At 47.9% G+C, this 246,231-nt stretch overlaps 7 protein-coding genes across 22 annotated transcripts; 2 read left to right on the top strand and 5 right to left on the bottom strand.

The window, feature by feature from the left end:
* The first annotated feature begins 16,677 nt into the window (after positions 1–16,677).
* CMTM4 (CKLF like MARVEL transmembrane domain containing 4) lies at positions 16,678–87,968 on the top strand. The gene is made up of 4 exons (XM_032613098.1): positions 16,678–17,042; positions 68,626–68,802; positions 78,053–78,151; positions 79,229–87,968. Exons 1-4 carry the CDS (start codon positions 16,857–16,859, stop codon positions 79,391–79,393), a joined length of 627 nt encoding a protein of 208 aa, XP_032468989.1. The 5' UTR covers positions 16,678–16,856; the 3' UTR covers positions 79,394–87,968.
* Positions 87,780–96,231, bottom strand: CMTM3 (CKLF like MARVEL transmembrane domain containing 3). The gene is made up of 5 exons (XM_032613100.1): positions 96,003–96,231; positions 92,784–92,939; positions 91,648–91,743; positions 91,131–91,251; positions 87,780–89,136 (listed from the first exon to the last, which is right to left on the bottom strand). The coding sequence occupies exons 1-5, from the start codon at positions 96,147–96,149 to the stop codon at positions 89,108–89,110; spliced, it is 549 nt and encodes a 182-aa protein (XP_032468991.1). The 5' UTR covers positions 96,150–96,231; the 3' UTR covers positions 87,780–89,107.
* A 15,151-nt stretch (positions 96,232–111,382) lies between these two features.
* Positions 111,383–123,211, bottom strand: CMTM2 (CKLF like MARVEL transmembrane domain containing 2). The gene is made up of 4 exons (XM_032614815.1): positions 122,987–123,211; positions 122,690–122,848; positions 112,106–112,207; positions 111,383–111,616 (listed from the first exon to the last, which is right to left on the bottom strand). Exons 1-4 carry the CDS (start codon positions 123,209–123,211, stop codon positions 111,383–111,385), a joined length of 720 nt encoding a protein of 239 aa, XP_032470706.1.
* Positions 123,212–123,297: 86 nt separating this feature from the next.
* Positions 123,298–149,057, bottom strand: LOC116743931 (chemokine-like factor). Its single transcript, XM_032613099.1, has 4 exons — positions 148,980–149,057; positions 143,468–143,626; positions 125,665–125,763; positions 123,298–124,077 (listed from the first exon to the last, which is right to left on the bottom strand). Exons 1-4 carry the CDS (start codon positions 149,055–149,057, stop codon positions 123,790–123,792), a joined length of 624 nt encoding a protein of 207 aa, XP_032468990.1. The 3' UTR covers positions 123,298–123,789.
* Positions 149,058–150,931: 1,874 nt separating this feature from the next.
* On the top strand, positions 150,932–178,880 carry TK2 (thymidine kinase 2). Of its 10 annotated transcripts, XR_004346845.1 has the most exons (12): positions 150,959–151,112; positions 152,350–152,387; positions 157,588–157,662; positions 159,973–160,026; positions 162,572–162,661; positions 164,897–164,970; positions 172,136–172,224; positions 172,805–172,884; positions 172,971–173,047; positions 175,379–175,459; positions 175,844–175,912; positions 176,589–176,726. XR_004346845.1 is itself a non-coding variant. In XM_032612435.1 (11 exons), exons 6-11 carry the CDS (start codon positions 162,578–162,580, stop codon positions 176,685–176,687), a joined length of 507 nt encoding a protein of 168 aa, XP_032468326.1. In that variant the 5' UTR covers positions 151,289–151,695; positions 152,350–152,387; positions 157,588–157,662; positions 157,927–158,092; positions 159,973–160,026; positions 162,572–162,577; the 3' UTR covers positions 176,688–178,880. The 10 variants fall into 10 exon arrangements, 7 of the variants coding, with proteins under 7 accessions (XP_032468322.1, XP_032468320.1, XP_032468321.1 ...); XR_004346844.1 differs by lacking the exon at positions 172,971–173,047; XR_004346846.1 differs by lacking the exon at positions 175,844–175,912 and having other exon boundaries at positions 176,589–176,646.
* Positions 178,881–180,977: 2,097 nt separating this feature from the next.
* On the bottom strand, positions 180,978–186,826 carry LOC116743669 (spermatogenesis-associated protein 2-like protein). Of its 7 annotated transcripts, XR_004346841.1 has the most exons (4): positions 186,430–186,826; positions 183,425–185,749; positions 183,063–183,094; positions 180,978–182,962 (listed from the first exon to the last, which is right to left on the bottom strand). XR_004346841.1 is itself a non-coding variant. In XM_032612427.1 (2 exons), exons 1-2 carry the CDS (start codon positions 186,700–186,702, stop codon positions 184,628–184,630), a joined length of 1,395 nt encoding a protein of 464 aa, XP_032468318.1. In that variant the 5' UTR covers positions 186,703–186,826; the 3' UTR covers positions 180,978–184,627. The 7 variants fall into 7 exon arrangements, 1 of the variants encoding a protein (XP_032468318.1); XR_004346840.1 differs by having other exon boundaries at positions 180,978–181,839; positions 182,773–185,749; XR_004346838.1 differs by having other exon boundaries at positions 183,063–185,749.
* Positions 186,827–192,285: 5,459 nt separating this feature from the next.
* Positions 192,286–233,182, bottom strand: BEAN1 (brain expressed associated with NEDD4 1). The gene is made up of 5 exons (XM_032612437.1): positions 233,008–233,182; positions 224,149–224,255; positions 200,482–200,745; positions 195,515–195,665; positions 192,286–194,505 (listed from the first exon to the last, which is right to left on the bottom strand). Exons 2-5 carry the CDS (start codon positions 224,171–224,173, stop codon positions 194,163–194,165), a joined length of 783 nt encoding a protein of 260 aa, XP_032468328.1. The 5' UTR covers positions 224,174–224,255; positions 233,008–233,182; the 3' UTR covers positions 192,286–194,162.
* Between the last annotated feature and the right edge of the window lie 13,049 nt (positions 233,183–246,231).

Here is a 246,231-nt window from a genome sequence, read left to right as displayed (position 1 = left end):
TTCAGTTTATTATTCTTGTTTATGGCTGCATAGTACTTGATTATGTGGATGTACCATAGTTTATTCAACCAGTCTCTTATAGATAGACATTTAAGACATTTCCAGTCTTTTGTTTTTACATAATGCTGCGATGAATAACCTTGTGCGTGTGTTGCTTTTATTTCCGGAGATGCACCTTCAGGGTAAATTCCTAGCCATGGGTCTTCCTTGTCAAAAGATAAATGTAGTTTGTTTTGTTTTGTTTTTTAACTTCGTGTGACTTGCTTTATTGCAATACTCCCTTTGTTGTTGTTGTTGTTGTTTTTGGCTGCATTGGGTCTTCATTGCTGCACACGGGCTTCTCTAGTTGTGGTGAGCAGGGGCTACTCTTTGTTGTGGTGCGTGTTGTCTTATTGTGGTGGCTTCTCTTGTTGCAGAGCATGGGCTCTAGGTACACAAGCTTCAGTAGTTGCAACACGTGGGCTCAGTAGTTGTGGCATGAGGGCCCTAGAGTGCGTGGGCTTCAGTAGTTGTAGCACACGGGCTCAGTAGTTGTGGCTCGCAGGCTCTAGAGCACAGGCTCAGTAGTTGTGGCGCATGGGCTTAGTTGCTCCACGGCATGTGAGATCTTCCCAAACCAGGGATTGAACCCGTGTCCCCTGCGTTGGCAGGCGGATTCTTAACTACTGCACCACCAGGGAAGTCCTCCCTTTTTTTTGTTGTTTTAATTGGAGTATAGTTGATTTACAATGTTGTGTTACTTTCTGCTGTACAACAAAGTGAATCAGTTATACATATACATATATCCACTCTTTTTTAGATTATTTTCTCATATAGGCCATTACAAAATATTGAGTAGAGTCCCTGTGCTATACAGTAGATCCTTATCTGTTTTTTTTCCTTATCTGTTTTATGTATAGTAATGTGTATATGTCAATCCCAATCTCCCAATTTATCCCTCCCCACCCCTCTTACACCCTGGTAACCATAAGTTTGTTTTCTGTGTCTTTGAGTCTGTTTGTAAATAAGTTCATTTGTATCATTTTTTAAGATCCCACATGTAAGCAATATCATGTATTTGTCTCTGTCTGGCTTACTTCACTTGGTATGATAATCTCGAGGTCCATCCATGTTGCTGCAGATGGCATTAATCTTTTTTATGACTGACTAGTATTCTATTGTATATATATACCACATCTTCTTTATCCGTTTATCTGCCAATGGACATTTAGGTTGCTTCCACGTCTTGGCTATTGTAAATAGTGCTGCATGAATCTTTTCAAATTATGGTTCTCTCCGGGTACATGCCCAGGAGTGGGATTGCTGGGTCATATGGTAGTCCTATTTTTAGGAAACATCTGTTTGTTAGATGTTTTCAAAATCCCTTCCATAAAGATCACATCATTCTGTACACCTATCAGCAGTTGTGGAAATTATTAACTTGTTATATTTTGCCTTAAAATTGAGTTTAGGAAATTTTGTGAATACTTACTTTAGGGATTACTTAATTTGATGATACTAGCAGTAACATTGTCATGGCAAATATTTATATTAGAGATTGCTATCTCATCTATTAGCAAGGAGGAGTCAGTGACTCCTTTAGATGTTGTATGTAAATTGATTTAATCTTTATAAAGACCCTGTGAGGCAAACTAAAGATGGATAGGCGAGGCAGCTACCAGGGTCAGAGCCAGAATTTGAATTCAGTTAGCGGTGCTGTGCTCGTATTCATTGTACTCAATTTTAAAGCAAATGGGGGGAAATAAAAGCAATTGGAAGTGTTTTCATCTGTGGTCTTAAGCACACATGGTGCTCCTGTTCAACCTTTTCCCCTTTCTGTTGGGGATGAAGGAGACATTCTTGTTAGGCGGAAGAAAAATGGCAGAGAATGTACCCAAAGGGAAGATGTACCTTCCTAGGCAAAGGGGGATGGGATTGCAGTCACTTTGTTGAGAAAGGCAGGTTGGGATGCCTGCCACTCTGCTTCTTGGAAGGATCTCTGCGTCTTAAGGCATGAATGGCTTTGGGGGTCATCTGTGGTAAGGGCTCTTGGCCTGAGATGCAGACCTTCATCAGTACAAATACTCCTGAATATACAAGTAAGGGGGAGGGCATGGGCTCCAGTGGGTTCCAATCCTGGTGCTTTCTTTGACCTACGGAAGTCTCATTACTTTTGAATCAGGAAAGTACAGTTTAGACAGATGAGAAATTGATCAAGAAGTAGAACAAGAAAACAGTCAAAATTGGGGAACTTCACTTCTCTTAGGCCTCCTTTCTTTGTAAAGTGGGGATAAAATTTCTTTCCTGTCATTGTGAACATTAGAGGAGGTGCACGTGTGCCCGGCATATAGTAGGTCTTCAGTGTGATGGTTGACCCTGTAGGAAACTCTTCAGTTAATGTTGTTCCAGCAAGTCCTTTTTGTTTGTTTTAAATAAATTTATTTATTTATTATTTATTTTTGGCTGTGTTGGGTCTTTGTTGCACCCAGGCTTTTTCTAGTTGCAGCGAGCGGGGGCTACTCTTCGTTGCGGTGCGCGGGCTTTTCACAGCAGTGGCCTCTCTTGCTGTGGAGCACGGCCTCCAGGCTTGCAGGCCTCAGTAGTTGTGGCTCACGGGTTCGAGAGCACTGGCTCAGCAGTTGTGGCACACGGGCTCAATTGCTCCGTGGCATGTGGGATCTTCCCAGACCAGGGTTCAAACCCATGTTCCCTGCATTGGCAGGTGGATTCTTAACCACTGGGCCACCAGGGAAGTCCCGGCAACCCCATTTGTACGCCTGTAGAATCTACCCTTTCCATTTATGGCATTTCACAGTTAGTGGTCTAAATATCATCTCATCTCTAAAGAAAATAGAGGTTAGAGGGATGGATATCCTCCTGTAACCGTTCACCTGGTGAAGTTCCCATGGGATCCCACGCCTGAGCCCTGGATTCCGGAGGCAAGGACAGTGCTTGTTACTTAGTACTGTATTCCTTACCCTGTAAAGGCCTGCAGATAGCCACGAGGATGCAGAGTGCTGTCTGGATGCTTCTTCGGACTTGGTTGATGAGGCGCAGATGGTGAGTTCTGACTAGGGAGAGATGGACATGACAGGCCTGTGGCAGTGTTGTTGGGAGCAGGAGGAAGAAGCCAGAGCTCCCACTTTGGGTGGACATTGCCCCCCACGGGTGCAGAGAGCCAGGCCACAGTTGAGACAGCTCAGAAGCCTCTCCCTGGGCTCTGAGGGACTCAACAGCTTGAAGGGAGAGGAGACACTGCTGAGATGGCAGGGGTTTGAGAGGCTAGGAATGGGGCATGGGGTGGTCACCAGATCACTGGGTGCCAGGGTTCTGTGTGGGAGGGTTGAGAGGTCATGATATCTTTTCCCCAGCCTTGGGCAGCATTTCAGACAAGAGGAGCCTAGCCTGCCAAGTGTTTCTGATCTTGTTAAGAAATTCCTATGTGGGTAAAGGTAAAAATTTTTTCCAGTAATATGAACGTTTAACTTTGTGTTCCATCTTGATTGTTTTCATCAATCAACTCAAGATAGATCTCAAGAGTGATATGAGGTATTCAATTGTATGATGTTTTCCTAGAACATATAATTGAACTTTTTTGTGTAGAACTGAGTTAACATTCCTAAGTGATCATCAGCCTCCACTGTCTTCCTCATCCTGCCTCCCCGCAAACCCACCTCACCCAATCAGCTTCTTCATGGAACTATTTTAAAGTTCTAGACAAACAAGATATGAACTTCAGATTATAAGATCTTAAGTTTCATTTGGGGAAAAATTTAAAGATTTTAACTATGTCCCATTTTAAGGCAGTTATTTATTTTAAAGAGTGGGGTGCTTTTTTCATCTGTCAGCAGCCCATGGCGTGGTACATCTGTCCTTGATATTTAAAATATTTGGCACCATTTTACTGTGAATCCATTTTGACCTACTCAGTCATCTAACAAATGCTAGCCTGGAATTAGACTTTGGAGTACATGGGAAACTAAACACTGTAATTGTTTAAACTATGTATACAGATGATGTGTGCATGTTGAGGTATTTCAGAGGTTCCAATTAATGTTAGATGGCTTCGCACCCTGAAGACCCATCTGAGAGGATCTGTTCTCTCTTACAGCAGAGCTACAGGAGGTGAGCAAACTGCAAGGCTTTGCTTTGTAGTAAAGCAGCTGCGCCAGCACACCCCCTGGTTCTGGGCAGGCTCTGCCCCTCTCCAGCAGCCTTGCCCTTGACATTCCTCTTCGCATTTGTCGAAGCCTAAATCCAGGTTTCCCAAAGTGTGTTCTGGGCATATCATATAGGTGGTTAAGAAGGATTAGAAGACTCAAGTTGTAACTAAATGAAACAGGTTTTTGTTTTGATTTGTTTTATGAGTGACTGCGTAGGTGTGAGTCTTCAGAAAGGCTCAAATGTGGGCTTTCCCAGCCGACTGTGACTGTGGACATCCTCTAGGTTCCACAGAATGCCCTTTGAGAACATCCACACACAGGGTTTCTAAGGCTTGGTCAAGGTCCATGTTTTCATGACTCTTGGAATGTGGACTCTGGTGATCTTTGCATATAGCCTCTCAGTATCCTCTCTCCTGTCCCCACCTTCTCTTCCCTCTCACTACCCCAGGGGAAATCAGCTTCAAATTGGTGGGTTTGCCATAACTAGGACAACCCCTAGGAGGTTTTGCCCCTGGGAGCAGGTTTCTTCAGTGACTCCCATGGGTGGCTTGGTCCTAGACACAAAGGAGGCCAGCAAACACCACCCTGCTGCTGGCTCTGGGTCCTTAAGGGAGGCATCACCAAACACAGCTTCAAACCAGCCAGTCTGCCCACACTTGGAACCAGAAGAGTTTCTGGCGTTGAGCTGAACTAGAACTGCTCTAACATAAAAGGGAAAACCATTGCCCACAGTTCCAGCCCGGATGCCTGGGCTGACTCAGCTGAGAACCTCAAGTCTAGTGGACTTGGGTGACAAATAAGTAACTTAACCTCTGAATCCTAGCATCTTCATCTGGAAAGGGGTGAGGACAATCTCACCTACCTCACAGGGAGGCTGGATGCATTGAGGTGGGTGCATGGCACAGTGCCTGGTGTGCAGACGGTCCTGAAACCGAACCAACCCGGAACTAATTGTGTGAGAGACAGACCTTAGTGTTTGAAAGGATCTTAGAAATCGCCACTTTCAAGATGGGGAAATAAGGCCGGGAGGGAAATTACTTATGAAGGTTACACAGAAAGGAGCAGTTGGGACTGAGAATCCAAGTGTCATTGCTGCTCCTTCCCTGCCTTCTGCTACCTAATCTGCATACCCTTCCCCAGCCCGGGGAGTGCTAAACACCAGGTCTTAAATCTGAAGAAAGAAATTGCTAGTTTAGACTGTGAGCAAGAGCTATTTTAGGGCAGACAGGCTTGCAGCACACCATAAACTCCATCACCTGGGCAACTGCCTGATTTCTTGGACGAGGCAGCTCTCCACTATCTGCATGCGTGGGCATCCGAATACGTGGTTGAGGTATGGGGCTTCCTGGGGCCTCCTCCCTGCCTCTCCTCAGCAACCACTGTCCTCTTCCAAGGAACTGTGGGCAGGAGTGGGTGACATTCAAGATGCTGGTGATAGGTGAACCAGGTGGGTCCTCCCCTGCAGGGCTTGTAGTCTTCCGGGAGCAAGAGACAAGCCAACTGCTGTCCCTAACACCACAATCAGCTTCTCTGCACAAATTAAAAAAAGAGGTCTTTGTGCTAGCTCTTCCTCTTCCCCACCGATTTGGCCCTAAACCCTTTAGGTGGGCAGAACATGATAGGTTGGGGTGGGGTGGGGAGCTGTGGTGACCCAGAGCTGGTTTTTGGAAACTGAGCTGGGTGAAGAGAATCCCAGCTATGGGTAGGGATGAGGGAATGGCCTGGCATGGAGTGTTAACCCAAGCAGGGTAAAGAGGGCAGCTTCCTGTGCAGGGCAGGAGTTAGGAGGGGGGCGGGGACACAGGGTGTCAGAGCCCAAGTCGGGTGAAGAGAGCAAACCCACAGAGGGCTGACCTGACTCAGGCTATCAGCCTGGGTGGGCTGAAGAAGGCATCCAGAGGGGGTGTCAGAACCTGAGTTGGGTGAAGAGAGCCTCCACAAGAGAGGGGTGGCCCAGTTTGGGGTCATGTGGTAGGAGGGCATCTGTGCAGGGATGGGGTGATGGTGGAGATGGAAAAGGGATTAATACAGAGGCATTGATCAAGCAAATTACTGTATGAAAGACAGTAGCCAGGTTTCTCACTGCCCTAGAAGGGAGTTACAAAGAATGGAAAGAGAGAAAACTGGAACGTTGAATTGGAGTTGGAGGTACCAGTGTGAACTCATGATTTTCAGTACACACACACAGAGAAAAAATATGTAGATGTAAATATGTGTATGTGTAAGTGTGTGTTTATATACATATATTCCCTAGCTGTTTGCACTGAGAGCTCAGGCCTAGGAGCAGCAACAGCCCATTGAACACACCTCATGTCTAGACTCAGTTTCTAGGTACCATTCTCCAATAAAATAAATCGGGGCTCCTTGGAGAAATGGCTGATTCCAGGGCTGGGCCAGGGACAGTATAAGTAAGCTTGGAATGTCTGTTAGAAAGTAAGAAAGGGCTCAGAGAACAATGGAAACAAGTCAAAAAAAAACACAGCAGCCCAGTGGCCAGATTTGAGGAACAATTTGAGCATTAAAAAAAAAAAAAAAGATTGTAATGGATTACAGCCCATTAAAAGAAAAGAAAGTCGTGAGTCTATATTGATATAATGAAATAAATTGAAAGTTTAATGAGAAACAGCATTCCCCGCCTCATCAAAATTTCAGTTAATATGATTTCTTTGATGGGTTATAATCCATTACAGTCAATACTTATTTGATTGCTCACTTTGTCCCAGGTTTGTTCATCACAAGGGGGAAAAAAGAGTAATGGAGAAGCCTGGGAGACACAAGCCTAATCCCCAAAAGTGAATGCCATTTAGCAATAGGACAAACAGAAATCTTGTGCCTCCTGATAGGCTGTACTGAGAAGAATACATCATCACATGTAGGGTATTTCTGCACAAAGTGTATAATCAGAATCTAATGGTGAGGAAACATCAGACAAGTCAAACTGAGGGACGTTCTGCAAGATAATTGGCTGTAATCTTCCAAAGTGTGAAGGTTGTGAAAGTCAAGGTGAGTGTGAGGACCTCTTGCAATCTGAAGGAGACTAAAGAAGCATGACGACTAAAGGTAACATGTGATTCTCAATGGGATCATTTTCTTACAAAGACAGGGACATTTGGCAAAACTGGAATGGGATCCAATGGTTAGATGGTAGTAATGCAACATGAATAACTTCTGGGTTTTGATGGTCGTATTCTGGTAAAGGAGGAGAACATCCTCCTTTAGGAGGATAGGACAGAAGCATAAATACTAAAGTATTTGGGGTGATGCAGTATTAGGTTGGCAACTTACTCTCACATAGTTTAGAGGAAAAAAGTTCTTCGTTCTGCACTTACAACTATTTTTTTGAGACTGTTTCCAAATAAATACATTTAATTAAAACAAACCATCTTCAAGTCTACCCATGCATATGAACTGAAGAGCCAGGTGGTGTGACATTCAGGCCACTCACAGTAACTCCTAAAACCTTTCCACTGTCATGACTTCCTTGTGTTTTTCTCAACTCGTATTTCATTCTTGCTCCCCTAGTCTCCTGGCTTCCCAGACTTGACCCTTGGTGTGTCCTACCATCATGCTTTCCTGCCCACTCTGATCACTTACCTAAGTCCTGTCTGTTTTTTGACGCTTAGCTCAGGTGCCCATTGATCCAGGGGGCCTCCATGCCTGCTCCGAGAACCAGGTTGCTGAACTCCTGGGGCTTTTCTGGCTGTCCCAGGCTTTCCCTGAATAGGTCTGGGGACCCCCTAGGCATCTAGAGATATACTCTTGGGGGCTCTGAGACTTTTCTTCTTTATTTTTTTAAATTTTATTTATTTTTGACTGTGTTGGGTCTTTGTTTCTGTGTGAGGGTTTTCTCTAGTTGCGGCGAGCGGGGGCCACTCTTCATCGCGGTGCATGGGCCTCTAACTGTCGCGGCCTCTCTTGCGGAGCACAAGCTCCAGACGCGCAGGCTCAGTAGTTGTGGCTCACAGGCCTAGGTGCCGCGGCATGTGGGATCTTCCCAGACCGGGCTCGAACCCGTGTCCCCTGCATTGGCAGGCAGATTCTCAACCACTGCACCACCAGGGAAGCCCGACTTTTCTTCTTTTAAAGGGCTCTGTAGGACTTCCCTGGTGGCGCAGTGGTTAAGAATCCATCTGCCAATGCAGGGGAAATGGGTTTGAGCCCTGATCTGGGAAGATCCCACATGCCACAGAGCAGCTAAGCCCACGCACCACAACTACTGAGCCTGCGATCTAGAGCCCGCGAGCCACAACTACTGAAGCCTGCATGCTGCAACTACTGAAGCCCGCACACCTAGAGCCCATGCTGTGCAACAAGAGAAGCCACCGCAGTGAGAAGGCCGCACACCACAACAAAGAGGAGCCCCCGCTCGCCGCAACTAGGGAAAGCCTGCACACAACAACGAAGACCCAACACAGCCAAAAATAAATAAATAAATTTTAAAATAAAAATAAAGGGCTCTGTACATCTTTCAAGACAACAATCTCTACTACCCATTTGATAACGGTGGAGATAAGACTGAATTATTCATCTGCACTTTACTTTCACCCAAATCCAATCATGTCAGCACCTTGCTTCTTAAAGACCGTAGCGCAGCCCGATGGCTCCCCTGGCTGCAGGGGCCTTCAGAATCTGTCCCTGTCCCTGCCTTCACATGCCTTCTAACCCCTTTCTGCCTGAGCAAGAACACAGACTGCTCACCTCTTTCTGAACCTCTCAAGCCTTTCCATCAAGGCCTTTGCTGAGGCTGGGTCCTTTTTCCAGAATGCTTTGCCCTGCCTTGCTTGTTGAGAATAATGGCAACAATAATGAGTAAACATTTGCTGAGTGTCTACTTTGTCTCAGACACAATTCTAAACCCTTTACAATTTACAGATGGGGAAACTGAGGCTCACAGATGTTCACAACTTGTCTGAGGTCATACAGCCGGTGAATACAATCCTGTGTTGCACAAATGCTTTCTTGCATGTCTACCCCGTATCTGGCCCTGAGCCAGGCCCAGAGGGTACAACAGAGATAAATGAGGCCTTTGCCCTCTCAGAGCTCATGGTCTGAGACTGATGGGTAAACAGTGAGTCATAACAGAGTGTAATAAACACTTTGATACAAGGGGCCATGGAAGCCAGGGCAGGAATACCTGACCCAGCCTGGGAACTCAGGAAGGTGTTCCTGATATGCAGGAGTTAGCCATCCACACTGGGCTGTTTTGAGGATTAAATGAGTTAATATGTGAAAACCAAGTAGATCAGGTTCTGGCATGTAGGAAGCATGATAAAAGTACCGCTGCTTCCTTTGCCTCCTCTTCCCTCCTCCTCCTCCTCTTGGCCTTATAAAGGAATGGATGTTTTTATTGTGGGAGGGGGAATAGCAGGTAAGAGTATGGGTTATGTTCTGGCCTAATGGAATTCAGGACGCCCAAGGGTGACATCTAGGGGGAGAAAGGTCATGGGAAAGGGGATGAAGGTAGCACCCTGAGGAACACTGAACTCTAGGGGCTAAGCCCATAAAAATGACTGAAAAGAGCAACCAGAGAGGTGGGAGGAAAATCTGGAGTGTCTGGGGCCATCTATGCCATGCAAGGAGACCGTCACAAGAAGGCAGAAGCAGTTGGCAGGATCACATGCTGTTGGGTGAACTCCTACTTAGCCTTCAAGACCCAGTTTAGCTCCTCAAAGCTTTCCCTGGCCTCTCCCACCCTGGGCAATTATACTGGCCTTGTAGTCCTGTAAATATTGTAGCAGCAGATTTCTGTTCCCCACCTGAGGCCTAAGCGTCAGACTGTTGGGGGAGGTCCTGAAAATCTACCCCTTGGGTGAGTCCTATGCACATTAAAGTTTGCAGATGCCAGTATTCTAGAGAGAAAAAACCCAGGGTAGGATTCTCATTGGCTCAGCTTGGGTCCCATGCCCACCCTGAGCCAATCTAGGGTGGAAAAGAACCATGACTGGTCATTCTTGGGTCAGGTGCCGACTCTTCTTAGGTGGGCATCACTTGGGAGGAGGAAGGCAGGTGTTGGTGTAGAAGAGGAGCAGCCCCAGAACAAGGAGGGCTGCTGTTATTAAAAGCAGCAGATGGTGCTAGGCAGAGAGAAGCAAGCATGTCTGCTACAGTTCCACAGTTCTTTTCAGAGAGCCTTGAGGCCCCACAATGTGGCTCGGTGCCTGGCACAGACAGGGGGGTGGGCCATCAGCAAATGTTTGGTGTATGTACGTTGCCTCCTGGCTACCTGGGCAGCTCCCGGAGGCTCACAGGCTAGTTTAGCCAGCCCAGGCCGGCAGGGACACGGGTATCGGAGGTAAGTGTAGGCAGTGTCCACATTCCCTTGTAGCCACAGTTTCTGCCTTCTTCCCCAGAAAACCATTCCCCATCCCCTGCCCTGGGAAGAGAAAGCAGAGCCGGGCAGCCAGGGAGAAGCCAGGCAGCTGCTGAGCAGGCGAATCTTCCCCTGAATCAAGTGCCGGCAGGGTTTGGAGGCAGCGGGAACAACAAACTGGGGTCCCACGGAGGGTGGGATTCCACCGGAGGCCCCGGTAAGGGGCGCAGATGGTTTGGCCCGGGGTTGTCCTTGGTCATAGAGAACCGAAGGAATGTCAAACTGGAAAATCCCGGCGAGCACTATTTTTAGAGACGACTTGGAGAGCATTTTTCCAACTGAAGGGACGAGTTCTTTCAGAAGCAGCAGTTAACTCTAACCCCTGAACCGCTCCCGCCTGGAATCTGCCCAGGCCCGGCCCCTCCCTCCAGGCTCGTGGGAACACTGCGGGAGGAGGAGAGGGACATTTGGTCCTTTCAAACACAAAAAGAAGTTGTTTGTTTTTCACATCTTTGACTACAATCCTCAGACATTAGGAGTTTATACCAGTACCTTTCTTTAAAAGGCCCTTTAAAGGTAGAGAATCATTTCAGACCGAGCTGTTAGTCTTGAAACATTAAACATGATTTTCTTGGATGTTTGGTTCATGCTTAATATTGATAGTTGTTCGTGATAAACTCAGTCTTCCCACTGCATGCTTTATGCTTGCGATGTTCTCCACTACCGCTGTCTGTATTTTTCTGTTTGAAGTAGGAGTCTCTAGGGACCTCCTAATTACTGACCTTATTAAAAGTAGTAGGTGAGCACTATTGCTTAATTGAAGTTACAGGAAAAGCAGCCCTACCCCCAACACTAAGGGTTGCCCTGGGGAGGGGCCTCAGTAAGAAACAAAGTGAAACTGGAACCTCTTCCCTCCTCAACCTTATCAGGCACTGCCTCCAGGGACAGAACACGCAGGGACCCCAGTTTGGGAAGGTGTTTTGCTCCCAGCCCTTCATGGAATTCAGATTCTAAAGTCCTTGTAGGACCAATGTTTTATGGAATCAGTGTGCTTGGGGAGGAGGGCTAGAGTGGGGAATCCCCCAGGCTTGGAGGTGGTTGCCCTTCGGCTAAATGAGAGGCTGAGAGACTTGGGAAGAGGCCAGGCCCGATGTAGGTGAAGCAGCATATACTGGGGCTTAGCGTGTATCTAAGGATGCTATACTCTGAGCAGTTTTTTTTCAGGATGAGTTCAGGGACTGAGATAAGAATCAGCATTACGGTTGCTGGCAGAGCCTATCCACTGGCAACAATTAACAAAGTAGCATCTGGTTTCTTCATCAGTCTCTTCTGAGTCTGGTTTCCTTGAGTCAGCCCTGGATATGTGGACCAGACCCTGGAGCCAGGGACCTGAGGGCGACCCACTTCTCTGTCATTTATCGCCCTCATTTTGTCGTCAGCACTTGTAGACACCTGGAGGCACAGCTATAGCCACAGACTCATGCTGTATTACGACTGAACACTTGAGGAAGGCACAATACCAAGTTTTATCTACTCTTAATATGTGGGATTCCCAGTAACACCCGTTGGAAGTCTGTGAAGTTCTGTTAAAAACTAGAAGGAAAAATTTCGAGTCTTTCCCCGGAACTAAAAATAAACATAGGCTAGTGTCCAGGAACAGGGAACAGTTAACAAGTACTGGAGAGGAGTCTCCTATCTTGCTTCCGCTCAATCTACTTCCTTCGATGAAGCCAAAGAGAGCATTCTAAAAGGAGGCCTCACTGGGCCACTCTCCTGCTTAACACGCTTCAGTCCAGAATCTACCCTCTCACATGGTCCCTGAGGCCCTGCAGGGACACCCAAGGCCACCTTTCACCCTTGAATTCTGCACTTGAGCCTCTTCACTGTACTTTGCTTTCTTATCTCTTGGCCTTTGCACATGTTGTTCCCTCTTCCGGGAATGCTCTTCTACCAACCCTTACCATCTCTTTGCCTTGCTAACTGCTCTTCGTATTTCAGACCTCAGCTGAAATTCTGACCCACAGACTCAATGAAATCCTCCCTGGAAATTCCCATACCACCATGAACAATACTCAGCACATGCTCTATTGTATATTTACTGGTTTCAATGCTTGGTCTCCATGTCTGTGCTGGCAGGGACTATATCTGACTCTCAAGTTCCTTTTTTAAAAAAATCATTTTAAATTTAGCTTTTATTAAAATTATATGAGCACATAGTTGAGAGAATCAAATCGTTCTACAAGGCCTATAACCCCCATTACATATCCTGCTCCCCAGAATTGACATTTTTTAACTTTTAACCAATTATTTTTATATTTACATATACATATATATATATATGTATATATATATATTTTTTGGCCTCACCACGTGGCATGTGGGATCTTAGTTCCTCGACCAGGGATCAAACTCGTGCCCCCTGAAGTGGAAACGCAGAGTCTTAACCACTGAACCGCCAGGGAAGTCCCTTTACCTTTATATATTTAATTAACATGCATATACTGCTTCCTGTTGAGTTCTCAGTTTTAAGCATCTACTGATCTCCCATGATGGATGATGAGTATTTAGGTCTCTTGCCCACCGTCCCCTTCTCCCTATCACACATGCACACATCCTGTCCCTCTATCCTCTCCTCCTAATAGGGTCAGATCCGCACTCATTGTTTACATTGTTATAATTATGCAAATGTTATTTACATGTAATTTAGCATACTTCTTTTCTATATATCATTTTATTTCCTGCAGTTCATCTATGAATATTTGCTTAATTTTCTATGCATTTATCACTAATTTATCTCAAAACTTTCCAGAAACTATAAATCTTTCTTTTCTATTTAAACACATTTTTTTTTTTTTTTTTTTTTTGCGGCACGTGGGCCTCTCACTGCTGTGGCCTACTCCCGTTGCCTCTCCCGTTGCGGAGCACAGACTCCGGACGCGCAGGCCCAGCGGCCATGGCTCATGGGACCAGCCACTCCGTGGAATGTGGGACCTTCCTGGACCGGGGCACGAACCCGTGTCCCCTGCATCGGCAGGCGGACTCTCAACCACTGCGCCACCAGGGAAGCCCTAAACACGTTCTTAATTTCATCTTGAAGACATCTCTCAAAGCTCTGGCTGCTCCAATCTGGGCTGCTTAACCCCCAGCCCTGCTGCACAGGGGCCTCTCTCCCCTTCACCATAGGACCCTTATCATCTCTCTCTCTCACCCTTTCCTGGCTCCCATGTCCTCTGCTTCCTTGGTTTAAATCCTTGTTCTGGTGGTGTCCTCCTCCAGCAGCCTCCTAAGAAGAGACAGAGGGAGCCTTTGCATGTCCAAAAGAGTCCTTCATCAATCCTCATACCCGATTGATACTCCAGTTGGAACCAGACTTCTAAGTGGGGATCATTTTTCCTCAGGATGTGGAATGGTTTACTCCATTCCCAAAGCTGCTGTGGAAAAGTCTGTTGCCTTTCTGATTCCTGATCCTTTATAACGAAACATGCTCTGTTCTTCTCTGGAACCTTGAGGATCTTCTCTATGCCCCCAGTCGTCTGGTGTACCTGGTGCTGATTCATGTTCATTCATTGTGCTGGGCACTGGTGAGTCTTTTAAAGCCAAAACTCATGTCCTTTGGTTCTGGAAAGTGTTACTGAATTTTTTTAAAATTATTTTTTGTTTTCTTCCCTCTATATTCTCTGTTCTAACTTTATTAGAGTCTTATTATTCTATTATTCTCTTGGACTATACCTCTAATATTCTTATCTTTTCTCTCATTTTCCATCTCTTTGTCTTTTGGTTCTATTTCCTGTGAGATTCTCTTTAACTCTTATATTGAATTAAAAACCTTTTCGCAGGGCTTCCCTGGTGGTGCAGTGGCAGAGAGTTCGCCTGCCGCTGCAGGGGACACGGGTTTGTGCCCCAGTCTGGGAAGATCCCGCATCCCGCATGCCGCAGAGCATCTGGGCCTGTGAGCCATGGCCGCTGGGCCTGCGCGTCCGGAGCCTGTGCTCTGCAACAGGAGAGGCCACAACAGTGAGAGGCCCACGTACCGCAAAAAAAAAAAAAAAATTTTTGTTTTCATTTTATTTAGTATCCAAGGACACACACACATAAATATATATAATCTTTAGTATGGTACTCCTGCCCTCAACTGTGCCTAGTGATCCCTAGCTAAGGGACCCTCTGTTTTACCTTCTCCAGAGAAAAAAGATTCCAGTCTTGGGGGATGGTCATGGGTGGGGATCCAGGGATGCATTTGCTTCTTTTTTTTTTTTAATTTAATTAATTAATTTTTGGCTGCCTTGGGTCTTCGTTGCTGCGCGTGGGCTTTCTCTAGTTGCAGTGAGCGGGGGCTACTCTTGTTGCAGTGTGCAGGCTTCTCATTGCGGTGGCTTCTCTTGTGTGGCTCGTGGGCTCTAGAGTGCAGGCTCAATATTTGTGGCTCACAGGCTTAGTTGCTCCGTGGCATGTGGGATCTTTCCAGACCAGGGTTCGAACTTGTTGCGTGCATTGGCAGGCAGATTCTTAACCACTGCACCACCAGGGAAGCCCTCCCCATCTGCTTCTTAAAAAGACTTTCATTTGGTCTTTTTTTTTTTTTAATTCCTGCTTTCACCCCCCTACTTCTAGATGTGCTTGGTGCTGCCCATTCCTGAGCCTTTTTTCCTGTGATATGACCTAGGTTGCATTTCAGCCTTTCCCTGTGCCAACTTAGGGTTTAGCTTTCTTGGATCTGCTAAGTTAGTTACCACTTGCCCATTTGCTTTTCTGCTTCCAACATTTTGTTGCCATTGTCTCCTTTCCCATTCTTTGTCCCTGTGGTTTTATGCCCTTAAAAAATGCCCCGTAACTGTCATTTCACTGGGATTTGGGGAGAAAGCAGAGGCCAGAGTCTGCATCCAACCATTCAACTTGTTATCTTTCATTGGCAACCTCCAGGTCCTAGCATATTCTTTAGCATATAAGTGCCCAATAAATATTTGTGGGCTGAATGGAGTGTTAGAGTCACTGTTGTTTCCATCTTTGGTAACCAAAAGGTGAGAGCCCTTTAAATTGAGATCTCCTGAGTTATGACATTTACTGCTTCTCACTTCCTAAGTTCACAAGCCCATCTGAATTATATACTAGGCAACACTGTGTAGTGAAAAAATTTGGAAGTGAGTGGGCTCTGCTCACCAATTGTGTGGCCTGGGACTACCAGTCTGAAACCTTAGTCTGGTCTTCTGTAAAATGGGAATAACACTTTCAAGTGCCTTCCTCAGTGTCTAAAGCATGGTAAGCTCTAGATATTTGTGTTGTGGGAGGGTTCAATACCAAAGGGACAATTCTTAGAAAGTCGGTGTTTTACTTAAGCTTAAAATTATCCTTCACACTTGAATTGCAAATTGGTCCCTAATTAATGCCCTTCAGTGCAAAAATCTGTGTTTAACCTGCCTTGGTGATTAGGCAGAGATTGCAAAACCTTTTCAGCTAAGAGAGGAAACTAATGTTAGTCACCGAGGGTCTGCTGTGGGCTAGCTCTCATTCTCGGTCAGACCGGTGAATCCAGAGCGTACATTGGGAGTTATTCACAAATATTGCCGCGTGTCTGTCTTACAGACCCAGTACTAAGCGACCTCACTCACCCCGACTTCTCACCCCTGTCCCGTTCAGTCCCTGACTTAGGTACTGGTTTGTTGCCCAGTGTGGGAGCCGAGACACTTAGCCCCCTCTTGTCAAACAGTCCAAGTCAGGCCCACCCTGGGCCCCGTACTGTTCACAGCACGGGGGTCGCACAGCACACCTTGGTCTTCACCGATAAGTCCCCTGGCCTACCTGAAGAAGACCCCACTTCCTCCAGGGAAGAAACGGAGGCAGCGCTCTGGGAAAGCAGCTCCGTGCCCCCTAGGTCCACCTCGACCCTCCGTCAACCCCCATTTTCCCTGCTCCCCACTACCCCTCTTTCCCCGACCTTCGCCCTCCCACGCTGTGATCGCCTGGCGCGCAGCTGCGGCCCCAACCCCCGCTTGTACTCAGGTGAGGGCGGAGCCAGAGGCCCTGGCGCCCCGCCCCGCCCCGCCCCGCCCTCCCGAGGCCCCGCAGCGCGGGCAGCCACCTCCACCCGCGGGAGACGCGGAGCGCCGCCGAGCGGCCGGCGGGCGGGCACTCGCTCCGCCCCCTCCCGGCTGGCCGCGCCGGCTCCCGCCTCCTTCCCTCTCCGCCAGCTCCCGCCTCCCTCCCTTTCCGCTGCCGAGGCGGCGGGAGCCGAGCCCGAGCAGACCGAGCCGCGGCCGCAGCCGGGCGGCGGGCGCAGAGGCGGCGGCGGCGGCGGCGGTGCGGGCAGTTAGTCGGCGGTGGCGGCGGCGATGCGGCGGCCCCGCTGAGCCCGCTAGCTCCGGGCGCCTGAGGCCAGCCGCGCAAGGCGGCCCGGGCCGGGCGGCAGCATGCGGAGCGGCGAGGAGCTGGACGGCTTCGAGGGCGAGGCCTCGAGCACCTCCATGATCTCGGGCGCCAGCAGTCCGTACCAGCCCACCACCGAGCCGGTGAGCCAGCGCCGCGGGCTGGCTGGCCTGCGCTGCGACCCGGACTACCTGCGCGGCGCGTTTGGCTGCCTCAAGGTCGCCCAAGTGGTAGGTGCCGGGCGGGGCCCCAGGTGCCGGCGGGCGGCCTAGCCGCGCGCCTTCCCTCCCTGCTCACGCTTCAGGGGGCGCAGGCCCGGCCGGCCTCCACCGCGCACTCGCTTCCCATGGCCCCAGTCCTTGCGCTCCCTCTCCTTCGCTGGGTCCCCGTGCCGCCCTCCCGCCTCCCCTGGGGACCCTGCCGCCTCAGGTGTGCGCCTTCTACCTGAACACCTGCCCCCGGGCCTTCCTGTCCACTCCAGCCTTCGCTGTCGCGAGCCTCTTTCACTGTTGGGTTTGGTGGTGCGCGAAACCCGGCCGGGGTCATGCTGTCCCCTGGGTACTGCTGGTCATAGCAACTTGTGTTAGGTGTTCGGGGCCCGCACATCCTCCATTCCTCCGGATGGTCCTCGTTTGTCTCGGCTTCCACCACTGGGGACTGTGGCTCGGTTTCTTCCCCGGCGCCCAGCACAGTGCTGGGCATATGGTAGACGCTCAAATAAATGTTGAATGGAGGCATGTAGTCTAGATGCATTGGGGGAGCCCAGATCTGCCCAGAGTCTCCAGTTTATGCTGCAGAGGTTTTGTTTGTTTGTTTTTTGTTATTTATTTATTTATGGCTGCATTGGGTCTTCGTTGCTGCACGGGGGCTTTCTCTAGTTGCAGCGAGTGGGAGCTACTCTTTGTTGCCTTTCACGGGCTTCTCATTGCGGTGGCTTCTCTTGTTGTGGAGCACGGGCTCCAGGCACTCGGGCTTCAGTAGTTGTGGCACGCGGGCTCGATAGTTGTGGCTCCCGGGCTCTAGAGTGCAGGCTCAGTAGTTGTGGTGCACGGGCTTAGTTGCTCTACGGCATGTGGGATCTTACTGGACCAGGGCTCGAACCAGTGTCCCCTGCATTGGCAGGCGGATTCTTAACCACTGGCCACCAGGGAAGTCCCAGCTGCAGAGGTTTTGATTCTTTCTAATTAGCCCAAAAGGTAGAACTGGCATCCCTGAATCCTCTGCCCCAGCACGGTGGCTGGCATTGCCCAGTTGGTACCCAGAGTTAAATCACTATGGGAGGGCACCCAGTTTTGGAGGTAACAGAAACAGAGAACTTTCTTTTGGGCTTGTCTATGGTAGAGCTCATTTCTCAGAATTCTTATTTTTAGCTTTCAGGGTGTTCAGGGCAGGGTCCTGTCCCCTCTGCCCCTCTTTTGTGGTTTTCTAACAGGCCTCTTTGGTTTGTTACTTAGTTCTGCTGTGGATAGAGCATACTCCAGTTCGGAAAAAACTGTCCCTATATCCCCTGACACAGGTAGGCCTTTCTCTGAGGCCTGGCAGCGACCTCTCATCTAGAGAAGCCATTTGCACCGAGGTGCAATGTATGTGCATTTTGTTTCTTCCAAGCATTGGTCTTCTTGTGCTTGAGTACATAGATAAAGGTTCCTTGGGAATCATTTAATGTGTGGATATCCTTTAAATAAAGGTCTCAGTGTTTGTAAATTGCAGAATCATAGACTGTTCTCGCTCTCTCGCTCTCTCGCTCTCTCGCTCTCTCGCTCTGGTGAAAGGCTTGTTCTGCTGATTGCAGGAGGGTGTTTTTGAAGGGCTCTCAGGAAAGACAAAGCGGAGCAGGTTATTCCTCTCTAGAATTTTAAACTGACCTTATCTGGTAAATTGGAATGTTCCAAGAGATATATTTGTTCTGTAGTTAGGCATTGTTGTTAGCAAAGTGAATGGAGGAGTGGGGGAGGTGTATAACTGCCTTTAAAAAGAGGCAGCTAGCTGATGTTTGAGTACAGCACTGATAATCAGAAGTGAATTAAAGAGCAGGATGGGAGGGAACCTGGGCCCAGGTGGAATTTAGGGCCTTGTTAAGTACCTTGTTTTGTTTACTCTGGACTTTTGAAAGTACATAGAGCTTGCCATTCAAAAGATCTGATAAAAGAATGAAATCCAGTAGTTTATATAAAATGTTAGATATCACCTCATTGCTGGAATTTTGTCACCTAAAGCCAGAAATGGAAGCCAGTGGTATTTATCACTGCCTTTTCGTAAGGTGATTTTTTTTTTTTTTTTTTTGTAGAGCTTTACTTTTCACCTGGAAGAACTTTGGGGCCCAGCCCCTAAAATCTCGCCCAACTCTTGTCTTTTGTCTAATCTCTAGAATTTAAACAGCGAGAGGTTATGTTATGTGTGGGTGAGTGAAGGATGGGGACCTGCTTAAAGGGTATGGCAACGTGAAACAGTTCCATGCATTTAGCTTTTCAGCCTTGTTAAAAAAAAAAATCAGGGTTTTTAGGGGGAAAAACCGCCACAAAACTTCAAGGCAGTGGACTCTCAACTTAAACTGGAAAAGAAGGCAAGAGTCGTTATGAAGATATTTCTTTTTGTTTTTGGCCATGCCGTGGGGCATCTTACTTCTCCTACCAGGGATCAAACCCGTGCCCCTTGCCTTGGAAGCATGGAGTCCTGTCCACTGCACCACCAGGGAAGTCCCTGAAGATATTTCTAAGATGTTACAAAGCTCAGAATCCCATCAAGAAATATGTCTAATGTAAGTTCTAATTCTAATATAAGTTTTTGAGAAAAAAATTTGACTTTTTCGTTTTAGGTTTTAGAGACATTTTTTGTGGTTTGTGGCCTATTGCCACCTGCAGGTCCTTGCTCCAAGTGTGGTCAGCTGCATTGCCAGCACCTGAGAACTTATTAGAAATGCAGAATCAGAGGCCTAACCCCAGACTTTCTGAATCATAATCTGCAGTTCAGCAAGATTCTCTGGGAGATTCTCGTGCACATTAAAGTTTGAGACTTACCTTTCTGTATCATTTTAGTGTTAAAACCTTACACAGTACTAGTAATCAGTTCTCTATCAGAACCGTAAATAGTCAGCCTCAAGGCTGAGGTTTTTCTGTAAAATGAGCCTATATCTCTCGGAAAGGATTAAGAGAATGAGGTAGTATGTAGAAATTAGCACCTAGTTTATTAGGCGCTTAGTTAGTGTGTAATAAAACGTTAGCTGTCACTGTTGCTAAGTAATACTTCCTGTCTTTAAAGAAACTTGGTGAAAATGCCACCCCAAAATTATAATTATATATTTTATAATTATAATTTTATAATTATATATATTTGAATTAAAGATAGTTTACTTCCTAGTGATTTAAAAGTTAAATCGATATTTTAAATGGAATGCTATTTGATAGTAAAACTAATCTGAAATATTATGGAAATTAATCAATGTATTGTCATAGATTATATCTTTTTTTTTTTTTTTTTTTAGATTATATCTTTTTAAAAATTAATTTATTTTTGGCTGCGTTGGGTCTTCGTTGCTGCGTGTGGCCTTTCTCTAGTTGTGGCGAGCAGGGGCTCCTCTTTGTTGCCGTGCACGAGCTTCTCACTGTGGTGGCTTCTCTTGTTGCCGAGCACGGGCTCTAGGCGCATGGGCTTCAGTAGTTGTGGCTCGCAGCCTCTAGGGCGCAGGCTCAGTAGTTGTGGCGCACAGTCTTAGTTGCCCCGAGGCATGTGGGCTCGAACCCGTGTCCCCTGCATTGGCAGGCGGATTCTTAACCACTGCGCCACCAGGGAAGTCCTAGATTATATGTTTTAAAAATGAAACTCGGGGCTTCCCTGGTGGCGCAGTGGGTGGGAGTCCGCCTGCCGATTCAGGGAACACGGGTTCGTGCCCCGGTCCGGGAGGGTCCCGCGTGCCGCAGAGCGGCTGGGCCCGTGAGCCATGGCCGCTGAGCCTGCGCGTCCGGAGCCTGTGCTCCGCAGCGGGAGAGGCCACAACAGTGAGAGGCCCGCGTACCGCAAAAAAAAGAAAAGAAACTCATACCTATTTCTTAGTTGGGGAGAGTATCTCCTGTGGTTATTTCAAACAATATAAATGTACTTTTTGTAGGAAAAGAGTTGGTTTAAACTATTGATTTAAATACCTTCTTTCTTTTAAATGTGGATTCTGTGAGCGCTTATTGGTTTTTAGCTCTCAGACATCATTTAATGAAATAGTTAATGTGGGCCTTTTTTTTTTTTTTTTTTGCGGTACGCGGGCCTCTCACCGTTGTGGCCTCTCCCGTTGCAGAGCACAGGCTCCGGACGCGCAGGCTCAGCGGCCATGGCCCACGGGCCCAGCCGCTCCGCGGCATGTGGGATCCTTCCGGACTGGGGCACGAACCCGCATCCCCTGCATCGGCAGGCGGACTCCCAACCACTGCGCCACCAGGGAAGCCCAGGGGCCTTTTGTTTATTGTTTTGTTTTGATTTTTTTTCCAAAGCACTTGGTTGAAAGCAGAATTTTGCTCTTGGGATGGGGGTGGGGCGTACTATCGCTTATACCATGATGTTAGGACAGTGTCAGAAGAGGACAGGACCTAGATGGGACAACTTTCTGAATCACAACAGCAGGCATCATTAATGAGTGCTTACTCTACTGTTATCACCTTTATTTTATGGTTGAGAAAGTTAGAGGCACCGAGGTTGTGACTCGTTTAAGGTCACGTGGCTAGTGGTTGGTGGAGCTGGGATTTGAACCCAGGTGGTGTGCTCTTTCCTGCCTCCTGAACACATCATTTTGAGTTGTTCCACAGAGCAGAGGAGACCTTGAGTCCAAGGACATTTCTGAGGTCTTTGGTCAGCCTGGTGACTTTTTGGGTGACTTTTACGTGCTGAAGTGATACACTTAACAAGGGTTTTGATTTCTCAGTGGCCATTGCGCTGTTCCTAGGTGTGCAGTTCCTGTTCCTCACCCAGCAGACCTGCCACTTTCCGCCTTGAGGGGATAGGCCTTCTCAAAAGAGCCAAGAGCAGAATCAGCTTTTAAGATCCAAAAACACCTCTCAAGGAGCTCTTTTGCTTCGGATCCCTTTCTCTTTTCTTTTTCTTTTTTGTTTACATTTATTTTATTTTATTTTTTGGCTGCGCCCCGTGGCATGTGGGATCTTAGTTCCCCGACCAGGGATCGAACCTGAGTCCCCTGCAGTGGGAGTTCAGAGTCTTAACCACTGGACCACCAGGGAAGTCCCTGGATCCCTTTCTTGAGCCCCTCCCACGACTGATTGACCTTCTGACATTGCATTGCATTTGTTTAGGACTATTTTTTTTTTTTTTTTTTTTGTGGCCTCTCCCATTGCGGAGCGCAGGCTCAGCGGCCATGGCCATGGCTCACGGGCCCAGCCGCTCCACGGCATGTGGGATCTTCCCAGACCGGGGCACGAACCCGCGTCCTCTGCATTGTCAGGCAATCTTTCAACCACTGTGCCATCAGGGAAGCCCTAGGACTATTTTTTAAACAAAGTTGGGTAATAGGTGATGTTTAAATTCAAATTTTAGCTCTGCTAATCTCCTTGAAATCTCTTAACCCCATTGTTTCTTGACTTCCTCCGTAGTAGAATGTGAGTGGTAATGACTGAGCATCTTAGGAATTGTAAGAACTAAACGGTTAATGTTTGACAGGTGCTTTCTTAGGCAACTCAAAGACAGATGTGAGCGTTTGCATTTCAGGGTTGGGTGATAAGTATCTTTTATTTGATGGAAACTGTCAGTTTTCCATCCCATGCTGGTGAGCACTTCCCTCACTTTTCTGGCTTTCTTGGACTATACAGAAGCAGGGCAGGGGCGTGCAGAGAATGGCCGGTGAAGTAGTTTCATTGCATTGGATTCTCACTTCTACCTTCAGGTGGCTCCTTATAAAACAGTCCCATTTTCCCTTGGGCAGATTGTTATCTTTGGGAGTTGTCTTCCTGGTCAAAAACTTGAAGTCAAATAAATTCTAGCAGAATTTAAGCAAAGATTAAAACCACTCTTAAGTTTTTATGATGATTAAAAATAGTAAAATTATCATCCGAGACCTCAGGAAAGTGTCTAGTACACATCTGTTTTATAAAACCAGACAAAGATGGTTCAAGAAAAGAAAGCTTCAGACCTCATCCTCATGAACACCATCCTCATGAACACAGGCACAAAAATCCTCAACGAACTACTAGGAAGTCTAGGAAATCGAATCCAGCAATGTTATGTGAAAGGAATAGTACAGGACAATCACTGTGACTTATCCCAGGAAGAAGAGGCTGGTTCAGTTTTCCAAAATCAGGAGATATAATCCGCCATACTAACAGTTTAAAGCACAAAAAGCACTTGATTATGTCAGGGCATGCAGAAAATAACTTTTGACAAAATTCAACATTCATTCACGATAAATGTGGCCAAGAAGACTAGTAAGATAAGGGAACTGCCTCAACCTGGAAAAGGGCATCTGCCAGAAATCTACAGCTAACATACTTAGTGGTGAAAATACTTTCCCCTCAAGATGGGGAGCAAGGCAGTGATGTCTGTTCTCACCACATGTCTCTTCTGTCTTCCACATCCTACTGGAAGTGCTAGCCAGTGCAAGAAAAATAAAGAGAAGGCATTCAGACTGGAAAGAAAGAAAAACTGTCCCTATTTGCAGATGGCATGATTGTCTATGTAGACCATCCCATGGAAATCTATAAAAAAGCTCCTAGGACTAATGTGTGAGTCAGCAAGGTGGTAGCATACAAGGTCAACACACAAAAATCAATCATATTTTTATATCCTAGCAATCAATCATTGGAAACTGAAATTGAAAAAAAAACAACCCATATCAGTTATGATAGCTCTAAAAAGAATGAAATACTTAGGGCTAAATCTAACAAAACATGTACAGGATCTACATGCTGAAAACTACAAAACACCGAAGAAGGAAATCAAAGACCACTGAAATAAGTGGGCAGACATACTGTGCTCATGGATTGGAAGATTCAATATAGTTATTAAAATATCACTTCTTGGGCTTCCCTGGTGGCGCAGTGGTTGAGAATCCACCTACCAATGCAGGGGACATGTGTTTGACCCTGGTCGGGAAAAATCCCACATGCCGCGGAGCAACTAAGCCCATGCGCCACAACTACTGAGCCTGTGCTCTAGAGCCTGTGAGCCACAACTACTGAGCCTGCGTGCTGCAACTACTGAGCCCACGCGCCTAGAGCCTGTGCCCCGCAACAAGAGAAGCCACCACAGTGAGAAGCCCGCACACCGCAACGAAGAGTAGCCCCCATTCACCGCAACTAGAGAAAGCCCGCATGCAGCAACGAAGACCCAATGCAGCCAAAAATAAATTAAAAAAATATATAAAAGCTTTAAAAAAATAAATTAAAAAAATATGTATCGCTTCTCCACAGATTGATCTGTAGGTTTAACATTATCCCAAAATCCCAGCAAGATTTTTTTAGATAGAGAAGCTGATTCTAAAATTGATATGGAAAGTCAGGTTAGCCAGGCAGAGGGATGATGAAGGGTTGGTTTTGAGGGCAGAGGGAACAACACAACATGAAGATAGAACATGGAGTTTAGGTGTGTGTGTGTGTTGGGCGCTGGGATGGGGAGGGGCTCTGAGAGTATGGACTTTATGTCTCTTATCACCATGAGACTTTTGGCCAGTTGCTTGTTCACTTCAGGACACAAGCAGGTCTCCTTATTTGTAAATCAGGGCTGATGAGAATGTTACTGGCACCTGTGAGCCTTCCATACAAAGTCCTTAGCAAAGTGTCTTTCACATAGAAGTCACACCAACCTGTTACCACTATCGAATATCTCTGGAATGGTACAAATTGGGAAACTGGGTGACCAAGGGTCACGGTGGAAAGGAGATTTATTTTTCACTGTATTTGAATTGTATACCACACGCAGATATCTTCTTTTCAAAAATTCCCAAAGCATCAGCTGTTACTAGCTCTACCTTAGTATAGGTTAGCCTTAAAGCTATTATACCAATCATAATCTTTAGTTAACCTTTTATTACTTTCTTACTTTGTAATTTGGAGGCTCTTTTAGGGAGAATGATTTAGATAATACAGTACAGACATCTTGAAGAAACTTGAAGCTTAAAAGTTTTTTCAATCTATTTTCCTGTTTTTTTTTTTAAAAAAGAAACCTTCTGCACAATTGTGGGTGCTTAATAAATTTGTTGATGCTAATGAAAAAATTTCTCCCATTTGAAAGGAATCTACCCTATAGGGCTGGCTACTATAGTTAATAGTACTGTATTGCATTTGTAATTGAAAGTTGCTAAGAGAATAGATCTGATAAGCTCTCATCACAAGAAAAAAATTTCTTTAAACTATATATGGTGACGCATGTTAAATAAGACTTATTGTGGTGATAATGTGTATATCATTGATACAAATACTGATATATAGAAATACTGAATCATGTTGTACACCTGAAACTAATGTAATGTTATATTCCAGTTATATCTCAATTAAAAAACCATTGTAACATTAAAGGAAATTAAGGAAAAAATCTTAGTCGAATGAAAAGCACTTTGGAATTTTTCCCTTCCAAAGGCTGCATAAGATCCCCTGATCATGGTTTCCAATATTTTGCTATTAGGAAGGATCCTTCAGTAAATGTCCTTCATTCTTCTTTTGAACTGTGACTATTTTTTGTTAAATTTCAGGGAGTGCTATTACTAGATCAAAGGGCAATATCATTACATTTCTGAACATTAAAAAAAATATATGGACTTGGTCCTACAACATACGTAAAGGTCTCACTTTATCCCAAGTTAACAGTGTGCTTACCCACAAGAACTTACCACTGGGAAATGCTGAGTTCAGTAAGACCTTCAGGACTCCTCCTGGGTCATAGGGCCAAATTAATTTTTTCTTGGGACTTCCCTGGTGGTCCAGTGGCTAAGACTCCATGCCCCCAATGCAGGGGACCTGGGTTCAATCCTTGGTCAGGGAACTAGATCCCACATGCCGCAACTAAGAGTTCACATGCAGCAGCTAAAAGATCCTGCATACCGTAAGACCTGGTGCAGCCAAAATTTAAAAAAAAAAAATTTCTTTCTTGATAGCCCTGGAAACCTTTGTTCTTTCTTTATTTTTTAAAAAAAATTATTTTTTCTCTTCCAGTTTTATTGAGATATATGTGACATAGACGCTGTATAAGTTTAAGGTGTGCAGCATAATGATTTGATTTACATACATCATGAAATGATTACCACTGTAAGTTTAGTGAACATCCACCATCTCAGATAGATACAAAATTAAAGAAATAGAAAAAAACTTTTTTTCCTTGTGATGAGAAGAACTCTTAGGATTTACTCGCTTAACTTTCATATACAACGGCAGCAGTGTTCATTATACTCAGCATGTTGTGCATCACATCCCTAGTACTTATTTATCTTGTACCTGGAAGTTTGTATCTTGTGACCACCCTCATCCATCCCCCTCTCCCCTACGTGCCACCTCTGGTAACCACAATTCTGATCTCTTTTTCTATGAGTTTGATGTTGAAGTATAATTGACCTACAACACTACGTTAGTTCTTGTTATACAGCATAGCGATTTGATATTTCTGTACACCTCAAAATGATCATTGTGATGACCTTTTATCTTTTCTTTCTTTTTTTTTGTGGTACGCGGGCCTCTCACTGTTGTGGCCTCTCCGTTGCGGAGCACGGGCTCTGGACGCGCAGGCTCAGCGGCCATGGCTCACAGGCCCAGCCGCTCTGTGGCATGCGGGATCTTCCCGGACGGGGGTACGAACCTGTGTCCCCTGCATCGGCAGGCGGACTCTCAACCACTGCGCCACCAGGGAAGCCCTATCTTTTCTTTCTTTTTAAAAAATATTTATTTATTTGGCTGCGTCGGATCTTAGTTGCGGCCTGCAGGATCTTTTGTTGCGGCGCACGGGCTTCTCTCTAGCTGCGGCGCACGGGGCTTCGTTGCCCTGTGGCATGTGGGATCTTAGTTCCCCAGCCAGGGATCGAACCTGTGTCCCCTGCATTGGAAGGCAGATTCTTAACCACTCGACCACAAGGGAAGTCCCTGATGACCTTTTTTCTTAATTACAAAGTACTAAGAGCCTTTCCCAGGTCATGGCACTTAATAGGATGCTTAGAGGGGGCAAGGGCAGTGTACATGCCCTGCCAAATCCATGATGCTTCTCCCTCCTGGTAGAATGAATGCATGCTTACCTGCATGCTGGAGAGAGGCTTATTTCCATCCTAGAGGTAGTGCTGGATTTACCTGAGATGCAGCACATATGTGATCCACCCCATTAAGGGCTGAGGTCTGTATGGCTGCCAAAGCTGATTATTTTCCATGATGGTCCATTTAGCTCCCTGAGCTGTTGAAATGACCTGGAAAGAGCAGCATTCTGGCCTTCAACCCACAGCTATCACTCACTGCCTCTTTATCCTCATTCCTGGAAGTAGCTCCGAATCCTTTTGTAGGGTGATGTCGTACTTCTTTGGAAAATAAAGTTGTTAGAGCATAGCGCAATAGTCAGAGGCCTGTAACTGTGATCATAGAGCCTAAATTTACCCAGTCTCAATTTTCTGTGCTGTCTCAGACCATATATAAGTACATCCTAAGTTTTAAAAAATTACTGTACTTTTAAATTATGAAATAGTCCAAGCATTGAAATTAGACCAGCAAGTACCATATATTGACAGTGAGTCCTGAGGTTTTTGTTTGGAAAATAAGATGATTCCTGTGTGTGCAAGAGAGGTAAAAGGCAGGGCGAGATGAACTGGGATTTGGATTCATTAGCAGGGTGAGACTTCAGAGGGTCTAGAAGGAGGAGGAAAGGCAGAGAGTAAGAGAGCAGGGCAACTCCGGACGAGGGGATGGCCTCAGCATCTTGTCTGGTGGCGAAGAGCCAGTTTAAACTTTCAAAGGCTCAGTTCAAAGTGGTCCAGAGCTGGGAACAGGCCTGCAGCTGGCTGAAGAGGGGACAGATGAGTAGAAGGGTACAGAGGTCAGAAAGTGACACCTCCTTCGGGAGAAAATCTTGCCTTTTTAGCATTTGGAAACTATCTTATTTTGAAGCGGTTTAACTTCTTGATGGGGGGGATTTTTGTGTGAAAAATTCTCACTTAAAGGCAGGGGTGGCGCCCAGCCCTCCTCTCAGCACCTCCCGTGTGTGGCCTTGTGTCCTCACATAGAATGGTGGGGTCTGCCACTGGTTTTCAGAGTGGGGGGGTCCCCTGGGAGAGTTTATTAATATGGAAGTGGGGGTTGAGAATCAGAATGAGGGGCTGGGTACCAAGTGTGTTTCAGAAAGTCTAATATAAACTGCATTAAACAGAGTAAGGCCAGTTTCTGTTTTGACTGGGGTTTTAAGGTACTGATTATTTCACTTGACCAGAAGCTTTGATTAACTTTTTGAGTAACATACTCCTGCCTTAGAGTCTTTGCGTCTGAGGTTTATTCTTCCATCCCCTCCACCCCTTCCCAGAAATGCCCACTTGGCTCTGTTCTTCAGAACTGCTGTTCTTCTCTTCTGCTCAAGAGACCTTCCCCGACCACCTGCCAAAAGTAGGACACTCCCCCATCCCTGCTCTTTATCCCCCTCACCCTGCTTTACTTTTCTTCTCAGCATTTACCGCCCAACTAGAATACCAACTCCACGAGAGCAGAGGCTTTGTGTTTTGAGTTCCCTGAGGTATCCTCAGTGTCTAAAACAGTGCCTGGCCCATAGTGAGGCACCGAATGAACAGGTGAATACACATATCTGTTTCACAGGAGAAAGAAAAAAAATAACAGTTTATGTATTATTTAACATAGTTTGTAAGGTCAGATTATTTGAAAACATGGGATCTACAAGGAAACAATAACATTTATATATTTATAAGCAAATAAGCTTCTGGACTCTGTTGTAAGTGGAAAATATTGGGGAGAAAGTATGGAAATAAAATGCCATTGTAATTATTTTTTTCTTTTTTTAACCGTGAGTTTTAAGTGTATCTAGTGCTACTAGGAAACAGAAGCTTTTGCTTAGGAGACAGATTTTTGTAAAAGGAGGGGAAACCATAAGAGGCTTTGCCAAGCTTTTTGCTTAGGAACGTATAAAATGAAAACCAGGGGTTCTGTAATTATTACTAAAGTTGTCTGCTTTCTGATTAACATGTTGGGGGAGAGGGTCACTGAGGATCTGCCACGTCAGTATTTTGAGAATCCTTAGAGCAGACACTTAACATGTGTAAAGAAGTCACAACTGGATTGAAGCTGAGGGTCCTTGTGCTTGTTTTTATGGACCTCTCTGATGAAAATAAAAGAACAGCCGTTCTGTGAGGCCTGAGAAGGGAGGCCTTCATCTCCAGTGAAGATTGGAGAGGCCCGTAGGAAATACTGGAATCCAGAATTTTGTCTCTGAACATTTCAAATGATTGGTTAAATTTGGGAATTAAATGGGTTAATAAACACTTAAAATGTTCAGAGTTTCATCAAACGTGGATAGTTTTGAATGGTTTCTTTCTTGCCACTACAATTTGATGACTGGTGCAAGGGAAGCCTTCATTTTTGTGGTTTCCCGTTTATTCCAGCACAGCTATGAAAAACAGTTTAAGGCTAAAAGTTTTTTGTGCCAGTGGAAAAAAAACAAACCCCAAGGAGCAATGGCTCTTCCAGCAGTAGTTGCTTCTTTAGCTTGTCTACTTTCTCTCAACCATTTTTGGTCCAAACCCTACACATGTGTATAATTTCAGGTTAAGAGTTGGCTAAATAACTTTAGAGTTAGATCAAGGTCAGTAGCTAGATGTTGGTAAAAATTCTAACATATTTTCCCCCTTTAAAAAAAAAAATCTCTACTTCATATGTGTGTGAACGTCGAGGCTGGGCCAGATACTGTTGGACATACATAAATAGGACAAAAATCCCTGCCTCCAAGGGGTTCACAGTCCATTTGGAGGAGGGTTTGGTATGAGGCAAAGAAAGTACACAACCTTCCTGATCACCGGAGCCAAGTGCTGTAATAGGGGTGGGGACTGTGGGCTTGGCTAGGAGGTGTGGTGTGTCCTGTGGAGAAGGAGTATACCAGGTCCTGGGAGTTGAGGGCAAGCCCAGGAAACGGGTGGGAAGGAAGTACCAGGTATGGTTCACCAGGCAGAGGTATGGAAGGGGAGGGATGAGGGGGACCCGGTTTGGGCCTGACTTGTTAGGCTAATGAATTTGGATCTTCTGAAGGAGATGAGGAACAGTCAGAGCTGTGGCTGCTGAGCAGTGTGGCTAGTATGAATTTTCAGGTGTGCATAGCTGTAAAAAACATGCTGGAGGTCAAAGAGGTAATAGGAAAAAAGCAGAATGTAAAATTACATGTTGAAATGGTGGTATTTTGGCTATATCAGGATAAATAAAATTTACTATTAAAGTGAACTCTACCTATTTCTTTTTACTTTTTAAAATATGGCTCTTAGAAAATTTTAAATTACTTACATGGCTCACGTGTTTTTGTTGGCTGTCGCTGGGTTAGAGGGTGTGAGGACTGGCTTTGAGAAGGATGAGATGATCCAAAGCCTGCTAAGAGACTCTGAGTAGTCCAGGTGAGGATTGGGGACAGGAAGGACCGTGGCAAGTGGGAGTAAAGAGGTGGCAGTTACGTTTATTATATTCCTTGTTTTTATTTTTCATTGTTTATTTCTCCATCAAAAAAATACTGAAGCTAACATTTATGGCACTTTTACACGTGAGGAATCTGACCCTAGAGAAGTTGTGACTTACCTATGGCTGTCCAGTTTGTTGGTCGTCTTGGAACCTGGGCCTCAGGCTGGCGTTCTTTCCCCTGTGACTGGCTCCTGCTCTAGGGTGACAGTTTGATTCCTTTCTGTGAAGCCAGATGTGGGATAGCTCTGTGAATTCTGATAATCTTTCTTACCCTTTATATGATTATGGAGAAGACAGATGAATAGTTAACATCCTCAGACATTTTCTAGGATAGTAGTTTTAGGAAAGTCTGTATATGATAAATCAAGTCTTTGCCTGTGATACTCTATTTATTTATTTATTTTGGCCGCGCTACACGGCTTGGGGGATCTTGGTTCCCCGACCAGGGATTGAACCCCAGGCCCTCAGCAGTAAAAGCGGGGAGTCCTAACCACGGGGATCGCCAGGGGATTCCCCTGTGATACTCTGTTTAAAGTGCAGGTGTTGGGACCTCCCTGGTGGTCCAGTGGGTAAGACTCCGTGCTTCCAAAGCAGGGGGCCCAGGTTCAATCCCTGGTGGGGGAACTAGATCCCGCAGGTATGCTGCAACTAAGAAGCCCGCGTGCCGAAACTAAGACCTGGTGCAGCCTAAATAAATAAATAAATAAACATTAAAAAAATAAAAAAGTTCAGGTGTTTACCCAGCCCAGCCAAATGGCCCAAGTGAATGTACTGGGGCAGGCAGCGGACTTGGGAGCCCTCAAAGTTTGGATTGTAACAAAAGCCTGATATTGGTAGATAGAATTTGCCTTTTAAGTTCCTTAATTTCTCTGATAATAAATTGACATCAGGATAATTTGCCAGCAAATCGATCTGTATTCCTTTCAAGTATGGTTTTGGAGCTGAAGCTAGGGAGACAGACCCCCCACTTGTCACAGGTGAACTCATTCACATGGCTGTTTGCATGGTCCCGAGATGCGCCATGGTGGCCGAGGTGGTGATGAGGATGTTACTGGCGTTGTGCTCAGAGGTGGTTTTGGTGAGGCAGTTGGGGAGATACTGCACCTGCCTCACTAGATGCTTCGGGAAAGCTTCATCTGTTGGTCTGGGACTTGGAGGCCTTGGGGTTGCGAAGCTAGTTAGATGAGTGAAGTCCACAGAGAATGATGAATTGCCAGGTTGAGGGAAGCCTGGGGGAGCCCAGTAGTTTGTAAAGGGTCTCCTCTGTGTTTAGCTCCATGGAGTTCTGTAGGAGACCTGCAGTTTTGTTTTTGTTTTTTTTTCTTTTTGACTGTGCCGTGCAGCGTGTGGGATCTTAGTTCCCCGACCAGGGATTGAACCCGGACCCCCTGCATTGGGAGCTCGGAGTCTTAACCACTGGACCACCAGGGAAGTCCCTTTGTTTCTTTTTAATGGACTGTGAAATCTATCATTGAGTCTCAGACCAGATCAATATAAATGAAAACAAAGTAAAACAATATTTTAAAATCCTACCTGTTTGTAAACTTCTTAATATTTGACAATCAGATCACCAAGACCGGCCAAGTACAGGATTTATAGCAAGATTAGTTTAGCAGTTTTATTATTATTATTATTGTCACAGAGGAGCAAAGAAAGTTCCTGAGATCCTGCTCTACATCTCTACTGTCCAAGGCTACTGTGCACAGTTGGGCAGACAGTGCACTGCACCGCGGGGTCTAACCGAGAGGGTGAGGGAGGCTGAGATCCAGCCTGCATGCTCTGCTTGCCAAGGCACGTGCCCTGGTACTAGGCAGCGTCCCAGTTCATCAGTCCAGAGCAGGTGCTGTTTTTAATTTGCTATCCTCTTGCCAAGCCTAGTTGCCACCCGGACTGGAATGTTTCTAACTGGCACACGGGTGCCATGTGAAGCAGCTTATGTCTTGATTATTTAATTGGGAAACTTATTTTAGAGGCGTGGCTTAGCCATGATATTAAGCTAGATAGGGGAGTGCATTTTTAAAATAAGACCAAATAAAACAAAAATGTGAATTTAAATTTTGTTTGCCAGATACGGTATTTAAAACAGATTTTTTTTAGATTGGTAAGCATGTGCAGGGCCTTCTGGCCTTTTGTGTGGTCCTCTGTGAGGTGTGTGCATGAAGATGAAGTCAGTACTGAATGACTGAATGGATGAACACAGATAAAAAGTTAACTTTCTGACTCATTTAAACAAGAGCTCCCACGTTGTTGAAATTAAACTTTCGGTCCCGCTCCGAAAGAACATCCGTCAAACAACTGATGATGTGTGCTTGGGTAGTCGAGGCCGGGGCAAATATCCTGACACACTTTCCTCCCCAGGAGCTCCTGTCTGGGTGTGAGCACTGAGGTGCCTCTGACTGGGTGGGCTGCTCCCAAGGCTGAGCCCATCCCTGCAGTGTCGGTCAGCTCTGAGTTGCCAGGAACAGAGAGACACGTGGGTTCCTTTGGGTTGACTGCAGGACCCAGGTACACCAGGCCTTGGAGAGAACCCTGGGAGGGCCAAGCAGCTGGGCCTCATGAATCTTGGACTCGAGTCAGTGCTCACTCAGCAGGACTCAGTTTTTCTTTCTAGCTGCTGGGTTAAGGGCAGCCCGTGGCTCCTGGGCCACAGAGCGCCCATGTCCTCTCTTCATAGCCCAGCCTGTGACCTCATCACATCTGAAAGAGGACTGGGCTCTGCTCGGCTCTGTGCTGGCCCCGTTCTAGCCCGAGGCCAGCCAAGTGCCTCATCCGCTGCCAGCTGGGCCTGCTTAGGGACGGGAATCTGTCCGTTGGGCTTATCTGGCAGGGGCTTGTGAGCACTGACTGCCTTGATCTGAGAACTTGGGGATGAGAACTGGCTGGAGGGGCACAGGGATCATGCCCCGCTGTGGAGGGCAGCACGTGGCAGGGTGCCTGTCTCAGGTAGCCAAGGCCTGGGTGCTGTTAACCTGAAAGAATCCCATCAGCAAGTCTGGACAAGGACCTGAGTGGAGGTTGAAAACTACGCAGAGGAAGGCAGTTTTCTTAATAAAATGTGAACCTTCTGCTTGGTTACTTCCAAGAAGAAAAAACTGGCTGAGGAAAAGACTGCAAAGGGGAGTATGTTAAAAACATTGCTGCCTAACTTGTTAGCAGTGGGAAACACAATCTCCTGTTGTAAGGAATTGCCATAGTAAGAGGCCCTATGGAACAAACCACATTTCACTGTTAAGTAGCAGCACAAAAGTGCAGGACAGCATTTTCAGGCTCTGCAGTGTGTGCACTTAGGCATTTTATGTAAATGACAGTATAAACCAAAAAGCAACTCCTAAAAGGTCAGAGGAGTCGTAAAAGAACGCTTAGACGAAGTTGCAGGCGTTGCGTTTTCTGATGTACATCTTATAAGTATATTCTGATAGATTATTTAAAATGTTCATCCCAGGCCTGTCTGCTCTCTCTGACGCTAACTTGCTGACTGTGGTTGAATTCCAGAGAGTGTCTGATTGGCCTGATTACCACTGTCTCTATTTGGGTGGAGCTTTCCTAGCCAGGCCAAATTAGAGGTGCCTCGCCATCCTGTGGGTTGGCTGCCCTTGGGTAAGGGACCCGCCCCCCTCAGGCACTTGGGGTCCTGAGCATGGCACCCCTGTGCAAGGAACAGCCTTGGGGTCATTTCTCTTAGGGGTGGGAAGGGGAGAGGGATGGAATAGTTAGCTCTCTGATTTTTAGTGAGCACACTGGTCTTTTGCTTCACACCTCTTCCAGATTTCCTGGTCTCCCTCTCGGTCTACTTCCCTGCCTTCCTTCCGTGTCAGGATCTATTCTGCCTCTTTGCCATCACTGACAGGCCTCCCTCCATCCAGACCTACCTTTGCCACTTGCCTGATTTCTTCCCCTCTTTTTATTCAGAGATGCCAGAGAAGTTACCACTTCTCGTGAGAAGCCTTGCATATTTTATTCTTCCTTCTCCAGACACACATCTGGTAAAATGTCTTTTGGGAATCTGGTACTGTATGAGGCTTACAAAGCTCCTTTATGTCAAGGAGCCCACAGCCTAAGTCATATATAAATTGATCTGTAGTATAAATATCACATTTTTAACTTGAATGCTATTTTCCAAAATGAGAAAAATATTTTTCTGATTATAAAAGTATTTGTCTCTGTGGTTAAAAAAAAAAAGACTATCATAGAAAAATGAAGAAAGAAGTAAAAATCACCAGTATTCTCATCAGCTAAGGAGGACTTCTGTTAACAGGTATCTGCTGTTTTAGACTTTGTTGCTGTGTGTGCATATTTGTAAACATGGGATATTGTACATGCTGTTCTATAACTTGCTTTGGGGCATGGCACAGAGTGGTGGGTTTTTTTTTTTTTTGCAGTTATAACTGTAGATTTATGTTATTGCTTTTAAGGACTTTTTATGGAAGTATAGTATATATTCAGAAAACTGCACGTCTTTTTTTTTTTTAATTTATTTCATTTATTTATTTGTTTTTGGCTGAGTTGGGTCTTCGTTGCTGCACACTGGCTTTCTCTAGTTGCGGTGAGCGGGGGCTACTCTTCGTTGCGGTGCGCCAGCTTCTCATGGCTGTGGCTTCTCTTGTTGCGGAGTGCACAAGTCTTAAATGCACAGCTAATGTCTGAACATTATGATTCATTATGTTTTAGACTCTAGCTGGTCGGCCCCATCCAGTAGACTCAGTCTTGCTGTTGTTTTGGTTCCCGTTTTGGAAATTGATCTGTTTCTTTCTTTAGATTATTTTTGTTTTGTTTCATGACTGAGTGGCAAAATTGAAGGGCTTTTATTCTATATTTTGAATTCTGGAAAAACAGCATTTAAAAGCTAATTTGAAATTCGTCACATTGTGGTTTTGAGTTAAACCAACAAGAAAAAAAATTTAATAAGGGAGTTCACACCATTTTCTTTCCGAGAGCATAAGAAAACTGGCAGAAATTTGAGCTCTAGAGGTTGGGGACATGCTAAGGATGTTGGTGGTCTCCACATGTTCTATTTTTTAAATTGAAATACAATAAAATTGACTTTTTTTGGCATTCAGGTCTATGAGTTTTAACACAGATATACATTCACATAACCACTACCTCAATCAGGATACAGAACAGTTTCATCAACCCACAAAACTTCTCATTCTTCTCCTTTGTGGTCACACCCACCCCTTGACAACCACTCATCTGTTCCCCATCACTACAGTTGTGTCTTTTGCAGAGCATCATAGAGTATGCAACCTTTTGGTTTTGTCTTTCACTTAAGGTGATGCATTTGAGATTCATTCATGTTGTGTTTTATCGGTAGTTCATTCCTTTTTATTGCTGAGTACTGTAGGTATGTACTACAGTTTCTTTATAATCATTTACTGTTGAAGGACATTTGGGGTTGTTTCCAATTTTTAGTGATTATGAATGGAGCTGCTATAAACGTTCATATACAGTTTTTGTGTGAACATAGGTTTTTATTTCACTGGGGTTAAACCTAGGACTGAAATTGCTGGATCATATGTTAAGTGTCTGTTTGTTTATTTTTTTGAATATTTATTTGGCTGCACCGGGTCTTAGTTGCGGCATGTGGGATCTTCGTTGCTGCGTGCGGGATGTTCATTGCAACACGTGGGATCTTTTCGTTGAGCCATGCGGTATCTAGTTCCCTGACTAGGGATAGAACCTGGCCCCCTGCATTGGGAGCGCAGAGTCTTAACCACTGGACCACCAGGGAGGTCCCTGGTAAGTGTATGTTTAAATGTATAAGAAGCTGCTGAATGGTTTTCCAGAGTGTCTGCACTATTTTGCATTTTACCATCAGTATATAAGAGTTCCAGTTGCTCTGCATCCTGGCTATAGCACTTGGTGTTATCTTTTTTTAAAATAAATTTTATTTATTTAATTTTGGCTCCATTGGGTCTTCGTTGCTCCACGTGGGCTTTCTGTAGTTGCCATGAGCGGGGGCTATTCTTTGTTGCGGTGTGTGGACTTCTTATTGCGGTGGCTTCTCTTGTTACGGAGCAGGGGCTCTAGGTGCGTGGGCTTCAGTAGTTGTGGCGCACGGGCTTAGTTGCTCTGTGGCATGTGGGATCTTCCCGGACCAGGGCTCAAATTCGTGTCCCCTGCATTGGCAGGCGGATTCTTAACCACTGCCACCACCAGGGAAGCCCTTCTCCTAGTGGTTTTAATTTGCATTTCCCTAAATGGCTAATGATGTAAACATTTTGCGCTTATTTGCTCTCTGTATATTCTCTTTGAAGCATTTGAGTCTTTTGCCTGTTTTTTTGTTAGACAATTTGTTTTTTACCGTTGAGTTTTAAGAATTCTTTATATACTTTGGATATAAGAGCTTTGCCAGATACATGACTTGAAAATATTTTAAACTCATTTTGTGGTTTGTCTTTGCATTCTCTTAACCATGTCTTGCAGAACAAGTTTTTAGTTTTGACGAAAATCAGTTTATCTTTTTTTTTTTTTTTTCTCGTGGATTCTGCTCTTTGAGTCATATCTAAGAACTAATCTCAGGTCATGAAAAATTTTCCATGTTTTATTCTAAGAATTATAGTTTCATGTTTTATATTAATTTAGATCTAGATTTAGTTTGTTTTTATACAAGTTGGAAAATCTAGCTTGAGGTTTATATACTTGCTGACATCTAGTTGTTCCAACACTGTTGAAAAGGCTATCCTTTCTCTATTGAATTGCCTTTCCACCTTTGTCAAAAATCAGTTGGCCATATTTGTGTATGTCTGTTTCTGGACTCTATTCTGTTCCGTTGATCTATGTGTCCATCCTTTTATTGCTGTTATACTGTCTTGATTACTGTAGCTTTTTTAAAAGAAATATTTATTTATTTATTTGGTTGTGCTGGGTCTTAGTTGTGGCAGGCGGGCCCCTTAGTCACAGCATGTGGGCTCCTTAGTTGTGGCATGCATGTGAGATCTAGTTCTCTGACCAGGGATTGAACCTGGGGCCCCCTGCACTGGGAGCACAGAGTCAACCACTGTGCCACCAGGGAAGTCCCCTACTGTAGCTTTATAGTACTTCTCAAATCAGGTAGAAAGAATCCTTCAACTTAGTTCTTCTTCAAAATTTTGATGATTCCTTTGACTTTCCATATAAATTTTACAATTAACTTGTTTCTGTCTATAGAAAAATCTTGCTGGGATTTTGGGATCGTGTTAAACCTACAGATCGATTTGTAGAGAATTGATACTGCAACTGTATTGAGTCTTCCAGTCCATGAACACAGTATGTCTGTCTACCTATTTAGGTTGTTTTTTATTTCTTTCTTCAATGTTTTGTACTTTTCATTGTGCAGGTCCTGTACCTGTTTTGTTAGATTTATATGTAAGTGTTTTATTCTTTTCAAATCTATTGTAACTGATATATATTTTTAAAATTTCAGTTTTTGATGATTTATTGCTAGGATACAGAAATACAATAGATTTTTGTGTGTTAACCTGGGATCCTGCCACCTGGCTAACTCACACATTAGTCCTTGGAGCTTTTTTATAGATTCCCGTGGAACTACATAGACAGTCATGCCGCCTGTGAATAGGGACAGCTGTTCTTTCTTTCCAATCTGTATGCCTTCTATCTGTTTTTCTTGCACTGGCTAGCACTTCCAGTGGGATGTGGAATATCAGTGATGAGAACAGAGGTCATTGCTTTGTTCCCCATCCTAGGGGGAAAGCATTCATTTTCTTCAGAAAGTATGATATTAGCTGTAGATTTTTGGTAGATGCCCTTTTCTTGGGTTGAGGAAGTTCCCTTCTCTTCCTAGTTTGCTGGCAACATTTATCATGAATGAATGTTGAATTTTGTCAGATGTTTTTTTCTGCATCCATTGACATAATGAAGTGTTTTATGGTGGATTACATTTACTGATTTTGGAAAACTGATGCAGCCTTTTGTTCCTGGGATAAATCACAATGATTGTGGTGTACTATTCTTTTTACATAATATCGCTGGATTAGATTTCCTAGTATTTTGTTGAGGATTTTTGTGTCTTTGTTCATGAGGAATATAGATTTAGTTACCTTTTACTTCTTGGGTGAGTTTTGGTAGTTTGTGGCTTTCAAGAAATTGGTCCCTATCATTGTCAAATTTATGTGTGTAGAGTTGTTTGTAGTATTTCTCTATTATCCTTTTAATGTTTGTGAGGGTCTGTTGGTATATCTTCTTATTCCTGATTAATTGGTAAATTTTTTTCTTTTTTTTCCTGTGGCCATCTGGCTACAGAAGTAAACCAGTTTTTTTTTTTTTAAACCAGTTTTTTGTTTCGTTGACATTTCTCTATTTTTTCCCATTTTATTGATTTTAGCTCTTTATTATTTCCTTTCTTCTACTTATTTTAGGATTACTATTTTTTCTAGTTTCTTAAAGTAGAAATTTAGATTGTTGATTTGAGATCTTTGCTCTTTTTTTTTTAAGATGTTGGGGGTAGGAGTTAATTAATTAATTAATTTTTGCTGTGTTGGGTCTTCGTTTCTGTGCAAGGGCTTTCTCTAGTTGTGGCAAGCGGGGGGCCACTCTTCATCACAGTGCACGGACCTCTCACTGTCGTGGCCTCTCTTGTTGCGGAGCACAGGGTCCAGACGCGCAGGCTCAGTAGTTGTGGCTCACGGGCCTAGTTGCTCCGCGGCATGTGGGATCCTCCCAGACCAGGGCTCGAACCCGTGTCCCCTGCATTAGCAGGCAGATTCTCAATGACTGCGCCACCAGGGAAGCCCCTACTCTTTTCTAATGTAAGCATTCAGTGTTATAACTTTCCCAGTGAGTACTGGTTCAGCTATATCTCACAAGTTTTTCGTAAGTTGTATTCTCATTTTCATTCAGTTCAAAATATTTTCTAATTTCTCTTGAAACTTGCTCTTTAACACATCAATTATTTAAGAACATGTTGTTTAATTGCCAAGAGATTGGAGATTTTTCCAATTTTCTTTCCATTATTAATTCTAGTTTAGTTCCATTATGATCAGAGCACATACTTTATGTGATTTTCTTTTAAATGTATTAAAGTATGTTTTCAGGACTTCCCTGGCTGTACAGTGGTTAAGACTCTGGTTCCATTGCAGGGGGCATGGGTTCCATCCCTGGTTGAGATCCCGCATGCTACACAGTGTGGCCAAAGAAAAGTATGTTTTCTCATCAAAGATATTATCTATCTTGGTGATGTTCCTTCCATGTGTACTTGTGAAGGATGTGTTCTCTCCTTTTGACAGGTGAAGTGTTTTATAAATATCAGATCCAGGTGGTTGATGATATTGTTCAGTACGTCTTTATTCTTTTTTAAATTGTGATAAAATATACATAATGTAAAAATTACTGTTTTAAGCATTTTATTTATTTATTTATTTATTTTTGCGGTACCTGGGCCTCTCATTGTTGTGGCCTCTCCCGTTGCGGAGCCCAGGCTCCGGACGCGCAGGCTCAGCGGCCATGGCTCATGGGCACAGCCACTCCACGACATGTGGGATCTTCCTGGACCGGGGCACGAACCCGTGTCCCCTGCATCGGCAGGTGGACTCTCAACCACTGCCCCACCAGGGAAGCCCTGTTTGTTTTTTTTGTTGTTGAGTTGTAGAAGTACTTCATATATTCTGGATATTAACTCTTACTAGATATATATATGATTTGCAGATACCTTCTCCTATTCTCTAGTTGTCTTTTTACTCTGTTGATTGTGTCCCCCGGTGTACAGAGTTTAAATTTTGGTGTAGTTCAATTTATCTGTTTTTACTTTTTTACCCTGTGCTTTGGTATCATATCCAAAAAATTATTACCAAATCCAATGTCATGAAACTTTCCTCTATGTTTTCTTATAAGAGTTTTTATTATTTTAGGTCTTATGTTTCAGTGTTTGATCCATCAGTACTTCTGTATTCTTGCTGATTTTCTATCTCCTAGTTCTTTGGAGAGAGGAATGTTGAAGTCTTCGACTATATTTGCCCATTTCTTTCAGTTTGATCAGTTTTGCTTCATGTATTTTGAGGCTCTGTTATCGCTTGTATTATACCTTCTTAGTGAATTGAAACTTATTTTTATGTAGACTCTTTTTTTATCCCTGGTAATTTTGTATGCTCTGAAGAATCTTTTTTTTTTATGCAGCAGGTTCTTATTATCTATTTTATGCATATTAATATATATATGACAATCCCAATCTCCCAATTCATCCCACCACCACCACCACCCCCGCCACTTTCCCCCCTTGGTGTCCATACGTTTGTTCTCTGCATCTGTGTCTCTATTTCTGCCCTGCAAACCAGTTCGTCTGTACCAGTTTTCTAGGTTCCACATATATGTGTTAATATACGATATTTGTTTTTCTTTCTGACTTATGAAGTATCTTTTATCATATATTAATACAGCCACTCCAGCTTTCTCTTATTGATGTTTGTTTGTTTCCATCATTTTCTTCTAACCTACTTAAATCATTCTATTTGAAGTTTCTTATAGATAGCTTTATAGTTGGGTCCTGTTTTTTAAATCCATTCTGACAATCTCCACTTTTAGTTGGTGTGTGTTTAGACCATTTACATTTAATGTTTTTATTATTACATTTGTATTTAGGCCTACAGTTTTATTTCCTATTTGTTCCCTCTGTGCTTTGTTCCTCTGTTTTCCCTTACTCTCTTCTTTTAGATTATTTGAATATTTGCCAGTATTCCATTAGAATTAATCTACTGAGTTTTGACTATATCCCTTTACATAGGGTTTTTCAGTATTTGTTCTAGAAATTACATAATTAATAGAACACTAATATTAACATTTTACAGTCTAATTATAAATACTATTTTACTACTTAAGGTAAAATATAGAAACATTACCAGTACGTAGGTTCCTTTACCTCTTTACCCTCCTCCCTTGTTTTCGTTGTCATATACATTGAAAATCCCATCAGACTATGTTATAAATTTTGCTCTCAACCATCATGCATATTTTAAAGAACTCAAAAGGAGAAAAATTGTCTATTTGCTCAGCTTTTTGCCATTTCTGTTGCTTCTCTTCCTGATGTTCCAAGTTTCTTTCTGGTATAATTTTTATTCTATCTGAAGATTTGAAATTTTATCATTTCAGTTAGAGTTCCTCTACTGGCTATGAATTGTCTTAATTTTCTTTTGTCTGAGAGTGTCTTTATTTCACCTTTCTTCTTTTTTTTAAAATAAATTTATTTATGTATTTTATTTTGGGTCTTTGGTGCTGCAGGCAGGCTTTCTCTAGTTGTGGGCAGTGGGGGCTACTCTTTGTTGCAGTTCTCGGGCTTCTCATTGCAGTGGCTTTCTTTGTTGCAGAGCATGGGCTCTAGGCGCTCTTGCTTCAGTAGTTGTGGCACGTAGGCTCAGTAGTTGTGGCTTGTGGGCTCTAGAGCACACGCTCAGTAGTTTTGGCGCACGGGCTTAGTGGCTCCGTGGCATGTGGGATCTTCCTGTACCAGGGCTCGAACTCGTGTCCCCTGCATTGGCAGGTGGATTCTTAACCACTGTACCACCAGGGAAGTCCTCACCTTTATTCTTTTTTTTTTTTGCGGTACGCAGGCCTCTCACTGTTGTGGCCTCTCCTGTTGCAGAGCACAGGCTCCGGACGTGCAGGCTCAGTGGCCATGGCTCACGGGTCCAGCCGCTCCACGGCATGTGGGATCTTCCCAGACTGGGGCACGAACCTGTGTCCCCTGCATCGGCAGGCAGACTCTCAACCACTATGCCACCAGGGAAGCCCCCTCACCTTTAATCTTAAAGGATAGTTTTGCTGGATGTAGAATTCTGGGTTGTCAGTTTGTTTCTCAGCACTTTAAAAACGTTATTCCACTTCTTTGTGGCCTCTGTGGTTTCTGATGATAAATCTGCATCGTTTGAATCATTGTTTTGTTACGTATAATGCATCATTTTTCTCTGGCTACTTTTAGGACTTTTTCCTTCTCAGTTTTCAGCAGTTTATGATGCATCTGGGCATAAATTTCTTTGAGTTTTTTCTGTTTGGGGTTTGATGAGTTTCTTGAATCTTTGTTTTTTTGCCAAATATGGGAAGTTGTCTGCGATTGTTTCTTCAGATACTTTTTTTCCATTCCACATTCTTTCTCCTCTACTTTTGGGACTCCAGTGACACAAACAGTAGACCTTTTGGTATTATTGCATAGTTCCCTGAGGCTCTGTTCATTTTTTTCTCTTCGTTGTTTAGATTTGGTAATTTCTATTGATTTATCTTCAGGTTCACTGATTATTTTCCTCTGTCAGCTCCGTTCTGCTATTATGCTCATACATTGAGTTTTTTATTTTGGATATTGCATTTTATAGTTCTAAAATTTCCATTTGGTTCTTCTTTATATCTCAATTTCTTTGCTGAGACTTTCTGTCTTTCCATTTTTTCAAGAGTGTCCATCTTTTTTTCTTGGATTATTCTTGTTATAGCTACTTTACAGTCTGATAATTCCAACAACTCTGTCATCTCAGCATTGGCATCTGTTGATTGTCTTTTTCCATGTGAGCTGGGATTTTCCTAGTTTCTGTATTTCAAGTGATTTTGGATTATATCACAGACATTTGATTATTATATTTTGAAACTCTGGTTTTGTTTAAATCCTGTGAAGAATGCTGATTTTTGTTTTGTTTTGTTTTACAAGGCAGTCAGCCTGATTGGGTTCAGGTGGCAAGTTGTGGCCTGTCTTCTGTGGGTTGAGAATTCAGTGTCAATTGTTTCAAAGCTGTTGCAGTGCTAATTGGATCTTTCCTTTGTGTGTGCCACCCAATGGAGGATCTGGGACCTGTGTGGTGACCTGTCCCATAGTTCAGTTCTTAAAGTCTTTATTATGCTGTTTAGAATCAGATCTGTGCATGTACAGCTTGGAGTGGGCCCCGCGTTTATAAGCAGCTTTATGGATTCGCTTTCTCTTTCTGCTGTCTGCTTGGTACTTTCCAGTTCTCTGTAACTCCCCTTTCAGGTCTGTGTCCAGAAAGCTGCCACTTTAGTTACTATTGTAATTACTCTCACTACTGTTTGTCTGGGGCCAAACAGTGGGAAGACAGGGATAGAAAACAGCAATGGGGGTTCCCCCATTCTCCTGGAATTCTCCTTCCTCTTGATCGTGCAGGAAGAGTCCCCTCCGTCAGTTTCAGGCATCTTCAGGCTTCTGTTGCTGCAGCTGCTTATGCCACTTCAGGCTTGCCTGGGGTCTGAAATAGGAGAGAATGAAGGGGAAAAAATAAAACAAAAACCAGAATTTCCTCCAGTGTTTATAGTGTTAAGAATCCCCTTGCCCACATCTCCAGCCAGAATAGGAGGGATTGTCCTGGGGCTCTCTCTGTCCACACCTGGTTCCCGTTTCTGGATTTGAGGCTGCTTTGAGTCTAAGCTGGGCAATCTTGGAGGAAAAATAGGAAACTGACTGCTGGCTCAGTGGAACTTTGAATTCTGGTCTTCTTCCCCCATTTACCTACTACTATTTATTTTTCAGAGTCCTGAAATAGCTGCTCCATGCATTGTTTCCAGATATTATAGCAGCATTCAGGGTAGAGTGTACTTACTCCATTAACTGCAACTGGAATTCCAAAGTTGTGATATTTGGAAGCTTTCGGATATGTTTTTATTTTTATTTATTTATTTATTTTTTGCAGTATGCAGGCCTCTCACTGTTGTGGCCTCTCCCATTGCGGAGCACAGGCTCCGGACGCGCAGGCTCAGCGGCCATGGCTCACGGACCCAGCCTCTCCGCGGCATGTGGGATCTTCCCGGACCGGGGCACGAACCCGCGTCCCCCGCATCAGCAGGCGGACTCCCAACCGCTGCGCCACCAGGGAAGCCCTGATATGTTTTTATTTAGCAAGTAGGTTACTGGCTTGCAGGCTGCTAGGACCTTGGTCTGCTTAGGCTAGAGGGAAGTTAGAATGCTGTGATATTTTGGTTTGTTTATGTTGTTTATTTTTGAAGTAAGGACGTTTAAAATATCACTCTGGATATTCCTGGCATGTGAAGGGAATCATAAAAATATCCATTTTAATAAGTTTTGGACTTGATATCTTTTCAGACTAATGAATAGACTTCAGCCTGTAGTTGTGAAAATGGAGGGTCCTAGATGAGAAAAGATTTGTGATCACTCAGCTCAACCCCTGCCACCAAAATTTGTCGTTTACTTCTTCTTCGCTTCAGCAAGACTAAATGTCACGTCAAGTTACCAGGTCTGTTTTCACTTGACCTCTTTTATCAAGTCTGCTTTCTGCTCTTCTGTATTCCTGCAGCTGACTCTTTGAACCTTAAATATGCACCAGTTAGAGTCCACCTTATCACATGTTGGGATGATTCTGAAAGTTCTTATTTTAAGTATTAACAGTTCCAAGCCTCTTATCCACAAAGTAAGTGATAAGCTAGGCTTGTATGTTTTCTCCCAAATAATTTCTAGAAACTTAAGTGGGCAGGCGTCATCCCAAAGGCCCTTCACCTGAGTCCATATTCTAAGCTGACTTGAAACATTAATTATCACCCTTTGGATTGTGTCCAGTTACCTGTAGGTATGGTTTACTGGTCATTAGATGCCTGTTCATTCCCAGTTGCTTGGTCAGTCACTGACCAACTCTTTACTGAGTGCCTGTTGGGGGTGGCTGTTGGGATAGAGCAAGGAACCAGATGGACATGATTCCTGAGACAGGCGCCCCCCTGGAGTAAACTGGAGTGAACACAGGAGCAAGGTGGGTGATGAGGCACTTTAGCTCATCAGCAGGGGAGGCTGAGGCTACAGAGAGAATTGAGGCTGCAGGGCAGCCTGTGGTAGGCGCTTGGAGGAGATGGAGGGGAGGCCTGCAAGGCAAAAGGTTAGTTGTGGAGGAATCAGGAAAAGCGTCTCAGAGGAGCTTGCATTTTTCTTTTTATCTGCTTTTTTTAAAAGTACTTTTTAAAGAAATCATAGGGGCTTCCCTGGTGATGCAGTGGTTAAGAATCTGCCTGCCAATGCAGGGGGCGCAGGTTCGATCCCTGGTCTGGGAATATCCCACATGCCGCGGAGCAACTAAGCCCTTGCACCACAACTACTGAGCCTGAGCTCTAGAGCCCACGAGCCACAACTACTGAGCGCACGTGCCTAGAACCTGTGCTCCACAACAAGAGAAGCCACCACAATGAAATGCCTGCGCACCGCAACAAAGAGTAGCCCCTGCTCGCCGCAACTAGAGACAGCCCTTGCGAAGCAATGAAGACCCAGCACAGCCAAAAATAAAAACAAATAAATAGATAAATTTATTTTTAAAAAAAGAAAGAAAGAAATAATAAAAGCAATACTAATTTATTTTAGAAAAAAAATCAGAAAACATCAGTAAGTTAAGAAAACAAGTTTCCTGGAACCAGACTAATCAGAGGTGAGCATTATTCACATTGCACATATAATACTTTTGTCTGTGTGTGTATTTATTAACATGCGTAAATATGGGTGTGTACATACGCATGCACAAATACATGCACACAAACTACAAATTGATTTATAACACAGCAATTTTCTACATGCCTCTCTTTACCAATAGGCTTCATAGCATTTTCTTTTTTCTGTTTTTCTTTATTTTTAATTTACATACAATAAATTCACTTTTTATAGTGTACAGTTCTGATTTTGACAAACATGTATCCATGTGTCCATCACTGCATAGCTCAGAATGCTTTCATCACCCCTCAAAATTGTCTCATGCTGCAGTTTTGTTGTCAGTCCCTCTCTCTACTTCGATCCAACCCTTGGCAACCAGTGAACGTTTTTTGATCCCTGTAGTTTTGCCTTTTCCAGAATGTCACGTAAATAGAATCATACAGTGTGTATAGCCTTTTGAGCCTGGCTTTTTTCACTTAGCATCATGTATTTGAGATATTCTTCTGTGTTGCTACACGTATCAATGGTTTGATCCTTTTCATTGCTGAGTAGTGTTCCATTTTAGGGACATACCACTGTTTGCTTATCCATTTGCCCATTGAAGGACATTTGGATTGTTTCCAGTTTGGGGGCGATTATAAATAGAGCTGCTATAAACATTTACATTTAGGTATAGGATCATAATTTCCATTTCTCTAGGGCAGTTACCTAGGAGGGGGATTATTGGGCCATATGGCAAGTGTATGTTTGACTTTATAAGAAACTGCCAAGCCATTTTTGGAGTGGCTGTACTATTTCACATTCTTACCAGTGGGTGTATGAGAGTTCAAGTCACTTTTGCACCTTACCATCACTGGATATTGACTTATAATTTTTAAAAATTATAGCCATTGTAGTGAGTGTGAAGTGGCATGTCATTGTGATTTTAGTTTGTATTTCCCTAGTGGCTAATTATGTTAAGGATCTTTTCTTGTGCTTATTTGCCATCTTGGTATCTTCTTTCATGAAGTGTCTGTTCATATCTTCTACCCACTTTTTTTTTTTTTTAATATTATTTACTTTGGCTGCACCGGGTCTTAGTTGCAGCATGCAGACTTCTTAGTTGCGGCATACGAACTCTTAGTTGTGGCATACATGCAGTATCTAGTTCCCTGACCAGGGATTGAACCCAGGCCCCCTGCATTGGGAGCACAAAGTCTTACCCCCACTGGACCACCAGGGAAGTCCCTTCTACCCACCTTTTAATTGGGTTGTTTCCTTTCTCTCTCGCTTCCTTTCTTTTCTTCCTTTCTGCCTCCCTCCCTCCCTACCCCCCTCCCTCCCTCCCTTTCCTTTCCTTTCCTTTCCTTCCTTTCTTTCATCTCTTCCTTTCTCTGTCTCTTTCTCTCTCTCTCCGTTTCTCCCTCCCTCCCTTTCTTTCTTTCTGTTTTATTTATTTATTTATTTTTTGGCCACGCTGCTTGGCTTGTGGGATCTCAGTTTCCTGACCAGGGACTGAACCCAGCCCGCAACACTGAAAGTGCCAAATCCTAACCACTAGACCACCAGGGAACTCCCATGGATTGTTTTCTTATTGTAAAGATTTGAGAGTCCTCTATATATTCTGAATATAGGTCCTTCAATATTCTTTTTATTTAAAAATTTTTTAATTTTATTAATTTTATATATATATATATTTATTTATTTTTGGCTGTGTTGGGTCTTCGTTTCTGTGCGAGGACTTTCTCTAGTTGCGGCGAGCGGGGGCCACTCTTCATCGCGGTGCGCGGGCCTCTCACTGTCGCGGCCTCTCTTGTTGCGGAGCGCAAGCTCCAGACGCGCAGGCTCAGTAATTGTGGCTCACGGGCCTAGTTGCTCCACGGCATGTGGGATCTTCCCAGACCAGGGCTCAAACCCATGTCCCCTGCATTGGCAGGCAGATTCTCAACCACTGCGCCACCAGGGAAGTCCCTCAATATTCTTTTTAAATTTAACTTTTTATTATGGAAACTTTCAAACATTTACTAGTATTAATCGGGGTTCTCCAGAGAAACAGAACCAATAGCATATAAAAGATTTATTATGAGGAGTTGGTTCATGTGGTTATGGAGGCCGAGAAGTTCCTTGATCTGTCATCTGCAAGCTAAAGACCCACGAAAGCCAGTGGTGTAATTTACTCCGAGTCTGAAGGCCTGAGAACCAGTGGGGCTGATGATGAATCCTAAGGGCAGGAAAAGATGTGATGAGATGTCCCAGCTCAACAGTGAGGCAGGAAAAGGAGACAAATCCCCCTTCCTCTTTTATTCTATACAGGCCCTCAACAGACTGGATTGATGCTCAACCACTCTGGGGAAGGCAGTCTGCTTTACTCAATTGATTCGAATGCTAATCTCACCTAGAAACACCCTCACAGACACACCCAGAAACAGTGTTTAATTTGGGCGCCCTGTGACTCACTCAAGTTGACACATGAAATTAATCATCAGGTAGTATACCTTTCACCCAGCTTCAACAGCTATCAACATTTTGCATTTTCATTTCTTCAAGTCCTCTCCTTTTTTTGGCTGTAGTATTTTAAAGCAAGTCTCAGACACCACAGCATTTCAACTGTAAATGCTTAGTATGCGTCCCTCACAGTTAAAGATGCTTTTCCCCAAATGATACCTTCACATTTATCACATCTAAATAATTAATAATCTTAATAATTCCTTAGTATCATTTAATATCCAGTATGTGTTCATTCTTCTCCAGTGGTCTCAAAAATGCCTTTTTGGTTTGAATGAATTAGGATCTAAACAAGATCCACACATTGCTTCTGTTGCCTTGTATTTTTAATCTCTCTTAGTCTGCAACAGCTTCCCTCTCCTTTTATGCTGTTTATTTGTTGATGAAATGAGCTAATTTGTTATGTAGAATTTCCCACATTTTGGATTTGGCTGATGGCCCCTCTAGTGCAGTTTTAACACGTTTCTCTAACTCTTCTATTTCCTGTAAGCTGGTTGACTCTAGAGGCTTGATTTGGGGGGAGGGGGCCTGCAAGAAAGCTTTATAGGTACTACTGTGTATGTCCTACTGCCTCCACATCAGAAGGCAGTAGGGTCTCACTGCCTCACGTTTTAGAGACAAGAGGCTGATTGGTGGGTGTGTTACGGAACCAACACCAAGCAAAGCCAATCTGTTGACACCTGGTTGTGGTGAAGGAAAGTACAACATTTATAGCAGGGTGCCAAGCAAGGAGAATGGGCAGCTCATCCTCAAAAGACCCAAACTCCCCAGTGGTTTTCAGGAAGGGTTTTAAAAAGCAACATTAGTGTTACCCGAAAAACTGGGTTTGCCTCTTGGTGGGTGTCAAACCAAAAGACACAGCCAAGCCAAGACTGGGAGAAAGAAGGATTCATTATTATTTGCAGCAAATAGGGAGAACATCAGGGATCTTTCCCAAAGCAGTATTTCCCCCTCCAACAACATAACTGAGGAAGTTTTAAGCTAAGGGTTCATGCATATTCATGAATGGGCTTGGGTGGTAGACAGGGTCCAAGTTTTAGTTGATTGAAATCTCAAGGGTCAGAAAAGGTCAACCTCATCATCCCTTAGGTTCCAGCCCATCTGGTGCTTGAGCACTTCAGGCTAATCTTTATCATTGAAACAAAACTGGGAGTCTTTACAACTGGTAAATTATCTTTGCTACTGTTACTTCTCTTGCCAGCTAACAGTTGTGTGTTTCTGCATTCTTTTGTTCCCTTAAGATCATTAATAATGAGACCTGTTCAAGGGCAAGCATTGTGCCCAGGCTTAGATCACAGAATGGCTTAGGTCAAAAACGGCTTCTCTTATGGCAAGAAAACCATGCCTTGTTTTCTTTCTCCAGAGACCCCCATCCCCCACCCTCTCTGCTTACATTAGGGGTGAGGGTTTCAGGGTGCATGATCAGCTCATGGACTTCCTTCTGATTAGTTGGTGGTAACAGGGTGATGTTTTGGAAATCTTAATCGTCAGCCAGTCTGGGGGCTCCGTGCTTGTGAACTACATGTAGTCACCAAACTCCACCTGGGTGTGGGTCTTAGTTTTCTGCAGACTAACTCAAAGGTATGCATCAGATTGTTATCTATATCCCTTGAGGAAGACTCTGTTTTACTGCTGAACTATTGTTTAAGTCATGATTGGGAATTCCCTGGTGGTTAGGACTCCACGCTTTCACTGCTGAGGGCGTGGGTTCCGTCCCTGGGCAGGGAACTAAGATCCCACAAGCCACGTGGTACAGCCAAAAAAAAAAAAAAAAAAAAAAAAGCCATCATTACTTTTCTTGCTTAACTGCTTTTCCTTTGTTTCTAAATTCCCTCTTTTCTCTAATTAGTAACTGTTGAGTCTGCTCTTTAGAAGACGTAGGAGACTAAAGCCTTCTTCTACAAACAAAAACCAGGGGCACAGAGGGGCTTTTGTACCCAGGAAAGTCCTGCAGAGTCCTGCTTGGTTTCAGTCCCCCCTTTTCTCTGACACTCCTCAGTCCCAAGGGGAACAGGGACGAGACAAGAAAGGGCATAAAGTTTTGGATAGAGAGGTTAATCATAAACTCTGCAGGGGAACTCAGTTTTAGGGGGACTTGGTTTCAGATGCAAGTGTTATGAGTCTGATGTCTGATCTATCTATTTAAAATTCCTCATCATCCTTTTACCTAGTAGCCTAACAGCCATTAATGAGCATGGCCTAGGTCACTGGTCCCCATTGGAGGTGGGAGGAGGTTTTGCCCCCATCCCCCAGGGGACATTTGACAATATCTGGAGACAGTTTTTGGTTGTCACCACTGGGGTTGGAGTGAGTACTGGCATCTAGAGGGTAGAGGCCAGGGATGCTGCTTATACATCTGCAGTGCACAGGACCATCCCTACAACAAATGATCTGGCCCACAGTGTCAGTAGTGCTGAGTTAGCAAAAACCTTGTACTGGAGTACAGGGTGGGTACAGTGTGGGTATCAGAATTTTGAAACGATCCCCCAGTGCACCAAGGATGTGAACCACTGGTATAGACCAAGAGCTACAGGAAATCAGAGAGAGAGAGAAGACTGGTTTGGGCGGAAGAAAGAGCCAGAGAAAGCTTTCGTGGAGGATGACTCAAATGGAGGATAGAAGAATGATTTTGATAAGTGAACAGACAGAAAAAAAAGCTTTTTGGTTGAGTCCAGCAAAGTTAACATCTTCTAGTTTTCAAATGGATTGAGAAACTCTGGCCTTTGTCCATTACAAAATGGTGATTTTCTAAATCTATCCATCCTTCTGCATTTATTAGCTGGAATTCTGTAAGGAACTTTCCCTCATTATCCATCTGACTACCCCGAAATACAGTTTGTACAGGAAAGGCAAGGTACATGCTTGATTCTTTTCCTTTATTTATCAGTTTTCGTAATAACAAGCTGATGCTTTAGCAACTTCCAAAGGTGAATGAACAATGGGCTTTTCCCCCTGGTAATGTCCATACAAACTTGTGAATTTTTATGTATTTAATATATCTCAGTATTTTGTGGTCATCTAAAAATACTTTATTTTGAAATAATTTCAGTACTACATAAAGGTTGCAAGAGTACAGAATGATATATACTCTTACCTGGATTCTCCAAATGTTAACTTTTTACCACATTTGCTTCATCCTTTCTATTTTCCTGTTTATGTGTGTGTATGTACACATGTGTATATTTTGTTTTTTGTTTGTTTGTTTGTTTTGCGGTACGCGGGCCTCTCACTGTTGTGGCCTCTCCCGTTGCGGAGCACAGGCTCTGGACGTGCAGGCTCAGCGGCCATGGCTTACAGGCTCAGCCACTCAGCGGCGTGTGGGATCTTCCCGGACCGGGGCACGAACCCGTGTCCCCTGCATCGGCAGGCGGACTCTCAACCACTGCGCCACCAGGGAAAGCCCCATATGTATATTTTTATAATATTTTAAGTCTTTTGAGAATATGTTGCAGACTTGATGGCTCTTTATGCCTAAATACTTCAGAATCCTTAAAGACAAGACTACTTTTTAAGTAACCGTAGTACAATGAAGAAGTCAGGAATTAACGTTGATACAATACTATTGCTAAACTATACACCTTAGTCTTGTTCCCTGGTTGTCTCAAAACTGTTCTTTATAGTACAAGAAAGTCCTGGATTGGTGTTGCATTCACTTGTCATGTCTCTTTAATCTCCTTTGGTCTGGAGCCTTTGTGTTTCATGACATTGACATTTTGGAAGAATACAGGCCAGTTATTTTGTAGAATGTCCCTTAATTTGGGTTTGTCTGACGTATTCTCCTGTTTAGATTCTGTTTGTTTTGTAGTATTGCCAGGAATACCACAGAGGTATTGTTTTCAGTCCATGGTATTAGAAGCAAATGATACAGATTCGTTTCTTCACTGGTGATCTTAACTCAGTTAAAATGATGTCTTCCAGACTTCCCTACTGTGAGGTTACTGTTTTTTCCTATGTAATTAGTAAGTATTTTTGTGGAGAGATACTTTTAGACCATGTAAATATCCTGTAATTTCTCCAGCATTTCACTCAGTGGTTTTAATATCCATTGATGATTCTTGCTTGAATCAAGTATTGTTATGATGGTTGCCAAATGGCAATTTTATAAATCCATTGTTCTTTCTGTATTTATTAACAGGATTTTCAGTCTTACAGAAGAGTTTTCCCTTCTTCCCTGTTTGTTTATATCAGTGTGGACTCATGAGTTCATATTTTAGTTGTGGGTTTTAATACTTAATTATCATTATTTATTTTGATGATCGAATTGTCCTGGATTTGGCCAATGAGAGCCCCTTTGAATTGGCTCCAATGTCCTTTACACATGTTCCCTTCATTCTCTAACACAAGGTTTCCAAGCTCATCTCAGACTCTTCTTCCTCAGCCCTGCAATTCTCCAAGGAGCCCTGGTTCCTTTCAGTGAAAAAGAATGGTATTTAGAAACCAAGATTTGGATGTTATTTTAATTAAATAAATAAATGAATAAATAAATAAATACTTTGATGCTTATATTGTCCTCTTGTTGGCCATTGGCATCCCCTTTGAGTTCACTTGTGTCCTTCTGACTCAGTCTCAGTAGTCTTTAATAGCATCCTCACTTTCTTTTTTTTTTTTTTTTTTTTGTGGTACGTGGGCCTCTCACTGTTGTGGCCTCTCCCGTTGTGGAGCACAGGCTCCGGACGCGCAGGCTCAGCGGCCATGGCTCACGGGCCCAGCCGCTCCACGGCATGTGGGATCTTCCCAGACCAGGTCACGATCCCGTGTCCCCTGCATCGGCAGGCGGACTCTCAACCACTGCGCCACCAGGGAGGCCCTAGCATCCTCACTTTCTGATATGCTTGTCTTGTGTACATCCTGTCCCAGACCTGGAATCAGTCATTTCTCCAAGAAGTTTCCGTTCATTAGTGGGAAATAATATTTAGGACCTTTTGGACTTCCCTTCCATTTAGGTTACCACAGTGCATTAGGTAGGGTTCCCTGTGCTATACAATATGTTCCCATCAGTTGTCTATTTTATGCATAGTATCAATAATGTATATGTGTCAATTCCAGTCTCCCAGTTCCTCCCACCCCACCCCTTTCCCCCTTGGTATCCATACGTTTGTTCTCCACGTCTGTGTCTCTATTTCTGCTTTGCAAATAAGATCATCTATACCATTTTTCTAGATTCCATACATATGCATTATATGATATTTGCTTTTCTCTTTCTGACTTACTTCACTCTGTATGACATTCTCTAGGTTCATCCATGTCTCTACAAATGACCCAATTTCATTCCTTTTTATGGCTGAGTAATATTCCATTGTATATGTGTACGACATCTTCTTTATCCAGTCCTCTGTTGATGGACATTTAGGTTGCTTCCATGTCCTGGCTATTGTAAATAATGCTACTATGAACATTGGGGTGCATGTGTTTTTTTGAATTATGGTTTTCTTTGGGTATATGCCCAGTAGTGGGATTGTTGGGTCATATGGTAGTTCTGTTTTTAGTTTTTTAAGGAACCTCCATACTGTTTTCGATAGTGGCTGTAGCAATTTACATTCCCACCAACAGTGTATGAGGGCTCCCTTTTCTCCACACCTTCTCCAGCATTTATTGTTTGTAGATTTTTTGATGATGGCCATTTTGACTGATGTGAGGTGATACCTCATTGTAGTTTTGATTTGCATTTCTCTAATAATTAGTGATGTTGAGCTTAAATTTTTATTTATTATTTATTTATTATTTATTTTTGGCTGTGTTGGGTCTTCGTTTCTGTGCGAGGACTTTCTCTAGTTGCGGTGAGCGGGGGCCACTCTTCATTGCGGTGCACGGGCCTCTCACTGTCGCGGCCTGTCTTGTTGCGGACAAGCTCCAGACGCGCAGGCTCAGTAGTTGTGGCTCCCGGGCCTAGTTGCTCTGCGGCATGTGGGATCTTCCCAGAGCAGGGCTCGAACCTGTGTCCCCTGTATTGGCAGGCAGATTCTCAACCACTGCGCCACCAGGGAAGCCCTGAGCTTAAATTTTTTTTTTTTTTTTTTTTTTTGCGGTACGCGGGCCTCTCACTGTTGTGGCCTCTCCCGTTGTGGAGCACAGGCTCTGGATGCACAGGCTCAGTGGTCATGGCTCACGGGCCCAGCCACTCCACAGCATGTGGGATCTTCCCGGACCGGGGCACGAACCCGTGTCCCCTGCATCGGCAGGCAGACTCTCAACCACTGCGCCACCAGGGAAGCCCTGAGCTTAAATTTTTGACTCCTAAAAATTAGATGTAGAATTACTGTGTGACCCAGCAGTTCTACTTCTGGGTATGTACTCAAAAGAACTGAAAGCAGGGACTCAAACGGATATTTCTACAGCCATGTTCATAGCAGCATGATTCACAGTAGCCAAGAGGTAAAAGCAACCCAAGTGTCCATCAACAGATGAATGAATAAACAGAGTGTGGTATATACATATAATGGAATATCATTCAGACTTCACAAGGAAATTCTGACATATGTTACAACATGGACACATTTCCCCACAAGAGTCAGCTTGGTGAAGACAGAGGCTGTGTCTGAGTTCTGCTGGACCTTTCACATAGTAATGACAACAGCTACCATTTACTTAACACTCACTCTGTGCTGGGCGTGGCGCTAAATGTCTTACGTTTGATCCTCGAAGCAGCCATAGAGGCCCAGAGAAGAGAAGCAATGTGCCCAGGGCACAGAGCTAATAAGTGGCAGAGCTGAAATCAGAACTCAGGATTGTGAGACTCCAGAGTCCCAACTCTTTAACTACTATGCTGAGTGCTATTGCTAATGGCTGGTGGTGCCATTGACTGCATCAGGGAAGGAGATTTCTGCTCTCACATTTGTGGGTGCCTGGGAACATTTAGGTGGAGATGCCCAGTGGGACAGTATTGTAGCCTGGATCCGGGGCTCAGACTAGAGAAGTAGATTTGGGAGTGGGAGTCAGGATCAGGGAAATCTGTTGGGTACACTTATCTGGTGAGAAAGCAGCAGAGGGAAAGCCCTGGGGAGCACCCACCGTTTGCGGGCTGGTAGGACGGGAAGGGAGTGGTGGAAGCCACGGGTGGATGGAGGGGTGATCAGTGCTGTGGCAGCCAGTGCTGTGAGGGGTTCAGAGACTGGGTTTCACCTCAGCTCTTCTGGAGACTTTGTGATCCTGGATGGGTTGCTTAACATGGTTCCCTCATTTTCCTCATCAATAGCATGGGGTTTAAAAATGATGCTCCTGAGCCTTCCCTGGTGGCACAGTGGTTAAGAATCCACCTGCCAATGCAGGGGACACAGGTTCGAGCCCTGGTCTGGGAAGATCCCACATGCCGCGGAGCAACTAAGCCTGTGCGCCACAGCTACTGAAGCCTGTGCTCTAGAGCCCGTGAGCCACAGCTGGTGAGCCCATGTGCCACAACTACTGAAGCCCATGCGCCTAGAGCCCATGCTCTGCAACAAGAGAAGCCACCGCAATGAGAAGCCCGTGCACCGCAACGAAGTAGCCCCCGCTCACCACAACTAGAGAAAGCCCGCGCGCAGCAACGAAGACCCAACGCAGCCAAAAATAAATAAAATAAATAAAAAACAAACAAAAAAGGATTTTTCTCTTGAGGTGATGAAAATGTCCTGCAATTATATAATGGTGATGGTTGCATAACTTTGAATATGCTAAAAAAACACTGAATTGTATGTACACTTTAAATGGATGATTTTTATGGTATGGGTGAATTACATCTCAATTAAAAACAAGCAAACCGGGGCTTCCCTGGTGGCGCAGTGGTTGAGAGTCCACCTGCCGATGCAGGGGACACGGGTTTGTGCCCCGGTCTGGGAAGGTCCCACATGCCGCAGAGCAGCTGGGCCCGTGAGCCATGGCTGCTGAGCCTGCGCTCCGCAACGGGAGAGGCCACAACAGTGAGAGGCCCGAGTACCGCAAAAAAACAAACAAACAAACAAAAAACCAAGCAAACCAACCATGTTCCTCCCAGGATTGGATGGAGGTTAAATAAAAGGGGGGAATCTTGTGACAGTGCCCAGCACAGCATTTGACCCACAGTAGAAGGACTCAGCAAATGTTTTTTTTAGGAAGGCCACCGGATCACACATTCTAGGGGCACTGTCCTTATTGTCTGTGGCGCTAGGGACACCAGTTTACAAAGACTCTGCTGAACCGTAGTGCCTTGATTTGTGTGCTAAGGTGTGGAGGAAGGTACCTGAGTCTCTTAAGTCTCTGAATCTGTGCGCAGGGCCCTGGGCTGCGGCCACTTAAGTTGGCTCCTCTCCTGCGGGACCCTTCCTCAGCTGGATGATGCTGAGGTGCTGGGGGCCTTTACGGCTGTAGGTCTTAAGGCTGAGTTGGGTTTTCTAGGCGCACCTCCTCCTGGCCTCTTAAAGTATGCAGGTCGCTATTTTGGCCTAAATTAATCTTTAGCAAAAAGCTGCTCATGGCCTGCTGGTTTCTCATTCACTGAGAAAAGCTGTCCCCTTTTTCCCATCTGTCAAGGTGGTTTGTCAGAGATGTTGGGGCTGGGAGACGCCTGGGAATTAAGGCAGAGAGAGCAAGGAGCGGGTGTGTGTGTGTGGGGGTGGGGGTGTGTGTGGGGGTGGGGGTTGCGTTCTGCTTTTGAATCACTTTGGGGATGTGACACTGCTTCCCGGGATTTCAGCTTCATGCATGAAGCTAGGATATGAGAAAGGAAGGGGGAAAAGAAAATCCAAATGCCAGCAGTGTAGTTAAACATCTTCAGATGTGTATGGTTTAAAGGCGCTTGTTTCCTGTGTCCTCTACATGTGCATTTTTTTTGCTCCATTACTAATTTAAATGGTCTGAAAATGTAACTTTTTGGCCAGGATGGCATTTGCAGTAGAATGTTGCGGGCATTCTTTTGGCAGAAAAAATGCTGACCGTCCTGTGGTTTTCTGAAATCATGTGCAGTTATATCATCAACCACATAATAAAGTTTTCTAGACTTTTTTTTAAAAAAAACAAGGAAATGTTTTGCACTTCATTGGATAATACTGTTTGTGTGCTTTAAGTTGTTGGATGTCCCCAAATAAGCCTATTTTAATTTGTCTGAGACTATCATAGGCTATGGCCAGCCGTTGCCAACAAGTAACGTGTGGGTTTAATACGTGTGCATTAGAGCTCGCTTATGCTGTTAAGGATAATAATTTCTGTGAAAGGTGAGAGTCTTGCCAGAAAAAGAAATCGAAATGCAGTCTGCTGGGTTCAGCTCCTAACTTACATATGGCTTTAGGATTCCAAAATAGTAAAATTATTGACACAGGAGAACCCAGCTTGAAAAACACGTCAGAGCACTGGCTGAAGTGGGCCTTGTGACATTGGGCCACGCTCAGACCAACCAACAGCTCCCTGGAGCAGCAACAGCCTGAGTCCTTCTGTCCTCAGTCAAAAACAAAGCCCTCAGAGGTTTGAAGTGACCACAGCCTGGAGTGTGGCTGGCAGAACTGGCCTCTCTGGTCCCCTCTTTTCTTCTGACTGCCCGGAGCCCTTGGCAGCCTCCCTCTCTTTTGTCCTCATCTCTTCCTTCTCAACAATCAGGAACGTTATTTGCCTCTGCCCCTTGGCTCCTTTGCTTAACTACTGCCTAATTAGTGTTCCCTGCCGGCCTGGGTGGCTGTAGCTCCTGGGGGCATCCCTGCATTTCCAGAGCAGGTAGTTTTCTTTTAATTCTCTGCATCTCTCAAATCTATACCTTGGACACTGTTTACTTAGCTGAAGAAAAACAATGGAACCAAGATCACGGCAAAAAGTATTGATTGAAGGTTAAATAACTTATACCTGTAATTAGCTCCTTTGTTTCAGAACTAAAAAATATTTGCTTATTGCTCTATTGTCTCAGGGGAGAGCAGGGTAATACCTTAAATCTCCCTTCCTCATGGGATGGCATCCCTTGAGTGGAGCAACTCATGGATTATTTTGCTTAAAAAAAAGTGAGATGTTATTGTTGTTAGATCCCTTTGAGTAATCAGGTTGTGTGCTTTGTCAGAGACCTGCGTGACACTGGCTCCCCGGGTCTTGTGCTGTGTTCATTGAAGAGAAATTATACACTGATGCTTTTTCCCATGGCCAAGGGTGTGGGGAGGTTCTAGACCCTGGATAAATCAACCATTAGGCATCTGGTGTAGAAGAACGAGGTATATGGAGAAACTACCTTTGGGGCCTGGGACAGAGCTTCTGGGCCACTCCATGGAGGTGCGGTCATGAGCATCAGAGATGACAAATGGACCTTGCCCAGCACAGGGCCTGAGAGCATCCTTATTACATTAGTGATGCTCCCTAAATGCAAGCCATTGTCAATCTGAGGTGCCTGGCACTGCACAGCTAGCTGTTTGAGACCCTTTGCAGATCAGGCCGCATGGCTTCTGGCCTGGGAGCTTACGCTTTAAGGTGATCTGTTGTTTGGCCCTATATAGAGCAACTTCAATTCCTTGGCCTCCAGACTCAGAAAGATGGAAGGGAAAGGGCTCCTGTGCCTCTTCTGCAGTTCTGGCCCCAGGACCCAATCTAAGCATGCACTGTGAGTGATAAGAATGGAGCTGCTTCCTGAAGTGCCCTCTGCTGCCCTCTCTGGGTTCTCTCTTCTGCACATCGTGGGGTCTTCCAGAAGAAGTGGCATTTTAACAACTTGCCTGTTGGATCTTTGTGGCTAAATACAAGCCATGTCTCATCTCTCAAATAATTTTTCAGTACCGGTGGAAGAGAGACATTTTAATTTTGAATGTGCTAGAGATGATTAGAGTTTGGTCTGATTCTGAAGGTACTTTGGACCTTGCTCTGTGTGTGTGTGTATCACTCAGTTAACAGGGTCCTTACTGGTTGCTACCCTGCTGAGTAAATGAGCTTCTGTATTTTAGTCTGTGCGTTTAAATTGTGTATGACCTGACAAAGTTGAATACTGACCAGCACAAGCTTTTTGTGTTTCCCAAACTCATTCCTCTCCAAACACCACTATGTAGTAGTTTTTTTTTTCCACTATGTAGTATTAATAGGTGTGCCGAGGAATAAAAACATTCTGTGTTCAGGTAACATAATCCTCACATCAAATAAAGTAAACAGGTTTTTTTTTTTTTTTTTTTTTACCGTGAGCCTTTTCAGAACTGTTAATATACCGATGTGCTGTAAGGACCCCAAGACCAGGAAGGATGTTGTTATGATGGAAACAGCATGGGGCTTAGCGTGAGAAAACCGAAAGGTGGGTGGCCATGGGGACCACACCGAAGCACACTGTGCGAATTCAGGACTGCTTCTCTGCAACTGGAAGGGTCAGACTGCCACAGTTTTAAAACTTAAAAAAAAGTTTCTTTTTAAAAAGCACAACAACAACAAAAAAAAAGCACAACAGAAATATTTTCCCAGTGTATAAACCAGACTGCTGATTTGCAAGCTATGCTTCCTGTAGTGTTGGTTCAGGAGTCTATTAACAGGTGTCCTGTTCTTTGGTCAGAAGAGTTTAAGAACCTCTAAAACAAAGGTACTTGGGTGAGGGGCTGGGTTCTGTCCCTACCTTTCACCTCACCCCCAACCAAGGAACTCAGTTGGAAAGCTAGGCACTACCATGCACAAATGTTCCTCTCTTGCTTTTTCTCTAACATCACCGAGTCCAGTGCTCTCCAGGAAGCCTTCTAGAGCCTTCTGCTGTTCCCCAAACCCTCAGTGACCCTCTGCCTTCCAAACCTCAACCCCTCCCTGAGCTCCTGGTACCTGGTTAGTTACCTGTCTGTGCATGTATCATGGGGTGTGTTGGCTGGGTTGGAACAGACTTTGAGCACAGCAAGCCCCCAGGTGCCACCGAGCTGTCAAGGTCACTGAAGAAGTTGTCTGGCTACATAGGAGCCACCACAGATTCACGTTGTGACAGACATCTTCAAATGGAGAGTCATTTTTGCACCTGGTGGTTTTTAAGAGTCCTGAAAATTGTTTTTATTTTAATTTTATTTATTTCCCCCCAATTTATTTATTTATTTTTGTCTGCGTTAGGTCTTCGTTGCTGTGTGCGGGCTTTCTCTAGTTGTGGTCAGCGGGGCCTACTCTTCGTTGTGGTGCACGGGCTTCTCATTGCGGTGGCTTCTCTTGTTGTGGAGCACGGGCTCTAGGCACGCGGGCTTCAGTAGTTGTGGCACGCAGGCTCAGTAGTTGTGGCTCATGGGCTCTAGAGCGCAGGCTCAGTAGTTGTGGCACATGGGCTTAGTTGCTCCGTGGCATGTGGGGTCTTCCCGGAGCAGGGCTTGAGCCCATGTCCCCTGCGTTGGCAGGCGGATTCTTAACCACTGCCTCACCAGGGAAGTCCCCTGAAAATTGTTTTTGAATACTGTGATTTTTGCTTGCAGGTGTATTTTAAAATGAGCTTCATTAAATCCTTTGATAAACTGGTGATCAAGGAAGGTTAGGATTTTGTCTAACCTTCCAAGATGCCTTCATAGATACCCAGGACAGTACTGTTCACTTGGGAGGCATGGGGGGAGGATCCTTGCCATCCCATTGGTGAGAGTAAGGCTGCCCTTTTTCTTTTCCTTTCTTTTTTGTTAAAAGAAATTTATATTTAATTGTTTTTTTCTTTTTTACTGAAATACAGTTTGTTTTATTTATAAGTGAGAACAACAACAACAAAAAACCAATGGACAGTATTTCAGAAGTTGGAAAAAGTGACACTTTTTTGTTTTTTTTTTTTACTGAAATAAATAGTGTGAATTATTTATTTTAAATTAAGCAAACAATATTGTGTGAGTTTCAGGTGTACAGCAAAGTGGTTCAGATATGTATATATATTCTTTTTCAGATTCTTTTCCATTATAGGTTATTATAAGATATTGACTATATTCCCTGTGTTAAACAGTACATCCTTGCTGTTTATCTATTTTATATATATATATAGAAGGCTGCCCTGTTTCTTACGTGCCCACTCCCTGCACTAAAAGTGCAATGGTGGCCAGGAAACAGGATGGTCTGAGGTCAGGGAGGCCTTGGAGATGATGAACTCTTCTGATAAAGAAATGGGACTGACATAGATTTGGAGAGCGACTTTCATTTTCCATTAAAGTATATAATGTCATTTAAAAATATTCATGAATGGTTTCAAAAGAAATAAGGAATGATTCTTAGAGGTCACTAACACGTAACTCATAATAAATCTGGATGTTTCCCCAAAGTGTTTATATACATAAAATCATTTCATTTTTAAAATAAAAAGATGTACTTGTAGAAATTTTGGAAAATAATAGAAGCCTAAGTTAAAAAAAAAAAATCTATCCACAGTCCTACCACATAGATAAATCCCAGAAATTCCAAATATTTTATGCTTTTCTTTGTTAGTTTAAATAACACAGGCTTGGACTTCCCTGGTGGTGCAGTGGTTAAGAATCCGCCTGCCAATGCAGAAGACACAGGTTCGATCCCTGGTCCGGGAAGATTCCACATGCCACGGAGCAACTAAGCCCGTGCACCACAACTACTGAGCCCGAGTGCCACAACTACTGAGCCTGTGAGCCACAACTACTGAAGCCCATGCGCCTAGAGTCCGTGCACCGCAACAAAGAGTGGCCCCTGCTCACCACAACTAGAGAAAGCCTGCATGCAGCAATGAAGACCCAATGCAGCCAAAAATAAATAAATAAATTTATATATATAACATAGGCAGTATCTTTACCTTGACAGTCTGTTAAGAATTGGTCTGTAAAACCATTTGGATCGGGTGTCTTTAAGAGTGAGTGGTGTGATAACATTCATCCTGTAAAAATTTGCAGTTTTGTACTAAATACCCAGGACCTGTTGTGCAAATTTAACATTATGCCAAGATGCCCTTCCTAGTCGGCATGAGCTGGATTATGCCGAAGTAACAAACAAACCTAAAATCTCCATGACTTAACCCAAGGGAGGTTTCCTTCTCCCCTATGTTACACATTCATCTCAGGTCAGTTTGGAGCTGGTTGCCCATCAGCCTTACTCAGAGGCCACCCCCACCAGGAGCACTGCTGGCTGGCGGGGGCGGGGGCGGGAGCGTGGTGAAATTGCTCACAGATCCTGAAGGCTGCTGCCAGAAGTAACGTATCTTATCCACTCACCTTTGATTGCCCACAGTCAGAAGCAGAGCCAGCTTTTGAGAGGCTGGAGACTCATATGACTTTGGAGACCCACTCTAAGGAAAAAGATAGGAAATTAAAAATATAAAACTGGGTGCAATAATGACTATTTAAGAATGAGAAGCATACAAAATTACAAATTCTAAAAGTGTTTTCTTTCTGTTTTTACTTTTGGCCTCCACTAAGATCGATGGTATTTGAATTTTAGTATGATCAGTTAATTCTGAAAAAGTAGACAAAAATCGATCTGAAATTTAGGGGTACACAAGAACAATTCAGGTTTTAGTTTGCCACTCCATTGTATTGAGCACCATCATTACACAATCAATATACTCTTACACTGCATACATCAACTTATTGATGAATGTGTGTAGGAAGTTGTCATTGGAACATTTGTTTCTTCAGGCTGTTTCCATTCGTTGGAGGCAACTTTGTGTGCCATTTTATTGGGGACTGTCAGACTTTATCAGTTCAAGATTTGTCAGGTACTTTATGATGTGATCTGATACATGGGGCTGCATAAATTGTAATAATCTCCCACATATATGTAGTTGCTCTTTATAATACCACTGCTGGAATTTCTTTTTTTTTTTTTTTTTTTTTTTTTTTTTTTTGCGGTATGCGGGCCTCTCATTGCTGTGGCCTCTCCCGTTGCGGAGCACATGCTCCGGACGTGCAGGCTCAGCGGCCATGGCTCACGGGTCCAGCCGCTCCACGGCATGTGGGATCTTCCCATACCGGGGCACGAACCCGTGTCCCCCGCATCGGCAGGCGGACTCTCAACCACTGCGCCACCAGGGAAGCCCTGGAATTTCTTTTTTTAATGTGTTTTTTTTTTTCTTTTGGCCGCATCGCATGGCTTGTGGGATCTAAATTCCCCAACCAGGGATTGAACTCAGGCCCTCGGCAGTGAGATTGCGGAATCCTAACCACCGGACCACCAGGGAATTCCCTGAACCCCAGAATAATGATAGATTCTATTTCGTGTGATTCCCACCAAAAAGGGAGGAAAGGTATATAGTGTGTTTATAATTGCATACTCTGCATTATTGGATATATTCCTGATAGGGCACAACTTCCATTTAGGCACCAATGAAAACAGAATTGTCCACTTACTGTTCTGGGCGTTTTGATGATCTGAAGAATTCTCCTTCCAAAGAATGCTAACTTCTGGCTCCATATGTTTCAAACCCCGTTCCCCCTTCACCACCCACACTTTTAGTTTGGCACTGTCAGACACATTGATCTTGTGAATTTTAGCACCTTTTTCTTCCTCATGATGTCAGGTCAGAGGGAAGGCTACAATAGCTGTACATGAAAGCGACCACCAAACCCAAATTCACCGTCTCTCTCACTCAGCTTCCAGTTAGCCGGGACTTTCCTGGTGGTCCAGTGGTAAAGAATCCGCCTTACAGTGCAGGGGATGTGGATTCGATCCCTGGTCGGGGACTAAGACCGCACATGTCTCGGGGCAACTAAACCCGCATGCTGCAACTACTGAGCTCTGGTGCCTCAACTAGAGCCCGCGTTCTGCAAATACAGAGGCCATGCACTGTGGAACCTGCGCGCCGCAACTACAGAGCCCACATGCCCTGGAGCCTGTGTGCCATGACTAGAGAAGAGAAAATTCGCACGCCACAACTGGAGAGAAGCCCGTGTGCTGCAATGAAAGATCCTGCCTGCCTCAACAAGGAGCCCGCATGCCACAACTAAGAACCGACACAGCCAAAAAATAAATAATAATTTTTAAAAAAACCCCAAAACTTCCAGTTTGCTGAATCCCCAAAATGCCCACTGTTACTCCATCACCACCTGGGAAAAGGAGTTGTGATGGATGGGATGTTGGAGCATAAGCTTCATCATCTTGAGAGTAAATCTGCCCCAGGAAACTCAGCACAAATCTCCAACCCTACAATGTGCCCTGAGGGAGGAGAACGGGATGTACTGTGAACCATGCTGTTGTTAACACAGCCCTTCAGAAGGGTCCTGATGGTTTTCACTCCCACCACTGGTAACAGGGGGGTTATGAATTTTTTTAAAGTTTTATGTTACCTTAATCAGCCAGCTATGTCCCCCCCACCCCCCGCTTTTTGATGTTGCCAATCATAATTAGCCATAGTTGTGGAAATCTGACAATGTTTTAATATCAGTTTACTTATCAACTGTGCAAATATTTGCTCCTGGTCAGTTGGTAGATGCTACACGGAAAGGGCTCTCTTCAAGGGCACACCCGTGATCTCCCGCTTAGCAACTGCAATAGCTATTCCTTATTTACATCTTTTTGAACATCTCTGTGCAATTTTCCTTGTGTATTTGTCTACTGCAGAATTGTTATAAGTTGAATTACTTTTGATTCTTTAGGTGCTTTGAAGTTGTTGGCTTCCAGTATAACTTTGAGTCCCTATTTCTCCCTCTCTCCCTCTCTCCCTCTCTCCCTCCCTCCCTCCCTCCCTCCCTCCCTCCCTCCCTCCCTCCCTCTCTCCCTCTCTCCCTCTCTCCCTCTCTCCCTCCTTCCCTCCTTCCTTCCCCATACCACATGGCTTGGGGGATCTTAGTTCCCCAACCAGGGATTGAATCCAGGCCCTCAGCAGTGAGAGCATGGAGTCCTAACCACTGGACCACCAGGGAATTCCCCCAGTCCCTATTTTCTTATTGGCCAATTGATAGGTTTTGCTTCAGCAGTGATTGTTAGATTTCAGTGTGCTGGAAGAAATTTGATTTGCTGTGCCAAAGTGCAGGCAAATAAAAAGTATACTGCTTACTAGAACTTATGGTCAATTCATCTATGACAAAGGGGGCAAGGATATACAATGGAGAAAAGACAGTCTCTTCAATAAGTGGTGCTGGGAAAACTGGACAGCTACATGTAAAAGAATGAAATTAGAACACTCCCTAACACCATACACAAAAATAAACTCAAAATGGATTAGAGACCTAAAGGTAAGACTGGACACTATAAAACTCTTAGAGGAAAACATAGGCAGAACACTCTGACACTTATATGTGGAATCTAAAATATGGCACAAGTAAACTTATCTATGAAACAGAAACAGACTCACAGACATAGAGAACAGACTTGTGGTTGCCAAGGGGGAGGGGGAGATAGGGGAGGGATGGATTGGGAGTTTGGGATTAGTAGATGCAAACTATTATATATAGGATGGATAAACAACAAGGTTCTACTGTTTAGCACAGGGAAATATATGTATAACCGAATCACTTTGCCAGTAGAAATCAGTACATTGTCAACTATACTTCAATATAATAAATTTTATAAAAAGTGTACAGCCTATTAGAGTATTCACACCACCTAATGACCTATCAGTGGGGGATTGATTAAATTATTATATGTATATAGTGCATATGTATGTATCTGTATCTTTACACATGGCAATACTTGTGATATTGTGGTTTATAATAATGAAATATATATTTGGTCTTCATTCTATTTCTGACACAGAGCTCTTAAAACCCTTGGAATTTCCTAAATGATAAGAGGTGTTTGATATTGATATTCTTTTTTTTTTAATTTTTGGCTGCATTGGGTCTTTGTTGCTGCATGTGGGCTTTCTCTAGTTGTGGCGAGCAGGGGCTTCTCTTGTCGCGGAGCTTGGGCTCTAGGCATGCGGGCTCAGTAGTTGTGTCTCCTGGGCTCTAGAGCACAGGCTCAGTAGTTGTGGCACACGGGCTTAGTTGCTCCGCAGCATGTGGATCTTCCTGGACCTGGGATTGAACCTGTGCCCCCTGCATTGGCAGGCAGATTCTTAACCACTGTGCGACCAGGGAAGCCCCCTATTTTTGATATTCTTAACAGATCCCTTCCAGCCACACCTGAGTTTGTGTTAATGAGATGACTTTTGGAAAGCTCCTAAGGATGGGGGCTGGTTGCCAGGGGAACCAACCAGGTGATGAGAGGGTTGGAACTTTCAACCTTAGCCACTGACCTCTGAAAAGGGGAGGGGCTCCAGATTAAGCTTTGTAAAAAGTCTTGAACTCGAGGATTGATCTTCCAGGTTGGTGAACCAAAAACGCATCCAGGTGATGGGGGGCGGGGGGTGCACTCCAAACTCCAGGGGGACGGAAGTTCCTGTGTTTGAGACCCTTCTGGACCTTGCCCTGTGTATCTCTTCATCTGGCTCTTCAGTCGTATACTTTAATATCCTTTGTAATAAATCTAGAACCTTCTTAGACCTTCCGTGGTCACTCTGCCTAAAATTTTGAACACCCTTGCCTGGTTACATTTCATTCTCCTTACCTGCTTTGATTTTTCTTCTTTGTATTTATCACTGTCTAACATGCTACATTATTAATCTACTTTTAAAAACTCCTTCATTAGCATATGAGCTAGAGAGCAGGGAATTTTGTCTGTATTTATTGAATTGCCTATTGGATTTGCATATTCTTGAAACCATTTTTATTTTAATATTTAAGAATGTAGATGTTACCTTCCCACACAAATACGGTTGAAGTTAGCATACCAGAGACATTTGTAACTCTATACTGATGTGTGTTATTTCTTGCCCAAGATTACTAGGTCCAATTACAGGGGTAAAAAAAATAAGAAAGAAAAATTTTTTTAGGAGTTTCCCTTATATGAACTCTTTCTTTGTGAATTGATTGCAAGTCAGGCATGTAATTCAGATTGAGAATGAAAGTGTCTGGTTCTGTAGAGAATTATAAGGAGAGCCATTAGGAGAAGCACAAAGTATGCTGTAAGGCCCATAATTGTTACGTGTTGACTTCGAATAGAAATATGGAAAGACCACATATTGTTAGAAAGGCATGGAAAAAGCAGAGCCTCCCTTCCTTTCATGTGGAGACTGACAAGTCCGTCAGGAATTGTTGGGGTGGGTTTGAAGAGGCTCCCCGGGCCCCTATTCGCTGGCTTTGTGCAGGTTAGTGAGCTTGGTGCCTTGGGAGTGGAGGGAGATGGACTGGCCCCTACCCTCAAAGAGCTCAGGAGGCAGAGAGATCCATGGTGGCAAGTGTGATAGATGGAACGCAACCACAGACGTGCAAGCTTTCCTGGGAGAGGGTAGGATCAGTCACGTCTGGTGGGGAGAGGTGCAGTCAGGAAGGGCGTGGGGAAGATGTGAGCTGAGCATGGCACTGAAAGGCATGAGTGGGACTCCTGGAGGTGGAGAAGGGCCCCAGAGCAGCCTGTGCCTCCTATGCTTCCCACACTTCTGTCATCTAGGGATGTTGTCCAAAAAGCAGACTGTGACTCTGGAGGTCAAGGAGGGGAGGCAGAGATTCTGCATTTCTAACAAGCTCCCTGGTGATGCTGACGTTGCTGGTTCTAAGGACAAATCTGGAACCACAGAGCTGCCTGCCTGTGCTTCCTTGGCTTTTGGGGGGGGTCCGGCCTGGAAGCTCTGGCACAGGCTTGACAGGTAGTGGGCGGCGAGGCACTCGGTTGCGGAAGTGGGGTACAGACCAGGAGCCCAAGACTGGTCTGGTTTTAGGTGTAAGACCACCTGACTTCTCCTTGATCACAGGGCCACTAACTCAGCCCCTCTGCCACCTCCTGTTCCTGAAATCTCCCTTTGAAACTGGTGATTTCCATTGATACCTGTTTGCTTTCATGATCTCTCATCGCTTGGGACATACTGCTAGAGTGTTACTTTGGTCCTTCCGAAAGAAATTGATTCTATTGTTTGTAGATTTAAAATGTTTTTATAAACTGCCAGGCTGTCTCTTTATCATCAAGTCCAATGATAAACTTTTTAAAAGCATGGCTCATGAGTTAATTAGGTGGGCCTTATTTTTGGGTGGGACTTCTAAATGGGGGAAGGGGGTTAGACAAATCCTTCTCCTAAAGCCATCAAGGGTCTCAGTCAGCCTGTGTGAACTCAGCTGAACCAGCAGGGTAGTTGCAGATGCCACCAGGACCCTGCTCTCTTGATCTTTGGCATCCTTGTGGTGGAGACTATACATGAGAAGCGTGTGTAGGCAGTGTCCACTTACTCGTGGCAGAGGCAGACTAAAACCACTGAGGGCATGTTCCTGTTTGCTTCCTCACGAGGAGCTGCACGGCACCAGCCTGGTGTCAGTGTCCTGTGGTGGGGCTTGGTTGTTCACATGAGGAATCTGATCCTTTCAGTAAGCCCCCTATACCTGTTCTTGGGTAAGAATTGGATCAGGTCACATTCCTGACCATGATACTGCTGTCCCCAGGGGAGAAACTCCGGGGCTGTATGTGGCGGCAGCGGTTGAGTTTTATTTAAATGCTGCGGACACGTGTGTCCACAGATGTGTGCTGAATGTACACGTACATGTGTGTTTGTAACTTTCTTCCCAGATGTTGGCCCTGATCGCATTCATCTGCATAGAGACCATCATGGAGTGCTCCCCGTGTGAAGGCCTCTACTTTTTTGAGTTTGTGAGCTGCAGTGCGTTTGTGGTGACTGGAGTCTTGCTGATTATGTTCAGTCTCAACCTTCACATGAGGATCCCCCAGATCAACTGGAACCTGACAGTGAGTAGAAGTCACGTTCTCAGATTAGGAAAGCATCGGGTGCTGCACGGAATCAGTCCATGGCATGTTTGGTTCCAGCTCATTTTGATACTTAAATATTCCATTGTAATGCAACTGTGAAATTTTAAATTTCCTTACTGGGTTGAATAAAATGACTACAAAATTAATGGAATCTTCACTAATGGTAGAAACAGAACAATTATTCTGACCCCTTTATTTATTTTATTTTTATTTTTTTGCGGTACGCGGGCCTCTCACTGTTGTGGCCTCTCCCGTTGTGGAGCACAGGCTCCGGACGCGCAGGCTCAGCGGCCATGGCTCACGGGCCCAGCCGCTCCGCGGCATGTGGGATCTTCCCGGACCGGGGCACGAACCCGTGTCCCCTGCATCGGCAGGTGGACTCTCAACCACTGCGCCACCAGGGAAGCCCCTATTCTGACCCCTTTAAAGATGTCATTTCGATTTTGGGGTCCTCTGAGAAGATTGGTTATGTTGATATTTATAGAATATGGGAAAGAGAACATGGAATTAATACGTTTGCATATTTCTCACACTGGACCCAAAAGCTGTTTGCAAAAATATTGATTCAGGAAGAATTGAAAATATGAATGAAATTGCCATTAACTTGTGAAACCTAGGAATATTATTAAATTCAAAGCAGCTGGGAGGTCCCAGACGGTTTGCTGGTTTGATCAGAGAGTCTTGAGGAAATGTGTCCTCTTCCCTCTTAACTCTGTTTGACAGCCTTACCTTCTGACCGGCATAGGCATCTCAGGGCCGGTCACTTCCAGGCCCCTTTTCCTGGGCTTGTGTAACTTGTCCTTACTGTGCCAAACGGAAAAGGGAACTTCACAGCCGTCGGTTTTCTTGATATTTCTTTGCAGATCAGCACGTGCAGGAGCTCACAGGGAACCAGTTAGGGAGACACAGGCAAGCACTGTCAGCTGCCTCTCCTTCTGTGCCTGGGGGTGGGTGGGGGGCTCTGAGGCCACCTGCCCTCATGCAGGCTCCTCTCTTGGCGGCCGGTGCTGGGTGTATGCAGCACCGTGGAAAGTGTGGCCCGAATGCAGGAGCGCAGGAGGAGGAGGCCTGGGCTGGTCACCTTGCCTGGCGGGGCCACTCCCATGGTGTTCATGTGGGGGACCAAGAGGAGATGGTTTTCGTCACAGAGTGCTCTCTGTGTTGTTCAGACTCTTTTAGGAGGAGAAATAAAAAGAGGATTGGACTAGAAAAGTTGTCAGTTGCAAACTCAGATGGTTTTTGTCCCAGCATTGAAAACTAAGAAAAAAGCTCTAAAACCTCAAGATACTGGAGGCATTTTGTCAGGTTTTGGTGACAGATTTTAATGTCTCAGCTCTTTTTAAGATGAAGTCTGTGTTATCCATAAGAAAATGCTTAAAGAGTTGTGCTCTAAACTGATAGTGTAATGAACAGGTAGCGCAAGAGACCCTCACAAACCCCGCCCCCGCGCCCCCCCCCCAACTAACACGCAGGCTCCATGGGGGCAAGGTCATTGTTGTGGGGCAAGGTACGTTGGAAACCCAGGTCCCCGGGAGTTTCTAAGGCCGCAATAAATACTTTCTGAGGGAGGGGCTGGACCAGGCTGTGAATGAAACCATGATGGAGATCCTGTTTGACAAAGAAGCAGCTGCTAGGATGGTTAAGACCCAGGGGCGGGACTTCCCTGGCGGTCCAGTGGTTAAGAATCCGCCTTCCAATGCAGGGGACGCGGGTTTGATCCCTGGTTGGGGAACTAAGATCCCATATGCTGCGAGGCAAGAGCCTGCATACCGCAACTAAGACCCGATGCAGCCAAAAAAAAAAAAAAAAAAAACCCCAAAAACCCCACTGGCTTTAAGTTAGGCTGACCTGTCTGCATTCAAGTCCAAGGTGGATCTTAAGAGCTGTGTATGACCCTGGGCAAGTCACTTAGAGCCCCAAGTTGAGATGATAATATTTTTCTTACAGGGCTGTTTTAAGAATGAAATGAGACAGTGTGTATAAAGGCTTCAAAGCAGTGGGCGCTGTTGCCAGTATGAGAAATATTAACCTTACTGTGAGTCAGAGGCCCTTGGTGTCTGTCAGCCACGTCATTCTCCTGTAAACTTCCACCAGCTTTGACTTCACTCCCTTAATTCTGTCTTACCTACTTATTTGACAGCCATAAATCTGTTAGATGACTTTATACTTCACTATATTATATAACATAGGCAATTATAGCCATTAGCTTGTAATAATTTATAATGGAGTGTAATCTGCAAAAATACTGAATTACTGTACTGCACGCCTGAAACTAATATAATATTGTAAATCAACTACATTTCAACTAAAAAAAAAGGATCACTGGGAATTCCCTGGCAGTCCAGTGGTTAGGACTCTGCCCTGTCACTGCCACGAGCCCAGGTTCAATTCCTAGTTGGGGAACTAAGATTCCACAAGCTGTGTGGCGCAGCCAAAAAAATAATCGGTTAGTTAGGTAATTAATTAATTAAAAAAGGATCACAGATCACCATAACAACAGCAAAAAAGACTTCATACTTCAGATTTCTAACTAATTCATACTGGCCTTTATCTTATCTCGAGAAATACCTATTTGTTGAGCTTTCTTAAATCCTGATTTTTCTATTTTAACCGTGAAAGACTTTCACTGGTTGACAACCACATTTTTGGAGTTATATTGAAGCGCATCCTTTTCACTGGAAAGTTAACATCCCTACTTTCCTTTCGGATGGTGTTGGCTAGGGCCGATGACCGGGTGGTGATGTGGTCACTTGAGAACACTTTCTGTCCTTTGGGATCCTTTGCAGGATTTCCACCCTTTTAGAGCAGGTGAAGGTGTCTGCTTATCCAACGAAAGAGTATGTAAGTTTCATGGACTCGAGGAGATGGTACTTACTGATGGGAGCCCAGGTCATCTGTTCTCAGGGATGGGAGCAAAAGTGATTTCTTAGAGCTGATCCGGCTGGAATCATCACAGTGGGTTGGCCTTGGGTGTGTGTGTTTCTCTAACAAGGTGGTAGGAGTATTCTTGACCCCAAGAGAGCCAGCTGATGAGTGACGTAGGGTGTGATTGGTATAGATTTAGAAAACTGGGTCATTTCGGGAGATAAGTTGACTCACATATGCATGAAAAATGGTACATAAGGAGGACAATGCAAAGTATATATTTTATACAAGCATTATTTGATGCAATCAGAAAGAGTGTGTTAATATCAGCTTGTTTTTTTTGTTTGTTTTTTTAGCGACTCTATGGGACTTATTCTGTGATGTGTGTTTTTCTCTGTATGTTGGGAGCTCACACGCCCATGTGTTCTACCTGTGTTCACCTTGATTGGTGCCCCTGGCCTCCTCTGCCACCCCATCCCTCTCTCCTTCCATCTTCTTCCTACCATTGACCCCGGGCGCTCCCACTCTCCTTAGCCGGCACTCAGAGCCCTCAAGCCCTGTAAGCGCAGCCAAACTTTTTAAAGCAGACGGAGGTCCGCACACACCTTCTCTACTTCGCTGCTTCCTGATCTCTTGTCTCAGCGTTGATCATCAAATACAGCATATTCAGAAAAATTTGTAAAAGTAAATGTACAGTTTAGTGAAGAATGATAAAAGACTGTGTAGCCATCACCTGGGTCAACAGATAGGATAGTGTCAACACCCCAAAAAGCTTTGCCTGTGTCCTTCCCGAACACGAGGACTGCCTCTTCCCTCCCCCATCCACTCCCCTGACTTTGTCCTTGAAAGTCCTCTGGTCAGCATCACTGGGGGCCTCTGTTCTCCTGGATCCTATGGTTGCTTCCCAGCCCTCTTCGCCGCCCCCAACCGTTTCAGCACCGGAATACGCTCAGCTCAGTCCCTCCTGCCCTACTCTCTCCTCTTGCCTCTGATGACACCACAATCTCAGTCTCTTTTCTTTCTCTTTGGTGTTCCTTCTTAGTGGCCTCTGTGGCCCCTGCTCCTCCCACAGATGTCTCCCGACCTGAGAACCCAGGCTGGGTGCTGTGGTGAGTTGAGAACAGTCCCCCAGAAGGGCCACTTGCAGAGTTCTGAGGCTTTCGCCACGACTCATTGTGTAGTGTTTTCTGACACCACTTTTGACACCAAGTATGTGTTTTTTTCTGACACCAAATCTGTGTAGTTTTTCCACACTGAGAACTTCTCTAATTCTCCAAGACCAACTGGGTGTCCAGCAATTCAATTCAGTTCTGACACTAACTCCCAGAGTTACTGCAGACCCCACAGGTTAAAGGGCTCAGTCCCGTGAGACTGCCCCCGACACAGATGGGGTCCCAGGTGACTTGCACTTCTGCTTGGCCAGCTGCAGATTCAGGAGTTCCCACAAGCCCCTCCTCAGGTTCGATAATTTTCTAGAACAACTTAAAGAACTTGGAAAAGTGCTTTATTTATGATTTCTGGCTTGTTCTAAAGGATACAACTCAGGAGTAGCCAAAAGGAAGAGGTGCATAGGGCAGGGTCCAGAGGAGTCTCTGTCCCCATGGAGTTGGGGGGCAACACCCTCCTGGCACGTGGAACCCCGTCATGTCATTCAGGCTTTTATGGAGATTTCATTATGTAGGCGTGGTTGATTAAAATCTTTGGCCATTTGAAGGTTGAACTCAATCTCCAGCCCCTCTCCTGCCCACAGGGGCTGTGGAGCTGAAAGTTCCAACCCTCTAATCACCTGGCTGGTTTTTCTGATAACCAGCCCCCATCCAGAAATTATCTAGGGGCTTGAGAGTCACTTCATTAGCATAAACTCAGGGACAGTTGAAAGGGCCTCATTAAGAATGACAAAAGATGGGGCTTCCCTGGTGGCTCGGTGGTTGAGAGTCTGCCTGGGGGTCACGGGTTTGAGCCCTCGTCTGGGAGGATCCCACATGCCACGGAGCACCTGGGCCCGTGAGCCACAACTACTGAGCCTGAGCGTCTGGAGCCTGTGCTCCACAACAAGAGAGGCCGCCATAGTGAGAGGCCCGCACACCGCGATGAAGAGTGGCCCCCGCTTGCCGCAACTAGAGAAAGCCCTCGCACAGAAACGAAGACCCAACGCAGCCAAAAATAAATTAAAAAAAAAAAAAAAAGAATGACAAAAGACACTCAGGAAATTCCAAGGAATCTGGGACAAAGACCAAATATATATTTTTCATTATGTCAAACTCATCCTTTCTAGGGCTCAATTTCCTCATTATTATAGGTATTTTGGATGGTAATTAGGTTAGGGCTCAGTGAGACACTGGGAGTTATATGCTTGGCACAGTGGGCTCTCTGTAGATGGTAGCTGCCCCTGTCATCAGTACTACGATCATCCCTTTGATACTGGGGCCATTTGAGCACAAGTCAGTGCACTGTATGGTCCGAGTGGTTGTAAACTTCTTCTCTTGTCCATGTGTAGGGCTGACTCGAGCTAGCCACAGAGCCCAGTGGTATTGAACACCTGCTTTGGGCCAGGTTTTGGGAACTGAAAGCGCAGGGTAGGTAGATGCCAGCTGCTCTACTGTGGTTTGTGTGCTCTGGGTGATCCCGTTTGGTGTGAGGCCTGGGAGAACACAATGGATTCCTCGGGGCAGGGGGCCTGGAGCAGGTCAGTCAGGGAAATTCGGAGAAAACGCTAGATTCCAGTTGAGCCTTGAGGGATGAACAGGTACTCGCTGGGCACAGAGTATGGAAGGGTGGGGGGCACGTTGTAGGATGGCCCACTCTCTAGGACTGGATCAGGGTCATAGACTCAGGGCCCCCCGGGGCTGCGCATGTGGCGGAAATGGGCAAGTGAGAAGGTGGGCCAGGGGTCTGGGAGACGGAGAGGTTGTTCTACTCAGTCACAGCCAATTGTGTTACTTCATGGGCCTTCAGGACAGTTTTTCAAGAGCAGCTGAAAGATGGATTTTGTTTGTTTTTTTTAGAAGTTTATTATGTGCAGTCTTCTGATGTTTAAATGTTGGCTTGTTCAAATCTGTTTTGAACAGTGTACAAGTCAAACCTCTCTGTGGGCCGGATCCCGATGATCAGTTATTGGAGTTACTTCGGCTCCCACCTGTGCTTATTGGTGTGTTAATGAAGGAGAGACCAGAAAGCATGTGTGTGTGAGGGTGCCCTTCCTCCTCATCTCCTGGCCTAAGAAGGGGCTGCAACCTTGGGTGTTCTGGGCACCCCCCCCCCGACCCCAGGAAGCAGTTTGGCTGGGTGTGAGACTGCAGGGAGGGGAGCTACCGCAGCGGCAGACATGAAGCACGTGGCTGATGAGTACATGCCCCATTAAAAGCATTAAAACAAACAAAAACAAAAAGCACCAGTGTTGACTAAACCCAGCCCATCCCCAAATCTACATCTGAAGGTATGCCTGTGTCTGCTCCCTAATACGAAGGGTGAATCTACAAGCCTTAATTTTGTTTCATGGCCAAGGAACTCAAGATATTGATGCTAACTAACTTTTGCAGTATTCCAGTTTTTTTTTTTTTTTTTTTTTTTTTGCCGTACGCGGGCCTCTCACTGTTGTGGCCTCTCCCGTTGCGGAGCACAGGCTCCAGACGCGCAGGCTCAGCGGCCATGGCTCACGGGCCCAGCTGCTCCGTGGCATGTGGGATCTTCCCGGACTGGGGCACAAACCCGTGTCCCCGGCATCGGCAGGCGGACTCTCAACCACTGCGCCACCAGGGAAGCCCCCAGTATTCCAGTTTTAAGCCTTTTAAACTGTGCAAGTAGTAAGTGTTTGTTACAGAAAAAGTGGAAGATACAGATAACAAAGGAAAAATAAAATCATGTGATGACCCAAGAGAAATGAAAACATATGTCTACATAAAAGCTTGTAAGTGGGCTTCCCTGGTGGCGCAGTGGTTGAGAGTCCGCCTGCCGATGCAGGGGACACGGGTTCGTGCCCCGGTCCGGGAAGATCCCACATGCCACGGAGCAGCTGGGCCCGTGAGCCATGGCCGCTGAGCCTCCGTGTCCGGAGCCTGTGCTCTGCAACGGGAGAGGCCACAACAGTGAGAGGCCCGCATACACCCCTCCAAAAAAAAAAAAAAAAAAGAATTAACTGCTAATGAATATGAGGTTTGTTTTGGAGGTGCTAAAAATGTTCTAAAACTAGATTGTGGTGAATTATATCTCAAGAAAGCTGTTATAAAATCATATGTGATAGCACCCATCCAGGGTAACCATTTATAATATGTGGGTGTAATCTTCTAGAATATTTTCCCTAGATTGTCTTTCACGTGTACATGTACGTTGTGATATGTGAGTGCAGAAAAATGGAACCATTAAAGTCATGCTTTTCCATTTAAACTATCTTGAGTATCTTCCATTTTAAATATAAAACTATATCATTATTTTTAATGACTGCATAGTGCTGTTATGGAAATACCATTTTATTCAACAAATCCCTGATTCTTAAGCATTTTGTTTGCCTTCAGTCTTTTGCTGTTTAAAATAGTATGATGAAATCCTTGTACTTAGACCTTTTTGTGCTAGTATGATATTTAAGATGAATTTCCAAATGTGGAATTCATAGACAACATGAACCTCTTCAAAGTCTTTAGTACCTATTTGCCCTTTACCACATTTATATTTTTATATTGTCACCATTAATGTACATACTGTTTGATGTTCAGCCTCAGCGTTTTATCATAAAACATTTTCCATTTCTGAATAGTGTTTGGTTTGGAAAGTACATTTTATATTTTTCTTCATCCGTATAATATCCCTATATTTTTCTTTACCAAGAGTTGGGTGTAAGTAAACACTCGCTGATTTGAATCTGTGAAAAATTTGCTGTGGCTTCACACTGGTCACCACTGAAAACTGCCCTGCTGGCAGACATTTCTGAATAGAGTTTGTAGTCAGTACTTTGCTGCTCTCTGTGAGCCGGTGCAGAAGCGCTGGCCAGGAGCATGTGTGTGTGTGGAGGGTCCCGCTGCACAGGCTCAGGACTGTTATGATGTGAATGCTGCCTTTTGCCATCTTTAAAGAGGATATGGCTAGTCCTCCAGCCAGGAGGACTCACCTGGTATTGATGGCACAGTCAACCTGACACTTAAGCAGTTGGGGATTTTGCCTGGATTCTCTTTCCCTGTAGAAGTCATAGGGGCGCTCTGGTATGGCCCAGTTTGTGGGGGGCCTAATGCCCAGGTAGTAATATCAGAAGTAACAATAGATGTGCAGGGAACCCTACCCATGGGCCGGGCACGATGCTCGGCTCTTCACGTGTGCTCTTCCACCCAATCCTTAAAACACCTCCGGGGGGTGGAGTGGGAGGCTGTGCCCATATAAGACACAGAGAGACAAAGTGGCTTGTCCACAGTCATGGTCAGTTAGGACCCTCATCTGTCTGTGACCCTTAATCACTGTGCTATGTTCCTCTCGACAAGTAAGACAGGAGTTAAATCTTCGAAGCGTTGGATTTGTAACCTGATTTGCTTTGCAAGAAGCTTAGGGGAAAATCCTCTAGACTTTAGCAGCATGGAGACTTGAAAGACCATGCATGAGAAAGAGAAGCATGAGGCCTGGCTAAGTGTGTTCTCCAGGTCTGAAAACAGTGTGCTTGACATGTCACAAATGAGGGGATTTCACCAGTTTCAGGCCATTCTTATCCATGCCAGGAGGATTTGAATGTGTTTTGGGTAATTAGTGTGCGTGTCCTTGTGGGTTAGCAGTTTGGTTTCTGTAATAGGTCATCAAGAAATGGTAACATGGGCTTCCCTGGTGGCGCAGTGGTTGAGAATCTGCCTGCTAATGCAGGGGACACGGGTTCATGCCCTGGTCTGGGAGGATCCCACATGCCGCGGAGCAACTAGGCCCGTGAGCCACAACTACTGGGCCTGTGCGTCTGGAGCCTGTGCTCCGCAACAAGAGAGGCCGCCATAGTGAGAGGCCTGCGCACCACGATGAAGAGTGGCCCCCGCTTGCCACAACTAGAGAAAGCCCTCGCACAGAAACAAAGACGCAACACAGCAAAAATAAATTAATTAATAAACTCCTACCCCCAACATCTTCTAAAAAAATATAAAAAATAAAAAAAGAAATGGTGACATGACGTGGTTGGTTAAAATGTGGATTTTGCTGTGGTGATTTATCAAATAGCATCATTAACTGTTATCCTCTTTGCCTTCCTCTGTGTGACCAATACCCGTGGGCCATCAAGACTAAAATATGGAGGCAGCAGAGAGGCGGGGTGTTGTGCTTTTTACTTTGAAAGTTCTTCAGTTGCTTTTAGGGCAAGGCATGAAGTGCTTCTTTTCAAGTGATTTTATTTTGTCTTATTCTTTAGGATTTGGTCAACACTGGACTCAGCACTTTCTTTTTCTTTATCGCTTCCATTGTACTGGCTGCTTTAAACCACAAAACCGGAGCAGAAATTGCTGCCGTGGTAAGTGAACTCAACGGGCTGAAACAGGACTGATTTGTGCACTTTCTGTGACTTGCTCCTCTGGTCCCCTGGCCTGTGTCCTACTCCTTCTCCTTTAGCTTTTTCTTTGCTAATGATACTGTTACTGGGCCAGCGGAGGTCCCAGTTCCTTCAGTGCTGCGGTTCTTAAAGTGTGGTCCCTGGAACAGCAGCCTTGGCATCACCCGAGAACGTGTTAGAAATGCCCTTCTCAGCCTCCCCCAGAGCTGCCGAGTCAGAAATGTGTTTTAACAAGCTCTCAGATGCACACTCAGGTTTGAGAACTCCTGCTTTAGTCTCTTCCCAATGGGGCCCTGGATGTCTGTTAGTGGTGTTGCTTTTAAGGGCCTTCCCTGCCGAGATGGGGTGTTAATGAAGCAGATGCATGCCCTCCGGGTGGGGTTGGGGAGGATGGGGCCAGACAATGTAAGGCTTTCTCCCTCTGTGTTCTGCATTTCCTTATTCTGTATTTGCAAAGAATATGTAGCACTTTTGTAATTGGGGGGGATGGTTAAAAGGTTTATTAAAAATGCTAAACTGTTAGCTCTCCAAGGTTTTAGTCAGTAGATTTATCAGTCGTTATCTTATCATTACAACTCCACTGCTTCTCACCCTGGAGCTGCCCACCCAGAGCTGCCCAGGTGAGTGGCAGCTGGATAGCAGGTGGGGGCTGGGCACTGTGATTTGGAACGTCAGGTCTTGCGGTTTGATTTGGGGCTCACACAGCAAGACCCTGATTTTTCATCTCATGATGTTTCATCTACATTGTATTTGCCTCCGAGTACCAGTGTCATGAAGGTCTGTAAAAGAGGCACTTCTGTGATCTGTTTCCTTGTAGAACCACTTCTGTTGGAGACTAATTGCTTCAAAAGAGACCTTAGGCTGCCTTTCTGTGGGTCACACGACTGTGAACTTGGCCATGACAAGCTGAACATTCAGCGGGGCTGCGTGTTGGGGTTAGAGCTGGGAGAGCTGCTGCAGCTCGGCTCATTGTAAGCTGCCCAGAGACCCCTCAGACGGCTGACGAGCCCGTGGACTAACTGGGTTTGTGTCTCGTAGATATTTGGCTTCTTGGCAACCGCGGCGCACGCGGTGAGCGCATTCCTGGCCGCGCAGAAGTGGAGAGTCAGCCTCCGCCAGCAGAGCGCCAGTGACTACATCCGCGCCCGCACGGAGTCCAGAGACGTGGACAGCCGGCCCGAGATCCAGCGTCTGGACACGTGAGGACGCGCCAGAGTCCTCTTCCCTCTGCTCCTCGTGCCCGTCCTTTCAATCAAGTTTTTCTGTCCCTCATCACGTCAGATTTTCATGTGACTAAGTTGAATTTTGTCCTCCTCGGTAAAAGTTCATTTTGGGAAAGGGTTTTCACAGTGGCCCTCGTGGCGGGTGCCTGAGGCAGGGAGTCCCGTGCCCAGCTGTTCAGAAAGAGGTGGGCGGGACAGGTCCCCAGATCCTCTGGTTTGGTGGCCCTGGGAGCCGCTGGCCTCACAGGCTGCCATGTCCACTTCACTGTCCCTGAGCACAGGCTTCACGTCTGACTCTGAGCCACCTGTCATATGTATTTGTGACAAGTCAGGACTTTGGATTAAATGGGGGCTGCTAGGAGTGGGGGGCGGAAATCAAGGAATGAAGGTACATGGTTGGAACAGTCGGTGAGCAGTGATTCCGGGGCAGCTCCCATAGCTGCCCCAGGTCAGCTTTAGTCTCGCTGCCAGGATCCCCCTCTCCCCATTGTTTTCCATGCCTGGGGCATCGAGACACCAGCACAAGCCTGGAAAGCCACGTGAGACACTGAGGGTCTTGGCGGTGGGTGTGCTGGCGGAGCTTTTCGCTGGGTCTGGGGTTTGAGGTGGGTGGGAAAAGCTGGCATCCTCTTGGCACAGCGCCGTGGCACTGCTGACCTGTGGGAGGGTCACCATTTGTTTCCTACCCTGCTGAGAAATCCCTTGATGCTTCCTCAAATGAATCACCTCCCTGAATCTCAGATTCTCCTCCAGGAATGCGGGGACCATCTTTTTTCCAGTTTCCTCCCTTTCCTGAATACTTTGAGGCTGGACTGCAGATTCTCTGTCATTTTACCTTCCCAGGTAAAAGCCACGAAAGAAATACAGTCCATTCCCCCAGCCCGAACCCTTGCCCATTTGCTGGCATCATGGACCACAGGTGGGGACACACCTCTATTTTAGGGGTGTGCACTGATTTTCAAATGCCTGAGAAGAGTTCTAGAGTGATTCTGAGTAGATCTGTCTAGGATTTGAAAATACTTGAATCTGCACCATGACACACCCTTTCACTGATGTTTCAGAGGAACGGTCGTCCCTGTGCCTCAGGGTCGTAACCATGAATGTCGATCTTGGAATCTGTAGGGGAAAGTTCCAGTTATGTAAGGTTTTGAACTGATTCTCGATAAAGTGACGATTATTGTGGTGACTGAGTTAAATGAGCCCCTACGATGCTGTAGTTTTTTATTTTTTTTCTGTTGGAGACTAATTGTATCTTTTATGGAAAAATTGTTTTAACGTGTCAGGTTTTCACTCTGAACTGTTTTTAATGTTTACAAACCTCACTCTAGCTCTAATATTTTGTGTTTCTCCCTGACCGAGGAAAAAAACGCTTACTGCTGGTGGGAAGATTTTGCATTAACGTGGAGAGTCCCCAGGATCTTGTCCTAGTGAGTGTTTACAGCTTCAGCAGCGTGCGGTGTAACAAGAGAGAGGGTCTGGGTCTGGGGGTGGGGCGAGCAGAGCCTGTGTGAGAAATGTCCAGCTGTGCACACATGGCATTACGTTCTGCATAGCAGAGCAGCGTCTGATTTCCCCGCGCGGGTGGATTCATCAGGTAGCGCTGCTTGGCTGGGGATTCCGCAGGAAATGGTACTGTGCTGTCTCTGAAGGGTCGGGGTTAGGGCTCCCTGAACTGAACATTCCCATACAATCCCAGTTGTGCCGCAGTTCCTTTCCAGGGCCGTGACCCAGGTCACCTGTTCAAACCCCTGGTCTGCTCAGGGGCCTTGGGCTGCAGGTGCAGACCCAGCTCATCAGGCGGTAATTCCCCTCCCTCTGTTCCCGCAGAGGGCAGCCAGGCCTGGTCACAGCGGGTCTGACGGAGCCCTCTTCCCATGGATGTTGTGAGGCAGTACAAACCATGCTTCACAAACTCCGTACCTAGTATGTGTAGTGATTTTTGAGGAGATTATGACATCTGGATTTTATCTGTTCATTTTATATATTTATTTTGCATTTGTTGAGTGTATATGCTTAGTCAAAATGGGGCTTATCTCCCTTTGAGAGTTCCATTTAAAAACAGGGTCACAAGGACTCAGCCTTGCATTAAGTGGGGCCCACTTAGAAGGACCACCCTGAACTGTATCAGAAACCTCCTGCTGGGACTCATGTTACTTGGCCTCAATAAAAAAGCCGCCTTTGAAGTGAGATTGAAAAATAGAAGACTGTTCAGGCAGGGTTGTTGCCCAAATTTTCCTAAGTCACTCCAGTAAAACCAGTTTATCATCTGGTTGAAAGGAGCCTATTGGCCTCCTGAGGATGTGTTGTCAGCTGCAAGGAATGGTTCTGAAGCCCATCGCAGTTGTAAACGCTGATAGATGATAAGAAGTGGTGACACCTTGTGCCATAGGCCACTTAGGAATTATTGAATAATTTGCATCTTGGTGTTAGAATCTTGGAATTATTTATTCCCCTGTAACTATTTAATGTCCTTTGTGCCATGAGACTCTCCCATGGTTTTTGTAAATATATTTCTTTTTTTTTTTTTTTCGGTACGCGGGCCTCTCACTGTTGTGGCCTCTCCCGTTGTGGAGCACAGGCTCCGGACGCGCAGGCTCAGCGGCCGTGGCTCACGGGCCCAGCCGCTCCGCGGCATGTGGGATCTTCCCGGACCGGGGCACGAACCCGGGTCCCCTGCATCGGCAGGCGGACTCTCAACCACTGTGCCACCAGGGAAGCCCAATATATTTCTTTATATTTAAGAAGCTCCCACTACAACCGGAAGTGGCCAGGTATGCAAATTGGTGTGATGCAGAGTCATAAGTCCTGTCACGTGTGGCAGTGTGGTGAGAAGGAAGGAATATGGTTGTCCAGTGTGAATGGAAAGGCGCCTGCATTTTCCGTATGTTGTCTGTGTGTACAAACAAGACAATCTAGATTTGGGGGGCTTAAAAGGACTGTTTTTTGCAGACTGAAGGAAGCTTATTTTTGCATTTAATAGTTCCAATATGGACCCATGTCAGTTTGGTTTGGGGCATTTTTGAGGCTGAGGCAATCTTAGTGTTTCTCAGTTTTCTGGTGGGATGATATTGGCTTTCATAGTTGGTGCCAGACTTGTGTATGTTTGAATTTGTTCCTGGAGGCTGGATGGTTGAAACCCTCAAGCATTTGGTGGAAACTCTGGTGGTTTTAGATGGATGCAAACACTGAAGTCTTCAGAGAAAGTTTATCCTGGCATCAGTTTGGTCGATGCGGTATTTTTTCTTTCCTCTGATTCTCCTTTAGCCTCCCTTCACACTGCTGAAGGCATGGGGTGGGGCGGGGGGAAGTACCTTTCCCCTTTCATACAGGGAGATTCTAATCATGAGAGCCTAAAGATACTTGTTGGCTCCATATAAAGCCAGGGAAAGACAAAGCCAGTTACAGATTAAAATTGCACAACAGAAGTTCGATTTAAAGCAAAGAAAATAGATTTTCACTCTACAGCAACAGTCATCCAAGAGATTCCCTTTGTCCACAGAAAGGCAAGAATGTAGTAGCCTGCCCAGTCCCAATGGCCATGTCTTCCACGGCAACTTGAACCGAAGTGCCAGTGTGGATGAAGCCTGGCCTGGCCCCAGGGAAGCCAAGGACACAGCCTGGTTCTGAGGGCTCGGCTCTGGAAGGTGGATGCCACCCCCTGTCCTTTGGGCACCATCACTGCCCTTTGGCTAAAGGCTCATGCCCATGGGCAGGCATGGAGTGTGTCCGACCCCACCCTGTGTCGGATGCTTCTGGAGAGAGCTTTGTGACTCAATTGAAAACTTTTCTACTCTTTTAAAGTTTGCAGTTTCATCTGCCTTTCTTCGAAGCTTTCTTAGTGATTCAATCTTGGGTTAAGCCACATGCGGCCTCTGAGGAGATGAAGCACTAACCCTTTTGTCTGCACGTGTACGTGAATTCTTGCTTGCAGCGAATGACCCTTGAATATCCCCTCCCAGTTTCATGTGTGTGGCCCAAGCTCACCTTTTCTTGTTGACTCGCATGTGCTGTTTGGGAAGAAACCCACGTGTTTAAGAGGCAGACCAAGTTCCTAATCTCGGGCTGTACAAGATGTTCTGTGGGTCGTTCTTAGAATCTGTCCTAACGGATGAATAAAGTGTGGAGACAGCGTGTGGCCCCTGTAGTGATTCTGGGAGGCCGTGACGACTGAAGTGGGTCCCGTTGTGCCATCCATGTTCAAAACAAAGCAACCATGAAGTCTTCATGCCACTGCCAGATTTTCATTTTCTCCACCTCTGGTTTACAGGAAAATATGACATTACACAGGTAGCAAAAGGTGAAAACACCCTCTAGCCTGCTGCCGATTGACTGTCTCAAGTGAAATAAAAAGTTGCTTCCTGCTCCAGCGACTGCCATTAGCGTGTGAGGTCTCCAGACAGTTTTCTGCCTCCTAGTGAAGTTCGCAGAACTCAGAGGCTCTCTCTTATTTCATCAGCAACCATTCCCAGGACCAGCTAGGCGACAGCCGATGAAGTGGGAGCAGGGGCGGGTCTGGGAGGGGAGAGGGAGGAGGGGGAGGCTCAGAATGTCTGCCGTGGGCCTGTCAAGAGCACTGGACATGGTTACCCACCCAGGGTACTTCCTGCCCTCTTTGGAAAAGCGAGGTCTTGTGTTCTGGAGCCCACCTGAGAGCAGGAGCCAGCGTGGGGAACAGCGTGCCTTGGCGCCGGGCTCTTAGTGTGAGTTTGGGGACTCACAGGTCTGGACAGGTGACTCGGATTCTGATTTGGGTGCCCCTCAGAGAGGACGCAGGCCTAACACTGCCTGCCGTGAGCTTTGTAAACGCTCCTGGCTCTTTATAAAATCTGTTTCTCCTCTTCTCAGCAGATATCTCTGAAATCATAACTGTCTGGTTGAGAAGGTAATTTGAAATATCTGGCTCTTTACATTTCTTTTATTTAGAAACTGTCTCTGAAAGAAAATACCCTCGATATCTGTTAGAGCTAGAAGAATTTTCTTCTCAAAGTTGAATGTTTGTTTAACTTTTCTTCACACCAGTAAATGGCATTTATATACTTTTAGGCTTGACACAGAGGGGTGGGTTCTGCTATAGTTTCCCTTCGTTTGGTCTAGATTCTTTTTCCATTTGGATATAATTTCTCAACCTTGGGGATTTATTTTTTCCTTTCTAGTTTTTATTATTCTATAAACATAAAAGTAAAGAAAAAAAATTACCCGTAAGTCCGCTGGGTAAATCAGTGGCAACTTGCCTAGAATAAAGTTTAGTTTATGGATCCTTGAATCGTCTATCTTTTTCACAGGGTTAGTTTGTTGTCTAGTTTTTATGCCAAGACTTTAATTTGGGTGACTTGCTATCTAGACACCCTGGAGTGTTGTGTTTTCTTTGGGATGCATTCTACACAAGGCCGAGAGCCTTCATTAAGGGGTTAATAGCCTGGACTCTAGTGAGCTACATCAGAACTTTCATGGTTCTAATTTAGAGTAGGATCTTGTCTCAAATGACCTTAATCAGCTTTGTTGGTGGGATTAGGGAGAGGCCCAAAGTTTCTTTTCATAACTGCACCTCAGAGGAGAGAACGCGTGACGCGATCTGACAGTGGTTTGTACGGGTTTCAGTAATAGCCTGGAACTATCCAATCTGATAGTGTCGTCTTTGGAGGACACTGCTGAAACCCGGTAGGAAGCACCCCTTTTATCAGGAAAGCCACCTGAAGGGACGGTCAGGAAACGAGGACAGCATGGGGGCCTGGTGTCCACGTAGGCAGGGCCGGCTCTGTCTGCTTCCCTTCGTGGGCCGTTTTGCTTTCCTGTGTGTTCCACAGTTGATTTTGCAAGTTTCAACTCTGTTCTCCTTTCTGCAGATGTGAGGAAGGCAGATACTCAGTGCTTGGAGGGAGAACTGGCTGGTCCAAGGGTTCCTGGGGGAGCGGGAGGGCAGGATGCCTGTGCCGCCTCCCGGGACTGGCCCAGGCCGCCAAGGCCTCTCGCCTGCTTCCAACTGTCACTCCGTAACCCGTTTAAAACCGAGTTTTCAAATCCTGCCTCATGATGAAACTGACGTATGTGGATAAAACCAGTGCTTTTCATAACTTGATTCTGATGTAGTTTCCTCTAAAAGAATGCTAGGGGTCGAAACTATTTGTATATGTTGAAATTTGTAGGGGTTCAGGAACCCGTGGCAAAAACACTTAACTATTTATTACAGGTATGACTGTATTTTTTCTTTTCCCAAAGTAGGTAATTATGTCTTTGTATATTTTAAGACAAATAATAATCACTTCACCTTTGGTGCCTTCCGTGTGTCAGTCACATGAACACTCTGTCAATCATGGAATTGAAAAAAAAAAAGATGTACATTTAGTTAAACAAGATAACACTATTTTTGTAGCATGATTTTAGATTGTGTCCTTTTAATATTGCTTCCAGCAATGTTGGTTTTGAGGTTTGGTCGTTTTCCCTTTAAACTTCATTATATATCTTAAAAAAGAAGAAAAAAAAAAAAAACCCCAACCCCCCGGCTTTTCCTGTCTTGTTTTCTGCTGCTTTCTCCCCAACATCTCGTTTCTGCTTATTTAAACAGTCTGAGAGTAAGAATATATTTCTGTGAAATAGTTATTAATCAGTATAACTGCATTTGGCATTTTTTAACCCCTTTTTCAGTTTGAACAGCCACTGCTCATCTCAAACAGTAAGAGGAAAGTGGTTCCATAAAAAAAGAACAGAACATTCTCGGTGCTCTGACTTTCCCTTCTTTGGGTCTAAAACGGTGAAAAAAGCCCTTTCTCTGGCTGGTGTCTGTCTTCCAGATCAGCTCAGGCCGCCGTCCTCCGCCTTGGCCAGCCTCCCTCTGCCCACGTGAGACGTGCTGGGGGGCGGGGTGGGGGGAAATCTCTGCTGGTCTCCGGCTCACCTTCCGCTCGGATCTCAGATTGGTTTGTGGATGCCCTGGGTAGGTTCCGTGGCCCTTCCTGGTTTCCCGCCCAAACATAATAGATTCCCTGCTGTGACAAGCTTGATGAAATTAAGACACAGAGGACGTGCCGGCTGCTCTTTTTGCTTTCCCACCCCTGCAGGACTGAGTTATGTCTGGTCAAGAAAAGTCTTGAGTAAACTCGCTGAGCCCATTTAAAATGAAGGAATGGATTTATTAAAACATAAAACTGTAGCTTTTGTGTGTGTGTGTGTGTGCGTCGCTTTGAAGGGTCGGAATGTGTCATTTTCTAACAAAGGAAGTCGAGTCAGATGGCTGATAATTCCCATGTGATTACTCGGTACTTGGCCCAGTGATACTTGGGAGAGGGGCCATGTTAATTTAACAACTACTACACTTTGCTTCTTAAAAGTCTGTTTCCTTTAACAGTGTAGACACAGCTGCGGGGCGACCTGAGGTGACGCCTGTTTGGCAAACTTTGGTTTATGCTGTTAGTAGGTCAGAGCTCCCATCCTGGCTTTTGAAGCTGGTGTGGATGCCCTGGGGTGGGCACCACCCGGCTCCCACAGGCTCCCACGTTTGACTCTATTCATTTGGAGTGGTTTGGGGGCCCCAAAGCCTTTGCTCCTGTTGGTTTGTCCCTGACAGCAGACAAAGCCTCGTGCTGCCCTCAGTTTTCCCTCTTTATTTCTTTTGAAGGACCAATTTTTCACGGTACTTGTCCTGATTGTTTTCATAGTGTTCAAATCTGTATTTTTGTATGTAGAGGGAAATAATTTTCTCAACACTAATCGCTAATAAATACTGTATTAAATTGTCATGAAGGAGTTCTTGTTTAATAAATGGACATGTAAAAACAGTGTCATCTCTTTCTTCGCTCTGCCTTGCCTCCCGCCCCTTCAAAGGCTGTGGCCTGGATCTTGAAACAGGCCCGTAGGGCGGGGGTTGAATACAGCCACGGTTGGGGGTGAGGACTCCGCAGTGTCGCTGTCCACAGGCGGCTTGGCTGGTCCTGGCTGGGCCTGGCAAGGTGGGGCCACACCCACAGGCCCGTTGGCTTCTGCACAGTCGACTTTCATACGTGTTTTCAGAACACACTGTGTGTGAAAGTTGGGGCAGAATGCCTCGATCCTTTTCCATCGCCGGGGCCAAAGCGCTGACTTACCACGGGACGTGAGCCTGATGCGTGGGTGAGACCCTGGGCCTCTTGTGAGGACCTGGGCAAGTCACCGAACCTTCCATCAGTTTCCTGAACTGTGAAAGAGGATTGTGTGAGGTGTAGAGGAAACGTGCCGACGCCTAGCGGGGGCCTGGCGGGGAACAAGTGCGCGTGCATCACTGCTGTAACCTGGAGCTGCCAGGATCCACACGGCGCATGGGACCACCCTGTGCTGACGCGTGACGCCCGGCAGCGCTGCTCCGGGTGTGTAAGGTTTTTTTCAAACACACACACTCCAAGCAGGAAGTCAGTCTGATTTAATCCATTATGGCTTTTTTCAGGGTAGGAGATTCACATGCAAGAGAAGAACAGAGATTACAAATGTCCAAAACATGGGTCCAGAGCTCTGGCTCACTCACAAGGCCTCTTGGGTCACAGGAAATGCCATTTAAGAAGCTGCTTTTGTGTAAAAAAAAAAAAAAAGTTATAAAGTTACAAAATCCCATTGAAGATACATGCACAGCATAATAAGGTCCTTAGGTGAACACAGAAGGCATGTCTCGCCCCTCGTGAGGGTCAGGTGTTCAGAAGCACATTGTCCTGAGGGCCCGAGAGCCTCTGGCCTGCTGACGGCCCAAGGAAAGACAGGGTTTGGCTGGGCCTGCCCAGCTGCCCTGGGAGCTGTCACTGCCACTTCGTCGTTTGGAGCCCTCGATCTCTTGGACCTGGTAAGCTAGTCTTCGAGCTCTTCTTGAAACAGTCTTAGACCCAGAATAGGCATGTCGTCTGAAGAAGATATGGTCTCCAAGGGTGTAAAGTATCACTCATGGGCACTGGGACCCACTCTCTCCTAGATCATACAGCAAAGGCCACTTTTCTCCCTGCTTCAAGAATGAAGAGGGGGACTTCCCTGGTGGCGCAGTGGTTAAGAGTCCGCCTGCCGATGCAGGGGATGCAGGTTCGTGCCCCAGTCCGGGAAGATCCCACATGCTGCGGAGCGGGCTGGGCCCGTGAGCCATGGCCGCTGAGCCTGTGTGTCCGGAGCCTGTGCTCCGCAACGGGAGAGGCCACAACAGTGAGAGGCCCGCGTAACGCAAAAAAAAAAAAAAAAAAAAAAAAAGAATGCAGAGGGAACTGTTCCTCCTTGAACAAAAGAATCTTGGAAGCGTCGTTCTCGACAAAATGCCTGCCGTGAGCAGGGGCCCAGGGATGGCCCCCCGCCGGTTTCTGTCTTGTCTTTCCCCCGCACTCACCACAGCACGAAGTGCTTCCTGCAATGGTATAACAAGGCTCTATCTGCTTTGTCCCCTTGTGCTTATTTTTGGCAGAGGTTCAAGGGCTTAAGGTCTGTGGGACAGAAATGAGAAGTGGTGGAACGATGCCCTTAAGAAAAGAGAGGCTGGAGAGTGCTAAGCAAGGGGTGTCATCATGTATGCCAGGCTCAGGAACGTCACCCTGGGGCTGTGAGGAGGCCTGCTCCGTCAGCAACTCCCGCTGCTGTGCGAGAAGTCACAGCCTCCCTCCCAACATGCACGGTCCCCTGGCCACACTCCGGCCAGCATGGTCAGGAGGTGCAGGAGCGGAGGCCTGCGTGGCTCAGGCTGCCAGGGCAGGTCGGGTCTTCAGTCGGAGTCAGAGTCGGAATTCTCTTCTGAAAGGAAAGCAAAGAGGATGCTTGGCAGGAGTTTCGGGGCCAGCGGTGCCTGGGAGCCATCTCCGGGGAGGCACTGTCAGCTGGGACCCGGGGCTCAGGCCGCTCCTGCAGCTGATGGTGCCGTGGGTGGCGTCTGCTTGGCGCGAGGACCATCGAGTGCTTGGGAGTCTCCGGGTGCAGTCGAATGGAGGTGGGGAGCCCAGATGCCCCTTGCTCTGGGGCTCCAGGCCCTCCCAAATCTGCCTGGGCCGTTCTTACCTGGAGGTGCCAGGGTTGTATATCTGCCCCCCAACCCGCAGTTGAAAATGGGGCTAGCTATTGCCTAAGAAACTAAAACATACTGGAAAATCAGGACGCTTCTTTTTAGCCATTTCATAGTTTCAGTCTCCCCTACCCCAGGAGTTTCGATGTCACTTGCCTGGGGACAGCAGGCACTCAGTGGAGAGATGCCAACTCCAAGGCGGGGCCTACAGGCCCCTCAAAAGCCCCCCCTTGTCTTTCTGTCCAGCCACATGTCACTGCTGATCCTCACTGGACACGACCACCTGTTCCAGAGAAACACCTCACCTGCCCTTTATACTCTGTTGTCTTCCCTCCACCTGTCCCATTTTTTCTGCCTGCACTCCTAGACATCCATCAAAACCCAGCAATGGGGTCACCTCCACAGCCTCCTAGCTGGCACATAGGGTGGGTGCTCCCTCAGCTGCTTCATCCCTACGTCTGTTAGCTCTCGTTGTGCTGTTGCGGTTGACATCTACTCTGGGCTCCTCGTGCCCTGTTTGTGCCGTGTGTGTACATCACCACTTTGTCTCTGGATCTAATTCCTGTCTGGGCTGAATTCCCTGAGGGCAGGTAGTTGGCCTTGCCCGTCTGCACATCCCTAGGGCCCAGCACATGGCAGCCTCTGTAGGTGTTTGGGTCAACAGAGGCTGACAGAAGGGCCGCGAGGGATCATGGGACACCAGGCTGGGGGAGTGTGGTGCTGAGCCAAACATCCGATTTACTCAGTTGCAGGGAGCTGACATCTGCCTCTCCATTTAAAGCCTGCCTGGGGGTGTGGAGAGGAAGGGGCAAGTAAATGGCCTGGGCCCTCCGTCCCAGGTCAGCTCCTGGGCTTCCCAGCATTTCTGTGCTGGAGCCTCCACCACCCCTGTAACTCCTGCCCCCTGGGCAGGGACCTCCACCTCGTCTGGTGGCCTCCCCGGGCAGGAGAGCCCTGGGCTGTGACTGAGGAAGGCCTGAGGGAGATCACAAGCTCCAAACCAGCTTGAGCTTGGACGCACCCCTGTAGGGCCTCCAGCTGGGCACATGCACCCCGAGGATGTGTCATGTTGGTATGGCTGCTGTCACGGATGGAAAAACCAGCCATCTAACTTGCAGGGGGGTTTTTTGTTTTTGTTTTTTAAATCAGGTAATGGCACAACAGCCATTCTGAGCTGAAGGATGGCTTGAGGGACCAAAAAGTCTGTGGCACTTTCTTTGGATCTAAGAAGTGAAACAAGCCCGAGCTTGACTGTGTTTGCCTGGGTGCTGCGGATAAGCATGAGAGCTTGGTTCGCTGGCCCTTAAGCTGGGGGCAGGCGACACTGGGGAGCAGGGGCGCTGCTGTGGGACGGGCGGCCACGCTGCAGCCCAGTGGATGGCGTCCAGGGAGTTGAAGGCGAGTGACTGGCCGCCCTGGGGGCTCGTCAGGGAAGGTTTCATGAGGAGGAGGTGCCGAGCGTGCCCTCAGCTTGCCCTTCCTGGAAAGGCTGAGGCCCTGGGGAATCCTGTGCTCCCCAGAGGGGACCGACCGGCTTTATGATCAGTGCCGCATGAAGGGATAGGAGAACCAGGCTGTGAAAACACTTCCTGCCCATGGGGAGAGAGGAAATGCTCTTACTCCAGCCTCAAACTAGCCGAGTGTCCCCAGGGGAGAGCAGGGCCCCTGCATCAACCGTTCCAGGTGATGCGCTGGGTTCCCTGGTGGGACCCACAGGGTGGCTACCTACCTTCTGCCTTGTCAGCTGCGGTCTCATCTGCGGAGTCCCCTTGTTTGAGGAATTTGGCCACATCGTTAAAGATCAGGTAGAAGTCAATTGCAAACACGATGGTGGCAAAGAAGCCAAACACCTGTGGGATACAGGGGACAGGGAGGATGGGACGCGTCATCAGGAGCTGGGAGCCTGGGAATGCGGGGGGAGCAGCCGCTGCCCCATCCTCATAGCTTTGTTTTTATCTGCTTGGATAAGTAGCTCAGATTGGCGGACACAGACCCCTCCCGTTAATGACAGATAGGAAAACGAGCTGTTAACTTGGTTTGGCAAACAGCCTTTTCGAACTCTGGGCAGAGTAAATCTCCAATAAGAGGACAGTGGAGTCGCTGAGATCCACGTCAAAGTCCAAGGTACCTAGGCAGAGGCAGAATATGCCCAAGGAGCTAAGAGGGGCACCCACTTAGGAGTGGGGTGAACTTGAGTGGGGCATCACTGGGCATCGCCCCCTCCCAGGGCTAGAGTGGCTACTCACTCCGGCTGCTTTGGAAGCTCCGTCCGGGTATTTGGCCACAGCTGTGATGGAGATGGCGAAGTAGATGAGGGCCGCTGTGACACAGCGTAGGAAGTCCTGGGGAGAGAGGGGCATGGTCACAGCGCCGTGAGCTCCCTGAAGTGGGGCACAGCATGGGAAGGGGGCCGCTGGGAGCTGAGGCAGGAGAGGGGGGCTCAGAAGGGCACTGTGTGCCAAGAACAGGGCCGGAATCCCACCGTCAGAGGAGGATGGGCCTGGCAGCCTGGACACACGCGGCCCCCAGGTCCAGCGTCCACGGCACTCCCGCTCTCCCTGGTCCTCCCCCGACCTCCACCCCGCCCCTGCCCAGCGGCCCCCTGTAGGCTGCCGTCCTCTGCCAGGTGGACAACGGGGTACGGACCAGGCTGCAGCTCTCCCTGTGGCTTGGCCCAGATGCAGACTTCCCCGTTTGGCGGGCAGGGAGAAGTTGGAAATCTTGTCACTGCTCCCTCTGGCTCTCCAGTAGGGAGATCTGGCCCCGGACCTTGCTTTGCCACATACTTGTGGCAGATCATTTATGTATCATGGTTTCTGTCTACCGGTCCATAAAATGGGGACAGCGGGTGCAGCCCATCAGGAAGAATGCCGGGTATGAAGTCAGGAGACCAGAGTTCAAGTGCAGCCTTTGCTGTACCTTCTCTCTTACCCATTTCATAGAGCAAAGTCCGGGATGGGGTTCTGGGCCCTCCCAGGTGATAAAACAAGTTGTCAGGCGGCTGAGATCTGGGTAAGCCCTGCAAGTCCTCAGTTAACCTGCCCTGCCCCGTGTGGAAATGGCTAGAATTCCTGCGGCTAAGACTCATGCCGATGGGCCCAGTTGGGAACACCAGCGCCACCTGATGGCGAGGCGGGAGGATGCTATCTGGGGTTCGTAGCCTCACAGAGGGACACTGGAGGCCCTGGAGGCAGGGCAACCTGCCCTGGGTCATGTGGCTGCCGTGCGGTGGGGCCTGGATCACCCGAGGCCAGGCCTACCCACCAGGCTCGACCAACTGCAAACGCCCCCTCCAGTGCATTGAAGAAAGGGTGAGGGCCGAAATGCACAACTCTCCGTGACAGCTGGTCAACCCCTTCCTCCCGGGGGCCCCAGCCCTCACCATCATGGGCCAGCACAAGCCCTGCCACTTGTCGTTCAGCTGCATGGCATCAGCAAAGAGGAAGCAGAGGGCCAGCAGGAACTCCAGCAGGGGCGCCGTGAGGAAGGCGGATGCTGAGGACGCCACATAGCAGACGAAGGTGATGAAGGAGAGACCCTGGGAGGTGGCGGAGGGAGAAGTCAGAGCCCGTGCACAGCCCCTCCCTGCAGGCAGGACTAGAGGAGGCTCCAGCACGTGAAGTGACCTGCCCAGTCCTGCAGACGCAGGATTAGAACTCCATCAGACGCACACCCCGTGCTGCCCCCAGTGCCTCTGGGCATGGCTCTGCATCCTGACCTCAGGCCAGCTCCCTGCCGGGACCCAGTCAGGAAGCCCCAGCCTCTCCTGCGTCCAGCCCCCCAGGAAGCTGCCTCCTGGGGCTGCGCCACTCCCACCCACCCCAGAGGCTCTATGGCAGAATCCACCAACTCAGATGGTGCCCGACGGGAAAATCAAACCCAAGCCGTCTCAAAGGCAGTCCACTAAGCAGTAGCCAGTTTCAGAAAATTACACCCAAGATTTGTGCTTGAATGAAAAATTTACCTGAAAAACAATACACAAATGTGGTGCTTTAGTTAATGATACACATGCTGAAGCATTCAGAGTTGAAAGGTACTGATGTCTGCTCAATTTACTTTGAATGCATCAAAAAATAAAACGTTTTGATGGACAGAGAGATATGTGATAAAGCAAACAGTATAATCCAGGTGGTGGGTATATGGGGTTTCTTCTTGGTATATTTGCAAAATTTCACAATAAGGCGAAAACATCCAGGAGAGGGAGTGGTGACACTGACACTTCATGCCCTGCTGCGTCATTTGTTCAGCCTTTGTGAAAGGTGGGGTGAACTGTAATGAGGAACTGATTAAGAATTAAAGTGTTTTCTGCAGCCCTGTCCACACACTGTGGGTGGCAACTGATGCGTGAGGATGCCGAGGCCCCGGGTTAGTTCTGCAGACCCGTGTGCTCTGAAGAGCAGACGGGGATGACGGGGCTGTTCACTGGACCAGTGCCTGCTGAGGCTTGTGGGGCCTCCTCAGCTCCTCACCACCACCCAGGCACCAGGTGCCGTGCACAGCCCACTTTGCAGATGAGAAGAGTGAGGTTCAGGGAGATGAAGTGGTGTGCTCAGTGACATACAGCTAAGAAGAGGGCATCAGAATTTGCACTCTGGCTTGGCTGACTCCACATCTGGAGTTCTTAAGCAACACTGCCCTGTGGTTGCTGGCCTTTATCTGTCCTGGTTTTGGTCACTCTTGCTGGGTTTGAGCAGGTCCATGGCTGAGTAGCTCAGAGTGGGCCAGGGGGCTATGTGGGGATGACACCCAGATGCCCTACAGGAGGCCCTGTGGTAGCTTCAGACAAATGAGCTGAAGAGCACCCGTATCTGGTCTGAACATGACAATGGAGGTAGCTGAGCCCAACTTGAACAGATGGGAAACTAAGGCGTAGAGATGGGCTGAGAGGCTGCTAGGGCCTCCCAGGAAGGCAAGGCCACAGGACTCTGGCCTGGCCCTATCCTCTACTTCCTCTGCCAAAGGCTGTTCTGTCCCTCCTTTTCCTGTCCCCTACCCCCAAAGCCTGATTCTGGGGATCCCTCTCTCGATTCTGTTTCCTCAGTCCCTGATTCCTGGTGGCAACTTCCTCCCCCTTCCTGCCCATGTCAGCCTCCCCACTTGCTTGGGCCTGGGGGCAGCCAGAGGTGACCTGAGGGGGCAGGAGTGACCTCCAGTGGCTCCCCTTGCGTCTTCAGTGCCCACTCCTCCTCCGTCCCTCCTCCGCACTTCATCCTCCTAGACCTAGATTCTTGGCGCCCAGCTTTGCCGAGGGCCTCCTCTAGGCTCTGGCCAGCATCCCCCCCACCCATGAGGTGGGCCTGAGTGGGGTGTGGTTGGGGTCCCCTCAGGGGATGGTGGATTCAAGGCTTCTCCAAAAAAGTGGCTCCCATCAATCTCCAAAGTGGGGCTGCGTGGCCAACCAGGAGGCAACTCCCTGGAGTGTGAGCTGCGAGTCCTGGACTGTGATGCCTCATCTGGGAGTCCGGCAGGTGCCAGGCTGGTGACCTCTGGGCTGACCCCAGAGGCAGAGAAGGTGGTAGGACGGCCTCCTGCCATCAGCTCTGGGTGGTACAAAGGAGAGGCTGCGGCAGAACCCTCCTCTCTCTGATCCCTGCTGTCCCCTGGCCCTCAACTGACCCATGTCAAATCCCCTAGAGGCTCGGGCCTCAGCTTTCTTGTCTGCAAAGTGGGAATAATGACAGATTATCAAATTGCTGGAGATCTAAGTAACAAGTGCTCCACTCTTATCCCGCCTCCCCTCCGCTTGGCCTCTTCCTCCCCTTCCCTCCACAGAGGCCCAGCACCAAACCCCAACCCCACAGGCTGACAGTGCAGGAGTTTTCCGAGTGTCCCTAGGACAAAGGCCTCTTGACGGGCCTGGGGTGGGGGGCGGGTGCGGGAAGGAGGAAGGAGCTCAGCGGGGGCGGGACGGCTGGATCCTAGCGAGGGAGGGGAGGAGGGGGATGAAGTCACCCCGCTGGGCCGCCCCTCAGCAGCCTGGGTGGGGGTGGGCTCCCTGCGCGCCCCCCACTGTGTGGCCCGGGCCTCACCCAATCCCGGGGGTCCCCCCTCCCAGCTGGCTGGACTCCACTCTGGCTTCCGCCCTGCAGCTCGAGGCCCGGCTGGTCCTCCCTGAGCCCAAGAAAGCGCGCCAGGGAGCAGAGAAACGACCTGGGGTTCGCGAACGGCCGACTCCTCCCAGGCCCGGCCCGGGCGTGGCGAGAGGCTATGCGGAGCGGGGTGCCCCCGATGGAGGCCAGAAGATGCGGGGACGCAGCCCGTCCCAGGGGCCCAGAGAGGGCGGAGGCGCCGGAGGTCACACAGCGCTGGGCCGAGCTCCCAGGGGCCCGGCCGCCGCGTCGGGGGCCTCCTCTCCAAGCTTCCCTGCGGCTCCCGCCTCGCCTCCGACCCGCGGCTGAGCTTCAGCGAGCCCGTCCCAAACCGCGGAAGTTTGCCGATCTCAGCCCAACTTCGCGGGGCTGCGAGGGGCACCGGCCGGGCGGGGCGCCAGGACCCGGGCGTACAGAAGGCGGCGCCCCGAGCCCTACGCCCGGGAGGTGCAGGCGGGAGCTGCCGCAGGGGTCTCCGCGCCGCCGGGAGGGGGCCAGGGGCCCGCACTCACCGTCTCCGCCAGCAGGAGGCGGCCTTTGAGCGAGCAGAGGAAGGCGCGCGCCGGCAGGAGGGCGCGGAGCCCGGGAAGGGCCGCGTGGGGCTGGGAGCGGCCGGCGGGCTCGCGGTCTGGGTCGGGCTCCGGGTCTGGGGGCCACATGGCGGCGGCGGCCGCGGCCTCGCTCTGCCTTACTCTGCGTACAGGAGGGAAACGGAAACCCTGACTGTGCGGAAGGAGGATCGAGCCAGACCAGTTGGGCGCGGGGGCTCATCCCGCCCCGCCCCGCCCCGCCCGCGCTCCGCCCCTCCTCCCTTCTTGGCCTCTCCTGCCCTCTCCTCCTCTCTTCTCCTCCCTCCCTCTCCCCTCCTCCCCCCTCCTGCCCCCTCTTCTCCTCTCTTCGCCTCCCTCCCTCTCCCCTCCTCCCCCCTCCTGCCCCCTCCTCTCCTCTCTCTCCGCTCCTCTCCTCTCTCGCCTCTTACGCCCGCCTTCCTCCTCTTCCCCTCTCCTCCTCCCCCTCGGACTTTGGCTGTCGGGGCTGCTTAGGCCCTCGCTGGTCCGACTGGCAGTGATGCTGGCTTGGGGCTTCCTCAGGCTCACCGCCGCATTCTCCCCTCACCCTTGTCCTGGCGGCTGGAGACCTTTTTATTGCCGCCCCCCGTCGGAGCTCCCACCCATCTCTCCTTGCCCAGAAGATTGTCTGCATTCGCTGTCTCCAGTCTAGCTTCCTGCCCTAGCTCGCGTCGGGGATCCAGGAACCTAGGCCTTCAAACAGCGAGACCTCTCTGTTGTCTTCCTGCGGCTTTCACCCCACTGTCAGCTCCCTGCCCCACTCCCTCTCTCTTTCTCCCCTGACCACCCCTCCCATCTTTGGCCAGCCCAGCCTCCTGCGGCCTCTTTGTTGTCTGCCGCAGCCCTGGGTTCGGCACCACCCCCATCTTCATCCCAGGAGGACTCCCAGATAGAGACCTCGGAGCCCCAGCCCTTATACAACACACACATGTCTCCAGGGCGTCTGGAGTTCAGTGTGACCAATACCCAGCCCATGACATTCTCACTATGCCTGAGCCTCTGCCAAGGGCACTGCCATCTGCCCTTCCACCCCCAAGAGCCAGAGACCTGGGGATTGGCCTCGTTCTCCCTGACCCCACCCTCACCTCACCCCACCCCCCCATCTATCACCAAGGCCCACACATCTTTGCCTCCTAAAGCTTTCTTAGATCTCTGTCCACATCTCATCACCACATTCTCCATTAGATCTCAGACCACTGCTGTCTCCTTCCTGGACTGTTGTGATGACGTCTTTAGGAGGCCTCTCTGCTTCCTCTCTTGGCAGCCAGAGGGATGCTTAAATCATCAGTCACAGTCACCTCCATTCTCCTCACCTGGAAAAACCTTGGGAGCTTCCATCTTGCTCAGGGTCTGGGTATAGAGAGTAAAAACAGCCCCTTGCTACGCTTTCCTCTGTCTCTCCCACCTATAGAGCTTCTTATCTCCTCCATGCTCCCTCTTGCCACAGGGCCTTTGTACATGCTGATCCTTCTACCACCGTGTTATCTGATTAACTCCTCCTTTTCTTCTGTGATCATACTGCATTGTCACTTTCTCAGAGGAGACTTCCCCAACCTTTCCAGCTAGGTAAGAGACATTCATTCACTCATTTATTTATTCATTCTACAGCAGTGCTAGAAGCCCAGGATGCGGGGAAACCCCAGCTTTGTTTGCGGGGAGGCTGGGTGGGTTAAACACTAAGCATGTCCAGAGAATCCTGAATAAGATGATTCCTGGTAATAGATGTCTGGCTGGTTCAGAGTGCAGCCAGGCAGCCTGTGTGGATGAAAGGACTGAGCTAAGGGCTGGGGGAGAAGACAAATCAGACGAGGGGGTGGAGCCACATTGTGGAGGACCAGGCCTTGGTGTTTGGATTTTACTCCAAATTCCCTGGGAGGAGGCCCGGTGAAGATTAGAACAGAGGATGACCTGGTTCTGATCTGTGTTAAGTAAAACATGCCTCAAAACTGTAACTCAATAATAAGAAGAAAACAAGCCAATTTAAAGAATGGGCCAGAGATCTGAACAGACGATTCAACAAAGATATATGAACATCCAAGAAGCATGTGGAAAGATGTTCAATATCATTAGACATCTAAGAATGTGAATTAAAGCCACCATGAAATCATATGGTACTCTACACCTATCAGAGTGGCTTCGTAAAAGGGGACGCTGCTGTGTAAGTGCTCGTGAGGACGTGGAGCTACCAGAACTCTCAGACAGCACTGGTGGGGTGGAAATTGTTACCACCCCTTGGGAAGACAGTTTGACAGTTTCTTTTCTTTTTTTTTTTTTTTTACATCTTTATTGGAGTATAGTTGCTTTACAATGGTGTGTTAGTTTCTGCCTTATAACAAAGTGAATCAGTTATACATATACATATGTTCCCATATCTCTTCCCTCTTGCGTCTCCCCCCTCCCTATCCCACCCCTCTAGGTGGTCACAAAGCACCAGGCTGATCTCCCTGTGCTATGCGGCTGCTTCCCACTAGCTATCTGTTTTACGTTTGGTAGTGTCTATATGTCCATGCCGCTCTCTTGCTTTGTCACAGCTTCCCCTTCCCCTTCCCCATATCCTTAAGTCCGTTCTCTGGTAGGTCTTTGTCTTTATTCCTGTCTTAATGGCAGTTTCTTAAAAAGTTAAACAGAGACCTACCATATGACCCAGCCATTTTACTCCTAGGTATTTACCCAAGAGAAATGAAAGCACATGTCTTTACAAAGGCTTGTAGGCAGATGTTTATAGCAGCCCTATTTTTAATAGCTCCCCCTGGAAACCACCCACAGTCCATCAACAGGTAAAGGGATAAACTAACTGTGGGACAATTATACAGTGGAGTACTTCTCAGCAATAAAAAGAAATAAATCTTTGACAAACGTAGCAACATAGATGCATTTGGCAGATATTATGTTGAATGAAGAAAGTCAGACTCAAAAGGATGATACTGTATGAGTCCACTTTTGTGAAATTCTAGTACAGGCGAAACTAAGCTGTGGTGACAGAAGTCAGATCAGTGGTTACCTGGGGGCAGGAGGAAGCTTTCTGGGGTCCTGGAAATGTTCTTTATTTTGACTGGGGTGATGGTTTTACAGGGACGTACATTTGTCAAAACACATCAAACTGTGCACTTAAAATGGGTGCATAGTATTTCATGTAATTTATATCTCTTCTACTGAAAGGGTTCTGAGAAAAAAGAAAATATAGTGACTGACCAGAGTGGCTGAGAGGGCCTAGGAGAGGGCAAGCCGATCCGGGTGGGTACCCTTGTATGAGGTGACTGGATATCCGTGACGACTGTGCATTCCCCGGCAGGCTCTGCGCTCCCTAGGGGCCCGTCATCATGGCCCGCCCCGTCCCAGAACCCATCACACAGGATGGCACCAAGAAATGTCTGCTGTGGAATGAAGCGGGGTGGCCCTTTTCCTTTTACATTCTTTGTGTAAGGAATATTTTCTGTTCTCCTCCACTTGCTTATTTATCTTATTCTTTGGGTTATAATTATGTACTATTGTGCTTAATTTTGTTGGTTAAGTAGTTCCATCTTTGGCCATTAGGACCTCCTTCAGGTGGGTGCCCCTGTACCTAACATGCCCCGTCTTTTTGTCTTTTTTCCGTTTTTTTTTTTTTTTTTTTTTTGCCATGCGGCATGCGGATCTTAGTTCCCCGATGAGGGATCGAACCCTTGCCCTCCGCAGTGGAAGCGTGAAGTCCTAACCACTGGACTGCCAGGGAGTTCCCATACATTTCCTTATTTTCTGACGCTGTAAGAGGCTTCAGGTTCATATTATATTCTCCCCATCCCAGCCCTAGGATAAGCTGTTCTTCCAAGAAGCTCCAGTGCTTTTTACTGGAGAATGGTGTTTAGCAACCAAGATCTCTCCGGACAGTTGTTTTTTTAATTAATTAATTAATTAGGCTGCTCTGGGTCTTAGTTGCAGCACATGGGATCTTCATTGCAGCATGCGGGCTATTTTAGGTGCGGCATGCAGGATCTAGTTCTCTAGTTCCCTGAACTGGGATGGAACCCGGGCCCCCTGCATTGGGAGCGTGGAGTCAACCACTGGACCAGCAGGAAAGTCCCTTGGGGCAGTTTTTTTTTTTAAATTAATTAATTTGTTAATTTATTTATGGCTGAGTTGGGTCTTCGTTGGTGCACATGGGTTTTCTCTAGCTGCGGTGAGCGGGGGGCTGCTTTTTGTTGCAGTGCGCGGGCTTCTCATTGCGGTGGCTTCTCTTGTTGCAGAGCACAGGCTCTAGATGCGCGGGCTTCAGTAGTGGCGCGTGGGCTTCAAGAATTGTGGCTCGCGGGAACGTAGTCTCAGTAGTTGTGGCACACGGGCTTAGTTGCTCCATGGCATGTGAGATCTTCCTGGACCGGGGCTCGAACCCCTGTCCCCTGCGTTGGCAGGCGGATGCTTTTTTTTTTTTTTTTGCGGTACGCGGGCCTCTCACTGTTGTGGCCTCTCCCGTTGCGGAGCACAGGCTCTGGACGCGCAGGCTCAGCGGCCGTGGTGCACGGGCCCAGCCACTCCGCGGCATGTGGGATCTTCCCGGACCGGGGCACGAACCCGTGTCCCCTTCATCGGCAGGTGGACCCTTAACCACTGCGCCACCAGGGAAGCCCGGCAGGTGGATTCTTAACCACTGAGCCACGAGGGAAGCCCCCTCTGGACACTTTTAATTTGCATTTCTCTAGTTATGAGTGACTCAAACTTGGGTTTTTTGCATGTGTAAGAGCCATTTGCATTTCCTTTTCTGAGAACTGACTTTTCACGTCCTTCACATATTTTTTCTATTGTTGATTTTTAAAAATTAATATCTAAGAATACATATATTCAGGAAATTAATCTTGAAATGTGAGTTATGAATTTTTTTTCTGGTTTGTCATTTGTCTTTTGCTTTGCTTTTTTGCCATACAGATTTTCCTTTTAGAACCTGCTGTTTTTCTCCTTGAAAATGTAAATGTAGTGAATGACAGTAGCAGGGTCTATGATGCTCACCATTCTTAGATGTAGTGGGATGTGCCTTTCTTGGTCATGGTGTTTTGATCTTTTGATAAACCTCTGGATTCATTTTATTAGTATTTTATTTGGGATTTTGGCCTTGATTTTCATAAATAGAATTGACCTCTTGTTTTTATTTCATTTTATTTTTTGTGTTATTCTTTATTGTTTCCTAATGAATGCATTTAAAGCTATAAATTTTTCTCTGGGGATCACTTCATACACATCCCCAAAATATTGCTCTAGTTTGTATCCATTTCTAATTAGCTGGTTGTTTCAGTTTCAAGTTCCTCTTTAATCCAAGAATTATTTTATTTTATTAAAAATATTTATTTATTTGGTTGCATCTGGTCTTAGTTGCGGCAGGTGAGCTCCTTAGTTGCAGCATGCGAACTCTTAGTTGTGGTGTGCAAACTCTTAGTTGTGGCATGCAAAGTCTTAGTTGCGGCATGCATGTGGGATCTAGTTCCCTGACCAGGGATCAAACCTGGGCCCCCTGCATTGGGAGCGCAGAGTGTTATCCACTGCGCCACCAGGGAAGTCCCCCAAGAATAATTTTAAAAAGGTATTTTTACATTTTTTTTTTTTTTTTTTTTTTTCGCGGTACGCGGGCCTCTCACTGTTGCGGAGCACAGGCTCCGGACGCGCAGGCTCAGCCGCTCCGCGGTATGTGGGATCCTCCCAGACCGGGGCACGAACCCGTGTCCCCAGCATCGGCAGGCAGACTCTCAACCACTGTGCCACCAGGGAAGCCCTACATTTTTAATTAGATAAATTTTGGACTGTACATTGTGGTTAGTTTCTAATTTATGTATTTTATTCAGAGAATAGTTCTATATGTTCTGCTTTCTGGAATTTGTTAAGATTTGTGTCCTAATAAACAGAGAGTCAATTTTTGTAAATGTTCCATGTGTGTTTAAAAAGACTGAATGTTTTCTCTTATTTGTTGGGTACAAAATTTATCTATGTATCCATTATATATCTTATTAAGTATGTAATTTTAACCCTCTGTATACTTACCCTTTTTTACTTGATATATTTGACTTATTAAAACAGGTATATTAAAGCTACTCACTAAGGTTTTATTTATTTATTTTTGGCTGTGTTGGGTCTTCATTGCTGCTCACAGGCTTTCTGTGGTTGTGGCGAGTGGGCGTTACTCTTTGTTGTGGTGCGCGGGCTTCTCATTGCAGTGGCTTCTCTTGTTGCGGAGCACGGGCTCTAGGTGTGCGGGCTTCAGTAGTTGTGGCGCCTGGGCTTAGTTCCTCCATGGCATGTATCTTCTCATGGGATCTTCTCAGACCAGGGCTCAAACCCATGTCCCCTGTATCGGCAGGCAGATTCTTAACCACTGCACCACCAAGGAAGCCCTCACTAAGGTTTTAGGTTTATTACTCTGTCCTTGCATTTCTAATAGTTTTTGAGCTTTTTTTTTTAAGATATGATGTTAGATGAACAAATGTTAACATAATTTTGTTCAGTGGAGTATAGCAATTGAGAGCATAAGCACTGGTTCTACCACTTTCTTAACTTCTCTGTTCTCAGTTTCTCCATCTGCAAGATGAGGAGAATAATATTACCTAAGTCATATGACTACTGTAGGGATGAAATGTGTTAATGTATCTTAGAACAGTGCCTAGCATATAGTCATTTTAATTAGATATTATCTTAATAAAACATCTTTCTTTTTCCTAGTGAATGCCTTTAACTTTGAATTCTGTTTCATTTAATATTAAGTTCACCACCCCTACTTTCTTTTTGGTAGCATTTATCTGGCATTCTTGTTTTTTTTTTTAAATATTTATTTGTTTGGCTGCACCAGGTCTTAGCTGTGGCACGTGGGCTCTTTAGTTGTGGCATGCAAACTCTTAGTTGTGGCATGTGGGATCTAGCTCCCTGACCAGGAATCGAACCGGGGCCCCCTGCATTGGGAGCATGGAGTCTTAGCCACTGGACCACCAGGGAAGTTCCTGGCATTCTTGTTTATACATTTCTCATATAAGTATTTGATGCAATAAATCTCTAAGTACTACTTTAGTTTCATCTCACAAATTTTAATATGTTGTGTTTTCATTTTTGCTTACTTCAAAATATTTTCTAATTTCTCTTGAGGCTTTATCTTTGACCCACAGATTATTTGGCAGTGTGTTGTTTAATTTCTAAACATTTGGAGGTTTCCTACTTATCTTTATGTTATTAATTTCCAGTTTAATTCTGTTATGGTCAGAGAACATACTTTGTATAACTTCAGTTCTTTTAAATGTATTGAGATTTGTTTTGTGATTCAGGATATAGTCCATCTTGGTGAATTCTCTATGTATGCTTGAAAAGAAAGTGTATTTGTTGAGTGAAATGTTCTGTAAATGTCAATTAGATCCAATTGATTGGTGGTGGTTTAGTTCTTCTATATCCTTGATGATTTTCTCCATACCTGTTCTATCAATTATTGAGAGAAGAGTTGACATCTTCAACAATAACTGTGGATTTGTCCATTTTTCTTTTCAGTTCAATCCATTTTTCCTTTATACATTTTGAGGCTCTGTTGTTAGGAACATTTAGTATTGTTATATCTTCTTCATAAAGCAAATTGACCCTTTTATTGTTATGTAGTGTCCCTTTTATCCCTAGTGATTTTCTTTGCTTTATACTTTGTCCGATATTAATATTGCCATTCCAGTTTTCTTTTGATTGGTGTTTGCATGGAATATCTTTTCCCAACATTTTATTTTTAATCTAACTATAGCACTATATTTAAAGTGGGTTTCCTGCAGATGGCATATAGTTGGGTCTTTAAAAAATTTTTTTTTATCTATCTGGCAGTTTATTTTGACTGGTGTATTTAGACCATTTATATTTAATGTAATTATTTGTATATTTGGATTTAGATCTACCATTTTTTGTCCGTTTGTTCCTTCTTTTTGTTCTCATTTCTTGTCTTCTGCCTCATTTTGGATTATTTGAATATTTTTTAGTATTCCATTATAACTTACCTACTGAGGTTTTTTACTCTATCTCCTTGTCCAGGTTTTTTAGTGTTTTCTATAGGGACTGCAAATACATGTTTAACTTTTCAGTCTACATAGAATTAACTTTTTACCACTTCAAATACAGTATAGAAACCTGACCACCATATTTGTTCTTTTGTCCTCCTTTATGCTATAGTTGTCATACGTATTACATCTATATATTACATCTACATACATTGGAAATCCCATCAGATAATGTTATGATTTTTGCTTTCAAAAATCATTTTAAAGAACTCAAGGAGAAGGATATTCTGTTTACGCAGATATTTACTATTTCTGTTGCTCATCCTTAATCTTTGAAATTCCATATTTTCCTCTGGTATCATTTCCCTTCTGTCTGAAGAACTTCCTTTGGCAGTTCTTTCAGAGTAGATCTGCTGGAAATGCTTTCTCTTAGTTTTACTCTTTTCAAGAATGTCTTTATTTTGCCTTCCTTGATGAAAGGTAATCTCACTGGATATAGAATTCAGGATTGACAGTTAATTTCTTTCAGCACTTGAAAAATGTGCCACTTCCTTCTGTGTTCCACGGTCTGTGATAAGAAATCCTCAATTATTCAAATTGCTGTTTCTCTATAAGTAATGCATCATTTTCCTCTGGCTGCTTTCAAGAGTTTTTTCTTCATTTTTAGTTTTTAGAAATTTGATTATGATGTATCTGGGCATGGATTTTTTGAATTTATTCTATTTGGAATTTACTGAACTTGAAACTATAAATTTATGTCTTTTGCCAGTTTGGGGAAGTTGTCAGCCATCATTTTTTCAATTTTTTTCCCACACTCTTTCTCCTCTAAGTATCTATTTATACAAATGTTAGACCTTTTGGAATTATCTCTAAAGTCCCCAAGACGCTGTTCATTTTGTTTTGATCTTTTTACTCCCTTTTGTTGAGATTGGATAATTTCTATTGATCTTTCAAGTTCACTAACTCTTTCTTTTGTCATCTCCATTCTGCCATTAAGCCCATCCAATGAGTTTTGTATTTTGGTTATTGTTAGCAGTTTTAAAATTCCCACTTGATTCTTTTTTAAAAAATTATCTTCTATTTCTCCTCTGAGACTTTCTATCTTTCCATTTATTTCATGTATTCTTAGAGCATGGTTATAATGTTCTCTTTCAAATCTGCTTAATCATCCTAACATTTGTGATATTCTTGGGATTACTTTCTGTTGTCTGTCTTTTCCTTCATGAGACATTGTCTGGTTCTTCATACATCAAGTATGTGAATGTAACAAATGCCACTGAATTGTTCACTTTAGAATGGTTAATTTTATATTATGTAAATTTTACCTCAATAAGATGTGTAATTATCCCTTTTAAAAAAGTAACAAAGTACTGATACACACTATATGTTGACAAAAGTTGAAAACATGCTAAGTGAAAGAAGCCAGACACAAAAGTTCACATATTGTATGACTCCATTTATGTGAAATACCCAAAGTAATCAAATCCATAGACACAGAAAGGAAGTTACCGGTTGCCAGGGGCTGGGGAGAGGAAGGAATGGGAAGTGATTCCTTAGTGGGTACAGGGCTTCTTTTTGGAGTAATGAAAATGTTCTGGAACTGGATGGGTGGTGACGGTTGCAGAACTTTGTGAATGTACTAGATGTCACTAATGGTATATTTTATGTGTATTTTACCATAAATTTCAAGTTGATACGTCTGATATTTTACCATAAATGTCAAGTTGAACTGAGGTGCAGTTCTTTTTTCATTTTCTTCTTTTGCTTTTTTTTTGGTTTTTTTTTTTTTTTTTTTTTCAGTACGCGGGCCTCTCACTGCTGTGGCCTCTCCCGTTGCGGAGCACAGGCTCTGGACGCGCAGGCTCAGCGGCCATGGCTCACGGGCCCAGCCGCTCCGCGGCATGTGGGATCTTCCAGGACCGGGGCACGAACACGTGTCCCCTGCATCGGCAGGCGGACTCTCACCCACTGCGCCACCAGGGAAGCCCTTCTTTTGCTTTTTTATAGCCAAATAAAGGATTTGACAAAGGGAGTTCCCCTTACAATTAAAACAAAAAAACCCAAAACAACCCACCTTTTTGGTTGTATTACATTTTTCATTTTTATTTATTTTTTTAGCAAGTATTTGTCAGTGGTAATCTTGGAGTCGTTACTGGTTGCAGGGGCGGGGAAGTCTTTTATTTGCTTTTCCACTTAATTGCTAGTTCCCTCCAAACTTTGAAGCTACTGCTTCACTGTTTTCTAATATCCAGGGTGGCCTTTGATGTTTGGTATTTTTCTCTTGCCAGTAACATCTTTTTGCTGTTTCTCTCTCTCTGAAAACTTCTAGGATTTTCTCTTTATCTTTAGAGTTCCCGTATTTCACTAAGAAATGTGGACGTGAGGATCCTTTTCCAGTAAACTTGCTCACCACTAGGTGTCCCCTTTACATCAGAACACTTTAGCTTTTCTATAGCTGAATGTTTTCCAGTTGTTTCTTTGGTTATTTTCTTCCCTCCCTTTTTTTCTGTTTCTCGCATTATGGGATCCCTTTGAGATGGTTGTTGAACCTCTTGGATTTATCCTCCCTGTCTCTCTTAAGTTCTTCTAAAATAATCTCCTTGCTTTTGCTTTACTTTCTGGGAGCTTTCCTGGACTATCTTCCAGAGCACTGATTTTCCACTGTCTTCAAACTTTCTGTTAAATTTTTAAATCTTTGTCATGTTCCCCCCACCACTCCCCCCAAAAAACTATTGTTGGCTTATTGACCTTTTTTGCAGTCTTTCTTGTTTTAAGGACACAGCATCCATCTTTATTCTGAATGTACTAGTTAGGATTTTTCAGAATCTGCATTTCTACTAGATCCATAGGTGATATGTCCACTTGCAGGCTGTTCCTGGCAGATACTCACCTGGTGTAGTTTTGCTCTGAAGGGGCATCTTCCTGCAGTCTCTGGTGACCATGTCCCTGACCGGGAGTCCCCTTCTCAGCAGGACAAGTGGCTACCAGCACATCACGACTTCTCTGACTGGGTGTGGAGAAACTTCCTGCTTCAGAGAGCCACCCCCAGGGATTGAGAGGAGTGGCTACACAAAGGAGTTTAGCAAGGTCCACCCTTTTCCACTGGATTCTGAGCACAGTCATATTTAGCTTATGCTTTTTGATAAAATTTACCTATGATGAAACACACAGATCTCAAGGATACAGCTGGATGTTTTGACAAATGTATACACCTTTGTAACCAGTTCCCCCAACTAAGATATAAAACTTTCTCATACTCCCATAAGCTCCTTCCTGCCCATTCTCCACCTCCTGAGGCAACTACTGTTTCCATTTCTTTCACAATATTTTTCCTTGTTCATTTTTTTTCTTGAAGTATAGTTGACTTACAATATTATATTCATTTCAGGTGTACGATATAGTGACAATATTTTTATAGATTATACTCCATTTAAAATTATTATAAAATATTGGCTATATTCCCTGTGCTATAAAATATATGCTTGTAGCTTATTTATTTTATAAACTTAAATCCCCTACCTCTATCTTGCCCCTTGCCACTTCCCACACCCCACTGGTAACCACTAGTTTGTTTTCTGTATTGTGAGTCTGTTTCTGTCTTGTTATATTCATTCATTTGTTCTATTTTTTAGATTCCACAGATAAGTGATAACATACAGTGTTTGTCTTTCTCTGTCTGACTTATTTTACTAAGCACAATATCCTCCAGGTCTAACATGTTGTTGCAAATGGCAAAATTTCATTCTTTTTTATGGCTAAGTAATATTCCATTGTATGTATGTATGTATATGTGTGTGTGTGTGTGTGTATGTATGTATGTATGTGTGTGTGTGTACATAAATGTCTATTTTAGGTCTTTTGCCCAGTTTTTAATCAGGTTTTTTTTTTTTTTTTTTGCGGTATGCGGGCCTCTCACTGCCGTGGCCTCTCCCGTTGCGGAGCACAGGCTCCAGACGCTCAGGCTCAGCGGCCACGGCTCACGGGCCCAGCCGCTCCGCGGCATGTGGGATCTTCCCGGACCGGGACACGAACCCATGTCCCCTACATCGGCAAGCGGACTCTCAACCACTGTGCCACCAGGGAAGCCCCAATCAGGTTTTTTTTGATATGAGTTGTATGAGCTGTTTATATATTTCAGATATTAACCCCTTATCGGTCATATCATTTGCAAATATTTTCTCCCATTCAGTAGGTTGTCCTTTCATTTTGTTGATGGTTTTCTCTGCTGTGCAAAAGCTTTTAAGTTTAATTCTTATTTGTTTTTGCTTTCGTTTCCTTTGCCTTAGGAGACAGATCCAAAAAAAAAAATGTTGCTATGATTTATGTCATAGTGTTCTGCATATGTTTTCTTCTAGTTTTATGGTTTCCAGTCTTACATTTAGGTCTTTAATCTATTTTGAGTTTATTTTTGTATGTGGTGTGAGAAAATGTTCTAATTTCAGTTCTGAATGATAATCTTGCTGGATAGAGTATCCTAGATTGCAGGTTTTTCCCTTTCAGCTCTTTCAGTATATTATACCACTTCCTTTCTGGCCTGCAAAGTTTCTACAGAAAAATCAGCTGATAGCCTTATGGGGGGTTCCCTCGTGTATGATTCTTTGTTTTTCTCTTGCTGCCTTTAGAATTTTCTCTTTAACTTTTGACATTTTAATTGTGATATATCTTGGTGTGGGTCTCTTTGGGATCATCTTGTTTGGAACTCTCTGTGATTCCTGTGCTGGATATCTTTTTCTTCAGGTTTGGGAAGTTTTCAGCCATAATTTCATCAAAATTTTTTTTTTTTACTCTTTTCCCTCTCTCTTTTCCTCCTGTGAATCTTAGTATGCTTGATCTTGTCCCAGAGTTCCCTTAAACTATTCTCATCTTTAAAACATTTTCTTTTTGCTGTTCTGACTGATTTCCATTTTTCTACCTTCCAGATCTCTTATGTGTTCTTCTGTATCACCCAGTCTGCTGTTAATTCCTTCTAGTGTATTTTTCATTTCAGTTATTTTATTCTTCAGCTCTGACTGGTTCTTCTTTTTATACATATACTTATTTATTTATTTGTTTTTTTGGCTGTGTTGGGTCTTAGTTGCGGCATGCGAGATCTTCACTGAGGCATGAGGGATCTTTTGTTGTGGTGCGCCGTCTCTGTTGCAGCGCTCAGGCTTCTCTCTAGTTGTGGTGCACGGGTTTTCTCTCTCCAGTTGTGGTGCGTGGGCTCCAGGGCACGTGGGCTCTGTAGTCTGCAGCACGCTGGCTCTCTCATTGAGGTGTGCGAGCTCAGTAGTTGTGGTGCACGGGCTTAGTTGCCCCGTGGCATGTGGGATCTTAGTTACCCGACCAGGGATCAAACCCATGTCCCCTGCATTGGAAGGCGGATTCTTTCCCACTGGACCACCAGGGAAGTCCCTGACTGGTTCTTTTTTATATTTTCTAGTTTCTTGTTAAAATTCTGTGTTCATCTGTTCTTTTCCCTGATTCAGTTAGCATTCTCGTTACAAATGCTTTGAACTCTTTAACTGGTAAATTATCCCTGTATCATTAGTTGTTTTTTTCAGTTTAAAAATTTATTTGGAGTACAGTTGATTTACAGTGTTGTGTTAGTTTCAGGTGTACAGCAAAGTGAATCAGTTATACATATACGTATGTACACTTTTTTTTCTTTTTAGATTCTTTTCCCATATAGGCCATTATGGAGTATTGAGTAGTTTCCTGTGCTACACAGCAGGCTTTTTTTTTCTTATTCTTTCATTTGAAACAAATTCCTCTGTCTCTCATTTTGCTTAATTTTCTCTCTATGAAATTAGGTGAAACAGTTACCTATTCTGGTCTTGAAGGGGTGTCCTTGTGTGGGAGCCTCCCTATGCAGACTACGTGTGCCCAGTGGCTTTGGTGGGAAAGCGGGATTTGAAATGAGCATGGGTCACGTCTTTCCCCAGGGTGTGCTGGCAGCTGTCACACACAGCTGGAGATGGGGCTGGGAGGTTGGAGGTGGAGCAGGAGATGAAGGAGCTAGAGCCAGAGCCTGGTGTGAGCCACTGCTTCTCTGCTCAGTGGCTGACACCGCCCTATACAGGGTCGGGGAGGGTCCCAAGGTACTAGAGCAGAAGCCCTGAAGTTCAGGTTCCCTCTAAGTGCACACTCTCCTCCATCCCAGTATTGACACCTTCACCCCAGAGGGGAGGAGTGCTGAAGCAAGAGAGGCTGGAGCAGGCGCTCGTCGTGGACTGGGGCACACGCAGGGGCAGTTGTGGGAAACTGGCTAGAGCTCTGGGCAATTTCAATCTGCTTCCTCTGTCTTGCTCTCGGGAGTAAGGAAGCAGATGTATGCTCTTCACGAGCCGAGTCTAGGTTTCTTACACCCTTCCTGTTAGTCTCAGTAGTTTTCAAACCAGCTAAGGAGACTCCTGGTGTCAGAGTCCAGGGGTGGGGTGTTCCCATATGTTGTTTGAACTGCTCACTCCCCAGGGAGGATCTCTGAGCCTGTGTAATCCCCCTCCTCTTCTGTGTCCCCTCCCAGGGGTATAGGTCCCAACCTGTTCGCTTCTCTTCCCTTCTACCCAACTCTGTATGGATCTATCTTTACAGCTTTGGTTGTGTAAGAGTCTTTTGCCAGTGTCCAACTTGTTTTCAGTGAGAATTGCTCCACCAGTAGATGTAGGTTTGATGTATTCCTAGGGGGAGGTGAGCTCAGCGTCCTCCCTCCTCTGCCATCTTCATCTCCTTCCAGGCACTTGTGCTTTAGTTATGTTTTCAAGTACTAAGAAATCAGGTTCTTTTTATGTTGACCTTGAAAATCTTATTTTTTGCTTGGTCTGGATTTCCTGACATTTTGACACCAGGAGAGCAACACGACCTCCAGAGGTTTCTAACTGTTTTGTGCCAATGCTTCTTGCTTTCTATTTCCTGTCTGTGCAGAGACCCTGGACAGTGATATGTCTGTTTTCCCCTGTTCTTGAAATGTATAGAAATGTAACATGAAAACGTCAATGTGAACAAAATGCAGCCTTTTCTTTTCCAGTCTCTCGTTTTCCTTTGGCCCCTTTGCCTGGTCGGTGTTGACAGCTGGTATCACCCACGCTTCTGTTCCCCCAAACCCTCCATGCCCCGCGAACACCTCCAGAGGCCCCGCTCCAGCCTCGCCCTCTGCGCCAAAACCTTTGGCTACTCTTGTTGAATGAACAAAATAACGTTTACGTCAACTTTAAGCTTTTAAAATTCATTCAAGGAGAAATTTCTTTTCCAAGCAAAGGTAGAGTCGTTGAAATGGAAAAGAAGACCATTCTAGAGAAAAGACAAGTTAGACAGTGGAAACATGTTTTGCGGTAAGATACACGGCCACTTCCAACCCCAGGCGCCTCGGCCTCACTTCTTGCCGCCCTTGGCAGGTGACCCCTTGGCAGGTGACGGTGGTTGCGGCGGTACCGCTGCCCTCCCCTCGCCTGCTTCCCCTGGTTTTTCTCCTTCCTTTGGCTTTTTGCCCTCTTTATCCTTTCCCAAAGGAATCGGCACATGCATTTTGACCTTCTTGACTTTGAAGTGTTTCTTTTGAAGACAAGCATCTATTAAAGCAAAAAGTGCAGCCACACCGATAAGGATCTGGGAAACAAAAGAATCCTCGTTACTTGTGCTTTTCCTTCCAAAGCGGTCACAGTTCCTTCCCGGCTTGTGGCTTGTGATTGTCCGTAGGTGCTGTTTAACCCCTCCCCTTGACCCCTCAAACTGCCAGACCCCAGAGAGACTTTGGGTTTGCCCCTCCCTGGCCTCAGCTCCCCGATTCTGATCCCCATCCCTGTAGCCAGTCACCTCACCACATTTTCTTTCCCTCTTTGGACCCCGCCTGGGTGGGGCCCTTCACTCTGGGGCCGGCAGGCAAGCTTCTGGGGGGAAGCTCTTAGCTGGGTGGGCTCCTGGACATCATCTTCCTTTCAATGGCTTCTCCCCCAGAAACGTTGACCCAATTTACCTTTAAACTTTGCTTGGATCCTAAGATTTTGTGAAAAGAGACCCTTTTCCTTAGGGGGAAATAACCATTCTCCAAATGAGGTGATTTCTGAACAAGTAAATAGCCCAACATGAAAGACTCACCACACCATAAATGTAGCGCATTGGCATGGTTTGCTGAATTTTCACGGCAAAGATGGCGGCCCCCACGAGGAAAGTACTGGAGAACAGGTCATTGAGAAGGTCCTGAAAGCATGGGAGAGATGAGTCGGCCTTAGAGATGAGGCCCCGTCAACACCAGACCTGGCCTAGCTTCCTCCAAAGGAAATGGTTTTCAAACTTCTGCCTGATTTAAAAAATATATATAGGAAGATGAATATTTACTGGGCTAGGTGGACATATCTGTGGCCTACCAGCTGGACTCTTTGAGTTGAGACACAAAATCCAGGATGCTTAACTGCCTTTACGGGCTGCCTCGGCTACCATCCCGTCTGTGAAATCACACATTTGGTGGCTATGTTTTCCCCCCACTTAAATAAATGCATGACTCTCCAACTAATTGATGTCCCGCTTGGGTACCACCTCACAACATCTTTCTACTCTGAAGGCCAGCTCCTCTTTCCGAATCCAGGGTGGGCTGTGTTGCTGGCAGGAGGTTCTGTTGGACTCTGGTCCTTCACTGGGAGCCTGGCAGCTGCCTCTTCACCCCCTACTCATCCCTTCCCCCACCTTACTTCTTAGACACCGACCCCCCCTCCCCCCCACCCCGCCTTTGCAAGGCCATGTCACTTCCTCCATCATCCACTCTCCTTCCCGTCCCTTGCGGCCACAGTCCTGCCCTAGCTCCATATTAGTTTCCTTTACCCTATACTGACAAGGTCCAGATGTTCCCAGACTGGGCAAAAGGGCTGCCTCCCATGCTGCCTTCCCCTCAAATACCACCCACTGTCACTCCCTGGCACAGCCAAACTTAACTCAAAGTTGGCCAAACCATGGCCACAGCAAGCCGGCTTCCTCCCCCATCACTCCTGGGGTGATGCTGGCCCAGAGCTTGCGCATCCTCTTAATCCCATGGGCAGCAGCTGACTCTGCAGTGCTGGGTGACACCCATCTTTCCCCTTGATTTCTCTGATGCCATTTTCTGGGGGTTGTACTTCCCTGGCCACTTTGTCTCAGGCCTTTTCTTTTCCTCCTCATTTTGGATTTTAACACACTTCATACAGAAAATAATAGAACATCCCATCCCCAATCCCACCTCCACCAGCCGTGACCCACTGAGATTAAACAGATGTTAATGTCTTGCAATATTTGCCTCAGGGCTCTCAAAACAAAAACAAACCATAAACAAAAAAACTTTGTGGAATGAGCTACAGTCTTACCATTCCATCCCTTTCCCTGCCTTCTGCATGTGTTCCAAGTCTATGGGTAGTCTTCCCAAGTACACAGTAGTATTTTCCTCCATATTATATATTCATAAACAATATATACTATTTTGTGTTTCAAAAATTTAAATAAAAAGATATATCTTATAGCACGTGCTTTTTAAACTTTTTAAACTTAAAAAGACCTTTTTTTGAGATTTACCCATTTTGAGAAATATATGAGATTGAGATTAATGAGATTGAATTCTTTGATTTTAGCTGATGTATGAACAAACCAAACTGGAGACATTAGGGTGTTTCTCCCTTTTAGGAAATTATTATTGCCAACTGTGCCTGCAGTGAACACTCTTGTCTGTGCCTCCCATGCACATCTTTTCCTTGTTGAGGTATTGCCAAGTTTCTCTCTAAAGGGCTTGTGCCAGTGTCCACTCATGCCCGCAAAGGTATAGGGACTCCTGTTTCCCATGTCCTTGCCAAAGCCCAGGATTACCATGCTCATTTATTTCTGCCCATCTGGTGAATCGAAATGGTACCTCATTGTTGTTTTAATTTTCTGATCGCTGGTTACTAATGAAGCATTTTTAAAAACGTTTTAGGCAGTTGGGTTTCCTGTCTATTCATATCCCTTACCCCATTTTTCTATTGGCTTGTTTTAAAAATTTTGTTTATGATGTCTTCTGTTGTAAAGTTTTAATTTTAATGGTATGCATAGTTTCTCTTTCTCTCTCTTTCTCATGGTCCCAAGAACATTTATTAAATACTCCATTCAGCTGTGTTATGCCACCTCTGTCATATGCCAAGTTGCCATATGTATGTAGGTCTATTTCTGGGTTCTCTTTTTTATTCCTGTATTAGTCTGCTCAGGCTGCTATAACAAAATGCCACAGACTGCGTGGCTTAAACAAGACATTTATTTTCCCACAGTTCTGGAAGCCAGAAGTCCATGATCAAGGCGCCAGCAAATTCAGTTTCTGGCGAGGACTCTCTTCCTGGTTTGCCTGGGTGCCTTCTCACCATTTTCTCATATGGCCTTTCCATGGAGAGGAGGTAGGGGGAGGGATAGGGGAGAGGAAGGGGGAGGGAGGTCTCTGTTGTCTTTTTTTATAGGGACGTTAATCCTATCAGACCCTTAGGATCTCATTTAATCTTAATTACCACTCTGGAGGCCCCATAGGCAAGTATAGCCACACTGGGGATTAGGATTTCAGCATATGAATTTTGGGGGTACACAAACATTCAGTCCATTAGTCTTTGTCAACCCCTGAGCTAGTACCAAAGCTTTATAGTAATTCCAATATGTCGTTGGGTGAGTCCATCCTTATAATTCTTTTCATTCTTCCATAAGAATTTTATTTATTTATTTTAAAAATACATTTATTTATTTATTTTTAGCTGTGTTCGGTCTTCGTTTCTGTGCGAGGGCTTTCTCTAGTTGCGGTGAGCGGGGTCCATTCTTCATCGCGGTGCGCGGGCCTCTCACTATGGCGGCCTCTCTTGTTGCGGAGCACAGGCTCCAGACGCGCAGGCTCAGTTGTGGCTCACGGGTCCAGTTGCTCCGCGGCATATGGGGTCTTCCCAGACCAGGGCTCGAACCCGTGTCCCCTGCATTGGCAGGCAGATTCTCAGCCACTGCGCCACCAGGGAAGCCCCATAAGAATTTTAGAATCACCTTGCAAAGTTCCACAAACAACCTCTGTTATAAAATTTCATTTAATGTGGAGATTGCTTGGGAATGAAATTGACATCTTTATGATAGTAGCTCTTCACATCTGTGAATGTGGTATATTTCTTCTCTTACTTAGATTTTTCTTCTATGTCCATTAACAAAATGTCATAATCTCTATGTAAAGTTTTACAATCTTTGAACGGGTATATTCTCAGACACCTGTAGTTTCTGTTGCTGTTTTAAATGGTTTCTTTGAAAAGCCATATTTTCTCATTATTTGTTGCTGGTATTCAGGAACACTATTTTTGTTTTTTGTAACCTTGTGGAACTCAATCAGTTCTAGTAATTTGACTGTAGATTCTTAGATTCTCTGTGTAGAGAATCATATTATCAGGGAGTAATGCTAGTTTTTTTCTCCTTCCCAATCCATATACCCTTTGTTTTTCTTGTCACATTGTACTAAGATCTTTAGCACAATGTCAAATAGAAGTGGGGATAATAGGCATCTCTAAGGAAACGCTTCTAACATTTTACCATGAAATGCAATGTTCATTTTAGGTTTGGGTGGTTTTCTGTTATTAAGTTAAGGAGGTTCCCTTTTTTCCTAGTTTGCCAAGAGTCTTCCAAAAATTAGTATTGAATATTACTAAATAGTTTTCCTACAGCTTATGAGATGATTAAATGGTTTTCTCCTTTAAATAAAAGATGGTGAATTATGTTAACAGAATTTTGAGACAAAACCACCTTTACATTCCTTGCAGATGCCCTGCTTGATCCTGATGCATTGCTTGCTTATATATTGCTTGATTTAGTTTGCTAGTATTTTATTGAGAATTTTTATGGCTGTATTCAAATAATATAGGCCTATAGTTTACTTTCCTTACTATGTCTGGTTTTAAGATCAAAGCTTTACCAGATGGTACAACATATTATAACCCCCCCCCCTTTTTTTAAGAGAAAAAGGGACAGACAAGTGGAACTGAATATGAATCTAGAAATGAACTGCATATGGGATTTTATTCTTTTATTTTTTTTTGGCCACACGACGTGGCATGGGGGATTTTGGTTCTCCAACCAGGGATCAAACCAGTGCCCCCTGCAGTGGAAGCGTGGATTCTTAACCACTGGACTGCCAAGGAAGTCCCACGTATGGGATATTAGCATTTAACAAAAATGCCATTTCAAATCAGTGGGGGAAGTTGTACTATTCAGTAAATGAATAAACTGAGTGATAGGGTGGAACAGCTGGAGAGCCATCAGGATACAAAGCTGGAGCCATGGTTCACACCATATACCAAAATGACTCCAAATAAAAGATTTAAATGTAAAAAATGAAACAAGTGCCAGATGAAAACATGGATGGATTATTTTATACCCTGTTTTTCTATTTCTTTTTGAGTCAATTTTTGTACATCATATGTTTTTCTGGGATATTATATTATAATTTATTGGCATAAAAGTTCGTATTTTTCCTGTGATCTTTAAAACCTTTTCTTTATACTAATATTTTTCTTTGTTCTCTTTTTTTCTTATGGTTTATCTACTTTATTAGTCTTTTCAAAGAATTAGATTTTGGTTTTATTAGTCATCACTATGAATCTTTGTTTCCTATTTTATTAATTTTAACTCTTTGACATTGCTTTCTTAATTCCTTTTTTTGTTGTTGTTTTGTTTTGGTACCTCTTTTTAAAAAAATTTTATTTATTTTTTTTATACAGCAGGTTCTTATTAGTTATCCATTTTAGACTTATTAGTGTATACATGTCAATCCCAATCTCCCAATTCATCCCACCACCATCACCACCCCAAGGCCCCTCCTCGCCCCACTTTCCCCCCTTGGTGTCCATACATTTGTTCTCTACATCTGTGTCTCAATTTCTGCCCTGCAAACTGGTTCATCTGTATCATTTTTCTAGGTTCCATGTATATGCGTTAATATACGATATTTGTTTTACTCTTTCTGACTCACTTCACTCTGTATGACAGTCTCTAGGTCCATCCACGTCTCTACAAATGACCCAATTTCGCTGTAATAAATTGGCTGAGTAATATTCCATTGTATATATGTACCACATCTTCTTTATCCATTCTTCTGTCAATGGACATTTAGGTTGCTTCCATGTCCTGGCTGTTGTAAATAGTGCTGCAGTGAACTTTGGGGTGCATGTGTCTTTTTGAATTATTGTTTTCTCTGGGTATATGCCCAGTAGTGGGATTGCTGGGTCATATGGTAATTCTATTTTTAGTTTTTTAAGGAACCTCCATACTGTTCTCCATAGTGGCTGTATCAATTTACACTCCCACCAACAGTGCAAGAGGGTTCCCTTTTCTCCACAGCCTCTCCAGCATTTGTTGTTTGTAGATTTTCTGAGGATGCCCATTCTAACTGGTGTGAGGTGATACTTCATTGTAGTTTTGATTTGCATTTCTCTAATAATGAGTGATGTTGAGCAGCTTTACATGTGCTTCTTGGCCATCTGTATGTCTTCTTTGGAGAAATGTCTATTTAGGTCTTCTGCCCATTTTTGGATTGGGTTGTTTGTTTTTTTAATATTGAGTTACATGAGCTGTTTATATATTTTGGAGATTAATCCTTTGTCAGTTGCTTCATTTGCAAATATTTTCTCCCATTCTGAGGGTTGTCTTTTCATCATGTTTGTAGTTTCCTTTGCTTTGCAAAAGATTTTAAGTTTCATTAGGTCCCATTTGTTTACTTTCGTTTTTATTTCCATTACTCTAGGAGGTGGATCAAAAAAGATCTTGCTGTGATTTATGTCAAAGAGTGTTCTTCCTATGTTTTCCTCTAAGAGTTTTATATTGTCCGGTCTTACATTTAGGTCTCTAATCCATTTTGAGTTTATTTTTGTGTATGGTGTTAGGGAGTGTTCTAATTTCATTCTTTTACATGTAGCTGTCCTGTTTCCCCAGCACCACTTATTGAAGAGACTGTCTTTTCTCCATTTTCAGGACTGGCATGTTGTCCTCTTTACAACTCTATCTCCGCTCTGATAACCTCATCTTTACTTGACCATCTGCAAAGAGCTTATTTCCAAATAAGGTCATATTCACAGATACTGGGAGTTAGGACATCAACATATTTGGGGGGTACATAATTCAACTCATAACAGATAGCAAATTTAAAAGATAGACTTCTTGGTGGACAGTTTGTTTTCCTTTAAGGACTTTAAGCACATCATTCCACTCCTTCAGGCCTCCATGGTGTCTGATGAGAAATTGGCTGTTAATCTTATCAAGTGTCCCTTGTACAAGATAAGTTGCTTCTCTCTTACAACTTTCAAGACTTTCTCCTTGTCTTTGGACAGTTATTATAATGTGTCTCAGTGTGGATCACTTTGAGTTTATTCTACTTGGTGTTTTTTGGATGTGTAGACTCCTGTCTTTTACCAAATTTGGAAAGTTTTTTGGCCATTATTTCTTTGAATATTCTTTCTGTTCCTTTCTCTCTCTCTTCTTTTGGGACTCTGCCTATGTTAGTATGCTTGATGGTGTCCCATGGGTGTCTTAGGCTCTTTTCATTTTTTTCCTTCATTCTTTTTTTCTTTCTGTTCCTCAGACTGAATAATCTCAATTGACCTGTCTTCAGGTTCACTGATTCATTCTTCTGCCTGCTCAAATCTGCTGTTAAACAACTCTAGTGAATTTTTCACTTCAGTTATATTACTTTTCAGCTCCAGAATTTCTATTTGGTTTCTTTTTAAACTTCTCTTTACTGACATTCTGTATTTGTTCATGAATTGTTCTCCTGGTTTCCTTTAGTTCTTTGAGCATTTTAGAGACAGTTGATTTAAAGTCTTTGTCCAGTAAGTCTAATATCTGGGCTTCCTCAAGGACAGTCTCTATTAATAATTTTTTCCTGTGAATGGGCCATACTTCTTTCTTTGTGTGCCTTATAATTCTTTGAAAACTGTACATTTTGAATATTATAATATAGTTACTCTGGAAATCATATTGCCTCTCCTCCCCAGAGTTTGTTGTTGTTGCTTGTTGTGAGTTAAAGTCACTTGTATGTTTAATAATTTTTCCTAAACTATGTTTTGAAAGACTATTCTTTCTCTTGTGTGGCCCCTGAAGTCTTTGTTTTTCACTAGCTTAATGGTCAGGTAGTGATTTGATGGAGATTTCCTTAAATATTTGGAAACAAGTCTTTGCAGATTGCCTTTGTGTTGGGGCACTCCTTCAACACGTCTCCAGGATGTTTAGAGCTCTTAGTTTTTACTTGCTGCTTGTGCAGGGCCTAAAGGTCAGCCAAAGGTGAAAGCTTAGGGTTTTTTTCTGGGCATGTGTCCAGCTTTGGGCACGTGCAGTCCTTCTAGATTCCCTGGTATAGGTGGGAGCTTTTCAAAGCTCTTATTCTCCCAAGCATCTGCTTCCCAAACTTCTGGTCTGCCTACTGCTTGGGAAACCTTGCCCCGGGTGGCTATGGTTAGTATATACGCCTTTCAATGCTTTAACAAATGCTATCTAGGAGACTGCTTCAGCCCTGAGAAAACTCTGAGGCAGGTGAAACAAAGGCAAGTCCCTGGCTAATCCCTCAGGGAGCCACCAGACAGGTCAAGCACACAACTCTAATTCTTTGGGAACAAGGTTTTTTTGTGTTTTTTTGCGGTACGTGGGCCTCTCACTGCTGTGGCCTCTCCTGTTGTGGAGCACAGGCTCCGGACGCACAGGCTCAGCGGCCACGGTTCACGGGCCTAGCCGCTCCGCGGCATGCGGGATCTTCCCGGACCGGGGAATGAACCCGTGTCCCCTGCATCGGCAGGCGGACTCTCAACCACCGCGCCACCAGGGAAGCCCAGGAACAAGGTTTTTATTGTTCCGTCTGCCACCAGCAAGGAATGTGGCCAGGAATGTGGGCTGTCTTCATGGCCACTGACCAGCTGGGGATTAAGGGATGGCAGGCAGGTTAAGTAAAATGCTACAACATTCTCTTACCAAAATTCAACAGCCTCTTTCTTCATTGAGCATTCTCCTGTTTTATTTTGTTTTGAATTAGATTCCAGAGTTCTGAAAAAGTCGATTCTGACAGTTTTTGAGAACCTAATCATTGCTTTAGTGGAAGGACAGAGATTTGGAGTTCCCTACTCTGCCATTTTTAGTGATGTCACTCTTATTAAATCTGGCAGGTTCTCAGTCACTATCACTTTGAATATTTCTTCTCTATTATCTTGTGTGTCTTCTTCTGGAACTCCTATTAGGCTTATGATGAACTTTCTCATTCCATATTCTGTGTTTCAACTTCTCTCTTTCATATTTTCTCTCTTTATCTGTCAGTACTATAATCTGGGTAATTTCCCCACATCCTTCAGCTCATTACTTCCCCAGCTTTTGTCTGATATGCTTTTTAACCCATTTATTGACATTTTTATTTCAATAACTATATGTTCAATTCTAGACATTGTATCTTGTACTTAAAAAAAAATCTGTCTGTTCCATCCTAATAATGTCTTATTCTTTTCTTAGGGCTTTTATTTATGTCTTTATAATTTAAGTGTATCTTAAATTATTTTCAGACAGTTCTTTTATTATCTCATATTTTCAGGGTTCTAATCCTCCCATTTCTTATTTTCGCTGGTTCTTGATTCTTAGTCATGGGGATTTAAAAATCAGGTGTTTTGTAGTTTTGAACTGTGAGTTGAGTTTTGTACACCACCCCACCCACCCATATTTGTCCTGTGAGAATCTCTTTATGCTTTGATTATGATTTTGCATTTGTTTTTCAGGAGTCCCATGGATTTCTTCAGAATACCATCAAATTGGGATCAATTTTTATGCCAGTTCCCAGGCACTACATTTTCTAAGCTGCATGAAGGTTTCTAGGCTGAAGGTAGGAAAAACTGAAACCAAATCTGTACAAAGTGTAGGCTCAAGGTTTGTATTTCTCAAGGTGGTCTTTTTTTGCTTTTCCCCACTCAAAACTCGGGCAGAGATGAACATGCTTTCTTGTTCCTCTGTGTGGGTGAAAGGTATCTTCTCTGTCTTTTCCCTTAGGGTGCAGTCTTTGCAGGGTACTGGCCTTATGCAGGATTCTCAGTTCTAAATTCCCACTTTGCTTGGGACCAAGGCCTCAACTCCTAACTGGAGAGTATATGAGAATCCATATTCTAGGTTCCTGGGATAGTATCTCGTGGGTCATTTCCACCCACACTGAAGCAGCTGATTTGTCACTGCTCCTGTTTTCCATTTCTAGCACCTCTGTGTTTCCTCTTCTTTTTTTTGCCAGCTCAGCCATTCAGTTAAAGCAATAGTGTTTACATTTCCCCTAGTAGTTTTAGGTAAGAACAGCAGGAGGATTTTCAGGGTTCAATGATTTTTCATCTTGCTGGAACTAAAAGTATCTTCTCAAGCACCTTGGCTGGGAATGTGTCCTCTGCCTGTCCCTTCACTTTGTCCTCTGCTTATCCATCTCCCAGGAGTCTTATATGGCCCTCTTTTCCTTTCTCCTGATACTGGGAGTCCTCATCTATCCCACTGAGACCTATGGATCCCTGGACCCTAATAACTTTTTTTTTTTTTTTTTTTTTTTTTTTAATGCGTTACGCGGGCCTCTCACTGTTGTGGCCTCTCCCGTTGCGGAGGACAGGCTCCGGACGCGCAGGCTCAGCGGCCATGGCTCACGGGCCCAGCCGCTCCACGGCATGTGGGATCTTCCCAGACCAGGGCACGAACCCGTGTCCCCTGCATCGGCAGGCGGACTCTCAACCACTGCGCCACCAGGGAAGCCCCCTAATAACTTTTAATAAGTAGGCAGGACAGAGTGTAGTTAGGGACTCAAGACTCTACTGATAAAGCTGGGTTTGAATCCTTTTTCTGCCACTTACTGCCTGATTTACCTGGGGGCAAGTTACTTAGCCATTCTGAACCCATTTCATGTATAAAGTGAGTGAAACAGTGAGCACAGGCTCTGGAGGCATGCTGTGAATGTGCAATGAACAAGGGACCTTGGGTTAGTTGGGAGTTAGGTAGGTAAGCTTTGTGATTACAGAGGTAATGGGCAGGGATTCAAGTCCATGAGTCTTCAGGCACAGCATCAAGGGCTTTACTTTTACTCCTAAGGAACAATCTCACACAAGATTATTACTGTCTTCATGTTACAGATGAGGAAACAGAGTCTGGAAGTGGGTGGTAACTTACCCAGCTCAGTCCCATTCCAGTGGATGACTGCTTCGGGCTGAACATCCTTCTGGGCTTAACATCCCTTGCAGGGATAGTCACTGGAGATCTGAGGCTGCTTTAGATGTGACTTTTTTTTTTTTTAATTCTCATTTTATATTACTGATTTTTTTCTTTGAATTCTGGGGATGGGGTACCGTCAGAGTGGTCTTTCCAGTCAAGTGTGAGCTGGCACAGGGGTTGGAAGGAACCGCTGGTTGCTACACCTCCCCTGCTCCCAAGGAGAGCAAAGCCTCAGGAAGGCAAAGACTCCTTCCTTTGACCACCAGGTAGGAAAGAGGCCCTCCACCCCCAAGCTGGGCTTTCTGGAAGCCTTTTCTACCTAACTTCAGCTGCCCCTGCTCTGGCCCCACTGGAAGGTCTGAGCCCATGCCCGGAGCACAAATAAGGGAGATGAGGCGTATCTCTCTGTTCAGTCACTTTCCAGGTGCCAGGATACACGCGTGAACGCACACCAGGCTCAGGCACTCCCCACCGCCCCTCACTTACAGAAATGGGCCACAGGATGAAGCGCGCGTATCTCTGGATGGCGAAGGTGTAGATAATGATGAAGAAGATGAGGATGGACAACTCCATGGTGATGATGAGTGTCAGGTTGGGGTGCACAATGGTCCCCTTGAACATCATCAGTGAACCTATTAGGCAGCCCTGCTGGGAGACATGCCCTTTGAGCCACGGCAGACGGCTCGGGCCAGAGGAGGCCTCGGGGAGCCCGCTCCTCCCTCTGCCCGTCTTTGGGCACTCCCTGCACCCCCCAGCCCCACCCAGGGATACGGGCCCACTTACCAAGATAATGAACTTGACCTCAGCGTACCCCATAAGCCAGAACTCTCTATTGCTGTCCTTGAATTCCCACTCGTAACGGCGACGCCCCTTCCTCATTCCCACTTCATCGCCCGGAGGAGGGGCCGCCCCCGGCGCGGCTGCGGCTGCGGTGGCCGGGCCCGGGGCCGGGGCCGGGGCCGGGGCTGGTGCGGCCTTGCGTTTGCCCTTTTTGCCTTTGTCAGCCATGTTGCCGTGGAGTTCTCAGCTTCTCACGGCCTGCCCAATTTTTGCTGTTCCCTGCCAGGCCTGGCCTTTGAGCGAGCCGAATGCCCACCGACCTGCTTAGAGGCCGCGCTCAGCCAACGGCCGGGAAGGACGAGCGAAGGCCAGCGCTTAGCGCGCTCTCGACGCGCACCTAGTCTCCGCACGCGACTCCTCTCCGTCCAGACGCGCCCCCGCGCCCGGCAGCAAGCGCCTCGAGTGTCCGCGGACGCCCAGACCCTGCGCGGGAGCCCCCGCCCCCACGCCGGCTCCGGTGGTGGTCCCAACTCCACGCGGAGCGCTCCCCACGCGGAGCACTCCCCACGCGAGGCCTCTGGGGGCTGCCGGGGGCTGTAGCCGCTGCTCCCGCCTTCGGGTCGGGTTGGCTGAAACTGTGGCCTCCTGGGGCGGTCGCGCCCAGAGCCCCGCGGGCGCATTGGCACTCGCCTGAAAATGTAACGCGACTTTTACACAAGGCAGCACGAGCAAGCAGAAGTGTTCCGGGTTTAGCAGCCCTGATTTTACCATCACATGTGGGCTGAAATGGGTGACAGCGTGCGAGCTCAGCGGCGGGAGGGAGAAGACGATGGTGCTTGTGAAGGTGCCCGCGACGGTGCCCGGGAGGGTGCTTCCGAGCGTGGCTCCGACAGGCCGCGTTGCTTCATGGTTGCCCTTGTAGGTGCCCTTGGGCTTCCCCTTGGGGGTACCCTTGAGGGTGAGATGGGTTCCTGGGCGGGGGAGGCACTGGTTTTGGTTTCGATTCCCAGAGCTTTTTTCATGGTATTCCTCATCGTCTTGGTGACCACAGTCGCATCGATGAGACACGCGATTGCCGCTGTGAGACACAGGGACTGTCAGACACAAGACCATATGCGGGAAGGAAAGACGGGGTTATTCTGCAGCTTCTTAGCAGCCTGTCCTCCCTATCCGGGCGGCGGGCGTGCGGCCTCCTGTCCCCCTTTGACCCTCCACTACCTTCCTGGTGTCTGCCCAGTTGGCTGCTGCAGCCCATTCTGGCATTCCCAGAGAAAGGGTTTTTGGAAATGGTCTTTTCTGCCAGTGACGGCCTTGCCTAAGGTCTGAGGCACCAGGATGAGAGTAGGGCACTGATCCTAGGAGGCTCCGGGTGGCAGTGGGGTCCTGAGAAGGCCCCTCAGTGGAAAGGACTCTTGGGCTATGTTTGAAAAGGCAGGAAGGAGTTTCCAAGGGAACCAACTGGGAGGAGAACTCCAGGTACTGGACAGGGGTCTCCAAGGAATCTGGTGTGGCTGAGACGTATGGAGCCGGTGAGGGTGGGGGCAGAGTTGAGGCTGGGGAGGTGCAGGATCTGGGACTTCATCAAGAGGGGAGGGGAGGTTCCAGATTCAGAAAGCCCACTTGTCGCAAGGTGAATGGAAAGCGAACCAGGCTGGCGGCAGGGAGACCAGTGGAGGGTGGTAGCAGCCCCTGCCATCCAGGTAAGGATTGATGGAGACCAGGGCGTGGGAGCTCCTGGCAGGTAGGAGAAGGCTTGGTGGCTGAGTTAGCAGATGGGGGTCAGCAGGCTACAACACCCTAGATTCCAAGTGCTCCCCAGCTCCTGTCTGCCTTGTATGTTTCTCTTTATGGTCACTTAATCCCTGGCTGCCTTCATGAACTTTTCCTAGATAGGTCTTGCTCTAGCTAATCTGTGAGCTCCCTAAGGGGGAAGGGACTCTATCTCCAACACTGAGCTCAAGCGCAGTCCAATGGGATCGACAAATATTTACTGATCATAGAATGAATTCAAAGAACTTAAACTTTTTTTTTTCTGGATTAATTTCTGTTCCCATAGCTTAACTTCTTGAATCAAAGTCTCACCACCCCATTCCACACCCCGTATCTTCCAAGCATTTAATCTGCCATTTCTTGTGGTCTTCATATGATGAGGATTTGTCCCAGCCTTGTGAGCCAGGGTAAGGTATTTAACCTCAGTTCCCGTATCTGTAAAAATGAGAGTTATAAAGATTAAAACAGAACGTGCCTAGCCTGGTGTGGGAACTTCTTTTCCTTCCTCAACCAGGCTGAGTCGCTCACTTTTGACAATGCACTTTTTCTTTTCTACAATCATTTTTTTCTTGTGATTTAAAGTATAATTTTCTAGTCCGGAAAAGTCAAAATCCTATTTATAGATAAGAACATCTTAAAAAAAAAAAAAAGAACATCTTGTTGCAACATTTAAAAAAATAGTGTGTATGATTTTCAAAAGAGGTTCTGTAGATTTGTTTTTGTACCTATTTGGAGAATGAGCTTAGAGTTTGTGCAACTTCAAATCTTTTGAAGAAGTCAGCACAAGAAAGAGAAAGGGTGGTGGTGGGGATGGTGTTCTATAAATGAAATAATGATAGTCTGCCAGTTTCCCTTTTCCAAAGAGTCTTGAAATACTGATCTTAAATGGAGTCATGAAGGCCTCTACTTACCCCTTCAACGCACAATAAATGACTTCTTTCCTTTTCTTCCATCGCCAAGATGGCAACTACGAAAAGGAACACAGCAGTAATGAAGCTGTTGATAAGATCCTGCAATACAGAATTGAAAATTGTCAACTTCACATGAAAATGTAATTTTATAAAATATTTAAATTGGTCAGTTACCCATCTAAGGATGGATGCCTTTTAAAAACTTTCCCTTTGAGGAACCCTCCTACACTGTTGGTGGGAATGTAAATTGATACAGCCACTATGGAGAACAGTATGGAGGTTCCTTAAAAAACTAAAAACAGAAATACCATATGACCCAGCAATCCCACTAATGGGCATATACCCTGAGAAAACCATAATTCAAAAAGAGACATGTACCACAATGTTCATTGCAGCACTATTTACAATAGCCAGGACATGGAAGCAACCTAAATGCCCATCAACAGACGAATGGATAAAGAAGCTGTGGTACATATGTACAATGGTATATTACTCAGCCATAAAAAGGAACGAAATTAGGTCATTTGTAGAGATGTGGATGGGCCTAGAGACTGTCATACAGAGTGAAGTAAGTCAGAAAGAGAAAAACAAATACCATATGCTAACACATATATATAGAATCTAAAAAAAAAAAAAAGGTTCTGATGAACCTGGTTGCAGGGCAGGAATAAAGAGGTAGACACAGAGAATGGACTTGAGGACTTGGGGTGGGAGGGGGGCGAAGTGAGAGTGGCATCGACGTATATACACTACCAAATGTAAAATAGATAGCTAGTGGGAAGCAGCCGCATAGCACAGGGAGATCTGCTCGGTGCTTTGCAATGACGTAGAGGGGTGGGATAGGGAGGGTGGGAGGGAGGCTCAATAGGGAGGGGATATGGGGACATGGGTATGCATATGGCTGATTCACTTTGTTATGCAACAGAAACTAACACAGTATTGTGAAGCAATTATACTCCAGTAAAGATCTATTTAAAAAACAAAAAAAAAAATCCAAAATAAACTTTCCATTTGATTAATATTAAGAGGAACTCTCAGCAGCATAACTCTTATATCTTCCAGAGACATGAGTTTATGTGATTATAAGGTTCTGGATAGAATCGTCAGCAGAAATGGGTTTAACTTAATTAAAGAACACTCTTAAAAAAAAAAAAAAGCTGACAACTTTTCCATCAGACTTTTTAAAAGTCATAGGAAAATGGGCAAGAAAAAACCCTAGAGGTCTAGGGGCCTCACCCATATTGACCCTCCATAAATGTGATCTTATTGAAGTTTTGTATTTTCAATTAATGTAAATTCTGCCATCTATTCCATAATACATTTGTTTTAATATAAAAACAAAAATTTAGATGAACACTTTACTGATTTAATTCTACTTCCAAATCTGCAAATCAGCAGAACTGATACTTTGGAAGTTGGATCATATTTATTCTTTAGGGTCCCACGTCCCAAGAAGCAGGAACCCATCTGAGGAGCTAGCCTGATGTTCTGGAGTGAAAGTGACTTTCTCTCTTTCCTAAAACATGGCCAGAATTGAGTCTGCCCTGACATCTATAGGCTATCTGTGTTCTTTTTGGACATTGATACTGGGTTCTTCAAATGCTGGCCCAATCTGTTTCTTCATGTGCTAAATAAAGGATGAGGATGAGTGGGAGGGGGCACACTCCTGAGGATAAGCAGAGCCTGGGCTTTGGTAGCACAGTGATAATGAAAGAGAAGGTACTCACTGAGTCAGTGGCACCAGTGTTGGAGGATGAGTAAAACTCCGGGGTCCTTTAACCTCCATACGGCCCAGGTAACCAATCTGAACATTTTAAGTTTTTACGTCTTGGTGGCATGACTTGGTAGTGTCAGCTTGTCCGGTGCACTTGCTCAAACACAGCAAAGAGCCCTGCTGTCTGATCATAATGGGTCTAAGTGGAACTCCTCAGCGTGCCGAGCTCATTTAACCCTCACAAACACCCTCCAAAGTCAGTATGGCTAGGATCCCCATTTTAAGAAGATGTAACAGAGGCTTAGAGAAGTTCATTAAATTGACTATGATTGAGTATCTGCCAAGGAGTGGAGTCAGAACTCAACTCACTATTGCCTCCCATCAGGGACACCCAAATAAGGTGGAAATGATCTATCCCCCAAGGTTGGAAGTGCAGCAACCATCTTTGGCATTTTCTGTGGAATGGGTAATGGAGGGTCAAAATGGTATGGGACAAATAAGGACAAATAATTGGCCTGCCAATTCCTAGATGTATGACCTGGGGCGTGTTTTATCATCCCTCTGTGCCAACAGGCTAGGATCTTAGTTCCCTGACCAGTGAATGAATCTGTGCCCCCTGCAGTGGAAGTGTGGAGTCTTAACCACTGGACCACCAGGGAGTTCCCCCAACAGGCTAATTTTTTTAACATCTTTATTGGAGTATAATTGCTTTACAATGGTGTGTTAGTTTCTGCTTTACAACAAAATGAATCAGTTATATATATACATATGTTCCCATATCTCTTCCCTCTTGCGTCTCCCTCCCTCCCATCCTCCCTATCCCACCCCTCCAGGCGGTCACAAAGCACCGAGCTGATCTCCCTGTGCTATGCGGCTGCTTCCCACTAGCTATCTACCTTACATTTGGTACTGTATATATGTCCATGCCTCTCTCTCACTTTGTCACAGCTTACCCTTCCCCCTCCCCATATCCTCAAGTCCATTCTCTAGTAGGTCTGTGTCTTTATTCCTGTCTTACCCCTAGGTTCTTCATGACATTTTTTTTCTTAAATTCCATATATATGTGTTAGCATACAGTATTTGTCTCTCTCTTTCTGACTTACTTCACTCTGTATGACAGACTCTAGGTCTATCCACCTCATTACAAATAGCTCAATTTCGTTTCTTTTTATGGCTGAGTAATATTCCATTGTATATATGTGCCACATCTTCTTTATCCATTCATCTGATGATGGGCACTTAGGTTGTTTCCATCTCCGGGCTATTGTAAATAGCGCTGCAATGAACATTTTGGTACATGACTCTTTTTGAATTATGGTTTTCTCAGGGTATATGCCCAGTAGTGGGATTGCTGGGTCATATGGTAATTCTATTTGTAGTTTTTTAAGGAACTTGCATACTGTTCTCCATAGTGGCTGTATCAATTTACATTCCCACCAACAGTGCAAGAGGGTTCCCTTTTCTCCACACCCTCTCCAGCATTTATTGTTTCTAGATTTTTTGATGATGGCCATTCTGACTGGTGTGAGATGATATCTCATTGTAGTTTTGATTTGCGTTTCTCTAATGATTAATGATGTTGAGCATGCTTTCATGTGATTGTTGGCAATCTGTATATCTTCTTTGGAGAAATGTCTATTTAGGTCTTCTGCCCATTTTTGGATTGGGTTGTTTGTTTTTTTGTTATTAAGCTGCATGAGCTGCTTATAAATTTTGGAGATTAATCCTTTGTCAGTTGCTTCATTTGCAAATATTTTCTCCCATTCTGAGGGTTGTCTTTTGGTCTTGTTTATGGTTTCCTTTGCTGTGCGAAGGCTTTGAAGTTTCATTAGGTCCCATTTGTTTATTTTTGTTTTTATTTCCATTTCTCTAGGAGGTGGGTCAAAAAGGATCGTGCTGTGATTTATGTCATAGAGTGTCCTGCCTATGTTTTCCCCTAAGAGTTTAATAGTTCTTTAATCCATTTTGAGCTTATTTTTGTGTATGGTGTTAGGGAGTGAGGCTAATTTTTAATATGGGGATAATGATTGGGATTCATTGCGTTCATCTGAGGATTAAATGGCACAATGAATCTGAAAGCATCACATGAGGTGTAGTGGGAATGCATCAAAGTGTAGTTTCCTGATATCTGCCTTCAAGATAGTAAACTTTTCTGTGAACTTCAGGTGTTCTTCCTGTTGAGACTGTTGAGCAAGGAGCCCTGTTGTGGAATGGGACTTGCCTCTTGGAGAGGCACTAATGTCTGTTATTTGGGCGCCTGGTGAGTAACAGTGGAGGGGGCACGTGGTGCAGGGCTGGTGAGGGTTGGAAGTCAGCTCCAGTTGGGTTCTGTAGGCTGAGTGAGAGGTCTGCCCACACTGGGGCAGGTACAATGGTTTTCAGCTTTGCAGGAAGCATAGGATCTGAGGATTGTGTAAACCAAGATATCAAAAGATGTGAACAAGGACCCAAGCGGAGTGTAAACTTATAAAATTAAAAATTAACTAACTGCAGTCTGGGTCATTGAGAATTTGGACGAATGCACACGAATAATGATGACAGTAACAAAACAAATGCAGACTCGGCCTCCCTAGCCAATTGTTGACTCCCTGTCAGAATTCCATCTCCTCGCTGGACCATTGGACATTATAGTTTACTGTGGTCCTTACCTGCAAGGAAGTGCTCTTCTGAACTGTCCCTTGGAAGTAATGCTTTCTTCGTACCTACCATTTCTATTGTAGCTCACATATCTTGAGCACTTACTATCTGTCACATACGGTGCCAAGGTGTTCATATGTGATCTCATTTGATTCTCACAACAAACTCTCATTATCCCCAATTTACAGATGGGTAAGCAACTTGCCTAGGGTTGCTCAGCCAGTAAGTGGCTATGACCCTCCTCAGTCTGACTTGAGAGCCCAAGGGTCTTCTCCTGACTAACACCCCCTCCCTTTTGCCTTAGACACAGACCCTCTGGTTGGCCTCATCTTTGACAAAGAGAAAGATACGTTCTCCCAGATGGGGTAAAACTACAGCTGAGTCTTGCCATGTGCGAAAGCACTTCTGGTTTCCCCATAAATGTCATCCTTACTCATCACCTTTTTTTTCTCCCTTTGACTAAATACCTTATTGACTCAAGTAGCTGCCTCTGACACAGTGAGAGATGGGTTTGTGACTTGACTATTATTTTTCTGTAAAGCCCCCAAACCATTCCCTGAGATAAACAAAATTGTATAGAATTAAAATTGGGAAAGAAAAAGATGCTTTGATGGTGAATCCTTTTTTTTTTTAAATCACTGAATATTAGGAAGAAGTCAAACATTTACACTTTGTTTCACAAAATGTGGTATCTGTAAGAAGGATGTATATACAATAAACATTATGCGGTATTTGTGCCTTGGAGTTCTCCAAACACATGGCAGAACCTGATCAGTCATCACCAGAATCTGAAGGGGACATTCTGAAGCTGATACCTTTTACTTATAAATGTAAAGATATTGCTGGTAGTTTTGGAATCATCCCTTCAATAGAGTTCTAGTTAAATATGTTTATTATGTTCTTTTTTCTAGATTGCTTTCTATTGGAAAAGACATCAGCTTGACCAGAACTCAGTTTCTCGGACTGTATGGGGAAATGCCTTCTTTACAGTGTAGAAGTGTTGAAAATATGGGCTATTCAGAAGACAATAATTATACTTCATACTTTTCTTGGGTACACAGATTGGTGACATAAGACTAGGGTGGGTAAAGTTGATAATGAAACCTAGCAATAAAGACAGTAACCCCACCACAGGTGGGGTGAGGAAAGCTGGCCACACCCTGGAGGACAGAAACAAGAAAAAGGCAGGGGCTTTGTATCACGCTCTGGGCTCCCATAGCTATCCAAAGAAAAGAGGATGCTCTCCCCCAAGGACAGAGGTAGCAAAAGGGGGCCTGGCTTTACCAGAGTCGCCCAGAGGCCTGCAGCTCTCCACAAGCTGGCCTGAGCTGCCCGTGACTGTGGGAACAGCTCCTCTCGTAGCACCTGCTTCATGCTTAGGAGACCCTGGCTCCTGCCTCTCCCTGAGACTCTTCCTGGATGCTCCCCCTGGACCCTCCAGCAAAGCACGGGGCCTTGAGGCTCTCTCCAGGTTTATGGCCGTGGACCTTTAGAGGGCTCCGGTCCTCCTGACCACAGCTGCTGTCGCGACCCCTAAAGGCTTGTACCCTGCCCTCCACTCCAGGAAAATCAATTCACCGTTCGTCGCACATTTTAAGGAAACCATGAGAAAATGGGAGAGGATTCAGAGAAGGTAAGATTTTGAGAATATGAGGAAGACAAAGATGTAGGGAGGGTGAAGATAAACCAGCACAAGGTTATAGGGCATAAAGTCTGGAAAAAGTCTGGGCTTTAGAGTCAGACAGACCTGGGCTCAAATCTGAGTTTCCATGTGCCTAGATACAACCACGGGCAACACAGTCTCTTTAATCCAATTTTCTCATCTGTTAAAGGGGAATGGGGGACGACCACAACCTCACTGGGTTGTTGTGAGGATTAAATGAGGTAATCTATATGAAGAAGTATCTGGTGCGTGGCATGTGCTCAAAAACAGTTATTTTACCTTCCGCTCTTGAAAACTTCCATGGACAGAGATTTTAGTTTCCGCTCAGAAACCTCTCCATGGTTGTAGCTCTCCGGAACTGAGAGGGTCTTCCACGTGTCCAATTAAAGCTGCTCAGAGATTGCTTCCTGTGCTTTCTGCTGCTCAGCACTCTGTGGGACAGAGAGAGCTCAGCAGCCTTTCCAGAAAATCCCTCAGGCGCTTGGAGAAAGTATTTTGAGTTTTAGTTCAATAGCAACCAATCCTACCTTACAGTTTAAAAAAGGTTCCATAAAAATGTATGATGTGGAAGAGGCATGGGCTCGGAGTTAGGACGGTTCACGGTGCAAAAGATAAAAGGGTAAAAGCCACGCAACTGCCTCAGGGGGTCCGACCCACACTTTGTAGCGAATATATTTACTTTGTGGCAAGCCTTTTGTGATCTTTGCTTTAAACACATTTAAATGTTACAGGACCCCTATAGACAGCTCTTATCATCACACTTTTCCTTCTCTGAATTTCCCGGATGGGGAAACTGAGGCTAAAGTTCTCACAGCTAGTAAGGTGGCAGGGCCAGGAACTGGGCCCATGTCTGTATCTGGACAAAACTATGCTTCCTCTCCAGTCTGTGAGGATACAGAGCCTCAGAGTCTGGAATGAAAAGGATTTTTCTGAGACCTGAGTAATTAGCTTTGGGAACTTTTCAGTTGGTAAAGAGTATGAAATTCTGGAAAAAGCTATTGAAGAAGGCCATGCAGTGTCTTTTCCTGAATACTCCACCATACGGCACCCCTTTGGAAAAGCTGGACCCTTGACACATGAAAAGTTTGACTCTTGCACTCTTTCAGGGCACACGTGACAGTTTTCTGCCACTTAGCCATGTTGTAGAAACATGCTTTTTCGGAGGGACGTTTGTAATCTGTTAGAGAGGGTGCTGTTTGACAAGTAGAAGAAGCACGTGCCGTTTTACAAGCAATACACTACTGAATACACTGAGTAAAATTTTCTTTAGGACCAGCTGCAAAGTACCACGTGTTTAGGGCTGTAATGAGATGGAAGCAGGTGTGTGTGTTGGTTGTCCTATAGTTGGAGGGGTTCAAGGAATCCTTCTGAGCTTTAGGCTAGTTTCCTCTCTGGGATTAGGGTGACACTCTGTCATAGCTCAGCTATGTCCTTGTCCAGAGAGATCTCTCTGTTGTGCTCCCTTGAAGAGAGCCTTTACTGTGGGGCTGAGGGCAAAGCTTATATGAAAATTATGAAAATGAACACTTACAAGTAAGGACCAATGTAAATAAGTCATCGAGTGGTGAAGCATTAGCATATATATTAGAATGAAAAAAAGAACGATGCAGGTTTCCAGGACTGTGATTGCTATATAGGACTCCTGGGCTTCAGCAATGATGAAACAAACTAGTGCCCCTATGAGAAGGCCCTGCAGTAAAAGAAACAGGATTTGTTTTAATGCAAATGAGCTATTAAAAAACAAAATAAAATAATAAATGATCAGACTGTAAATCTGATTATATTGCAATTGCCTGTATTGTTTTGCACATATATATTATTTTAAAAATTCCTTACATGTTTAAGAAATGAAATAACACAGACAAAAATTGCACACAGTACAGAAGCTTCTTTCTCCTCCCTCATCCCAACCCTAGTCTATCTCCTTAAAAGTAATCACTGTTAACAGTGTATATTTCATACCAGAAAGAATTGTGTATATACAGGTCAAGTAAAGTAAATATATATTGATTTTGATAGAAAGAGTGAGGTAGAGTCCCAGCTTTCTTTCTTTCTGAGCAGCTGTTGATTATCCCAACATCATCTGTTGGGAAACACCACTGATCTGAAATCCAACCTTTATCATATACTAAATTTTCGTGTGTATTCGGGATGCTTTTGAAACTCTTTTCTTCTATTGAGTTGCTGATTTCTTTTCTAGTGCTTCTGAAATTATAAGCAACTCATTTTATGTTGTATTATTGTCTGACTTAGTCCCCCTTTCGGACTCATTCTCAGGTTGTTTATGTTTCTCATTTTTGTCTTGGTCAAGTTCCCGAAGCTAAGCCTGTTGGTATTTTAATTGGGATTTCCTTTAACTTATAATATGGAAAGATTACAAAATTTAGTCTTAACTCTTTAAGAACAAAGTATATCTTTCCAGTTATTTTAGTGGTTTTTAAAATATCTCTCAGTAGAGTTCTAAAGTTTTTTTCATATAGGTCTTTCAAATTTATTTCATTTAATCTTAGGTATTTTGTCATCTTGATTGCTATTGCAAAGAGAAATATTTTCTTCTATTTTCAGTTCTTGTTTGCTCATTTCTACTAATGAGTTAGTAGAACTTATCTTGTTCTAAATTGTTTCCCAGTTGATTTTATTTTTTAGATCTTTGATCATATCAGCTGTAAGAAATGATACATTTTGCCTCTTCTTTTCAAATATTCATACTTATTCCTTTTTCCTGTCTGATTGTGGTGACTAGTGGGCATCCTCTTTGTTCCTCATTTTAATGGGAATACTTCTGAGGTTTAATTATATATGATGCTGACTTTTGGGTTTATTTTTATAATGTCAGTGAAATATCTGTGTATTCCTATTTAACTGGTCTCTCTCTTCTTCCCTTGTTCACTTTTTTTTCACTCAGAGATGAATGTTGAATTTTGTCAAATGTGTTCTGTACCCTATTTGATAGTGTCCTAATTTTTTCTTTTACTTATGGTGGATTAGTTTAATAGAGTCCTACTATTGAATCATCCTTATGTTTCTTCTTCATGGTGTGTTTTGAAGAAGCACTGATGAGCATTTTCTGTTAATATATTAATACTGCTGCTTTGATACAAGTGAGATATCTATTTAGTTTTCTTTTTCTGAACTTGGTCAGGTTTTGATATCAGTGTTACACTGACTTTGTAAAAATAGCTCAGAAATGTTTCTTCTTTCTCTATTCTTTGAAAAAGTTTGAATAGTATCAGAATTGCATCCCATGAAGGTTTGAAAAGAGTTAACCTGTGAAAAAGTCTGGGCCTGACACATTTCTGAAAGATACTCATTCCCCACCCCACCCCCACCCCCCCACCCCCCCACCCCCCGGTGCTTATATCGGTCTGTTTAGGTTTTTCTCTGTTCTGGGATCAGTTTTGGTAATTTATAGTTTCCCAGAAAATCAACTCTTTGATCCAATTATTCACATTTATTTGTTTTGCAAAGTGCTCTTGTGAATCCTTTCAGTTTCTTCGGGGTTTGCATTATTTTCCCTTTCTGGTTTCTAACTTTAAATATACGTCCTCATTTACCCCATTTTTTCCTGTTATATTGGCCAGTGGTTTATCAACTTTATTGGTCAAGTCTATTATTCTTGTTTGCTAATGTACACATTTCTGTTATTATCTCCATTGCTTCCCTAGTTCCCTTTGTGAGGGGAAACCTGAGGAATATAAAAGTGAGGGGTGGAGGGAAGCGTGCCAAATTTAGTAGCAAGGGTAGAGTGTGTGGGAGGAGCAAAGGGAGAGGAGGAAAAAAGGGGAGGCGAAACGATGTGGACCGGCAAAGGGAATTAGGGAAGTTTCCCCCAGGCGGCGCCCCTGGGAATCACTCACTCCCTGAGGCCGAAGCCGGCCTGCATCCGCCCTTGCATCCGCCCAGCGGGCCATCAGCTCTCTCTGCTCACCAGCCTAATGATCTTCAAGATTCCCGTGGGCGAGAAGAAAAAACGCTTGAGGCTGTCCCTGAATTTGGGCGGGACTTTGGCGCGGCCCTCAGCACGCTTTCGTATGGCCTTCTTCTCCCGCTGGCTGGGGATCGCGGGTTGTGCAGTGGGCTTGAGTGTGGGTGCAGCGCGCCCTCGGGATGCTGAGGGCGCCGCGCTTGTGTCCCGCACCGAGCTTGTGGATGGCGCCGAGCGCTCGGGATGCGCCGTACGGGCGACGTTTACTGAGCGGGAGGGAGGCCCCCCGGATTTCGAGTCCCCCGAACGTGCGTTGTCGTCTTCAGGATTCATGGTGGACCCCCGGGCCTGGTGGTGTCTGACGGGCCCCTCGGCTCTGAGCCTGCACGGCGGCGGCCGGCTCTCCCCGGGGAACCAGCGTCGCGCCCCAACGGCTGCCGGCCGCCTCTCCCTCGCGCGCACTCAGCTCTGGCTGCCGGCAGACAAACCAAGCCCTTCAGCCGCCCTCGTAGCCACTGGGATGCGACACCGCTGCCTAGCCTGGGAACTCAAGGTCCCCTCAACGCCACCACCTCCGTGCTGCCAGCCAGCTGGGATGCGACGCCGCTGCCTAGCCTGGGCACTCAAGGTCCCCTCAACGCCACCACCTCCGTGCTGCCAGCCAGCCGGGGAGCAGGCTCTGAAGACCATTTCGGGCGCTCCCGGCGCTTTCTCTTCTGCCTCCCGGGCCCAGGAACAGGAAAACCAGATCCCATAAGGTTGAGGCGCTCGAGCGCTCCCTTGAAAGTTACAGCGCTGGGCCCACAGCTCCTAAATCTCTTCTTCCAGCTCCCATATAGAGATTAAAATGAGAACTGCAGAAAATATGTGTTAGAATAAAGAGATATGTTTAATAATTAGCATCAACTAAAAAGGAATATAAATTTACAAAACTTATAGTTTGTCATGAACAGCACTTTTCTGATAAGGACCACTTGGATTAAACAGCAGCTTCCGGTAAATAAGGGCCCCGTCGGCAATAGAGAGCACTGAGGCCACGAGTCCAAACACCTGAAACAAAGACACAGTGTCACTGCTGTGGCCATGGTCACACAGGTTTTAAGTGGTCTGCCCACCGGCTTCCTCTCCTGCGAGGGCACCAGGATTGCTCCCTACGCTGTCACCTAATACTAAAATGGGAAGAGACTTCAGAGATCATTTAATTCTCATTCCCAAGTTTTCCCAGTACCTTCCTAGAGAAAGGGAAAGGTAATTTAAGTGAGCAGAAACAATACTGAGGTGGTGTGGACTCTGAAACTCTGAAATACTTGTCTGGATCTCTTGACATGCTCCTGGATATACTGTTTAAAGCCCTGCCGATGATACTTAGTTACTAATCAACATTTCTATACCCAGTGATCAACTGTTTGACTTTCCTATTGCAAACTGTACTGGAGAAAAGGTCAGGTTAACACCAGCTCAAGCTTTAACCATGGTGATAGTAGCTGTGATAAGAGATTTGGAGAAATGGAGTGATAAGATGACCCAAAGTGAACTCTCAAAGGCCGGGCTACATCCACCTAAGGGGTGGGATTCTAAATAGGCCTCAGGAAGACAAAACTGAAGTAAAGGGAATAAACTAGAACATGGTCTTTAGGTACTCTGATGGCTATTTGAGAACTGGTGCCGGGGCTGGAGAAAGGGGATGTCAGTGTTATTTCACCAGCTCCATCCAACTGCCAAGAAATCTGGCTTTCTGGCTTCAGACACTGTTCCTTTTCCATCCTGAATCTCAATCGCAGCTTCCTACGTTCTGACCACGCTACGTACCTCCTACCGGTGCATTCATGACTCTGGTACACAGCATGTTGCTGGTTCCTCCACCTGGAACCATCCCCGTTTCCTCCCCTTTAGTTCTGGCAAACCACAATTCCACTGCTGGAGAGAGGTAGCTGCTTCCTCTTCTCTGTGCCCCACAGTACTCTGTTAACAGCTCAGACACAGCTGCTTGCACTTTTGTCTCCTGTATTAGGCTCTAAGCAACTTGAGGATAGGGCTCACATTCTAGTCCAGAGCTGTCTAAACGAAATATAATGTGAGTCACCAATGTAAGCCACATAATTAACTTAAAATTTTCTAATTGCCACATTAAAAAGTAAAGAAAAAAACAAGTGAAATTAATTTTAATAATATATTTTATTTAGCCTGATATATCCAAAAGAATGTAATTTTAACATGTCATCAATATAATAAAATTATAAATTCTACACTCTTTTGGGGGTAGCAAGTCTTTGAAATCCAGTGTGTATTTTACACTTACAGCTCATCTCAGTTCAGACCAGCCACATTTCCAGTGCCCAATAGCCACCTGTGGCTTGTGGCTCTATAATTTGTCAGCACCTACCGAAGTGCACTTAAGGAATGAATCAATGAGTGAATGAGTAAATAAGTGAGTGAAAGTAAACCCTATGCCTCATCCCTCTTTCTCCATAATTATCATTAAAGACAACTAGGAGAGATTGCTATTACAGCACTATGTCATTTCTAGAGTAATTCCCATCCCTCATGAAGTTGCTTTGGGCCTAATGAAGGAGTTGAAAAGCCATGGATTCTGACATATGTGGCCAGTTCTCCTAAGTGGCCCATACTATGAAAAGACAAGGAAGTAGGAGGGAGATTTATTTAAGAAGAACTTAATAATTCACTTCTCTAGATCAGAACCGAGAAAAGCCAAATGATTTTGAACCCCCTGTAAGAAATCTAAAAAGAATATCAGATGGAACTGTAACTAAATTACTTGACTCTTCGTTTGTTTGGGCTTGCCTTCCAAATTAAACTGATATGCTTCTCTTCAAGCAATGTTCAAAATAATCCTTTAGTTACAGGGCTTCCTACCACCATCCCCTTACGATGACACATCTTCTATTAAATTCCATCTGAAGCAGGATCTGGACAAGAAATAACTGAGCTCAGAACAGTCTGTCTCACATTAGCAAGTGGGATGTATCCTTTTCTTGAAAAGGCAGAGCTCTGAAATTCATCCATGGTTTGTTTTATTCTTGACATCAGGTTTCTGAGAGTTTAGTACTGTAACTGATTCTAGTAGCTTTTCTCAGTCTGGTCTAGCCCTACCTATCTATGAGAAATATGGAGGAATCTCTTTATTTGGTTAACTTCAATTTTAGCGTGAAATCATCTTCCTTGACATTAACCAGGGCATGTGTTCACACACAAAAGTATTAAGCCATTAGGTACTGTGTACTGGCATAGAAGCCTCAAGGATGAATACAGTCTAGCTTTCTGTTCTTGTATTTATTCTTCAAGTACATTTGAATTCTAATCGAACCTGAAGGAAGAAACCAGAAAGACCTCCACTTACCCCTCCAAGGACTATATATGTTGTGGTTTCTGGGATCAGTGCCAACACAGATATAACTATCATGAATACTGCTGTAACCACTGAGTTGATAATATCCTGAAAACACAGAATAGAAAGGTCAGCTTTACACGAAGATCACCAACAAAATGAATCAGCTCCGTAAAGATTTCGAAAGTTCCATTTTATTAAACAAATTTATTTAGTTTAAATAGTTTTATTTAGTTTTAGGAAGTCAAACTGCTGCAGTAAAATATCACATATATTGTATTTGGCCTATAATGATGCCTAATGGGTCTCTTATCTTATGACACACCAATCATTTAACTCCTTAACAGGCTTATGTCTTTTTTATTTAAATGTAGTTGGAGGGAGAACTCATCTGGTTAGGAGTGGATGACGTATTATGCGGAACGTTTAAAGTAGAATGGTACACTGGGAAGTCAGGATGCTGAATTTTAATAATATAAGAGAAAGTGTGGAGTGTTCTACACCATAAAATAAACAACTTTATAATGTTACTCCAAATGCAATTAATAAATCTTAGAGCTGGAGAAAGTGGTAATTTTCGGGAAAAAGCTCCTACATATCTGTATGCAACAGCTGGCCAATTATGCAATTAGTTTTTGCTGATGTAGCTCATTCATTTAATAATTTCCTGAAATGAAGCATTTTCATTCTGAACTGTGGCTTTAAGAGGTGCAGCTTACATTTTGAATGGATGTAAACTGTGGGAAAGTTAAATTGTCTTTATTCTGGAAAGGTTTATGTATATTTGCAGATAACGGTAGCAAGAAGGAATTGTTAACACAGAAATATCAAACTTCAAAACTCTGGTAACTTAGAAAAGCGGTTACTACAAAGAAAATAGGAAGAGGTTCAACAGGGACAGGGTAAGGTTAGATACATTTAGGCAGAAAAAAAGTCCTCATTTGCAGGAGATAGTGAGTTCTAGGTTAATGCTGCTCTGTGCTGGGTATTTTGCTCTGCTTCAAGGCAATAGACCACTCCTCTGCTTCAGACAGGCAGCCCTGTCTCCTGTTAGTAATTTGGCTAAGTGTATATGAATGGCTTCAGATAAAAATGGTGTTCTAGGGAGTGCAGAGAATCACAGCGGGGGACAAAAAGGATGCACCTGCCCCAGAACATCAGTGATCCTTAATGGTGGTTTAAAGCATTGCTTTTTTTTTAAAACCAAACATCAGTATGCCATGGAGTAGAATATAAATTTAATTATAAAAATGGAGATTTCACAGAAATTTTGAGCCTGTACTTCCATATCACCACAAAGCCCTGGGTTGGCTCACTTTGTGTGTTTTCTGTCACTGGAGCACTTGAGGGGAACAGTCAGAGGAAGCCTGCTCTACAAACTCTGTTAGTTACTGCAACTTTGGGACAATGACACATATCACACATCTGTGTGCAGACGACCAAGCTCTTTCCTAATCAGTGAAGACAGTGGCCATCAGATAGAAGTATTTGCAGGTTACCTTTTCCCCACCTACAGATTAATTGGAATCTTCAGCCATCTTTGTGTCCTTCACTTTTGTTATAGTGAAAGAGCCACAGACAACTTCTCCAGCTGTGCTCTGGCCCCATTCCCGTCAACCACTCTGCTGGGACCTCACTGTTTATTACCCTCCTTTGTCCCTGGCCAGGTTTCCTCAACTCAGTGGTGGCCCCTCTAGTTACAGCTGTGTACTTCCCTGCTCAGTCTAACAATCCCACTGCTTTGCTGTCACCTGTCCATTCAAGGCAAACCACTCTGGGAAAGGCCACTGGGGGCCTCTATTAATACAGTCAGTAAATATTGATTTTTTTTTTTTTCTGGGCTTTCTTCCTTTACCTGTGACATTATTCACCATTTCTTTCTTCTTGAAATGCTCTCTTCTCTTGGCTTTTGGGACATGGGTCTCCCTTGGGCCCTCTCCTGTCCTTCTCAGGCTACTCCTCCTTTTCACTCCAGATGTTGGTATTTCCCAGTCTTGCCTTATCTTCCTGTACTCTCCCTCCGAGCCATTCTCCTAGAGCTCATTTACCATCGCGAGGTGATGACTCCCAAAGCTGCAGCTCTGACTTCTCTCCCCTAAGCTTCAGACCTGAACGTTTCCATCTGAATACCCCATAAGCAACCAAAACCTTCTATTTCTCAAACTGAACTCATTACATACCACTCTCCTTGGCCCTTCCTTAAAGCTGTCCTTCCTCCTATACTTCCTGTCTCATTACCCTCTTAAGACAGTTCTTTAAATGGCAGCTATCCTTGATTTTCCTGTTACCCAGTCCTATCAGTTTTCATCAACACTTTTTCTCACCAGCTACCGTTTTAACCTTAATTTAGGCCTTTCTCATTTCCATGTCTGGATTAGGATAAGAGACTTTTAAGCGGTCTCTGAGACCTACCTCTAGTTTTGCTCCTCTTCAAGCCATTATCAACACTGCCACCAGCGATCTCCTCAGATATGAGCTAATCATGTCACTCTCATACTTAAAAACCTCCCAAAGCTTCCAGCAGCCTTTGGATTAAAACTCAGGGCATTCAAAGCCTTGCATGCTCTGACCTCCTACTGCCTTTCAAACCTCCACTCTTGCCCCTCTTTTCTTCACAGCCACTCAGAACTCCTGCAGGTCCTCGAGGGTCCAGCTCTTTCTCCCCCTAGACCCTCACACACACTGCTCCCTGTACTGGGAAAGCTCTCTCAGCCCCATATCAGTTGGCTAACTACTTTTCATCCTCCAGCCCTCAACGCAGGCGTAGTTTTCCTCAGGCAAACCTGTTACGACTTGGTCCCCTTCCCTTCCACACCATCCGGGTATACACCTCTCACAGCACCTGTTATACCGGATTGCTCACCTATCTTACCTTCTGGCTACATTGAAAGTTTCTCAGGTGCAAGATTTGTGTCTTGTTTTATCCAAGAAGCTAGTATAGAATCTGGGATTAGCAGATGTTGAATAAATGATTTCATGAGATCAAGAGCAGACAGGAATCTGGGTTTCATGATGGAGTAATAACTTAGTTGACCAATATCGCACCATTTCTAAGAGTACAGCATCAGCCAAGTGTGAGCCTCAGAGATTTGGAGACATGCTATACATAGGCCACGCTCCTTCTCAGTGTGTTGTTAACTTTAGGACTCCAAGTTTATTACTGGGATGTGTAAGAAGCTCCAGAGAATTACTACAGTTTGAGGAAAAATAAATGCTAAAATGTGTTAGTTTCATTAACTTTGGAAAAGCAGAGTGTGAAGAGCAACTATGTGACTTTTTGGGTACAAGATTAACAGGATGTGGACCATGTTCATCATCTCCTTGAAGAAATCCTTAGGACAATTTAGCTTAGTCCTTTCTGCCACTAAATGGTATTACATACCCTGAGGGCCAACTGAGGAAGGCTTTGTAATCTCTTGTCCCAGACCTTATACTTCAGTCAGGTCCAGCTCCAAAGTGTAGATCAAGGAGGATTTTGGAGAGGCACCATGAAGATCCTATCTATTTCCCAGCTTTCCACTCTGGGGACTTTCTCAGCTTGTCTGAAATGCTCCTCATTGGTCTTCAAAAGTGGTTCCAGGAGGCACCACTTTAAGGGATGCTTATGGTTTGAGAATAGCTCTAAAGTCCTCTCTTCTTAATACGGGTTATCAGCTTGGATATCAGCACTCTGGAATCCAAGAGGATGAGACAAGTGCTTTTACCAGTCCAGCCAAAGGGTGGAAGGGCAGCAGGGGTCTCAGAAAGGAGACCTATGGACATAGGATTCTGGGGATAAGACTTGAAAGAGGAGCAGTGAAGTCACTCAGTCCTTCCTAGAACCAGCTTATGGGCCAGGCTGAAGGGCCAAGTATCCCTTAGTTAGTATCTTCAACTTGCCTATTTTGAAAGTTTCCAGACCATCTGGGCATTCCACTGGGCAGTTATTCCTAATGCTGTGAGTATGGCAGGTAAAGTCCATATGCTACTAAATAAGGTTCTACAAGATGAGTTAAAAATTATGTGGCATTAATGATTACAGACATTTTGAAGTAAGAAAATGTTGTGTTTTATTTAGCCTCTAAATTATTTTGATTTTCCATTTAGTGATCAGGGATGTGTAAGATGTAGGTACTTGCGTATCTGTCTCCATTTCTATTCCCCAATTTTGAGGTCATATCAACATGCATTTAAAAAGGAGGTAAAGATTAAGAATGCCGTATAATTTCATTAACCATGATCTTGAATTTAAATTTCTTTTGAAGATCTACACCTACGTGAATTCTCCTTAGAAAGAGAGGTCTGAAAGGTCAGCCACATCTACTGATAGATAGAGCTCAGAGGAGAATTTATGCTCCGTGGCTGCCCTGGTTCCCTGAGAATCTCCCCAGAGCACATTAGCAGTGGGTAGAGTTCCTCCTTCCTAAGCCTGTCAGAGATTCCTTAAAGGCTTAAGAAAACTAAAGAACAGAGTTTATTAAAATGTCTTTCTATGGCAGGAAAAAGTAGTTAACTTTAACAGTGAAACTGAACACTTACAAGCAAAGGCCAAAATATACAGTCAATTAATTGATCAAGTCTGAGTATATATAAAACTATGAAAAAGAAAGCAACAGTGACTTCAAATCCAGTGACAACAATGTATGGCTCTGGGGCTTGTGCGATGATAAAAAGGGTCATAGATGTCACAGTTAGCGCCTATAGGAAAAAAAAACATGATTTATTCAGTGATTATTGAATACAAGTTTAAGCTGTAAAAATGATCATTTCTAAAATAACGAAATAAATGGGTTTCTTCCATATATACGCACACATCTAAAAGAGGAAGACTAAAATGTATGGATGTTGACGTCTCTTTGTGTTTTAGAGAACTAGGTATCCCTCTCTGTTTTAAGTCTATTACTCCGCTTGTATACCTAATACCATCACTTCCCACATCTGTTCCCTTGATCTTTTTCCACTAAATATCTCCTTTTCCCTCTCGTACCTTCAATCTCTCCTCCTCCACTAGTTCCTTTCCTCATCATCCTCTAAACATATCTAAGGTTATCTTCTCTTAAAACACACATACCTTCCTTTCACCCTACTCCCCACAGAAATTCCCATTTTCTACTTCTCCCTGTAATGCTTCTCAAAAAAGTCTGTATACTGGCTGATATAATTCCTTATCATCCACTCATCACTCCTTAACTCTTAACAATTTGGAATCTGCTGTCAAATTTAAACTTAGAATGTTGCCATGAAAAATACTGGGGAGGAAAGTTGAAAACAAATTGTCAGAGAAAAACAATTCTCTAAAGAATCCTGTGAGGAAGAAAAGAAAAAAAAAAAACCCAACAATTCTGATGCTTCACTTTTTAACACACTTCCTCTTATCTAAACATAATGCAATCAGAATTAACAAAAACTTAAGTGGAAAAAAAACCCTTGAAGATTATTAATCTAATCCAATTTCCTCATTTCCAAAGGAAGATATAGAAAACAGAAATGAAAAGTGACTTAAAGGAAAAAATAAGCTGGGGGTCTGTCAATGTCATGATGTTCTTAGGAGATACAGCTCTATCCAAAGTCTCTGTGTTCTTGGAAAATGGTTTTGTCAAGAGTCTTCCCTGGCTAGACTTTTATGATCAGTCTGTCAGCATCCACATTCTCTTTTTAACCTTAGATCTATATAGGCTACTTATTCATAATTCTTTCAATTACTTTATTAGTATAAAAGTAGCTTACCTTTAAACTTCTAAATTGGTCAGTTTGCTTACACAGTAAATGTAACTAGTTACTAAATAACTCATTCTTTATAATTAATATAATTACGATCAGCAACATGTCATCTCAAATCACTTCATTTACTTTACTGAACCAGGGTCTTGAGTTCATGGGTTATGAAATCAAGGGTCACTTTTTCAGTCCCCATCTTCTGTAACCTTGGAATTTGGCACTGGTGATCAATCCATTTTCTTAACAGTTCCCATGATTTCAGTCACACTGGGTTCTCCCCTAATCCATACTAACAGCTCATATCTTTCCTAACTCCTGGCCTTTGTTTTCAGTTAGCTTTTAAATATTCCACTAATACCTCAAACATTTCTTCACCACTCTATGTAGACTGCTTTTGCCAAGATCATCAATGATTGCAAAATTACTAAATTTAACAAACATTTTTCAATCCTTATCCTACTAGACCCCCATGACTTATTTGCCATTGGCTTTTTCCTACTTTTCTACTCCTTGGCTCCCATGTCACCTTTTCTAGTTCTTATACCTCTGAAACTATTCTCTCGGTGGGTTTCCTTTTGCCCATCTCTTTAAAATGATGGCATTCCTTTAGATTCTGTCCACAGCCCACTCAACAGATCTGGGTCTCTGTCCCAGGTCTATCCTCAACATCTCACACATAAATAGCCATTTAGAATCTTTAATTCACCGTGTGCAAAACTGTCACCTTGCTCCTTCCTCCTGTATTCACTATCTTAATTGGTGATATGACCATCTATCTTTTCACCTGCCCCTGGAAACCTAAGATCACTGCTCCAACTTACTCCTTACAACTGACCAATCATCGGGTCCTGCTGACTTAATGCTTAAGCATTTTGGGAATCCACTTTGTCCCTAAAACTACTGCCCTTCAGTATCTTTTCCTTGAATTACCATGACAAAGATATTACAGTAAAATTTCTAAAATAAAAATGTGTGCAATTCTTCACCTATTTAAAACCCTTCAATGGTTTTTAGAATAGAGCCTACCTTCACCATGGTATTCAAAGTCTTCCATGACTCAGCTCCTGTCTACTTCTCTAACAAAGAGTTGTTCACAATTTATCCACAGGATAATTCCAATGCTCAATTCTCAGTCCTCATCTTACTTGAACCATCATCAGTATTTGACACAGTTGATCATTCCATCGAGAAAGTTTTCATTTGGCTTCTAGGACACCATACTTTTAGTTTCTCCTACCTCCCTAATTGTGCTTTCTCATTCTTCTTCGCTGATTCCTCCTCCTCTCTCGACTCTCTCTCTCTCTTTTTTTTAATTAATTAATTTATATTTTTGGCTGCGCACGGGCTTTCTCTAGTTATAGTGAGCGGGGGCTACGCTTCGTTTCGGTGTCCGGGCTTCTCATTGCGGTGGCTTCTCTTGTTGTGGAGCACGGGCTCTAGGCACGTGGGCTTCAGTAGTTGTGGCATGTGGGCTCAGTAGTTGTGGCTCACGTGCTCTAGAGCGCAGGCTCAGTAGTTGTGGCGCACGGGCTTAGTTGCTCCGTGGCATGTGGGATCTTCCCGGACCAGGGCTCGAACCCGTGTCCCCTGCATTGGCAGGTGGATTCTTAACCACTGCGCCACCAGGGAAGTCCCTCCCCAATCTCTTAATGTTGAAGTGTTCTGGGGCTCCATCCATGGTCCTCTTCTCCACTCTATATACACTCATCTCTTGATGATCTCATCAGTCTTGTGACTTTAAGTACTTCTATTTCTGCAGTGCCAATCTCTCTCCTAAAATCCAGTCTTGTATATTCCAAATGCCTGTTCAGTATTGCCACTTGAATGTCTAATAGACATCTCTAAAGTGAAATCCAAAATTGAACTTCTGATCCTCTGCCTACATTTACTTCACCCACAGGCTTTCAGTGGATGGCAACTCCATTCTTCCAGCTACTTAGGCCAAAAACTTTGGAGTGATGTTGGACTCCTCCCTCTCTCACACCATATCTGGTTCATCAGCAAATCTTGTTGAGGTTACTTTCAAAATATATCCGAAATGTGATCATTTCTTATAGCCTACTCCACTAACAGCCTGGTCTGAGCCGCTATCATCTCTTGCCCAGATTATTGCAATAGCCCCAACTTATCTCCTTTTTTTCTACCCTTGCCTCTGCAGGAATCCTCCTGTCCCCACCAGCCCCCACCTCCCGATCTATTGTCAACATATCAGCTGGTGTAGTTTTTAAAAATGTTAGTCAGATCATATACAACTTTACTCAAAACCTTCTTCATCTCCCACTGTGTCCCTATGTCAGTCCACTCCCGCTATACTGGTTTCCTTGCTTTTTCTTGAACCCTTCAGGTACATTCCTGCCATAGGGCCATTGTACTGGATTTTCCTTTGCCTAAAACACTCTTCCTTCAGATAGTCATAGCTTAACTCCCTCATCTCACTCAACGCTTTGCTCAGAAGTCACCTCAACAAGGCCTAACTTGACCATTCTATTCCTGCAATCTTCCTCTCCAACCCTACCTTCCCTTACACTCTCTTACCTGGCTTTAGTTTTCTTTGTTCCACAGCACTTACCCCCTTCTAGAATATTACACCATTTATTTATTTATTTATTGTGTTTATTGTTTGTCTTCCCTGCCCTCCCACCCCAATATGTAAACTCCATGTGGACAGGGATCTTTGCTTTGTCCCCTGATATCTCCCAAGAGCCTGGAACAGTGCCTGGCACATGGCAGGCTTTCAATAAATATCTGTTGGCTGAAAAAAAATAAGGCAAAACTCAACTTCTTATGGTTTGCTCATAAATCATGCTGGGTTTTTTTTTTTTTTTTTTGGCCTCCACGCCTTTGCTCAGGTGGCTGTCCCTTAAACCCTACCCAGTGTCCCCCTAGGACGTTTCCTGACACCTCCTTAGTTAGATGCCTCACTCTGTGCTCTGACTTCATCCTGTCACACATCACAGCTATCTGCTTGTGTGCCTCTCTCTGACTAAACTGAAGGACTCCATAGTCAGGGACTTTTGTCTTGGGTGTCTTTGTTGTCTCAAGTCCTAACTCAGGGCTGGGAATACATTAAATATTCAGAGTTTTGTTGAGGGAATTAATATATCAAAAATGAAACCTTTCTGGAGACTGTAAAACCAGAAGTAGAGGAATGATAAATGTGTTTCGTTCACACTATAGAATACTTTGAAGCATATACAAATGATAATAAAGATTTATAATTATATTTAAAAAAATGGAACCTTTCTCACAAAATCCCATTTCTCCTCCAGTGTTCCAAAGCTTTCAGTACCTGGCATAAAACCCCAGACCCTCAGGTCACTTCTTTCCTGATTATTTACTTCCAACCCAAGCTAATCTCTCTGTTTTCTGAACTCCAGAGTAGTTTTCTAAACTTCTTTCATGCATTCTGACTCGCATTACGTCATAGTTATTTCTCAGAATCACAGACTTTGGTGTGAGAAGGACCTTGCATGCAGTTTGTTCTGCCCACTCACCTGAAGCTGAAATCGCCATCACAACATGCGAAGTGCTCACCTGCGCCTGCTACCTTTTCTGTCTGGGAATGTACTGCCTTCCCAAGTGGCCACTTAATTTTGGCAACTTTCCCAATAAAAAAAATTCTTCTTCATAATAAGCAGGAATGTTTCCCTGTAACCTCTAACTTTCCACCTCCTCTCCTTATATGTCGCCTCTTTAAATTTTAAGAATTACTTTTTTCCTTCCCCTTTTCTCTTCTTGAATTCCTTCAACATATTCTCTTATGATAATTTCCACTTCTCTAACTAGCCAGGTCGCCTTCCTCCAAATGACGATTCATTCTCTCCCAACCTCTGCGAGAACTGGCTGCAATGCTCCTGGCATGTCTGACACCCCAGGAACCAGGAGTTCCACCGTCCTTGCTCTGGACTATATCAGCCTTGAGCTCACTCACATCAAAACTACTGAGTTCTAGCAAGTAAACACAGCATCCACTGAAACCCCTCGGTGCTTTTGTTTTTAATCTTGTTGGCATCTGAGTGGTACAACTGCAGCTGCCTCCCCTGGTAACCTGGGTACCTGGTTTGTGGGTCCAAGTGTGGGCCATTCATGTAGGTGTGCGGATTTTGCTTTATGAGTGAGTCCGTAAAGCCCCTGATGGGGGAGGACAGCGCCCTATTTCTCTCCTCCTACCCTCAGGGTGCAGAGCGAAATGCCTTGCCTCTAGGAAGGCCTTGTCAGAGGTTCAACAAGGTTGAAAGAGAGGATAGGGCATCGGCTTCATGCTTTGCAGCCCTACCTCCCTGCCGGGGAGCGCGCTGGGACACCGTCCCTCACCCCGAGGCCCCGCCCTCACCAGCCGCAGCATCTTCACGTGGCCATTCACGCTGAAGCAGAAGAGGCGGTGCCTCGGTTTCAGCTTCACCGTCAGCATCTCGCCTAAAGACCCAGCAGCAGCACTTCTCCGTCAGTTCCCCTCCTCAGCGGACCGCTCTGCCAGGCCTCGCGCCACAGCTGCAACGGCCACTGTGGCCTCGAGCCGCTCTTTAAGGCGTCCCGCCTTCGCGGCGCGCATGCGCAGGTCACCTCCGCCCGCACTTGGGTACATGCGGCAGCCACCCTGACCCTGTCCGCCGCCACCTACTGGTGGCCCCCGCTATGCGGAAAGCCAGGGTTCGCGCGCAGCGTTTCCTCAGACCTAGAGGGGAGCCAAGCAGGCCAGCTTCTCCCCACCCCCTAGTTGTCCAGTGGGAACGTTGGTTGTGCCTTTGTTAAAAGATAAATTGAGGCATATTAAAAATTTTAAGATTTTATTTGAACAAAAATGGATTCAAATCGGGTGGCATCTGAAGTTGAATCCGGCCTCTGTACCCTGCCACCGAATTAATCTCGGAGACAGAGTTTTGGGTGAAGTAGAAAAGTTTTATTGCTTTGCCAGGCAAAGGGGGCCACAGCTCGCTAATGCCCTCAAAACTGTGTGTCCCAACTTGGAGAGGTTAGTCAGAAGGTTTACAGTAATTGTTCAAAGAGGGCGTGATCAGCTCCTGGACATTCTTCTGATTGGTTGGTGGTAAGTGGGAGTCAGCATCATCAACCTTCTGGTTCCAAGGTGTCTGGGGTCTGCGTGCTTGTGGGCAGCATACCGTCCTTAACCGTTGACTTCTCCCATCTGATGGGGGTTTCAGTATCTGCAAAACAGCTCAAAGATACTGTCGTGTATATCGCTTGATGGGGAGCCAGGACCTTGCCCCAAGTCTGCACTATTGTTTCTCTCTCCCTCTCTCTCTTTTTTTTTATTGTCTCTCTCTCTCTCTTTTTCTTTTATTGTTTCTCTTGACTGTTTGTTTCTCCTTTGTCTTGCATCCCCTCCCTTCCCTAATTAGCAGCTGCTTGAATATGCCAGATGGAATTTAGGGAAGGTCACAGAGGCTGAATGAAGCCTATTTCCTGTAATCAAAGAGATGGGGCACATAGAAAGACTTTTGTGCCCAGGAGCCCCACAGGATCCTGCTAAGTATCACACCCAATCTAACATAGAAAGGAGCTCTGAAGAGCTGTACAAAATGAAAGATTTTTATAGGCAGAAGGGAGCGAGAACAAAGAAGTTGGTTATTGCAAGGTTACTTTTCTTTAGGGCATGGCAGGGGTCTATCAGGCAGGTCACCTAACTAGTGCTGATCAGACGAAGCCTGATTGACTGGAGAGCCAAAACTATAATTAAGCCTTGGTTTGGTGAGTGGGGCTTAGCATAAGCGACTCCATTTGGGGCCTGTTCTCGTTTTTTTTTAAAATAACTTCCTGAGGGATCTAATATATTTACAGTCCAGACCCTGGAAATGTCAAAGTTCAGAGGAAAGAGTGCTGGCTGTGAAGCAAGATAGATGAGCTTGAATTCCAGCTCCACCCCTTAATGAATGCTTCTGATCACTTTTTACGAGTTACCTAAGTTTCCAAGGATCAGCTAAGCCCGGAGAATGGGATTGACAATATCCACCTATACGGTTGTTGGGAAGAATAAATGACACCTTGCGTGCCAGGTGCCTGGATACAACAGATGCTCAATTAACTAATCTCCAATAGTTAATTAACCAATCAGTCGCTGGTGTTATTGGCCACCCATGCCCCGAGTCTTGCCAAATCATGGGTTCATTCTAACAGCGTCTCGTTGGCGGGAAGATTTCCAGGCTGCTAAGGGCGAACCTCTCACCTTCTCGGAGAGAGGGTGAAATGAGACGGGGTCTCTTTAAGAGCCGGCAGGGCGGGGCGGGCGCGGGGCTGGAGGCGGTGCGCGGAGGCGGGCCCAGTCGCTGGGCCGCCCTTTCGCCGACGTGCGCCGGAAGGAAGGTCAGGCCCGGTGGATTCGCCCGCGGGGCAATGCTGCTGCGGACGCTGCGGAGCTGGGCGTCCTGGGCGCTGCGCCGCGACAGGCCCGGGAGCCCCGCCTCCAGCCCGGGGTTGACAAGGGCGCAGCGTTGGGCCTGGCCTCGGGGTAACGCGTCTCTCAGTTCCCTTTGCTGGCGTCCCGGAGGCGGCCCTCAGCCCCACTCCGCGCCCTCAGCTCGCGGAACCTGCCTGAACCCGAAACCCCTTCTCCGAGGCGCCGGGATTTCCTCGGTCGGCCTGGGGGGAGGGGCGGGGCGGTCGCTGGCTGGTGTCCCAGACGCCAGCCGGCATGGAGCGGGTGGGGCCTTGGGGCTCCGGGCCCAACTCTTGTTCGGAGCTGGGGAGCCCTCTAAAGAGCGGAAAGAACCCCCCTCCCCCAAGGTTCCTGGGCCCATTCTTTGGGCCTTGGGGGAGATGCCGGCGAGCGGTGGATGGGTTAGGCTCGGTGCGCTGTTTCTCCCGCTGGGAGTGGAGACCCTCCCCTTCAGAAGTGAGAGCCCCTGTTGTGGCCAAGTTCTGGCGTTCTTGGCCTCGGGGTGTTCAGTGGCACCTGAGAACCCCTGTGGGGTGGGTGGGCCGCGATGTCAGCCCCGGGCCTGCAGGAGAAGCCTGAGTCCTGTGCTGAAACCCACCCCTGGGTTTCAGTGGCCCACCCACCAACCACTCTTTCCCCGGAGCTACGAGTGGAGGTAACTACGTTTTAACTAGCTGGACACCCATCAGTGAGGATCATAAATATAAAATGTGTGGAAAATGGAAAGCAGAATATACTAAGTGACCAAAACTGAGCACAGTTGGGGCCCTGACGTGCCAACAGGACCCCGGCGGCAGTTTCAGTGTCACACAGGTAGATAGCAGTGGTAGGCCTGCCTCCGTCCACCTAGGGAGGGTCCCAGGTGTCACTGGAAAACATTTTTAGGCCAGGGAGCAAGCATAAAAATTACTGTTTTTGTCGTGGTTTAGAAAATTAGGACAAAGAAGAGTAAGCTATTTAAAAAAATTTTTTAAATTTATTTATTTATTTATTTTTGGCTGTGTTGGGTCTTCGTTTCTGTGCGAGGGCTTTCCCTGGTTGTGGCAAGTGGGGGCCACTCTTCATCACGGTGCGCGGGCCTCTCACTGTCGCAGCCTCTCGTTGCGGAGCACAAGCTCCAGATGCGCGGGCTCAGTAGTTGTGGCTCACGGGCCTAGTTGCTCCGCGGCATGTGGGATCCTCCCAGACCAGGGCCCGAACCTGTGTTCCCTGCATTGGCAGGCATATTCTCAACTACTGCGCCACCAGGGAAGCCCAAGAGTGAGCTATCTAAAACTAAGTTAAAAAATTCATTTCCTTTCTTTTCTAGATAAAGGTAGAGAAAATGAAAAAGAGAAAAAATCAGTGGTAAGTCTCCCTCTTATGTGCACTCTTTCCAGTGTAGGATTATATATGTGTAATAAACACACACGCATAATACACACATGTTTTGAGGAGGGGAGTGAAGTTTTTTTAAGCTATGTGCACATAGTTAAAAAAACGAATACAAGAGGATCTCCAGGGATGAGGAAGTCTGTCTCCACTCCTGGGCCCCAGACTCCCTCCCCAGAGACCACCTCTGTTACTAGTTTCTGGTATGTCTTACCTGAGAATCTACACAGGTGGGAGAATACATGTATTCATAGCCTTTAGGTGGATTTGGACTATTAGCTTTTTTTTTTTTTTTTAAACATCTTTATTGGGGTATAATTGCTTTACAGTGGTGTGTTAGTCTCTGCTTTATAACAAAGTGAATCAGCTATACATATACATGTGTTCCCATATGTCTTCCCTCTTGCGTCTCCCTCCCTCCCACTCTCCCCCTCCCACCCCTCCAGGCTGTCACAAAGCCCTGAGCTAATATCCCTGTGCCTTGCGGCTGCTTCCCCCTAGCTATCTACCTTACTACGTTTGTTAGTGTGTATATGTCCATGACTCTCTCTCACCCTGTCAAAACTCACCCTTCCCCCTCCCCATATCCTCAAGTCCGTTCTCCAGTAGGTCTGCGTCTTTATTCCTGTCTTACCCCTAGGTTCTTCATGACATTTTTTCCCCTTAAATTCCATATATATGTGTTAGCATACGGTATTTGTCTTTTTCTTTCTGACTTACTTCACTCTGTATGACAGACTCTAGGTCTATCCATCTCATTACAAATAGCTCAATTTCATTTCTTTTTAAGGCTGAGTAATATTCCATCGTGTATATGTGCCACATCTTCTTTATCCATTCATCCGATGATGGACGCTTAGGTTGTTTCCATCTCTGGACTATTAGCTTGATTACAAAGAGATTTGAAAAGTGGAAGTTTAGTTTGACTGGGTTAGTGGGTGGCAGCCTGGCTGTGAGGGCAGGTCTGCTGACCGCTGCCCCCAGAATGCCAGTGCTGAGACTGGTGGGTGGGGGAGGGATAACAGAGAATTCATGGGGGTCCACAGACAAGGGTTCCACCAGTGCAGTGACTTGGAGGTGCCAGCTCTGGAGTGGGACTGTGGCTGGTGTGAGGTTGAAGGTCAAAGGAGGGTCAAACTGGACATGCCCATGGGGTGTTTAAGACTTTAGCAGGCTGCGGTGGGGAGCAGTATTTCGGTCACCGTTGATCCAGAGGCTCAGTTCCTTAAGGGAGCTGGAAGTTGGTAGATATGGCTGGAAAGGGATTTGCTTGGAGAGTGTGGGCAGGAGTACCTTGGCTGGGATATGCAGAAGGCGGAAGGTGTGGGGAGGCCCCCTGGGGTATTTGGGGTGATGGAGAGGGCCTGGGAAGGAGTGAAGTCACACGGAGAGGACTGGTGATGAAAATGCTTGAGATTTATGGAAGTTTGTTGAAACTAGAGGTGGGGTGGGGTATGGCATAGGCATCATAGCAGGGGGAAGGGGTTGGTAAGTTGAGCTGGATGGGAATTGAGGCAGTATTGTACTATTAATTATTGAGCCAGCATTCTTGTGAGCCAGGCCTGTCCTAGGTGCTTTCTGGGTGTGGTCTGTTATCCCCCAGACACACAGTAGGTGGTCCATGGGAAGTGATGTGGAGCCTGCGTTCAGGCCCAGGGCTGCTCTTAGTCATTCAAATCCTCTGAGTTCCTGTGTGGACCTGGGGACCTGGGAATCCAACAGCCCCTGTTGTTAGTGAGCCTGTGGTTGGATGGGGGGGATGGCAGTGAATAGGACAATGGTGGATCTGGAACAACAGGGAGTAGGGGCAGGGCTTCTAGAGGATGATGACTGAGGGGAGACTTGAGGCCTCCTGGGAGAAGGAGGAGAGGGCGAAGCAGGAGTGTTGGAGCAGAGGGAACTGCAGGGGTAAGTCACAGAGGGATGAGAGACTGAGGCTTGTGGCCAGTCCCAGAGAGGTGGCTGGGGAGGGCCTGGGGGTCGGGAAACAGGACCGGAGACAGATCCCAGCTCCCGGAGCCACTGAAAGACTTCACCAGCTGTGATCTGGTTTGCGTCTCAAGAAGAGGTGGTGGACCATGGATAGGGAATGAGGGACCTGGCTGGGCTGGACTGGAGGGGGAGAGGCCAGCAGGGAGGCTGCTCCCACAAGGAGGGTTAGAGACCTTAACTAGGGGCCAAGGAGACAGGTGCCAGGTTCTGCAGGTGAGTAGGAAGTGGGGCCCAGAGGTATTGCTGAGTTGCTGGGTGAGGAGAGAAGATATCCAGGGCCTTGAGGGTGTCTGGGTGGATGGTGCAGCCTTTCCTGAGGACAGAAACGGGAAGAGAAGCCATATGTGGGTGTTGGGGGGTGATAAATTGAGGTGCCCATGGGACATCCCATGGGATTGGACAGGACAGGGAATATCTGGGCTGAGCTGCAGCTGCGAAGTGAGTCACCACCACAGAATTACAAAATAAATTCCAAAGTCGGGTTAAAAAGAAATGACTAATGTTTTCAGGTGAACAAAGTCTGAACAGACATTTCCTGAGTGAATTTATTAATGGCTAATAAACATAAGAAAGCGCTCAACCTCCCTAACAGAGAAAGAATGCTTTGGGAGATGGAGTGATGAAAGCTGTGGATCAGACCTCAGACCTGGTTCCAGTCCCAGCTCTGCTCTTTAGTGGAGGTGGATAAGTCCTTCACCTCTTAGAGCCTCAGTTTCCCCATCTGTGCAAATATTCATAGCTGTGATTGTTGTGAGGATCAATGTGACAATGTTTGCAAAGTACAGAACCCACAGGGGCTAATTTTATAGACATTATTATTATTAACAGTGAAATTAATGAAGATTTAGGAGCATTGGCACAGTATGTTAATAGGCTCACTCTCATCCTTCTAAAAGGGGTGTGAATTGGGTCAGCATTTTAGAGGGTAATTTGGCATCATGCATCAACAGCTGTAAAAACTCACTTATCCTTTGATGCACTGATTATATTTCTAGAAGTCTATTGAAGGGGATAATCAGAGCCAATGACAAGGATTTATGTACAGGAATGTTCACCACAGCACAGCTTATCATATCAAAAAAATGGGTGTCACAACACAGTTTTTTTTTTTTTTTTTTTTTTTTTTTTTTTTTTTATGCGTTACGCGGGCCTCTCACTGTTGTGGCCTCTCCCGTTGCGGAGGACAGGCTCCGGACGCGCAGGCTCAGCGGCCATGGCTCACGGGCCCAGCCGCTCCGCGGCATGTGGGATCCTCCCAGACCGGGGCACGAACCCGTGTCCCCTGCATCGGCAGGCGGACTCTCAACCACTGCGCCACCAGGGAAGCCCACAACACAGTTTTATAATAAAAGTAACTGGACAGAATGTAACATCCAACAGTAGGGATTTCAATAACACGTTCCTTGCAATGAACAGGAAAGAAACAGTCTGTGCAGAATGATGTCTAGGTTGAGCTCTTTTTAAATATCTAGGAAAAGTTGTTTCCTTTAAAGGACAACAATAAAAATAAAATCCACTGGTGCCCTGACGGGATCTCCCTTTTGCACATTCACTGTGTTTTCTGGTGCTGAAGGAGTAAGCTGACAGGGAGCCCGGATTGGAGGGCCAGGCCTCTGTTGGAACTGCAATTGTCCGTCCAGCTCTCCTAGGTAGCCGTTAGGATTAAGGCAGGAGGAAATCTTTGCAGCCAACTGAGAGAGTCCAGTTGCTGGCGAGAGTTTGTAGAGGTGGGGCAAGGTGAGACAGACCACCGTGCCCCTGTGTTTTATGCAGGGTGTGACTGAGGCTCCACTGGGGTCATGAGAAGGGAGTTGCCAGGCCTAGGTGCGAATTCTAGCTTTTTCCCCCGCCAACCCTGGCACCTGGGGCAAGTCACTTAAGTGGCCCACGTTTCTCTGTGGGTGCTTCCAACCTGGGTGTAAAGGTCACTGTGCAGCAGGACAGGTCCCCTCTGGCTGTGTGTACCCCAGGGGACATGTAATATGTGTTGTCAAGGGCAAGTTTGTCTTCTCACATATGTGGAACTGCTGATTTCCTCTCATGGTCTGATGGAACCAAAGCCATTTGGCCCGTGTCACCAGCAGTCCTGGCTGAGCAGCGTTTTGTCAGAATTGCTGGACAGCAGGTTCAAGGGTCCCAACCCAGAGTCTGATTGAGAGGGTCTGGGTGCTCCGCTGGTGCTTCTGGAGCAGGGTGTCTGTGGACCACTTGTTGAGAAACCCTGCCATGGGTCCGTGGTACTCAGCTTCCTCCATGTTGAAATCACCTGGAGAGCTTTCCAAGGTACTGAGGCCTGAGTCCCACCCTGAGATCATGCCAGAATTGGCCTGGGTTGTGGCTTCCTTTTGTGGATTCTTAAAAGTTCTCAGGTGCACATACGTGCACATACGTAAGACTGAGATTCTAGCACATACGTAAGACTGAGAACCACAGCTTCAGTTGCTTTCTTTCCCTGCAGTGGGGTACTTGTAGGAGGCTCCTTGTCTTTCTTATGGGTAGACTCCTCCCACCAGTGCCAAGACAACTCCTTCCCCCCAGTACACTTAGTGTGAGCAGAGTGAACGTTCAAGCTCTACTCCTTGCCTTATGCCCTTCTACAGCCTCATTTTTCTCTTCTGTGAAAATGTTAGAACCCGCTTCTCAGGTTCTGGCAAGGTTAAGTGCAGGATTGGTGTATGTTGCCCATCTTAGTCCTTTTCTCCTGTCCTCATACCTTCCAGTCCACGGCCAAGCATGTTTTTCTGCACAGAGCAATGCATTAGGTTCTAGGTAACGTACACACGCTTCCCATCCTTAAACCCATTAGGTTCTGGTGAAGGAGGCAGGACATTTAGGCCTAAAATCTAATAGTCTGAGGAGTTGAGCTAGGGAAGGGCAGAGCTAGCGTGGCCAAGGGCAGGCTGTGTGGGATCTAGGGGTTGACCTAAGGGAGTGTCTGTCCCGGAGGGCAGTGGCCTGGTGGCCAGCAGCGGTGGGCCTGGAGCCTGCCCCTGAGGGGAGGGATCAGGTGGTTGCTCTTACTAACAGGACCCTGGGGGTTTCCTCCAGAGGGATTTTCGTGTACACACTGGAGTCTTGGGCTGAGCCAATTATGCTGTTCGCCTGAGCCCTTCCCTAGACATTCTTCTTGGTATTCCCCCAGGCACTCGATTTCTGATCCTAACATGTGTTTGTCTTTTGCTAGATATGTGTCGAGGGCAATATTGCAAGCGGGAAGACGACGTGCCTGGAGTTCTTCTCCAACACAACGGACATCGAGGTACAGCTTCCATGCCAGGTTTGAAGGAACCTGCAAAAGCTTGGTGCATTTATAAAGGGTGCAAACCGGACCTATAGAAATGTTGCTGGGGGAACGCGTCCTGTGTGAGAGGAGGGAGAGGCCCCTTGGAAGCTTGTGCCTGGTTTTCCCCCAGATTTTGCTCCACACACCCTTCTCCTTGGCTGATTCTGCTTTGTGACCTCTCACTGTAATAGATCTTAGCTATGAGTATGACTGTATGCTGTATCCTGTGAGTCCTCCTAGTGACTCCTCAGACCCGGGGAGGCGGGCGTCTGGAGGACTCCCGACACACCTGTCCTGAGCTGTGTAACTCTCGCTGACGCTTTAGAAGCACGTGTATTCTCACTGAACACCTTGGAGCCAATGTACAACAACAATACCGTCAGCAACGAGTGAACAGCTACTGAGGGTAATACTCTATGCCAGGCACTGTGTTGAGGCGTCGTTACATTATCTAATTGATTTCATTCTTACAGGAGTAGTCGCTATGACACAGGTCCTGTTACTACTTCAGTTGCAGAGGAGGAAACTGAGGCTCAGTGAGGTGACATGGCTTGGCCAGGGTCGCATGGCTAGTGCATGTGATGCCATGTCCCAGCCCAGGCTGTCTGCTCCAGGGGCCATGCCCTTGTTTGGCTCTATAGTATGCAGAGCTTTTTTGGCTTTAGGAAAACCACCCAGCCTTCAGATCTCAGCTCTGCTGTCTGACCTCCCCAGCTAGGTTACCCTCCATGGTGTAGGTTCTTCTGGCTCCTGTATCCTTTTTGTTTTGTTTTGTTTGTTGTTTGTTTTTTTATGTGGTACGCGGGCCTCTCACTGTTGTGGCCTCTCGGGTTGCGGTGCACAGGCTCCGGACGCGCAGGCTCAGCGGCCATGGCTCACAGGCCTAGCCGCTCCGCAGCATGTGGGATCTTCCCGGACCAGGGCACAAACCCGTGTCCCCTGCATCGGCAGGTGGACTCTCAACCACTGCGCCACCAGGGAAGCCCTGTATCCTTATTTTGTACTACTTCTCGGGGTTTGAAAATATGTGTTGCTTTCTGTGATGACCTGATTAATGTCTGCTTCCCCAGTAAGTTTAAAGTTGAAAGCATGAAAGCAGGGCTGGGGTGGTTTTTCTCTTGCTGAATCCTTGGCACCTGGCACAGTGGGTGCTCAGTATTTGTTGAGTGACAGTGCCACAGATGGGGCACAGGTCAAGGCTGCCTGTGTCCCAGCCTCTGGTGGGCCTGAGTGGTACAGCATATGCTACTCAGGGGACAGGACCAGAGTGCTGAAGACCCAGAAGAAGGAGCGGGAGGTTGGGAGGAACAGGGAATGATTCACAGAGGAAGGGATATTTGAACTGGATTCTGAAGGATGTATAGGAGTTTTCCATGTAATGAAAGTTGAGTTAAAATGAGGTGAGGTGGGCATACTGGGCAGAACAACAGCATGAGCAAAGGCACAGAGGGGTAAAAGGTGGGGGGAGGTTACTCTTCAAGGGTCCCATGCATTGCTTTCCTTTGGTCTCTTGTGACCTGTGGCACCTACTCACATGGACTTGAAGGTCCACAGAGGGATCCGGATATTCTCAAAATCTTGGCCCCAAGAGCACCATTTACTCATTTATTTATTTTGGCTATGCAGGGTCTTAGTTGCATCAGGCGGACTTCTTAGTTGCGGCATGCATGCGGGATCTAGTTCCCCCACCAGGGATCGATCCCGGACCCACTGCATTGTGAGCACAGAGTCTTACCCACTGGACCACCAGGGAAGTCCCAAGGGCACCATTTAAATCCTTTCCGGCACACGCCTGCACAGCTTAGGGAGGCTACTAAAGAAACAGGACTCTTTGCCGTCAGTGTGCCCAACACAGAGATCAGAGGGAGGAAAGGGAGGCAGAGCACGCTGCCAAGGTCGCTGGAGAGCCCCCAGGCCGGAAGCTGGGTGCAAGCTGCAGCCTGAAGTGCAAGAAGCAGCCTCCCTCTTGGCTTCTCTCACCTCCCTGCCTTCCTGATGTGGTGGGCAGTAAGGGGCAGGGTGGAGCTCCTGTGGCAGCAGGAGAAGTGGTGTGTGCCTATGCTCGTATACAGGGGTGGGCGGAGTGGTTCTCAAGTCATTTCTCGAAGCTGCGCCTGGAGCCACGTCTGCATGGAGTCGTGGCCTCGCAGGGAGGGTTGCTCCACTATTTTGGCCCACCCTGGGCGCCCAAATCTTGACTCTCTGCCCGATCCCACCCCTAACACGAGCCTTCGCAGAGCTCAGAACTGAGGAGCAGCAGCTCTCTGATGTTTTCTTTCCTGACAGGTGTTAACGGAGCCCGTGCCCAAGTGGAGAAATGTCCGAGGCCATAATCCTCTGGTGAGTGTGTTGTTCTGTGCGTGAACCGCCAGCTGCCCCTTAAGCGTGCAGGAGCAGTGCTGCTGGTGCCTGAGCCCGCATCCTGTCCGGACGTGTCCTTGCTCTTCGCTGGGTGGTGGGGGAGAGGGAAGGGACAGAGGGAAAATGGCGGCATGTCGATGGTGTGAGGTCAAGGTTCTTTGAGGCCTGGCTGGGCATGTAAGGAGCCCAGGGACCTCCTGTCAGCTATCCCAAACTATCCCAAGTGGTCCGCCCCAGCTACCGGGGGGTCCTTCTCCTGCTGCTCATTCTTACCGCACCCTCTCCTAGAAGAAACCCAGGTCTCCTCAGGCCTAGCCCCCCAGGACCTGTCCCTAAGTAACTAGCTTCCTTGGTAAACCTCTGATTGGGGTTTGCACTTGCCAATGCCCAGGGGCTGCCTCAGGCTCACCCTGAAGCTGCCCGTCTGCTTTCCCAAGGGTGGACCTAGCAAGTAGGGGCTGTAATGTGCCTGGGCCCCTCCCACCTCCTTCCTGTTCAGAAGGCTCAACTCTGGCTGCTTGAAAGAGGTGGGTGGAGTCTGGGTCCTGTAAGAGTGAGCTCAAGAAAGGGATGCTGGTTCTGGGCTCCTGTCCCGTGATGGAGGAACGATTAGTTTCGTTTTTCAGGTAAGGAACCCATGGCTGAAATAGGTTGCCCAAGGTCACACAGCTGGTAAATGACAGATCTAGGTTTGAACCTTGGACTAGGGGGAGCCTGTGCTGTCCCGTCATTTCTAGCAACACAATTGGCATCTCCTTGTGTGGTTCTTTAGACTCTGAGTTCCGCTAAGGGCAGGGACTGTGTCTAATTTGGCTCACCGTTGTTTGCTAGAACATAGCACAGTGCTGAGCACTTAGTAGGTGCTTGTTCGCTGATTGATTCAGCCAGTATTCATTGCATGCCTGCCATGTGCCAGACACTATTCTAGACGCTGGGGCAGTGAGCACCTCGAAGCTTCTGCTCTGCTGGCCCTAATATCCCAGTGTGCGGAGGCAGAAGGCAATTAAAAAGTGTGTGATACGGCGGGTGGTGACAGGAGCCAAGAAGGCATCTAAAGCAGGTAAAAGGATATTATTTAAATAAGGCAAAACCTCTCAGAGCTTTTGAGTAAAGAATCCCAGAGACGGGAAAAGAGTTTCACCTCTCAGCAAGGGGGAGAAGATGGAATGCCAGTCGTGGGCATACAAAGAAGCTCAGAAACATTCCTGTCTTCTAGGAAACCGGGAGGAACCAGGGCTGGATCGTTATGTAAGACAACTAGAGTTGCAGACGTTAGGGGTTAGAGGTGACATTCACAGGACCCAGTCCCAGTCTCAGAAGTCTGAGTATCCGTGGCACAAAGAGCATTGCCAATGACAGTTTTATAATAAAAAAAACCAATAGAATTAGATATTTTTACACAAGTTTCCACTCTAGACAGAGGAGCAAGATTGATAGTTCTGTGAAAAGTCTCAGGTCATCACTTTATCTGAATCGGTTTTCTGATGCAGAAGGGTCTTTTTCTCTGCAGCTGTCAGGCAAGAGGGAGTGTTTCTCCTAACTTTTCTGAGATTCTTTCACCCGCAGTGAGGAGTTAGCAGTTTTCAATGCAGAGCACCGGAGTTTCATTAGTTAGCACCAAGAGAAAAAGAAGCAAAAATGTGGAAAAGAGCAGAATAGGATTTTTTTTTTTTTTTTTTTTTTTGTGGTACGCGGGCCTCTCACTGTTGTGGCCTCTCCCGTTGCGGAGCACAGCCTCCGGATGCGCACGCTCAGTGGCCACAGCTCACGGGCCCAGCTGCTCCGTGGCATGTGGGATCTTCCCGGACCGGGGCACGAACCCGTGTCCCCTGCATTGGCAGGCGGACTCTCAGCCACCAGGGAAGCTCCAGAATAGGATTATTAGCAAGTGGAACATGGAGCAGGAAGCATTTTGTATCTACACGCAGTAGAGAGTGATTGAGGGGGTGGATTCTGTTTTAGAGAGGATGGTTGGGAAGGCATCTCTGACAAAGTGACATTTGAGCAGAAACCTAAACAAAGCTTGGGAGGGAGCAGTGCAGGTATCTGGGGGAGAGTGTTCAGACAGAAGGCACAGCAGATGCAAAGGCCCTGAGTTGAAATCACACTTGGGTGTTTGGGTAACAGTAAGGAAGCTCACGTGGTTGGAAGCTCACAGAGCCAAAGGAAGAATGGTTGGAGACAAGAGAAGATGGAAGTGATTGTCTAGGGCCCTGTGGGCCTTGGTAAGGGCTTTGGATTTCATTGTGAATGCAGTGGGAAGCCAGGGAGAGTCCTGAACAGGGCAGTGATGATAACTGGCTCCTGTAGTATAACAGGCTCACTGGTTGCCGGATAGAGAGCAGGCTGTAGGGGCTCAGTGAACATGATTGAATGCCTGAATGAATGCTCCCTGGGACTTTATATAGGTTTCTATTATAGCTGTTCCCAGGCTGTCCTGTAACTGCTCCAGTGTCTGTCTCTGTCCACTCTGTGACCGGCCTGGGAGTCCTACAGATAGAGCACTGCATTCTCCCCTCTTTAGGGTCTGATGTACCGGGATGCCTGTCGATGGGGCCTCACGCTGCAGACATATGTGCAGCTCACCATGCTGGACCAGCACACCCGTCCTCAGGTACATTTCAGATGCTTGGTTTCAACCTTCTTTTTTTTTTTTTTTTTTTTTTTTTTTGCGGTACGCAGGCCTCTCACTGTTGTGGCCTCTCCCGTTGCGGAGCACAGGCTCCGGACGCGCAGGCTCAGCGGCCACGGCTCACGGGCCCAGCCGCTCCGCGGCATGTGGGATCTTCCCGGACCGGGGCACGAACCCGCGTCCCCTGCATCGGCAGGCGGACTCTCAACCACTGCGCCACCAGGGAAGCCCATGGTTTCAACCTTCTTAAACACAGTTTTCTTCAAAGGAGTGGCATGTGGTTGCCAGGAAGGGAAACCCCACAAGGAAGCCCCACTGGGCCTTCAGAGCTGCTCAGCCTTCTCTGCCTCTGGGCGAAGGTCTCTGTTCCTACAGCTCTCTGAGGACCAGGCTCCAGTGCCCCCACCCACCAACCTCAGCTAGCCAAGAACTTGCTATGATGCCACGTAAGCCCAAGTCTTCATGACCCGATCGCTCCTGGGCTCAACTCCCTTTAACTCAGCTCTTCTCAAAGTGCGGTCCCTGTACTAGGAGCAGTGGCAGCACCTGGAAACTTGTTAGAAATGCACGTTTTCTGGCCCCATCCTGGACCTGCTGAATCAGAAATTCTGAGGTGAGGCCCAGCAGTCTGGGTTTTATCAAGCTCTCCAGGTGATTTTAACACATCCCTTATTTGTTTGAAAATTTGTTTGCATGAGAGCTGCTGATCTAACCTTCACAAGGCTTGTTCACATTCTCAGTTCAGGTTCTTGAGAGAAAGGATCTGATTGGCTCAGCTTGGGTCAGGTGTCCAGCCCTGGTCCAGTCAGGTATTGGGGCAGGTCACAAGCACAGCCACTTAGGCCCCTTCCATCAGCAGGGTGTGAATAGGGGCAGAGTCTCTTAGAAGAAAGGCTGACTGAGAGTTCTGATTGGCACCTGTGGTTAAGAATGGCAAGTACCACCTAAGAGACTGGCTTTGGAGGCTCTCCTTGAAGGAGACAGGAGATCCATCGGCCAGTTTCTCTGACACAGCCATTCAGTGGTTTGATGCAAGGCTGGGCACTTGCAACCATAGCTATCATTCTTCTACAAATCTGTGTCTTTTAATAATAGAAAAAGATATGAGCAGAACCATATGAACTTCTATCTCCCCAAAAATCTGTCTAAAAGATACATGTCAGAGTATGGTCTGAGGTTGGCATGTACCCTACTTCTCCTGAGTGGGCACTTGATTGCAAATGTAAATTGTATCTAGTATATCTGAATATAACGGGCTGTATGTGTGTTCCTCTGTTGAAGGAAATCTATCAGGAAGGAGGCAGAGAAAGAGAGATGGACAGACTAGGAAAGAGGAGGAGGAGGAGAGAGGGATAAATGGGGAACTAGCAAAAGATGGACAGCAGAGAGTCATAAGTAAGGAGAGGACTGAAAAATAGAAAAGAAGGCAGATGGACAGATAGACAAATAGGAGAGTCAGGAAATTCCTGGGTTATGGCTTTAAATCAGCCTCTGATTTGCTGGTCCAGGTCCCATTGGGTGCTGTGGGCCAGGCTGAGTGAGAGCAGTGTTTGCCCACTTGGTGTCAAGAGTAAGAGCACCTCCGGCTTCCCAGTGGGACACTGGACAAAGGGAAAGGCCTTCTGCGGAGGGTGTGTGCATGCTGGCAGAGAGGGGCCACGTCAGTGTCGTCCTCCCTCTTCCTGGGCACAGTCCTTTCCAGTTTTGAAGGGCTGCAGTGATCCCCAGCCAGCCCTGTGAGGAGGCGGTGAAGTTGGCAGGCATGCTGGTGGGGTTCCATAAAACCACAGCCCAGCTCTCTCGGAGCTGTGCCTCTGCTTAAGCAAATGCATCCTATTTAGGTCCCTGATAATCACCGCACTTTGTGCTTGCCACCACTTTCCCGGGGGGCACTTGGCAGTTTTTCTAGCACTTCCCCAAACTCACAGTCCATTGGAGCCTCACCCCTCCTGTGAAGGAGGCTGCTGCTGACAGGCCCTCCGCCCGGCCTTGCTGCACTGACCACTGAGCTTCAGGGTATGGTATGGGGAGGGTCCAGGGCCCAGGGAGCCTAATGTGGGACACACGGTTCTCTGGTGTCCACCTCCCTCTCCTGAGGCTTCTCAATTCTTGTATTCAGCATAGACCATAGGCAGGGGGAGCAACAGGCATTCTTCAAGGCTTCCTGACCCCTTCCTGTTTGCCTGAGTTAGTGAATCACTTTTTGTTTTCTTGTAGACATTGCCTGTACGGTTGATGGAACGGTCGATTCACAGCGCAAGATACGTTTTTGTAGAAAACTTGTATAGAAGGTACCGTAGTTTGCACAATCGATAATTTATTAAACCATTAAATTTTTAGAAATGAAATTGAAACTTATTTATCTAATTGACACATACTGAGTACCTACTGTGTTGCCACAGTAACACTGTGTAACAACCAACCATAAAGCCTCAGTGACAGACAGCTCTCCGTGCTGATGGCTCGGCTGTCCAGGGCGGTCGGCCCGGCGGCTCTGCTGACCTTGGCTGGCTCAGTGATATGTCCAGGGGTTGGCTGGTCTAGGGTGGCCCGGTGAGGGTGACTGGGGTGACTCATCTCTCATCTGCTTGCTGATCCTCCTCCTGGGACCGGCAAGCTGGCCTGGGCATTCACATCTCATGGCTATGGCAGATCAAAAGCACCGTAGTTCTTTTTCAGGTCTCTGCTTCACGTTCGCTAACATCCATTGGCCAAAGCAGGTCACACTGGCCCACCCCAGTCTGAGAGGGGGCAGGGCCCTGTGGGTTACATGGCAAAGTGGGAGGAGACAGGGAGGGGTGAAGATTCAGAGCGACTAGAGCAATCAGTCCAGCAGTGTGCATGATATTTGTTGTGGTTTCACTCACAGCTGTCTTCTGCCCTCATGGGAGCAGACTCTGTCACACAGACCTAGCTGGGGGGGCTTCTGGTGGCCCTCAGTGCTGTGGCCTCAGAGGTGTCAGGTCTTCCACTCCTGCGCTCAGTTGACTGCTGATGTTTGGGAGTCTTGGGGAATGGGCTGCAGCTTCTTCTCCGCGTCTCCCTTCTTGGTAGCTTGGAGCTTCACTCCCTCACAGAGCTGGTCCTGATATCTGCCTTCCACTCTCTACACCCTGGCTCCCTGTTCCCTCCCATCTGCAGCTGTGGTCCCAGCCTCCCTGTCTAGGTGGGTTGAGCCTCTCATTCTTTTTTTTTCTTTTCTTTTCTGTATTTATTTTTGGCTGTGTTGGGTCTTCGCTGCTGTGCGTGGACTTTCTCTAGTTGTGGCGAGCGGGGGCTACTCTTAGTTGCGGTGCGTGGGCTTCTCATTGTGGTGGCTTCTCTTTGTTGTGGAGCACCGGCTCTAGGGCGCACGGGCTTTAGTAGTTGTGGCTCGCGGGCTGTAGAACTCAGGCTCCGTAGTTGTGGCGCACGGGCTTAGTTGCTCTGTGGCCCGTGGGATCTTCCCAGACCAGGGCTCAAACCCACGTCCCCTGCCTTGGCAGGTGGATTCTTAACCACTGCACCACCGGGGAAGCCCCTCTTGTTATTCTTAATTACTTCTTTCTGTTGGTTTTCTTCGTGGTATTCAAGACAACTTCTAATTAGGTTGAACCACATCAAATTATTAACACTTGACCAATTTTGACCTACAAAAATGGCAGTTTTGGGCTTCCCAAAGGGGGGGCCCAGGGGGGCCAGGCCATCCGCCACTTTGGTTTCAGGGAGATGAGAGAAGGCAGTGCTCCTCAAACCCTTTCCCTGAAGTCTCCAAAGGCAGAGAAACGCTCACCCAGGCGGCCGCTTCCCTGCAGGTTTTCCCAGCCTGCGTACCCGAAGCAGCCGGCTAACTAACTGGAAATTTCTTTGAAGACTTCTCTTCGAAGTCTTTGCATTCTATCCCATAACGTATCCCTGTGATTGTAACAACTGGTGTGCTCAGCATGTGTCTGGGAGTCCCCCTCACTCAGCCACACTCCCCAGAGAGCCCGAGTTTGGGCGGCAGAGATCCAAGGGCAGGGACACCAAGAGGCACCTTCCCAGTGCAGGCCATTCACTTGTGGGACTGGTCCAGCTTACCTGAGAGTAGGCATGGCTCATGTGGTTGAGGGGCAGGGCAGGGACCCGTGGGCAGGAGCTACAGTTATTGTCCTTCCGTTTGAACCCTCCAGGCAGCACTGAGATGGGCACTGTTGACCACGTTTGGCAGATCAGGAACCACATGGGGTTCGAAGGCCTTGCTCCTTCCTGGTTGGGCAGGAAACTGACCGGGGGGGCTGACCTACACTCTGCTATGTGGGGCAGCAGTGAAGGAGGAAGTGGTGAGACATCTAGATTTCTCTCTGTAAGGCCAGAGGCTTCAGGCCCACGGGAGTCCCCAGTGTGCTGGCTCCGGGGGACCAGGCCTCTGCCCCTTTCCACCCAGGCCCTACACTCAGCTTCTCCCACAGACTCCGTGCATCTTGTTAATGCACCCATGCTGCTTCCAGGGTGGGGCCCGAGAGCCTGCATTTGTAGCAGAAAAGCACCCTGGATAGCTATCATCCTGCTGGTTGGCGTCACACTTGGAGGGGCAGCCTCCGAAGAAGGCCGCAGCCAGGTGACCCGCAAGGGGCCGTCTGTGCCAATCATGGTCCTTTCCCCTGGGAGTTTTGCCCCGTGGCTTCCTTGGGGCCTCACCTGGGCCTTAGGGGTTGTTGAAAGCAAGACCTGCGGGCTGTCTTTGTGGGGGTCAGTGGGGCAGGTGGCCAGCCAGAGTGAAAGTTCTTCATGGAGCAGGATTTCCTCAGCTTCCTGCACCACCTGCAGTTTCTTCATTTCACATTTGTGGCTTCAGATTTTGGTTGTTGGGGGTTGTTGTATTACCTTTGTTTTCAGGGTCTCTGGGTGTATTCCTAGGTCAGGAGTGAGGCAGCTGTAGGCCAAAGGTTTTCTTTTTGGAGGCACAGTAAACAGCATTTCTAGCCAGAGCTAAAGAAGTGACAGGTGGGAGGAAGGGTAGGATGTGGGCTTTCTTCTTGGTCACTTTCATTAGAAACCCAGCTTCTCTCCATGCAGTGGGCCTTCCACAGTGAAGTGGTGCTGCGAAAGTAGATGTTTCCATGCCCCCCAAATACAGATTACCATCATTTTGAGCCTACACCAAATGACGCCTAGAACTGGGTTTGGCTGGATCCTTTGCTCATAGCCAGAATAAGATGTTTTGGTTCCCACCTGTGGAAGTTCAGCTGGGTGCTGGGAACCACAAGACGGCTTGTGTGGGGTGTCAGCTCTTGCCTGGGAGCTTGTGTGGGGACAGCCCTTACACAAGGCAGGGGGTGCATGGTTGCTGCCCCTTCAGCCTTGGGGTTGGTCCTTCTCTCTTTCACAGCAGCCCTTGCAGCCTTGGCTTGGAATCTGGAGGGACTGGGATGGAAGGAAGTGCGGTAGGCGTGGCTTTGCTGTCTGCAGTTGCAGGCTCGGGTGCCCAGAAAAGCCCACGTTCTGCAATTCTGCATCCCCCAAAGCCAGATTTCTGGAAGGGCTTTCTTGACTTTTGGGCCTTGGACAAGTGAGGAGCTCCTCCAGGGAGAGACCCGCCTCTTCCGCCTGCATCCTCACCCCAGCGAGTTTGGGGAGGGCAGAACATACATGTAGTTACGCCACCAGGGGTTAATTGCCAACAAGGAAGAATCTGGTTCCACAGTCTCCTCAAAGACTTAAAGAACCTGAAGGACTTCTGAGGTGTGGGCACTGTGCTGGAATGAACAGCTGAAGGTGGCGAGAAAGACTCCGGCAGCTAAAGCGGCCACGCAGGCCACTGTGTGGCCCGACCCTGTGGGCTAATTGAACACAAAGGTTTCACAGGATTGCCTGGTTGGTGTTTTCTAGGAACAGAAGGAAGGGAATTGCATGGGGCCCAGCTGGGGAAGTGACACACTGACTCACCTGGGGCTGCGGGTTGCGGACATCCATTAAGGCCCTGCGTTTGGAACAACAGGCGGATCCTCCTGCTGCCCTGATGGGCCGTGGGACTTGGACTCCTCCTCACTCTAGGCCAGACTGGGGACTCACTGCCTGTGTCATGGGCCTGCGAGCGGTGGCTTTCCTCAGGCTGAGGACGGGCCCAGGGGCAGCCCCCTCAGCTGACAGACGGGGCAGGTGGGGTTGGGGCACGTGGTGCAGCCAGGAGCGTATGGGTTTGGGGGCCGCCGAGAGCCAGGCTTCAGTCCGTGGCTCAGAGCCGGGCTGAGCTTCTCTGGGCCTCAGTTTTCCTCATCTATAACTTGGGGCTAAAATTGACCTCACAAGGTCTTGTGAGAAACAAAAGAATGTCATGTGTACAAGGAGGCTGGCATTTGAGTGTGTGATTTCAGTTTTAACCCCTGCTCTCTGGGCCCCAGGGGGAAGGCGGCAGCAAACCGTGCCAAACAAAACAGTCAGCAGGATTCGTGTGGACTCATGACCTCAGTTTGCCCCTCTAGGATAAGGGGAAGGCACCATGAAACCCCCTCAGTCCACCGTTGGTGGGTCTGCAGAGAGGTGCTGCCCTCTGTGTGTTCTGTGGGAATAAAAGCAGTGCCTTGGTGGTGGTGCTGGGCGCCCCATTCTCGAGGCAGACAAAGGAGGAGCCGGGCAGATTCCTAGGAGGAAAACTGCAGATACGGATAAAACAGCGCCCGCTGCCTGACATGCCTCAGAATCATGGAAGGCAGCTTCTGTTCCCTCACTCCGCTCAGCCGGTGGCCAGTTGTCCTGGACCCCCCAGCACATGGCTCCTGGCAGTCTTAGAAGGGTTTTCTGGAGGTTTGCCTGCTGACCCTGCCCTCAGGGAGGCTGCCCCGGAGCTGTCTAGAGGACCTCTAAGGAGAGCATCGGGAAGGGAGGACCTGCTTCCTCCCAGGTTTGCCTGGGCCAGGTGAGAATGGGAGGTTCCTCTGAGCTACCCAGGAGGTGTCCTGAGACCACCTGGGGCCGATTTCCAGCAGAGCGGCGGCTCTCAGGCCCCAACACTTTTTGTGGTGTCAGTTGGTTTGGTTTTAGTTAACACTGTGCTACCTGTGTCCTGAATTGTGACTCAGTTCGGTGGCCACAGCTAAGGGTATCCTCCCAGCTCTGGGATTTGACAGAACCTCCCTTGAGCCTTACAGACACCGGTGAAGTCCTCAGGGGCAGTCTCACACCAACTGTCCAGCGTTCATGACGTGGGAGGCTATTGGGCAACTTTCCCTCCATGTGTGCTGCTCACTGGCCCACACCCTTGAGTTGCCAGTCTGTGCTGTGTGCCCAGGCTGCGTGTTTGGTGGAGCGAGTGGGGCTGATCAGCAGCTTCTTTTTGGCAAATCCTCATTCCCTCAGGGTCAGCTTTGTTCCAGAGAAGGGAAACATGTCGAGAAGAGTGGTTTGGTGTCTGAATATCAAATACGCTGAGCTGCAGCCCAGCTCAAAGCAGCCTCAACACTGAGGTTGTCACGGGCTGCCTTAACAGCAGGCTTTGGGGTTGGTTTCATTCGGTAGCCCTAGTGCTGTTTCTCTCTGTTTTCCTACTGTATTGTTTGTGTCCTCAATATGATTCCCTCTTGGTGACACAATGCCTGTGGCAGAACTGGGCTTCTCATTGCTGGCCAGAGGGTGGATGTCTTGCCAGTGGCTCTCCTCTAAGCATGAGGAAGCATGGTCTCCATAAACTCCAGCAAACCTCCCTCATGTCTCACTGGTCAGGTTGGGCCCTTTGGCCTGGGCTGATCAACTCAGCCTGGCCAGCGGAGAGGACGTCCCTCAGACCAGTTGGTTTGCTCTGAAGCTTGGGCTGCGGTCAGGTTTCCCTGAACACTCAGGCCTGTGGGATGGACCCTGAATAGACCATGGGCTACTTTTAAGGAGGTAGGAGGAAAGAATTGGGGGATGGGCAACCATATGAGCTGTGATCGCAAAGTTGCTACCTTTAGTATCTGAATTTTGGTCCCTTCTGCAATGTCCTGGGGCTTCCTCCCTCTCCCCTCCCCTACAAAGCCTCCCCGACTTATTCGTGGGGGCAGGTGCTGGTCCTCACACGTTAGTCTGCTCTGGTGTCCCTGCTGAAGTCTGATGCCTGAGACCCCTCAAGGCGCCGACAACTGCCCGTCTGCCCCTGCTGTTCTCCCGGGCACCCTGCATTTTCCTGCTGTTCTGCCAGGCACAGCTCTTCTGCGCTGAGGGCGTCTGGTGGTCTCAGGGACTAGGGGAGGATGTCCCCTTCCAGTCTGTGCCCCGCCCCATCGTTTGGGCCCCCAGGCAGGGCTGCTTGAGCTTGTCATCTTCAGAGCGCCTTCCTCCACGCCCGTCCTGCCCCCTCACCCAGGTGGGAGTCAGTTCACCACCCGTGGCGGGGGCAGCTGCAAACCACCCGCTCCACTGGCCTCTTTTCCCCGCCTCCCCTTCTTTAGTCAGCAGTCAGAAGACCCCCAGCTGCACACAGCTCAGGCACTTCCACTCGCCCGTAGCCCGCCTTGCCAAACCCAGTTCTGAGTGGATCCAAGATGATATTCAAGACGGGTGGAGGATGTTGAAAGGAATTCCTCTCCTGGGCCTTTGAGGGTCACCCCACAGCTGCCTGGTTTGTTTCCTCCAGCTGCTGCCCCTCCTCCCACTCTTCCCTGCTCATTTCCTCCAGGGCAGAGGACAGATGCCAGGTCTCTCTCACTTGTGGGCTTCTTCTTTCTTTCTTTTTCAGTTATTACTTAAAATATGTAGTAATTCCCCCCCACCCCCGCCCTGAATTGAGAACTAGTACGTTGTTAAATTTTGGAAAATACAGAAAGAGATAAAGAAAAAAATGTCTCCCATAGTCCTACAGTTCAGAGGAAAGCACTGTTAACCTTTTGGTGGTTTTCTTTCCAGTCTCCTTTCTAAATGTGTGGATGAATACTCTTGAAAGTATGGTTGGGTCGTGCTATATGCACAGTTTTATATCCTCCTGTTTTCATTGAATAATGAGAATTTGGTTGTGAGCATTTTCCATGTCATTAAATATTATTTTATAGCATCGTCTTTCAGTTGCTGTGTGGTTTTCTGTTAGATAGATGTACCATGATTTAGTTTTTCATTATTTTTTAAATAGTGCTACGGAGGGCATCCACGATTGTTTTCACAAAATAAATTTCTAGAGGTGAAACGGGTTTGCTGTTCCTCCTCCCAGCCTGAGCGCTGTCCGTGTTCTCAGGGGACAGGCTTCATAGCCCCTTCCTTGGCTTGGAGTTCAAATCCCAAATGAATTCTCCCCTCGGGCAGTGCCAAGATACTTGCTGCATTATACCATCGACCGTCCCTGGGCAGCGGGAGGTCAGGAGGTTTTGGGTCCTTGTCATCACTACCCGCCCAGTATCATGTGATTACACTATGTCATGGTTCCCTTGGCAGTGCCCTTTCAATAAAAGCAGTGCCCAGATGTTTTGGGGGAACGGCACAGCCCAGGAACTTTCTCATGGGATAATAAAACCCTTATAACTCTTGTTACAGTGGGAAGATGCCTGAAGTGGACTATGTGGTCTTGTCGGAATGGTTTGACTGGATTGTGAGGAACATCGATGTGTCCATTGACTTGATAGGTGAGACAGTCAGTCCCTCCCTGGCCTCCCTCCCCTGGGCCCAGTGAGGAGGTGGTTGGCTGGGCTTCAAGCAGCAGGGGCGGTGGGCGGGGCCCTCACCATAAGCAATTCTTCCCCTACCTTGACTCAGCCTTCTCCCAGAGGGCAGATAGAATCTGGGGCTTTTGGTCCCTCGTGGAGAAGCACCCTGGCCAGTTCCTCAAACTGCTTTCCCCTCGGTCCCTTGTGATATGATGGGTTTTTTTCTAGTTTGTAAAGGAGGGAGGAGGGACAGAACCTGGACCGTTACTGAGACAGGCCGGGTGCCAGGCCCCGTGCTAAGCTCTGGCAATGTACAGAACCTATTCAGCTTCACAGTGACCCTGTGGGGCTGGTGATGTGGAAAGAGAATGAAAGTCAGGATGAGGGTTAAGATGCCTGTTTGGCCACACAGCTGGTCTGCCTCTCCTGCTCAGGGCTGCTGGTAGATGTTTCTCTCCACCCCTTGCCCACACGCCTTCCTTCCCCCTACCCCTCACTTTCACTTCCAAGCCATGAACAGAGTAATTAAAGCCACATATATGTTTTTTTAAAATCTCAGTTTATCTCCAGACCACTCCTGAGACCTGTTACCAGAGGCTAAAGATGAGATGCAGGGAAGAGGAGAAGGTCATTCCACTGGTAAGAGCCCCTTTAACCCGGGGAAAGGTGCAACTTCATCCCATCCTGGCCCCACCCTCTGTGAGATCATTGTGCTGTTGTTTCAGGGAGAGAAACAGGAACTGAGTACGTTGGAGGGTGAACTCTGACTTCCTCTGAGCTGGAGACCCTGTGCGGTGTCCAGGTCTGCTTCACTTCCTGTGGCCCCAGACTCAGTGGTGGGCACCCCCGGGGCTCAGAGGCGTCCCTTCTCCTGTTCCCACCCAGGTGTCCCCAGGACTTGTTTGGTCCACCTTCTGAAAATTGCTTGCCTTTGTGCCGTCCCCTGGATCCTCGCTAGGACGTGCCCACTTGCTCGCTGTTGCATTGCCAGTGCTTGGCACAGTGCCTGGCTGGGAGGTGAAACTCACTAGTGTCTGCCCAGTGCCTCACCCTTCTGGGTTCTGGCTCAGGGCCACATCAGCTCTAGTCAGGGCTGTCTAACAGGCTTGGACTGCTCTCCTTGCCCTGGTCTCTCACTATCCGCATCCCCCTCAGAAATCCATCCTCCACACTGCTGCTTGGGTGATGTTCCCAGTACAGAACACCACGCATGCAATTCCCTAACCCCACCCTCTTCAGTGCCTCACCACTGTCTAGGATAAAGTCCCCACTTCAGCATGCCATCCGAGATCCTGCGTGATTGGCTTCATCCCCTTCCACTCCCTGCCTTTCATGCTCTGGCCATAAAGAACTAGTTGTGGCTACACATGCTCTCTCTCTCTCTCTCTCCCCCCTCTCCCCCTCCCCTCCCCTCCCCCTCCCCCCTCCCCTTTCCCCTCTCCCCCTCCCCTTTCCCCTCTCCCTTCTCCCCCTCCCCTTTCCCCTCTCCCTTCTCCCCCTCCCCTTTCCCCCTCCCCTCTTCCCCTCCCCCCTCCCCTCTCCCCCTCCCCCCTCCCTCTCCCCTCTCCCCTCTCCCCTCTCCCTTCTCCCCTCTCCCCTCTCCCCTCTCCCCTCTCCCCTCTCCCCTCTCCCCTCTCCCCCCTCCCCCCTCCCCTTTCCCCTTTCCCCTTTCCCCTCTCCCCTCTCCCCCTCCCGACTCCCGCTCCCCCCACCCCTCACCAGGGAGTTACACAAATGTACCTTTGCCAGTGGTTTCTTTTGCCTCAGGTGTCACCTCCTCCAAGAAGCTTTCTCTGACCTTCCCTCTATTGTGGTCCCCCAGCCTCTGTGCTTATTATGATCACAGCCATTAGGACAGATATTCTGAAACTATTTCTTTATGTGTTTGCTCCCCATCCCTCAGAAAACTACCATGAACTTTTTAAGATTAGATCTTATTCCCTCTGCGTCCCTAGAATGTGTCCCAGGCCTTGGCATCTAGGGGTTGCTCAGTTAATATTGATCGGAATGCCCCATGTGAATGCCACTGGAAGTACACAGACAGAGGCTGGGCAAGCATTTACTGGGATATCATGGGGGTCTGAGCCCAGGATGGGCTGGACTGGGGTCCTAGAAGGCCAGTCCAGCTCCTGAGGCCCACCCCGCCTTGTTTGCCCCAGGCACCAGCAAGGTGGATTCCAGCCATGAAGGCCCAGGCCTCGTTCTGGGCAGCTGCTTTGAAATCTGGAGACAGGAGTGATTAGAGGAAGGGTGAAATGGGGCGGGGCTGGACCAAGCTGGGATGGGGCACGGCAGCTCTGTGCAGTGACCCAGACGTTTGGAAGAAGTGACAAATCTGGAGTCTGTCCAAGTCATTGTCGAGGACATTGTCTTAATGGTTTTGACAAGGCCTCTAGGACAAGTCTGTTGTTGCCAAGGGAGAACTTGGTGGTGGATAAAGAGGCAGCAGTGTGGTTTACCCGAGAGCCTCAGGGCTGGGAGTAAATTGCTGCTTGAGGAGGTATTTGCCTGTGGCCGAGAGCACCGGGGCCTGCTTGTGGAGAGTGCTGTCCAGTCCTACCAGTCCTACCGGTTGCGCAGGCATGGATGCCCTAGGGGCGGGTCTGGGCCTCTTTTCCCTTGCGTTTCGCCTTGTCCTCCTTCTGAAGTTTGCCCTTAAGCTTTCAAGGATCAATAGGTTACAAGTTGTCTGTTGGGGTGAGAGCAGCCAAGTGGGGCTCCTGGGCCAGTGAGGGTCACAGTCCTCTTGGTGGGAAGGACGGAGGGAGGGTTCAGAGGCTTCCCAGGCCTCTGTGAAGAAACAGAGGCCTTGCTGATGGAGAAGTGGCAGGAAACGAGAGCAGCCAGGTGGGAGGATATGTCCAAAGCGCCAGAGGAGCAGAGTGCGCTGGAGGGATGGGCAGGTGGCCAGAGGGATGCTTCTGACTGTTGCGACAGCTGGGCTGGCTGACAGAGTGCTTGGCCACGTTTATCATTGTCCACCTGAGCCAGGTTGGCTGTTGCGGGTCCTTAGTCCAAGCCACTGCCCTGTGGTCATTGACATTCACCTAACCTGCCCCTGAGACCCCTGGAGGGGAGAGGTCTGCTCCCTATGTGCTCCCGACAGCCCTTGCACTTTTACCCCCTCCGGCAGGAATACCTGGATGCTATTCACCACCTGTACGAGGAGTGGCTCATCAAAGGGAGCCTTTTCTCCGTGGCGGCCCCTGTTCTGGTAAGCACCCCCTGACAGGGCAGGAGACTTTTCTAGAAGGAGGAGCGACTCGGGGGATGTCGGCCACTCTGCAGCTGGAGAATTTGAAAGAAGGAAGCGGGGAGGGTGGAAGGGACTCTGTCTCACAGTCCCCGTTCTGGACTGAGCCTTAGTGAGCTGGACAGACCTGAGAGAAGGTGACCTGTCCCAGTGTCATTACGCCGGTGGTACAGTAGCATCTCAGTTATCCAGCATTGTCAGCAAAGGAGAGTTCCAGATGGCTGGAGCCCCTGGACCTGGGTTTTGGCCTTAACCGCTTGGGGTGGTGGTCTTTCTGACATGCCCGTCCCTTCTCCAGCGGGTGGCAGGCCCAAAGCCTCATTGCACCTTTTCTTGGTGACCCAGGGCATCTGAAGGAGCGTCAGTTGCTGTTCTGGTCTGTCACACAATGATGCCCCCTTAGGAGGTGCTGAGGTGTGTAGGACTGTTTGCCCCAGACTACTAATGCCTTTGAATTCCCGTGTTTGCTTTTTACCCTCCTTTCTCCTGCTGGCACTCACCATTTTCTAACTGTGTTGATGCTTCTGCCCCATCAGTGTTTCCCCACTTCCTTGTCCCCTCGTTTTCTGATTTGCTGCTGCCAACTTTCTTTAGGCAGACCGTTGGGTCCCTCGGACTGTTAGGAACGTGTGTACAGTGTGGGATCTGAGGGAGGGCCTTGCACAAACTTGTGTGCATGGCCTTGGAGACATCTGTCTGAGCTGCTCAAACACTGTACTCATGGCTCTTCCAGGCAGTGGGGTTGCTGGAAAGTGAGATATTACTGTACTGGATTTTTAAAGAAAATTTATTTTTTTCCCCTCATTATAGAAAAATGGTTGATATCAAACGATGATAAAAAAATCATTCATGAGCTTGCCGCAGGGACAACTGTCGTGGATTCTTAAGTGAAAATATAGTTGAGAATGTGGATTGACCTAGAAACGGGAGCTGTTTGGCCCTAACCTTCCCTTTTCTCCGCCTGTGACCTTGGGCTTCCCTGCCTCTCCCTGCCTCATCCTGCCTGCCCCTGTCTCTCTCTCTTCATCAGTGAAGGGAGGATGATGTTGAGGTCAGAGGCAGCCCTGTGACCTGTGTGTTTAATTTCCAGGTGATTGAGGCTGACCACGACATGGAGAAAATGTTAGAACTCTTTGAACAAAACCGGCACCGGATACTAATTCCAGAGGATCGGAAGCTTGGTCCATAGGACGGGGAAGATCATGCCAGAGAAATGCCCGCTGCTGCCAAGTTTGCTCTCACGAGCAGTTTGGAACAATCCACTCTCGGGAGGGCTTTCTATCTGGGCACATTTGTCTTCCTAATGGTCTTCTCTCCTTTGCCAGTGTCTTTATCCTAGGATTCTGGCCCTCGTGGGTAAATGACATGATGGGACCAATGGGTTTGTCGTGGCCCTTTGGTGTCGCAGCCTTGCATTCCCCTGGTGCCTCTCCCGGTGGTTTCCCACCTCTGGACCCCTCTAAATTAGGGAAGAGCCACCTGACTGACCCTGGGCTCATGATCTCTAGCCCTTCAGACCATCCTCCAGGGTGAGGTAGTGGTCTTACATCCCAGGGGAGGAAGTTGAAGCTCAGACTGGCTAAGGGACTCCCCGGGGTCACACAGCCAGTGACAGTGGAGTCAGCACCATTCAGACTTCTGGTGACTCCCAAACGATCAATCTCTTGCCCCAGGCTGCCTCATCCCAAGAGCCCTGCCTTCCCTGCTGGAGAGCCCCACACGTGTGTGGGAGTTTGTGTGTGTGTGTTTGTGGGTAACGGGGGCAGCAGTGCATGCAGCCAGCATGATCATTTTCTCCTTATTTGAGCAGCTCCTGAGGACAGTTAGCATTTCTAGACTTTCACAAAATTGTGTGGTATTTGGCTCGAGCCCAGCGTTCAGTGGTTCACTAGCGTGAGGCTGATGTGGAACTTACCGCCTCATCATCGGGACTTTCCCGTCCTTAGGAGAATCGTGGTTTGGCTCCTGAATGGTGCTCGGTCTCCTTGGTGACGAAGGTCCTGCTCGAGCTGCTGCCGATTCCCCGGCAGGGCAATGGCCTATGGCGCCAGGCTGGTGTGCCCAGTGCTGTTCTGGGCAAGGGGCTGCCAGCCTGGCTTCTGAGGCTCCCTTCCTCCATAGTGGCCTTGTGTGAGGAGCTTCACCCTTGGAATTCCTGGGCGTTTGTGGCCCAGGGGAGAGACACAGTGGCCTTATGTCTTTTTGAAATGTTTTTCCATCCAAAGGGACACCATGGGCCCTAGGGCATGAACCATCTTTATTAGTTCAGAGAATATCTTAGCTCCGCTCAGCTGTAACAATGCACTGAAGGCACGGCTGTCTCCTGAGTCAAGTAGGAAGCAAAAGAAAGGAAGAACATTCTCTTCGGGGACAGTCTGGGCAGGAAAGTTGGGGCTGGCAAGCAAAGGCTCTTGGAGCACTGGAGCTCCTGAATTTTGGAGGTGGGTGGAGAGAGCTTCCAGAAGGCTGTTGCAGACACGGGGAAGGATTGATTATGAACTTGGGGAAACAGGCCTTGGCCTCTCCCGAGTGGTGGTTGGTGTACCTGAAGGTTGGAAGGCCTCATCCCATCCTCTGTGTGAGTGTGGCACCTGTGCATGCAATTCTCTGACACTACATAGGTGACAGGTGCCCCGGGTGGCCTGGGCCCAGAGGCAGCGCTAGGAGGGCAGCACTCTGGCTTCCGGCCCTTTCTGGCTGGACTGACTCCTGGGCCGTGTGCACAGGGTGAGGGCGGCAGTCCGGTGGGGATGTGTCTCTCAGCTCAGATGTTGGTGAGGGACCAGAAACCTGGGGGAGGCAGCGCCTCTGCTTCCAGGCATCTGGACATGCCAGGACCATCTTTGGGCCTTTGCAAACAAACAGTCCAATTTCCCCTCAATTTGAGCATCTGTTTTGGGGGAAATGTGATTAAAAAAAAAAAAAAAATCTTGCTCTGTGATAGCCAATAAATCCTTCACTTAAAACCTGGTGATAATTTTGGAGTGCTTCCTATGCCAGTGATTTTAGGCCCCTGCAGCATCCTTGTACCAGCAAGGTAATGTTTTAATTTTTAAACACTGTGTTCCTAACAGGGGATGTCCGGGTCCATAAGAGCTCTCTGTCCTCCCACTCCGGCATCTTGGAGAGGATGCTGTATGTACTCACAGTGGCTGGGGCTTGTCACAAAAATCTCCTGGCCCAGAGATGTCACAGGAAATGGCTAGAGCCCAGCCCACCAAGGGTTGCTCTCCCCCATGTGGCAGGCAGGGCTGGTGGTGGCAGGGGTCACAGAGCAGTTGTGAACACTGCTGAGAACCAGGGCAGGGAAAGGGCAGATGGCACGTGGTAGGCACGGGGCCCAGTTCCTCAAGCAGAGGGAGGCACTCCCCAGGGACTCCCAGGAATGGCCGTAAGGAGCGTGGCATGGCTTGGCAGGCCCTTGCTAAACGTGGGCCCTGGGAAGTGCTGTCACCCTGCTTGTTTTTCCCTTTCTTTTTCTCTTCCTGCCTCTTTTCTTCCTTTCCACCTGAGCCCCTCACCTAGATGAGAAGTGCCCCCCTGCCTGAGGAATGCATCAGTCAGAGACCCTTCCTGGGACTCCCGCAGGCTCCCACCATCTGACCTGCGGAAGGAAGGATTGAGGTATTTATTGCTCTGGGAGCAGGTAGGAGATGTTTCCAAAACCTGTCTACCCCTGGGTGCTATGGAATCTGCATCACCCTCATTTTCCTAGAGCCTGGGGCCAGATGGGGGAGCGCACTTCAGATGCTCACACATCTGCGGAGTGAGTAACCTCACCCGCTTGGCCTCTTCACCCTGAAGTTACAGTTATTAAAATAATTGACAAGCTCTTGGAGATGTCAGCCCTCCACCGTTGAGAATCTAATAACAATAGTATTGTGCCCAGTGTCTCTGGGCTTTGACAGTGGATTACTTATTTACCAGAGGCCCCAGGGTCACTGGCACACGCTTTCTTTTCCTAATAACCCCAACCTTGTGGCTCCCCTAAGGCTGGGGTGAGCTCTGTGTTCCTCTAGTTTCTGTAAGATGGTGAACTTGGCAAAAGCTGTCATTAAACAGAAGCTAGGAGAAAGCCAAGCTTGTGGAATCAGAATGGGTATTGGCATTTACTGCTCTCTTCTTGAATTTCTGCATTTTTTGGCTTTTTCTTCTCCAAGACTGGGGTCCGTGGAACACAGGTGTCCTGGGAGATAGGAATAGGTGCTCTGAGAAAAGAGGGTTCCGTAGTCCAGAAAATTTGGGAAACACCACCTGGGTACTCTCTCTGAGATGCACAAGGTACATTAGCCTAGATAAAGTCAAGAAGTCCTGCAATAAAAATACCTTCTAAACCTTGTTTTAGCCAGGGACTCTCAAACTCACTTGACAGTAGGGCCTCCCATTTGGGGAGTATACATCAACAATCTCCAGATGTGCTAATGTTCCTTGGAACACACATTGGGAAGCACTGTTTTAGGGGGCCTGCAGCTGCTGATGACTCCTGGTTCTGTGTCCTTTGGGATGCTCTAGCTCATGGTTCTCTAACTTCAGAGCATCTGAGTCCTCTGCTGGGCGTGTTAAAACACAGACTGCAGGGCCTACCCCCAGAGTTTCTAATTCAGTAGATCTGGGATGGGTCTGAGAATTTGTTTTCTAATGACTTTCTAGGTGATGATGAGTCTGCTGGTCCAGGAACCACCGTTTGGGGACCACTTCTCTTAGCTTGACGTTTTCTAGAAGTGGACATCCAGGAGTTCCAAGAAAACTTGGCATGTTTTTGAGTGTTGTCACCCCTCGTGAGTGTTGGCTGTCTTACCTGTTGAATGGGAGCATTGCTCACTTCCTAGGGCGGTGAGGATAACCAGCCTGGCGTGTGGAAGGGGCCCAGAGCAGGACCAGTTGCTAAGTTTTAAATAAATACTACCTTTGGGGATCCAGATGTTGAAACATACTATAAAACTTCTATAATTGAAACAGTATGATACTGGTGCATGAATAGACAAGTAGACCAGTGGAACAGAATAGAGAGCCTGGAAATAGATCCAAGTACATGATAAAGGTGACATCTCAATGATGATTGGGGATAAAGGTGGAGTTTTAAATAAATGGTGCTGAGATGACTGAGTAGCCATTTGGAAAAAGATAAAAATAGATCCATATCTCACATCATACCCAAAAATAAATTCCAAGTGGTTAGGGATCTAAATGTAAAGAATGAAACCATGCAAGTACTAGAAGAATGAATTCTTCTTCTTTAAAACCTTGATGTAGGGAAAACTTTGTAACTCTAATTCAAAATCTAGGAACAATAAAAGATTGATAAATCTGACTAAAAAATGTGTATGACAAAACTCATTTGGAAACAAAGTCAAAAGGCAGTGGACAAAGTGGGAGAAAATATTCACAGTGTATATCACAAAGGGCTAATATTTGTGAAGAATTCTTAAAAATGGACAAAGAACCAAAACTCCAATAGAAGAATGAGAAAAATATCCAAACAAAATTTACAAAAAAGATAATAAAAATGGCCCTTAAAGATATGAAAAATACTCAAATTCACTCAGAGAAATGCAGATGCTATGATCTAAATGTTTGTGTCTCCCCCAAATTCATATGTTGAAAACCTAATGTCCAAGGTGATGGCATGAGGAGGTGGGACCTTTGCAGGGGGGTGATTAGGTCATGAGGGTGGACCCCTCATGAATGGGATTAGTGCTCTGATAAAAGAGACCTCACAGAGCTCCCAAGCCCCTTCTACCATGTGAGGACACAGGGGGTAGTTGGCAGTCTGCAATCTGGAAGAGGGCCTTCACCAGAACCCAGCCATGCTGGCACCAGGATCTTGGACTTCCAGCCTCCAGAACCATGAGATATAAATTTCTTTTGTTTGTAAGCCACCCAGTCTGTGGTATTTTGTTAACAGCAGTCCAAACAGACTAAGACAGCAAATAAAAGAACACTGAGATACTTACCAGACTGGCAAACACACAAACATATATATCGAAACATCCTGTTGTTGAGGCTGTGGGGAAACAGTCACTCTTACACGTTACTGTTGGGCATGCAAATTCGTTTACCCCTTCTGGTGGGAAATAGGATACCACCTGACACGCTACATACATACTTACATCGCAATCCAGCAACCCCACTTCTAGGACATGAAGGTGTATATATGTACAAGGTTATTTATGGCAGCATTGTTTGTAATTGCAAAATAATTGAAAACAACCTAAATACCCATATACAAGAGAGTGGTTAAATAAACGATGGTACATCCACACAATGGAATAGTATACAGCTGTGAAGAAGAACGAGGAGGCTCTCTCTGTGAATGGATGTGATATGATTTCCAGGACACACTGTTAAGGGAAGAAAGCAGTGTCCAAATGAGTATCTATAGTATGCTATAGGAAGTACAGGAAGGGCAACCCAGAAACTAAATAGATTGGTGGGAAAAGGCTGGAGAGAAGGGAAAAATGGGATCAGGGTTGCTGGGATGAGAGGGGAATACACTCCTGTGAATATATCATTTTGTATAACTCTAACCATAGTAATGTCTCACTTACCCCCCAAATAAATAAATAGTTAAGGTGGAGTAGGATGTAGGGGGAACGGAAGATGGAATACAAACAGATGAATCACAAGTAACAACCACACTGAAGGTGCTGGGAAGAAAAGAACTCACTGAAGTAACCTTGGAAAACAGTGTCTTGATTGGATACGAGAAGAGTAAAGGTAAAAATTATTTTACATAAATGCTGAAAGATAGTTATTAGAAGTATTTCTTGCAGGGATATGTTTAGCAATTCTGAAACTATACCAGAATCGACCAATATACTAGAATTGAACAAATAAGTAAATAGTCTGTAGATTATGAGAGCTGGGTTTCTCACTGTTAGAGAATTTGAGTTTGGTGTTCTCTTATGGCTAGAGTGGGGTTAGACATTTTTGGCAAGATGCCACCATAAAAAAAAAAAGATGTTGTGTCTTCCCTCAGTGCATCTTATCAAAGGATGTATGATGTCCATGCATCTTATTACTGGTGATATTTACCTGCTCATCCCTGGAATAAACTACTAGGATCTCCGGTTCCTTGTATTGGAGAGTGAGTGGTGTTTAGAGACCAAGATCTAAGTGCCAGGTGTAGTCATTGTTACCGGGTGTCTGCTTCTAAGCCCACTCTTGGGACAGAGTTAGGAAACATATGTATGTGTACTAACCCACTCATACACACACATAGCTATATTTCTGTATCTAACTATAATTTAAAAACCATGAGTTCATATTGATACCTCTGATTCTAATCCAACACCACAGAGTGAAAGTCATGATGGATCATAGGTTTTAACAGGATCCTCTGGCAGCTGGATGGAGCTGACTGCAGGAGGATGAGGGCAGAGGCTGGGAGACCAGGAAGGGGTCTGGCGTCCTCCCAGGATCTGAGTGACAGGCCTTGGTAGCTCAGTCGAGGGGCTCAGGCCTCTGTGGAAGGAGGAGGGACGTGGTCAGATTTGGTCCATGTTGTGACAGCTATAGTTGGATGAAGGATGTGAGAGAAAGAGAAATCAAAAATGATTCCTACCTTGGGCTCAGCTTTCCAGTAGATGGGGAGCACTGCAGGGGCAGGAACACGGGGAGAACAAAAGTTCTGTTGTGGTTTGGGACTGAGCTTGCTTATTATGTTAATGATCAGAAAATAACGAATAAAAAATGGTCAGGGGCTGCAGGTCAGACCCAGGACTAGGTGCCCTGGTTGCCATGATTCCCAGGTCCGTACCCCCTCCCACCTCATCCCTTCTCCCGAGGCTCCTGACCCTCTCTGTCTCCAGCGCAGCCTGTTTCTGACGTTCTCCTTCCCCAGAATGGAGGCTTATGGCTAGGGTCTGCTCCGACCATCCCCGCCCCCCGGCCCCGCTTCACTGGCTCCAGACACCAACAGCTTACCGGCCTGAGTGTCGACTGCTGTGTGCTGTGCTGAGTAATCGGCATGGGTGGGTGGGAGGAAGGATGGATGGACGGATGGATGACTGGCCAGTGCCTCTCTCTTCCCAGTGCAGAGTGCTTCCCGATTTGTCTTGAAAAGCCTGTGTAGGGCCTGGCCAATAGTCTGATTGGGAGGGAGGCGGGGCCAATGCCCCTTAAATCCTTCTCACCTGTGGTCCCCCTTGATGTAGGGACTGAAAATGGTGGGGTCATATGCTCAGCTCTGGGGACAGCAAAGCAGGCGCCAACGTTTATTAAGCACCTGCTGTATGCCCAGAAGGGGCCTTTACCACCACCCTCAGAGGCAGGGGCCATCCTCCCCACTTCACAGATGCAAAGCCGAGGGACAGGCCCTGGGCAGGTGCCACCTGCCACCCCATAGAGAGGGTCTTGGCTTTCTCTTGGGGCCCTTATGAGGATTGCCTGTGTGTGTGTGTGTACGTTCCTGGACACACCCACTTGTGTGCAGGTGTGCATGCATGTGTGCATATGTGGGGGCAGGAGAGGCTGGTGGGGGGGCGCCCCCACTCCAGTCAGTCCAGATGATGGAGCCCCCAACCCTGGATGCAGAGCAGGCCTCTGAGCTGACCCTGGGCTCCCAACTGTGGCCTTGCTCTCTGTCAACCTGAAGTTGGCTGAGAGAAGAGGGAGGCTGACAGAGGACCCTAAACAGATTAAGGGTGTATTACACGTCTGGTTGTCTACACATCTCTTTTTTAATCTGCTCTGTGACAGGTGCCTTAAGGATGCTGAGGGAAACTACTATTCAGAGATGCAGGGTGACTCTCCCAAGGTCACACACTGAGCTGGTATGTGAAGGGGACAGGAAGCCCCCCTGAGGTCAGCACTACGCACACCTCACCTCATTAACTCTTCTTAGCCTCCTGTGAGGTAGATCTGACACCACACCCACTTTGAGACGAGGAAACATGGCTCAGAGAGGTGCAGTGAGTGGCCCAAAGTCACACAGTCTATAGGTGGCAGTGCTGGGACCTGAGACCAGCTGGGATTAGCAGGTTTGTCCCTGTGGCTGACAAGCTGTGGGTTTGGCTGCTGTCCCCACTGTGGTCCCAGATCCACCGTCTCTCCAAGTGTCACCTTCCTGGCAGAAGAGCAATCGGCTTAGTCAGGTGTCTGCCCCTGTGCCGTCCAGGGGTGACAATCTCAGCTGTTGCTCGTGTAGTATCCTCGTGTGGCAGCTGGCACCTCCATCCCCTCCGGGGGGACATAGTGAGCACTGGGGGGCTCTTGTACATGAGAGGGGGCCTGAGGAGACCTCCAGAACTGAGTGATTGTACCGTCTGGGCTGCCACCCTCACCGGCTGGCTCTGGCCTCATGAGAGGCTCTGATTGTCCGTTCTCCTCAACCCCTGGGCCAGGGGAGCCCCCGGGGTGGCCTGCTGGAGTTGGGGGTCTGAGGAGATGGGCGAGGTACTCACAGAGCTCATCCATCTCAGAGGAAGCATTTGGAGGTGCAGCTTTTGTACCAGGGGCGGCCACCTCCAGCTGTGCTTCTGGCTTTGGGTCCAAGGCATTCTCTGACAACTGGGGGCCTGGCACCAGGCAGAGCTGGCCGGGAATGGTGACCCCTTTTCTCTCAGGAGCTGCGCTGGGGACCAGGGGCTGCTCGCTGCTGCTACCTGCGGGGGCAGTTGCCTCCCCTGGAGGTGGGCTGGGCCCCAGGCCTGGGCTCTGGAGTTGCTTTCCCTTCAGGCTGCTCAGGGGATGGTCCCTGGGGAACAAGGGTGTCTGGTGCAGCACAAGGTCGCTGTAGCAGGTCAGGAACTCCTCACTGTCCGAGCGTGTGCTGGCGTGGCGCTGGGGCCCCAAGGAGACCAGGGGGCCAGTGAGGGGGCTGCCGGGGGCTATTGAGATCTCAGGCAGGCTAAAGACCACAGGCAGAGAGCGCTGACCATCAGGGCTTTCAGCCAGGGCCCTCTCAGTCCTCGCCCCTGCTGGGGGGCCTCGGCTTGACTGGGCCTCCTGCAGGCCCTTGTGGGTCTTCAGCAGCCCTCTCTCTGAGCTCGGCCTGCAGTGGGGCCCGTCCGCTTTCTCTCTGCCCGCCCCGAGGAGCTGCCTGCCTGAGGTTCCGAGAACGGCCTCACACATGACTCTCGTCAGGAAGATCTCAAACACCATCTGCTTGGTGTCCTCCTCGCTGCTGGCCTGGACCAGTGAAAACTCGGCCTCGGAGGTGGCCATGTAGCCCAGCCTGCCCAGAATGGTCTGCAGTGTGTGTTCAGAAAGCACAGGCTGCACCCAGTAGACGAAGTTCCCTGTGTATGTCTGGAACAAACAGGGTTGTTTGTTAGAGGGGGACACGTCTCAGCAGAGTGGCAGAGAGGGGCCAGGCAGGACCAAGGGCTGATGTCCAGGGCACAGAGGCTCCTGAGAAGCAGGTGGGCCAGGGCATGGGGCCAAATGGAAACCTGGCCCGCAGTCATGTCACCCCTGTCCCATTTTATAGAAGGGCACACTGAGGCCAGAGGCAGGACTTTTGTCTCAAGTCACACAGCAGGAGAATGACTGAGCCAGCTGGTATCCTGGCTTCCAGCCCAATAATCCTGGCCTGGAGCTGGAAGAGATTAAACCTTTCCAGTGGCTTTCCACAGCCAAAATCTTTCCCTTGTTTCTTGTGAGCTCCTTGGTGCTGTGTCTTTAGAGAAGCAGTACAGCCTAGTGGTTAGGAGATGCACTGCCTGAGTTCGAGTCCTGTCTGGGTTGCTTATTATCTGGTGACCGCAGGTAAGTTGCATTAACCTCTTTTAGCCCTCAGTTTCTACATCTGTAAAATGGGACCAAAGTCAGTGGGCATGACAGACGACACACTGTTCCCCCTCTCAGAGGCACAGCCCTGGTCCCTCCCTGAGACCCAGAGGCACAGCCCTTGTCCCTCCCCGAGACCCAGAGGCACAGCCCTGGTCCCTCCCTGAGACCCCCTCTCTCCGGGATATGGCGGTGCCTACCTTCAGGGACCTGATTTCCTTCCTCCAGGGAAACAGGAGTAGGTTGACGGAGATCAGCTCTAGGAACTCCAGTGCCCGCACCAGTTTGTGGCAGATGTGCTGGGCAGAGCTGGGAGCCCCCTGGGAGTGAGTGGTCCCCAGATCAGGGGCCACATCCTCAGGCAGATAGAGCTGTGACCAGCAGCTGCTGGGCCCTGCAGGTGAGAGCTGCTTGCCTGCAGACCCCGAGCCGGCCCTCCCCTGCCCTGTCCAGGTAGTAGCTGATGAGGTCATCTAGGAGGGTCTCAAGAGCATCCTCTTCTGGGCCTGGGGGTCGGGGCCGGCTCATGGCGGCTCCGAGAGACTGGATGTGGACAAGAGTCCGGTGGGCCTCCCAGGCCAGGCCCAGGCTGGCCTGCCTCTGTCCCGCCCCACAGCTCAATCAGGAAGCCGAGGAGGAAGTTGTGTTAGCAAAAGAGAAAGCTGTGCACGGTGTGGCCTGCCACAGCTTGTCACTCTGGGGCTCTGTTCATCTCCTCCCAGTGGAGCAGAGCCGAGGTCAGTCTGGGTTCTCGCCTTGACCCAAGAGCAAGTGGGAAAGCACAGCAGCGCCTGCATCCTTCCACACCCCCTCTGCAGCGGTCGCAGCCCGTGCTGCCCGGCACCCTCAGCCCACCCTGATGTCACCTGCGAAGGCTCCTGACGCCTCCTGCTTGAGAGCCGCCTTTGGCTGGTGTGCGGGCTGCAAGTGCCAGGGAATTAACACCCAGGGGCAACCCTCAGCCAACCAAGGAGCGTCAGTGGATAGAAACCCCAGCTTCCTGTCCTTGGTGGGACAGCTCTGAGGTGTGTTCTACTCTGTCTTTTAGAGGGTCCCCAGTGGATCGCCCCGGTTGCCCACAGCAATAACCTGCTCATTGATGCATCTGTGTTGACTCTTCTCCCTCCCCATCTTAATACCTGACTCCTTCACTGTGCTTCCTGGGATCACCTCCCACATAAACTATTTATACCTAGATCTTGAGTCAGGGACAGCTTTTGGAGGAATTGAGATGGGTACAATCACCTATGCACTCTCCCATCAAGCCTTCCCTCCCTCCACTGCTCCCTCCCTCTCTCCCTCTCTCCCATTCTCCCTTCCTTCCATTCACCCACAACTTAATTCAGTGATGATTCACTCATTCATTCAGCCACTCAGTGACTCACTCGTTCCATGTGGGTCAGCATTTCTCAAAGTGTGCTCCAGCGAGGAGCACTTGTTTGGGGCTTTAATCAGTCTTACGTGAGTGAAGATTTCCTATGGCCAAATGCATTGGGAACCACTGGATTAAGTAAGGTCTCTAGGCTTCTTGGCTTTAGGACCTCTCATGTGGGAGCTCACTGGGGGTGTGAGTTTCTAGGAGGGGGCAACCTGTGCTCTGTTTCCCAACTTCTTGGACCTGGGTCCTTTCAATGTTCTCATATGGTGCTTGCGGCAGTGTCGTCCTTGAGCAGGTGGCCTGGCCCGTTCCACACCAGCCCGGGGACTTCAGAGGCAAATGAGACAAAGCACCTGCCCTTGGTGGCTCACAGTCTGGAGAGCCCAGTTGGGGTGTGTGTGTGTGTGTGTGTGTGCAGGAGCTGGCTGTGACCTTGTAGTAACACAGCCCAGGAAGACTTGGTTCTTGACCATCCTTTGCTTTCTGTGAGACTCTGCTGGCCTCCTGCCCCTCCAATCATCAGGAAGGGCATCTGCCTGGTGCTTGGCCTTGGAGCATGGCCTCAGACCTGGGCGCACCACACCTGGGGTCTGTTTGCTTCCTGCCCCTGACTCCCCTGCCCCCTGCAATCTTTTCTGAGCTCTGTGGCCAGGGCGGTTCCTACCCCTCTGGATGGGAACTTACTTCCTCATGGGAGTGCTACTTGGAAATGGGTCTCCCAGTGAGTAGCAACTCTCCCTCTGGAGGCTGGTCTAGGTTAGTCATTTTTTTAGGCCCAGTGGTGGGGATGCTACTCCTTCACACATGTTAGTTCATCTGATCCTGAACCTCAGCAAGTTTAGGTAACTAGTCCAGGTCACATCTGACCACCCTTCTGGGTAGGAGACATAGGTCAGGGCTGTGCAGGCCAAGGTGGGTGGGAGCATGCTGGTGGTCGTTTGTCATCCTGACAGCCTGGGGCCAAAGAGAGCCAGAGAGGCCCTTGTCCATCACTAGGCCAAATCCCCTTTCCTCCCATTTTATGAATGAGGAGACTGAGGCAGGGAGGGTAAGAGCTGGGATTAAAACCCAAGTATCTTAGTTTCTTATTGCTGCTGTAACAAATTACTGCAAATTTAATGGCTTAAAACAACACAAATTTATTATCTTATAATTCTACAGGTGAGAAGCCCAAAATCAGTCTCATTGGGCTGGTTCCTTTTGGAGGTTCTAGGGGAGAGTCCGTTTCCTCGCTTTTTCCAGTTTCTGGAGGCTACCTGCATTCCCTGGCTGTGGCCCCTTCCTCCATCTTCAAAGTCAGCAGTATAGCATCTTGAAATCTCTCACTTCTCTCTTCATTCTGCTTCAGTTTATCACATCTTCTCTATGACCCTGTGGCTTCCCTCTCATAAGGACCCTTGTGATTACACTGGGCCCACCTGGACAATCCAGGATAATTGCCTCATCTCAAGGTCCTTAATCACACCTGCAACGTCCCTTTGCCATGGAAGGTAACATATTCACTGGTTCTGGGGAACAGGACCTGGACATCTTTGGGGGGCCATTATTCAGCTTACTACACCAAGTCTATCTGATACCCAAGGCCATGCTTTTTCCATAATACCAAAGATTTGTAAGATCACCGAATAGAAGTGGCAGGTTTGGGGATGGGTCCCAGGCCACTGAATTATCTTGAAGGGCTGGTCACCAGACAATGGAATCGGGTCCAGGGGAGGTTTAAAACAAAAGGGTTTTAATTTTCTCAGTCTCTGTCTCTCTCCTTGGCCTCATTTGCTCTCTGAGGAGGGGCCTGGAGATGTTAAACCAAAGTTTAACAAACTGGTACACACAATTTAACCCCCCCTCCCATGTGATTCTCCTATTGCTTTTGGTTACCTATGATTTAACCACTTCACTCATTCTGGATATCTTAATCCTCGGCTCTTGGGAACCCCGTCATGTCTGTGAACTGCCTTCCACCCCAGTGTCTCCAGGGTGGTCCAAGATCATGGGGGGAGAGCGCTGGCAGGTTGCCTGGATCCATTCCCCTCCCTGCCCTCTCGCAGGTGGGTCAGCCCTGCTTCTCCAATGCCAGCTTCCTCCCCACATTGGACCACTGCTTCTCTTGAACTGTCGGATTTAGTGTTAATCGCATTATTCACACTTTCTGGGCCCTCAGGGGAGTGAGTGCCTTAGTGAGAACCTGCTTTCTCTGCCTGCTAGGGTGACTTGCTTTGGGGACAACGCAGGGGCAGAGGGAGGAGAGGGGATGCTGGAGATTTGTGGCGGGTACTTTGAGTTAGGATAGGCTGATGGGGGATGGGGTCCTGAGGCCCAGAGAAGGAAAGGGCCTGGCTCAAGGTCACAGGAGTCAGGCTGGTGGGGTTGCGTAGTTGTGGTCTCTCTGAGGCTGTGATCACAGGGCCTGAGGCCCTGCAGACCTGGGATTCCTTGGAGAGATGCTGAGCAGGCACAGCTGGGCTGCAACCCTGGGGTCAAAGGCATGCCCCGCCCCCTCCCTGCTCAGAAGCACCAGGCCTGCCCCAGGCAATTGGTCCTACTTGAGAGAGTTCACCTGGGCTTGGGGAGGGGCGCCGTGAGGTCGAGCATAGCAGAGCCGGGACAGAGGATTTGCTCTCTCAGATGGTAACGCTGCCTGTGCTTCCATTGCTCATGCCCCCAACCTAGTCAGTCTCTGGGGGACACCGATGATGACGCCTGCGCGTGAGTATGGGTGCCCTTGGGGTGTGCATGAGGGACCCCTGAGTGTGTGAGCTCTGAGTGTGAGGGGCACAGTGTGTGCGCAGTGAAGCCATCTGAGCCAATGCACACAGACCTCAGGTGGCGTGAGCTGCGTGATGCTGCATACGGGCGCGCCCGAGGGTCTCTCTAGGAAGTCGGTATGAGAGACCCCTGTGTGTATACGTGGGTGGGCTTGGCTGGTGCAAGCCAGTGGGTGTTCTGACGGGAGGCTCTGGACGGCCGTGCTTGGTATCAGCCCTCGTTCCTCCCTCCCTCGGGTGATTCTGCTGCTCACGTGTGGCAGGTGCTGTGGGTGCCCTGTCTGGAGGCCGTGCTTACTCGTCCGGTGGCACCTTGTGCTGACCGCGGCGGTGGCCTCATTAGCAAGCAGCTGCATCTTCCCTGTCTGAAGACTTTCTTTGGCCAGAGGTGCCTGCTCAGCGCACAAGGGGGCAGGGATTAACATTCACTGAAGAGCAGCCTCAGACAATGACCCTTGAGAGTCTGAGAGCTGTGTGTGCTTGCCAAGGGGGTGGAGCTCAGTTGCCCACAGTGGTGACCAGCATGATGACACGCTGCATGGGCTTTCCTTCCTTTCCTGGTTTCACTGCCCACTCTGTGGTGGTACTCCCGGGGTCACCTTCCTCATCAGCCCCTTGCGTCCACATCCTGTCCCAGGGCCTGGTCCTGCCCTTCCTCCCGTTCCCACCGTCCTGGGAATTTGACTTCGCTTCCCATCTCCTTGGGGCCCAGGGTGCTCTCCTTGGCCTGACCCCTCAGGCCCCTGGCAGAGGGAGGCAGCCAGTCTCCTTGTAGGAGTGTGCACAAGGACCTTGGATGTGGCACCATATGTGGACGCAAGGCACGTTGTGGATGGAGGAGGTGGAAAACACCGAGCTCGATAGTGCCTTGGGCCAGGGGGATCCTGAGTGTATTTGCTGTTGGAACTGGGTGTCAGCGTGGCGTGGTTCTGATTGGGGTCACCACAGGCACCACGTGGCCTGGGCACCGTCACCATGAAGGCTGCTACATTCATTCCCAGGAGCAGGGGTCTCAGAGCACAGAGGTGGCACCTGAGCCGTACACAGTGGTGTCTGGAAGGACAGGGGGTGATTATTTTGCACACAGCAAGGGGCATTTAGGTGTCTGGCTGTGGCCAGAGAGATGTGGAGGTAGGAGTGATTCCTGAAAATGGGGTACTTGAATGATTTAAACCTCATGGAACATCCCAAGGGTGGAGGACAAGCCCAGAACCAAAACAAGTTCTGTCTTCAATAATGAGTGTCCGCAGGCAGTGGGTTAGAAAGTGGAAGAAGGGAGTTTCAGGGGCTGACTCATTTGCTTTGAACAGTGATGGGAGACAGCCAGCAGGTGGCAGTGTGGGCTTGCAGTGGGGCTGGTGGGACAGGGCTGTACCTTACTTCAGGATCGCACCCCACCTTTAGGGCACTTGGGGGTTTAGGACTATGCTAGTGGACTCTGCCTGAATTCGAGTGGGAGGGAATAGTGACAGAAGAAGGGAACCGGCCTCTGTCCCCAAGGGATCAACGACCAAAGCCAAGGTCTTATGGAAAGCAGAGGCAGGAAGAGAATTTCTGCAGAGGGGGAGAAAACAACTCATTTCAAAGCCATCAGGGTGTGGAGAGTCAACTGCTGTCAAAGTGCAGTCCCTGGTGTTCCTGGAGTCTTGAAGTTTATGGCCTGTCTTGGTGGCAGTTACACTGGCCAAGTCTTGGAGAAATGATGCCATGTTTTAGAGAGGTTAAAAAAAAATTAACTCCTGTAAGTCACTAGCTTCGCAAATATCCGTGTCACTAGGAGAATGAAAAGGCTTCAATGGCTGCTGATTTTGAGATAAGTAACACATTTTCCGTTTGCTGCTATTTACCGTTTCCCTTCCTTACAAGTTTCAGATGGTGCCAGCCCCACTAGGGGCTCCTTGATCGTATTACTTCTTGCAACGTTTGTTACTGATATATTTATTTTGAACACAGAAAAGATACATTGTTGCTTATTTAGCGCTTAATCCAGGAACAAGAAAAGCTGTTCAGCTCCATCCCTCAAACACTGATGAGCATGTAGGGATTTTTATCTTTTCCGCGCCCACCTCCCTCCGGAGCCCCCAGCACTCTCTAGGGTTGCAGAAGCAGGATGCGTTTCTTAAAAGAGTCTCATCCCTGGAGTGCATTTAAAGGCTATACAGTACAATAGACAGATATTTTTTGCCTAGAAAACAGTACACCACAAAGGTGGACAGAACTGCTTGTAAACAAGGTCCCTCCCTGGGGCGGAGTCAGGGGCTCCAGGATGCTACAGAACCTCTGGGTGGATTCCTTTCAGTTCTGCACCAGAAGAAATTCTATTTCTACAGAAAATAAAATTCACGATTGCCTTCCTTGCCGCCCCTTTTCAGAAAGGGATTACTAAATTGTCTTAGCCCTTTGTTGGAGGAATTGAAACGTGGGGGAGAGGATGGTTGGAGGTGCTCTTGTTTAAGGAGGGGGTGAGGAGGGAGGCAGGGTGGATTTGAGAACTCTCTACCGCTGGTGATGCTGGCAGGGATGCTCTTCACAGATGCTGGGCTGCCGCCCTCTGGCAGGCTGGGTCTTCAGGAATTAGCTCTGTTACTTGCATGGTCTCTGATGGAAATTGCTGGGATTCAGGGGCCAAGATCTGAGTCTCTACCACCAGGCCCACATATCCCCTTCCGTGGTACCCCCGGCAGCAAGGCCAAAATGTAGCCACTGGTGCTTTTGCAGTGGCATAGTGGGGCCCACATCCCCTTCATTTCGCCTCCTCAAACACCATGGAGGGCAGGACCAGAATGCGTTGGCTCACAATTCCCCACTATGCGCCACCGCCCAGGAGCACAGCACTGCTTCTGGGGTCTGACTCCAGCCCACTCAAGCTTAGGCCGTAATGGACGGCTGGGCATGTACTTAGCGAGGGGCTGCTCCTCTCCTCAGAACTGTACCCGGCAGCCCTTCATCTTCTTTGAAGACCCTCAGTCCTGGGCAGTGGTTGGACTGACGTGGGCACAGCTGTGACCCACTACCACCACTGCATGCCCACCAAGGGCCCTGCCCATCACCCGTGGCTTGGGGTGGGGACTTCGGAGATGATTCCGCTAGCACCACCAGACTGAGGGCACTGGGCGAGGGATGGGCAAGGCGGGCTGCGAGGGTCTCCAGGTTGTGCCTGAGCCCCCAGACCCGGGTCCCTTACCCTATAAGTGGCAGGGTGTTGATGTTGTGGCTCTTCTGCCCTGGGGTTGGGAGATGGGGACATTGCGGAGCTGAGCCTCACTGAGGCCTGTCCTGCCAGCCGGGAGGGCCAGCTGCTCTGGGGTGGGGTCGGGGCAGGCAGCTACCTGGGACGGTTGAGCAGGTTTTGGAGGCAGAATCAGCGTTTGGGCACAGCCTGCCTGGTGCGGGCAGGGCAGACAGGCCGGTGGAGAGGGCGGGATGAGCCCTGGTCCCTTCTCCACCTCTCTTCTCCCTGCATTGGCTACAGAGGCATCACTGACAGGCTGGGGAGGAGACTGGGAGGTCGGGAGAGCTTCCTTTATAATGAAACCTTCGCAGATGGGATTGTGTGTGTGTGTGTGAGGGGGGGCCTATGTGTGTGCATGTCTGCACACGTGTGGGGCGTCTGGATGTGTGTGTGCACATGGGTGCATCAGTGTGTGCGTGTGTCCAAGTTGTGTGTACATGTGGGAGTGCCATGTGTGCACATCTGTGTGCGCTTCTGTGTGTGCGTGCGTGTGCGCGCCCCTGCGTGCCTGAAAGGTGTGGCCCAGCTCTGAGGGGCTGGCAGGACCGGCCGCTGGGTCCCTCACATAATCCTCTCTGGGCCTGAGGCTGGGGCCCGGGTTGGGGTGGGCGAGTCCTGGGAGCTCCTCGGCCCTGGTTCTGGTCCCGGCAGTGGCAGCAGGCCCGATGGAGGGGGACTGGCCCCACACACGGCCTCATAAGGCGGCAGGGTGTCCACGGAAATGGTGTAGAAGCCACTCTGGCCCTGCGGTCTCTGTGCCTGCTGGTGTTGGCCAGGGCTGCGGCCACTGCCCGCATCCAGGGCGCGGTCCAGCGCAGGGCAGGAGTCGGTCAGCGAGTAGGGGGGTGGGGCGTCTGTGGGGACGTACAGCTGAGTGGCCCCCGGCCCCACACACTCCTCGTAACTGCAAGAGAAGAGGCTCCCTCAGGGCCCTGTGCAAGCCGGCCTCAGTGGTGGGTGGCGGGGTCGCCCCCGAGGGCCGGGGGCCTAGCCGCAGCGACAAGCTGCCCCGGCATGGACCAGGTCAGGCCTTTGTCACACTGAATCCGATGAAACCCCTCTCCTCCCTGGGGAGGGGCACCCCAGAACCACCGAGACCTGGATTCTGGCCCTGACTCAGCCCCAGTGTTCCGTGTGAACGTGAGTGAGTGAGCCACCGAATTCTGGGTCTCAGATTGCTCAGAGCTGTAGCCGCTGCTGCTGGAGCACCTGCAGGCTGGCCACCGAGCGTGGGTGGTGCTGGTGGGAGCAGCTTCAGGCTGCTAGACACCTCTGGGTCTCAACTCACCCCAAAGTGGCCCTTCCAGGGTTAGGAAGGTGTCCCTGGGGCCCATGGTTGCAGGGTGAAAAAGCACCCACCTGTAGGCAAAGTTCATACCTCCCAGTGCCCCTGGGGGCAGAGGGTAAAGGGTGATGGAGAGGATGGGGCTGTTTGTGGGGCCCAGGTGGTCTCCTGGTGGGGAAGTGATAGAGGCCCAGACCCCTCTTTTCATGTACAAACTGGTGGCGCTGTGCCTGAGGGTGGCTGGCAGGACAGGATAGGACTCAAAGGCTCCCCAGGGAAGAGTCCCCCCCATGGGACAGGGCCACCTGCTGGCCACGAGTGCAGTCTGGACACAATGATGCCTATTCCAGTGGATGTGATTTGGGCTTCGGGGGCACAAGCTAAGGGGCTGGGGCCTGGACCTTCCACCTCACCTCTTCACCCAGCCTGAAGGAGCTGAACGTTTCTTCCTTTTTCCTTCTCAAGTGTCTCTCAGGGACATCTGCTGAGTCACGCCCCACCTTACAGGGACCAGCTTGGTCAGGAGGGTGAGGAGATGTTTTCTGCCTTTATGCCATCTGGGGTGTTGCTGTTTCCCATGGGGGCTGGAGATTCTTGCCCAGAGCCCTGCCCTCTCAGGCCTCCTTACCCTGGTGGAGAATCTGGGTACAGCTCTCGGAGCACTGTGGCATCCACGTCCCCATCAGAGCTGAGGTCCAAGGGTGGAGGCCAGTCCTCGGCAGGGCTGCAGGTGTAGCGTGTCCTGTGGCTCGAGCGGCTATACGTGTGCCTGTCGGACACTGCAGGGAACGGACATTCAGCCTGGGCCTCAGGCTGGTGCCAGGGAGGGTCCTCACATGTCTGCCTGAGGCCACTGAGATTCTGTTCTCTCCAACTCACCATCCTGCCCCTTACCAACCAGGGCTGCTTTCATTCCGTCAGCAACAGCCCCAGAATGTGAGCACCAGTGCCCTGCTGGGCATGGGGGTCACAGGGAGCAGAGCTGGCCCTGCCCTGGTGGGGCTCCCAGGGTAGTGAGCAGCCTGTCCTGTGGACAGCCTGGTAGTGGGCAACATGTCACAAGCTTTGATAGATGTTGTACTGGGGCTGTGGGAGCAGAGACGGGCCTGACCCAGCTTGGAGGTCAGGGAAGGCTTCCTGGGGGGAAGGGCTCCCAGAGCTGAATCTTGTCTAGAAATCAGCCAGGGGAAGAGGGGCAGGCCTGGCAGAGGGAACAGAACAGCTTGAGCCAAGAGGGGGAGTTGTGAAAGAAGACTGTAGTGTGAACAGGAAGCTTTGAGCTGTGGAGAAGGGCTGGGGCACAAAAAATGGGGAGGAAGTGTCAGGGAATGAGGACAACAGCGGTCTCTGAGGTCAGGCCTCCGTCCCTTTAGGTATCCCAGGGAGAAAAGGGGTTTCTCTGATGACTACATATACTACACTCTCTTCTGGGTTTTTTTTGTTTGTTCTTGTTTTTGTTTTTATCACATAGTACATCAAAGGCTCTGAAATGTCCCACAGCTGAGAAACACATTCAACTGTGCTTGTGCAGCATTTGGCCACGGAATCTTATTTTCTGAGACCTAGTAACACTGCTTAGGAAATGCCGATGGAGTACAATCTTCTCATTCTACAGCTGGGGTTCAGAGAGGCTCAGTGCCTTGCTGGAGGCCACACAGCAAATTATTGGTTGGGCCGAGGGTGGCTGGATGTCCCAGCTCCTCTGCCTCCCAGTTTCTGACAGGTCTGGTAGAGGGGTGGGCCGAGGTGGGGGGCGGACAGTGGGAACTGCAAAGATAACTGGTTGAGACATGAGGTCTCCTCACCTCCAACGGGCTCCCAGGTGGCTCAGAGGGCAGGGCGTAACATCAGGGGCGGGGCTTGTCTGTCTGGGGTGGGGCTCATGATCTTTCTTTGAGGTCAGCAGCACTGTTGCAGTTGCCCTTTCCATTCTACAGCCAGAGGCTCAGGCTCGCATTGCTGGTAGAATGTGGAGCTGGAATTCATGCATAGTCTGTAGACCCCAAAGATTGCTTTCTACTCCCCAAATCTCTTTTTCTCACGTCGATACAACAATGAATGGAAACAATCTGGATATGAAACTCTATCTGCTGGTGCAGTCCCAGGGTTATCTATGGACCTCGAGAAAGCTCTCGGAAGAAAATATTCCAAACGTAGTAACAGCGGCTCTGTCTGCAGGACAGGATCAGAACCCTTATTTTCTTCTTTATATTTTCTGTATTTTAAAGGTTTTCCACAGTGAACACATATTACTTTTCTACTAGGAAAAAGGAACCCAATAACATATGCTGTAAGAAGGAGCTGAAATGAGATTTGTTTCCTTTTAGGGCACCAGCTGAAGGATGAGAATTTTGGGAAGAAATTGGGGAAGAAACTCAGGAGAGAGTAAAACACGAAATAAGTGCGTGAGGACAGAAGTGGAACCGAGGCCACTGGGCTCTGGTGCCGGGATCCCGTCCCTGCCAGCGTTGCTGTGGGGAGGGCCCCACTCGCAGTGCCAGTGGCAGGGGGCGCTATGGCTGTCCAGACCTCGGGAAGTTAAGGCTATTTCCTGGTGGGCAGGTCTGAGAGCTGACCAGGCCGAACCACTCTGCTGTTCACCTCTCTCCCTGGGTTGCTTTTCTTGGGCCCCGCAGAGGCTGAGCGTCTCAGGGAGACTGAGGCTTCCCTGAGGCACTCACCTAGCCCAGACCCCAATCCTGAGATGACCCAGGTCAATCCCAGACATCCAGCTGGGTGGAGGTCCTGAGGAACAGCTGGAAAGAACCCCCTCCCCCCACACACACCCTATTTGAACTCCCCAAATTCCTTTCTTATCTCCTTTCCTTTCCTGTCTTCAACATCAGCACAGACCCAAATGGTCCAGGGAGGCCCAAATCTCCCTCTTCCCTTAATTTACCCAAGTTAAGATATACTTCGGTTCATTATTCAGTCCAAATCCGAGGTTAACGACTTTGACAGGCCCGGGAGAGGGGGGAGGAGGAATCTGCATCCATGAGCACCTCTGTGCTCTAGCCTCACGATCTCATTCACCCTCAACAATTTGTGAGAGGAGGAAAGCGGCTACTCCCTCCTCTCAGATGACAGATCGGATATAAAGTCACTTGCTCTAAAGCCCAGGCAAGTGAAAGGGGGGGGCCAGATCTGTCTCCTAAAGCTCAAGGCATTTCCATCTTATGGAAGGAGAATTTCCCTCCCTCCCTCCCTCCCTCCCTCCCTCCCTCCCTCCCTCCCTCCCTCTCTCCCTCCCTTCCCCCCTCCCTCCCTCCCTCCCTCCCTCCCTCCTCCCTCCCTCCCTCCCTCCTCCCTCCCTCCCTCCCTCCTCCCTCCCCCCCTCCCTCCCTCCCTCTCTCCCTCCCTCCCTCCCTCTCTCCCTCCCTCCCTCTCTCCCTCCCTCCCTCCCTCCCTCCCTTCCTTCCTTCCTCAGTCTTTCTGTCTGTCTCACTCACTCACTCCTTCATTCATTCTCAAACATTCGTTGGCTCCTCTCTCTGCACCTGACCAGCCTACAGAAGGGCCCTGTGGGCAGACAGAGGAGGACCAACTTTGTCCTGAGGGCAGTGGGGAGCCACTGAGTAGTGTTCAGTAGAGTCACAATTCAGTCATGTTGGCTGTCTTGTGGAGAATGCCTTGGAGGTGCCAGGCCGGTGGCTGGCAGGTGTGGAGGTTGCAGCATTAGTGAAGTGGCCCTGGAGTAGGTATTCTCGGGGTGGTAGGGAGAGATCATGAAAATAGTTAACATGTACTGAGCACTTACTCATAAGCCAGGTACTGTGCTAATTTAGTCCTGACAATAACGTTTTGGGGTGGGTCCCCGTGTACCCATTGTACAGATGACTCACAGAGGTTAAGCAACTTTCCTGAGGTTGTGCAGTAAGAAGCGGAAGATGAAGGCTGTTTTGGACCCCCTGGGTCTGAGGTGCCTCTGAGACTTTAGGGGGCGGTGTCTCGGGGACGTCTGGGTGAGGGTGGTGGGTGGTGCCTGGAGCTGTCAGGTGGATGAGATGGACATGGGTACAGATGGGGTGGGTACAGAGAGAGGACCCAGGGCCCAGGGTTGGGCTCTGAGGGACCTTAATATTCCTCTCCTCAGAGAATAGGAATCCACCAGGAAGTCTGAGAAGGAGCGGCCAGAGCGGTGGGAGGGAGCCCGGGAGGGGCTGAGTCACTAGAGCCGGGGGAGGGCATCTGAAGGACAGAGGGTCCCCAGGGCCAGTAGGGTGGTGTTTGTTGGTGCTCTGCTGCTTTCAGGTCCCCTCTTCCCTGGCTTCTTTCCAAGGCTCCTTGCAGCCCCTGTGCACCCCCGAAGGCTAGAAGGTGGTGTAGGGGCATCAGCACCTCCAGGCTCCCTGCTGAGGCCCCAAGGAGGTGCCAAAGCCAGAGCTGAGAATAGAAGTGGGCAGAGAGGCGGGAGCCCCACAGAGGGGTCTCCACGGTAACAGGGCTGCATCGGAGCGGGGGCTGGGTAAGCAAAGGCTTGACCCCAGACTTGGCCTGGCTGTGGCCTGCTGTCACCCCACCTGCTCTGATGTCAGGGACAGGGCCTTGCTCATGTGGCACAGGCCCTGTGGCTCCACCACAGGCTCAGGATGGACTAGCCTGCCCCTAGGTCCATCTCTCTCCTCAAGGCCAAGGTTGACCTCTCAACCTTAATGTAGGGAACCCCTGTGGGCACCTCTCCTAGGCTCTAAGTACGAGGCGCAGGCTCGGGGGCACTCGGGCCATTCAGCAAGTCCCTCCAGCTTCCCAGTCTTTAAAATGGGCTAACACAGCTCTTGCTGTGAGGATGAAATGAAGTGGTTCCTTCCCTTGCCTGCGGAGTACTTCTTCTGGGCCAGGTCCTGTCCTGGGCTGTGAGCTCAACTCTCGGAGAGCTACATGCAGCTCCTGCTTTCACCGGTGCAGCACAGCCGTCCTGTGTCGGGGTACTGCTGGGAGTGTGGGTACGATGCTAAGGAAGTACAGGGAATGGGAGTCAACCCTGCCTGGGGGGTGGTTGAGGAGGGGCCACAGAAACTTGCAAAAGGAGGTGGTATTTGAGCCAGGCCTGGAAGGACAAGTAGGCTTTTGTCAGGTGGGGAAGTATGGGGAATGGCATTCTGGGCATGGGGAAGAGCATATGCAAAGGTGCAGAGGCAGAAAGCAGCATGGAAGAGGTGCCTGGGGAGGGGCGGGAGTGGAGAGCACGGGTCCAGTTATGGGAGGTGGGCGTGCTGGCCGTCCTGCGGTGGCGGGAGGTCGAGGGTGGTACCTGGGCTCCTGGTGGGGGGTGGGCCTGCTCTGAGCAGGAGCCCGGTACTCTCCGGGGGTCAGGCTGGTGATACAAGGGTAGGAACAGGCAGGCCTGGTCTCACAGTGGCCAGGGCTGGGGAGGGAGCACCACACCCTCCCTTTGACCTTCAGCCTCACCTCTGGCCGAAAACTGGGCTTCTTATGCCCCTGAGACATGGTGAGTGCTTCTGAGCTCTTCCTGGTTACTTATGACCTCGAGGATGCCTCCTCTGACCACCCTGCGCCACCCATGGCAGAGCTGCCACCTCCCTGATGCCTCCTGGGCTACAGGGGTCCCAGGGCCAGGGGTGGGCGGCAGCTCACCGTAGCCGTGCTCGTACTCTCGGCGGCGGCGGCGGCGGCGGCGATGGTGGTGGTGGTGGTGACGGCGATGGCGGTGGCGGTGCCGCTGGAGCCGGGCTTGCCTGTCCCTGCGGATGCTGCCCACGACGATGGTGATGCAGGAGAGGATGACGACTACGCCTATGACTGCGCTTGCCACCAGCACAGGAGACACGAGCAGATGGCTGTGCTCCGAGCTCTCTGAGAACGTTGGGTAGAAGTAGCTGGTGCGGTTGTATCGAGCTACTGTGGACAGAGAGAGAGAGGATGCTGAGCCGGGGCACGGACCCTGCCCCACACCTTCCTCCTCCCTCCCTGCTGCCCTGTGAGTTATTCATCCCTAAATGAGGATATTCAGGTGCTGCTCCCCTCCTCCCCGCAGGAGCCTCTGCTAGTGAGGGCTGACCTCCTCTCGCCTCTCCTCTGAAGCCTCTGGCCTAGGAGCTCAACCAACTCACAGAAAGGAAAAAGGAAGCTCAGAGAGGGCAGTGGAGTTGCTCAAGGTCACACAGCAAATTAGCGGCAGAGCTGAGGCTTGAACCCACTGAACCTGACTCAGTGCTAGACAAGGACTCTATTCCACCAAGACCTGAGGTTGGAAGGTCAGCATGACTTTACCAAAGACTTGGGAAGGGATGGGGGATACACAGGCCTCAGAGTATGAGGACCAGATGTGCTGGCCTCCAACACTGGCCTCCTGCCTCAGGGGCGAAACCTACCGAGGGGACTCCAGGGAAATCAGGCAGGCCTGGGGTTAAGAGCAGTAACTGACCCAGACATGACAGTGGGTTGGATCAGATCAGGGAAGGCTTCCCAGAGGAGGTGAAGCTAGGAGGTATTCCAGGCAGGGGGAGAACAAGGGTAAAGGTGCAGAGAGGTGGGAAGGGGCTTCTAGGAAGGGGTATGGTATGGTGGGTCCCTGAGAACCCTACTAAAGGAAGCTTCTGGGGCCCATGATGGCTTTGTCCTCCCATAAGATAAGATGATAGAGCCCTGGGGGCTGGGGTCCCAGGGAAGGGTAGGAATCAGCCAGGACCATCCATGGGCACTTGCTGCCTCGCTCAGGGAGAGCCAGCACCACGTTAGGGAGCGTCCGTGACTGCCCCTTAATTCCCTCCCACTCAGCTGGGCAGGGATGTGGTTTTCCCCTTTTATAGATGTGTGGACTGATGCTCGGCTCCAGCCCATGGTCACTCAGTCACTCTGTGGTTGGGCCAAGTGAGAGCTCAGGCCCAAGCTTCAGAGTCCCGAGCTCACTCTCCATTGTCCCCTGCCCCAGGCATGAGCCCTTCCTGAGGGTGCAGGTCCCATCTCTGGACAGCCATAGGGAGCCAGCTTCAGATACTCAGTGAGCCACAGGGTCAGGGGCAAGCTTTCCTGGGCCCTGTTCTGAAAGCGGTCCCCCTGTCTCCTCCCAGAGCCTGTGTCCCAGTCCCTGTTCTGCATTTGTCACATATGATTATGCACGGTTTCCAGGGCTTGTGTTTGATCGCTTTCTGTGTCCTCAAGCTCAGCACTGGGCCTGGGCTCACCAAAGGTGCCCAAGCCACGTACTGAGTGAGTGGCTGCAGCCTTGAGACCAGATGGGGAAGTGGCAGGGAGGCCCTGAGCTGCCTCCGGGGAATGAGGTCTCTGTCTTGAGTGGTAATCAAGTGGAGTGTGGATGGTTACCTCCCTGGGTAGTTGTAGGAGGGCTTTGTTCCCAGGTGAGGGCATGGACTCATGCAAATCAGAAGGTAGAAACTCAACCGTGGCTTCCTGTACCTTCCCATCCCTTCCCAGCACCATCTCCAAAAGCCTCTCCCACACTCAGCCCATGTCAGGGACAGGTAGGTGAAGCATGAACTTGGGGCCTTTGCCTGAGCTATGAACGTGCCCTGCCAGCAGTTCCGGCCCATGCTGGTGGCTCTTGCAGCCTACTGACCTTCATTAGGAGGGGCTGGCCTCGAGGCCCTACTGCCTGGACCAGAATGTCATCCTAGCCTGAGAGCCAAGCCTTTGCTCGCTGAAGTTCATTGGAAGCTGCTCCCCTGCAGGTGCCTTCACTGGGGAGAGGGAGCTTCCCTTGGGCTTTGGCTGAGTATGCGTGCTTCCTGACCCTCTAATATGAAAATGCCAGGGTAAGCAGATTTCTGGGATTCTTTGAGGGCCAAACACAGACCACTGTTTTGAGAGCCCCCACTATGTGTAGGTTCTGTGCTGAGAGCTCACTTCATCCCTGAAGCTATGTTCTCCCCATTTTATAGGTGAGAATACGGAGGCTCAAAGGTATTAAGTAACCCACCACAATCATATATAGCCAGTATATGGCTAGCTGATCATCATTCCCTTCCTGTTGGCCCAGGAGGCAGCCGCAGCATCCTTTTCAACATAGTACTTCACACAGAGGGTACCCTGGTCAGGGGACAGGCTTTTGGCCACCACTCATCTAGTCCGCCGTGCTTTCACTCCTGAGCCAATGACCAGGCTTTGGCTTGGACTAGAGCTGAGCCAGTGGTCATTCCGCTACCGTATTCTCTCTGATAAAGTACAAGCCAGCTGGCCATCCAACCAACGTCACCCTCTTCCTCTCACCTTTGAAGCCAATGGCAGGGCTTGGGAATGTCAGAGACAGCAGCCCTCCTTGGGGACGGTAGGAGTGTATGGGGTCCACACTGCTCTCAACTGTCCTGTTCGGTCTGTTCCAGCTGCTGCGATGGTTTGGGATGTACTGGTCACCCCACGGTCCAAGGCAGATGTGCTACCAGAAAGCTGGCCATGGCAAGGCTGGAGGTGCCCAGAATGAGAACCTAGGGTTGGATTTGTGTGTGCATGCCTGCCCTGCTCAGCACGCAGAAACTGCTGCGGGGGTGCCAGTCCCATGGGGTCACCCTGAAGACGCCTCTCCCTCTCCCTGCTTCAGCAGCAAATGAGAACCTCGCTCTCGTAGCAGTGCCAGGCTCATCACCAGCCAGGTGTGGAGATGGCAACACCCATGCCTGCAGATGGAGCCAGTTGGTGCAGGCGTCCGCCTGCATGGCCAGGGGGAAGTTGATCTTCCAGTCCCTGCGACCGGCGGAGGTAGGTGCTGCTTTAAATTATGAGGGAAACTTCCAATTTCCAAATTCAGGGTCCACTTTATCAATAAGATAAAAATGACCGCAGAGAAACAACACGATGCTAGCCCCCTTTCCCACCGCTCTGCCTTGCTCTCCCCCTGCACCAGCTGTGGAAAGGACGGAGGGTAAGGCAAGCTTTGCCCCTATCCTAGACTTTCTTCCCAAGCAGCTTCTACAAAGGTGCTGATGATCAAGAGGAAATTGTACCTCAAGATACTAGGTCATCCCTGAGATGCGGCCCTCCCTCCGCATACAGCATGAGTAGCTATCATCTCCTGGACACCTACTGTGTGTCATTCACCGTGCTGGGTCCTTTTCATGCACTGTGTTATTTAATTCTTATGATGGTCCATGATGGGATCTCCAATTAACAGGTGGAGAAACTGGGCTTCAGACAGGTTATCTGTCCAATGTCACTCAGCCCACAGAGGGACCCGGGTCAGTGGGAGCCAAAGCCCCATGCTGTTAGCCAAGATGCTACTCTGTGGCTACCAGGCACTGTGCACTGGCGCTCATGTTTCTGGGATCTTGCTAAAGTAAAATTTTTCTCTCCCTAAAACGGTGCTTTGCTTTTTCTGGGCCACCTTAACATGTAGTCAAAGTAGGCCACGACCTACGTCTTACTCAGGGTGAAGGTATATCATCAGCTGAAAGAACATTGCTGAGTTCTGAAGGGCTGGCAGGGCCCCGCCATGAAGGTCAAATCAATAGACTGTCTTTTATCTCAAGGGTAGAGAGGAGACATGAAGGGGCGCGGTCACAGTGTTTTAAGAGCGCCCTCTGGCTGCAGAACTGGACGCTGGGTGGGGGGACACCAGCGAGTAGGCTGCTGTGAGGGTCCACGTGAGCGTGGAGCGTGGAGGGTGGAGCAGGGAGCGTGGAGGGTGGAGCGTGGAGCGAGGAGGGCGGAGGGTGGAGCGTGGAGTGTGGAGGGTGGAGCGAGGAGGGTGGAGCGTGGAGGGTGGAGCGAGGAGCGTGGAGGGTGGAGCAGGGAGCGTGGAGGGTGGAGCGAGGAGCGTGGAGGGTGGAGCGTGGAGCAGGGGGCGTGGAGGGTGGAGCAGGGGGCGTGGAGGGTGGAGCAGGGAGCGTGGAGGGTGGAGCAGGGAGCGTGGAGGGTGGAGCGAGGAGCGTGGAGGGTGGAGCAGGGAGCGTGGAGTGTGTGGTGAGGAGCGTGGAGGGTGGGGCGAGGAGCGTGGAGGGTGGAGTAAGGAGCGTGGAGGGTGGAGCGTGGAGGGTGGAGCAGGGAGCGTGGAGGGTGGAGCGAGGAGGGTGGAGTGAGGAGCGTGGAGGTTGGAGCGTGGAGGGTGGAGCAGGGAGCGTGGAGGGTGGAGCGAGGAGCGTGGAGGGTGGAGTGAGGAGCGTGGAGGTTGGAGCGTGGAGGGTGGAGCAGGGGGCGTGGAGGGTGGAGCGAGGAGCGTGGAGGGTGGAGCGAGGAGGGTGGAGTGAGGAGCGTGGAGGTTGGAGCGTGGAGGGTGGAGCAGGGGGCGTGGAGGGTGGAGCGAGGAGGGTGGAGCAGGGAGCGTGGAGCGAGGAGGGTGGAGTGAGGAGCGTGGAGGTTGGAGCGTGGAGGGTGGAGCGAGGAGGGTGGAGTGAGGAGCGTGGAGGTTGGAGCGTGGAGGGTGGAGTGTGGAGGGTGGAGCGAGGAGCGTGGAGGGTGGAGCGTGGAGGGTGGAGCAGGGAGCGTGGAGGGTGGAGCGAGGAGCGTGGAGGGTGGAGCGTGGAGGGTGGAGCAGGGGGCGTGGAGGGTGGAGCGAGGAGGGTGGAGCAGGGAGCGTGGAGCGAGGAGGGTGGAGTGAGGAGCGTGGAGGTTGGAGCGTGGAGGGTGGAGCGAGGAGGGTGGAGTGAGGAGCGTGGAGGTTGGAGCGTGGAGGGTGGAGTGTGGAGGGTGGAGCGAGGAGCGTGGAGGGTGGAGCGTGGAGGGTGGAGCAGGGAGCGTGGAGGGTGGAGCGAGGAGCGTGGAGGGTGGAGCGTGGAGGGTGGAGCAGGGGGCGTGGAGGGTGGAGCGTGGAGGGTGGAGCGAGGAGCGTGGAGCAGGGAGCGTGGAGTGCGTGGTGAGGAGCGTGGAGGGTGGGGCGAGGAGCGTGGAGGGTGGAGTGAGGAGCGTGGAGGGTGGAGCGTGGAGGGTGGAGTGAGGAGCGTGGAGGTTGGAGCGTGGAGGGTGGAGCAGGGAGGGTGGAGTGAGGAGCGTGGAGGGTGGAGCGTGGAGGGTGGAGCAGGGAGCGTGGAGGGTGGAGCGAGGAGGGTGGAGTGAGGAGCGTGGAGGTTGGAGCGTGGAGGGTGGAGCAGGGAGCGTGGAGGGTGGAGCGAGGAGCGTGGAGGGTGGAGCGTGGAGGGTGGAGCAGGGAGCGTGGAGTGTGGGGTGAGGAGCGTGGAGGGTGGGGCGAGGAGCGTGGAGGGTGGAGTGAGGAGCGTGGAGGGTGGAACGTGGAGGGTGGAGCAGGGAGCGTGGAGCGAGGAGGGTGGAGTGAGGAGCGTGGAGGTTGGAGCGTGGAGGGTGGAGCAGGGAGCGTAGAGGGTGGAGCGAGGAGCGTGGAGGGTGGAGTGAGGAGCGTGGAGGTTGGAGCGTGGAGGGTGGAGCAGGGGGCGTGGAGGGTGGGGTGAGGAGCGTGGAGGGTGGAGCAGGGGGCGTGGAGGGTGGAGCGAGGAGCGTGGAGGGTGGAGCGAGGAGCGTGGAGGGTGGAGCAGGGAGCGTGGAGGGTGGAGTGAGGAGCGTGGAGGGTGGAGTGAGGAGCGTGGAGGGTGGAGCAGGGAGCGTGGAGGGTGGGGCGAGGAGCGTGGAGGGTGGAGCGTGGAGGGTGGAGCGAGGAGCGTGGAGGGTGGAGCGAGGAGCGTGGAGGGTGGAGTGAGGAGCGTGGAGGGTGGAGCGTGGAGGGTGGAGCGAGGAGCGTGGAGGGTGGAGCGAGGAGCGTGGAGGGTGGAGCGAGGAGCGTGGAGGGTGGAGCGTGGAGCGTGGAGGGTGGAGCGAGGAGCGTGGAGGGTGGAGCGTGGAGGGTGGAGCGTGGAGCGAGGAGCGTGGAGGGTGGAGTGAGGAGCGTGGAGGTTGGAGCATGGAGGGTGGAGCGAGGAGCGTGGAGGTTGGAGCGTGGAGGGTGGAGCGTGGAGCGTGGAGGTTGGAGCGTGGAGGATGGAGCGAGGAGCGTGGAGGGTGGAGCGAGGAGCGTGGAGCGTGGAGGGTGGAGCGTGGAGCGTGGAGGGTGGAGCAGGGAGCGTGGAGGGTGGAGGGTGGAGCGTGGGGGAAGCCCGCAAGCCCGCACTTGGAGCGTGGAGCCGGGCTCAGCTGAAAGCGTTTGATGGCAGCTGCTCCTGAGGAGAGTTCTTCCACCTTGCCAAGCTGACGTCCTTTGAGCAGGCCTCAGCTGGTGCTCTCCCCACTCTGTGGATGGGGTCCCAAGGTCCCTTTCGGGGCTGGGATGGTGCCTGTATCCGTGGGCCTCCACTGTGCCAGGCAGAAGCCAGCTCTCGCGCCTCCAGACCTCTGCTCCAGGCTGGGACTGGGAACCACAGGTGGGTCAGAGGCCCTGCATGACCGCGGCCTGGGTGTGGGGCCGGGTCTGGCGCTTGCCCCCTCTTTGTGCGGAACCATCGTCACCCGCATTTATAGGACACTGAATCTTGGTGAGCTGAAGTTTGACCACCTGGTTTTGTGGCAGAGCTGGGATTTAAACCCAGGTGTGTCTGATAATCCATGTACTAGGGTCCAGAGCAGGGGAAGAGAGTTGGGTGCGGTGGAGGTGGAGGCAGGAGAACGGGCCTCCATTCCTGGTTCTACCACTCACTCGCTGTAGAGTGGGTTTGTCCTCTGCCCACTCGGGACCTGGTCGCTATCCGCCTGAAAGACGCTTAAAGACGCTTATTCTTGAGCCGTTCTAACTGCAGGGTGGGTGAAGGGGTCTGAAATGGTGGGGAGGAGGTGGGAGCCAGGTGAACACAATGGGCGAGGCAATGAGATTCAGGCTTGCGTCGGGGGATGGGGTCAGGGCTGGCTGCAGGCTGGGAAACAGTGGGGAACGTGCAGGGCAGGGAAGCTGAAGCAGACCATCACTACTGACTCCTTGCTGACTGTAGTGTGTGGGCAGCTGTGCAGTCACTCTGTCTCGGTTCAGGCAAGTGCTCTTTGCAGGCTGAAGCCACCAGGGAGCACTGACAAAGAAAGGGCACCGACAGTGGAGGTGCTGAGCCAGCATCTTTAGGCCTCCAGACCTGCCCACACCTTCGGAGACGCTGGCTAGAGGGAGGGGGGGTGGGCAAGGACTGAGATCTGACTGATGGTTCCTGTCACCAAAAATTCTAAAAACATTTGTCATAGGTCTACTTGCCTGGCAAGTCTGGCCTCAGTAGTTCACCTCTTTCTCTACTGCTGAAGCCACTAGGGTGAGGCCTTGAGGTCATTGGAGGGAATCTGGGGAACAGGATTCAGGCACCGTCTTCCCTCTGCTCACCAATGGCTGGTCTCAGCCTCCCAGCAGGGATTGGCGCAGGGGACGTGGCAGGGCAGGCTCACTTGCTTGGGCACTTCTGAGTCCCCTCCCCTTCTGTTTTGGGCAGCCTCTCAGCCCACTTGGTGATATCACCTAGTTACCAGGAGACTGTGATGGAGAGAGTCAGAGTACCGGGAACAGGTCAGGGACATATCCACACAGAGGGGCTGGGTCTTGAAGGATGAACCAGAAGAACAAGATCAGGGGAGGGAGGAAGGGGCCTGGGCAGAAGTACAGAGGGTAAGGTCCCAACAGAGCTCAGGAAAGGAGGAGGTGCTCCTGGGGTGAGGCTGTGGGATGTCCCCTGAACACTGGGATATGGGGATGAGGAAGAGGCTGCTTGGTGTTCAGTATTCTTCTTACAATGGGATGTAGCTCTATAAGGGGTCAGCTAATGGTATGTCAAGGCCCTGACACGTTTTACTTGGCCATTTGTGGCATTACAGGTGGGGCAGGTTATAGTGAAAAGGAGGATTGGAATGTGAAGTCATCCACCTATTAATTAGTCCTCCATAAAGTCACTCACTCTCCTAATGTGTTTATCTACCTAGGCATGTATTCAGGATCCACTTGATCAGCCATGCATCCATCCATATATTCAATAATCTATCCATCCATGTATTCAATCATCCATCCATCTACCCACCTATCCATCCACTCACCAATACTCACTAAGTGCTTATTCTATGCCTGGACACATGCTAGGCACTAGGAACATGTATATGAATCCACTAAAATGAACCTCTCAAACCGTGGAAAGCAAGAGTTCCCACACAGGTGCCCCAGTGCTGAGAGGGAAAGTCTTGGTACAGCATGGAGTTCTCTGCTCTCACGGCATGCAGAGTAGCTCTGCTTCCCTCAGTTTTACACATCAGAGTTAATCGGAGAGTGCTCCATTGCGAAGTGGAAGATTTTCAGCCACTGCATTAAAATATAACTGGAAAAATATAAGTGACCACCCACAGGCCTTTCATAATTCTATAAATATAAGATGAAAGTGATTTATTCCACTATTGAGATAGATTCTGCCACTTAAATAAACTCACCAAAATTAACTCACATGTACGTTTACGTAGCCAAACTCCCTAAGTTTACCATCTTGTCATCATTCACTAAGGTTTTATCTCTGGTTTAATGAACAATTTATTTGTTGGCTGGAAAACCCATTGAAACAGTGTCACAAACCGCTTTTCCCTATTTCTGCAGAGGAAGTGGTAAACTGGCTGACATTATGGAACCAAGCCATGGCAGAATTAGACTTTCTGCTTGAACCCACACCAAACTCTTCCTTTCCTTGCTAGAATCATCAATGGCCCTGTACTCATTTTCTCTCCTCTTTTGTCCCCACCTAGAGTTGGCTCTTAGGCTATTTTCCGGAGAGAACGCAAGCTTTTATAACACCAGCAGTCACTGTGCCTGGGAGCAGGGGCTGGCTTGGCCCGCCCATCAGCTAGGGGATTAGCTATCACATCCCAGTTTTGCATTATGAGACCCAAAATCGTGGCTTTGAAAAATGACCACTTACTACAATGTGGACTTGCCAAGAAGTTCATGAATAATTGATATGTACAGTGTTAAATTCGTGAAAGCAGCAAATTATCCTCAGCTATCCCACCACAAGCTGGACCAGCCTAAAGGTATGTTCTTGGGCCACGGTGGCCAAGTCCCCATCCCAAGTACTATCTTCCTTGGGTTTTGTTTTGGCCATTTGCTTTTGTGGGTTCTGATTCTGGAACATGTTAGAGGTGATGGGATTTTGTCCCCTGCTCCACAGTGGTTCCCTCAACTCCTAGAATACAAGGGCATGTGGGAAACCAGCACCAGGGCAGCAGTGTATTAAAAATAATATGTCGGGCTTCCCTGGTGGCGCAGTGGTTGAGAGTCCGCCTGCGGATGGAGGGGACACGGGTTCGTGCCCCGGTCCGGGAGGATTCCACATGCCGCGGAGCGGCTGGGCCCGTGAGCCACGGCCGCTGAGCCTGCGTGTCTGGAGCCTGTGCTCCGCAACGGGAGAGGCCACAACAGCGAGAGGCCCGCGTACCACAAAAAAAAAAAAAAAAAAATATATATATATATATATATATGTATATATATCTCATAAGTAGAAAGTACTTATTCCAGGAATGCCAGAATGGTTTAAGACCAGGAGATCAATTAACATGTCACTTTAGTAGGTAGGATGAGAAAAACTAGTAGACCAGGCAAAGATAGATACTTCTTGTCCATGATATATTCTGATGATCTCAAATGACTGACACCATCACACTGAGCCGTGGAGCTTTGGAATTGTTTCTCAGCGTGCGGTTCAGGGAATGTGGGTTTCTAAAAACATTATGCAGTGTTTGGGGACAAGCCCTGGACCCCTACGCCCACCTCCAAGATTGCTTTGCAGCCCTGAGCTGGGGCAAACCGGCCCCAGTCCTAAGGCCTTTTATTCACCAACATTCAGTATCCTGAGACGGTGCATGGTCCTCGTGTCCTCTGGGAGAAGGATGACTCCTCAGCCACCTTCCTCAGGGCAGGAGGAAGCCCAGAGCTCCTCCACCAGAGCTGACCTTCATCTGGTCCTACGATCTGGCTAAGTAAGACAGACAGTCGTGGGTTCACATCTTGGCCCTGCCTCTTGCAGGTGGTGCCCTCGGAGCAGTTTACCCCTCTAAGCTTCTATCACTTCATTTGTACAATGGGAGCAGCAATTTCTTTGAACTAATCAAAGCACACTGCCTGGCAGGATGCTTGGCACACAGTAGGTGCTCAATATATGACAATTAAGCCTTAAAATATTTAAAAACACTCCTAGACATAGTGTTAAATGTGAAAGGTAAAACAGTAAAGCTCCAAATGGAAAACACTGTAGAACATCTTTATGACCTTGGGTTGTTTAAACAGGATACAAAGGTACTAACCATGAGAAAAATGGGTAAGTTGGACTATATTAAAATAAAGATCTTTGGTGGGAGATTGGGCTTCTAGGTGGGCAGGGGTCACAGGGACGGAGATGTGAACAGGGTCAAGGCCATGGCTGGAGCAAGGGGAAAGTTTTGAAAGACTTTCTAAATAATTTGTAACCTGCCTCAGGACACCGGTAAATGTTTCTCAGGGAGGAATCTGTACAGGTGCCTGGAACCAGATAATAGATCCCGAGACACAGAAGTGTCCTTCTTCCACATCCTTATGGGATCCTCCATTTTTGCACAATTAGCTGTTTTACTCCAGTAGGTTTGTTCTTTGCGGGAGACCCAAGACAGTAGCCATACCATCAATTATAGCAATTCAATGTCAAACAGTATCAACTGAGTATAATACGTCTTGTGATGATATAGGAAAACTGATTTGGTAACCTAGGCCTCATGTTCAGTGAGGGGACCTAAGACAGCCTTTCTTCAAATAATTGATAAGTAAAAAGACCCACAGTATTCCTTTTCAGTTCGAAAAATGCAAGTCTTAGCAGCAGCTGACAGGAAATGTGTGATATTTACCCGGGCTGTCTTTTGATGATGACTCATATTACCAGTGCCTTTGCTACTTCTGATTACCTATGTTTCAGTACTAGTGTCACTTTAGTGCTTGAATCCTATAAAGATTTTTGCAGTGGAAGTATAGTTCTTGGTTACCTACTACACTTAGAAACAGGTCCTCATTCTGTTTTTATAATATGTTTTTTGCATTCTACTCTAAATCAAAGCCAGTGTTGAACAAAGGGATGATGCTGTGCGCGTTTCTCTCTTGTGTGTGTTTCATCAGCTCGCCTTCCCCGTGGCTCTTGTAATAAGGCAGTGGTGTATAGCTGGGCCTTTCATTCTTGTGCATTTAAAAATAAGTGTCACTGCAGGAGAAATGCTGGCTGTGCTAGGATTGAGCAGAAATTGATTTTGAAATGATAGTAAACGGTTGTTAAACCAGACACTGAACTTCACCCGCTCTGGTGGTTACATTACTTAGTTCAGTGTTTTTAATGCTCAATGTAATTCCTATTGTAAAAGAATTTAAGGAACAACCCACAGGTTTCTGAATATACAAACTCAGAAATAACGTACTGTCTGGGAATCTGAGAGTCATGTTGTTTTAGATAACTGGATTTTACACTTGGTAGATACGCCTGTGCACTAATGTCACTCAGGTGTAATTGATCATCCTGTTCGCTCGCAAGGATAAGGAGAGCCACTGTGTCACAGTGCTGTGATTCTTACTGTTTAGACAGTGTTGGTGACATGCTGTGCATGTGTAGTAGCCACGCGTACTATAACAGCACTTAAGCTATTGGGATCACTGTCAGTATTTTAGTGTTAGAGGTACTTTTTTATCTTGAAAAAAATGAGAGATTTTTAAAAAAGTTTAAATTGTTTCACGAGCAGTCCTTTAAGTTTCATTTAACCTAAAACCTGAAATTTCAGTAATAGACAAAAACCCTTTAACAAGGCTGCCATCCAACTTAAAAGGTGCCCACCTTGGCTTTCACATTTGTAGAAATGTATTCTCTGAAGTGCGGCAATAGAATCCTTTGCTCCTAAGGAGTACAAGAGGGTGTCCCCTAACTGTGTGCTCCATATCGGTTTATTTTCTGTAAATTTTGAAGTTAAATATGCATAAAGCAAATTATATACAAGAATAGATAGTCTATATATAAAAGTTTAAGAACATCTGTGAATCCAAAGACATGATTATAAGAGTCAAAAAGCAGTCCACAAAGAGGGAGAAGATTTTTGCAATAATATATTCAACACAGGACTGGTAGTCAGAATATATAAAGAACGCCTAGAAATCAGTAATAAAAAGACCCAATGAAAAAGTGGCCAAAAGGCTTAAACAATCACTTCACAAAAGAGGACATCCAAGGTGTTAAATACACTGTACTTAATCACCAGAGAAATTCAAATGAAACCACAAGGTAATATCTCTACTGTCTAGCAGAATGGCTAAAGTGAAAAAATCCAGACAACGCCAAGCATTGGTGAGGATGTCGGGCAACTAGAGCTATCATATATTGATGTTAGGAGTGTGGATTGGTACAGCCACTCTGGAAAACTGTTTAGCTCTATCTATTAAAGCGAAACACATGCATGTCCTATAACCCAGAAATTCCACTCCTGGGCAGAATGAATTCTCCAACAGAAATGCATCAGTATGTTCACCAAAAGTCATGTACTAGAACAGTGCTGTCCAGTATGGTAGCCACTAGCCGCATGTAGCTACTTAAATTAATGAAAATTAAATTAAAATTCAGTTTCTCAAAATTGAAGGTGATTTAAAGAAATAGAAAGATATCCCATGCTCCTAGATTGGAAGAATTAATGTTATTAAAATGTCATACTATCCAAAGAAATCTATAGATTTAATGCAGTCCCTATCAGAATACCCAGGACATTTTTCACAGAGCTAGAACAAATAATCCTAAAACTTATGTGGAGCCATAAAAGACCCCAAATTGCCACAGCAGTCCTGAGAAAAAAGAACAAAACTGGCAGATACACACACTACTATATCTAAGATAGATAACCAACAAGGACCTACTGTATAGCACAGGGAACTCTACTCAGTATTCTGTGATAACCTATATGAGAAAAGAATCTAAAAAAGAATGAATATATGTATATATATATATAATTGAATCACTTTGCTGTACACCTGAAACTAACACAACATTGTAAATCAACTATACTCCAATAAAATTAAATACAAACAAACAAAAAACCACCAAAAAACAAAGCTGGAGGTATAACCCTGCCAAATTCCAGACTATACTACAAAGTTACAGTAATAAAAAACAGCATGGTATTGGCACAAAAACAGACACATAGATCAATGGAACAGAAAAGAGAACCTAGAAATAAACCCACACACCTGTGGTTAATCAGTCTGACAAAAGGGGCAAGAATACACAATGGAGAAGAGACAGCGTCTTTAACAAGTGGTGCTGGGAAAACTGGACAGCCACATATAAAACAGTGAGATTAGAACATTCCCTCACACTATATACTACAAAAATAAACTTTAAAAGGGTTTAAAGACCTACACGTAAGACATGAAACCATAAAACTCTAGGAGAGGACATAGGCAGGACACTCTTTGACATAATTTGGAGCAATATTTCCTTGGATCAGTTTCCTAAGGCAAAAGACATAAAAACAAATTAAACAAATGGGACCTAATTAAACTTAAAAGCTTTTGCACAGCAAAAGAAACCATCAACAAATGAAAAGACACCCTACAGGATGGGAGAAAATATTGGAAAATGATGATACCAACAAGGGATTAATGTCCAAAATACACTAACAGCTCATACTGCTCAATATTAAAAAAAATCCAGTCAAAAAATGGGCAGAAGACTTGAATAGACGTTTTTTCCAAAGAAGACATAGAGATGGCTAACAGGCACAAGAAAAGATGCTCAACATTACTAATTATTACAGAAATGCAAATCAAAACCACAATGAGGTATCACCTCACTCCTGTCAGAATGGCTGTCATCAAAAGGACCACAAATAACAAATGTTGGAGAGGATGTGGAGAAAAGGGAGCCCATGTACACTGTTGCTGGCAATGTAAGTTGGTGCAGTCACTATGGAACACGGTATGATGTTCCTTAAAAAACTGCAAATAGAACTACCATATAATCCAGCAGTTCCACTCCTGAGTATGTATCTGGAAAAAATGAAAACACTAATTCAAAAAGATTTATGCACCCAGTGTTCGTAGCAGCACTATAATAGCCAAGACATGGAAGCAACCCAAGGTGCCCATCAACAGACAGTTGGATTAAGAAGATGTGGTATATATACAATGGAATATTACTCTGCCATAAAAAGAATGAAATACTGCCATTTGTAACAATGTGGATGGACCTAGAGAACATTACGCTTAGTGAAATAAGTAAGACAGAGAAAGACAAATACTATATCATATCACTTATATGTAGAATCTAAAAAATAAATGAATGTATATGCAAAATAGACTCATAGAAAACAAACGTGGTTATCAAAGGAGAGAAGGAAGGGGAGAGGGACAAATTAGGGATATGGGATTAACAGATACAAACTACTATACATAAAATAGATGAGCAACAAGGATATACTGTATGATACAGGGAATTATACTTATTATCTGGTAATAACCTATAATGCAAAAATACTGAATCGCTATGCTGTACACCTGAAACTAATACAATATTGTAAATCAAGTATACTTAAAAAAATTCAGTTCCTCATTTGCACTAGCTACATTTCAAGGGCTCAATAGCTGCACATGGGTTGTGGCTATCATATTGGGCAGTGAAGATACAGAACATTTTCATTATTGCAGAAAGCTCTGTTGGACAGCACTCTACTAGAATGTTCACTATTCATTCATAGCCCCAAACTGAAGACTACTCAGATGTCCATTAAAGTAGAATGGATAAGTTATTTGTGGTATATTGACACAATGAAATACTATACGGTGATGAGAATAAGTGATCTACAATTATATACAATACTGTGGTTGAATCTCACCATGGAATGTTGATCAAAAGAAGCCAGAAACAAAAGAGAACATCCTGTATGATTCCAAACATATAAAGGTCAAAAACAGGCAAAACTAATATATGGTGACAGAAGTCAGGACAGTAGTTGACCTGGGCATGGGGTAGTGACTGGAAGAGCACATGGTAGATGTTCTGGGATGCAGCTTATGACGTGTTTCTTGACCTGAGTGTGCTTAGTTTGTGAAGATTCATTGAGTTGTACACTAACGATTTGTGCCCCTTCCTGTGTGTGTGTTTTATACAGTGGTGCGCTGGCAAACCAGCTTTCCAGGAAAAAAAAAAGAAAGAAAAATCCCTGATTTGTAGTGTTGGTTGCCAATTTCCATGGTGTAAATACTCCCATCATGATGGATTTCAGGCTGGCTACCAGTGATTAAACGGGCCATGAATCTCCTGAATATTTAAGTATTCACTCTTGTGAGCTGGTATCTCTACTAAACAAACAAAAAACCAACCCCAGAGAATCCCCAGAAAAGGAATTCCTCAGTTCAGTTCTCACTCCTAACTTTCACAGGTCCTCCTGGAGTCTTGGGGACCAGAGGGGAAGGACTGAGTAGGCAGGAGGGAAAGGGTTTGCTAGTCTGACTGTCCACTGCCCCCATGTTAGACTGAGGGGGGACTATGTTCTAACAACCCTTGTCCTTTTAAAGACTGGCTTGGTAAGCCAGTCTTTGTATTACCATGCCCTCAGTATGATTGGCTTAGGGGTGGACATGTGACTAAATTCTGGCCAATAAGACATGGGGGTGGTGTGCTGGGGGACTTCTGGGAAAAGTTGCATCACTGCCTGGGTTGATGGGGCCATCTTTTTTTTTTTTTTAATATTTATTTATTTGGCTGTGCTGGGTCTTAGTTGCGGCAGACAGGATCTTTGTTGCTGCATGCGGGATCTTCAGTTGTGGTATGTGAACTCTTAGTTGCTGCATGTGGGATCTAGTTCCCTGACCAGGGATTGAACCCAGATTCCCTGCATTGGGAGCGCGGAGTTTTAGCCACTGGACCACCAGGGAAGTCCCTGACGGGGATCATCTTGCAATGCAGAAAATGTTGGTGCAAGAAGATGGAAAGAACCTGGGTCCTTAATGATGTCCATCCTTGACCACTGAAATTGAGAACCCTAAAGCTGTTCCATCTCAGGACTTCCCTCCCTATGCGGAAATAATAAATGTCTTTATTGTTAAAAAAAAAAGACGTGGCTTTTGTCACAGTTTCGCTTTCAAAAGAGGGCTGCTCTTTTTCTGCATCTTCACTGAGAAGAGGGGAGCAGGCTCCATGTGGAAGGAGCACTTTATGTGGAGTCAGGCTGGGAGCATCAGAGTTTCAGCCACAAACACGCTGGGTGACCTGGTCCAGTCCCCAATCTGCATCTCAGTTTCTCCACCTCTGGTGTGAGGCAGTTGGGGTAGAGTCCCAGGGTAAGTCCTAAAGGGTCAGCAAAGGACCTCTTACATCCAGTCTACAAGGTAGGGAGAACACATTTTCTTGCATTGTCCCGTTGTGTGCCTGTGATGGGATCTGGTGAACGGCTGGCATCTGGCTGGCCCCTGATTAGAGCCTGTCAGATGAAGGTGGCCAAGCATGCCATGCTGTGTTTCAACACCAGCCTGGGGCTGGCTGGGAAGGGAGAGGGAACACGTGATCTCCCCTTGGAACGGTCTTGGGAGGACCCTGCAGGGAAGACCGAGTGAGTTCTGCAGCTCTTGTTGTGGGATGCAAGAGCCAGAGGTGAAAGATAGAACAAACTCTTACTGAGTGTCTATGTGCTCACCAAACTCTCAGTCACCCTGGAAACTGGGTCTCATAATCCCATTTCATAGCTGAATAAACGGAGGCTTGGATGATATAAATACATTTGCTCCAATGGTTTTTTGAACCTGCGTCTTTCAGCTCTTGCTGTTTTTACTGTATTAGACTACATCCCCAGCTTTAGCCACATTCCTAGGGGAGACAAACATCATGCAGTGGCTGAAGGCCCTGGCGGATGGGCAGGGGAAAGCTCTGGAGTGACTCTCTCTCAAGCAAGGCCAGGAGGTCACCTATGGACACGTAGGCTAGGTGGGGTCAGGTGGGAAGAGGGAGCAGCCCTTAGAAGCTGATGGTTTGGGGGCTAATGGAGGATACGGTTCTTAAATGCAGAGAGAAGCAAATAGAAGGAACTCTAGGAGGTGAAAATGTATCAAGCTCTCAGAGGGACTAGTGTGGCCAGTGCCCTGGGCTTGGGCCTGGAAGCCCTGCTTTTGAAACCTGTCTCCTCCGTCGGTAGCCCCTGGGTCCATGGGGCATGTGACTTCTCTCTTGGGGCCTCTCTCTCCTGTCTGGGAAGTGTGCAGGCCTGCACACTTCTGTGGTGGAAGACCAGCCTTTCCTAATCACCCTGGGCACAGTTCCAGGTGCAGGAGGGGTAGCCAATCTAGGGTAGCCCTTGGCAGAGAAATGGCAGTGTCCTTACACATCGCTGTTTGCAGGTCAGTCCTCTCCAGTGTACTTGACTTTGGGGTGCTGTGGGTGACAGCTCTGGGGGTCGTGCTTTCCTTGGCAAGATTTCTAGATACAGAAACCAACCCAAGACTCAGTCTCTAGATCCTTCCCTTTTCCATGCTCCCAGGGTTGTGGCAGAATGGGCCGGAGGGGGACAAGAGGGGGGCAGAGAGGCCAGTTAGGAGGCTAGGACAGTGGTACAGGTGATGACGATGGTCCTGGGGCTTAGAGGTGGAGGTGGCAAGATGGGGTCAGATTTGAAAGTGAAACTGTTAGGATTTTCAGATTAATTGGTTTGGGGGTAGATGAGAAGGAGAGCAGTAAAAACTGAGAAAGTTTGGGGCTTGAGCACATGGAAGGACTGAGCTGCCATTTCCTGAGATGGGGAAGATGACGGGCAGCTTGGGTGGGGTCTTTGAGTCAAGATGTAAGGTTTTGACATGTTCTATCTGAGATAAGCTGTAGACACCCGAGTGGACATCCGAGTGGAGATATGGGGTGGACAGTTGGATATCTGAGTCTGGAGTTCAGGGAGAGTCTGGAGCTGGAGATGTAAATTTGGGGACCGTCAGTGTATGGAAGCTGCTCAGTACCATGAGGTGGATGAGGTCACCCAGGGAGCCCACTGCCAGGGGACGGGGAAGTGCAGAAACTCTGCCAGCAAAGAGTGCTCTGCAAAAGCTGGGGCTACTGCTACTGTTATTAGTACTACATGAAGCACTCAAGCTGAGGTTGACGCCCGCTTGCCAAGGACTCTAATATAAAACGATCGTGCCTTTAAAACAGATTAGCTGTCAGATGCTGAGCTCAACCAGAGAACTCTGAGGAGGGGCAGCCAGGATGTTTATGGGGTTGCAGAATGGACTCTCCACTCAAGGGGTGGGGGTGAAGGAGCGGACTTGACGCTACCCTTTTTGTCCAGCTGCAGATTATCCAAAATTGAGCCCTGGAAAGACTCAGCTGGGGTGTATCCCTGACCCCCACCATTTTCCAGCTGTGTCACCTAGACTAGCTTCTTCACGTCCTTGAGCTTCAGTTTCCTCAGGCCTGAAATGGCCACACTGACCCCTCCTGTGCAGAGTCGCTTCTAGGAAGCAAGAAGGCCACATAAAGAAATGATCGTAAGGCCTTGTAAGCCCTTTACCTGTGGTACTTCATTGATCCTCAGAGCAGCCCTCTTGAGGTGGACAGTCCTTTCAACTTCCAGTTTACAGATGAGGAAACTGAGGCTCAGAGAGACATGGCCAGCCGAAGTCACTCCTTCTATTCCCTTGCCCATTCTAAAATCAGACCTCAGCAAGGAATGGACAAAGGTTTCATCTCACAGGCTAATGATTATTGGGTAGTGCCTGCATGTGTTCAGAGGGAGTCTGAGGTTGCATTCGGGCTCAGTGGGAAAGAGCACTGCAGTTGATTAGCAATGTCTGCTCTGGGCAGAGAAGTGGTAAATTGCAGTGTGCGCCCCATCATTTGCCCTCCTAGCTTTCAAGTCCTTCCTTCTGTTGACAGCGAAGTCTCTGCAGAGGTAACAGTTACAATGAGCAGAGCAGAAAACAGGAGTGTCCGGTCCAAACCCCGGATTCATCTCCAAAGTCCCCATCTCTCCTCATTTCCCGCATTCTGTTACCAAAGACTTGGGTCATATTAAGCTGTGTAGAGAGAGGGTGGTCAAAAGACAAGACTTGCAAGTTTCTTGAGCATCTTCTCAGTGCCTGGCACCAAGCTAGATGCTCCTTGTGGTACACCACATCTGGGCATCAAACCAAAAGGCTATTATGACTATTTCCATTTTACAGATGAGCAAATTGAGGTTTCTAGACATTAAGTAGCTTGCTCCAGATCACACAGCTGTTAGTGTCAGTGCCATGTTGCACTCGAACTCAGGCACTGTCTATCACATCACACCAACGCTGAGGGAGAGTCAAGCCCATCCAGAGACTTTTGCAGGCTGCGATTCCTTCCAGCCCTGTGGGCAGCCTGTGAGCTTAGCAGAGACAAGCCCCACCTGATTTCTCTGTGGCTCTCTTTCCTGCTTGGCTACAGGCTCAGTCTCCCCTGCGGCCCCGAAGCCCCTCCTCCCCCAGAGCCGTCTGTTGAGGCCACCTCCACCTCACAGGGAGCTCTGTGGAGCTGCCATGTGCTGGTGGCGAAGAAGAGGTTGTGAAGCATCTGTTCTTGGAGCCTGGGTCCTGGGGGGATCCTGGGCTGCCCTGCCCAGCTGGGGCCAGATGGAGGAGGCTCCCACGCCTCCAGCCTCTCTGAGGCGCCAGGCTGGTCCTCCTCACTCAGTGCTTACGGCTGGAAATGGCTCACAGGCCTGCACTTGCAGGGAGACGACCAGACTTCCCTCCTGCAGCCTTGTGGCCAGAACCCTCAGGGCTTCCCCTCCCCTGTTCTTGCCGCCTCTCCCTGCTTTAGTCTTTTCATCAGCTTGACTGGGCGGAGGGGCATGGAGTTCTGCTGGGGCTGTCTCTGCGAGGCGCCGAGATGAGCTGAGATGCTCGGAAGGTAAGATGGGGCCGGGGATGTGGTAGGGCCTGGGAGGAGTGGGCCCAGCCTGGTCTGCTTCATGGCTGCCCAGCTCCTGAGAGGCCAGTGGATGGTCCCACTTCACCCAGTGTCTGAATCTGTGGGTACTGGGCAGACGCCTGCCCATCGCCCTACTCCTCCCTGCCCTGGATCCACGTTCCCTGCTGACTCTCCCTGACCTCGTGAACTCTCACTCCTAGGAGATGGGTCTTGCTTGGGAAACTCTAGGGCTTGTTTTTCCTTCTGGGGACTTTCCCTTTTGCCCTTCTCGATCGGCAGGGTGTAGGGGCGTGGAAACCGAAACGGGAACAAGCTGTGATTCCTGTCCTAAGTGTTCCAGGTTTTAATGGTCTTTGGCATCTTTGCATGCACTGAGCAAGATGATTTTGTGAGCTAAGAAGGTTCAAGGATTCCCTGGTCGGTGTCTAAATTCACAGAGCGGGAAAGGAGGTGCTAAAAGAAGAGGGTGTGTGTCCACGGCAGGGCCCTCTTTGGACTTCCGGCTGCATCCCTCGTTGCTCCGGGTCGGGTGTATGTGGATGTCTGGGGCCCTTGTGGTTCTGCATCCCTTCCAGAGCCTGCGTGAAGGCCTCTGGTCTGCGAGCCCAGGAGGCCGCCCATAAGACATCTGCTTCGCCTCGATTTGCTCACTTGTCTGGTTTGTTCCGTAAACATCTAGGGAGGCAGCAATTTCCAGGTTGGCTCTGAGGAGGGGCCCGGATGGGGGGGAGTCAGAAGGGAGATCTGTTGACCCAGTTTGGAAACCCCGGGGTCTCCTTGGGCAGTTGGCAATGATGGGTGTGTTGGAGGGGAATTGACGGTCACTCCCAGGTTTCTGGCCTGAAGAACTGAGTGGTGGTGATGGTAGTATCCTAAACCAAGACGGCAAAATCAAGCAAGCCAGCGTGGAGGGGAAGACAAGGAGCTCAGTCTGGGACAGGCTGTGTTTGAGCAGTGGAGACGGGGGCTGCCCAGGGGAGCCAGGCAGCAGAAGGCAGAAGGAATCAGAAGCTCAGGCAGAACTGGGCTGGGAGAGAGCCGGGAAGCTGCCGGCCTGGATGCTGCAGTTGAGAGCAGAGTGAGGATGAAATGGTCTGAAGTGTTTGGGGTGAGAAGGCCAGCAGGATTGGAGTCTTGGGGGACCCAGCATCCCAGGGCAGGTGCGGGAAGAATCCACCCACCTCCAGCACCAAAGGAGACCAGGAATGGATGGTCAGAGCCCAGGGAGCCAGAGGGGCTGGAGGAGGACCTGAGGGCTCAGAGTCAGGAACTCCTCGGTGGAGGAGTTACCTAGAAGACTGATGTGACCAACAGCGTCAGATGCAGCTGAGAACTCTGGGATGGACTTAGTGACACAGATGCCGATGTGGTGTTGGTGTGGGGTTGGAGGAGCCAGACTGAAGCAGACTAAGGGTGCTGAAAGGGGTGCTGTGAGCACTTCTTAAACAAGTGCAGAGAAAAGGTAAAGAGTCTGAGGAGAAGAATCCGGCAGAGAAGGGGAGAGATGATGGAGGAAGGGGTGGGCCTGGACAACCCCATGGGACCCAACCTGCCGTTGCCTGGGACACCCTTCTCCAATTGAAATCTGAATAGACCCCAACCTGTAGATGTTAGCAGAGCTGCTCTGGCTGAAGCAGTGGGTGGTGGGGCTCCTGGGTTCTGCCTGCCTGGGCTCCCCTCACCCTCCACGGAGCCTCACAGTTGCCCTGAGCTCCTGGAACCCACTGGCCTCAGTCCCCTTCATTTTAGAGATGAGGACGGGCTGGCCAAAGCCACAGAGAGAATCTGGTGGCAGAGTCAGGCGCTTCAGCTTCTCCCCCTCCAGCACCTCATCCAGTGTCTGACTGTGCATTTATTTATTCAACAAACGTTGAGTGCCTACTGCATGCTAGGCGCTGGGCCTGTCGCTGTGGGGCGGGGCGGTGAGGGGAGAGGGGAATTCAGAGACATGCAGGAACTGCTTCTGACCAGCCCAGAATACCCCTGACCATACCCTGGAGTCCCCAGGAGCTGGATGCACAAAGCCCTGTCCTGGGGTGTCAGCCCCTATTAGTGCAGATGGGCGGGGCTCCGAAGGGCCTGGCTTGAGCCCAGAAGGTTCTGGAAAGCCCTCTGCACTCAGCAGCCCCAGCCTTCTCCACTGCCGGCTGCTCCCAGGAGTGAGGGCACAGCCACCCTGACGCTCTGTGGGGCAGGTGTCCCTGGGCTCCGACCTGCTCCCCCTGTGGCAGCCTTCCCACCTGGCCTTGCGCTGGGGCTTTGCCACCTGATTATGCCACAACAGCAGCCGTGGTGACAACAGTAACAGTAACTCATTGAGCTTGTCCTACCTGTCAGAAAGCTTATCACTCTTGACCTATGCCCTCCTCGGTACCCACGCAGCCAGCAGCCAGGCTGGGCTCCCCCGCCCCCTGAACACCACTGTACAGTGAACCCATTGCCACCTTGCCCCCCCCCCGGCCCACCTGGGGATGATCGCTCCCAGATGGGCGGGCCAGCTCTCCCCACCCCGGCTACAGCAGCCCTTTGATGTTCAAACAATTGACAGTTGGGATTTCGACTATATGCAAGAGAGGCCCCCAACCCCACGATTCGGGACACATAACCAATGGCGCAAATTTGAACAGACACTGGTGAGCAGGCCGAAGGAAGATGACAAGTAGAGGGAGGCTAAGGTGGGGGCCCTGAACTCACAGACTCACAGTCCCGCCTCACCACGCAGAAGGGATGAGGAGGTTCCGCACGTCCTCCCAAACTGCAGCCAATGATGGTGGCTTGAGGGGTTCAGGGGACATCACGGGAGGAAGCAGGTGGCTGCCCGGGGGAGGGGTGAAGGCGACTCCGGGGTGAGGGTGGCAGCATGCGTCGGTGAGGGTGGGGCTGATGACAACAAGGGCAGTGAGCCCTAGGGGCTGTGACCTGGAGCCCCGGGGTACACCTGGTTGTGTCCGTCGTCTAGATGCGTGGGCATCAGGGAGCCATGAGAAGAATGTTATGGGCAAAATCATCTATGGCTTCATTAGATGGAAATGAATTAGTAAATGAGGGGCTGCATGGTGGGGCTACTCCAGGAAGGGTTTTCTAGGACACTGAACTCCAAGGAGTGTGTTCTGTGGAGCACCCATGCCATGAGACATTCCTTGTGGTCAACTAGATTTGGGAAGATCACTGGGCTTTCTCTTTCCTATGGAGCAGCACCATATTAAAGGCTCTGAAAAGTCCAGCAAAATCTACTTGACTTGTCACTCACCGTTTCCCACACTCACTTGACCGTGGAATTAAAAAAATAGTAACCCCATTAATATCCCTTGGAGGAACCCTGAACCACACTTTGGGAAGTGCTCATACAGAGGGATTCGCAAAGTGAGATGTCTCTTGCAGATGTCAGGAGTCTTCTGTGTTGCCCTCCCCCCATCCGTCATATCACATCACACCCTGATCAGACCCCTGGAGCTCTCTGGCCAAACATCCTAGAGACATTTTCTGCAGTCCTGACTCTGCCCTCACCTGGCCCTGGTTCATGGGAAGATGTGGGGAGGAGACTTACAGGGGCAGGGGCGTTTGAAGGACATGTAATCCTTGGAGCAGAACAGCGGAGCCAGCCTGCCCACGTGCACAGCTCTGACTTCTCGCAGGGAAGGACCCTCCGCTCACCTGCAGAGACACAAACAGGCAGGTGATGGGGGCGTCCATACAGCACCTACTGACCCTGCAGGGCGCTCGTGTACCCTGGGCTGTCAACCTCTGGGGAGAGGATGGTGACTTTGAGAGCATGGGCCTAGTCTGAGTGAGGGCCTGGAGGGCTCTGGGCTGCAGCACATATGGGGGTTCTGGGCAGGGGTGGCACAAATGTGTGCTAGGTTCTCAGTAGTCAGTGGAAGGGGGGAATCTCTCTCCTGGGTGGACCCTTGAGAATCTTATAACTGTCAGGGCTGGAAAGACCCTTAAAGATCAGTTCAATGTCCTCATTTCACAGAAGGGGAAACTGAGAACTGGAGAGGGTGAGGGACTAGTTTAAGGTCCCACAGCTGGCTTTGGAAGGGAATTCATAGATGCCTAGCTCAAACCTTATCATCATCATCATCACCACAACAGTTTTAAGAGGAAGATGCTCTGCTCTTTTCATTCTCATTTTATAAATAAGGCAGTTGAGGCTCAGAGAGGTTATGAAGCTTTCCAGGGTCATACAGCTTCTAATTACAGGCTGGGACTAGAACCCAGGTCTGTTTGACTCCAAAGCCCACACTGTCAGCCAGCACACTCCCTTAAAAGGCACCTAATATATTAAATTACCAATTCAGAAATAAGGACCTAGAGAATGAAACTGTCTCTTCCCCAATTCCCCCTGTACCCCCAAGTGAACACCCAGGTGTCAGGATGTCTGTGCAGCAAAGGACTGCCAGGTCACTCTAACACCCATTTGCAATGGAGGAGACATTTTCAGAAAGTAATCCGTCTTCCCATGCTGCTGGAGATCTGAACTGATTCAGTCTCTCCTGGTATGTCCCCAGGTGACAGGAGGCTATGGGAATATTAGGGAGTTACAGTTCTTATTTCTAGGGAGTGCGGTCACTTCACTTGCAGAAACCAAACTGCACCTTTGGATGGATGTGGAGCCGAGCAGGTACTTGCAGGGGAAGCTGTCAGTCACAAGCCAATGGGAGAAGAGCCTGGCCCCTCTAGGTCCCAGGGGACATTCGGCTTCCCTGATCCTGGGGATGATATCATTGTGGACAGAACTTTTCTGTAAGAGGCGGGTCCAGAGGTCCCACCCTTTTCTCTTCCAGGGATCCCTTTTATCATATTTTTTTTTTCTCCAAATGGGTCCCCTGTTTTGACGGGGCCAATTGGCCAAACTACACTAATAACTGATTATTCTATTTAACAAACAAATCAAACACCTATCTTTGGAGAGCCTGAGCTCAGAAGTCCGATTCCTGAGTGCTAGTATCAACTCTGCCACTTCCTGGCAGTGTGACTTTGGACAAAGCACTTCACCTCTCTGAGGTGCAGTGTTTTCCTGGGGAAAGCAGGGTAAGGACACTTGACCTGCCGTGAGGACGGGGGTTATGTACGGAAAGCCCATGGCAGGAGGTGTGTGGGTGCAAAACGTTCATTCTGCTGCCTGAGGGGCCGTGACTGCTGCTGACCTGGGAATCCCTCTTCAGGTGGCGTCTTCCAGCTCAGCCTGTCCTGGTGTGAACCCCAGGCTGGCCTGACACCCACTCCCAGTCCCCATAGAAACCCAGTTGAGAGTTCCGATGGGGGAAGTGAAGGTAGGATGTGATCTCCCCAGGCCTGGTAGAACCAGCGTGGCAGGCTGCTTGGGGAACTGTGATTTCACACCAGAAAACTCACAGAGCATCTCAGGGCCTGGGATCTGTGCTTTCTAAAAATACATGTGTGTACGTGTGTCTGTGTCTGTGTTCATTTCTGCGGGTGTGCTGGTGTGCACTGTGGCCGCGTGTGAGTCTGGAGGAGGATGTAAGTCAGGTCATCTCTTGTGCTTCTTCCAGAGAGGTCTTTCTTAAAGGCAAAATGGATTATGTCACTTGATGAAAAGTCTTCCACAGCCTCCCGTGCCCTCAGGAAAATGTCCTGGCTTCCACGCCAACCTCCACAGTTCCAGGGCTGTTTCCCTCTCTAGTGACTTGGCATAGTGTTAGTGCTTAGTAAATGCACGCTGAATGTACACTTACTGTAAGGCTATCCTGGTGGCACCTGATGCCATGGAGGGTGCTGACCAGCTCCAACACTTCAAGCAGTTGTCCCCAAGGTCCTGCTTCTCCTAGAGGCCCCCTGTACCCCCTCTTTCCTCCCACTGGGCCTTGTGACACTGAGATGAAGGCTGGGGTTTTGTAGGGTGTGGGGAGGTGAGAGATGACCTCCCAGGGCAGGGGGCACCAAAAAGCCTTGCGTTACGTATCGTTTTCCATGGTCAGTTTGGGTGTTTGGTGGACAGCGTGTTAGGTTCCCAGGTGGCCAGGAGGCTGGCAGGGGGCCGGCAGGTTTGGCCATGGGTCAGGTAGACATTTCCGTATGTGGAGATGTTCTGGGCATGCCGGCTTTCAGGGTGGCTCATGTTCACCAAACACCTGCGTGTGCCAGTTAAGATCACTGAAATTACTGCAACAGGTGCCCCGAAGTAGGTAACAGTTTCATTTTGCAAATGAGAAAACTCATAGGCTCCGTGACATGATAACCCACCGGAAGTCACCCAGAGAGAAGAGGTGGAGGAGGAGCAATGCAGGGACGGAATCTGTCACCGCCCCCCCCCCACAGTGCCCCTTGGTTACTGCAGGGCCACCCCACAGAGATCTGACACCAGGTCACGTCTCCCCCCCCACGCCCGCCTCACTCAGCACCCAGCATCTGAGGCGAGGCGTGTCCCTGCCTGTGACTCATCTCCGACTGGATTGTCTGGCTGGAAACTGGAGGGCGGGCCGGCGGGCTGCGGTATTCCAGGTTCTGAAGTGGCTGAATGGTGGGCGGCGAGTCCACGTCACTCCCACTTTGCTTCACGTCCCTGCTCCCGGAATACCTCCTTTCTGTAGCCACTGCGACACTCTGATCTCGATCAGTGAGCCTGTGGTTAGTGGACTGGCGCCGTATCCCTGGCGGAGGCGGCCAGGTAACAGCGGGGACAGGACGGTCAGCGCATGCGCGGCAGAGGCACCCAGACTGGAGGGTTGAGCTTCACCGGGGTCCACGGCAGACGGGGCAGGGCCGCGCAGGGGCTGGCCTCCGGGATGGGCCACGGTCTATGCAGCGCCTGCTCAGCCCATTGGATCTCAAAACAAATCCCCATTTTACAGTTGACACAGAAAGGAGTCTCAGAAATGAGGGAGGCGGGTCTTTAGTCTGGGACCCAGCTGATGGTTTCCCTAATGGAGAAAAACATTCCTTGGCAAGTGCGGGTAGATGTCATTACAGGCATACCTCGGAGATATTGCGGTTTGGTGGGAGGCTCCGGACCACCGCAATACAGCGAGTCACACGATTTTTTTGGTGTCCCAGTGCATATCAAAGTTAGGTTCACCCTATACTATAGTCTGTTAGGTTTGCAGTAGACATTTTTTCAAAAAAACAATGTACATACCTTAATTTAAAAATACTTTATTGGGACTTCCCTGCCGGCCCAGGTAAGACTCCCTGTTCCCAATGCAGGGGGCTCGAGTTTGAACCCTGGTCTGGGAACTAAGATCCCGTATGCCACGTGGCGTGGCCAAAAAAAAAAAAAGAAAAAAAACCTTTATTGCTAAAAAAACGCTAACCATCATCTGAGCCTTCAGTGAGTGGTAATCTTTTTGTGACAGTAACATCAAAAATCACTGGTCACCAAAAAAAAAAAAAAAAAAAGGGCTTCCCTGGTGGTGCAGTGGTTGAGAGTACGCCTGCCAATGCTAGGGGAAGCAGGTTCATGCCCCGGTCAGGGAAGGTCCCACATACCGCAGAGCAGCTGGGCCCGTGAGCCATGGCCGCTAAGCCTGCGCGTCCGGAGCCTGTGCTCCACAACGGGAGAGGCCACAACAGTGAGAGGCCCGCGTACAGCAAAAAAAAAAAAAAAATCACTGGTCACAGATCACCACAGCAAATACAACAGCAATGAAAAAGTTTGAAATGTGAGAATCACCAAAATGTGACATAAGGGACATGAAGTGGGCAAATACAGTTGGAAAAGTGGCATGGATAAGACTTGCTTGACGCAAGGTTGCTCCAAAACTTCAGTTGGTAAAAACAAGCAGTATCTATGAAGAGCAATAAAACGAGGTATGCCTGTAAACGTTTGTCATGTGATTAAATGAAGAAGCAAATGAAAAAGAGTGAGAGGACGGTGGCAGAGAGGCTGGCAGAGGACACGGAGGTTTGCAAACAAGTAACTTGGTCCTGATGTTAGAAAAGGGATCCAAGTGTGTGACAGCCTCTGCAGCAAGGAGGCCTTCTGTCCCCATGCAACATCTGGCCACATGTGTGCTACACTGGGTTGGTCAGGAAATGCATGGAGGTTACTGGGTCTTCAGGTTGCCTCGATTTACCTGGAGTAGTCCTCTACTGGATCAGCTGCCTTCCCCGCTGCCACCAAGGCCCAACTTCTAAGACTTGACATACTGACTAACTACATAAACCGGTTCATCTGCAAATCAGCAAATAGGTCCTGACCAAGGGTGTAGAGAAGCCTGATTCAGGGCCCGGAAAACACCAAAGAGGGCATAGAAAAGTATTATTACAGTGGTGAAACATGGGATGCGGACCCCAGTGTCCAATATAGAGAGGAGAGGCTGAGAAAATTTTGGCATATGCTTATAATGGAATATTGTATCGCCATGGAATCATGTTTTTAAAGAAATTTTAATAACATAAAAGACTTTCGGTATACTGTTAAGAGGGGGGAAAAACCCCACCAGGTAAGCAGGTTCTAGAACTCTGCCTACAATATGATCCTTATTTTGTAAGGAAAAAAAAAAAACAAAACTAGAAAAAGATGAAAAGGAAATAGACTAAAATATCCAGTCACGCACTCTCTGGGCAGTGGTGGGATTGAGGAGACTTTTTATGTTCTTTTATTTTTTAAGAATGATTTTCCAAATTTTCTTCAATGAACATGTATTACTTTTATCTGAAAAATCATTAAAATGAAGATTTAAAAACACCTTTTATGCTAACAAAATAAAGAATAATTAAATGAATAAATCAGTGATAGTTAACTCATTGGAAGTTTTAAAAGCTAATTTAATTGCCTTTGAACATGCCATGTTTTTTCTTGCCAAAATTTAAAAAAGTTAACTTGTCTTTGAACTTACTCATAAGGAGCTTTATTAACATGTTAGGAAAATAATCTCCACTGGTTTTAACCTTCATCACATTTTCCCTGGCGCTTGAGCAGGTCCTATTTGCCAGATTTTTGAGAGAACAGTTTCTGCCATGAACCTTAAGGTTTATCTTCAGGCAAACTAGACACTTGGCAATAATAATAACAATAATAGACCTTATGTTTGTAAAACACTTTATAATTTGCGAAGCATACGAAGTGCTGGTTATTCTAGTCTGGGGATATGAGAGTGAGCAAAATGGTTAAAAGTCCCTGCCTTTGGGGAGTTTACATTATATTGATGAGGGCAGACAATAAACAAATGAGTAAGATATATAAATGTTGAGGGTGATAAGTGCTATGGAGAAAAATGGAGAGAAGAGAGATAGGGAATAAATGCGGGGGGAGCTGCTCTTTTAAATCAGTCTGATACTGTTTGAATAGAAAAAAAATGAAGACGTCTCTAAAAATTCTATAGCCCGTGGGCAATTAACACATAAAGATACAATGATTGAAGATCTCCATTGAGGAAGCGTTCCATTAACTAATTACATATCATCTAAGATGCAATGTGCTAATTATCAATTTTACAAACTCATAAATTATGATGAGTCATAGTGATGTTTTAAGTTTTCTATACTTGGCAAAGTTAGTCCTTAACCTTTCTAAGCCTCAGTATTCTCATCTATAAAATAGGGGCAATTATAGTACTTAGATCAGAGGGCTGTCCTCAGACTCCAGAGAGAAAATACTTATGCTTGGGAATGCAGACATAGCAAGGCCATTGCGAGGGGTCCATTTGTCACTGCCACGTGTTTCCTGTATATTGTTTCTCCAGTCCTCACAACTATACTGGGAGATGTAGACTATTTGTTCCCCTTTTCAAGAGGAAATTGAGGCTCTGAAAGGTAAATCTCCTGCCCAGAATCACAAGCCATAAACCCAGGCAGTCCAGCTCCAAGAAGCTGTGCTCTCAGCCACAACTGTACTTTGTGCCAGGGGGATTCAGAAGCCCTCCTGGCTTCAGTTTCTCCCTTTAGGAGGCTGAGAGCTGGCTGCCACCTTCTCGTCCCTTACGCTGTGCTGTGAGCACTTCCAGGGCGAAGGCTTCAGGTAATAGGCGTCTGAGTGTGTCTAACTGATTATTCCCCAAGACTGAAGGAGGTGCCCGTATCCCCATCACGTTGCTGCCTGGCTGTACTCCACTCTGTGAACCAGGTGACACAAACCTCCTAAATTAGTTTCTGATTAACTCCTTTGGGAAGAAGAGGTGAGGATTATGGAAGATGCTGGGATGTGACACCCTGGTGGGTGAATGGGGGAGGGGTGGGAGTAGGCTACAGAGGAAGACGACGACAGAGGGGGTTTTTGTGTAGAAACAGCCCCCAGGAGGCAGCCCATTCTGCCTGTCTCACTAGGTCCCCACCAGGCAGCATGTGGACAGACCCCCCCATCCCCCCGTTCTCACAGCTGGGGCACAGGTGAGCAGGACTAACACGGGTGTCCACAAGCTGGACACTTGTTTTCTTCCCGACAATGCTCCTGGTTACCTACACACTCCATGCCACCCCAAGGATTCCAGCATCCTCTCCCAGGCCTTGGGCCTCATTGCTTCTGCTCTGGGTCTGAAGCCTCAGCTGCACAGACTGGGCAGATCTCTTCCTGGGGCCCTTCCAGCTCTGAACTTCTAACCTCTCAGTCAGCCACAGGCTTCATTTCCTCTCCAAGGGTTATCATGTCTGGTGCCTCGTGGCTCAGTCGCCTGGATGAACACACCACGGTCAGCGCAGGTTCAGGGTTGGGACCCCTCCGACTTCCCGCTGTCTCCTTGCCCTGGTGGCTGCTCCCCCTGCGGCTCTTCACTGCCTGTCTGAACTGTCACCACTGGAACACCCAAGCCACCTGACTGTCTACTGTCTGATTGCTCCGCAGGGAAAGCAGTCCTCCCCAGGCCCTGGTCCCCGGAGTGGAGGGAGGTGTGAATTCCCTCGCACAGAGTGTGAGCAGTGGACATCCGTCAAGGGCAGAGGAAAGAGCTGATCAGATACGGTCATTCCCAACCTGGATGGAGGCGAACACTGCTGGGAAGCAGAGCGCCCAGGGAGGAGGGAACAGCTGAGAAAGGGCAGGCCCTAAAGAGAGGGATTTGCACTGCAGTTAGATGTCAACAAGCCCTTGGGGGATTCAAAGGCCTTCTTGGAGGGGGGCTTGGGGGGGGTTGGGAGGGGGTTGTGTCGCCGCCACCTCAGGGCAACTCGCTCTGCCTCAGCATCCACTGGTGCTGCATGCTTCACAGAATGACACCTGTAGTCAACCTGAACTGAGTGATGGCTGAGTGCCAAGCACCATGCTAGGCCCCCTACAAGCACCACCTCACCTCCCAACCCACCTTCCCCATGTTTCAGATGGGGAAACTGAGGCTCAGAGAGGTTAAGTATCTTGCCTAACATCACGCGGCTAGGAAGTCTTCCAAGCCCACCCTCTGGTTCCAAAGCCCTTAAACACTCTGCTCACCACAGAATCCTACCTACTTGTCAGCAGAGGCAACTGAGGCACAGGGAGTGAAGCCACTTGTTCCAGTAGAGCAGTCAGGATGTTTGAGGAGAGTCAGGAGGGGCTTGCCCAAGGCAGGTGCCCGTGGACTGTGTGAATTAAGACCAAGGACCAAGCTCCTGGAGCCCCCGCCGCTCACACCTGTCACTGGTGCCTTCCCCTTCCCAGCCCGGGCCTGGCCATCTCCGCTGGCACGGCGCGTGGGATCAGGAGGGCAGCCCTGGGTCCTCCGCGCGCCAGCCTCAGGACTGTCGGGCCGATGGGGAGAGGGGGAGGGTCGTGCGAGTCTGCCGTGGGTCTGGTGGGCACTACCCAACTTCCGAGAGCGATTAGGGAGAGGCGGCTGTACCGCTTGGCGCTGCGCAGCCAGCCAGAGCAGCCGCCTCGGACTCAGCCTCGAGTCCCGCTTACCGCGCCAGGGAAAGTCGGCCCCGGAGCTGGAGAAGGTGCGGCGGGGACACCACCTCTCCCACCGATGGTGCTGAGACAGGCCAGCGTGGTAGGCATCGAAGCGGGGGCATGGCCCTGGTGGCCCGCCCGTCGGAGGGTCAAACTTCCCGGCTCGAGGGTCGGGGGTGGGTTCTAGCTTCAAACTCCACAAAGCCCAGAGCCCCTTTCCTCTCCTACCCCGACCAAAAGTGCGTCCTAGTTTACCCTTCTTGGGTGGGTTGTTCAGGGGTCCGCGAAACCGAGGGCGCGGGGTCGTGAAGACTGTTTTATGCTCCCTCCGTGGGGTGGATGTTTGTTTGGGACTCAAGTCGGGCAAGAACCGGGAGACCTCTCCGTTCCTGCGGCCCGATGGCATGGTCAGGGGCAGCCACGGCCCGCGCGAGTCCCGGTGGCCCGCCCGGGGGCGCGGGGGTCGGGGCCGGGGTCCGCGGGAGAGCGGGGATCCTGTTCGGAGCGCGCCGCGGATCCGCCGCGGACCGCGCTGAGCGACCCCGGGTGTGTGCTTGCGCCGGGGCCGCAGCAGAGCGCGGGGGAGGGGGCCGGGACCCCCTCCCCGCCCCTCCCCAGCGCCGCCCCCGGCCCCACGCCCCTTACTCGGCTTGGCTGCCTCGCTCCGCTCCGTGCGCCGCACTGCCGGCTCCAGCTTCGGCTCCAGCTCAGGTTCCCGCTCTGGCTCCGCTCCCGCTCCGGTTCCCGCTTGGATGCCGCTGCGCTCGGGCTTGGGCTCCGGCGTCGCGGGGGGCGCGCCGCTCCGCCTCGGCCTGCTCGGCGCGCAGGGGCGTGGCGGGGCGGGGCCCTGCCGAGCCCACTGGGGCCCGAGATCCCCGGCCGAGGCGGCGGTGGTGGCGGCGGCTTCCCGGCTTCCCGGCTTCCCGGCTTCCCGGCCCTGCCTCAGCCCCGCCCGGCCGCCCACGCCACGGCCGCCCGCTCCCGCCGCCCTGCGCCGCGGCTCCGGGGCCTCAGCAGCGCTGGGCCGCCGCCCGGGTCATTCCTGAGCTGGGGGGACGCGGCGGAGGGGGAGGGCCGAGCCGCGCCCCTCTGCGCACTGCCAGCCAGACACCCACACAGCGGCAGGAGGGGCGGCGCGGCGAGGAGGCCGAGAGATGCAGGGAGGCCGGCGTGCCAGCCAGACGTGTGAGGACAGACGGACAGGCGTGTGTAGAGAGTGACATACAGATAGGCGGGAGCAGAGGCGCAGACTCAGACATGTGCAGAGAAGGGCAGACAAACGATACGTGCAGGGCAGGACAGCCAGACAGGTTGTTCAGAGGCAAGCCGGGGCATCCGGGCAGGGGACCCCTGTCACGGCCACTGGGAGGGGCAGACGAGCCTGGCAGAGCCTCCTGCTCCCAGTTGCCGCGCGGTGAGTTCTAGGGTGTTCGGGGATGTCACCTAGGCCCGGCTGAAGCCTTCCTCTCCTGAGGGACCAGCTTGTCTATTTCCTTTACTCCTGGCCTGATCCTATGCCCTGTGTATCCCCCTATCCCCAAACCTTGGGCATAGAGCTTGACCCTGGCAGATGCATGCCTGCCTCAAGGGGTGCCTGGCTCAGGGAGGGGCTCCTGGCTTACGGACCTGCCCTGTCCCCACTCTCCTTTGGGGCCTTGGACAAGCCCAGCCCCATCCGCCAGACCTCCCTTTCTTTATTACACGAGAGCTCCGGTTTATTGCGCTCTTGCTAGTCCTGGTGCTTTCCACTTATTTGTGGAATCATTTATTTAATCTCCCCTACTTAACTGGGAGTCCCAGGAGGGAGACCCTTGGGGGCCTGCACAGAGCATGCACTCTGAATGAACTGATGAAATACTTTGTTGGTAATTCTCCTACCCCCATTTTGTCGGTGGCAGCTAATAAGTGGTTGTCAGAAATAAAGCACGAGGGTAAGGAGCTGCACATACTGATCATAAAACTTGGGGAAGGGGAGGAGCCATAGAGATGGCGTGGAAGAGAAGCCAGGCAGACAGTGGCACTGCAGGGAGGGTGGGAGCAGAGCAGGCTCTGGTGGAGAAAACAAACCTCACTCCAGCCCACCTCTGACAGTCACCATGTCTTGGGCTTCCCTGGGTGGAGGCAGAGAGACCTGCATGGTCTAGAGCCTTGGTGGGTAAGGGGTAAGGACACTTCCTAGCCCGCCTTTGGCAACTGTTCATTCTGGGCTCTGCCTCCTGCACTGCCTACCCCATCCCCCAGACTGAGGGGGGTGGAGGGACCCAGGCTGAGGGATTCCAGCTCCATCTGGGTCCATCGGGAGGCATGTGTGCTTTGTGGGGCATGGGGCCAGCATAAAGGGAAACATTTCTGAGTCCTAAGACATGGAACCTGAGGGGCCCTTTGTCCAACCCCATGCATTTATTTTATGGATGAAAAAATAAAGGACTGGAGAAAGCAGGGGCAGCCCAGGGCTAGACAGCTAGGATTGGAGGCTCTAGGACTCCCAGGCCAGGGCTGTGCCCCCCTGTGCAACCCTCCTAAAAGTGACCTTGACTTTCCTAAGCAGACACCTGCTGGTCTGTGCAGGATGGATATACTGGTTGTTGAGTGGTTTTACCTGTAGTCTGTCCCCTTTGGCAAGACTGTGTGTATGTGTATTTTGTGGTGCGGCCTTGTGGAAGGCTCTAGCTGATAAAGAGCTCATCCCCCTCTACCCTCTGTTTGAGCATCGCTGGGCTGGCAAATCTGGCTTGTTCTTCACACCGGAGCCCGGAATGGGAACTGGTTTCCACTGGGCATGGTGGTGTTGGGGTCTAGGTTTGGGGAGTTGGCTTATATTTATTTGCCTGTCTATACATCCATAAACAGGACACTGGAGAAACATAAAAAGGTGAAAAAAGAACAGAAAAGCTGGTCACTGTTAATGTTGTGGTTTCTTTTTCTTTCTTTTCAATCTCACATCTGTATGAGTGTCCCTAATGGAGTGAGCTTGCTAACTCTCTCCTCTTCTGTGTCACACTTCTCATGGCTTGCATGAGATGGCTGTACTGTGTTTTATTTAATCAATTCTCTACTGCTGGGCATTCAGTTTTGAGTTTTTCACACTTCTAGACAGCACCACAATGAACATCCTCATGGGTAAGTTTGTGCACGCCTGTGATTATTCTTGATTTCGGTGGGTATGTCCATATAGTTTTGAAGCTTTCTTCTGTATGGGGTCAGACTTGCAGGAGGGACATTTCCTGGGCACCAGGGAAGCACAGTGATATTTAGTGTCTGCTACACCAAAGGGCGGGGTAGGGAGGCTGGAGGGAGGAGCCTGGGAGAGGTTATGCAGTGCCATCTGAGGACAGTGAGGTGCCAGGCTGTGGGGACCTGCCCTAGAGTGTGCTCTGTAATACCCCTGTCACTCATAGGTATGGTCAACTTATCAAGTCTATTGTTGGGGGGAATCTTCTGATACTAAGGGTGGAGGAGGGAAGGAGGAAGGGCCATCAGCATGGTCTGGCCTCTGGGTGGGATATCTGTCCTGAAAACCCAGCACAGGGATATTCCCTGGCGGTCCAGTGATTGGACTCTTCGCTTCACTACCAAGGGTGCAGGTTCATTCCCTGGTTGGGAACTAAGATCCCGCAAACCGCGCGGCAATCAGACACATCCATCACACCCCTTCAGGAAGGTTACCTTGTACTAGTATATCCCTTATACAGAATTATGTCAAAAGCATCTTCCCAGCTTGAATTATGTACAGAGGGCCCGGCTCTCCAGATGCCATGGCTTTGGGGGTGGGGAGTACACCATGCTCTAAAAAGAGAACGAGGTGAGGGAGGAAAATCTAACTCCCACCGCTTTAAAAGATTTTTCCTCTTTCCTCTGAGTTTTGCTAATGGTCCCCTTGAACATGTTAAGGGGGATGAAGGAAGAGAAGAGGGCTTGGTTCTTGCTTGGTGGCAGGTGGGGTCAGGGACCAGAGCCCTCCCAAGGCCAACAAGCTCTGAGGTGGTGCTGAAGTAGAGAGAGGAAGCTGGGGGCAGGGAAGCACCTGTAAAACCTGAGGCAGCCCCTTCTGGACTTGCTGTCTGCTGAGAGCATGGAGGGTTTTGTGCTCTCATCCCACTTTACGGATGAGGAGACTGAGACCCGCCGAATTTAAGTGACTTTCCAGAGATTCACACCTGGTTAAGCCACTCTAGGTAAGATGATGAAACACTTTTAAAACAGGCAGAAAAGATTACCAGGTGTCCTTCGAATTGACTATTCGGTGTTACTCAGCATATGGTTGTCTGGTTTCTACAGGAGTTTGTAGCTTTCATGGTCTCTAAGCTGTTTTTAATTATTTTGGAAGTTGTAGAAGACTGTGATGGGAAATTGTTCTTGTCCATTAAGGTGCAAATACACTTTATCAGGTGAAGTCAATTGAGATCTTGTAGAGAGGGGGCTAAAAGCTATACTTGTGGCTGTGCTTCGGATTCTCCTTTAAATTGTGTATAACGTCTTATTTTTCCCTAAATAATTAATCCGTTAAATGAAATCTTTGACATGTGTTGTTTATTTTATATTTGTATAACATTCATGATTTTATCCTTTAAAAAATGTATCTTTTAACAGTAGTAAGCTGGGGACTGCATCCACATGGGTCTGTTTTACGTAAGACCTTAGCCTTTCATTGGAGGCATCAGGCCCAAGGCCCTCAGAAGAGACGGAAATGAGTGCAGGCTGGGTCAGTCCTAGAGGGCTTTCTGGAAGATGGAGAGGGTGGGGTTTGAGGGGTGGGAAGGATTTAGAGAGGGACACCTGAAGACAGAAGGCTTTCCAGGATGGAGGGCGGGGCCTGGGGTGGAGAAGGAGTATGGAGGCTGGTGAAGAGGCCTGTCTGGATGAAGGGTGGGCTCTGGGGTGCCAGGTGCCAGACGGAGGATGGAGGTGGGATTCCAGGTAGAGGAGACTGTACCTGATGCTGTAGGCAGCGGGGAGCCACCATAGGCTCTTGAGGGAGGAGGGGACTTAAAGAAATGGACCTGTTAAGAAGGCTGGTCTCGGGTTCCTAAACTCTTCTGGGCACTGAATAGGCCCCGAATACCCTTTCTCCCGGGTGGAGGGCTGGGGCAGGCTGCCCCTCGCTGTCTCCTGTTAGGAGGGAAGCCACCCTTCCAGGGCCCTTGAGAGAAGGCCCCAGGTAATGAGTGTGAAAGTCAGCCCCCTCCTCTCTTATCCGCCGAGGCCCATCTTGGGGAGCCTATTTCTGGGCCCTGCTTGAAGATTTGTACTCAGGGTAGAGCTCATTTCAGGGTCAGCTGGCTGCGGGGTGAGCAGGGTCTGCACGCACACCTTTCTGCTGCTGTTCCCAGCCAGTCATGACACGTCCTCCCAGTGACCATACCCTCTGTCAGCCACTCTACATGCATTATTCAATTCCGTCCTTACGGTATCCTGTGGAGGGGGACGATATTTTCTCCATTTTTTTTTAAATTGTGCAGGAAGGAGGTTTATGTAGGCCGAGTAACTTGTTCAAGTTCACATGGCTAATTAGGGGCAGAACCCAGATTTGCACCTAAGCCTGCTTGACCCCAAAACAAAGCCAAAATAGTCATGGTCTCTCCTTTGTGGGGCTTACTGCTTAGAGGAGGTGACAGACATTAACCACGGAGTGACAGAGATAAATGTCAAGTTGCCATGATGAGACGTGCCGCAAGTTTGAGAAGCATGTGAGTGAATGTTTCGGGAGGTCTGACCTCGTCAGGGTGTGGGACGAGGCGGGAGAAGTGGGCAGGGGACAGGACTGCTTTCGATCTTGAGAGCAGTGGAAGGCATAAGAATGTTTTAAACAATATTGGAGGAGTGGTGGTGGCATAATCAGACCTACGTTTGTTTTTTGGGTTTTTTTGGCTGCGTGACATGTGGGATCTTAGTTTGCCCACTGGAGATCGAACCTGCGCCCCCTGCATTGGAAGCACGGAATCCTAATTACTGGACCACCAGTGAAGTCCCCAGACCTGCGTCTTGAGAAGATTGCTTTATCGGTAGTGGGGAGTTATTTGGGGCAAGACAGAATGGAGGCAGGGAGGCTGAGAGGTGGTGAGCACACTAGCCCGGGAGGGAAGTGATGGTGGCCCTGGAGCTGGAGAGAGATGAACCGGTTAGAGGTAGATGTTGAAGGTAAAATCAGTAAGACGTGGTGATGTCTTGGGTATGGGCGTGGCGGGAGTGGATGGAATCAGGGATGATGCCTAGATTTCTGGTTGGTGCAGCGGGATGGACAGTGTTGCCGTTCACTGAGGAGCAGAACACTGGGAAGGAATCAAGTCTGGGGAAGAAGATTATGAGTGTGGTTTTATACATGTTGAATTTCGGGAGTCGCTGGCAGGCAGCAGAACTGCGAGAGGAGTCCAGGCTGCAAAGACAACCTAAGGACTGAACCGTAGGCTTAGACATGCAGGCATCGGAATTGACTGATCCATCCATTTATCCATCTATCTGTCCACTCATCTATCCTCCCATGAATTCACATATGCTTTCTCCCATCCTCCTGTCATCTCTCTATTTATCCACTCTTTCACCCATCTGTCCTCCCACTAAGTCACCTATCCCAACTCCTGTCTTCCAGTCCGCCATCCATCCATCCATTCATCCATCCATCCCCTTGAACATGTCTCGGTAGTGTTAAAGGGGGATGAAGAAAGACGTTCATGCTTGGTGGGGTGTGGGGACAGTGGCAGGGCCCTCCTAAGACCAGCGAGCTCAGAGGTGGTGCTGAAGTAGAGGGAAGAAGCTCAGCAGGTGGGGAAGCATCTGTAAAACCTGAAGCGGCACCTTCCGGAGCTGCTGTCGGCTGAGAGCTTGAAGGGTTTTGTGCTCTCATCCCACTTTGCAGATGAGGAGATTGAGGGCTTCTGAATTTAAGTGGCCTTTCAGAGATGCACACCTGGTTAAGCCATGCCAGGGAAGATGATGAGACACTTTAAAACAGGCAGAAAAGATTATCAGGTGCCCTTCTAATTATCTATTAGGTGTTACTTGGCACATGGATGTCTGTTTCTATAGGAGTTTGTAGCTTACATGGTCTCTAAGCTGTTTTATTATTTTGGCAGTTGTGGAAAACATTGTGATGGAAACTGTTCTTGTCCATTGAGATGCAAATGCATTTTATCAGATGAGGTCGATTGATATCTTGTTGGAGGTGAATGGGCTAAAAGCTGTACTTGTGGCTACATTTTGGCTTCTACTTCGGATTGTGTATAACATTCTATTGGCTCCCTCATTAGTTAATGAGTTAAATAAAATCATTGACATCCATCCATCCATCCATCCATCCATCCATTCGTCCATCCGTCCATCCGTCCATCCGTCCCTCCGTCCCTCCGTCCCTCCGTCCCTCCGTCCCTCCGTCTAACCTTGTTTTCATCTATCTACCTCCATATCCTGCCACACATCCACTTATTCTTCCTCCTATCCATTTACCATCCATTTATCCATACAAACTCCCATTTATTCGCCTATCTACTTATCTATTTACCCCATTTGCATGCATCCATTCACACATCCCAAACATACTTACTGATGCCTACTACAGGCCCAGCACTCTGCTGGGTACTGGTGAAAAAGATGATGTAGAAAACCAGGTCTCTGCTCTTAAGGAGCCCACAGTCTGTCAGGAAAGGCAGATGTGTAAACCAATGGTCACAGAACAATTTATTTTCTTTGCCAAACGTACACAGAGAAAGGACACTTAACCCAATCTGAGGAGGTTAGAAAAACCTGCTTTGAGGTTGTGCTCCTTGAATTGAGCTTCAAGTTTAATTAAAATTTCGCCAGATGGACAGGACTGGGTGATGTTCCAGGAGAGAGAATAGCTTGTGTGTACGATGGCTGTGTAGCTGTCGAGAGACCAAGGTGATTCCAGGGACCCAGGTAATTTGGAATATTGGGAGTTGAGTGTGAATGAGTGGTGTGTTATGAGAGAAGATTGGAATGAAGGTCTGGAGTGTTTTCCACAGCAGCAATTGATTCTCTAACTCTCCAGACATCAAGTGGGTGTCCAGCAACTCGATTCAATCCTGCAGCTCCCCAGTCAGCACAGATGCCACAGCTTAAGGGCGCAGCACCACAAGACTGCCCCCCACTTTAGGCATCAGTTGCAGAACTACCCTTTGATTATAAGTAGAAAGTTCCCATGATCCCCTCCTTGGGTTCAACAGTGTGCTAGAATGGCTTGCAGAACTCAGGGAAACACTTTACTTACGTTTACCAGTTTCTTACAAAAAATGCAACCCAGGAACAGCCAGAGGGGAGAGACGTACAGGGCAAAGTGTGAGGGTGTGGAGTGGTGTGTGAAGCCTCTGTGACCCTCTCTGGGGGCACCACCCTCCCTGCCACCTCGATGTGTTTGCCACCAGGAAGCTCATCAAGTCTCATTGTTCAGGAGTTTTTTATACAGCTTCATCTCCAGCCCCCATCGGCTCCATCCCCTTTCCGTAGGTCAGTGGGTAGGGCTGAAAGTTCCAACCCTGTAATCACTTGGTATTTCTGGTGACCCTTGCCATCCTGAGGCTGTGTGTGGGCCCCACCGTAAGCCACCCCATTGGCATAAACTGAGGTGTGATCAAAGGGCTTGGTGTGATTAACAAAAGACACTCCTGTCACTTAGGAAATTTCAAGAGTCTTAGAAGCTCTATACAAAAACCAAATATTGTGACAAAAGATGCCCCTATCACTCTTCACACTTAGGAAATTATGTGGGTTTTAGTTGCTCTGTGTGAGGAACCCAGGACAAAGACAAAACATATTTCTAATTGTATTACAGCAGGTCATAGAGGCCTTGAATGACAGACTAATGCCTTGAATAACAGGCTGAGGGCCTTGGGGGCCACGTAAGAGCTTTAAGGAGGGAGTGACATGGTCAGGTATGTGTTTTAAAAAGGTCTCTCTGGCTATCTTGTGGAAGATGGGGTTGGCTATCTTGTGGAAGATGGGGTTGGCTGTGTGTGTGCAGAGGGGATCAAGTGGTCCAGTCTCTGTAGAATGAGGACTTTGCCAATGATGTGCTCTTGATCTAGGCCCTGGGGTTGGCCTAACCCCCAGGTTTAGCCTGGGCCCAAACCCAGTTCTCATTCCACTTACCCTGCCAAGGCTGAAGTTAAGGCAGCCCGGCTGAGGGTTGTGGTACGAGGAAGATTTAGGGCTTCTCCATTTTCCAGGGTGGCATGCAGTAACCCCTCACCAAAGTCTTCAGTCTTGCTGTGGTCCATCTCCAGCTTTAGGACTGCTGTGGACTTTTGTGAACTGCTCACTGGTTTGTCTGTCAAACTGGGAAGGATCTCAGTTCCATGCCCCACTCTTCTGCGTCTACAGTTTGCATCCACAAAACCCATTAACTTCCCATCAGTCACCCCGTGATGTTTCCCCTGGCCCCGTGAAATATCCATCCCACCAGGCTTGCTAGTGACACCTGACAGTGTTTATCCCAGGTGGAGCTGCTACAGGGAGTTAGACATGCCTCCAGCCCTCAGAAAGCTTGCAAAAGGGGTGAAAGTTTGATCTGGGGCCCCATTGATCTGGACTGAGAAACCCCAGCATGTGGAATAGGAAACAGCTCAGGCTGCAGAGTTAGGGGGACTTGGGTTCGTGTGTTTGCTCTACCACTCACTGAATTGTGCCCTTAGGGAAGTCACTTCACTTCCTCTGAGCTTCAATTCCTTCATATGTAGAAGGGGAAAAATAATATTTACCTACCTTAGTTTCGATTTTTTTTCGGTAGCAACTAATGCAACTAATGGGTGCCAACTTGGACCATTTTAAGGAAAATTTACTAGAACCTAAGTCTGGGCTTTTTGAGGTCCTGGAGTGGGGAACAGAGAAGTAGATGGGAACCCAGGCAGGACTTTGCCTCTTGTCTCTGCATCTCTCTGTTCAGTCTCCTAATTTTCTCACCCTGCAGACCCTCTCTCTCCATTACTCCAAAAAAGTCCACCCTGCAGCTTAGGAGTGAGTTCACAGTAGCTCATTTTAACCAAAAGCAGACCTGACTGACTGTCTTTCAGACGTAAGTCCAGATTCCCAAGAGAAAATCGGCTGAGTTGCATTCCGGTGTTTACGTTTGATCCAATCAACTGTGACGAGGTTGGGTGGGGGAGGGCATATAGCACAGATGTGGCATCTATTGGACGTATGCATAAGCAGGGGGTAGTTTTTGTTTATTGAGGTATAGTTGATTTACAGGTGTACAACATAGTGATTCAAATTTTTCATAGGTTATACTCCATTTACAGTTATAAAAATTGGCTGTATTACCTGTGCTGTACAATATATCCTTGTATCTTATTTATTTTATACATAGTAGTTTGTACCTATTAATCCCCTACCCCTGTCTTGCCCCTCCCCGCTTCCCTCTCCTGACTAGTAACCACTAGTTTGTTCTCAATTATCTGTGAGTCTGTGTGTTGTTATATTTTTTCATTTGTTTTTTTTTAATTTTTAAGATTCCACAAATAAATGATAATACACAGTATTTTTCTTTCTCTGTCTGACTTATTTTACTAAACACAATATCCTCCAGGTCCATCCATGCTGTTGCAAATGGCAGAATTTCATTTCTTTTCCCCATTGTATACTTTTGCCTCCTTTATCATAGATTAATTGACCATAAGTGCGTGGGTTTATTTCTGCTCTCTCTATTCTGCTCCATTAATCTATGTGTCTGTTTCTTGTGTTGTACCATACTGTTTTGATTACTGTAGTATAGTCTGAAGCCAGGGAGTGTGATACTTCCAGCTCTCTTCTTCTTTCTCAAGATTGTTTTGGCTATTTGGGGTCTTTTGTGGTTCTATATATAAAATTTATTTATATATAAATTTTAGGATTATTTGTTCTAGTTCTGTGAAAAAGGCCATTGGTATTTTGATAGAGATTGCATTGAATCTGTAAATTGCCTTGGGTAATATGGTCATTTTAACAATATTAATTCTTCCAATCCATGAATATGGTATATCTTTCCATCTGTTTGTGTAGTTTTCAGTTTCTTTCCTCAGTGTCTTATAGTTTCTGAGTACATGTCTTTTACCTTTTTAGTTATATTTATTCCTAGGTATTTTTTTTTTTATGTGCTCCTATGTTAGATGCATACATATTTACAATTGTTATATCTTCTTCTTGGAGTGATCCCTGGATCATTATGTAATGTCCTTCTTTGTCTCTTGTTACAGTCTCTGTTTTAAAGTATATTTTGTCTGATATAAATATTGCTACCCTGGCTTTCTTTTGATTTACATTTGCACGGAATACCTCTTTTCATTCTCTCACTTTGTCTGTGTGTATCTTGAGATCTGAAGTGAGCCTCTTATAAGCAACATATATATGGGTCTTGTTTTTGTATCCATTCACCCAATCTGTGTCTTTTGATTAGAGCATTTAGCCCATTCACATTTAAAGTAATTATTGATGAGTATGTTCTTATTGCCATTTTGTTCACTGTTTTGGGCTTGTTTTTATAGTTCTTTTTTGTTCCTTTTTTCTTCTTTTGTTCTCTTTCCTTGTGATTTGATGCCTACCTTTAGTGTTATGTTTGGATTCCTTTCTCTTTTTTGTGTATGTATCTATTATAGACTTTTGGTTTGTGGTTACCGTGAGGTCAGGCTGTCTATCTGTCTGTCTATCTATGATTATTTTAAGTGGCTGATCTCTTAATTTCAAACACATTTTAACAACCCTGAAGTTTTACTCCCCTCCCCTCATGATTACTGTTTTTGACATGATATTTTACATCTTTTTGTCTTGTGTATCCTTCAACTGATTATTGTGGATATAGGTGATTTTACTACTTTTGTCTTTTAACCTTCCTACTAGCTGTGTGCATATGGTTGATTTACTACCTTTACTGTATATTTGCCTTTACCACTGAGCTTTTTCCTTTTATAATTTCCATGTTTTTGGCTGTGGCCTTTTCTTTTTTGCTTAGAGAAGTCCCTTTAACATTTCTTGTAAAGCTGGTTTGGTGGTGCTGAACTCTTTTAGCTTTTGCTTGTAGGTAAAACTTTTGATCTCTCCATCATATCTGAATGAAAGCTGTGCTGGGTAGAGTATTCTTGGTTGTAGGTTTTTCCCTTTTCATCACTTTAAATATATCATGCCACTCCCTTCTGGCCTTCAAAGTTTCTGCTGAAAGGTCAGCTGATAGCCTCATGGGAGGCCCCTTGTATGTAACTTGTTGCTTTTCCCTTGCTGATTTTAATATTCTCTCTTTTAAAATTTTTTTTTGCCATTTTAATTACAATGTGTCTTGTAGTGGTCTTCTTTGGGTTGGCCCTGTTTGGGATGCTGTGCTTCCTGGACTTGGACGTCTGTTTCCTTTCCTACATTAGGGAAGTTTCCAGCTATTATGTCTTCAAATATGTTCCCTGCACCTTTCTCTCTCTCTTCTCTTTCGGGACCCCGTAATGAGAGTGTTAGCATGCTTTATGTTGTCCCAGAGGTCTCTTAAACTGTCCTCATTTATTTTTATTCTTTTTCCTGTTCAGCGTTTTTCCTGTTCAGCGTCAGTGATTTCCACTACTCTGTCTTCCAGCTAACGGATCTATTCTTCTGTATCATTTAATCTGCTGTTGATTCCTACTAGTGTATTTTTCCTTTTAGCTATTCTTCATTTCTATTTGGTCCTTCTTTGTATTTTCTGATTCTTTGTTAAAAACGACTAGCTTCTCACTCTGTTCATCCATTCTTCTCCTGAGTTCTCTGATCATCTTTATGATCATTACTTTGAACTCTTTATTGGGTAGGTTGCCTATTTCCACTCCACTTGGTTCTTCTTTTGAGGTTTTATTTTGTTCCTTCATTTGGAACATGTTCCTCCGTCACCTCATTTGCTGTTTTTATTTCTGTGTATCTCGTAGTTGGTTACATTTCCTGACCTTGGAGAAGTGGCCTTCTGTACCAGACATCCTGTGCATCCCAGCAGCACCCTGCCCTCCGGTCACCAGAGCTCTAGGCTCTAGGTGTGCCCCTATTTGGATAGTGTGGGTCCTTCTGTTGTGGCAGGCTGACAACTGTGGGTGGTCTGGTAGGCACGGCTGGTCCCCAGTCTGGTTGGTTGCCAAGCCCTGTCATAAGCAGGGGGTAATTTTCAGAGAAAGTGGGGACCTGTGAGGTGGGCAACACCCCCAAGGTGGTCTCCTATGTTATCTCAGTTTTGTTGAGAAGACTGAATAGGGTAATGAATATAAACATTTGGCACAGTTTCCGGTATATACTTTGGGCTCTATAAATGGTATCTGCTATTATTCATTCATTGACTTATTTAATAAGCACTTTTTTTTAAAAAAAATTTCAAGCATGGACATGTGTTACTTTTTTAAAAATAATTAATTAATTTTTGGCTGCCTTGTGTCTCTGTTGCTACTCACGGGCTTTCTCTAGTTGCGGTGAGTGGGGGCCACTCTTCGTCACTGTGTGTGGGCTTCTCATTGCAGTGGCTTCTCTTATTGCAGAGCACGGGCTCTGGGTGCGTGGGCTTCAGTAGTTGTGGCTCATGGGCTCTAGAGCGCAGGCTCAGCAGTTGTGGCGCACGGACTTAGTCGCTCAGAGGCATGTGGGATCTTCCCAGACCAGGGCTCAAACCCGTGTCCCCTGCATTGACAGGCGGATTCCTAACCACTGCGCCGCCAGGGAAGCCCCTAATAAGCACTTTTATTGTATGGTTTGTATTAGATCCTACACTAGGTGCTGAGGGCAAAGCTGTAAGTTGTTGCTGGGGTTTTTGTCAGGATTGAAAGAAACAGTGCATACAAAGTGTTTAGTACAGTTCCTGGCACACAGTAAAGTTTCAGTAAATGTTGTCTGTAAATGTGGAATGTCTAATTGCAAAAGAGTGAAAAAAATTCTTTTTTTTTCTATATGTTT

The sequence above is a fragment of the Phocoena sinus genome, chromosome 19 (genome assembly GCF_008692025.1).
Source record: "Phocoena sinus isolate mPhoSin1 chromosome 19, mPhoSin1.pri, whole genome shotgun sequence".
Taxonomy (NCBI): Eukaryota; Metazoa; Chordata; class Mammalia; order Artiodactyla; family Phocoenidae; genus Phocoena; species Phocoena sinus.
This window is presented reverse-complemented; position numbering and strand designations above follow the sequence as displayed.

Coding starts and splice junctions, on each gene's coding strand:
- CMTM4 (XM_032613098.1), top strand. CDS start 16,857: ATGCGGAGCGGCGAGGAGCTGGACGGCTTCGAGGGCGAGGCCTCGAGC. Junction 17,043..68,625: donor GCCTCAAGGTCGCCCAAGTG/GTAGGTGCCGGG, acceptor CTTTCTTCCCAG/ATGTTGGCCCTGATCGCATT. Junction 68,803..78,052: donor AGATCAACTGGAACCTGACA/GTGAGTAGAAGT, acceptor CTTATTCTTTAG/GATTTGGTCAACACTGGACT.
- CMTM3 (XM_032613100.1), bottom strand. CDS start 96,149: ATGTGGCCCCCAGACCCGGAGCCCGACCCAGACCGCGAGCCCGCCGGC. Junction 91,252..91,647: donor GAGCTTCCAAAGCAGCCGGA/GTGAGTAGCCAC, acceptor TGTATCCCACAG/GTGTTTGGCTTCTTTGCCAC. Junction 89,137..91,130: donor CGCAGCTGACAAGGCAGAAG/GTAGGTAGCCAC, acceptor CTTTCCTTTCAG/AAGAGAATTCCGACTCTGAC.
- CMTM2 (XM_032614815.1), bottom strand. CDS start 123,211: ATGGCTGACAAAGGCAAAAAGGGCAAACGCAAGGCCGCACCAGCCCCG. Junction 122,849..122,986: donor AGGTCAAGTTCATTATCTTG/GTAAGTGGGCCC, acceptor GTCTCCCAGCAG/GGCTGCCTAATAGGTTCACT. Junction 112,208..122,689: donor TCATCCTGTGGCCCATTTCT/GTAAGTGAGGGG, acceptor CCATGCTTTCAG/GACCTTCTCAATGACCTGTT.
- LOC116743931 (XM_032613099.1), bottom strand. CDS start 149,057: ATGCTGACGGTGAAGCTGAAACCGAGGCACCGCCTCTTCTGCTTCAGC. Junction 125,764..143,467: donor GTATATTTTGGCCTTTGCTT/GTAAGTGTTCAG, acceptor TCTGTATTGCAG/GATCTTATCAACAGCTTCAT. Junction 124,078..125,664: donor ATTTATTGTGCGTTGAAGGG/GTAAGTAGAGGC, acceptor TGTGTCTGACAG/TCCCTGTGTCTCACAGCGGC.
- TK2 (XM_032612429.1), top strand. CDS start 150,998: ATGCTGCTGCGGACGCTGCGGAGCTGGGCGTCCTGGGCGCTGCGCCGC. Junction 152,388..157,587: donor AAAAAGAGAAAAAATCAGTG/GTAAGTCTCCCT, acceptor GTCTTTTGCTAG/ATATGTGTCGAGGGCAATAT. Junction 160,027..162,571: donor TCCGAGGCCATAATCCTCTG/GTGAGTGTGTTG, acceptor TCCCCTCTTTAG/GGTCTGATGTACCGGGATGC.
- LOC116743669 (XM_032612427.1), bottom strand. CDS start 186,702: ATGACCTCATCAGCTACTACCTGGACAGGGCAGGGGAGGGCCGGCTCG. Junction 185,750..186,429: donor AGGAAATCAGGTCCCTGAAG/GTAGGCACCGCC, acceptor TGTTTGTTCCAG/ACATACACAGGGAACTTCGT.
- BEAN1 (XM_032612437.1), bottom strand. CDS start 224,173: ATGTCCTTCAAACGCCCCTGCCCCT. Junction 200,746..224,148: donor CTTCAAACGCCCCTGCCCCT/GTAAGTCTCCTC, acceptor CTCTGTCCACAG/TAGCTCGATACAACCGCACC. Junction 195,666..200,481: donor AGAGTACGAGCACGGCTACG/GTGAGCTGCCGC, acceptor CGTTCCCTGCAG/TGTCCGACAGGCACACGTAT.